Raw genomic sequence first — 246,689 nt, 5'->3', positions numbered from 1 at the left:
AAGCAGGTGGCCACAAACCAATTCTTTCAGTCATGGTTATCAAGAGACAAAAGGCATTCTCACCCCAGGATTCCTGAGAAATTTGAGAGGCCAACAAGAGGAATGACCCCTGAGCAGGAGCACCGCCCAGCGACACCGTGTGCACATACACAGGCACCTGTGAGCTTGGACTAGGTGGGCTGATGTGCGTCTTTGTTTCTATATCCTACTCTGAGGTCCTAATGATGGTGAGATCACTGAGAGGAGAACACGTGGAGACAAAAACTGAGGAAAAATATACTTGTCATCATTTCTACTTGATGTCACCTCCAAACCTGTTTGTCCCCTGAAGCTTAACTACCTGAAGGAGAACCCAACCCATAACAGTTGATGCCCAAAGGCTATTCATTAATTTTACTAAATGTTTGTTTAATGTTTTCCTTTTTATAAAACAACTATTTCTGAATCTGGCAACTGTGCTTTAGCTGGAAGTTTCTTTCTGGCATTTGCCTTTGAGATTAATCTGGTCTTTGCTTCTGAATCCACCCCATCTAGTCCCCAGATATATAGATTCTAATATGTTCCATCAGTTCCTTTCAACACAGCACACACTAAAATTATAAGGCACTACAGGGTCAGTGGCTGTTGGTGAAAATAGATGAAACAGTTTCTTCTAGTTGAAAAATATTTCCTTCTTGGTCATTTAGAAATAATATATCAATCAGATACATGTGAGTGTTTTCTAAGAAAATCTACAGACATAGATATCTGTGATACCTTTACATTTAAAGCAAGGATGAACAAATTACAGCCTGCAGGCCAAAGCCATCCTCCTCCCTGTTTTTGTATGGCTCGCAAGCTAAGAATGATTTTTATATTTTAGATAGTTGAAAAAACAAAGAACAATACTATTTTGTGACACATGAAAATTATATGAAAGTCACCTTAGTTTTATATAATTATGGACAATTTCAGCGTCCATAATAAAGTTTGATTGGAACACAGACATGGTCATCCATGCTCATCCACGTACATAGAAGACTGCTTTTGATCTACAGTGTCGGAGTCGAGTAGTTGGAACAGAGATGACGTGCAAAGCCTAAACTTTCACGTGTGGTCCTTTCCAGAAAAAGTTTAGCAACCACGACATAGTGTAGCAGACCCTCTTACTTTGATGCATAAACTGTATGTTCATTCTTTTTCAAATCATCTTAGTGGTTTTATGAAGAAATAAGAGACCCAAAGAGGTTGTCAATAGTACAAATAATACAGATCCTAAACTAAAACTCTTGGCCAAATTACTTAAGCTCTCTAAATCTTAGTTATACAACTTACCAGAAAACAGTGTTGACCTCATGCAGCCCCGGTGGAGAGGAAAGGAAGTAATGCATGCAAGGGGTTTAGCGTGGCGTCTGGCAGGTATGCATACTAAACATAGCTATTTTTATCAACTATTATCATTACTACTATTAAAATTTAGATCTTCCAATTCAGCCTAGCACCTTTCACTACAATAAACTGTACTGCCCCTCAAAGAAAAACAGAAATGGGTTATATAATCATCAATTTTTAAATGTTCCTGGTATTTTATCAAGACCTGAGATAGTTTCCACTCACTCTGTAGACATTTGACATATTTATGTCCTCAAGTTTCTACCATAGGGACTTCATAATAGGCATAGATACTCTTTTGGGAGATGCATATCACTTACTCAGGAGGACCCTACAACCACTTTACCGTATCTGATCTGTAAATTGAGAATAAGAATGCTGATTCCACATAACTGAAAGTTCAAAGGGAAGTAGAAGAAGGAAACAGGGAAGACAGGGAAAGAAAAGAATATGAGGAAGGAGGGAAAGCAGAGTGATAACCAATGGAGATAATAGACATGAAGGCATTTTAAAAGTGAAATGTCTGCGCAGGCAATTACACATCCATGGAACTGCCTTTTGCAGAAAGGCAAAAGGTCCCCACAAACCCAGCTCAGTGACTGCACACCAGAGGTTTTCCATGACCAAACTGACCATCTCCAGCCTAAATTCCCTATTTAAGATCTGAACAAATTTCAATTTAAAAATATTTTCATTTATATTTTTATTCCATTTAGGAGTCAAGTTACTGTCCTTATTTGGTACCAGGCTTTAATTTAGCATGTATAGCAATGATCAACAGAGCTAGGTGTCTCTCTACCTAAAATCTAGTTCTGGGAAAAACAAAACACACCTGCCACAGGCATCTAGTCCAGCACTGAAATCACGTAAGGACCAAGCAAACATGACCGTGAATCCGATGCTGGTCTTGAAGATGACTTCAGGCTTTGCAAAACTATTACATGACCTCATGGCTGGCTTTCATTCAAACTCCCGTAATCTGGAACACTCCAAATTACATATTTCTCTGCAATGGGTCATAAAATGTGACATTAACATCCTCAGATGAATTACATTTGAATCCATTTATAATTGAAAGAGAATATGGTTAATGATATTTTTTGAAAGTGCCCATCTCTACAAAGAAAGTAGAAATAGGTCATACAATCATTTATTTAAAAATGGGATTGGTGCTTTATTAAGGCTAGAGATATCTGATCTGCTAATGTCTTCCAGCTTCTGCCAAGGCGACATTATAATGATCATAGATGGTCCTTGGGGAGATGGTGTCACTTACTCAGGAAGAAAAAAATGGTCTATTTTCAGCTCAGATTTCTTAGCAACAGAAAATAATTTTGTTAAAATTCAAAAGCCATTTCCTTTAAATGCTACTTGTCTTTTTTCCTTTTCAAATTCAGAAGTTTCTCTCCAAACCCCAACTTTTTTATACTTCCTTTTAAAGATTGTCTAACCTATCCTCATGACCTTTTCTAAAATGATAAAACTTTCTCTTCTGTCCAGGACTCTTTATGCTTAAATAGAAATAAATGTTGGCAGAAATACTAAACTGAGATTATAAAAAATAAATACCAACAGAGTAAGCTCGGCAGCCTCTGCCCTGGGTTTACAGAGTGAAACCTGTGCACATGTGTCCCTCATGGAGGAGAATGGCAGTCACCTCTCCCGGCCCCGCCATGAGCTACTCCCTCTGCAGAAAACCTTGGGTACCCCTGACAGTCCTACTTACACCAATGCACGAACATAAGAATCCCTAAAGCAGGGTTCCTGATGCTTGCCTCTGTGATAAAATAGGGTTCTGTGTTCAAAAATATCCTCAAGCTTAGTTCCCAGTCTATGGGAGGAGATGACTCCTGGGTTAAATCTTCTGGAAGTATGGCTTGTGAGCAAAAGTTGGTTGAGTTTTTATTCAGTAAAATCATGCCCAAGGAGGATCTCCTCCCACCATCAGTGGCAAGCTGTCAATACCCATAGGCCTCCCTGACCCCTCTTAACTCTGGCCCTGCTCCTGGCACAAGCAAACAGTACGTGCACATTTAAATTTTATCATAGTCTGAGGGGCATTTTTGGTGAGAACCACTTATTTGAAGCAATTCCAAAACTCATTAAGGCAGTTAGCTAGAGATTTAAAACACTCAACTCTTCCTTTGAGATGCCAATGACACTACTTACTATCTTTATCAGTGAAGTAGATTTGGGTTTTAAGTCTGGGCAGTTTCTCTGAGGCACTCTGTCTGTAATGCCTGTAGCTGTGTACCAGGTGTGGGGCCTGACAGAGAGGCCAGGTAAATAGGTTTCTTATTCTCAATGCATGATGTTTGTTTAAGCAAAAATTCATTTAAATAAAATATTAAGTACATAAGGCAAAAAGAATTGTTAAATATAGTAAAGATCATAATGGTAGTATGCAAATGACTACCTTTTGGTAACTGATCCAAGGAGCCCATGCATCTTTTATGTTCATTGTTACTAATTCATCAAAGAAATGCAAATTAATACCACAGTGTCAGAATGACCATCATCAATAAATCATACCTGTCAGAATGACCATCATCAGTAAACCAACCAACAACAGGTGTTGAAGAGGATGTGGAGAAAAGGGAACCCTGGTGCACTGTCAGTAGAAGGGCAGATTGGTATAGCCACTGGAAAACAGTATGGAGGTTCCTCAGAAAATTAAAACTGGAACTGCCTTTTGACCCAGTGACTCTATTTCTGGGTATATATCTGAAGAAACCCAAAACCGTAATTCAAAAGAATATGTGCACCCCTGCATTCAGTGTGGTGTTATTTATAATAGTCAAGATAATGAAGCAACCCAAGTGCCCAAAAATAGATGAGTAGAAAAGAAAACCTAATATAATGGAATATTACTATGCCATGAAAAAGAAGGAAAGCTTACCATTTGCAACAGCATAGATATTTGTGTTAAGTGAAATGAGGCAGACAAAGGAAGACATATACCATATGATTTCACTTACATGTGGAATCTAAAGAGCAAAACAAGTGAACAAACAAAATAGAAACAGACCCATAAATACAGAGATCAGACTGATGGTTGCCAGAGGAGAGTGGGGTTGGGAGGGCAGGGTGAAAAGAAGGTGAAGACATTAAGAAGTAAAAATTGGTAGTCACAAAACAGTCATGGGAATGTAAAGTACAGCACAGGGAACATAGTCAATAAATTGTAATAACTGTGTGTTGTACCAGGTGGGTACTGAAATATTGGGGGATCACTTTGTAAGAGGATATGATTGTCTAACCATTATGCCACACACCTGAAACTAATACAAAATAATACTGAATTTAAACTGCAATTGAAAAATAAAATTTTAAAAATACAAAGGGCATCTTTTAATTTCATTTAATTATATCATCACCTGTTGTATTTCTTTCACTTCTTATTTGGAAATAAAGAATATAAAATTATTCTTATTAATTATCCATAAATTTAAGTATTAATGCAAAAAATAAGTAATATTTCTAGGCATTTTCTTAATAATAGATTGTATATATTATTATATTACAAGATCAAGATGGATCATATAATAAAATCAGACATACACTTTGGGTAAACCGAGTTACCAAATACTGCTTGTTTGTCAAGAAGTTTTTTCAAGATCCCAGTCTCCTTATACTGATCACACAGGAGGCAGAGAAAAGGGCTGGAGATGAGACATGAGGGGTGACTTGGACATACCCCTTTGAGAGTGGCATTCTCCCTGAACAGCTCACCTAAAATTCCTCAGCAATACAGCAGTGGGGTTTATTCTTACAACTCTTCTGTTATTTTGGGGATGCTCCCTGGCCAAAGCCCACTGAGCGTAGCTGTGACCAGAGAGTAAGAAGCCAGACCATGGCCCCCTTGGGCTCCCTGGACTGGGCGACTGCTGGTGTAGCAGTGTCTTGTGTCTTCCTGGACCTTTCGCAGAGAGGCTGGAGTTCCCTGTGTATTCTGAAGAACCCAGAGGTGGCGTTTTGTCAGGAAGGAATCTGTTGGCCTGTGCCAATGGGAACAACCTCTATCTACTCTTAGTCAGCTGACAACGTTGAGAAAAACAAAACCACCTGAAGACTAGGAATGCTATCCTTGAGACTGTAGAATCCACTTTACTGAAAATAAAATTTGTATCAAGCCATTCCTTCACTAATGTGGACAGGACTGAGTACTGAGCAAAAATGTCAATTGGGCTGGGAGGTGAGTGATGGTAAATATTAACACCTGCCAGTACAGCATAATGTGAATTAGGAAATGGAGCTATGAGCACATTGCTGCTACTTCTGCCCTTGACAGTATTGTCACACCTGGACTCACTGTCTGTTTTTCCACTAGCTGACATCTCCACGAGTAAGGACTACCCCTATTTCATGTACCAAGAACCCAAGCATCTAACACAGTACCTGGTATACAGTTCCTTGCTTCCTGATGCATGTTAATTAATATCCTATACACTGCCATGATTTCTAGATATATAGACTCTCTAGAATAGATTGTAGAGATTCTAGAGATCTCTAGATTTCTAACTGAAATCTATAACACTATGGATAGTTCTTTTATGTAATTAAGTGATATCCCTTCAAATGGGCAAATGATACCAATAGCTCTCTTTGGGGACACCGAGTTGGGGGTGAGGGGATGAGAAATACTTATGCAGCATAGAGTACTATGCCAAAGATACTACCTGGCCCTCGAGTTTGTTATGGGTCCTCAGCAGAGAGTCTTCTATGTCTTAAAGTCCAGTGGTGGGAAATAGACTCCCAAAGCAGGTAAGAGAGAAAGAGTGATGTGAGAAACAGGAAGTACCATATATGATTAAAAGTCAGATGAGGTAGAATGATAGAATTTGATTCTTGTAAATGTTGAGACCTAACATGCAGTTGCTATGTAAAAAGGGATAATTTTTAACTTTGTTCAATTTAATAGTAAGGTGTTTATATTAGGAACAAAATAGAATAAAATCACTCATTTTCAATCCTGCAATTTGTAATCAGATCGCAATGGATTGAGTACATCTACATTTTTTAAAATTTTTATTTTATTTTATTTTATTTTAAAGAAAGGAGAAGAGAGGAGAAAGAGAAGGAAAGAAACATCTCTGTGAAAGAGAAACGTCAATTGGTTGACTTCCATGCGTACCCTGGCTTGGGACTGAACCCACCACCCAGGCGTGTGCCCCCACCTGGAGTCAACCAGCACCCCTTCGGTCTGTGGGATGACACCCACCCGAGTCACACTGACTAGGGGCCTGTCTGCACTTTTTAAATGGAGTGACCTCAAGCACAAACACTTAACCTTAAAGCGCCTGAATTTCTTTAGCTGGCTGCTGTGAAGCAGAAGTTGAGTGACGTGGGGGAGGCATTCACAAGCCGCCTGGCTGCGGTAGTTGGACCACAGATGGCACTGTTTTCTTATTTCCTTTTCTGAGTGATTTCCCCCAAGCAGAGAGAAAAGTTTATTAGAGGCAGCAGAACGTCAAACTACTTTGATCCGTAAATAAACCTAAGTTTTGCCAAAGAATGTCTACATGGTGTGAGTGTAAATAAAGCCCCCAAAGCTAGAACACACAAGCATTAAAGATGTCAAGTAGAATCAAAGTTAGAGAAAGAAAATATCAGAGTGACTTCTGTGTGACATAAAGGTCCAATGATTACTAAATAGCCCACCCCCTGTGCTTTGTGACTGGCAAGGGTAGGTGGGCTTCTTGATCTCTGCTAGTGATACTATGCGTCTGTTTCCCAGCCCACAGGTCTATCTCCTCTAAAAAGAAGGTCCTTTTCTTGGCAGAATGACTTTCAGAAAATTAAACTGCAAAAATCTCTTAGGGTCTTCAGATTAAGTTCCCAGAAGACCTCCAGGAATTAACATAGTTTTATATATATCAGAAACCATGGAAACAGATAGTATTTAAGACAACTAAGAAGAACACATTCTTTACATTCTCCTTAAACTAACTCTCCAAAATATTCACAATTTTAATAACTTATATGGGGCATAGTATCTAAGATCTATAATGGCCTTTCTAGGTATTGTACTGAAATCCTCAAGTAAACTTAAATTAAAATGTAGTTCACTTGGGGAATCTTTCTTTTTGAAAATAGCCTGATTGAATCTCAACCAAGTTTCACTAGCCCTGGCTGGTGTGGCTCAGCGGAGTGAGTGCGGGCCTGTCAGGGCACATGCCTGGGTTGTAGGCCAGGTCCTCAGTGGGGGCATGTGAGAGGCAACCCCACACTGATGTTTCTCTCCCTTTTCCCCTCCCTTCCCCTCTCTAAAAATAAATAAAATCTTTAAAAAAAAAGTTTTGCTAGAAAACCTTGGAGTAACAATCTCACTGGGATTTCAAAAACATACCTCACTTTCAATTTTTACTTGATTTTTGAATTCTCACTTTTAGACATCAGAATGGTGGAGGGAGCTGCAGGGGACAGCTCTCCACAAATTCACCCCTGGGCTTGGCATGGAATTGCTCACCAAGCACGTTCAGGGAAGGCTGTCCAGTTCTGCTCCACTTCGTTCTTGGCTCCCAGCCCATGCCCCTGGAAGAGTCGGGATCCTTCACAATAACTCAGAATCGCCCTCCTGCAACTCCAATGTATTCTGGAAGCAGTGGATCCTTGACACCAACTCGATGTTTACACAGGCACTGAAGTAGGCCGATGTGCTGTAGTTGTGAAAAACACATGGGCTCAAATAATTGTGTGATCTTCAGCCAGTGGTTTTACTCCTGTCTCCTGGTTTCCCAAATGGAGGCAAGTGTAAATATCTTGCAGGGTCACTGTGAGAGTTCAGCTAAGACAAGGTTTAGTAAAGAACCTAGTACCATGTCTGATATATAGCAGATGCTCAATAAATGGTCGTTGCTATATCTTCCATTATTTTTTAATCCATCAGGCTCATCCTTATCAGTGCCAAAGAAACAAGAGACCGCAGAGAGGCCCACAGAATGGCATGCTGGAAGGAGTGAGCTCTCATTTTCGGTCTGCTATCAGCTTTTTCTGCTCCTGAGGGCAAACTATCCATCCATGTTGAACTTTAATTCTTTGGGGTTATATTATCTGGGAGACTTTCAAGCTAGAAAAAAACTGTGGGTTGTGGTGACCAAATCAAGGTGAAGGATCTGGGTAAGGTCAAAGATGATGTTTCTTTAATTTGGTCTCGGGAGAAGTAAAGCTGAGGGAGAACAAGAGCTCTGAAAAAAGACCCTCCCCGCATGGTGAGTGCTGACTCCGGGCCACGAGGTGAGTGGTAAATGGGGGTCTGAGGTCAAGCCAGTCTGTCCTGACAGGGTCCCCTGTAATCAGCCCTATGACATGAGCGGTGATTAGCAGTTTGAAGAAGTGGGTACCAGAGTCCTCTGGTGGGCCCTCCGGGGGGTAAAGCTGGGATCAGGGCAGTAATAAGATATTTAACTCTCAGAAGCAGCCAAATCACTTTTAAAGATTTAATTTATTTTTAGAGACAGGGGAAGGGAGGGAGAATGAGAGAGAAACAATGTATTCACCCGGACCAGTGACTGACCCCTATCCCAGGCATGTGCTCTGACTGGGAATCCACCAAGAGAGCCAGTCAGGACCCAAGTAACTTTTAAAACCTGTGGATGCTGTTGTTGGGGTTGGGATCAGAGCAGGGCCTGGAGTGTGAACAGGAAAATATTAAAATCAATGATCATGTAATTTCTTCCAATCTAGCTAAAGACTGAGAAGTTAGGTTCTTTTTTCCAAACCAAAAATAAGTTGCCTGCTTTCTTTTCATGTGATTCAGTTTCACTAATGCCAAAGGAGACCTGTTTAACTGTGGCCATGAAGTGACCCTTTGGGAGATGGGTTCCTTCTGCTCCCCTGTGGTGGGTGACTCCGGGAACTCGGACACCACAGTCCTAGGTCCAACTTCCTTTCACTTCTAGAAGACACAAAACGACGCCTGGCACGGGACGGACCACATTCCCCCCGTGCTCGTCACAGACTCCACAGACACGCACTTGCAGAGTCAACAAACCACCACCAAGATGGTCATGTTCAGGCCAAACACAATGAGGACAAAGCACAGGTCGAAGCCTCGCTTTCTAGATTTGACACTGGCTCTGCCCCTTAGTAGCTGTATGACTGAGAAAGTAGCCCATTTGTGCCTGTGCTAATTCCTGCCTTTTGGAAATTGCTGTGAGAATGAATGAGCCCACTTGCGTGCATGCTCCAGGTGCATGCCAGCCGTCTCTCCTGCACCCGTCTCCCTGCGCCTTCCCTAATATTGTGAACTCTGAAATGGGGCTGTCTGCAAGTGTCAACAATAAAATTTGTAAAAAGGAGGCATTTATAAAAGATATACATTATATTAAGAATACATATTGACTATTTCTGTAAATTCAGTATTCAATAAATGTCTTTTAATTTCTGAAAAAAATATTTTGAACTCTGGCTGTGTCCCTAGCTGTGTGTCCCGGGGGGCAATTTATTAAACTTTCCTGGGCCTCAGTTTCTCTTCCTATAAGTTGAGGGCAATCATACTTTCCAAAGTTGTTGTGAGGATTAAGTATGAATGTTTTTAAAGTGCTTCACACAGGTAAATACCTTAGTCATAGTAATTTTTATTCTGTCATCTATAAACAGTGGAATAACAACCGCTGTGCTGTCTCGCAGATGGGTGTGAGAAGAACACACATGAAAAAACGGTGTGAAGCACTGTGTCAACGTTATCACTTCAGCTCCTAGGCAAACAGTTGGTGTGGACCGCAGAAGTCCTGCAGGGCCAGAGAGCTTAACACAGAAGAGAGTGTAGTCCACTGTGCAATTGTAAACAAATGGCTGCTTTTTCCATTTAAAAAGTCCCAGGCAGGTTGATGGAAACAAATCCGCCTGAATCTGGCTTGATAATAGCACTTTTTAATTTATTGGAAAGTGCTTTCCAAGTTACTAATTTTAAAGCCACCAATATAGGTTGGCGATGAGTAATTTAAGGATACTACATTAGAGTGGATGGATTTGAGGAGAAGTCTTTGTGCCTTGGGGTTTCTTCCATTTCAACTCATGGACGTTGACACGGGTGGGTTCTGAGCATTGGCTACTGAAGGGTTTTTCTGCATTTTGACCCAAAGGAGATGAGTTTAAAGAACTCATGGGCTTGGGGGTAAACACAAGAGGACTCCCCACCTGGGGCAGGCAGTCTGTTCTCCACAGACGGTTTTCTTTCAGAAAGCGAGTACTTTCTGAATTATTTTATAAGGGGTTCCCAGAAGTTAGATTTTATCCTATTGAATTTGAGGGAAATCACTCTTTTCCCTAAGTGTTATTGCAGCTCACCAGATCTCTGTACTAGAAGTTAGTACACCTCTCCACAATGAGAACAATCTACAAAAACATGTCCTTTTGTTTGTTTTCAACTGCCACAGACACTAATGTAGTTACATGTCTGATGAAAACATGAATAAAGCCAGATACAGAAGTTTGTTTAGATTTCTTCCAAGAAAGCTTTTTCCTTTCTAGTCAGTTTTAATCACTCGCACTCTTATCTCTCCTCAGGGCTGGAACTCTCTGGAGTCTGGAATGTGCTTTTGAATATTTTCATTTTCCATCAAAATGCTCACAGCCCCATAGTACCCTGCACACAACCAGATCAAAAAGTGTTTTTTGAGTGAATTTATTTAGCCTTTGGAACAATGTCTTTTGTAGTGAAATTTCAGTTGAACACCTCTAATTAAGAGTTGTTTCATTCTCCTGAATAATAAGATTGGAAGGTGTTTTCTTTCTTTTTGGCAGAATAAAATCTGCATGCCCTGGTGAAAGGTTAGGAAATGTAAAATTGATGTATTTTTGAAATGCCTCTCTCGTTTCTTGTAGTTCTTCCTCAAGGAAATCTTTCCAGTTTGTCATAGCTCCCAGCTGTTTTGCAACAGACAGCAGCTCCTCCTGAGTGTTGACCAGTTTATCCACCACATTTCCCAGTGTGATCTGATGTGTTTTCTCTGCTTCTTGAAGCACTTCGTGCACTTCTTCCTGCTTCTGCCTCTGAGCCATGGAGTAGTAGATGTTCATTTCACGTTCTTTTTCCTTTACCAGTTTGCTCACACTCTTCCTCTGGTCGTTCATAACTGTCATACCACTACTCACAAGTTCCTCCAGGGCCTTGCTACAAAAGATAAAAGGGGCTTATAAGTTTGATGGAGTAGCCACTAAAAACAAAAAGATTTTGTCTTTCACCATGGATGTGTGAGAATTCATTGCATTTTTTAGGTGGGACCCCAGGCTGAGACAGGTTGGTAGAGATGAGCTTTTGTGTTCTAACCACTGTTACCAATCAAACAACATTTTTCAGAGCACAGAGGTCGCCCATCAACTTCCCTGCTGTGGGCTAAGGACAGGCCACCAGTCTAGGGTCTGACAGTAACTTTAGGAACTTGAGTCCACCTTACCCAGAAAAATATGAACACTGTGTACTTAAAAATGAAGAAACAGGGGTCAGAGTTCCAAACCCCTAAAGAGAGTGTTTCTGTATATCAATCTAGCTACTTACCTTTAGCCAGAAAGGAAAAACTCACAGGTTGATAGGAACTATCAATAAATTCATTCAATAATAACATGACTTTTGTGAAAATGGAGCCCCCCCCACCCCCCACCCCCACCACCAAAGGGTCTCAGGGATTCTCAGGGGTCCTGGGATCACACTTTGAGAACCACTGCTGAATGAGTTCACAGACCTGTGGTTACAATATATGTGATTATGTGTAACTTATAGCTGCCTATTGGATTGCCACGTGCCAGGCAGGTGAAGGAGCATTCCAAGCATATATTAACTCCATGATTCCTCAAAATAGGTCCATAGGTGGGCCCATTATTATGCCTACTTCACTGGTAAGGAGACAGGCTCACAGAGATGGAGTGACTTGCCCACATCATTTAATTAGTGAAAGCGGAGAATGAGCGTGCAGCCCAGGCTGTCCAAGTCCAGTAGCTCTTAGCCCTTGTGACACACCTTTGATGGGTATCTCTGGTTAGCCTAGTTTGGCAGAACCTCTAAAGGTTTGAGAACTTTAAAACACCTACAAATGGATTCAAATATTTATGCTTATTAATAAAAATCTTCCAGCCCTGGCTGGCGTAGTTCAGTGGATTGAGCGCGGGCTGCAAACCAAAGTGTTGCAGGTTCAATTCCCAGTCAGGGTACATGCCTGGGTTGCAGGCCATGGTCCCCAGCAGCCACACATTGATGTTTTTCTCTCTCTCTCTCTTTCTCCCTTCCCTCTCTAAAAATAAATAAATAAAATCTTTAAAAAAAAATCTTCCCCCCCGCCTTCTTGTCTAATATAGTCTTTCCAATACCTACCACCTTGCCTTTCTTCTAAATTCTATCCTCCAAGATGCAATTTTGTCATTGTCACTGGTCCTTTCAACTTGACTTTTGAACCTGACAGATCAGGCAGTCTTGAGGTAAACATGGTTTGTCCTTAGCCTGTCTAGGTGCTGTGCTGTTTCTCTCCTTCCTTTTCCCACCAACTAGGCTGTATCCCTTATTAATAACAAGGATTAATGTTTATTATTTACTGCATCCCAGGGACTATGCTAAGCATTTTAAATGCATTACATCCCATTTAATTTCAACACTAACCCACTGAAGCTGGTATGATTTTTATTTATTACCTCTTATTATTCCCATGTAATAACAGGCAAGGAAATTAAGGCTTAGAGAGATCTGGTTATTGTTCAGTGGCACACAGCTGAGAAAGTGGGACAGTTTCTGCCCCTCACCATTACCTGCTTCATTCATGTAAGAGATCATTAAATATTTTTTATCAGGGGTAATGCAATAAAAATATTGTTTTAGAATCATTACTCTGGCAATATTGGGTAAATTGAATCTTAGTGGGGTAAAGTAGAGGACCAATTTGTACTATTTTGTAATATCCTGGGTGTGCAAAGATTAGGGTCTGAACTCAAGATGAAAGAGAAAGAAATAGGAAGAGAAAAAGGGATAAACCCAAGAAATATTACAAAGTCACACGTGCCAGCGTTTATGACTGCTAGGAGATAGTGGAGGCAGGAAGCAGGGGAATCCAAACCAAGTTCCCAGTCCTCAGCCTGGGTCATAGGAAGATGGAGGCACCATTCGTGGAAGAGATGCCAAGGAAGAAACAGCGGTCCCTCCAACACATTTCTTGTGTGGGGTTTATTACAGCGTAACTACGGTCCTTGCCCCAGGGTGTCAGGAGACATATTTAAAAACTCGAAAGAGCTACGCTGAGCTTCTGGGACAAAGCTAATTTCATTTTAAACAAGATGTAAAAGGTCATGAAAATCCTTTGGAAAGTTTTCAGGCAGTTAATAGTTTATCTGCTCAGATTTCTAACTTGGATATCTTAGAAAATCAGTTGCTGAGTATTAAGAATTCATGTATAAAGGCTTAATACAGTGTTTTGATAAACGAGTTTCCTATATTTGCAAGAGGGTCATTTGTTGACAGATATTGACTTGATTAAATAATTAATAAAAAGCAGAGTATGTAGTAAAAAAGAAGAAGAAGTGACATCATGAATAGAGTTGGAAGTGTCACCTACACTTATCCTTAGGATTCAGTCCGATGTTTTACGAAACCTTCCTTATGGGGTGAGATTGTGAAGGTGGTAACCAGGGCCCCTGGGGCTTAGAAATAAGGAGCTGAAAGGAAGCTTCCTTGAGCCAGCCTCAAATACCCAAGAGATAGCTAATTATTGTTCTCCAGAAGCACAGCTCTGGAACAAGCAGACTGGACTTCCTGGCTTTCTCCTGGTCCATACAGAGGAGGTGTTCATCTACGGGACTGACCAGAAGGCTCCTCCAGAGGTGATTTCAACAAAAACTACTCAAGTAAAGCACATCCTAGATGACTCCAGCTCCTACCCTCCATGCTATAACCACCTTTAAACACCTTACTATCACACTCTGTTCTTGCTAAGAGAATCTGTTTGTTTGTTTGTTTGTTTGTTTGTTTGTTTGTTTGTTTATGAAATGTCTTTTTTGGCTTTTTCCAGCCTTCCTTAGAGCCTAAATTTTTGACCCTTGGAATCCACTCCTTCAGTTTCAGGTCAGGATGTCTCTGACCTTTATTCTAATGACGTCTTTGAAGTTGTGGAGTTGAAGCCAGGCGGGAGGTGGGCACAGGGTGCGGTGCATGTGGTGGCGGATGCTGGAGCGCCCATTTGTCTTTGTATCTCCCCTGCCTGGCCTGGTGCCCACTGTGTATCAAACAGGCAGCCAAAAAATGCATGAATGAATAAACAGGCAATATAGATGTAGCTACCCCCAACACTTTTTTTGTGTGCCAAATAACACCAAATTTTAAAACAGGCAAATTGAAGCATTACTAAGCCTAAAATAATTCATGCTTAAAAGGATTCTCAACATAAGCAAAATATTCACCATAAAAAATAGTGAATTCTTGTGGTATATCTAAAATATATTTTGATTAATACAAAATTACCCACATTTTATCCCCAAAAGTTGGCCCAGAAATCACACATGAGGGGAGACTAAAACACCTGGTTTAGTAGTAGTACTTTTTGGTTTTTCCTTTGCTTCATACAAAAGCTTGGACAATATCTCTCTTTTCAAATACCCAAAGAATCACTGTGTATAGAGGAGAGACGTGCATATTTTGGATCCACTTTATGAAGCACATGACAGGTACAGGCTTCAGCATCTGAACCAACCACCTCCACCGGTCATAAAATTCCTGTCAAGGAAATACTTCCAAGGCTCACCGACCCTTTGTAGGCATCCAGGGAAGGGATGGCAGGTTCAACTTGATGACCTATGATGCCCCTTCCAAAGTGAAGTGAATGTCTATGCTTCTTTGTATAAGTGGTGAGGTCCACCTGCCACCTCTCACTTTATGAGGCTATAGTCTTGGAATTGTGAAACACACACCATATTTAAGAGCAGTGCTGGAAGTAAACTGAAGTATTTTCAAAATAATTGTAGTGCATGCATGTATATCTATAGAATTCAGTCTGACATTTTATAAGATGTGTTTTCAGAGATAAAAATACATTATTAAACAAAAATATAATCTAATATATAATAATCCAACCTCTCTAGGCTCTTGGGGAAAACAGATACAGCATGGAAAACCCATACTGGACATTGACTTGTCCTTTGCTCCTGTTAGGGCCTCTCTTAGCTCTTTCTCACTATATTTGGAAGGCTCTTAAAAAGGTGTAAGATGTGTTGCTCACAGGTTTAAAGAAAAATATTAATGGCTATTCTTTCCCTTCTACCACATAAGTGAACTTTTTGTTTTCCCTATGCATGTTGCTAATACTATACTTTTCAACCTTCTTTCTGTGTCCATCAGTTAAAATCTTGGAACCTAAGACAATAAGAACTGACATGTCATTTCCCTATAGGATATTTCTAAATTATGAAGGGATTTGTTTTCAAAATTCATTTGTACATTAAGAGTTTAGAGCAACAGTGAACATAGCAGACTGTTCGCCTGAGGAGCCCACAATAAGCTACTAATTTATTTTCACTTGAATCACAGGACTGTTTGGCACTCTCCTCATCAGCTATAACCATTGTGTTCATAAGGAAAATATATTTGGGTTTTCTGCCTGAAACACTGGGGACGGAGTGCCCCTGGTCTGGCAGGAGGACCAGTGACGCCCCTAAGCTGGGGCTGCAGGCATCACACAGGTTAAGGAATTCATGGGGGGTGGGGGCATCTCCAGAGGCCAACCTTCGGCAGCACATTCCTCTCTCGGGGTGTAAATATTCTCAAGCTTGCCTTGGCTCTGCCTCATTTTACTACCCACCTTCTCCCTCCGTGTTTGTGCGTGCTGTTCTCGCTCTTTGCAGTCTTTCACAAACGGGACCTCTTCCTTTCCTTCTCTCTAAGGCCCAACCCAAGACTAACTCCCTCAGGAAACCTGCCTCAGCACACGGCCCACACTCTCAGTTTGCCTGATCTTTCCAGGACTCTGAGCTCTTCCAGCTCCTATGTGTTCTTTGTACCAGTCCATCTAGCCCTGCTCATATGGCACAGCCATGCTTAAGCTACTTCACATAACACTGCGAAAACACCCTTATTTCTTTGTCCCAGAGCTCAGATCCACATCCACAGAAGGCACTTCTGTGGTGAGGTGAACCAGGTAGCATAACAGAAGGTCTAAGGCGTTGGCATCACACAGACCAAGGTTCACACTGGGCCCCGCCACCTCCACTCCTCATGACCCTTGGCAATTTCCTTAGTCTCACTCTAAGACTCAGGGTTTTCACCTGGGATATGGGGGATGACAGAATCCTCCAGGAAGGGATATGAGGATTCAACAAGAGACGTACAAAGGGCCCTGCAGATGTCAGGTGTTCAATAAAGGTAGCTGTCATTGGAATTACAGCGGCCGCCACAAAAATCCCTGAGCTGTCACTCTATTCACACCTTTGCCTTAGGCTAGGAAACACTTAGAACCAAGCAAATATGTTTCTGGTTTTTGTTTTTGTTTTTAAATTCTGAAATTACTAATCTGTTTAAAGTCCAGTCCACCTCAATACACAAAAACATCTTCCGTGCATTTAACAAATTTGTCCTAATATGTCAGAATTCTGAGTCCTTAAGTCTTAAGTGGAAGTTTATAGCCAAATAAATGGTCTATAGGCGCAATTCTAAACAGTGGTCCTTCTGTATATATTAGTTTCTACAAATGCTCAGAAGAATGCTGGAATCTAGCAGTGTCTAGAAATAAGATCTGGTGTGCAGCAGAATGGGTTCAGCTGACTGGAACACATTTGAACGTTTGTTGGATAAATATTTAAAGAATGCCTACCATGTGCCAGGCTCTTTTCCAGGCATTTGGAACACATCAATGAACAAAATGGACATTCTAGATGGATATACTTAAATAACAGGCATGGAAGTTCCCTAATCTTAAGTCAACTGATTGAGTAAAAGGGGGCCATTGAAAATCTTTCCTTTGAACCTCACAGAGAAAGTGGAGGGGGAGGGGTGAAAGCAGTGCAGTGAAGGAAGGAGCAGAAGCTGCAGGTGTGTGAGGAGTGGGCCCAGAGGTTCCTCCAGACGGGGCAGAGCTCCTGCACACAGAGGGCGGGAGGAGCTGGGAGAGGAGGGTGCCACTTTCCACTGTAGCGGGCCACACTCATCTGGTAATTGCCACCTTCTCTAAATTGCTCTATAAATCCTCTCTCACCTTCCTCTTCTATCTCAATAAGGATGTATCTCCTATGCAAGAAGGGAGGTACCACTGAAACAGCCATACCTGCAGCCCTCATTCTTTTTTACCTGCAAAATAAGAATCCTACAGGATTTTACCTTTGGCCCTGTTCTAAACAGACATAACGAGGAAGATTTTTACCTCTTAATTACATACAAACAGATTTGTTTGTTAACTCCAGAAGCAAAGCAGAAGAGGTAAGTCCTAGACTAGGAGGTCAAATACAGAGGTTTTAGTCTTATTTTGCTGCTACAATGAAGGGATCTTAGGCAGGTCACTTAACATGTGGAAACTGTAGTTTCCTCTTGGTCCCGATAATCAACAGGGCTCCTTACTACTGCCTTGTCAAAATTAGCTAATTCCACTAAATGTTCATTACATAAATAAAAATAGTTACTTTTTTTGTAATCCTCACCCAAAGATATATGTTGTGATTTTAGAGAGAGAGAGGATGGGAGAGAGAAAGAGAAAGAAACACTGGTTGCTTCCAGTACATACCTGGACCAGAGACTGAACCCACAACCTAGGCATGTGCCCTGACTGGGAATCTAACCCACGACATTTTGGTGCACAGGACGATGCTCCAACCAACAGAACCACTCCAGCCAGGGCTACTTTGGTGTTCTTAAAATTTTTACATATTGTATATGATCTGATTTATATAGAAATTGTTTGTGATTATGCACATAAATAAGGTTGCAAATACATCAAAACAGCATGGAAAGATGTAGACGCCGTTATTTAAAATGGCTGACTCTGGGAAACAGGGAAGGGTAGGGAGGCGGTGGTGGGGACTTAGCAACTTTTGCTCCCTATATTCTCATAATGTCCATTTCATTTACAGCATGTATTACTTGTGCAATTAAAAAACAAAACAAAAAGTAACACGTCCACAATAGTGTACGTTATAGGCTAAAAAATATGAAGATTGACTTTTATGTGTTTGTGGAAAAACATATTTCTTAATTCCTCTCCTCAGCCTCTTAACACTGGACATACAGAATGAAAACATTGAGGACAGTAGTTATCTCTGGAGAGGGAAGAGAGGAAGAAAGGGACTGAAGAAGAAGACATGGAGCTTCGGAAGCATCACCAGTTTTCAATCCCTTTAAAAGGGTGGCAGGTCCTTGCGTATGCATATTATTATTGTTTTAGACCACACACATACATGCACACACACACTCTACAACACATTGTGTACTGTTCTCTGTGTTTGATATATCCCATAATGTGAAAACACAAAAACTGGGAAATATCCACCTATGTGCTGACTTAGTCTTACCCCTTTCTCCAAGGTGATTTTGACAGAGTGAAACACTAATTTGCAAATGTGTTCTCTGGAATACCTTTTCTGGGCCTGGATCAGTTCCTGGGCCCTCTGTCTCTCTTCCGCCCTGACTTTCTCCACAGCCTGGACTTTCTCCCTGTGGCACTCCGTCATGATTCTCTGGATTCTGTGGACCATGCGTTGTTCTGCAGCCAAGTTCTCCCTCTTTAGTTCTTCTTCCATGTTTTGCTGCATCTCTGTCTTGGTTTTATCTGCCATTTCCTTAAGCAACAATAAAACTAGGTTTAAATGTTACAGCTTTGATGTTTAAGAACCTGATGAAATGTGCACCTGCAAACACATGTAGTTTAAAAAATAGCAGGCATAATATGGAAAACTTCCATTTCTATGATGCTAAGTAAAACCAGAAACATGCAAACTAGGTTGCATAAATATTTATATAGACAATTTTGAGAGTGAATATGCAGAAAGGGAAAACAGTTAAATTACGGTTATTTTTTCTTGATTGTGCAAATATTCTATAATGTCATTTTATCTATATATAGTTAGAAATATATACTGAGATTCTACTTTAGGAGGAAAGTCATGGGGAATGGTAGAAACAATAACTGTGTCTCCTGAGTGTCTCATGCAGTTAACAATTGAACATTTCTGTGGTCACAGGAACCTGCCTGCCAGTGCCCACTGTCCTTAGTGTTGAGTGGCCCTTTCTCATTCACTGGGGGGACAGGAACAAGTTTTCACTGCTCTGGGGTAGCAGAACCTGTGGATGCCATTAGCCAAGTTAAGGGAGGAGGCACAGGTGAAACAGGACTCCAGGAGGCCAGATCCTCAAAAAATAAAAATAAAAATAAATAAAAAAACCCCTGCCAGCACTGTGGAAATGCCTGCTCACTCCTGGGGGTGGCAGGCACTCTGCTAGGCCCAGCTGCCACAAACTGTGCAAGCAGTTTAGTAGAAATACACGCAAAAAAGAAGGAGCAATGAATTCTGTCTAGGAGTTTCAAATCTTTCATTGGAAGGTAAATTTTAATCTTTATTGTAGGTATAGTGAGAGAACATACAGAAATTAAATCATTTCATAGTTAGTCAGCAGAAGAACTAGGAAGAGAAACCAGGATTCTTGACACCAGCCTCTCATTTTATTGCTGGCTGTGATGCTAGTGTTTTCCACAGGTTTCCTCTAATTATTTTCATTCCAGAAATCCTGTAGGCTTATGAGATAGTACAGTGAGCTCTCTATCTCTTTAAGTTTCAAGAAAAACTGAAATCACTTTAGTTTTTTAGAAAAAAAAAGTTCCAACAATTAAATATTTGTTAGACTTCTGCTTTTTCAAGAGAAACAAAGTTTTCAACTTCTCACTTCAGCTACTCCAGTGGCAAAAAAGATTTTTTTTTAATGAAAAAGACAACAGAAATCAACTTCAAGAATGGATCTATCCAGAGTGATCTCAGTTCATGTATTGAGAAATCTTTTTTTGGATAACATCGTCTACTTAGAAATGATTTGTCTCTTAAATAACTAGAACTTTTTGATAATAAAACATTTTGAATGAAGCTATTTCTAAATGCCTGGCTGGTGTGGCTCAGTGGGTTGAGTGCTGGTCTATGAATCCAAAGGTTGCTGATTTGATTCCCAGTCAGGGCATATGCCTGGGTTGCAGGCCAGGTCCCCAGTAGGGGGCGCATGAGAGGCAACCACACATTAATGTTTCCCTCCCTCTTTCTCCCTCCCTTCCTCTCTGTCTAAAAATAAATAAATAAAATCTTTTTTTAAAAAGAAATGTTTCAAATGTCTTCAACATTTATCTTACTTCATAAAAAAGAGTATAGTGCACACATTAACGTTTCTTGATGATCCGGGACAGTAGAAAAAGATGAATGATTGCACTGGGCTAAATACTTTATACTGCAACTCCGTAATCATTCAAGTTCACAGGACTATTTGTCTCTGTTATAAATGACCCCAGACTGCTTTGCTTTTTTATATTTGATATCTGATTTTGGCAATGAGTTCTCATTCTTTACATGCCATTGGGCTAAATACTCTCTAACTGTTGTCAGTGAGCTCCTTTTTGTCATTTCCAGTTTCCAGCCTTTAATCTATTTTGGATGTGTAAAAGCAAATGAACCACGCCTGTTGAGTTCAGGTTGTCAAGAAAGTGTGATACCATTTTGTCAAGTAATATGTGACACCACTTGAGGGGAGGTTGGAGAGTTTCTGCTAAGGCTAATAAGCATGAGTGTCTATCTTATACTCAGAGGTCTTTATTTAAATTCTTAGGGAATATTTTTAATTATTTAAAATTATTTAAAATTTTATTTTAATGTCAATTTCATAATTGACATTATGGAGTGGTTAGATAAATAGATGAGGTATCATCATAATACATTTTTATTTGAATCATAGAATTTAAAAATGTCATCCCAGCCCTGACTAGTATGGCTCAGTGGGTTGGGCATTGTCTTGCAAACCAAAAGGTCACCAGCTCGATTCCCAGTCAGGGCACATTCCTGGCCTGGGTTCCGGGCTAGGTCCCCGGTTAGGGGCATGTGAGAGGCAAAGAATAGATGTTTCTTTCTCACATTGCTGTGTCTCTCCTCTCTTTTCTCCCTCCCTTCCCCTCTCTCTAAAAATAAGTAAGTGAAATCTTTTAAACAAAAATAAAAATGACATCCCAGCCCTTTATTTTGGCTGGATTCTGAATTAGGATTCAGAGTTTTAAACCTAGTCCCTCTTTTATATAACAATTTAGTAAAACCAAAATCAGTTTACTGCCTCACTTAGCATGGGGAGTACATATTTAAAGTTACAAAAATAATTCAAGGGCCTACTGTTTGGCTGTGTCCTTATTCAATGGAAAGTCCTCTGATTAAACTGCTTGTACTGAAATGCATTTTGAGTGTATTTAAAGAAGAGGTTATAATTTTGAGACATAATAAGAAATGGACTCACAAAATACATCATACTTACTATATAGATGTTCTACAGGCACTTAGAACACATATCTCCATCAGGGGGAGTTCCTCTTAGGTATCGCATGTAGGATTCTCTGGACCTGTCTGAACACTTGATTCTTCTTACCTTGTGGCTGCAGTGATTCATGGCATTTTCTCCCTTGCACTGAATGCCAGAAAGCTCAAGTCCCAATCTGTGTTCATTGCACAGGACCTCATGGATTACATGTGTTTTTAAGTTTTAAAATCATCCTTGATTTCATTATAATTCCTACTCTAATTTTTCTTTAAAAACTTTTAAAAAATTATTTACTTTTAGAGAGAGAGGAAAGGAGGGAGAAAGAGGGGGAAAAAAAACATCAATGTATGAGAGAAACATTGATTGGTTGCCTCTTGCACCGGGGGCCTGGCCCACAACCCACTCATGTGCCCTGACTGGGAATCTAACCTTGACCTTTCGGTTCACACGCTGGTGGTTAATCCACTGAGGCACACCAGCCAGGGCTAATTTTCCTTATTTTCTTTTGGCTCTTATTTTCTCACTTACTTTTTAATATTACTATATTTGAGTGAAAGAATATAAATACTTTTTCAAAATACTATCTCCATTAGAGATGATCTAGAAATTTATTTAACATCAAGTGTTTGAGACCTATCCCAAATCCTTTACATCATATTAGAGCAGTACTTGGTAAGGTAAGAATTTAATGCTATTTAGTTCTAAAGAACTTGGTTTTCTGCTCTATTTATTGGTAGTGTCAAAATTTAATATGTGAGAATCACAGAGGCTGCTGGTTCAAAACACTGCTGGTGACTTTGTATGTCAGGTGGGGCCCCGGAACTTTCATGTTAAGCTCCCAGATGAGTAGAAACTAAGGTAGGGAGTTCACAGACCCCCTCAGAAGCAGTACTGATGTCTATAACAGTTAAGATAACCCTACACATCCCTCTGAGACAAATCACTCTTTCATTGTATAAGAAATGTCCTTGAGGCAGCAGTACAAAGATAAATTCTCAAATCCTAGACCAATATTTTAGAAAGGTAAACCTCTCTCTAACTTTTCCCTTTTACATTTTCTTAGGACCTCTATTTCAATATTAAGGGCAACAACTCTACCGAAAGTCTATATGGGGTGCAGATTACCTAAAGGGAGACTAGAGGCACGCTCTTCGAAACAGGCACCACATTTATCTTCCTGTCTGCACAGCCTAATGCCAGGGAGTGATACTCACAATGTATATACTCTTGCTGCAGCATTGGGCAGGGTCCTAGAGCCGCCACCAGTTTAAACTGCTGCCCCTTTAAATTGCTGGACTGGGGGAGGTCCAGGGGCCTAGTAGAAAACAACCAGGGTGGCCAAGGTATCAGGGGGCTTGAAGGGTGGTTATCAACTGACCACCCAGAGAAGTATTTCAGGACTTGAAGACCCTGTATGACCACACTAGCACAGGCCAACTAACAAGAAGGCATTCCTAGACATGCTATTTAAACGCTTTTCACACTTTGAACTAAAATAGGAGATGGGCAGTGGACCATCGCAGCCACCTCCTCAGAGACCTTGGCCACTGGAGCCCAGCAGGGAGGATCTCAGCACCATCTAGGAGCCGTGGTGCGAACTCCCTCTCTTCCGCGCCAGCACAGCCCATTTAATTGCACCTAGTAGAGACCTGATACATGGTCGGTGCTCACTGCCAAAATGAGGAATAAGTGGGCCCAGCGTCCCAAACTGTTTATTACTTATGTTCTATCGAATGAGGCTAAGCTTGGAACCAGACCTCTGCCCCTCCCCCCCCCAGCCTCCGCCCACGCATCGACACATCGACACTGTGTCCTGTCGTGTCCCTCCTGTGGCCAACATGTGAAAAGAGTTCTGAATCCTTCTCCTTTGAGCAAATTTTGTAGTGGACGCACTAACCTAAAGGATCAGTCCCTGGGCCTCTGTCTGGAACATTTGCTAATTGTCTGCAGTCCTGTGCTTAAACCAATAGACAGGGCACCCCCTTGTTATATGACCTCCGGTCCCGAAGGAAATTCTCCGGAAACAGCTCAAGGCACCCTCTTGGCACTGCAGGAAGTGCACACTGGGTCAAAGGGTGCAATCAGAGAGGCCAGGAGAAGAGGGCAGCCTCCTTCCTCCGTTTAATCCCCATTTGAGCACTAGTGAAGGCACTGTGCTGGCCGCTGGGACTAGATGGCAAGGAGACACGTCCTCATGTAGGCTACAGTCACGTGGGGATCCGACACTGGACAAATGGTCACACAGTCTAATTACAGTAGTGACGGATGGTGGCTGCTGTGAAGGCGGAAGGGGTGCCTAGGACACTGTGTGGATGGCAGGGCGGAGCCTGTCAGGTAAGGCTCCCTGGGAGCAGGGATGTTTGAGCTAAATCTGATGGCGTGCAGGAGGGACGTTCTGGCAAAGACACGGAGATCAGAAGGCGCATGGTGCATCAGGACCCACAGAAAGGCAGTGAGAGGAGCGAAGGAGAACAAGTGGCAAGAGATGTGGTGGGTCAGGCAGGCAGGGGTGGCTCCTTCAGACCCGGGGGGCTCTCCTGGGCCCGCGGAGTGTTCAGCATCTCCTCTGTGACCGTCTCCGGCCTCACGGCCAGCCTCCAGGAACACCCATCTAGACATCACACATTGTTTTCACTTATTCCCTTGCCAGAGCTTTTCATTCACTTAAGTACTTTTTAAAAGACAGCAAACAAGCCACTATAAAAACCTGTAAACTTTTTTGATGTTGCTCTTCCAGAATCTGAATTTTAATTTTATGCATGTCATTCATTTCTTCAAGTGCTTTCTCCACTGCTTGTTTTTGACGTTCATCAGCCTTTGAAAGAAAGAGTCCATTTATGTATTAATATATCAGGTTTTTATATTTACTGAAAAAGAGCAAACACCGTGGGACCTCTGGCTCCCTGCTCTGTTCGCACTGCAAACTTCCCGTGGCGAACCGGCTGTCTCGGCCAGATGCCCCAGCAAGGCCCGACCCGCAGCTAACTCCGCTGTTTCAGCAATGCCTTAAGAGACCTGTACTGGAGGCTGCTGGGATTCTCTTTTAATCTGTCACTCCATTTCTTGCTTAATTTGACTATGAGAGTAATCAGTGTGCTCATTACAGAAAATCTGAAAACTACAGAGAGGTGAAAAGATGCGCAAAGCCTGAAGTGACTGAGAAGGGAGCCTGAGCACCACCCCAGCGCCCTGTGTCAGGTCTTCAGAAACAATGGATGATTTTATTTGGAGAGAGTGCCCAGAACATCCTATTACCCATATTCAAATTGTAGATTACCCACAAAAGCATTCCCTTGCATTAGGGTGTGTATAATTTATGATTCATAATAAATTTAAATATATTATTTTTGATAAAGATAGATGACTACTAAGACTTTTATACATATTACCCTTTGTACAGGAGCATTTTGGACTTCCACATTTTCATACCAAGCTTTTACTGGCAATAATACTGGGCACTTCCAACACTTTCCACCATGATAACTATTTTATTAAGAAACCAGGAAATCACATTGTAAGCACTGTGGCTTGTCCTGCTCTCAAAGAGCATTAATTTTCTTTAGGAAGTCATGTGTATGGTTTTATCTACGACTGAAAGAAGAAGGGGCTGGATGATCGAGATTTTGCTTCAGTTAAGGGCCTGGGATCTGTGAGCCCCCCACTCAAAGGGCCCCTACAGCCCTCAGCAGTCACGTGGACAAGGTATCAAGGACTTTAGAGAGAAGGAGAACAAGGAAAAAGCTCAAAAGGAGATTAACCATACTAAAGCATCTGCAAAAAACAGGCTCGTGTTACACACTGCACAGATGGACGGTCTACACGTTAGCTATTAAGCAATAATAAACAACTATCAACAGGGATGTCTTTTTTTTTTTTAAGTTTTAATCCAATGAGAAGAAAGGGAGCAAGAGTCATCCACACATAGAGGCAATTTAGAAGGAATGAAGCTCCTGATGATGCCTGTTTCTTACTAAGCACCAACTGTGTGTGCCAGGCAATTATTTCATTTAACTCTCTCTACTACCCTATAGACTGGGCATCATTGTTCCTCTTTTGCTTTTGAAGAAGCCAAAACTAATGAGTTGAAGAGCTTGCCCAAGGTCCCAAAAGTAGCCAGGTTTCAACATCAGCTCTGCCTGACTAACTGTTTCACACAAGTCTAAAATGTGAAAAGACTGTAAGGGTGCATTTAAATTGATTTGCAACTTTTTACCTGAGCCCACACATTAGCTTCTGCTTTTGCAATACGTTCTTTGAGTAGAGCCTCTTGAAATTCTTCTTCTTTATTCAAAATATCTGCCCCGATATCTATTTGAAGAGAAATAATTACAAGTTTCCACATGTTTCTTGGCTTCCCTTTTTACAATGACCCAGTTATTTATTAGAGTCATCTAAGAGATGGATACTTTTAAGAGATATCAATCTTTTCTTTAAAGGCACCGATGAAAGGGCTAAGTTGTTCCCTAACTGACCAGGAGGGCACACACAGCACTGTTAGGCTGGGATCGTCAGGGATGTGCAGCTGGGCCACAGGGTGGGCCGCTGTGGAGGAGAGTGGCAGAAAGGAGCACATTTTGTGTTCCCAAAGTAGAATAGTTTGTGACTGTTCACGACGATTCAGCTCCCCTGGCCCTGCCCTTATCTGGATGTTGGTGTTACCTCGACCCTGAAAGCGGTAGCAGAATGCCTTAACATGGTGCACGCCTTTCCTTAGTGTGTAGGTTTTCTTGGGCTTAGCTGCTTCAGTCATGGAGTTAGGGGGCAGTAGTTTAACACTTCTCCATCAATTACTTAATCGAATTTACAAATAATACCCTCCCATCATAACACCTTCCCTACACAAACAAGGAAATAAAAGCCTAGAGAGCTTAGAGGACCACACAGTGTCAGCTAGCTAGGGACAGGGTTGAAGCTGGAGCAGAGCCCTGAGCTCACTGAGCTGGGCACAGGGTTTTCTCCATCTTCTCCTACGGGAGTGTGGCCTCAGACCTGACCTACGACCTGGAGGGGGATGATGAGCCCTGTGAGTATTGAAATCACACGCTGAGATCTTTCTTTCTACTCCTATTATTGGGTTTATTCTTTATTCCATTCATTTCTCACATCTAAGATTTGCTGCATTATTAACTTTTCATGTGATTAGGTCTCGACAATCAACTCCCTAAAGTTACAAAGCACACCTTTTACTGCAGTGTATCTCTCACCGTGCCAAGCCTGGCAGCGAGCATAGATAAGACACCAGGAAGACACATGTTTGTCTGCCCAGCATCCCCTGCCTCCTTCTGATTGTTTTTATTGTTCTTTAAGTACAGTTGTCTACATTTTCACCCTACCACAGCCCCCCCCCCCCCCACCCATCCCATTTTTCTCAAGAACTTCCCTCTCCCACTTCAGGATAGCCACATGGTAAATTTCATAAAACTATCTACCAAGGCTGGGGGTGGGGAGTGAACGTAAGGCCTGTCCCTGAGTTAATTGTGTTGTTCCAATACCAATTTCCTCGTTTGGACAATGGACTACTGTTCTTCTGTAAGATATCAGTAAGAGAATCTGGACAAGGGTACACAGAAACTCTCTGTTCTACTTTTAAAACTTGTGAGTCTTAAACTATTTCCAAATAAAAAGCTATTAAAATATGTAAAAATACAAAAAATAAAAATGACACATGCTGCAGCTCGATTCTGAAGGTTCTAATTTAGTGGGTCCAACTTGGATTCGCATTAAATCCAGTGAGTCTGTGTTTGGATATTTGTAGTAAAAACAAAATTTTTAGAAGTGCTGCAGCCCACTGTTAGGCCTGAGGACTGCTGCTCTACGCGATACTCATCAGCACTTATACTGACATTTCAACACGCCTCCGGACTGACTGACACAGAACAGAGAATATTGACTTTTGTGACTTCAAGTAGTCCATGACAAATACGGGCCATAGAAAGGATTAATTTCTAACTAGTTAGATTTAATTTATCCACTTGATGCTTTGATTCAGATATCCTGGAAGGTATAAGGAATCAATCAATAAAAGCTTATCTAAGAATAGATACTCACTGCCCTGGGTATAAAATGTCAAGTCGTTTTAGAGGTTATAGTTAAAAGTCATACTATACAGTTATTATAGTTAAAATTAAGTTTTGGTGTTGGTATTTTTTAGAGGATGATTTCAATTTGATCTCCCTCTACATTTAAGTTCTTTTAAAACACCCTCCATTCTCTAGCATTTGTGTTTTCGAAGATCAGGAGTGAAATTAAATCACCACTTGTTTACCAAGTTAGCGGAAGAGAAGATCGGAGGGGTGTTCTGAGAGTCCCTAGGAAAACAGTTAAGGCTCAAACTCAAACCGAAGCTCTGATGGGCATAAGAAGAAAGGAAACCTGTTAGTTACAACTTGATTTGCTTCCTATAAGCATATATGCAGTAAATATTCTCATGTTATTTGTATCTCCTTTTTGTCTCTAGCTCCTAATATAGGTTATGGTTTCTTTCACCCATTTATTAAAGTGATGGGGATATTTCCACTCCTTTGAGTATGGAAGGCTCCCAAGTGTGGGCAAGGGCAGAACGAACCCCCACTTGCTATTATGTGCCAGGCTTTTCAAGAGGCACAAATACAGGGTGGGGCAAAGGTGGTTTTACAGTTATTTGTACAATAATTAATAAATACAAAAATAATTGTTTCATGTACTCACAACTGTAAGCCTACTTTTTCCCACCCCGTATTTCTTAAAAAAATGTTTTAAAGGATTTTATTTATTTTTAGAGAGAGAGGAAGGGAGGAATAGAAGGAAATAAACATCAATGTGTGGTTGCCTCTCATGTACCCCCTACTGGGGACCTGACCCCCAACCCAGGCATGTGCCCTGAATGGGAATCGAACCAGCAACTTTTGAATTCACAGACTGGTGCTCAGTCCACTGACCCACACTAGCGAGGGCCCACCCTCTATTTCTTTAAAGCCTCTTAATACGCCTGCAATATTTATTAATGTCCCTATGTTAATAAGCTACAAATAGGTTTACAGACTGAGGCCAAGTATCCTGTCCAAGGCACAAAATGGTAAGTGAAGAAGCTGGATTTCAACCCATGTTCTCATGACAGACACCCCTGTAGGACCAGCAACTTTGATCAGGAAAGCTGATAAAAGTCTGTAACAGGAAGAAAGACATACAATGCTATGAAACATTACAACCAAGGAAAATAGCAAAGTCACTTACCCAGTATATCTTTGTGAGTGTAAAAGCGTGTCTTAAATGGCTTGTATTCATGGATCCGTTTGAAGGTTTCCCCTAAAGGGGCTCGTGGAATAACTTTATTACAAACAGCACAGCAAACAAAGTTTGTGTAACTTGAATTTCTGATCATAATTAAATTTAAGATGTCTTTTACTATGTACAGTTAAAATACTCCTAAGAGCATAAAAAGTAGTTTTGAGAAAAGCTAGATGTTTAAGAAAGTGGAAGAGAAGTCAAGGTTTTAGAACAATACTAGAGGCTGGTAAGAATTGAGTGATTCACCATCATTAAGTAGTAGTTATGTGGCTAATGTTAAAGAATGTTACTGAGAGCCTCGGCCATGTAAGGTATAGGCCCTGGGTTTGGGAAGATTTAAGCAGCTGCTCCCTCCTAGACACTAGCATTAAATTGTCAACTTACTTAGCAACTGTTGCTAGGTAAGACAAGCTTTGCTCATAAAAGCAGCTAGAAATGACAAAAGTGTAGCATAGCACAGCCTTTCAATATTAGTTTCTTATTGCTGCTGTAACAAATTACCACATACTTAGTGGTTTAAAACAACAGATATTTATTCTCTTGCAGTCCTGGAAGTCAGAAGTCCCAAATAAGTCTTATAGGACTAAATTATGGAGTCAGCAGGCTGTAGGGCAGAATGTTTCCTTGCCTTTTGCACCTTCTGCAGACCACACATATTCCTTGGTTCACGACCTCTCATTCTATAGCCTTTTCATCCCCTGCTTGCACGGTGACAGTGCTGTGGCAAACTCCGGCCAGCAGAGTCTGCGTGTTGTGGCTGAAGATGAGAACAAACGCATACAGACTACAGCAGTCCTGTGCAGAAAAAGGGATGGTATGGTACTCTCTTAGGATGAGAGTCCCATGGCCGCTTCTCTCAAGGGAAGAGCACCCCAACCCTTGCCTGGACAGGCTTTTATTGTTTTTCTTGGGTCTTACATCAAAGAAGGATTTATTATCTATCACATAAAATGTTGTCTACACTTTAGGTACAATCAAGGCAATGAAAATAACAAATGCAGAAGGGAAAGGTAGTGAGCTGATTACGCTTTACCCTTGGGAAAATTCACACAGGCTTTGGAAATTACCTTGAGATAGGCAATAAACAACTACTGTTTCAGACCAGGGTGACAGAGTTTTAGCAAGAGCAAGCCAAAACAGTCTGGATGCATTTTCTAGGCCTGGTTCCCACGGGAGAACCTGGTTTGAGGGTCTGGCTCCTGCCCACCACTTCACTCCTGTCGGTTTTCCATACAGAGCTGAGTCACATTTGCCAGATTAAAACAAACCGGTTCCCTACAAGTGCTTCTTCCTCTAACCTTCTGCCTCCCTTTTGAGGACTTCTGTGATTATATTAGGCCTACCCAGATAATAAAGTAAAATTTCCACATCTCAAAATCCTTAACTTAATCCTATCTGCAAAGTCTCTATCAAGTAACAGATCCACAGGTTCCAGTGATTAGAATGTGGACATCTTTGGAGGTAGGGTGGGGAATGGGAGTCCTATTCAGCCCACTACACTTTCTTTTAAAGGGTTTGTTTAAAGAATTGATTCATTTTAGGCCAGCAAAGTTTATCTATCAATGTGGTATTGATGCCATGGCAATAAAATTGGGAAATATTGGAGTATTTTTTTAAATACTTTTCATTAAATCAGCACTCAAAATTACTAAGCCTGGGTTTTTTGTTTTTAAGATTTTATTTATTTATCTTTAGGGAGAAGGGAAGGGAGGGAGAAGGAAAGGAAGACAGCACCAATGTGTGGTTGCTTCTCGAGCACGCCCTACTGGGGACCTGGCCTGCAATCCAGTCTTGTGCCCTGACTGGGAACCGAACTAGCAACACTTTGGTTTGCAGGCCAGCACTCAATCCACTGAGCCACACCAGCCAGAGCCTAAGCCTGGGTTTTAAAGTCACACAGTTATGCCCTGGCTGATGTAGCTCAGTGGAGTGAGCGTGGGCTGTGAACCAAAGTGTTGCAGGTTCGATTCTCAACTAGGGTACATGCCTGGGTTGCAGGCCATAACCCCCAGCAACCGCACATTGATGTTTCTCTCTCTCCATCTCCCTCCCTTCTCTCTCTAAAAATAAATAGATAAAATCTTTTAAAAACCTTTAAAGTCACACAGTTAAATAATTTGTTGAACTTGTTTTAAAATGGAAAGTCCTATATGCAAAGCACCATCCCCCTGCCCCCCTTACCCCATGCCTAATAAACTGTGACACATTGGTCACCCTATAAAATATAAGGCTATAAACCAATAAATAATTTCACTGCTTATTTCAGGAAATGCTTGAAAACTCATTTATCAATTGAACAGCTTGCTCCTCTGGGTAAATTGCACTCGTATCAGAACAGATTAATTCCCTGGGCAAAAGGACGTTTGCCACTTATCAACAGTCATCTTACCAAAACTTGGTTCAAGACCTAACCTGTTACTGAGTTTTGCCCAGTCTCAGCCAGACTCCCACATTAAAAGACCTTCCTTTAACTACTTGGACCCACACCCCAAGACGCTGTCAATATCTTGCTCTGGCTGTTCCTTTCTGACATAATTGACTTTATTGGAGTGGCATTTTCCCTTAGAAAATGAATGAAACATCAACGCATAACCAAGTAGTCTTTGAGTCTACACACACAGACCATGTTGTAACTCATAACCATCCTGCAAAAAGTATCACTATTAGGTACTTATTCCTAAAATTCAAGGTGATTCCCCACTGTACTATTTTTCTTTCACAGCCATGTGCCTCGCCCAATCTACTGCTACCCTGGTTCATTCATGTAGATGTCACATGGCTTAAGGCTATACTGTGTACAATTCCATCCTCTGAGCTGCGATAATCCCTCTTTTTTTTAATCCTCACCTGAGGATATGTTTACTGATTACTGATTTACTTTTTAGAGAAAGCAGAAGGGGTTAAGGGGGAGAGAGATCAGTGTGAGAGAGAAACATCGATCAGTTATCTCTTGTATGCGCCCTGACTGGGGACTGAACCTGCAACTTGGGCATGTTCACTGTCTGGGGATCGAACTGAAAACTTTTTGGTGTACAGGATGATGGTCTGACCAACAGAGCCACCCAGCCAGGGCTACAATAATGTCTTGATAGTTCACCTAACCAATATCTCCCCTGCCAAATGTCAACTCATTTTGTTGAATACTAAAGAATTATAAAAGATGATAATGTGACACATAAACAAAACAGAAGTTCAAGTTCATTAACAACCAAAGTCCACAGGGAAACCAAAACCAAAACATAATACTTTAAATTAAAAGACATTTTATACCACTGAAGTACATTTTAAACTACATACTATGTAGAGAGAGAAAGCAAGAAATATTTAGGGCTTGGTAGTAAAGACTGAATTTAGATGCATATAGATAACTCAGTTAGCTAAGCTCTTTGATATCTACAAATCAGGCATAACTGCATTTTCATGAATCTTTGCAAAATTACACTAAAGTTCTGGAAAGTAAAAACTGACATTATGATGATAAACTCTGCTTGTGCAGTTACTATTACTTGGTAATAATAAATGAAATAAAGTTTCAGAGATGAGATTTATTATTGAGCCCTAATTACAATGATTTTGGAGAATGGGATAAATATCTAGAAATAATACAAGTCCAGAACCTTTGTCAGAAAGATTTAAATTATGTAAATTAAACCCAGGATAGTAAGGAGACTTTGTTATCTATTGAGTAGTTCTAGTTTTTAAATAACTATAAGAACATTTGGCCTCATGTTTATTGTATCATTGTGGCATTAACTGACAAAAACTAAAATAGGTAACAGCTGCAGTCAAATAAAAACATCGTAGCTCAATATAACATACTTCTTCTTTAAAAAAAAACAACTCCAATTACATTGGTTATTCTCTCATTTAATCTTGGTTTTAATAGTTGAGTGTGAGTATCTTTTCAATTAAAATAAAATTGTGGACCAAAAATAGCTGAAATGGAAAACCAAAATATATGAACCATCTGTGACTCTGTATAAACTATTTGTCTTTAACATTGACTGCAGGGTTTACAATAATTTACAATAATTTCTTTTTCTTCACAAATATAGGTTCTATGCCCAGTTAGAAAATGACCATTTCCTTTGCAATCAAAACAATTAAACCCTCACAGCAACTGCAAATGCACCATTTACTTTAAAATATTAAAAATACCATGCAAATTTAACAACACTGGGTACTTTTATTACATAAAACTTAATTAACAAAAATGACTTCCATTCTCATGGCACCTTTATAAGAGGACTTCATTTAAAAAGTACATGGAGGAGCTTTCTGTGGAAAAAGAATGAGATAATGGCCGCAGCTTTGAAAATACAAAGATTATTAAGTGGTTTGTTGCAACTGCACACGAAACATGATATTGTGAATATATAGTCCATCATGAATGATTCCGGAGCTCTTAACACAGCTCCATCCACAGTAACCAGCAACACTAATCCCATTTAGATGTTTTCCTCCTCATGTAACTGTGCCCCTCACTATCAATAGCTTCATAGAGTTCCATTTTATTCTCTCGTGTTGCATGTAGATAACCAATATAAGCCACACATAGTGAAAGGGTTATCAATCCAAAAGCCATTACAGGTTTGTTCTGTCAAAGAAAAAAAATTACAAAATCTCATTAATAATTTGAAGGGACCCAAATACCTGTTGCATTTTCCTCTTGACAAATCAATTCTTTATTACCACACTAGTATTCATATGATATGTTCAATTATAATTTATCCAGTTCTCCATTAAGTTAACTCAACTCCTGATAATTTGGAGAGTCTGGAAGACTCTTGCTTCTCCTCTCCAGTCTTTCTGCTGTCTATAGCCTGGGCATCCCAGACCTCCATCTACAGGAAGGTGACAGCTGGCAAAGTGGCAGAGGAGACAGGAGGCATGGAAACTGGCTCGATGCTCAAGTTTTCAGTGTTGTCTGGGTGGCATGTGAAACTGCTTAACCTCCTTGAATTAGTTAATTTTATTAGGAAGTGGGGAATAAAGTATACATGCCATTCTTCTCTCCTGAGTTTGTGAAAAACTGGCAAAAAGCCTTTCATGCCATACATTAGATACCGCAAAAATGGCAATGTACACTTTTCCCTGGGAACCTATTCTGTCACCTCAAGAAATTTAGTGCCTGCAACAGATATGATGCTGTTATTATAACCTTGATTTTCTGCTGGAAAATCCAAGATCCTTAAAGGCAAAGCAACTAGCTTTGAATTTAAAAAGAAGTTTTTAAATGTAAGAAAGATGTTCACAACTCCACAGAAGTGTTAATCTTTATTACTGTAACTCAGACCCTCCTTTCTGAGTGTTCACACTCAACCAAGGGGCCTTTCTTAGGTCAGTGTGAGTGCAGAGTTGTGATAAAAGTTTCAATCTGTATTCTGTTTCTGTCACCATACCGACTGTTTACTACTACTTCAAAACTTAATGAAAAAAATACAGGTCAAACCTTTTTGCTTGGATGGACATCTAAGAAAGGCCACAAACTCAAGAGTAGTTTAAATTTGCAATTCTTAATACGTATTTGGCAACTAAAAAAACACATTAGTTCGAAGTTTTTAAAACATTCTACTTTGATTTAATGATTTGATTGCTAAATTGATCTATTTAACTGTAAACAGTTTACACTGACAACCATATTATTAAAATTATAATCAAATTCAATACATTTAAGTATATTTATAATTTGATTTAATTTAAATTTATTTTAAAATAAAATGTATATCTATTTAAAAGTAAAAATTTATCAAATCAAATATATTCAATAATTTGCATCAAGGATATTAATGATTAGCTGACTCCCTAACAGTGTACAAATGTACATTTTGAAATTTTTAACAAAATGTTTGCGCTATGCCTTAGGTAAAAACATTATTAATAAATGCTGGAATTGTAGTTTATAATAATGATCAGATTCTCATTTTGCTTTGTTTCATTGGAAGATCTAACTTAATAATACCTCATTAAACATTAAAAATTTCCTTCTAATACAGCTATTCAAATTTTAAATAGGAATTTGAGAAGTTTGATCCATGAAAGTACAACCATTTTCCATTAAGTCTCAAATACCCTTAATATAATTCACTTTACATGTGTATTTAGTGAAACAGCATTAAAATTTTCCTTCCACCTGCATTTATTCAGAGAGATCTTAATAGTCAACATAAAATTGCCATGATAAAATTAAATGTCATAGGAAAATAAGAACTGTCTGTTTCTGGTAGCCTAGTTAAATTAAACATAAGTGTTATCCTGTGTATATTTCTTACAGGTTTAATGAAGAGCTCTGGATTCACAGCCCGAAATAAAGTTGTTGTGCGGACCCCTCTGAGACCTGGGTTTTGAAAGTCTTTCTCTTTGGGTGGTTCATTTTTAAAGGCTGGAGGCTCAGGTGCTGAAGACATCTTGACTAATGATGATTTATTACCTAGAAATAAAATAAGAGACTTTGTTCTTTCATGATTGTTTTTCAATAATGCTCTTTATAAAAACTATACTAATTTTTAAAAATTCCAGTCCAGATATATAACAAAAGTGATTGTCGATCATTTTATTTTTAACACATATTTTGTAAATAGTGCTTTAAGTATTGTTTGGCAAAATGGTTATTTTATTTTTCATCTCTCAGAACAAACCAGTAAAGTGGGAAAAAGCTGTTTTCCTACTTATGGAAGGCTAGAGAATTACTTGTTGGCCTGAGTCACACTGTTTGTTACATGAAGGAGGTACTAGGCTGGCAGTGGGCAGTGGGCTATCCACACCTTCTCTATTTCCTTCCACTTTCACTCTTTCTCACCTTCCAACCTGACAGAAGTACTTTCAGGACACCAAGCTGACAGAAGTATTAGCATTCCTTTGCCCAGTTTCTCCTACAGCTTCACGCCCTGTCCCACTTTCCCTTCACGCTCCTCCCCTTCTGCCACAGGCCCAACCACGGGCACCAAGCAGGAAGGGTAACAGTGTGTCCTCACTCCCCTTTTGCCTATAGCGACTCTCTGGAAAGGACGGCTTTTCTATTCTCTGAAACACTCTAAATCTATCCGATTAGATCTAAGTGAGTCTTTTGGCTTCTGGTTCTCCCAGCTGCAGTGGTAACATTTTATGAATACTTTTCTCTTCTATGTGCTGTTAGGCAAGGCTTGTTGTTATCATTTCTGCCACCTAATGATGGGAGAGTGAAGGGGTTGGAAGGGAGATGGTTGGAAAAGAAACCTTTCAAAAACAAAAAAAGAGCTGAAATTAGTGACCTACCATGCAGTAAATGTTATAAAGTTTAAGAGTCAAACATTCACATTTAAACACTCACTGGGGCCTTGTTTATACAAGTACTCTTTAAGTCTCCCATTTTATACACTTTATAAAACCAGTATTTTTGCAATTTTATTAGTTATAGCAGGTCAGTTTTTTTCAAAAGTCTTTGTTGCAGTGGTCACAAGACATTTATCTGTCTTACTTAATTGGGTAAACACCTCGTCAGGAACATCTGCTCTAAGGGAAAGACTGTCAACACTTTTTACACATGCAAGGACTTCTGAAATGTTCACTGCTGTCTGTTCCAGCACTTGTTCCCTTGCATATTAGTTATCATTGTTTCCGCCATCACCATCATCATCACTTTCTGGTTCCATTTTGACATTAGTCAGCACTCCTGCAGCAAGTTTAGATTTGCTAATCTTGGGAGTAGGTCAAATGACATCTGTAGCCACAGTGCCTTTAAAATCAAACCGATTTGTGAGAGTAGTGACAACAGCACCTGAGTCCAGAAGAGATCAAACACCACACTTGGTTTGTGATCTTCTTCCAAGCTGACCATAGGGTGCTTCACAGGAATCATACCTGTTTTCCACCGACATTTCACTCCTGTGGGTGGCTCTACAGACCACCAGGTCTCAGTAATCATGTCAATGGCTTGCTTCACTTATTTTCTGTTTTCCCTTCATCATCTAAATTTAGAAGAGTTGTTTCTGCAGTGAGCTTTCATGGAACAAATTACACCCTAACCGGATGCCTGCAGAGTGGCTATGCAGTTCAATGGGAAAACACATGCATGAGTCAAGCATAGGCAAGTGCTGTGGGCAGAGCAACTGTTTACCATGAAGGGGATATGGCATTTTGCTCCTTTCATTCTCTTGCCAATCTTTCTCAACCATTCATTAAACATATCTCTCATCCTGCAGGCATACACACTAGCTTGGTAATCACGGGGGAGTCGATGAACATTTCTGAAGCCCTGAGGGTTAACTGACTTGCCAGTGACCAGAGGTCTCATCTTTTGCATCCAGGATGCGTTACAGCAGAAGGATCATCGATCTCTGTTTACCTCCTTTGCAAAGTCTACCTAGGGCACGAAGTATATGAGGTAACAAACAACCTGTAAACCTTAATTCTATCAGCATTTAAAACACCATTCGAGTTGTAACTAGCACCTGTTTTTTAAAATTTCTCCTTCATACAAGTTACTTATTTTCTCTACTGGAACAGTTTTTTCTTTTTTCACTACAACTTCTGAAACAATTCTCTAACACGCCTAAAATTTGTTCCACCGGCACACAGCTGTTTGAAATTCATCATGCCCAAAGCTGGCAAAAAATTCAATGCTTTCTGCTGAAAAATGGGTCGACTTACATGCCCATTTCTTGTGTAAACTTCTTGATACCATGCAAAAATAGCTATTAAAAAAAAAGACTTCACATTTGATTCTGCTTTAGTCCCAGAATCCCTTTAACTTTCACTTCAGTTTTGGCTCAATCTTTCAAAAATGTTGATGGTGTAGGGGGAGTGATGCTAAATTCTTTTGTTACTTCTCCTTTCTTGTGGCAACCATCTACTGCATCTATTGCTTTCATTTTCTTCTGTGAAATCTGCTGGCATTTCACCTTTCCATCTTAGTCATAGGAGCAGGATAAATGGCAAGTACAAATATATTTAGAATGTAAGTCAAAGTGTTGGCCACCAGATTGCTTAGACTAGGTGCCAGTGATATTTCTCCTTATGCTAATAATGTGTTTGACAGTAATGTGGGAAAAGAGAAAATTCAGAAAGCAATAAAGTAGAAGCAGTATTATAGTCTATAAATAGGTCATACCTATTAAAAATGCAAAGCAAGAAACAGTTAACACAACATCCATGTGGTTAGGACTGAATCAGAGCCTCAGAATATACCACAAACAGCCCTGGCTGGTGTGGCTCAGTGGATTGAGTGTGGGCTACGAACCAAATGGTCACCGGTTCGATTCCCAGTCAGGGCATGTGCTTGGGTTGCAGGCTATGTCCCCAGCAGGGGCACGTGAGAGGCAACCACACACTGATGTTTCTCTCCCTCCCTTTCCCTCTCTCTAAAAAATAAATAAACAAAATCTTAAAAAAAAAAAAAGAATATACCACAAACAGACACTGGGGCATTGGATAAGAATACTAACAAGGCCTAAAACACCAAATACACAAAGGTAAAAGTCATGCTCACTAGCAGTTTTCTTTAAGTTTTGAGAAATAGCTGCGTGTAATTAAAACAAAGCTATCTGGTAGAATGTGGTTTAAAACTGTTTACTGGGAAGAAAAACAAGGTGATGGGAAAGGAAGGTATAGGGAACACAAATTGTAGAGCATAAAAGGGTCCTCAGACCTTAGCTATCACGTACTTTGTGTTGGTGATAATGTGTCAAGAATTAAGGATGATTAACTCACTCCTCACCTTAAGTCCAAAAATAAATATATTCATATATATATATATGGCTATGTATATATAAACACATAGAGAGAGAGAGACAGACTGGTTACAGCCAATAGACATTTCACTATCTCACAATTAAAGGGATGCAATGATGTTGAATGTCATGAAATTCAACTTATACCAGATGTTTATAAAGTAAGTATAAAGAGTGCTCTAACATGAATCATAATGAATTTTAATTCTAAATTTCTTCAGTCTCCTCTTTCCTTAGAAAACCTACATTTCCTTTGCAATGGACCAAGAAAATAATAATCGAGACAGTAGTTATTATACTGCAACCCCCAGACATCCACGTTCACCTTGATAGTGTGCTATGTATGCTAAACTCTTTACCAGAAATGACAGTTAAAGAATACCTAAACTGCAACCACTGCAAATGTTTACTGAAAGGACATGTATAAATTTAGGGATCACCTACTGCACTATACAGGGTAGGGTGAAAGAGGTTTACAGTTGTATGTATGGAAAATAATAATTAATAAATAAAAATAAACTTTTGTGTTTCATGTACTCACAACAGAGAATTTTTCACATCTGCCCATAAAAAAGAGGTAAACTAAGCTGCATTTACTTCATCAGTCCCTCCCTAGTAAAAGGTTCTGTACTTTTTTCTCTTCCCCAACCTCTTGTGAAGGAAATACGCGATGGGAAAAGGAAGCAGCAGAGAGAAAGGACTGCCTCTCTGCACAACTCTCCATGAGGGTCATTCACACCTCAAAGTGTGAGTGAGAACGGGGTCTGCACTGGAACACACACACAATTGGCGAGGCTGTAAAAGATGGCCCCAGATGGAGTCAGGACTGGTCATTTCTGAATGGTTTTCTCTCCTTCAGTAAAATTCATTACTTAGAGGGATATCCAGAGTGTCTTTAATAACTGACAAGCAATTGTTTGTCAGTTGTGAAACACATTTCACTGGCATAAAATTAGCATGACTATCTCCATTATAGTGTACATGAAAATTAGACTGTGATACAAAACATATGTTACTTTGGAGAAAAATTTAATCTTCAGATATTAATTTTTGGAATAAGTATCTCAATAAAAGAGATAACAAAACAAAACTATCAGAATCATAGAATGTTAGTGAGACGGAACCTTAGCAATAATCAAAGCCTTTCTTTTAAAGATGCAAGGAATTATAAAATGGACAAAATATTTTAATCAGATGTAAATATATTTGCTATTTTAGTTTCACATCCCACACTATCTTATTATTTAAGAAAATAACTTGAAGTATGGGGCAGAATACCTTAAACATAATTTAAATTAGAATAAACAAATCTGGGATAGAATCAGAGGACTTGATATCTTGAGGAGAACGAGCATATCCTCAAATTCCGGCTTTGCTATTTATAAACTGGATATGTTTAAGCAACAACCTCTCTGGGCCTCGGTTTCCACCTTTATAAAAGGGGTAATATTATCTGTTGCATAGAATCACTGTGTGGATTAAATGAGAAAACACTTCTAAAAGGATATGTTCAATAAATGGTAGCTATTGTTATCCTCACCATCTGGACCCTTTTTTAAACAAAGAGAAACCTCGACCCAAAGAGATGGTGCCTTTGACAGTGGGAGAGTGAGAGAATCCTGGTCTCTCAATTCTCTGCCCACCCTATTCCACCACTTCACCACACCTCACTCCTAAATCAATTAGACTCTGCATTTATAAATTATTACAAGATTTAAGAAACAAACGTGTAATCACTTAAACTTTAAAAATGGAATGGACATCATAAACAAAGCAACAAACAAGTGCTGTTGAGGATGTGGAGAAAAGGGAACCCTAGTGCACTGTTGGTGGGATTGAAGACTGGTGCAGCCACTGTGGAAAACAGTATGGAATTTTCTCAGAAAACTAAAAATGCATCTGCCTTTTGACCCGGCAATTCCACTGCTGGGATTATATCCTAAGAATCCTGAAACACATAGCAGCACAATTTACAATAGCTAGATGCTGGAAGCAACCTAGATGCCTATCAGCAAATGAATGGATCAAAAACTATGGTACATTTACACGATGGAATTCTGCGCAGCAGAAAGAAAGGAGCTCCTACCCTTTGCAACAGTGTGGATGAAACTGGAAAGCATTATGCTAAGCGAAATAAGCCAGGCAGTGAAAGACAAATACCATATGATCTCACTTTTAACAGGAACTTAATCAACAAAACAAACAAACAAGCAAAATATAACCAAAGACACTGAAATAGAGAACAGGCTGATAGTGACCAGAGGGGAGAGAGAGGGAATTTCAGGGGAAAGGAGGAAGGGTTTACAGGAACAAGTATAAAGGACACAGGGACAATAGCAAGGGAGGGTGGAAATGGGAGGGAGGTGGGGAGGGCTGGGGCGGGTGGGCTGGGACAGGAGTAAAGGGCAGAAAACTGTACCTGAACAACAATTTAAAAAGCCCTGGCTGGCGTAGCTCAGTGGATTGAACTTGGGCTGCGAACCAAAGTGTCAAAGGTTTGATTCCCCATCAGGGCACATGCCTGGGTTGCAGGCCATGATCCCCAGCAACCGCACATTGATGTTTCTCTCTCTCTTTCTCCCTCCCTTCTCTAAAAAATAAAATAAAATCTTTAAAAATAATAATAAAATAATAAATGGATTCTGCATTGTTTTTAATGTAAAAAGTACCTTTCCATCTTGAATTTACTGTAAGTTAGGAGGTTATGACAACGGCTGTCATGGACTGAGGGCTGCGCATACTATTTGTGTCCCCTCCCCTCCCATCCTGTGGTACCTACACTCAGCGAGCTAGGACTCAAGAGACGTGCATTCCAGGCCTCCAGAAAGAGAAACTGCATTCAGTTGAGTACCAGGCATTGTCTTGCAGGGGGAACACAGGACTTAGAAGTTACAAAAAGAGGCACCACAGTTGAAAAGCACCACAAAATCATTTTCCTTAAACCGAGTTTGACGAGCTAGGGCACCTAGAAACAGTCCAGGAAATACGAGGGTTCTTAAATAAGGTGGAGGTGTCCAAGGACGGGTCACTGACCAGAGTGTCGGCTCCTGGTGTGAGCTGCGGACAATGGGCCCTGGGGGTCAGAAATGCCCGAGACTTGGCTCAGGGCGCCCCCGAAATGACGAGGACTCGGGGTCCTACACCGAACGCCGCAGTGTCCCACGCCCCCGGTAGTGAGACGCCCAAAGTGTCCGAGCCGTGAAGGTCACGAACGAGCGCGCACTGGAGGGACCGCGCAGACCTCGCAAACTAGCCACCCGCGCCGCTCACCAGCCAAAGTGTCTCCTCCTCTCTACCCTCGGGAAGGAGGGTCCTAACGCGCTCGCAGGCTCTGTGCCACAGCGGCCCCTACCGCCTGGAGGCTGCGGCGCAGGGACGCGGGAACTGCAGGGACGCAGCTCAGTCCAGCAGCCTCCCAGGCCCTCTCGTGCCGGCCCCAGAGGACTGGCCCGCTGGAGTTTGCAAGGGCCATTTTTTTTTTTTTCACTTTTTTATCTTTAGTTTCCAGCCTCACAACCATGGGTTGGAAACCCACAAGGAGAGGCTGAAACCTTTGCTCTTGTCTCTGACCTTGGTGACAGGAGTACCCTGAGGAAGCCCTCAGACAAAGAGCTAAACACATGTCTGATCCAGGCGTCTGGGAAGATGACGAAGGATCCTGGAGAAGGTAGAGCAATCTATCGCAGGTCCAGCTGCTGCTTCCCAATAGCTCAGTGCATCAGCGTACCAGCAACAACCTGCCACAGTAGCTGCTGCTTCCCTTTTACCTTCCAAATCTCCCAAGCCTTGTTGCCCAAGCTAATCAGGAATATCCGGGAAAGGAAATTCTACGAAATGTAGTTCAGCCTAGACAAATGGACAGTTTACAAAACCACCATAAAGTTATTCATTATGTCTCACTTTTCTTTGAAGAAAAGAAGATGGAGATGTGTTTCTTATAAGATTATTTTCACTGGGTATAGAATTTTACTTTTTCACTTTTTTTAGTATTTCCATAAATCATTGTGTTGTTTTCTGGAGTCTACTGTTAATGTTAATTAATCAGCAATCAGTCTTATTTTGTTCTTTGAAAGCAATGCATCTTTTTATTGATTGCTTTCATTATGGTCTTCTCTTTGTCTCTGGGTTTCAGTAGTCTTACTATGATCCACCTAAGTATTTTTTCTTTATATTTAATCCTGTTTGGGATTCATAAGGCTTCTTGAATTTGTCTTGATAACTTTCATATGATTTAGAAGATGCTTAGCCAACAATCAAATCTTCTTTCTATTTTCTCTCACCTCTCCTTTTGGGACTCTAATTATTCATACATTAAAACTTTTCTCTGTGTTCCAAAGATCTTATTTTTTTTTCATATTTTTCATCCTGTTTTACCTTTGTCCTTCAGCCTGTGTTATTTTCTACTGATTTTTTTTCCAGATTGCTAAATCTCTCTCAGCTAATGTGAGATAATAAAAAAAGGCAGTCTGCATATTCTGTTGTCTCTTTTTACAATGGTAACTTTGTTCAATTCTTTCTAGAGAATGAACAAAATAAACAAAATAATTTCTCTCACATAGCTGTTCATAATTTTCTTTATAATTAATAATTTAGAATAATTATTTCTAGTTATTTTCTTGTAATAATATATAAATTGGAGATTATTGTCAATTTGGGGAAGGCCTCCATTACATTTTTCCATATTTGGAAGAATTATCCAGACTCAAATCTCCTTGATACATCAAACCTCATTTCTTCTCTATAATCCACATCCTTCTGGTGTTGGGTTTCTTTGGACACATACAAATTGCAATGATACCTCAATTTCTGCACCTTTGATTAGGGCAATGAGCGAGTGGGCACAGAGGGCAATAAGATAGTTTTGGAATCACAGCATCGTGTAATAGCTTAACTCTAAACAAAGGTGAATGTGAACCACACAAATATATCTCACTAAACCAAAACTAAACCTGGAACAACTTTCCCTTAGCTAGATCCTCAAAATGCCCACAGCCACTCCAACTCTATCTGACAGGAGGCAAAGCACAATGAAGGAGAAATTGCAGCAGAAGGAGACAGCAGTCTCAAATGATTATCCTGTCAGTTAAAATGTCTTATATCTGCAAACTTTATAGAAAAAAATAACAATGAGAACACACTGCTAGGGCCCCTCCTCCATGGTCTTGGAGGGGGCTGTGCAGGTGAGGGGCCTTGAAGTTTAAGCTTCATTAGCTTCAGGGTAAATCTGTCTTGTGTTTAAATATTGAAGACCCTCCAAAGAGTCAGCTCATCTGGGATAATCATAGACCAAGAAAGGAGAGCTCAATCCTTGCCCCCCTTTATATAAATTCACATACAGGGTCTTGGGGAGATTCAGTGCTACATCAAACCCTGTCCCCTAACAGTCTCATTTCAGTAGGACTTTCTGAGGGGAGGGGTAAGAGAGCAATAGTTGTTACCCAGATTCCTCCTCCCTGTCTAAATCTTCAGTCAAATGTATTGCTTCCAGCTCTCCTGCTCTTACTCTCAACGTTCTCAGGGACAAAAGTGGTGAGGGTGTTCTGAAACACATATTCAAAAGGCCAAAATGAATAGAGCCTTGACTACTCCACTCCCCATTCTCCCAAACCCAGCGAGATAGTCTTTAAAAAGAAAGGCCATTGCACTCGCTGGGTTTACTTCTCAGCTTTTCCAGCAGGCTAAAGAAATTGAACAAACAGTCCTTGAGATTCAGGGTGTGACCACAGAGTATCCACTTCGAGTGCTGTAATCTTAAATCTATGTACAGCCATATGCAAGCTGTGCACAGTTAACTGTGTTTATTATTCCACAAAGGGCAAAATGTAAACATACTTGGCTATTAAAACTTCAAAGAATGGACAGCTACTTTACGTTCCTGTTTACTTTATGGAACACCATCTGCCGAGCTGTTAGGACAAGAGGCAGAGTGGTGCAATGCACAGACATTAAGCCCTGAGAGGGATTTGAATGTGTGCTTCTCATGTGAAACACAAAAAAGATGTCTAAGATAATATTTAAATGTTTTTGTTAATTTATCTGTTTGCTTTTTAGTTTGGTCAAGGACTGGAAGAAGCATTTTACCTGATTATTTCATCTTCAATAATTATGTCTGTCTGTCTGTCTATACATATGAACATTTTGGCCCATCTATCCCATTGGAATAAGCAATGATCTGAAGAAATAATGCCTCTACTTTTAACACATTGAGATTCCTTTACATAGGGGAATCTCAAATTGCTTCAAATGTTATTCATTACTTTTCCAATCTTAAATTGAAATACCACTTACCAAATGCCTAAATATGGCAGAAACAGTTACCCAGTCCTCTGACATGACGGCCAGGTAATCAGAGCTATTTCCAAGCATATAATGAAGCTACAGTTGCAATAAGTTTATTCCAGTCACCCTGGAGTGTAAGATCCTTACTCATGTATGTATTTATGTTTTATTTTATTAATCTCTAGGTTACCTTGACAGACTTATAGATTTTCTATATGAAATGGGATTTTGTTGCCTATACTTTTGTCTCCATTTGAAATTTAACTATTCTGTTTTGGGGGGAGCATGCAAGCCACTAAGTGAAGAACTGATTATCTGGCAAAAGTTGATGGAGAAGATTTAAATGTGTGTTTATTCTCCAATATCTGCATTAACATCTATGTGCACACAAAGCCATTCATATTATTTTTAAAGCAAATTCAAATAAGGGGAGAGAGAGAAAAAACCTTGGCTTACCTATCACAAAAATGACTGTGACACTATACATACTGTGACTATAAAAATTGCATCTAAGTGTTTTCCGATACTGTGCACTCGTTTTTTTGAGTAAAGGTGCACAAAATGTTCATGAGGGAAACAGGGCCTTTTACTGTGACTCCTACAACAAAAATTAACTGGAGCTATAGGCACATGGATCTGTCGACTTCAAGCCCTGTCAAACCCTGACAGGTTTGAGAAAGTGGAGGCTAAACTGATTCTAGGGAATATGTGAGTTCCTTTTTTGTAGGGAAAGAAGATCTCAAACATTCCTTGGACATGAAAAAGGCTTAAAAAATTTGATGCTCCGAGCACAGACGCTGAAAATGTGAGCCCTTTCTGGAAGGAGACATGGCATCTGGATGGGGCCAGGAGCTACGGCTCTGCTGACAGCCAGCTGTGGTTCGGGCACTTTGTCACACCCCTGGGTTCAGAAAGGGCTGGTTTAAATAGTGGTTAAGAGCAAATTGGGTACAGGGGGTCAAATATATGACAACAAAAGGAGTGGTAAACATGCAGTAGAGTACACAGGTATCAAATTATAGTGCTACATACCTGAAATTTATATGTCATTAACCAGTGTTACTTCAATAAATTTAATTCTTAAAAAGTGGGTAAAGTCAATGAGACAATGCTTACATTTTCATTTACAAGTGTTGAAAGCTCATTTGAGATACAGAAATTGTGATTAAGTGTGACCTCTCCCAGGTATTCTGTCCCCAGGGAGCATTTTTACTCAATCCTTTCCTGTGTCAGTCAGAACGTGGATGAATCACCTATGGCCCCAGAATAAGATGCAGCGGCTCAAGGCACAGACTTTGTAAACCCACTCTTACCAGAATGTGAAACCTCAGAAGCACTTGATGTTAGAAACATCCATATTATAAAAGAATATTTATTGTGTTCCTGGAGTTGTTCTAGGTGCCATAAATCTCCTACAAGCAGCTGGTGTAACAGAGAATAGCTGTTATGAAGAGATGGTTTCTTGCTTCTTCGTGTACATCTCTTGTGTTCACAAATTGTACTGAAAAGCAATTGTGCCGCCACAAAGGGTAATTTTTTGTTTGATTTTGAATTCTATGCATACTTCCCTCCTTTCTGGTGCCACTTGTTTTGACAGGAAGTCTCACAACCCAAGGTCAGTGCTACTTCAACAGACAGAGATAATGGCAGCTACCACTTATTGAGCAGTTACACTGAGGTAGGGAATGCTCCTCCTGTTTTGCAGACAAGGAGATGAAGGCTAAGAGGACACAAGCATCTTGAGCAAGGACATGTAAAGTAGGAAACAGGTCCAGGATTCAAACCCTGGTTTGTCTGAACTCAGAGTCTATGAGCTCTCCACAATTGCAAAAAAAAAAAAATCTAGAAATATAAAGACACGAACCAGGAGTTACTGGAGTTACTGATAAGTAATTCCATTGGACCTTGCCTCTCCTAGGTAAACATCTCCAGTTGCCCCAATCCTTCTTTTCATGATGTTTAGAGACACTCTCTCTATCCTGGTCACTGTCTTCAAGACCTACATCAGTTTGTCAAAGGTTCAGAACAAAGCACAGTGCACACAGTGCTCCAACTGTAACTAAGCTGAGCAGAAAAGACTCCTGACCTCCCTTGGAAGAAGCATTATGCTGAAAAGAAATACAGGCTACCTTCAGAGCACAGTGCTACATACAAGATGGTTCCCAGTGCACAGCGGTGCTAATACTTCATCGCTGCAGCCAGCTATGATGGTAACTTGTAAAACCTTAGTCATGTTCTTCTCATATGGCATCTGCATTCAACTCTACTCTGTGGTCTTTCTTAACAGAGTGATCACTAAGACAGGTATCCCCGAGGTCCCCACCCTTGTGCGGTTTATCCAGGGGTATGCATTGGATATTTGGAGGCTCCGGCTCATACTGCTTTGGTCTGCTCTGGGCTCTGCCTCTTGCTGACATTCTACAGGGCCACATTCTCACACTGAAAAGAAATCTATCAAGATCCAGATCTTAAAGGAGCAGAGGAGCATAGGGTCCACAGTATTCACTCCAATCTTTGTCCAGTTCTGCCTTCTCTTATTTCTCCCCATCCCGAGCTTTTTGGACCTCAAGAGGGTGTTATTGTTATTACCACATACCACTCTTTTTGCATTCGTTATTATGTTTGTTTCTTCCAAACAAAAAAAAGTTAGAAGAATTAAATCTTTTTATTAAAAGCATAGAAATAATCATGAATAGAATGTGAAGGTGTATGGTTCACAGGTGAATAGGTTGAGAAGGTGTATGGTTCAGTAGAGGTACCTTGTCCAGAACACACCCATGACCCTGCCTGTCGTTCCATAAAGACCCTACCCCTGTCCTGCCTCTTCCATAGAGCCGTCCTCATCGCGAGGCAGTTTCTCTCTCCCCTGGTGTCTGTGCTAGAGGTTGCAAGATCCTTGAGGTCAGGGACATTCGTCTAGAAAATTATGCCTCTGCCTCACTGGATCACTGAATGCCACCTCCATTTGGGTCGTTGCTAACATTGTGGAAAGCCTGTCCCTCTAAATCTTAGTGCTCAGGGATTCAGTGAGGCCACCTGGAAGGTCACCCTAACAAGAAAGTATCTCAGTTCAACTGTGCCTGGTGGAAGGTGTCTCAGTACAAGCAGGTAATGTTTTAAGATTAAGGATCTTAAAATGGATAAAGTTTGGTAAGTGCTAATTATGAACAAAAGAGTGGAAGTGGAAAGGGATGATCAACTGCAGAGAAAGGCTTTGGGATCTTATCATGACAATAATCCTTTGGAAACTGGGTCTTCATTATGGGATCTGGGATCTCTGTACAAAACAAACCAAAAAACGTACAATAAAAAAAAGGTTTGCTTTACGGGGTATGGAGAACTTTCATCCAGTAATAAAATTAATGTAAATTGATGATCTTTCAAAATAAACTGCATCGTTCTTTGAATTTTGTATGGAATGTGTGACTACATGGAATAATTTTCATGGATGTTAAGAGATGTTAAGGATGTCAAGAGAGACACTGCACTGAAGTTCCTATGGCCTGCAGAGGTGGCTGTCACAGTGCGCAGAAAAGAGCTCTGAGATGGGGTCTCACCCCCACTTCTCTTCCACTTTCTGTCCTGGCTCTGGGAGCTGAGGCAGGCTGCCCTCTGTAGTTCTTTTTTCTCACCTTTAAAATGAGGGCGTTAAACTTTGTGACATCTCCTATAATTGCCAACTGCAAAACTCTGCTTCTAAGCTATTCTTATTCTAAGAGAGACATAATTTCATTTTCATTTCTACTTATCTTTACTTTTAGCCAAACTCACACGTAGATATAGGTCCACAAAAAGATAACCTAAAAGAACTTGCTCTCTCCCCCCCACCTCTCTCTCTCCTCTCTCATATACATAGAAAATGTTGTCAATACTTTCTGGGGTCGGAGGAGTGATTTTTATGACACCTCTTTACCTCCTGGATTTCTAATAGGATATATGAAGTAAAGTTAAAATATGCTCATAAAACATAGACTGAATTGTTCTTTTGCCTATTGTTTTTTTTATAGATAGGATTTAATCAATAACCTCAGGAAATCATTTAAAGAGATGAAACTCATTGTTCTAGTTTCTTTGTGGTGATGACAAGGTTTTATTTAAAAGGATGTTCAATGATGTATGTGAATGGATTTGAATTTGTTTTTCCAGCTTCACTTCTCTTTTTACATATATTGTAAAGAGCAGAGACACAAGGATTCTCATCTAGGTTATGAGCCAAAGCAAACGATAAGGTTACACCTGTTTGGTTTACACTGCCTTGGAAACCACTGGGCTCCATTTTCCTGAGTCTAAAGCACTAATTCCCTGTCAGGCAAATAATTTAATCAACTCATGATTTTTTTTTTTGTAATCAAATGAGCAACCAACTGGATCTCTTCTTAATCTCCACATGTCTGTCAAGAGGTAAGCTTTTTCTCTTATGATAGTATTTATTTAATCAGAAAATGGCATTTCATGTAATTGGGTAGTCATTACTTCTTCCTAAAAAGTTTTGGAGAGAAAAGTAATCCTCATTATTATAAACCTAGACATACTGCTGTTCAGTTTTGTGCCTCATCACAGATGCCCTTTCTGGATAAGCTGTCTCTAAGCAATGCCGCTCATTTGCGATGCGTCATTGACCGGGGGCTCTTGGAGGCTGTAGCCAAGCCAGAGTGCCCGGCCAGAGCACAGTGTGAGTGGGTGTAGACGAGTGGGATTATGGGGCAGAGAGGAACGTTACGAGATTTTTCCGTGGCCTTTTCTGTGTGACTTGAGGACAACCTTTGCATGTTCTCAAGAAGTGATCCTCTAAAAATGACAATGCCTTTGTTCGTACAGGAAATTAAAATACCAGGCAAGTGGTATATGTGTACATGTTTTGACTGTATGGGTATATTCTACTCATCATTACTCACGGAAACCTCAGTGTTGACAATTTATATTCTTTGTACCCTGTTATTTACATGCATAAAACTTAAAATTAGGTGTAAAGTCATTTTACACCTCTAGGCTAATCCTTAGACATGGATCTTATGCAACAATATTTACAAAAGAAAAATCAAACATCACAAAACCAATAAAATGTAAAGTAACTAAAATTTAGCGAACAAAAAAATGTTGCTTTACTGAAATCCAATCACTACTTATTAAGAGAATAAGACAGTGACTGCAGAAGCCCAGGTCCTTTGAGTTGGCCCTGCCTAGCCCACCGTGGGCCGGGTAATGGCTTCTTCCACCCCTTGTCTCCACTCCAGGCACTTGCAACTTCATTCCTGCTGCGCTCTCAACATGGCTTCACTCGGCTCTCTCTTGAGCACAATCATGTGTTGTTTCTCATCAGCCCAGATAATTTGAGTTCTGCAACTTGGTTCCAATGTGATTTTAAATGTGATGTGACTATCAGAAGTCAGCCAACATTTTCTGCAAAGAGCGAGACAGTAAATATTTTATGCTTTGAGGACCGTGCGTACTGTTTCTGTTGCCACTACTCATCTCTGTTATTTCAGCATAAAAGCAGCCGTAGACAACAAGAAACAAATGGGAATGGCTGTTTTCCCCCAAAAAACCTTTATTTACAAAATAGGTGGTGAACTGAATTTTGCCTGATGGCTATGTAGTTTTCCAAATTCATTTGGGATTTTTAATAAAGTTATTAAATGGTTGAATCAACATTGATGTCAGTAATGAAAACTGTTGATGTAAGTTCAACATTTGAATTATTTGAGTAAATAGAAATGAGTGGATATTTCCTGTCAATATTAATATTAGATATGACAGCCAAATGATATGAAAATTACTTTCCCTTCTCACTTTTTTAGCTGAATCTCTCAGTGCGCTTGATGGGAAGGGTAAAGGCCCTTGAAGACTGTATGAACAATTTATTCTATAGCAAAACCCACAGAAGTTAAGACTGCACATTTCATCTGAGATTCTTATTTGCTATTTTTTAGGCTAAATGTAACTAATAGATATTTACTAAACAGCTACTTTATGCTAAGCACTTTGGAGGACACAAAACAAGTAGAAAACATGGTCTTCAACTCCAAGCAATATATAAGGTGGAGAAACAATCTATATAAGACTAGTTAAGATGTTATATCATCAAATGCAAAAATATGTGCTAAGGCTTAGGGGCTACAAAATCTGAAGAGAGAAAAGTCAGAACTTGGAAGGCTATGGAGAGGAGGTAGGGCAGAAAAGAGGAAGGAGCAATGCGAGCAAGTGCGTGGGGATGAGAACCACTTGTGGGCTGGAGATGGGAGACGTGGGTAGGTGGAGTGGGGAGGATGGATCATTTGACCTAAGTGGGTGTTGGTGAATGTTGGTAGACAAGATGTTGGGGACATCTTCCACTTGCTTTTCTTGCAGAGATGGAGCAGGATGGCCTAGACCTCAAGTCCAGCCAGGAGTTAAGGAAGTGGGGACCTCAGAACGGGAATGCTGAGTTTAATGGAGATTGGAGTGACACAGTTCAGGTCGAGATACAGAAGCTGGATACAAGGAGAGGCATGGCTGAGATTCCCGAGTGTTTCTAAGATCTAGAGAGGCTTGTTCCCATTCGTTTCTGAATTTTGCAGTGTTACTTAGGCACTGGGTGTGCAATAGTGGACAATCAAGGTACTTGCTTAGGTTATCAGATAAAATATATGTTGATTGCCCAGTTAAATTTAATTTCTAGTAGACAATGAATACTTGTTTTGTATAAGTATCCTAAATATTGGATGGCATAGTTATACTAGAATTATGTTCATTGTTTATATGAATAACAAATTTAACTGGATATCCTACATTTTCATTAGCTCCATCTGGCAACATTAGTCCCTTCTCTCATAAACAGATATTGATCATATAAATATGTGATTGTAAGAGGCATGAAGGAAAAAAGGCCAATATTGTAAACAAAGATGACCAAATTTAGATTGGTAGGGTCAGGGAAGGCCTCTCTGATTCAGGTGGAGGAATAAGAGCACCACAGGCGCAGGAACAAAGTGGAGGTCGGGTCTAAAGCAGGGAGTGAAAGAAAAGGGGCGCCTGGAATCCAGCACCCTGGACGTGTGCACAGTGAGGGGGGTCAGACAGGCGAGGGCACTGCTGTGCTGGCCTTTGTCATCCACGGAAATATTTGGCCCTTTTTTTTTCCTATCTTAAATGTAGTGGGAAGCCCTGTTAGGGTTTTAAGCAGAGAAATGAGACAATATAACCTCCATTTTAAATGTTAATCTGGTTATGAGATGGAGAATGAGTTGGAAGAGGCCAAGATGAGAAAAGGGGAGACAAATACTAGACAATGGATGAGGGAGGCTTGGATCAGGGTGGTGGCAGGGCAGATGAACAAAAAAGTGAGAACTTTTGGGCTGTGTATTTTGAAGGTAGAAACTTTGAACTTGAACATAGATTGGATGTGGGGTTTGGGGCAGAGAGGAGGTGAAGGACAACTTCTGTGTTTCTGGTTTCGACACTTGGATGGAGGATGGTGTGGTTTGCTGAGGTGGAGGGCACTGAGGAGGGGCATTAGGGGGAGGTGGAAAATGGAGTAAGCAATAGCAAGAGTTCACTTCTGAACATTTGAAGTTTATGAGATGGCATCCTACAGATGAGGAGGCGGCAGCTGGAGCTCAGAGATGAGCAGTCTGGATGGGAAACATAATTTGGGGAGTCGTTGACATGTACACAGAGACAAGATAGACTGAAAATGGTTCAGCACATGATTTTCTTACATGGTAACCTTCCAGAAATATATTAATAGGATCAACTTGTACATGTTTATTCTATAAACAGACTTGCTCAACTATTACAAAAACATACATGCATAAAAGAGTGATAACTCTGATTTCTTAACATTTTGTTTTTATTAAGTTTATTGTCTTCAGATCTGATTTTGTATGTTCTTTTTTTAAAATACAATTATGGACAACACAGAAAATCATGAACAGATAAAATCATATAAGAACTTTTTTATTCATAAGCATTATTAATTTTTTGTTATTCCTCCTTTTGTCCCTATTTCTATTTCCTATACAAACAGTTCTCCATAAACATTCAGATTATTTGAACTACTATTGTTCCCTTAAATTCTAAATAGGCTTTCATCCACCCACATTTTGGGGGAACTTTTGTAAAAAAAAAGTACATATATATATAAAATATACATATAGGTAAAAATATAACATAAAATTTAGCGTTGCAACTGCTTTATGTTCACATAAATTACTATTTTTAAAACTTTTTCAACCTTAAACAGAAACTCTGTAACTATTTAACAATAACTCCCCATTTTTAATTCCTTCCAGTCCCTCCCTGGTAATGCCTATTTTCTATCTCTATGAATTTCCTAGATGCTTCATATAAATGAAATCTCACAATATTTATGTCTTATTTCACTTACTGTAATGCCTTCAAGGTTCATCCTTGCTGTAGCATGTAGCACTTCCTCCCTTTTTCTGACTGAATTTTTTTCCATTCATCCGTTGATGTAATAAGTTGTTTCCACCTTTTGCTTATTGAAAATAATTGGCATTCAAATATCTCTTTGAGTGCCTGTTTTTAATTTTTTGGGGGGTATATATATCTAAAAGAGGAACTGCTGGGTCATATGGTAATTTCATGTCTAGATTTTTGAGAAAATGCCAAACTTTTTCATAGTATAGTGGCTGCACCATTTTACATTCCCACCAGCTTTATACAAGGGTTCCAATTTCTCCAACATTTGGGCCAAAACTTTACCTTTTTTTTTTAGAAGACTCGTGTAGTAGAGCCTTGCCTTCACTGTTTTTTTTTTTTTTTAAGATTTTATTTATTTATTTTTAGAGAGGGAAGGGAATGAGATAGAGAGAAACATCAATGTGCAGTTCCTGGGGGTCATGGCCTGCAACCCAGGCATGTACCCTGACTGGGAATCGAACCTGTGACACTTTGGTTTGCAGCCCGCACTCAATCCACTGAGCTATGCCAGCCAGGGCTCTACTTTTTTAAAATTATATTCATCCTAGTGTGAAGTAGTAGTTCATTGTAGTTTTGATTTGCACTTCCCTAATGATTAATGACACTGAAATCTTTCCATGTGTGTCCACAGACATGAACTAAAGAGGGTGGAAATGTGTGTGGAGGGGGTGTGCAGGGCTGAGGGGAATAAAGGGGGGGGGAATAGGACAACTGTAACAGTATATTCAATAAAATATATATTTTAAAAAGAAATCTTTCCATGTGTGGATTGCCATTTGTGTATCTTCTTTGGAGAGATGTTCATTCAAGTTTGTACCTATTTTCTGAGTTGTCCTTTGTTGTTGAGTTGTAGGAGTTTATATATATATATTCTGAATATTAAAACCTTACCAGATATATGATTTACAGATATTTTTTCTCATTTTGTGTGCTTTTACTTTCCTGATAATATTCTGTGATGAACAAAGTCTTTTAATTTTGATGAAGTTCATTATTTTTTTTTGTTGCTCATGTTTTTGGTGTCATATCTAAGAATCAATTACCAAATCCAAAAACATAAAGGTTTACCACTATGTATTCTTTTAAAAGTTTTATGGTATTAGCTCTTATTGATCCATTTTCAGTTAATCTTTTTTTAATGGTATGAGGTAGGAATCCAACTGTATTCCTTTGCATGTGAAAACCTGGCTGTCCCAGCACCTTCTTCGCATTTCCACTTTTAATTTAGATAAAATGTTTGGCAGAATTTTGCAACTTTCCAAAATTACTCCTGATGTTGAAAATTTCGAATATTTACTTTATAAAAGTATTGATTAATAAAATTTTCCAGATTGAATTCCTGTGCAGTTAACTGCTACCTCTTAAGTGAAAGGAGAAAAATCACAGAGTTGCTTCATTAGAATTGGTAAGTAGAAACTCTTTAAAAATTGGGAGTAAACCTTGGTGCTTTAATAAAAGGAATACATTAAAGATTCTTATTAAAATAAGGTGACAACCCAAATTATTAACATATAAAACAATATAGCCCTGGCTGGTGTAGTTTAGTGGGTTGAGCACCAGCCTACAAACCTAAAGGTCACCAGTTTGATTCACGGTCAGGGCACAGGGCCTGGGTTGCGGGCCAGGTCCCTAGTTGGGAGTGTGCGAGAGGCAACTAGTCGAAGTTTCTCTTGCACATTGATATTTCTCTTCTTCTCTTTCTCCCTCCCTTCCTGTCTCTAAAAATAAGTAAAAAAATCTTTAAAAATATATATATAAATTTTAAGCTATTAACTTCATTGCTTTCAAATGCTTAAAGGGTTACTAAATGGAGATTCCTATTTTCCACCTTCACAGGAACAGAGCTAGAGAAAAAAAGATATTTAACTTGGAATTAGAGTTTACTTTGAAATCAAGAAGAGGTTTTCATGACAAACTAATAATAATAATAATAATATACTTATTGAGCACATACCATATGTCAGACTGTTTTGAGCTCCATGAGATAGGCACTATTATCACTTGGGACTTGAACCCAAGTTCAATGCTGTGCCCAGACTCATCCACTATGCTAAACCAGCTCTGTTAAAACTGAACTAACATTAGAACACTCCCCACCCGGAGGAAGATCATTGCCTCTCCATCAGCAGACAATTTCAAAATAGGTTGGACATTTATCAGTCAAATGAAATTCATAATCCTGACACAGTGGATGGCATCAGTCTTTGGATTCTGTTCAAATACCTCCCCCTTTTAAAACTGCTTTTCTTTTAGCAAAACAGTGTGTATCTACTTTACCTTCCTCCCCTCTCTAAAATACCCAGCAGAGCACTTGAAAATGTTCTGTAACATCACATAAATACCTGCCCGGGTAACATGAACAGATGCCCGATGACACACATCATAAACATAATGCCTTTTATTCTTTTATAATCTTTGGGGCTCCGTTTTAACAATTCATGGAGACATTAACCTTTCAGGTGGATTTGAGAACCCTTTTTATTTAATATAATTTTGTTTGTGTTCTCAAACCAAGAACATTGGAGTATTTATTTCCTACTGAATAGAGAGCATTGTGTACATGTATCTTTGTTTTCTCTAAAAATAACTCGTAACCTTCATCCATCTCCTCAGGGCTCTCATGTGTGGGCTTGCTACATACTGTTCCCTCAGGAAGAAATAATATGATGTGCTCCAACAGGTGTCCTGTTAGAACACCACCCCAATTTTCCTAACCCCCTAGTTCCCCTCAAAGCTACTTCCATGATACTCTTTTCACTGAGTCTACGAAGTAAAAGATAATTATTTCTGTAATAGGAAATGGGACCTGAAATGGCAAGGTTTTCACCTGAGACATGACAACGTATATTAATGGCAGACCAGAAGCTCCAACCCACATCTTCTGCATAGGCAGTTTTCAACAGGAGAGATTTGGCCTTATTTCTCCAGGGCACATTTAGAAATGTCTGGAAACACTGTTGGTTGTCACAAATGGACGTGGGAGGTGATGATACAAATATGTAGCTGGTAGTGGCCAGGGATGCTGCTAAGCACCCCACAGTGCACAGGACAGTGGCAACAGAGAATTACCCAGCCCCAAACATCAATGGTGCCTCTGTTGAGAAACTGTTTTATGTTTTAAAGTAGTGGAATTACTTTGTGAGGTATGTGATTGTCTGGCCCCTGTGCTGTACACCTGTGCAATAGTGTTGAAGGTGGACTGTCGTTAAAAAAAAATTGCACCACAGTTTGTCACTTCTACCTCGACTTCATGTCTTCCTTTCCTGGGGTCAGACTTGCATCACGGTCTGATGGTTTTCTGAGCTTCTCTTGGCTTCCTTCCTGTTTCCTTTCACAGACGTTTTCCCTAATAAATTTCTTATACCTTTAACCAAAAATAAAATAATGGAAATTGGATTTTGTACCCTGCTCAAAAACAATAAACAGAGAGTGGAAATCATATAATGGGCCCAACTGACAAAAACTAGGGCCCAGCTCACAAAGTTCAATTATAAACAAGAAGCAGACAGTGCCAGAAAGACAATGTCACTGAAATGAAACAGAAGGCTCCCCAGGTTTTTATCAGCTTTTATAGGGAAAGAAAGCAAGAGACAGAGAGAAGCAGAAGAGAATAAAGCAGAATTGAATATGTACTAGGAAGATAAGGGAAGAGGTGATGAGACTGAAAACAGAAGTCTCATCACCTGTACTCTATAGGGGAGGACTGTATAGGTGATAAAGATTTCAGCAGTAAGTTGGGAGATAAATTTGAGAGATAATTAGTAGGAATCAGAAGAACTTGGTGAGCAATTACAAAAGGGTCATGACAGGAGTCCAGAATGAACATGAGATTTCTGAGTTGGGTGCTTGGATGCTGGTGATGACACTCAACTAGACAAAGAATATGGACAGATCAAGAATGGGATGTAGAGCTGGAATGATTATTTTGAGGCAAGAGGAGACTGACCGGTCCCTCCAAACCTTGTAAACGAGGTAACGGGTACGAATGTAAGTAGGCCTGGAGGGATGAAGGAGCACAGCTTGAGAAAGTTGATAATGTAGAACCTCATTTTTCATTATCAAATTGTAGGCAAGCTCAACTGCTAATATGGGACCCAGAACATGGAAGGAGATAGGGAATAACCTTGAAGGATGGGGGAGGGACACTGACAAATATAGCAAGTGAGTAGAGACTATGACTTCAGGAAGCCAGCATGTGAGGGATACCTCCTGGTACCTTGGTAACCTTGAGATTTATATCCAATTCTTTCTAGATCAGCAATAGAACCCATTCATCCTTTCAGGGAAGCCATAAACTAAAAGGCTTTGTTTGGAAGTGGTTTAGTGTGTGGGGCATGAGCAACCAAATTCCCAATTAAACTGGGTATGGGATCAATTACATCTGTGGACTAGTTGTAGCATCTCCTTGTATGAAAGTGAGCATGTCCTATGGCAGGGGTGTCAAATTCATTTTCACCGGGGGCCACATCAGCCTCACAGTTGCCTTCAAAGGGCCAAATGTAATTTTAGGAACTACATTTGAACTGTATAAATGTAACTACTCCTTAACTAGGGAAAAGGAACATGGCGCAACTACCAGGTAGAAACAAGGTGCTGGGACGGATAAAACAAGGTGAAGAGCTGGATTCCACCCACGGGCCTTGTGTTTGCCACCCGTGTCTTATGGGATTCTTATCAACATTCAGGGTTGTGATAATGCAGACATTTTCGTATAGCTGCCATAACCCCATAATCAAGTAAGACAGTAGACATACATGGTCAATGGAACAGAAATTGATGAATCATGATGAAATTTTCTTTTGCAGAATCTTGCCTTCTTTTGAGCCTAAGCCATGGGTTGGATGTTCCTCAGAGACCTCCTAAGTGGAGTGAATAAACACTCAACTGGGATTGGGCGGATTTGGCTGGCTGTTGTGTTCATCTTCTGAGTGCTGGTCTACATGGTGGCAGCAGAACACGTGTGGAAAGATGAGCAGAAGGAGTTTGAATGTAACATTAGACAGCCTGGTTGTGAAAATGTGTGTTTTGACTACTTCTTCCCTGTCTCCCAGGTCAGACTCTGGGCCTTACAACTGATCATGGTCTCCACACCTTCGCTGCTGGTTGTTCTACATGTAGCCTATTGTGAGGGTAGAGATAAAAAACACAGAAAGAAACTGTATGTTAGCCTAGGTACAATGGATGGGGGTCTGTGGTACACCTACCTTATCAGCCTCATTGTTAAAATTAGTTTTGAAATTGGTTTCCTGGTTTTATTTTACAAGCTGTATGATGGCTTTAGTGTTCCTTACCTTATGAAGTGTGATTTGAAGCCCTGTCCCAACACTGTGGACTGCTTCATGTCCAAACCCACTGAGAAAACCATCTTCATCCTCTTTATGGTGATTACCTCATGCCTGTGTATTGTGTTGAATTTCACTGAAGTGAGCTTTTTGGTTCTCAAGTGCCTTATGAAGTGCTCTCTCCAAAAGTACTCTAAAAGACTCAAGTCCTCAGTGTGTGAGGGCCCCCACCTTAGATTGGTTGAATGTGGTGAGACAGGGGCCCCTCCGCCACTCCAGAATCGCCCTTCAGCCTCCACCATTTGCATAGCCCAGCCAAGTGAAACACAGCTTCTTTGCAACATACAAAAAGGTTAAACAAAAAACCTACACTCCACCTAAACAAGACCTACTAGAGTAGGTTGGAATACAGAAGGTGTCAGCTTTAATTTGGGAGGGATTTAAAATTTTTTTCAGTATGTGTTCAGTCACGCACACCAGACAGAGGTCTCATCATTTTGTGGCAGGCTTCATGTGGCTACATGAACTGTGTTTGAATAGTTGATTGCAAACCAGTTTGAAGAAACCCAACAGCATCTTCCTAAGTGCTTGGATCTGTCAAGTGGAAGATATGAAAAGTGACATTTCTGACTAATGTGATGGCCTTCCAGCTGCCATTGAGGCACTGGCTGTCCTTCCAGGGTGGCAGCCAAGGCTCCACTCACACAGCCCTACCCAATCTTTGCAGGGAAAGACTATGGTGAGGGTGGGGTGGCAGTTCATCAGGGACATGCAGAAGCAGATCCAGTGAGGAGGCCCAGCCTGGGGAAAAGACCACAGAGCCCATGACTCTGCAGTTTGCATGTCCCTGGATATAAGTGGGTGAGGGGGGAGGGAAAAAAGAGCCATCCTGTAGTGGTCTCCAAGTTAAACACACACGTCCCTGGGGGATACCCCACTGACTCCTGAACTAACAGACATCTGAAAGGGTCACTCTAGTGCCACGACGGAGGGCAGGCTCCACAGATAAAAGCACATCGTTAGGGAGTGGGGGAGGACCCAGAAAGAGAATATACCCATTTAACGATTCTCTTTATCCACAGAACTTCAAAATACTTTGTAAATTTCTGTATTATTGGACTGTTTTATAATCAGGGATTCACAATGTGTCACACAATATGCCAGCTTCCTTCAATTTGCTAGTACATCCCCCCTACCTCTAAACTAGATAATTGTGTACTATACTGTTACTTTCCTTTTGAAAATAACTCTTTGGATTTAATATTCTAAACTATGTACCTTTCTCCAGAATAAAATTTAAGTAGTTTTGCAGTGACGTTTGGCTGTTATTGATAGTGTTGCTTGGCTGCACTGAGTACGATTCTGTGAAACTTGTTCTGACAAGTTTAGAACAGGATTTCACTATAATTCATGCATAATGAAGGTCATTTGTGTTATTATGTAGTCGGTGCCGCCTGCAGACGGTGCCATGAACAGGGCTCATAATCTGCCCTCAAGACTGTGTCCTTGACAACAGGGAGGAAGATTAACTTTGCATTTTTTTCCTTTCCTTCAGTGGCCCAGGCCACTGCTGGACTTCTAACCTTACATCCATACACATTGCCATCTTACATGAAAACCTCTTGACTTCACAAATGTAGGTAACCATTGAAGAACTTAAAGGATTATCTTTTTTGACAGTGAAAGGTAGTTAAAGAGGTTTAAGGTTTTTGAAGCCATGGTCATGACATGAAATCTAGAAAGTAGGATTTTAATGCATAGAACTGCAATGTAGACAAGGGAATTTTTCAGTCTGGATGGGTGTGCTGCCAAAAACATTCTTGGAAGCTCGGCTTCTCCTCATTAGTGACCACAATGAGCCTGGCTCAAGCAAAGATCGGATGGATACGTGCATCCTCTGCTCTTCCACTCTGCACAGAGTGAAGATGGAAAGGCAATAGGACAAGGGCTGTGAATGAAGCTGTTTAGATAGAAAGGGGAGTATTTTCCCCTATCAGCTTAATTTACAAAAATGAGTTTTTTGTAAGAACTTGTTGGAGGCTGTCTTGGTGTCAGTGAAAACCCAAAGTATTTCAAAGCTGGCAGTTAAATTTTGCCATCTTAATTGTTTCTTATCAATACATTAATATTTATTGAACCATGACTGAATGAAGTCAGACACTGTGCTATGCACCTTTAGAGATACATAAGACAAGACATGATTCTTGTCTTAAGAAAATTTCCACTTTCATTAAGGAGCATGGATGTGAAGGTGGGGTGCAGCACCTTACACCTGCATCCTGTATTTATGCAGTTGCCTCACTTGACCTTCTTATATCTTTCTGGAGCTCAGAAAGCAGAGAGTAACCTTAGAGATGAAGAAAGTGAGATCCAGACTTCTGGCAAGATGGAGGAATAGGTGGAGGGATCGTAACTCCTCGCACAACCAAGATTAGAACAACAATCATTTACAGACAGAATAACACTCAGAACTGACAGAGGATTTATCTGAATGGAAGTCGGACAGCCAAGAAGTTGAAGTAGACCCGTACATCCAGACTGGTAGGAGACGACAAGCCAGGTGGGCACAGAGCTGGCGCGGGTCAGCAGCGCACGGAGATCGGGGAAAATTTGGCACGAAATCACTCGCCAGCCATCCGGAGCGCAAGAATGCAGCAGTGATCCCTGAGTACGCAAGCTGCGGCTGGCAGACCCCGTGAGGCAGCGATTGTGGACCAGGGCAGAGCTTGCAGCCCAGGATCCCAGAGAAGGGTCTGAGCCCAGGAGAACGGAACTACCGCCATTGTTCCCTCCCGTCCCTGCTCCTGCCCCTGCCCCCACATATAATGTCACAATCTAGCAACTGGGGTGCCCAGCCCGGGTGAACACCTAAGGCTCCGCCCCCCACTGTAACAAGAGCGACCAGACAGAAAAAAAAAAAAAAAAGGGAGAGACAGAGAAAGACGCAAGACATGTTTCCAACAGAACAGATCAGTCCCCCAGGACTCATCCTTTTGAGCGACTAAGAAATAGCCAATCTATCAGATGCACAGTTCAAAACACTGGTGATCAGAAAGCTCACGGAATTGGTTGACTTTGGGCGCAATTTAGATGAAAGGATGCAAGTTACCTTAAAAGAGATGCAGGAAGATACGTGGAGGAGAGCCAATAGTGAAAGGAAGGAATCTGAGTCTCAAAACAATACAGTGGACCAGAAGGAAGATAGAATCAACCAAGCAGGAAAGCATGATGAAATAAGAATTCAAAAAATCGAGGAAAAGCTTAAGAGCATCCAGGACACCTTTAAACGTTCCAATATCCGAATTATGGGGGTACCAGAATGGGAAGGGAAAAAGCAGCAAATTGAGCATGTATTTGAACAAATAATAAAGGAGAACTTCCCCAATCTGGCAAAGGGAAGAGTCTTCCAAGAAATCCAAGAAGCTCAGAGAGCCCCAAAGAAGTTGGACCCAAGAAGAAACACACCAAGGCACATAATTACATTAGCCAAGGTAAAAACGAAGGAGAGAATCCTAGAAGCAGCAAGAGACAAGGGGACAGTAACCTAAAAAGGAGTTCCCATCAGACCATCAGCTGATTTCTCCAAAGAGACCTTACAGGCAAGAAGGGGCTGAAAAGAAATATTCCAAGTCATGAAAGACAAGGACCTACATCCCAGATTGCTCTATCCAGCAAAGCTCTCATTTAGAATGCAAGGGAAGATAAAGTGCTTTTCAGATAAGGTCAAGTTAAAGGAGTTCATTATCACCAAGCCCTTATTTTATGAAATGCTAAAGGGACTTATCTAAGAAAAGAAGATAAAGAAAAAGACATGTATAGTAAAAGGACAGCAAACTCACAATTATTAACAACCACACCTAAAGCAAAACCAAAAGAAACTAAGTAAACAACTAGAACAGGAACAGAAGCACAGAAATGGAGGGCACATGGAGGGCTAGCAGTAGGGGGGTGGGAGGAGGAGAGGGGGAAAAGGTATAGAGAATAAGTAGCATAGAATGTAGGTTGAAAATAGATAGGGGGAGGGCAAGAATAGTACGGGAAATGTAGAAGCTAAAGAACTCCTAAGTATGACACATGGACAAGAACTAAAGGGGGGGAACGTGGGTGGGAGAGGGGGTACAGGGTGGAGGGGAGAGAAGGGGGAAATGGGACGACTGTAATAGCATAATCAATAAAATATATTTTAAAAAAATTAAAAAAGAAAAGAAAAATAGAAAGTGAGATCCCAAAAGGCAGTCACTTTTTTCAGGAATGTGTATCTAGAAAAGCATAGTTAATAATCAACCATTGGTTTTCCTTAAACTACTTTCTCACTACATTAGGCTGCCCCAATCACTAAACAGATGTCTTCCTAATTTCAGTCATCTCCAACTTGCAGTTATTTTGACTCCTTGGCACTCATCCCCCAGATCTGTCTGGTTGCAGACTTTGCCCCTGGCCAGTGTTTCTTCTAATTGGAGTTGCAGGAAAATCTTTTTCAAGTGCTTGTACAAAAGAATGCCTAGGACTATAAGACAGACAGACAGACAGACAGACAGACTGTAAAGATGAGAAGGGAGGGGAAAAGGCAGAGACCTGAGAATGTTTTAATTACTCACCTGTGTGGTCTGACCCTGGCTCCATCCCCACACTTTCTGCAGTTCAGTTACATTCTTGCTTTAGCTGGTTTAAATTGAGTATCTGTGTTGCAACCAAGTCCTAATAAAATCATAGTCTTTGTAAGTCTCTTTCTTGTATAGTAGGAAAAAAAAGACATAGGACACTTCTCTCATACTGAGCCTTTCCTTTTTTGGCATTGAGCATACTTTTACAAGTATGTACATAGAGAATGTGCAAATTGGGGGAAGATGTGGAAGGGTCTAGAGATTGACTGCAGTAAGAGAGGGAGAGATGAACTTTTTCTTTATAAATCTGTTCACTGTTTCACATTACTTTTGTTTTTAAAATTTTAATAAAGAAAATAAAGCCATTAAAAAGTCCAAAGCGCTTCCTCTCCTTTTTCTAGCACATATCCCATCACATGCATGTAACAGTTTCCTTAAGTAGTGATGCCAGTTGATTTCTAAGTTACATTTTATTGTGTTTGCATGTTTAATACTGTATAAACCACCAGAGGGGATTTCACCGCTCTGTAGAAAGTTGGTGAGAAAAGAAAGCAGCAGTGGGAGGGGCACATGGAGGCAAAAAAAATGCCAGCATTCAGTTGAACCATATTACAAAGCCCAAGGAAGGTGTTGGGAAAGAGGCCTTCCAGAAGCACTCTAATATAAAATTGGGTCTTTTTTCCAAAGTAAATCTTCCTCCAGCTGTGGAAGACATGGGCGACTGTATGACATTTGAGAATTTCTCACAGACCTATCATGATTCCTCTATGTCTGGGTGTCTAATGAACAACTCCCCTAATATCTCAGAACATTACCTTTTACAATACTGTGACATAGTAATATAGTATGCTATATTAGACTTCCAGTCAGGATGGTGGCATAGGTAATCACAGCCTGCTTCCTTGAACAACCACATCAAAATTACAACTAAATTACAGAACCACCATCACTCAGAAGTGTCAGAAACTGAGTTGAATAGAAGTCCAAAAACTACAGAATTAAAGAAACCACATCCATTCAGCCTGGAAGGAGAGGCAGAGACATGGAATGGGCTGGCCCCACAACCACATGTGGTGGATGAAAAATGCTGGAGAGATTTCTTGGGTGTGAGGAGTCCCAGTCCCACACCAGGCTCCCCAGCCCAGGGTTCTAGTGCCAAAAAGGTCAGTACCCTCAACTTCTGGTTGGCAAAACCAGCAGGGATTGAGTCTGTGGAAGAAATGGCTGGAGTCAAAAGCAGTTCCTCTTAAATAACCTACACACAGACTTACTCAAAGACTCACTCCTGAGCTGAAGCACTGGTGTAGCAGTTTGAAAGGCACCAGTGGCATACAGGGAGGAACTGAAGTGTCTAGCATAAAGAGAAGAGCTGGGGGACAGCTTTCTCCTAGACAGAAAGGCAGGCAGGGGCCACTGTCCTTTTTCTGAACCCTTCCCCCAACAGAGCCATAAAGCCAGCAGGTGGGGGTCATATCTGAGACTCCATCAACCTGGCTAACACTGTTTGCCCCACCCTGGAGATCCTCTGAGACTCTGTCCCACACAACTTACAAGCCCACCCAAGCTGTTAACAGAGACTTTTCCATATGAATAGCTGGTCTTGGGTGATGCTCCACAACTTCCCAAATCGTCTCAAACAAGCAACAGTTGGCCTCAGTGAGCCCCTCACCCTTGTACCTCTTGCTAAGTGGCCCTAGGCCTGGCATTAGAAGCAGCCAGCCTAGATTCATGGCTTGGCTTTGCTTGGGAATCTCCACACCCAGCACAAGTAGCAGCCATCTCAGATTGCTTTATAGTCAATGGCAGTGTGGCCCCTAGCAAAACACAGGTGGGGCTGACCTTGGGCCACACCATCCAGAAAACCCCAGAGCTTACGCACCCAGTGGACAGCTACAGACCACATCATGGCACCACCACCCTGCCCCTGCACAGCTGATCCACGGAGTGTGGAGGTTGGTTGTCAGTGGTCACAGCCAGTCCTTGCAGCTGACTGGCTTGGGTAAATCCCACCCACTGACCTACTAACAGCAACCAAGGATCAAGTACAAGAGCAGAGTGTATTCAGCCCATACAAAGAACACACCTTGAGTAACCAGCTTGGATGATAGAGGAGGCTGTGCCACTGGACCCTACAGGACACCTACTACATTAGGCCATGCTACCAAGACAGGGAGTAATAGCAGCTCTACCGAATACATAGACACAAACACAAACACAGGAAAGCTACTAAAATAAGGAGACAAAAAAATATGGCTTAAATGAAAGAACAGATCAAAACTCCAGAAAAAGAACTAAACGAAATGGAGATAAGCAATCTATCAGATGCAGAGTTCAAAACACTGCTTATAAGGATGCTCAAGGAACTTGGTAAAAACCTCAACAGCATTAAAAAGATCCAGTCAAAAACCAAGGATATACTAATTGAAATAAAAAACAATTTACAGGGAATCAACAGTAGAATGGATGAAGCTGAGAACCAAATCAATGATTTGGAACATAAGGAAGCAAAAACCAACCAATCAGAACAAGAAGGAAAAAGAACCCCCCAAAATGAGGACAGTATAAGCAGCCTCTAGGACAACTGTTCACATCGTAAGGGTTCCAGAAGGAGAACAGAAAGAAATTGGAAATCTATTTGAAAATATAATGAAAGAAAACTTCCCTAATTTGGTGAAGAAAATAGACATGCAAGTACAGGAAGCACACAGAGTCCCAAACAAGAGGGATGCAAAAAGGCCCACTCCAAGACACATCATAATTAAAATGCCAAAATTTAAAGAGATAATCTAAAAGCAGCAAGAGAAAAGTAGTTATTTACCTACAGGGGAGTTCCTATAAGACTGTTAGCTGATTTCTCTCTCTCTCTCTCTCTCTCTCTCTGTCTCTCTCACACACACACACACACACACACACACACACACACACACACACTCTACACACTCTACAGGCAAGAAGGGATTGGCAAGAAATAAAGTCATGAAAATCAAGGACCTATAGCCAAGATTGCTTTACCCAACAAAGCTATCATTTAGAATCAAAGGGCAGAAAAAGCTTCTCAGACAAGAAAAAACTAAAGGAGTTAATTATCACTAAAGCATTATTATATGAAATGTTAAAGGGACTTTATTTAAGAGATTAAAACTCTGAATAAAATGGCAATTAATATATATCTATCAACAATTGAATCTAAAAACAAACTAAGCAAACAAGAACAACAGAGACAGATTCATCGATATAGAGAGCATTTTGACGGTTGCCAGATGGGAGGGGTGTGTGGAGAACAGGCAAAGAGGCGAGGGATTAAGAAGTACAAATAGCCCTAGCTGGTATAGCTCAGTGGATTGAGCTCGGGTGGGTCGGTGAACCAAAGGGTCGCTGGTTCCATTCCCAGTCAGGGCACATGGTTGGGTTGCAGGCCAGGTCCCCAGTAGGGGGCGTGTGAGGGGCAACCACACATTGATGTTTCTCTCCCTCTTTCTCCTTCCTTTCCCCTGTAGTAAATAAAATCTTTAAAAAAAAAGTACAAATAGGTAGTTACAGAATAGCCATGGGGACACAAAGTACAGTATAGGAATGGAGTACAGAACTTAAGACACATGACTCATGGACATGAACAATGGTGTGGGGATTGCCTGAGGGAGTGGGGTTGCTGAGTGCAGGGGGTGCCTAAGTGGGAAAACTGAGAAAACTGTGATAGCACAATAAGTAAAACATAATTAAAAAAATGAAATACTATAATGCACCATATATCCTGTTTGAAAGCAAAGTGAATGAGTTCTGGACGTTAACCAAATAGGTCGACATTCCCATCTACTTGGAGGCGAAGTATCAGACCCTTCCCCTCTATGGAGATTTAAGTTTCTGTTAAAAAAGAAAAATGTTGTTCAGGGAAAAGTAATATATATAATTTAAAAAATTTTTCAGAAATTAATGCCTCCCATTAGAGTTCATACACACAGAATGATATAGAAATGATGAACCTACTTGCCTATACAGAATAGGAAGTTAAAGTAGTCACTGTGCAGCAGATTGTGTCAAGACAGATATTAAGAAATACAATTTCCATGGTTTTTTCCAGAACATCTTGATCTAAATTAATAATCATTAATCCCATTAATAAAAGGAATATTAATCACTAAGTTAGCAAGTGCTTTCATTTACAAAGTATATAAATGAAAGTAAATGCAGTAACTTGAGATTTGACTTGCTGTGAAAGGTGAGCAAAAGTGAGATTGCCCTAGTTACATTAATTTGCTGATGACGATAAAACTACTGCCACCTGTGGCTAAGTCAAAGATTTTCTCTCATTCATCTCGTTGTATCCTTGTATCCCTACAACTTAGGTCTCTGTGCCTAGGAACTCAATCTTTCTTGGAAAAAAATTTGTGTTCCTCTTGCCTCATCCATCTTTTGTGCACCCAGTATTTCCACTCTTTCACCTAAAAGAATTCTGATTTTGTTGGAGTGGCAATGGGCCCAGCTATAAAAAACCCATTTGCAAGTCTCCCTTCATATCAAAACCACCAGATTGATTAATACTTTGAGAAATGCATGAATGTTTTCATTTCTGCAATGAACATCTACCATGAAGGGATTTTGAGGATGGAAGCTAGACCTTCTGAAGTAATAGAAACCCCTGAGAACATTGATGCTATTATGCAATTGTTGTATCAGCCCACAGAGCTTCATGATCTTGTTTTGGTTGTTATGTTAGAGAAAACTTAATTCTTACCTGATGAAGTCATTTGTTAGTCTCTTACTTGTAGCCAAAAACCAGCTCCTGACTACATTCACACTAGTGATTTGTAAGACATAGAAGGCATACCTAACTAGAGACAAGAGAAAGAGACCAGGATGTTGGATGACAGAAACAAAACAATGATTAAAAATCTGAGTAGGATTTTGTTCAGATCAAGTTAGGTAAAATGGAACAAGTAATCATTCTGCATCAATATTTAAAATCAGCCATAGCTGGTGCAGCTCAGTGGATTAAGTGCTGGACTGTGAACCAAAGGGTCGCCTGTTTGATTCCCAGTCAGGGCACATGCCTGGGTTGCAGGCCAGGTCTCCAGTGGGGGGCCATGTGAGAGGCAACCACACACTGATGTTTCTCCCCTTCCCCCTCCCTTTCCCTCTCTCTAAAAATAAATAAAATCTTTAAAAAGATTTAAAATCAACATGAGACTAGGACTATTAGTTCATGACATAAAATCCTTGGAGTTTTAGCTGTCTATTATCTTAACATGAACAAAGTATAGTGTGAAACTACTGACCAAAAGTAATTAAATCTGGTTAGTGGACATTTATGTGCAGACTTAGAAGGAATGATTTTCACAATACTTGAAACACAAATAGCTTTTTGTTGTTCAAGGTTTTAGGAGTATAACCAATGGCTGAAAATCAAAGGGATAAAAATCCTTACCTAGTATAGAAATAGCCTATTAAACTGAACTGCCCCACAATAAAATTGCTGGACAAAATAGTGAGACCCCTAACACTGAAAGAGATAATCGAGGATATTCCTGGCTGAGGAAGAAGAGGGTGGAGGGACTGGATGAAAGGTGAAGGGATTATCCAAAGAACACACATATATGTGAAATTCACAGACTAGTGTAGTGATGGCCAGAGGGAAGGGGGATTGGGGGCTGGGTGGAAACAGGCAAAGGGGGGTGAGAATGGGGACATCTGTAACAATGTAAACAATAACAATAAAGAAAAAAAGTGAATATTCCTGGATTATATGAGAAGTATAGCTAGAAGACCTCCAAATTTCCTTTTAACTCTTCAAGACCATATGGTTTTCACACCTAGAACATATATTGGATAACAGCAAATTAAAACTTTGTATTGGCTATATCACTATATAAAATTGATACCATAGAAAGATCTCTGATTAATAGAGAACCACCTTTATAAAAAAATTTCATGTACAATAAATAACAAAACACATTATGATGATCAATTTAGGCAGTTCCACAGAGCTGGTTACAGTAGGATTTACCTTCTTTAAAATTAAGACATTATAGTAACATGTAAGGTGGTTATAAGATTTCATTCTCCTTTTCTATACTCTGAGAAATTCTAATTTCATTTCAAGGCTTGGATCAAATATTTCTACCAGAGAGCAAACTTTTGGTGTAAGATAGGCATAAATAATACCTGTCCCATAGGTTTGTCAGAGATTAAATGAGATGATCCATACAAAGCACTGGCATATAAAGTTAATCTAAAAATGTTAGCTATTGCCCTGGCTGGACTGGTTAGAGCTCAGCTGGTTAGAATGTCATCCTGATACGCCCAGGTTACAGGTTCCATTCCCAGTCAAGGCACATACAAGAATCAACAAATGAATGCACAAATAAGTGAAACAAATCAATGTTTTTCTCCCCCCCTAAAATCAATAAATAAAATAATTAAAAAAGAAAATGAGATGTAGTCATCACAGGGTAGTTTAAAAATGCTATTGTAATTCACAATAGGCTTCATTATGTTGCTTATCCCTATATTGTTTGCTTATACATTTGTATTCCCTTCTAAATTACAAACATCTTGAATGCAGGGAAGAGCCACATCCTTTATCATACCCTCAGGGCTCAGCCCACAATAGTTGCTCAGTAACAACGTATTCAGTCTTACAGCAAGACTATGTTGTACTAACTAAAAAGTCACTCTGAAATTGGAAGAAATCTTCAACATACTTATAAATCAGAAGACTACAACTCAGGATGATATATTGACTTGTGAAGTTTTTTTTTTTAAATTCCAAATCTAATCTTCCAGAGATTCCCTGTACAAAATTGTTTCAAAGATCTTTGGAATAGTGGTGTCATGTAACAACCGTGTTACATCCATTAAAACAAAAACAAAACACCTCATGAGACTAGGTATTACCTGATTTTGTTGGGGATGGCAATGTGCCCAGCTAAAACTAACCAAGTGTCTTTTGCATGTAGAGGTAGCAGTGTGACTACCTTCTTGTCAAAACAAGATTTTTGATTGGTGCTTTGGAAAAAGTTGAAACTATGTGTAATTCATACAAAGTGCTCTAGTCTGCTTCCATTTAAACAATTGTTCAGTCATTGTAACCATGTATCACAGTCCTATCCCAACTTTTAAAACTGTACTTCAATTAACTATTCAGGTAGATTACAAGTATTCAAAAATATAAGCAACCACCACATATTAGCCCACACCCACTATAAATAAAAAATATCAAGGCAATTTCTCACTCAATTTCCAAGCTTCAGCTATACACACATTTCTAGTGTTAGCTTGCCACCTTGTGGCCTCTCACTCCTGTGCAGTTGGGTGTCTGAGTACCACCTATGTGAAGGCCTATGAAACAGATGTGCTTTATACACACTCACATGTCCACTTCTAAACTGATTTTATATGCAGCATGAGTTAATCGTGCATCTCCAATTTCACTTCTAGACCAACTTCCTTCCAGAAAAGGCTGACAAACCTTAACTTAGACAAACAGATGTTGGCTAGCTACAAGAGAATGACCTAATTTTAAAACAAGCTCTGTGAGACAAATAAAACATCTGAATATTTATTGAATAAAACATTCATACATGTTTTCTGAAAAGGAGTGTACTTACTTTTTTTGGTGAAGTCAATGTAAACACAGCCTCTTATAAAGATGGGAAAGCAAAACAAAAGGATTGAAACACAGAAGGGATTACTAAATCCAAATGGTGACATGTTCTTCCCACTTGGGCAAGATTATGAATCTAGAACAATGCCTGCTTACTCTGCTGGAGGTGTACACACGCACGCGCACACACACACACACACACACACACACACACACACACACACAGTATTGTGACAGTAAGTTTTACTTCAAGCAGTATTCTAGGGATTGTTAGCCCAAGAACACAGATTTCTTAGATGAGCCGTTTATAAATAAAAGCTGTGACAACTCCAATGCCAGCTACTTCCATGACTGTGATTGAGCGGGCATGTAAGGAGCTCAAAACAGTGTGTGACACATAATCATTAAATATTATATAGTCCTTACTAGAGAAAACCAGAATTCAGTCTTGGGCTTCCCAAGCCTCCTTTCCAGGATCTTGGAGCTCAGCCCTTTGTAACCGCTGTTCCAGTGAGCTCCAAATTTTGAAGGCTCTGCTGGGTCATGTCAGCTCTTCAATGTTGTACTTCTAATAAAAGCTGCATACATACAATGTTATAGCTTAGTCAGTAAAATAGAAAAAAGGAGGGAACTTCTCCTCCCCCCACATAGCCAAGCACTCCAGCCTATAGTTTTAAAATAAAAATATTCAGATTTTCTGTCATTGTAGAATGAGAGCAAGAGAAACACACAGTGAAAATGTCTGGGATTACATACAACCATGATTTTGTGTTCAAAAGGCCCACATCACTATCAAGCAAAAAGTTCTGGATCTTTCACTTTGGCAAAGCAGCTATTTGTTGTCTTTCCTGGCTCTTCTACTTTACCTAGGAGCTGGTGTGGGATCAAGATTTTATTGGAATAAACTTGAGTTGCTTCAGTTTCTCATTTTACACTGATAACAAAGTAAACTACATTCTAAGAAAATTTTAAAGACCTCAACATACAGCATGAAATGTGAACTTACAATTTCACCTTAGTTACTGAAATAAGTGTATCACACTGCTTCTTATATTTGCAACTTCCCCATGTAATCCTAACACTCCCACCCTAATCCTGCTTTAAATAGCAAACCCTTCAACCAGCAGGGTAGCAGAGAAAGCCTTCCGAACCAGGAGTCCTGTATTATATAGGTTTGGTCGTGCCAACCCAGTCTCCTCATGTCAGTAATTATCTATAAAATAGAGTTCCTAATTTTTCTATTCTCATGGTACATAGGTTAATTACATTTTAAATTGCAACATCCCACTGCCATCATGGGTTTGTAACATTTGAGGGCACGTATACTTGAGTGAAAACTTTGTAGTACTCCAGTTTTAAGTAGCCATAAGTGGACTGAGTAAATACATCAAGGTTGGTTTTTAAAATTTCAAATAATGTGATCAGTTTTTTCTAGCTAAGTAGGTTTTTTTAGGGTTTTAAGTTGCAAACAAGTACTACTAAAATGACTTAGTTGTTTGAACATTTGGATTGCATCAATGGCAAGAGTACTGGAAATAGACTGATTCCTGGAATATTCCATGTCCCTTTCCATACTTAGTGTCTAGGTGTTAACATCTTGAAGTATCCATATAAAAGGGGCTACTTCTGCTTGGCAAAGGGTGAGGGGTACTCACCTTAAGACAACTCATAGATTCCAGTTTCCAATGAAGAATTTCCTGGTGTGATCTGCTCCTGAATAGTTTAAACCCACTGTGTCCTCAAAAGCCCAGTGACTTCCTGGACACCTCACTTCTATAGAGACTTGGCAAATGAGGGCTATTGTTATCACCGACACCCATTCTTCTCCAACTTACTCAGGGGATAAGAGTATTTAAGGGATCCAGGTGTGGCAGCACTAAAGCCCGTAAGTGCAGCTTCCTAAGAACATTCTTTTGCCATGCCCATAGCTGTTTGGGGGAACACAAACACCTGCTAGCTAAGATGGCAGCAAACAGACCTGTGACTACAAGTTTCAATTATAGTGTTCCCAATACATAACTGACTAGAGTGTGGAGAAAGCTGTTCAGAGCCTATTCAATCTGTCCGAAACTGCTTCTCAGTTCTTTTGCCCTTAGCTTCTTTGGTTTACAGAGTACACCACTGCAGTGCATGTCTGCAGTAGTGAGCCCCTTTGCATCTGTGCTTCCTACCTTCATCAACAGTCACCTCTTTCAAGGCTCCAGAAGTTCAAATTGTGAAACCATTATTAAACTGTTAACAAAACATATAAATGTGGGTCTTAAAAGTCATCTATAAATTATCTCTTAATACTGTTTTCTAATTACCTGGGGAGAATTTGCTTCAGTAACCAGATGCTTTTTACAGCATAATTCCAGCTAAAGACACCAAGCCATCCATTAGGTCATTTGGCTGTCGATGCTCCCCAAATCAAGGCATGCACAAGCACTGATCCCGTTCACCTGGCTCCAACTCTCAGCTGTCACATACCCTTTCCTCACCTTACACAATTTCCTCATCTTACAAGGGTAAGAGTACCTAAGTCTTAGAGTTAAGAATATATGGAAACATGTAGTTCTTAGCAGTGCCTACCACACAGTAGCAGCCAACAAGTATTAAATGTTACAATCATTTGCATATTTGATACATGACACCTAGGCCGGGAACGCTAGATACAGCAGATTCCTGTTAAGACTAGCTTTGTCCTTGAAGAAAAGTATTCAAAGCTTACTTTCTTATTGGCCACAAAATACGACTTTCTTACTACCTATAATTATTCTGTTCTAATGTCTTCCCAACTTAATCTGTGGAAGCCTTTCAACCCTGCTCATTATGCTCCTTAAAAAGGGTTCCCATTGCTGCTTCACAAATTTATATTCTGTAACTTTATCTGAACTTAACCTGTTTCTCCCAAGACTATTGGGCCAAGCGGATACTCTGAAGCGTTCCCAAATTCTTTGCCTGCACCACATAGCCAGGAGGCACTCGCACACTTGGGGTCTTCTTAACCCAGTTTCTATTGGACTTATCTTCTGTGTACAGTCCAATAAATTAAGACAAAAGTTCTTTAACTTTCTCAACTCCAACCACCTTCATTTACATTTTAATTCAGCAATCTACTTCTATGGCTATTTCCAGACCTTGCAAGCTGTATTACTCTTAAAATGTTAAATTTTGATGCTTTAGTTTTTCATGCCTATTTCCTGGCCTTATTTCTATTATATCCTCCCTCTGACACCATAAGACCTCCAGTCTCTTGGCCACACCTTTTTCTTGTTGGCTTTGTTTCCTAATCCTAACCAGACTCAAGTCACTGACCCAATACCCATACTAGGACTACACAACCTCTTCCTCCTCCATTGAAGCTGAGGAACACAACTGGATGTCACATAATCATGCAGTGCCACATTATGCTCTCACAGCTCAACTGAACTTTCCACACTCACCAGTAATTCCTGTATCTCTTCTACTTAGTTCCCTCTTCCATTCATCTCATGCGTTCACCATTTATACTTTGATTTCCTTATCTTCCAAGGCTTGCTATTGGGCAGGTTTTTTAAATTTCATCACAAGCAGCTCACCATTTCTACTTAACAGACTTAGTCTAAGAGAAATGTCCTTTCTATTTTGTAATGCTGATACTTCCACCTACTTATGTTCTTGGGACAGGGCTCTATCTACTACTCTATTTCAACTTAGAGCTCTTTAATGGGTACCTCTCTCGAGTCCACATTCAAGACTAACCTTAAAAGCCTCCAAATATGGTCAGGGATTAATACATTCCCTTTTCTTTAGAGCAAGATAATTCACTGCCTTCATTTCCGTGGTGAGCTCATTCACCATTCAACTGAACATTATTGGACAAACTATTTAAAAGCCACTAAAACTTCTCTAAAGTGGCCAGTGCTGGTTAATTATACTAGCCTCTTTATTCTTAGTCTTACTTGATCTCCCAGGCGCATTTGGTATGTCCATCTACACTTTATCCTCCTCTCTTCTGGCTTCCACAATGCTCCATAACTTTACCTCCTCTCCCGATTCTCACCTAACCCTTTCTTCTCAAGTTTTCTTTGCTAATTTCCCCCCTGCCCACTAAGTGTTGGTGTTCCTTGGGGTCCTTTTCTTGCAATCCATCCTTCACTACATGCTTGCTTGCTTCTTCCAATTCTAGCAAATGTATTAAGTGCTCAGATTCTGGGCTAAATGCTCAAGAGATAAAAGAAAAAGAATGCTTGTCCTCAAGGAGTTTAAGCTTCAGACCCCTATAAAGAAATTTACCATACCTCTCTGCCTTCATGACCCACAAGTACCTCAAACCCAACACTGACATCTACTTTAACGCCATTCCTTCCCTACTACTGTGGTAAACAGCATCGCCATTCACAATTACCCAAGCCAGAAACTTAAGTATTCTATAACATATGCTATTTCTCTCACCTTAACTCCTACCTACCAAATCCTTCTCATTGACACCTGGATATGCTATTTGCCTAAAATTTTAAACACTGGTTATGATTACCCCCCAGAGTCTATCTTCTCTCCTGCACAACTTAATTATTTCAAAAATAGGTGTTTACACACTTGCTCTCTACACTCCTAAAAATGGCTTCCATTCAAACTAAGTAACTGCAAAGGTCCTGATCACTTCCCTACCATTAAATTCAAAAGACACTTTACAATTCTTGTCTCAGCATAATGTGACAGAATTGAACACACTTCCTTAAAATACTTCCATCCTGCTAGTCTCACAATTTCCCTACTTCTTTTAATGTACTTTAAAATACTGAGTTGCTCAGAGTTAAGCCCTGCATCCTTTTCTACAGGCTCTTTCCCTAGGCAACCGTCCACTCACAATACTGCTGCTCTGCCTCACCTACCTGAAGAAAAGGGATTTCTTCAAACATGGAAATATTCTGGACTTCCCCCTTCCCCTCATTCCATAGTGACCAAGTCTTGCCAAATATTCTAGTACCTCCCAAGGCTGTCCACTTTTCTCCCTCAGCCAGCACAACTCTACAGCAAGACAGTGCCCATTCCTCCCTGGATGACTTGGACAACCTTCCTGTTTTTAAACCCCCACTGGAATGCTCCCTCACCACAGTGAACTTTCAAACTGTAGTGTTAAGAATCTCATTCTTTTGATTACAACTCAAATGTGAACCATAAATCTAAAATACTGTGTGACCTAGTTCTTGCTTACCTTTCCTCATTTACTCTAAACTCTTTACCAGCTTTTAGCCATTTCCTTGAAAGCTATTCCTATCAGAACTTACCTTGGCATAGCTTCCTCTGCCTCCCCAGCCTCTCCTTCTTAATTGCTTTCCTTCACCACAGACTGCACAGCATCATATTCTCACCCTATTATACATCCTTATAATCCCCTTATATTGACTGTGTAGACTCTGAGCTCCATGAGTCAGAACCATGTTCACTTCATTCCCCATTTAAGCATTCAATAAATTTTTAAAATACTTATATATCCAAGGTACTGGACTAGGCTCTTGGCATAGAATGGTATAGGTGACCTAACTAGAAAGGATTTTGCCCTTGTGCAAATTATAGTTCAATAATTGGGGGGTGGGAGTAAAATCAATCAATCAATCAATCAATCAATCAATAAAGCAGGGAGAAAAAGCAATTATAACTTGTGATAAATGCCGTCTTTCAAAATCAATTCAGTGCTGTAATGGAGTAATCAGTCATGGAGCTAGAACCCTAAGACCTGAAGAATAAGAAAATGACATTCCAAGCAGAACAGCTAGCACAAGGGCCTTGAGAAGAGAAAGAGCTGGGTTGGTTTGAGGAAGTCAAAAGAAACCAATGTGGCTAGAACACAATCGACAAAGGAGAGTAACAGAAAATGCTTAGGAAGGCAGAAATCACAGTAAAAAACCCAAACCATATTTTATTAAAGGGCAGTGTGAAGATGATACATGAATTCCTGAGCCCTGCGACCTCAAATATTAAAAAAAAAATCAACCTAGCTGCCTGGTGGGTGATATTCTAGAATAAACTTTGTAAGGGGAATGTTATAGTGATCTTGGCAAAAAATAACAGTGATTTGGATGAGTCATGAAGAGAAAGGGCTCCTTTTACTTACGATGTAGAAGTAACTGTAATTGTGACCAAACATAGGGTAAGTACATGCATTAATTACTATGATAACACTAAAGAACATCAACTGAGAAACCCAGGTAGTGACTTCACTTTTTTAGATAAAGAATATTGAGAGAGGAACAGACTAAAGGCAGGGTGGGAGCAAAACAATGATTTGGATGTGATATGTTTAACTATGAGAGAGAGAGTTGAGTATAAGCCTGAAAAGGCCTGAGAAGCCTATGGAAAGTCTGATCTTAAGAGACAATACCAAACTCAACAGAACAGACTAAACCATCCAAAGAGAGGAGACATACACAATGAGCCCAAAGGTCAGGTACTGGGAGAGAAACTACAGTTGGAGCCAGTGATGGAGCAGTCAAAAAGCGTAACAGAAAAAGTCAAGAAAACCAATAGACTATTTCATAAAGGAAGTCATTGACGCTACTGAAAGCTTATCAGTGAGCAAAGGCAGAAAAAAGAACCAGCAGACACGGCACCATGAAGAGACTGGTGATCCAGATGAGAACAATTTCAGGGTAACTGATGGGGCATATAAAGTGGCAGCAAACCACAAGTGAAGAAATGGGGTGTGGTGTTTTGAGTAGGCAATTTAGATTAGCTATGATGGGGACCAAATAAAAGGCCGCTCCTTCTTCCAAGAATAGTAGCTACTATGCTGTATTTATAAGCTTTTGGAAAAGATATAGTAAAAGAAGGCTGATGAAACAAGAAAAGTTAATTAAAAGTTTTGAGGTGAGGGAGCATGGGATCCAGACCCTTTGAGGAGGAGCTGGTTTGTAATAAGTATAAGACAGTGCAGATATAGACTGGTTTGCAAATTTGGTGGAAAAGCTGAGAAAATTCCTATGAAATTTCCATATTTTCTCAGCAAAATGTGATTTAAAGATATTCAGATGAAGGGAGTGGGAATATTGAGTGACAGAGTATATAAATCACTTAAGTTTGTAGAAGTTAGTTACAATATAACCACAAAAAAATTGTCATGCAGTTTTTAGATAAACTTGCCTGGTGAAATAATTTTCTCCCTCTCAACTGCTCAAGAGTAGACAGGTTTTGAGATTTTTTTTTCTAGATCATCAGAGAGCATCCTGCTTTTAGGATATTAGCAAAGGAGTGTGCGTTCAAGTGGGATCTAATTTCTAAGCTAAACAAGCCGAGGACAGGAGCTGGCAAACAGTTGGCAAGTGGTAAGATTAAATGATTAGCTGTGATAAGGTGTAATTATTTTTTTAGTGGAAGTATCTCAAGATGAGCTGAAAAACATTTGATTAGAGAAAGAGGATCTTGAACCCAATAACTGGAAGCAAGAGATTTTGATTACAAGGTACAGGGCTCCTATTTATGGGAAAAAGATCCTTGCCATGAGAGATACCTTGACTGAGGAAGGCCATTGGGAAATATCATTTTGTTCATTGAATGGTAGTGTTGAATGGCACAGATAATAAACAAGTAGATATAAAAGTTTAAAACATTTATACAGAATGTGCACGTGAAACTTTATTATAGAGCCACCTGGGTATGGGTATCTCTCTGATGAGGTGACATCTAGGCTGAGAACTGATGGATAAGGAGTCAGCCATACAAATACAGGAATAAGCATTCCAAACCGAGGAGATAATATGAATCAAGGCCCTCAGATGCGGGAAGTAGCTTGGTGCACATTCAAAGAGATGGAAATACTGGGAAAAGGGGAAGTAGGTATAAGTGGAGAAATAGGCAGGGACTTTAAGAAGATTAGAATTTAATCCAAGTGCACTTACTTGGCATTCAATATTTAAATGTAGGGTGATATTCAAAACATTAACAATCAATACAGTCAATCAACTTGAATGAATAAACTGACCAGTCAGAATTGCCATTTGTAAACAGGTAACGCAGCCATATTGGTGCATACCTGCTCATTATCAATCCTGGCTAAATAAGTGACATTTTAGATCATTTCCCCAAAGTGTGTCCCTTAGAACACTAATTTAGAGGTATATACCTAAATATTTTAAAACTCTGACATAGACTTCACCTTCCAACTCTCTGATCTCACTACAATACTTTTTGAAAAAGGCTGCCTTAGTGCTCTGCTTTTTAACACCTCTCACATCCATTACTTACTTTCTCAAGTCCATTAACATTCTTCTGGCTCCCATGATTTTTTGAATGGACTATTTCAAGTCTCTGTGCTTTTAATCTCCAACTTACCCAATTTATTCTCTTTATACAGCTAATTAGCTTTCTAAAATTGGTACCTGATCAAACTGTTCAACTTAAATGCATTAAGTAACCATAAAAAAGAGATAAAGACTAATATGGCAAACACAAGAACCTTAATTACATGGCCCATTTGCCTCATTGGCTTTTCCAACTGCCTTTCCACATGGACCACTTGCAATACCACAAATACACTATGTCCCTTTCATATCTCCACACCTAAAATTTCTTTTTCCCTTCTGACCTTCTGATGTCTACTCATTCATCTGTCAAGACCCATCTTATCCACAAGACTTTTGTAACTGCTAACCTTTCCCCCACCAAAAAAAAAAGCATTTTTCCTTTGATGTCTCTAGCTGTATTCTTCATGTACTTTTATCTCAATAGCTATAGCAATTGCATTTGCTAACCTGATAATCAAACTTGCCTTGTTAAAACTCAACCTCTGTCCAGCTCTTTAGAATAACTTAACAATGCTAAAAATTTCCCAAAGTGTTATATTTCACTGAACACGATTTTAAATAATTAACATGTTCTGATCTGCAGATTCAAATTTTAGGGGGTTTGGAAGAGGGAGAAAACACAAATTTTTAATGATGAAATCTCGGGCAAATTTAGGCTGGAGGAAAAATATATCTCAACACAAATGACTGAGAAAAAGTATACCATGAAAAATACATAATTTATGATTCTTTTTTAATACTTAGGCATTACATTCCATATCAAATTTTACCAACATGCTATTCTATAAATTCATATTTATTTTATACCATAATTTGATTTCTCTTTTCCATGCTAAAAAGCCCACTCTTCCATAATAACTTTTAGCATACAGAACCCAAATATAAAAAATTTAACTCAGTGTTGGCAAACTCTTTCCCCTAACATATAGGAGAGAACAGTTACAAAAATGTCTAGTGGTCAATTTTATGTTAAATGAGCAAAGGAAAAGCCCCAATACATTGGCATTTTCACTTAACAGTGGTTCATCACTAAATTCATCAGAAATAAACCTACTTGCTACTGCACTATATAGGGCAGTTTTGCCAAATGCCTACCTTTAAAAGCTAGATCAACTTTGAAGAAAACTGTACGAAAACATAAGTTGTTAACAAAAGTTTAATATTAAAATTACTCAAAGTTAAGTTATTGTTAACTTAGGAAAAAAACATGTATTTATCACCCATAAGAACTTTTATTTTAATAAATAACAATGGATTTACCAAAGGATAGGGATTTTAATGTATCAAGTTTTATGCATATTGGTAATAAACCTTAAGGAGGTAAAACCAACTATTCAATATAACCAATTAGGCCCTAAAAATAAAACTATAACACTTGCTTATTTATTCAGAGTACCAGCAATTTCAGTTAATGTTAAGTGCTTCATTTTCCCCACAAATCTGATGTTGCACAGGGAATAAACACATTTTCATACCATCACAATTTCATCAATACTCAGGCTAATAATATTGTGAATGCAACTGGTTTATAAGAAACACAAAGTCAAAAATCAATTCTACCATTTATGGCAAATAGAAACAAGTCAATTTGAAAGGATGTTGTTCTTTTGTTTCCAGTACTGATTTTAGTTGGACTTCAAATGAAGGTCATAAATGCTCCTGAAATAACTTCTATCTGTGGCTATGAATCCACAGTATAAATATGGTGAATAAAGCTAAACTATAAGAGCTAACCATATACTGAATAACCAAAATAATCAACTATAACAACTAATACTGCTCTGGAAGACCAATCTAATGAAAAAAGCATCATTAGATATGGTGGGAAAATACAGACAAATCTGTACAATCTAACATCTATAAACAGTAAAATCAAAAAATCCAACTTCCTTATAGAAAGTGTTTCATCTATGTAATTATAAATGTTAAGGACTCTTGCATTTTATAAACACAAGATGGGCTCAATTTGATGATACCAATTTTAAGGTTTATAAAAATGTTTAAAAAAATTTTTCCACAAAAGTTTATACAGTTTAAAGCTATACACCAATCTATAAATCTCAGAATATGGAAAAACAAACCTTTGTAAGATCACATGTATAAAACAAGAAATGAAATGTGATTTTATTTAAGGCAATACTGGGCTACTTCACAAATCACCACCTCAAATATTTACACTGCTCCACACTACTAGTTTCTATCACATTCACAAAGGATTTTTTTTAATACCAAATGTTCATAATCTCTGATGTAAATTTATTCACATTTCCATTATACTTCAGGGACTCATATGTATCCAATTAGAAGCACTGGGGGGAAAAACTATAACTATAGGAAACTGCTAAAGAATCTGCTTTAATTTCACATGAATACCACCCCAAAATCCTGGATGGCGAATTTACAAAGCAGAGCAAGGTGTTGCTATAATATGCCTACTTTGTGAAAAGTAATTTTGAGATCTTGTAAATAAATGCTTTATGTAAAAATCAATGAACTATGGGAGAGTTTCTAGTTTTCGTTCAAAAATCCTTAATTTAAAACAATCAAAGTTTTAAAAACTTGATTACTTAGTTAAAAACTAAAATTCCAAATATAAACGTGTCATTTAATAGTTTAGAATTACATACTGCTGGTGGCAGCAAATGATTTACAATAATAAATATATACAAAAAGGATATCTACAAACAGAGTACTGTTATACATGAGCAGTGACCTGGTGAAACATATCAATCACAAAGATAATTCATTTTCGTTCATAAAAAGGGCAATTGGTTGATAAAAATTCGAGGTTAAGCTGAATATTTACATTAACTGAAGTTCTGATTCTGTTCTTCAAGTCCCATAGGGATAAAAAAAAAAGTTTTACATGACAAAATGCCATGTTTTTTTTTTCTTTTTTTTTTGGCCAGGTTAATTCATGTCTACAAAAAATAAAAAAGTTTCACAATTCTAGCATGCTTGATGACTTTCTATTTAAAATAAAATTGTAAATGATGTGTTTATAGTACATTAGTTATCAGTACTGCCCTCTCCCTGTGACTTTACCGATTTCTTTCATAACAGACACATCTGGATCATTTGAATGTACTTCAAGTTTTTTCAGACTGACGGTAGGTTTCATTTCCTGAAGTTGCTTTAAGACAAGCTCAGCGCAATCTTTCAGAGTCTTGTCTAAAACAATTTTTACATTGTCACTGCACTGAAGCTGTGATGGATTGGCAAACTGTACAAAGGTTTCATTTTCTTTATAAGAACATATATGATTTCCACTATTCACAGCAGTTTTGTCATTACTTTTTCTTGAATTTGAATGGGATCCTTTTTTATTTCCACTATTTGGATGGTCTTTGTCAGTATTTTTCTTCTGCTTCACTGCAGACTCCTCAAGAAACTTCAGAAATGATACTTCAAATCCCATTGGTTTAAATGAGCTCCAGTCAAAAGATGCAGGATGCTCCTCAGTGGTTTGAATTGCAACAGCAGTTTCTTCTTCTTTATGCACATTACTTAACTCAACTGCTGGTGCTGGTTCAGCTTTTTCAACTTTCCTCTTTTTATTTTGGGAGACATTTTTTTCTTTATTAACTCTTTTCAAATTACTTGCTTTTTGCTTTTCTGGCTGGCAGGGAATATCTTCCTGAATATCACTTTTTATATTTGAAGAGGTATGAGCTTGGGTCTCCACACTTGTGTTGTCTTCATTAATTAATTTTGTAATAAATAATTCTGTTAGCTCATCCATTTCATCTTTTTCATTTTTTACAACTTCCTTCAGTGGAACTGCAGTTGTTCTTGAGTTATCATTGCTCTCTGATACACCTGTGTCAGATTCTTTCACATCGTTCCTATCAGTTTCTTGCTGAGAAGTTTCCTTTAATTGTGAGTTGCAACACCGTTTGAAGACAATAAGAAGATTGCGGTGTTGTGATGTAAATGCCTTAGATAACTTATGGCATTTATAATGCCTAATTATATTGCTTTCACTTGTAACAACTGATGTACACCCCTTTATCATACATGGATACTGGGTTACAAATCTGCTTGTACATTCAGATAAGGCATCATTTCTAGCCTTTATAGAATAGACATGCTTTCCACGTTTCAGAGAATAAGGCTTATTTTCTTCAATTTGTACAATCTTTGCATTCTTGTTTTCTATATTATTTTTTTTCTTTCGTTTGGTCTTAGGCATTTTGGTTACTTCCTTTCCAGATCTGTGTTTTGTCCCCCGATGTTTGGACTTTGTCTTTTCTTGGTTTGCTTTGCTTGATATATTTTCCTGACCAGGTGTTAATCTTCTTGGCCGAATCAAATGAGCTTTATGTTTGTCATTATGCTTATTGAAAATGTGTCGAAGGAGATTAGACCGAGTTGCATATATACGGTCACAGCCTTCACAGTCACACTTGTATATGCCATCTTCTTCAGTTTTACTTCCCCTTATCCCAATTCCATGGTCTGCCTCAAGATGAACAACATAGTTCAAATATGTTGTAAATGAAGATTTACACTCTAACTGGTCACATGAAAATTTCCCAACATCCACAGAAGCAGTCATACTTTCAATTTCCTCAGGAGTCATTTCATGAAGTTTCATATAGTGTTGTATCAAGCCAGTAATTGCTTGGAAAATTCGAGAACAGTCACTCACCTGACATCGAAATTCTTTCACAGTTTGTTTAGTTTCAATTTCTTCACTTTCTTTACCAGCTTCGCTTTCCTCTTCGACCTCTGCAGAAAATGCAGGCAAATCTGATTTGTGTACAGCCTGGTAATGCAGAATTAAGTTTTGTTGTATCGTAAAGGCAGCAAAGCAACCCTGATGAACACATCGATAAGGTCTGTAGGGACTATATCTTGTTGGGAACTCAGGCGACTGGGAAACTGGCTTCTTACGTTTTTTCTCCTCCTTTTCTTTTTTATGTCTCCTAATTTTCCGTCCTTTGGTTTGAATGTTTGTGAGAGAATTTGTGTTACATTGTTCAGAAATAACTGTAATCACCTGTGAAGAACTTTCTGTTTTTTCAGGACTTTTTTTCCCTACAAGTTGTTTTTCTGGAATCACTGCTATATTACTGAAGGCATTTTCCTTCACTGCCCCCGATTCCATAGCAGACTGGAGTTCCCTTTTATTTTCCTCTGTCATAACTAGCTGTCTTTTTACTTGTGTTATTCGTGGGGATGACAAATTTTCACTCTGAGATTTTCTTCCATAAGGTCTTTTTATTTTTAACTTTACCATTTCCTCTGTTGTAAAATGATGTACCAACTGACAGTGTGCCCGGAGATTAGAATTTCTTGTAAATGTTTTCGTACATGTAGGTACTACACATTTAAATGGAGCAAATTTCAACTGATTCTTCTTAATTTCAAGAATCATCTCTGGAGTGTACTGATGAATTTTACCATAGTGCTTAAACAGAGCATCCTTTGTCATAGCACTGTAATTACAGCCTTGGTTTTGACACACAAAGGGTTTATTAACTTTGTCACTGAACTGAATATTATTTAGCATTTCAGAAACCGGCTGAACAACTGTAACATTTGGAATTGATTTAACAGGAGTAGGAGCCAGTGTCACTGACGTATTTATTAGTACACACTGGGGTGCTGGAGTGGATAGGTCATTTTCTAATTTTAATTTCTGTAATCCTTCTAAAATTTCCTGCATTTTATCCTCCTTATGTAATACTCCAGACTGAGGAACATTACTTTTTGCTGGCATGACACCCATGAGGGAGGAAAACTGAGAAGTACCAGGTAATCTGTTACTTTGTGCAGTGTTCACTGAAGGAAGCTGAATGGTATAATTTATTTGAGCATTCTGTGATGTTTCGCCAACACCCTGAGATCCATTTTTTACCTCAAGTATTTGAGAATTCATAGCACTTTTAATAATTTCAAGAGTCTTTTCAAAATTTTGTATGACACTGTCTTCAGAAATCTGTAAGTCAGAATTTACTGAACTTGTGCATGAATTCAAAGCCATCATTTGGGAATCACCATTTTCAGTTTTTAATGGTAAAGGAGCTAACACTGTATGAGACTCAACATTGGTTTTAAAGTTTTCTTTCACATCAGTCATAAATAACTGATTGTCAACATTATTTAATTTCTGTGTTAGATTTTCCACCAAACCCTGAGGTTCACAATTTGGAATTACATTTGAATGAAGGTTAGCAGTTGGTATTTCAATACTCTTTGCTATAAGTCCCATTGCTGTTAAGTCACTTGTTACCAAGTTTTGGGAAGCATTGGGTGCAATTAATGGAGGAGTAACTTTCTTTCTTCTCTTAGAAGCACTGTTCCCCTTTTTATTTAAATGACTGGACCTTGTGTTCTGAGGACCACTTATAACTGAAACACGTGAACTATTACTGGTAAAATTTTGTGATGGCCCACTAGAATTAGGGAATGTACTAGAGCACAAACCATTTTCAACAGTTTTTAGTAGTAAGTCATTTGTTGGAAAAACAGGCAAACTGCTGCATTCCTCAATGGAAGGAGTTTTGGAGTTTGGTGGTCTATTCTGGTTTGTCAGCAGGGGATTAGGGTGGCATACAGTCTGCAACAGGGGTGGTGGCGCTGTTGGATTTGGTATCACCGTCGCATTTACTTGTGTTGCATCTGAGACACAACCTGTTGGAACATGAAGCATTTCGGTACCTTCAAATGTACTAGGAATGCCAGCAGTTTCCAAAGCCTGTTTAATAATTTCACTTCCTTCTTGACTAACACCTGTACTAAAGTTAGTCACACCAGTCCTAGGAAATGCATTTGGTAAAAATGTTGACCGATTTTCAGCAGCAAGAAGTTGCAGGAATGATGGATCTTTAAAACATGCTTCTGGATTGAAGGTAGACTGTTGTGGCTGCTGCATATTTACTGCATTTGTTGAGAGAATCATGCTGGCAAGAAGAGAAGGCTGTCCATTACTTTGTAGAAGTTCTTGAGCAATCTCTGCTCCATCCAGTGGTTTACAGTAAGATCGCTTAGATAAGTGTCCACCCAGAGATCTGGGATTGGTAAAAGCCCTGTAACACCTGCTACAGATAAATTTCCCATCTCTGATAATTGCAGGCCACTTAGCCCTTTTATTGTGCTTCGGTTTTCTTTCCTTCCCATTTGGGCCCCGCCCACGGTCTTTTTTAACTTTTTCAGGAGCAGACTGTTGGGCACTGGTGCTACTGAAGTCATTTGCAACATTTACTTGTGAGGGAAAAACTGCATTTTCACCGTTGCCTCCTTTGAGAAAGGAGGAATTAGTGTTTCCCTCAATCTGTGAGGAAAAATGATTTGTATTATTTTCCAGTTGGGGAAAAACAGAGTTAGTTCCACTATCTGCTGGTGAAGGGAAGAGAGACATTGAACTACTTTCTGCAGGTAAAGGGAGGAAAGGATCTGAGCCACTGTCAATATTCAAAGGTAAAACTGTTTTGGTTAGATCTTCCATTTGCGCTGGCAAGGTAGTATTAGACAAATTTTCCATCTGGGAACATAACATACCACCACCACCTTGTTCATTTTTATCCTGAGAAGGTATATTTGGATTTATGACACTTTCCACTGAGGGTAACAGTGGAGTTGACACACTGGCTAAATGAGCTGGAAAAATGGAAGATGAGACGTCCTGCAACTGATCTGAACAAGTAGGATTCCCATTGGCTTTGGTCTGTGATATAAAAAATGCATTGTTAGAGCTGCTCACCTGTGATGGCAAAAAATAAACAAACTTTCCATTATTTGGTGCATTTACGCTGTTAGATTTCTGACCTTTCTTACTTTTGCATTGCATTTTAAATGCAGCATACTGGTCAGGGTGTGCCGTCTTCATGTGTTTCCCAATACTCTGTGAAGAATTATATGTTCGAGTACATCCCTCAACCTGGCAACTGAATTTCTGAACTGGCGCTTTTGGAGGCACTGATGGAGTTCCTAAAGAACTGCTTAGGTTGGGCTGTGGTGGAACAAATGCGATACTTTCTAAAGTCTTTAGAGGTAAATTGCAAAGATTGGATGAAGTTTTAACGTTACCTCCACATTCAAACTTGGATGTTGGTAAACTGTTTTGAAATCCTGCCTGATTTTGCACAGAAAAGTTCATCAAGTTGTTCACTTGTTTTTCTAAGTTTTGTGGGGAAAGGTCTTCTATTTTGAGGGTTTCTGAATTTACTAAAGGATTCTGAGTAATCTGGGCTTCATTAAAGCAATCCTGTTCTTTTCTCTCCTGGAAACCTGGATGACACAAATCATTACAAGAATCTTCAACTACTGTACGGAGATTTGTGACCAGTGATTCACCAGTGTCTCCCACAGTTGAGTTTTCTTGCTTTCCAAAGTTATCCTCGATGCCCTGATTGAGGGACACCTTAATGGACACAGCTACTTCACTGGCCTGTAGCAGAGGAGTAGTAGCAAGGTTTTCCAAACCATTTGACAATGGTTCATCAGCATGCCTGAGCTCAGAAGCAGAAATCTGGTCTTGTTTAGCTACAGGTGATTCTGCCTTGTTTTTATCCCAAGTATCACCTCTATCTGCTGATAAGGTATTGTCCGTGTTTTCTGAAGAAAGCATAGATCTTTCTTTCTCGGTGTTCCCTTCTGAGTTCTGATTCATTTTGGTAGGCTGAACAGAAGCTCCAGAGGAATTAAGCTGGTCTTCTGGAGGAAGCACTTTTTCAGGAGTACTATGATCATCCAGATGCTTTTCTAGCTCACTCTGAGAACGATACACTTTACCACAACCTGTGAACTTACAAGTATAGGTATTATAATGCTGTGCTTCATGATCATATAGTAAGTAAGCTTCTGAAAAAATTCTGCCACATTTAGGAAACATACACTTTGCTCTAAAGACTTGATGTTCCTTTCTGTGAGTTAAGAGCTCTGCGTAACTATTAAAACCAGCCTTACATTTCATCTGTATACAGATATATGGTTTACTGCCACAATGCATCTGTAAGTGATCGTTGAGATGAGTAACACTTACAAAATGCCGTCTACAGTACTGGCAAATAACCTTTTTGCTTTGCATTTCAAGAAAGCGCTTGGCATCTTCACTATCCTTATGCCCCTTTACATGAGCAATTAGATTTTTAAAGTACTTAAAGCCCTTTTTACAAAAAGTTACAGGGCAATTAAATTCATTGACAGGTACTGGTTTCTGGGCTGGGATCACTTCTGGCTCATAAGATTTATCTTTGTCATCATTTTCATCATCTGAACCATCATTGTCATTAAATACTATAAAGTCTGTTGAATAGAGGCTATTCTTTTTTATAGGCCGCTGTTCCTGCTTGGCCACAGCATTAGTCTTCTGATTTTCATTGGTAGTTGTGATCTTAGGAGGCCTTCCCAATCTTCTTAATGGTTTCATAGCTGCTAGTCTCTCTTTACTAGACTGTTTAACATGCAGTGTGACATGAGGGACAAAAGTTTCTTTAGAATTAAAGTTCTTTGCACATATGGGACAACTGTAAATCCCATCTTTGTAATGTTTTTGAGCATGTCGTACTATTCTATGACCAAGGAATTCTTTGTCACATAGCACGCAGTACTGCATGTAGGCTTGCCAATTCCGAAACCTAGCAGATATAAACCCCCTCTCTCTTAACTGTTTTATCTCTTTCTTCTTCTGCTTTTCATCACAAAGAAGGCCAGAGTTAGCACCAATTCCACCAGAAAGTCCATTCACAGAAGTTTCTTTAATCTCTTCCTGGTAGTCTACTTTCTCATAAACTTCACTATCATTTAGTTCATCAATTGAAGACACAATGGATGCTTCTTCCCCCATTAATGCAAGACATTGTCGTTTTAAGGTTTTCCAATCCCAGAATTCTGGATCAAAGGGCCATTGTGTTTTTAATACAAGTAAGAGCTCACAGCGTAGAGAATTTGGAATTGGAAGATTCTCTTCATCATATTTCTGGTCTGGCTGGTTATACAACATTTCCACAGCATAATATGCATCTACTGTAGGTTCAATAAGAAATTCACTCAGTTGACAAGCACGTTTAACTTCCAGATCATCAGGTAACAAGCATGAAATGGTCTTGCAAATAGATATTTTCACTTCAGTATTTTCTGCAGATTCCAAGCGAAGAGCTTTTACACATAGTTCTATACAGGTAGCAAGTCCAGCCCCTTCAGTCTGTGAAAAAACAAAAAAGAAATGTTAACTTAATCTACACTAATCAACAGAGATTTGTTAATTTAGTAATTTAAAATTGAGGTTTGCTTTTCTCAAATTTTCCAACAGGCAATATATGACAAGATGTTTCTTTACACCATTGTGGTTGGGGTGTGTGTGTGTGTGCGTGCATGCATGTGTAAAGAACTGTATAGAATAGCAGCAAAAGCCATTGGCAGCCAAGATTATCTAATAACTGGCAAACTGGGAAGTTATTTAACTTCTCTGTTCTTTCATATCACACTTATAAAATTAGTGATCAAAACAGCAAAACTTTGTAAAATTGCTAGTATAGTTTGGTACGGTGTCTGGCACACAGTAAGTGATTAATAATTGCTAGTAACTTTATCACATATCTCATTTCCTAAGTTTGCATTTCTAACCCTTCTGAAACAAAGTCTTTTTATCTCAATTACAATACTGAGAATGTCCCTGTATCTCCTGGGTAATGAAAGGAGATTTTCACTTTTCACAAAATAAAGTTATTTGCTCCGTAACAGTGGAGACTCTAATTCTATTGCAAAATTGAATGCCAAATTACCTACCTCAGACCAGCTTAAGAAATTAGGAGAAGGAGGAGACATAAACACTTTTCCTTTTGAATTAGCATCTTGAGCTGTTATTATAAGATAGCAATAATGAATATAAGAATCATTTGAAAGACACGTGTAGTGAAGATAAAATGGGTTTTAAAAGTCTAAAATGGAACATAAATCTATGAAAAATAAGTCAGTCAAAAGATGTGGCCATATTTATGAGGATGAAATATGTGTGGTATAAGATCAAAAGGCAAGAAAAGAAAGTAAGTCAAAAAAGCTGATGGGTCTGTACTTTTGCAGATTAAGAAAGAAAGAAAATATTTACTAAAACAGAAGCTTAGATTTGTGGGCCAAAAAGAGAGTGAGGGAAGGAGGCTGGGACACCGAAATTGGAACTGATTTCAGAAAAAAGAAGGGCACAAAGACCAAGAAGAAAATCAAGAAATGGAAAAACAACAATATGAAAACTTATTTTTAAAAGAGACAGTGAAGGACAACTGGGAAAGAGACAGAACTGATGACTGTCTCTAACTTTCACATAAGCTTGTATCATTATTTTATATTATTTTGGGATACATCTGAGCCAGAAAACTTTTAGAGTAAAAACATTTGCATTTCTGTTACATGCACTAGGCTACTAATACGCATATCAATTCCTTTCTCCTGAGATGACAAAAACCGATAGAAAGAAAAAACCTACTTACTGCTTAGAATGAAACTAAAATTACTTCAGAGAAGAAGGGAACTGACATTTCTATTCAAATACAGTCTGCTCTTGGACTCAAGAGTTAATTTCAACTCATTAAGGGCAAATAGCTTAGAATAAATTTGCTTTAAAAATATCTTTATGTTGTAAATAAATTGGAAACCTTAACAAGTTAACATCAGAAAAACAATAAACCATATCAAAATTTTTATTGAGTTTTCAACTTTATGTAATTAAAAATTAATTTTCTAAATAATATTCAAATCACAAAATGGTTATAAAAATGTTTTTAAAGTTGAGCCTGAAATCACAATTTTCCATAAATACACATGATTAAACAATTACTCCATAAAATCTACTTAATTGGTAGCCTCATTTGATAAAAGTACTAATAGCACCAGCTTAAATTTTTGAGCCACAGGAACAAAAAATCAAGTGGGATCAATTCAAAGGAAAAAAGACACAAATTCCCATTTCTGGTACTTGCATAGCATCAGGAAGGCTTCTAAAGACTGCAAGTTTTACCTTTGGTATCCATTCCTTTTCTGTTCCTTTCCTTTGGCTGCCTAATACCCTTTTAAAAAAATATATATTTTATTTTATTTATTTTCAGAGAGAGGGGAAGGGAGGGAGGGAGAGAAACACCATTGTGTGGATGCCTCTGGCACTCCCCTCGCTGGGGACCCAGTCTGCAACCCAGGCATGTGTCCTGAGTGGGAATCAAACCAGCAACACTTTGGTTCATAGGCTGGAGCTCAATCCACTGAGCCACACCAGTCAGGGCTGCCTAGTATTCTTGACCCAAAGTTACCCAAGGCTTACATGATGGTATTAGCTCCCCGTGCACATCCCATTAGACCTTTTCCTAGCCATCTGCAGCATCATACCTTACCCTGCTTTCAAATTCTAACATTGTTACTTAAGTATTTCAGAATTAAATATAACTAAGCATGGAATACAAAAGGGTCTTCACAATCTAACCCATGTCTCATCTTGTCCAGCTTCACCTTTTACCTTTCCCCCTACCCAAACAGCCTACAATTCCAGGTATAACTGAGGAAACTTACAGTTATGCAAATATACCATCTCTCATGTGTCTTGATACTAACTTGTGATATAATAAATATATATTTTGGTCTGTATCCACTGTTCTGAAAATCACATATTCATGCTTTTAACTGCTTTTTTATGTGCTTTACTTCTGAACCCAAAGTCTCTAGAAAAGCAATACTCAGCAGAACTGATATGATGGAAATGTTCTTTATCTTTGCTGTTCAATACGATAGTCACTACCTACATGGAGCAACTGCACATCTAAAATACAGCTACTGTGAGTAAAAAAAGGAATTTACATTTTATTTAATTTAAATAGCTACCTTAATGTGTAGCTTTTAATCAAGTATTTTCCCTTCTCAACATGGTGTCCTTCTGAGTGGGGTGTAAGGTTGAAGGAGGACAGTCACTTTTATGTGACCTTCTATATTCTTTTGATTAAGAAATGAAATACAAAGTGGCTAAAGTTACCAGGTGGTCAATAGCAAGTCAAGATTTGTACCCAGTTTGTCTGACTTTTAGTTCCAAGTTTCTTCTACATTATGATGCTGCTCTTAAGTTAGATAAAAAATAGTGGCACAATGTATTTAAACTGCACAGTAATCTCCTAAGAAACTTGTCATTCTCAGTTTATTTTTTTAATCTGAAGCATTATAATATATAAAATAAAAAATAAGGATGAGTTAACAAGGATAGAGAAAAAAAGGACAGCAGAAACATTCATTCTTGTTCTTTACACCTTAAAATGAAATTATTTCAGGAGGAATAATATGAAGATAGACTTCTGGTCAAGATGGAGGCACATGTCAACACGCACTTAGGCTTTCTCATGCAACCACAAACACAACTAACCTTAAAACAAAAAACACCTGGAAGTGCCAGAAAATTGAACTGTATGGAAGTTTGACAACCAAAGGTTTTTAGAAGCAACACTCATCCAGATGGATAGGAGGCAGAGATGCGGAGCGAGGGAGCCAGGGTGGAGAAGACACAGTGTGGCATGGAGAGGTGGTAGCAGTGGAATGGGCAAACCCCCATTCAATTATTCATTTTATGTGGTAAATACAAATTGGAAGGGACACCTTGGGAACAAGTGATCCCAGGCCCATGAGAGACTGTACAGCCAGGGTTCCAGTGCCACAAAGATAAAGCCTCACAACTTATGGTATATAAACCACTGGGGGTTGGAGCAGCGGAAGAAACTGCCAGTTCCTGTTTAAAGGGCCCATACAATCCTAGAACGTATGCAAACCCACCTATTCTAGGAACCAACCAGGCAGCAGCTAGAAGTGTGTCAGTTGCATATGGGTGAAGTGACTGGAAAAAGGATGAGTGCCAGACAAGCTGTCAGAAGCCAGGTAGCGGCACTGTCCCCTCACCAACCCGCTCTCCCACAATGCCACAAAGTGGTGAAGCTGTATGCCCCACCCTGATGATTACCTAAGGCTCTGCTGTTACAACTTAACAGGTGCACTAAGAACAGGGAGTCAAAGCAGCTCTACCTGATACACAGAAACAAATACGGGGAGGCTGCCAAGTTGGGGAGACAAAGAAATATGGCCCAAATGAAAGAACAGAACAAAAGCCCAGAAAAAGAACTAAACAAAATGGAGATAGTCAACTTATTAGGTATAGAGTTCAAAACACTGGTGATAAGGATGCTCAGAGAACTCATTGAGTACAACAGAAACATAAGGGAAGAAATAAAGGTTACACTAAGTGAAATAAAGAAAAATTCACAGGGAACCAACAGTGAAAGTAAGGAAGCTGGGATTCAAAGCAATGATTTGGGCCATAAGGAAGAAATAAACACTCAACTAAAACAGAATGAAGAAACAAGAATTCAAAAAACCTGAGTATAAGAAGACTCTGTGACATCTCCAAAAGTACCAACATCTGAATCATAGGTGTGCCAGAAGGACAAGAGTAAGAGCAAGAAGTTGAAAGCTTACTTGAAAAAACAGTGAAAGGAAACTTCCCTAACTCGGGGAAGGAAATACACAAACAAGTCCAGGAAGCACAAAGAGTCCCAAACAGGTTGGACGCAAACACGATAACCCCAAGATACACCATAATAAAAAGGCTAAAGTTTAAAGATAAAGAGAGAATCTTAAAAGCAGCAAGAGAAAAGCAGAGTTACTTACAAAGGAGTTCCCGTAAGACTATTAGCTGGTATCTCAAAAGAAACTTTACAAGTAAGAAGGGACCGGCAAGAAGTATTCCAAGCGATGAAAAGCAAGGACCCACAACCTAGATTACTCTATCCAGCAAAGCTATCATTTAGAATGGAAGGGCAGATTAAGAGCTTCACAGACAAGGTGAAGCTAAAGGAATAATTCATCATCACCAAGCCACTATTACATGAAATGTTAAAGGGATTTATTTACAAAAAAAAAAGAGCAAAACTATGAACATTAAAATAACAACCCACAACTATCAACAACTGGATCTAAAAACAAAAACAAACAAAGCAAACAACTAAAATAGGAACAGGATCATAGACATGGAGATCATTTGGAGGGTTATCAGCTGCAAGGGAGAAGAGGGAAAATGGGGGAAAGGGTACAGAGATTAAGACACCTAATCGGAAGGTACAAAATAGATAGGGGGAGGTTAAGAACAGTGTAGGAAATGGAGAAGCCAAAGAACTTATATGTATGACCCATGGACATGAACTAAGGGGTGGGATTGCTGGAGGGAGGGATGGTGCAGGGCAGAGGGGAATAAAGGGGACAAAAAAAATGGGACAGTTGTAATAGCATAATCAATAAAAAATATTAAAATAACGTCTCAAGGGACTTAAAAAAAAAACGGTGCTTTTATGGTCAAAGTACTAAATAAAATATCACTGGAAAAGGTGCCAAAATATTATAAAGTCTTTTTATTAAAGATAACATATATTTTAAATTAAGGAAAGCTACGTTGATTATTCTTACCTCTGAATTAATAACTTTAATCAGGAAGAAAATGTGATATACCGTCTTGGTTAACAAAGAAAGTTGACGACATCTTTCTAGGTACACGTGTACAGATGGTTCTACTCTCTGCTGTAATTTACTCCAAAAGAGAGTGAGCTCCCTAAAAAAATAAAAATAAAAATCAGGTTGGAGTAATAATGTAATAAACATGGACTATGTCAGTGCAGTTATTACTTTGGAAATTAAAACTGGTTTTACATTTCATATCTACATGTGTAGTTACGTTTAAAAGCAAAAAAAAAAAAAATCTCAATTTTCTAGAGGCTAAATGAAATCAGTACACATTGGCTTGGCCAAAAACTTCATTGTGTTTTTAAGTAAAAATAAGACATTTTATATTTTTACTAATAACTTTATTGAATAATGTATTCACCATTTTGTTCCACTACCTTCTGCCATCTTTTAGGCAATTTTATAATTCCATCTTCCCCAAACTTTGTTCCATGTGCCTTTTGAGCAAAGAACTGTTCCACGTGCCTTTTGCAGTCTTCCAGGAAATTGAAATTTTTCCCATTAAGATAATTTTGTAAAGACCAAAATAAATGGAAATCCCAAAATGTAATGTTTGGTGAATATGGCAAAACTGGGAATCAGAACTTCCCAGCCAGCTCTAATAGTTTTTGCCTCGTCATCAAAGAAACATGTGGTCTTGCAGCATTATCCTGATGGAAGATTATGCATTTGACTAATTCCAGGTGCTTTTCATTGAGCGCTGCTTTGAGTTGGTCTAATTGGGAGCAGTACTTGTTGGAATTAATTGTTTGATGCTCTGGACAGAGCTTATTACAGTGGACTCCCTTCCAATCCCACCATATATACAACATCACCTTCTTAGGATGAAAACTGGCCTTTGATGTGGTTGGTGATGGTTCCTTTAGCTTGCCATATGATCTCCTGTTCCATGTTACTGTGAAGTATCCACTTTTTATCGCCAGTCATAATTTGTTTTAAAAATGGAACGTTTTCATTTCATTAGAGAATCACATGAGGGAATACAGTCAAGTTTTTTTTTTCTTAGTTTATGTGGAACCCAAACATCAAAGTGATTAACATAACCAAGCTGGTGCAAATGATTTTTAATGCTTCATATGGCTATTTTGAGTATATCGGTTATCTCCTGCATGGTATAACGTTGATTGTTCTCATTTAATGTCTTGATTTGATTGATATCAACTTCAAATGGTCTTTCTGACGGTGGAACATCGTCCAGGGAGAAATCTCCAGCAGGAAACTTTGCAAATTACTTTTGACTTGCTTCATCAGTCACAGCACCTTTTTATATACCATACAAGTTTTTTTTTAAAGTTTCAATTATGATTTTACTTTTCTTGAAATCATAAACCATAATATGCTGAAAATGTTGCTTATTTTTTCCATCTTCAATACTATTGAATAAAATGGCTATACAAAAAATTCACCAATTTTGATAAATTTTTTAAAATGCCTGCTGATATGACAGCTGTTACAACACAATCTAACAAAATTGTTTTGGATGAAGTTAGACAACTAAGTGCTACTAGAGCCATCTTACAGAAAAAGCAAACAAACCTTTCGGCCAACCCAATACTTGTCCTAAATAAGCCCAGTTATTTATTCTCCTTTAACAATCTTTTTATCTGCCTTTTATATTAACACATTGTTTGCGGGTAGTTTTTATTGCGCACTAACAGGTGGCACAGGCCATTTTTGCTAATTTTTTGCACAAATGGCAACATTCAGTAAAAATTACGATAACTTTAGTTTTACATATTTTTTTAAATGAAACTTTTTGTGATTTACTATAAAATGTATACTGAATTACTTTTCTTAAATTTTAAACAAATACTGGAAAACTCACTGGAAATTGAAATAAAATATGTAAAAATTCCAATGTATTGAAAATATTTTGGAAAAAAAAAAAGTACAATAAGCAAAAAAACAAAAAAAGAATGTAAAAAAAGAATGAAGTTTTAGTAGTGTTTTTTTGGTGTGATAATCATTAAAACATTTTCCCCTGTGAAGGGGGATTTCAATGTTTACACATGTAACTTGTTTTGCTTAGTTTTTTGTGTGCTGTGCAAACCTGACATTGTTTTGAGCAATTTTTTTTGCTGGTACTAATAATTTTTGTAGTCACATGTTTACGCATATCCATCGATAATCTTCAAGAACTGGAGGTTTGTCAGTCGAAGACCATTCGTCTTCACTTTCATCAGAACTTGAAGATACAGTTGCAAGTAAAATTTGTAGGTAGGGGGATATCTTCACTGTCGATTTCATTGTCACTTTCCAATTCTGAATGATCTTCGATACTACTATCACACGAAAGATCTGATAAACGATCAACACACAATTCTTCATCACTTTCGTCGTCAAATTGGCTCACGTCTCTCGAAATAATGTCACTTTGATCAAAATTACAAAGATTTTGTGAAGTGTGCACCCTTTCTGATTGTTAGAATCACACTGAATGCGTGGCGAGGCAGAGAATTGTGTGAAGGGATGACTCTACACAGTTGAATAGATTACTGTTATACCCGGAAGTACATACATAATTCACCATTGTATGTGTTAGAGACCCAAATTCCTTTGGAATTCGTATATCTGCATGTTAGCATCCCTTTAGAGCAATAAAAAAGTATAAAAATAAATGTATTTATGCATTACCCACATTCTACCGCTAGTCTATAGAAAACGTATTAATACGTGTCCCGCGCTCTACTACCAGTCAACGTAAAATGTATAAATACGTTTCCCGCATACAATGTGTTAATTCTGCCTATAATGTATATACAATGTTTCCTAACAACAAAGCTTAACTGCTAAGAAAACCTTTATAATTATGTACTTTACTATTCTTTGATTACATAAACATTTATTCAGCTTGCCTGTTCTATACTCATTTGTATGCCATGTATCACTTGATCAACATTCTTAAATATCAGAATATTGTAAACTAAATTTCCTTTTTTGTTTCCACATACCAAAACAACAATGAAGATTAATAATGTTGACTGACCAGATAAATGGTCAGTTTTAGTTAACACTAACTTAAAAAGCTGATCTTAAAGTTCCTGAGTTAATTGCCACCAACATCTGTTAGTTGTATCCCCCGTAAAAGATTATATGTAACAGGCTTCGCCCACTTGGAAATGTACCACATAAAGAAATGTGCATTGAGGAAGTTAGTGAAGCTGAATGATCTCTCACAGAAAAAAAAAAAAAGAACGATATCTCCATACATAAATGACTAACAGCTTGTTACACTGAGTTAAAAATGTATAATATGCAGAGGAAAAAAATACATTCAATCACAGGTTGCATACACATCTAAAAAAGTTTTTATTGTGGCATTAGACAATACAAACTTTTCTTTCATCCTCCAACACTGAAAAATTTCCTGATCAATAATGATTATTACTGGTATATTAAAGAGTTGTGTGTCCTTAATACAAAAAGTCTTTGAAGTTATATGAACTACTTGATAATCAGTTTAAATAGCATAACTCCTGAAAATAGGCTTTTTGTATTGAGACTTAAAAAGATTAAAAAATATATGTTTTTAAGCTATCTGAATTCTAACAACCTACTTTGTATTCTTATTTAACAAACTCCTCATTACAAAAGAAATACAACTCACCAAGCACAGTACATTTCTCCTTGTTGGAGCTGACGTGACAAAAATGCAGTACATAAAACAAGAGCACTTTTTTCATCACCCTCAGATTCTAAGTTACAGATCATTTCTAGTGCATCTTTGCAATCAACTTCTGAAATCTACAGAAAAAGGATATAAAAATATGCCATAAAATGGTTTTATATTAAGATATATAGAAACATACTCGAAATTTTTCATTAGATATTTACAGATCATTTTCACCAGTATAAAGAACCTCATTAACTCAGGCACTACCAATTGATAATTTGTCATTACTAGGCTGCAATTTAAAGAAATAATCTTTCTTCAAAGCCAGAGAACCAACTATTTTCAAGAACTTCACAGGCATTTGTTTATATGTAAATAACTAATGCTAATTGTAGGCACCCTCTACTCATTAAATCACATCTATGATACTGAAAAAGAAAAGCTGCAGTACCTCTATTTTTCCCCCTTTACCCATTAATTTAAAAAGTATTAGAATTAGCAGAAAGACATGAAGGTCTACTGGAAATAGGCTAATAAATTGTCTATTCATCTGAGGGGAAAAAAGTATAAAATAAAATCTTTTACATAACACTTTTAAATTAAGCTCACCTCAGTTTTCTATAAATCTCCAGTATTTTTCTTTTCATATAAAATCGTTTCATCTCAAAGGTTGTCAACAGTCATGCATGCAAAGATATAACCTAGATGATGGCAACTTGCTTCATTTAGTTATGCACTTACATCTATTGCTTCTTAAATAATTAAAATTTACTACCTCATTACAATGGTTTACTACATAAAACAAACAAAATTTACCTATGATTTCCATAAGCATTTGCTCTAAGACAAGATTAACAAATGGGACACAATCATGAATCACTTTGTTCCACAGAATAGAAAAATTAATCCCAATATGATACAATTGACAAAACTGAAAACCAATTCAGACCATTAGCACCCATGTACCACAGAGGTAACCATGTTCCTACTTACTGATCTTTTACCTCTCCCTATCAATTTTTGAGTACGTGTGTGTTTAAAATGTAATGTGTATATGATTTAACAAGTGTCTAAATAGAGATGTGGATAATCTTGGGGTTGATTTTTGATAATGAAGATAAGGTAGCATGGGGATAGACTCAGAAGTTCCATTTCATACATTTAATTGGGCTAGGAAACACTAAGACAAGAAAACACCCAACTCTGAGTCTGTGTTTAACAATTTCTTAAAGTATGAAGTTAATGGCACAGTTAGGACTGAACTAATAAACCTTAGAACTTGTTGGTGCAGTGCTCTTTTCACTTCTCTGCCTGCCTTTCTTACAAATCTTACAAAGTTACTCCATTTAAACAAATAAAAGAAAGGGTTGAACTATATATATAGTAAATATTTTCAAATACCTACAATATTAAATGCATTGTCAGACATTATATATATATATAATACTTAATCACCACTTTTTTACTAGGTTGCTATTATCATGAACATTTTATGTATAATGAATGTGAGGCTCCAAAAAATTCTGTAATCTGCCCAAGTTACACTGGTTAGTTAAGTGGCAATACACATAAGTCATGTCTGACATCAAAGACCTACTCTCTATTTTATCATAGTATCTTTTATTAAAAACTGTATTACCTTAAAACTATTAACCTTGGCGCACCCATGCAGACAAACATTAGGAAGTCAATCCAAGAGGTTTTTTTTTTTTTTTTACTTCTTCATTAGATGATGATGCTGACAATAATAATAATAGCAGGATAATAACAATAGCAGGTACTCTTCATCTACTAGTGTCAGGTTCTTCAGAAACAGTACTGCTAGTAAGCACAATAGCTTGCCTAGTAGATACCACTACTTCTTTTTAGACATCAGGTTCAGAGAGGTAAAGTTACTTGTTCAAAGCCACATACTTAATTAGTGGCAGAGTCAAGATTTCAACCTAGATAAAGCTTCAAAATCTGTGCACCTGCCAGAATTCAACATGCACAAGCATACTGAGGCCCTTTATTGCTACACATTGATTTTTACATGTTCAGGTTTACCGAAAACTCTTATATATTTAGATTCTGATTATTTCTTTTGGTTCTTCTAAAACCTATGCTATTCTTCCTAAATGCTCAAATGATGTAAAATATGTATATTAGGTATAAGAAAAAATTATTTTCCATTACCTATACTACACTTAATAATTTAAAATATATTTGTAGATATGTAAGATAGCTTCTGTGTAATTATTCACATATATACAATATACCAATTTAAACACTTGCTATAATACAGAAAACCTCACTTTTTATAGGTATACTAAGAAAATTTTTATTGTACACTTCATAGCCTTTATTAAATCCCTGGTTTACCACTAGATGACCCTCTTGAAAAAAATGTGACACTAAAGAGAATGAATGGCAGGGAAACTGAAACCATACTTAAACTAATAAATGGTTGAATCAAAATTGTCAAAGTGAAATACAGGTCAAATATAGACATCAGTGACCAAGAATTTACTTTTAAAATCCAAAGCAGCATAAGTTAGGGATTACCAATATATTACCTATATAGGGACTATATATATTACAGGTAACTATTCTCTCTTGCTTTGAAAAGTGAGCAAAGATTTAAATACCAGAAAATTTAGAGCTCTGAATACTTGAAGCCAATTAGACTGATCTCTGTGTTAAAGACATACTACTCTAAATCCCTTTGTATAGCAAAATAATCATTATCTTTGTCATACACAGCAGGGTGGCTTATTTCTAATCTTGGTCCAAGCCTACCATCTTCCTCTTCACTTTCTATCAAGAAAATGACACACCCAAAATTATAATTACAACCTCTAACTTCATATGGGCATTCAGTTTTTTTGTCCAAGTCTACCCTCCTTCTGGACTCTGATTACAATCTTGGTCTACTCAGGTAATCATGCATAGTCTATCAATTGTCCTCTGTCTTGTATCTCAACATCTCCATTTATATATCCTTAAGTCTACCCCACAGTCTCTTTGTTCTCTTTCTACTGTTCTGAGATTGAAGAATATTTATATTAGAGACCCAAGACATTTGTATAACAATATGTTCTCACACAATACTGTCTAATGTGTATAGTCTTCTTTATCTAAATACATATTCCCTGTTTTTTTTAACAACAACACGTAATTCTCCCACAACTGTCTCTAACTTCATTTTGGAATTATGAGTCATTCAAAATGCAAAATTCCCATTTGGACCATGATTCTGCTCTCAGAATTCTGTAATATAAAACATAAAAATACACGAATAACATGTTTTACATCAAACTAGAAGTAAAAAAAAAAGCCAATCATGTCTCAGAAAGAAAAATTTTACATTAAATATGCAAATATAAAATTTATCTTTGCACATAGAGAGGTGTAGTTATGTATCTAGCTTTCATGAGAGAAACACATTTTATGTGTATACGTACGTGTGTGCGCGCGCACACACACACACACACAGTATTCCAAGGGATTAAGTAATATAAAGACTATGAAGTTACTCATATGTACTATGAGTTAGTCAGTTAAACATATCTGCAAGTATCCTGAAGTCAGGTAAAACTAAGTTATAGCCTAAATGCTGACAAATATAAACATCCTACTAAAGTGTTAAGTCACCACTGCCTTTCCCATAATTTTGTCAAAGCAATGAAAAGATCCAAATTAATTAAAATAGAAGCTGGATAAAATAATTTTACACATACTTCCAAAAGTTGTTTAGAATCACTATTCAAGAGCACACCAAAAAGTTTAAGGTCGACAACAATCGCTCCTCACTACCTAAGAGAAAGGGAAGTTTCTTCACTTTTAAAAATAATTACTAACAAAAGAAAACATACTCACCTCTTCAATTAACTTTTCATTTGGTGATGATGTACAAAGACAGACAAGGTAAGTCTGCTTAAAACTACCTTTTATACCAATCTCTGGATGGTCAGAACACAGCTTTGCTAGAGCAGTTGCTTGACTTAACTGATTTGTTTTGATTAGATGTTTAATTCTCATATCCAACAAGATGGGACCCTCAAAAGCTAAGAATTCATTCACTTTAAAAAACAAGACATAATTGATTATTAACATTTGGTTATAATTCATTTGCAACAATACACTTACAAGGAATATTATTTTAAAAGCACAGGAACTAATAAGCCCCTCCCCCATTTTTGCAGTTATCGATTACTGTTAGGCTATCACAAAATAACCTAATAAACAAAAGGAGATAATGTAGCTACCCTTAAATTTTGCATTAAACATTCTTATTCTTGAGAGTACCATTTAGAATGAAGTGAATCACTTCATAAAAATAATTTCACATTAAATTCTAATAGTCAATGTTTTTAAAATCATATAAACTATCTCCCACCCCCAGCATTTATTCTTGAATACCAGGGATTAGGATCCCTAGAAATTTGCAGTGATACAACCTTACATCCTTATATAGACAATCACAAAAGAATGTTTGGGTACTCTAGAAAATGATATTAAACTAAAAGTGCTTTTCAATACTAATGATTAAAGTCTATTTTGATTTAATGAGTGTTTTAAAACAAATTAAAATACATAAAAAATAAATAAGAGTGGGGGGAAGCTGTTAAACATTCTGTGGATTTGTGCTGTTATTTTAAAATAAATCAATAAACCTCAACATTTGCTTGAGTACTACTTAGGCATAATCAATTTCTATTCAGTTCAAGTCTTTTAATTTCCTAGTGCTTGTCTGATCCACTAAAAATAGGAATTTAATTTTTTTCTCTTTGTGAAGAATTTAAATTTTAACAAGCACTAATTTAAACTTTTCCCTAAAGCTTTCTTTACCGGGATGAAAATCAAGTGAAAAATCTACTTCATGATAGCTAGCCTAAAACCTTTGGAAGGCTTTTAATAAAACTTAAAATAAAAACACTTTCAATATAAAATAATTTCAATATTTATGAACAGTCTAGAAGATATGTCTAATGTGTATAATCTGCATGCTAGAAGATGAAGAATGAGAGATGTTTTTCCCTCCTTTAAACATTCTTTGCTACCTACTAGTATCTATATAAAGACTGTATGATCAATGCTTCTCAGTATTAAAACCATGAGCACAAAAACAATTTAACACAGGATCCCAATTTCATACTTTTCTTAAAATCTAGACCTTTGTACTTACTACTCTCCATTCTTACATTAAATTAAACCAAAAGTATAAAGACTGGTAACAGATACAGTTTATAAATACATAGCTTTCTGGTGCCTCTGATTAAATGTCTTCTTGTACATATATATACAGGGCATTACTTTTCTTTCTTTAATACCATCACATGATTCTGTTAGGTCAATTATACTGCAAATATTTTTCACAATTCAGTTCACTATCAAAGCAAAATGGGCGAAGATTTTAAATGAAAACTTTAAGAAAATTAAAGTTATTCTAGCTATAAATAAGTCAAAGACTTGAAAATACAACTTCAGATTCCTAATACAATAATTCCCTCAAAAGGAAACTCTTGGTGTGGTGAACACACAATACAGTGTAGAGATGATGCATTGGAGAATTGTGCACTTGAACTCTGCACAATTTTGTTAACCAATACCGCCCCAATAAATTCAGTAAGAAGGAAAAAAAGGGAAACTCTAATACAAAATTGGGGATTATTTCAAATACTCCCACAAAAGCTTATAAACAAACTCTGAAGAGCATGCAAAGAAACTATTTACAGGTAGCAAGCATTTAACAAAACTGATGACAATCTTAATAGAACCTCAGTCCCTAAACTCTCAAATAGCAACATATAAGTTAGAATGACAAATTGTACAAAATAAACACTATGTTAACTTGATGTATAGAAAAATACATGTTAATATTATACATTTCAAAAGCATAGTTGCATGTGTATGATTTTAAACATGGGAAACCACTGCCATACTTAGGGCAAAACTGACTTCAAAGAAATATAAAATATTATAGCAGAAGGAATTTTATAGATCATTTTGTCTTGCTCCATCATTTGGCAGATGAGTAAACTGAGGCTCACAGAAGGCAAGTAACTTCCTAGGTTCATCAAGCCAGTTAGCGACAGAACCAGGACTACAATAATAGAATTTTCTGATTCAGTGGTGAAATGAGAAAAAAAAATTTCTTACTTGATTACTATGTCTACTGAATAGAATGACATTTTATAGCAACAAAGAGCTGTAAAGCAGCATTAGCTTTTAAAGGATAAAAATTAGGTATTCTGAAGCTCATGATTCAAATGCATCCAAGTAGCTTACACTCCAATACTCAACTGAGAACCTACTGAAAACTCACTCACTTCCCTCCCCCATCCCTTGTCCATTTCTCTTTCACTGCTTTCCTTTTTTACCCGATTTTTCCATATTTTTGTACTTCTTTCCTATCCAGAACATTTTTTTCCTTATAGAATTATATCACGTCAAAGACTATCTCTTTTAGAGCTTGCCAGACTTAAGAAAAAAGTTCTATGATTTTTATTCTTCAGTATCTAGTCACATCAAATTTTACTCCCTGCTTTACACTTCCCAATCCCATGCCAGAAAAATAAAAAAATCTTTAATTTTACTTGTGTGTAGCCTTTTAATCTATTTTCTATATATTTATGAAAATGAACAGGAAAGCAGAATTTGCTACATTCGAGCCTTTCAAGAGAGCTGACGGCATGAAATAACAATACAAATGATACAGCCAGTTCAATTAAGAAACAATTGCCTTCTTCCCATAAAATGATACTTACATAATAGTAAAAAAGAAAATAATAGTTCCTACGTTAAAGTAATTAAATGTATTACTGTGAGTTGAATTTTTATGAGATCATTACATAATATTAAACTGAACATGTACTATGTACCAAAACTTGGATTAGGCCCTGGATTGTCGCCAAATGGAGTCCATTTATTTCTATTATTTCCATGCCCAGATTCACACATAATTTCTTCTGCAGCATCTCTTACTAGCTGTTTAACAAGAACCTCAAACTCTGCATACCAAAATCTCTGTGCCACACTGATGTATTATCTTAGTTCCCTTTGTTGTGCTCAAGCCAGAAACGAGCTGGTCTTAAAAATACTCTTCTGCCTCCTTCTCACCCACACATCCAGTCCACCATCTAACTCTGCCACTTCTAACTCTTAAGGACCCAATCTCATTCACTTTTCTCCATCTCTACTTCTCCCATTTGCCCCCTCCTCTCAACCCAAATCATTAATCAGACCACTTTGTAGCTCTCTACTAGTGTTCTGCACCCTCTAGTACTCTATCATATCTCCACTGGGACCCAGGTTGTTTTACATCCAAATTGGGAAGGAAGAAGTTAAACCACTGATTGTAGGTGACATGATATTCTATGTAGACAACTCTAAAGATCACACACACACACAAAACAAAAATTATTAAACAAATTTAGCAAAGCTTCAGGAGGAACACAAAAAGCAAAACAAAAATAAGTTCCTTTTTTATACACTATCAATGAAAAATCAGAAAAGAAAATTAAGAAAAAATTCCATTTACAATAGCAACAGAAAGAATACTTAGGAATAAACCTAACCAAGAAGATCAAAGATTATACACCACATTCTATAAAATAATACCACAAGAAATTAAAGAAGACACAATATATGGAAAGATCCCAAGTTCATGGATTACAAGATGATGTTAAGATGTACAGTACCCAAAGCAATCTACAGAATCAAGATAATTCCTACCAAAATTACAATGGCATTTTTTTTTCAGAAATAGAAAAATTTATCCTAAAATTATAATGTCAAGAAACCTCAAACCAAAACAATTTTGAAAAAGAACAAAATTGGAGGTCTCGCATTTGACGTTAGAATAACCAAAATAGTGTGGTACTGGCATAAAGATAAGATATACAGACAACACAATAAAATAGAAAGCTCATAAATAAACCCTCACATATATGGTCAAACGATGTTGAACAAGAGTGCCAAGACCACTTAATGAGAAAAAAGGACAGTCTTTTCAACAAATAGTGCTGGAAAACTGGACATCTACATGCAAAAGAATAAAGCTACACTCGTATGTTAATGAAAAAGTAATTCGAAATTACTACAAAACCTAAATATGGGATCCAAAAAGTATAAAGCTCCTAGAAGAAAACAAAAGGGAAAAGCTTCACGACAGTGGACTTGGCAATGATTAGTTGTCACATCAAAGTACAGGCAACCGAAAGCAAAAACAAATGGGACTACATTATACTTAACTTTTGTGCATCTAAGTACAAAATCAACAGAGTGAAAGGGCAATGTACAGAATTGTAGAAAATATTTACAAATTATGTATCTGATAAGGGGTTAATATCTATAATATACAGGAACTCCTACAACTCAACAACAAAAAATCAAATCCCATTAAAAAGTGAGCAGCCCTCACTGGTGTGGCTCAGCAGACTGAATGCTGGCCTGTGAACCAAAGGGTTGCAAGTTCAATTCCCAGTTAGGGCACATGTCTGGGCTATGGGCCAGGTCTCCAGTTGGGGGCACAAGAAAGGCAACCACACATTGATGTTTCTCTCCCTCTCTTCCTCCCTTCCTTCCCTTCTCTCTCCAAATAAATAAAATCTTTAAAAAAGAAATGAGCAAAGGACTTGAATAGATATTTCTCCAAAGATGATATACAACCGAACAATAAATGTAAAAAGATTCACTATCACTAAGTATCAGAGAAATAAACATCAAAGCCACAATGAGGTAGGTATCACTCCTCAGCCATCAAAATGGCTACTGTCAAAAAAACAAGTGTTTGTGAGGATGTGGAGAAACTGGAACCTCTGGGCATTACTGATGGGACTGTAAAATGGTACAACCTCTATGGAAAGAGACTGAATGTTCCTCAAAAAATTAAAAATAGAACTACCAAATCGTTCAGCTATTCCACTTCTGGGTATGTATCCAAAATAACTGAAAGGAGGGTCTTGAAGAGATATTTGCATGCCTATGTTCATAGCAGCACTACTCACAATAGCCAAGATGTGGAAGCAATTGAAATGTCTATCAGCAAAAAGATGAATAAACAAAACGTGGCATATACACACACAATAGAATATTATTCACCCATAAAAAGAAAGAAATCCTGTCACAGCTACAACATGGATGACTTTTGAGGACATCTGGCTAAGTAAAATAAGCCAGTCACAAAAAAAGTAAATATGGTATGATTCTGTATAAAAATGATTAAATGGTATGCTTAATGCTATTTTTTTACCACAGTGAAAGAATGCATTAAGAAAATCAATTCAGCATTGTTAGTATAAGTAAAAAAAAATCCAAATTTGGAATTTAACAACAACACAACACTTCAAGCTCTAGATCAGTGGTTTTTAACCCCCAAATGTTGAATTATCTCAAACATCTAAAATGTACTAATGCCTGTAGCTCACATGCAGAGACTCTAATGTAACTGCCCCGAAGTAGGCTTCCAGCAGTAGTACAGGAATGTCTAAAAAGTCTCCAGGTGATTTATGCACAGTCAGAATTGACACAACTGCCCTAGGTAAGTGTATCTCACTGTCAAAATGACCAATTACAGATAAACTTAACCTTCACCTATCTCTCACCTTTTCCTGCAGGAACATGTTACATTTATAAGAAATAGGAGTTTCACTTAAAGATTCCAGAATTGTTTAAATCATGTTTATTGCTTTTTAATTAAGTCTGAAAAGTTTATGTGTATGACTGATTATCATAAACTTCATGATCATAATTGACTTCTGACACGACTGATATAAAGTAATTTTTAAAGATTAAATATTTCATGCCTTAGATCTAACTAGTTAGTATGAGACACTAAAATTTTTGTGTCACAATGTTATACTGATATACTTAAGTATACTGATATACTTATCTATATAAAATTATAAAATACCCTCATTAAAACAAAAAAAAAATAGATTATTTTTAGAATGTTTCAAGAAGCCAATGAGTGTGTATTTTAAAATAATTTTTAGTAAAAATTAAAATTTGGGGGTCACTGTATTTATATTAATTTTATAATAGAATATAATTAATGTTAATAAAACACAAAATAAACACAAAATATGTTATCAGTCTGAAATGAGACAGTGAACATTTTTATAAGCTTACTGCAGTTAAGTTCTATCGGCTTAATTCCTCAAGGATCTCAGGGTTCTACACAAAGTAAAAGGCAACCTAATCTAGTAGCAATTTTTTTTAGCCCTGGCTGCTGTGGCTCAATGGCCTGAATGCCAGCCTGTGAACCAAAAGGTCACTGGTGCGACTCCCAATAAGGGCACATGCCTGGGTTGCAGGCCAGGTCCCCAGTAGGGGGCACACAAGAGGCAACCACACATTGGTATTTCTTTCCCTCTCTTTCACCACCCATTCTCCTCTCTCTAAAAATAAATAAATAAAATCTTAAAAAAATTTTAGTAGCAATTAAAAAAAGAAAACTAAAATAGACAATTTACTTATTTTTTGTAACAAGACGAGGATGGTTAAGCACAAGGAAAAGAGAAACAAGGCAAAATAAAGTTTTTAAAAAAGACAATGGAGAAGGTAGGAAAACTGTATTTCTAAGAGTAGTTAATATGTAGTCCGTAAGATGTTCTTTTAGTGATTTTGTGTAAGAAATGTCCTAACACAAAAAACACTGTCAATAGATTTACCATAAGGCCAGGGCTCAAAGTCATCCCTTTTGAAATTCTCTATAGGCAGGTAAAGATAAACACCCCCCGCCCCCATATACATACCAAAAGAACTGGATTTACTATCTGAAAGTAAATGCAGCTGTGCATACAAAATCAAATCTGGTCTTGCCCTATTTACCTGGAAAGTATAACATCATTTGCTTCGTGCTCCTATTTCTTTCCTCTTTAAGATATTATTATATCTTATTCATGACAGTAAACCAGGCAGCAATTTTTCCATGTTCACTTTAAAGTGCCAAGTTTATTACCGAAATAAAGATATTTTCTCACAAAACTCTGAAGGATTTATAAGCATTATGAAAAGCTTAAGCTTTAGAAATGTCTTTGAAAGCCAAGCTTTGAAAACCAAGGGGAAGGAAAAGGAAGGAAGGGAGGATGGAAGGAAGGGAGGATGTATGGATGGATGGATGGAAGGAAGGAAGGAAGGAAGGAAGGAAGGAAGGAAGGAAGGAAGGAAGGAAGGAAGGGGGTAGAGGGAGGAAAAAAGAAGAAGAAATGAAAAAGAAGACTACAGTGCTTTTACATTCAAGAAAGGACTGGCAAGTGATAAAAATACAATTTATGCAATTGCAAATTATCCCAATATATTATAGAAGGAGAAAGGAGGCCCTGGCCAGGTAGCTTAGTTGGTTAAAACTTCTTCTGGTACATCAAGGTGGTGGGTTCAATCCCTGGTCAGGGCACATACAAGAATCAACCAATGAATGCATAAATAAGTGGAACTACAAATCAAGGTGTCTCTTTCTCTTGCTTTAAAATCAATCAATAAAAAAAAAAAAAGAAGTAGAAAGAAAATGGTCACAGAAATTCAGTGTGACTGTGATAGGGAGCTTTCTCAGAATTTAGATTTTCAAATGTTGACATGTAGAAAAGAAGGTAAAGCAGGTTCAAGTCCAATGATATACCATGAGTATGCTAATATTATTAAAGCTAAGACCCAAGATGAACCCTAGCTCACCAAAAATGTTGAGAACAATCAAATTGGTGAATAATTTCTTGAGGAAAAATAAAAGGCCTGCTTCTTGAGTCTAATTATGTCTTATTTATGACAGAGAAAAGAAAAATTTCTCTACTCTCAGAGTGGTTTTGATAAGCTTTATACTGAAAGGGGCAGAACAATGGAGCAAATAAAAACAAATGAGAAAGTATAATTTTCAAAACGGGGCTGAAGATACATTTGCAAAACTGAAGAGAACAGATATAATCCTAAAGAGTCTCAAAATTAATTATATTAAAAATGAAGTTTGTGATTGTTCAGAAAGTGTGACTGTGAAGAGCCAAGGCAGAGTAACTAAAAATAAATTACATTATACTTTTCACAAAAGTTATCTCAATGTATCACAGACCCAAATGTGAAATGCAAAGCAACACAACTTTTAAGAGAAAAATCCACATGACCTTAACTTTAGTAATAAATTTTTAAATAAAATTCAAAAACATAATCCATAAAAATATTGGTAAGCTGGACTTCATTCAAATTGGAAACTTCTGCTCTGTTAAAGAAGAAAAAGGACAAACCACAAAGTAAAAGAACATATTTGCAAAGCTCATATCTGATAAAGTACTTGTAGCCAAAACATAGAAAGAACTGATAAAACTCAACAATAAAAAAATAAACAACTCAATTTAAAAAATAGGCAACAAAACTAAACATAGTGTGTATCTTAAACTTTTATCTAAACATTTTGTGTATATCTACAAAAGATATACAGATGGCAAATATGGACATGCAAAGATGTTCAGTATCATTTGTCATTACAGAAATGCAAATTAAAACAACGTGCTATCACTACACACCTATCTGGTTGGCTAAAATTCTAAAAACAGACAATACTAATTGCCAGTAAGGGTCTAGAGAAATAAGAACTCTCATTCATTGCTGATGAGAATGCACAATGAATGGTACAGACACTTTTGAAGAGATTTTGGCAGTTTCTTCCAAAACAAGACAGTCTTACCATATAACCTAGTAATATACTTTCCTAGGTATTCACCCAACTGATATGAAAACTTGTTCATATAAAAATTTACATGCAACTGTTTACAGATACTTTGTTCATAAACATCAAAAACTGGTAGTAAACAAGATGACCTTTATTAGGTAAACTGATAAACTGTGGTATATTCATACAACGGAATATTGTTCAGCAATAAAAAGGAATGAGCTATTAAGCCAAAGACATAGATGAATGTTAAATGCACACTGCTAAGTGAAATAACTAGACTGAAAAGGCTATAATTATGACAATCTCGAAAAGGGAAAAGATGGCAAACAGGTCAGGAGCTGTCAAGTGCTCACTAAGGAGAGGGTTGAGTAGGTGCAGCAGTTTTTTTAAGAGCAGTGAACTATTCTATATGACCTTAATGGTGGATATATGATACATGTTTGTCAAAATCCACGGAACTCTACAGCACAGAGGGAATCTTAAGGTATGGAAATTTTTAAAAGTTTACTTAGGAGGTTTGGGAAACCCAGGATGGAATGCAAAATATGGTAAAAAGAATCTAACTATATCACAGATGTTATGAAAGAACTTCATTAAAAGAGGTGGGGACATTAAGTGTTTATAGTTTAGTTAGAACTTTAGATAAGTAGAGTCTGTAAGAATAATGGCAAGAGGAAGCATACATAGCCTTGTACTCTAATTGATAAATATGTTTTCCACAGGGGTACAGATTTTCAATTCTGAAATCATTATGCTTGTATACTAGGACTGGTTAAGTATATGGATGGTCAATGGTAGGAAAACCCAACATGAAAAGACTACATACTGTATGATTCCAATTATATGACATTTTGTTGAAGTGAAGGTAATAGATAAGCAAAGAGGAGGATGCTAGAACAATCAATGTGGTATGGATTAGAGGTAGAGACATCATACAGTTGGTTACATATAGAAATGTTTATAGGTATGTGCATACGCACAGATTAGTATACCAACATATTCTGTTGCCTTATCCATGGAGAGGTCCTAGAAGCAATGTCATTCTAGTATCAATGAGCACACCCAGTTACCAGGTCTTGGTTTCTACTACTATTCTCATTAAAAGGAACCAGGGCTTCTTGAAGAATTAGCTAATTTTAGGAGGGGAGCAGGAAATAAGCAAGATAAGCAACCTGTAGTGCCAAAAAGCAAGAAAGTATGCAAACAAAAAATGTAACTCACAATGACAAGGTTACATCAAAGGGTCACAGAAGTTAACTCAGAGTTCCCAATGTTCAAAGCTGGAACAATTTGAGCAACAAAATAAAGTAGTATTGGATTATGATCAAAGTATAAAATAAGTATCCAATGAGGCTACAATGGTATAAATGACTAAATAACTACATGAGGAAGAAAAGACCAATCTCCTGTGTAAAATTCCAAATTCCCCACACAGATAACTGCTCCCTCAGTAAGGTAGGTTAATTCTCCACTTGCATGGGTAGCATATAGTAACCTTCTTCCAAAGAGGAGAGCATAGAAAAGGGGGAAAGATAACTGTACAGTGGAGAAACCTGACAAACACACTACCTCAGCCAAGAGATCAAGGATAACATAACAGTCAAAAGTAATGTGGACAGCATGCACCCTTGATCGATGTAGTGACAATGGCACTTTACCTGTGATCTTCCTCCCCCAAACCCACAAGCCCAGCTGTAATCACGAGAGCAACATCATACAAATCCCAATTGAGGGACGTGCTACAAAATACCTGACCAGAATTCCTCAAAACTGTCAAGGTCATCAAAAACAAGGAAAATCTGAAAAACTCTCACAGCCAAGAGGAGCCTAAGGAGACATGATGACTAAATGTAATGTGGAATCCTGGATGGGATCCTGGAACAGAAAAGCGACATTAGGTAAAAACTAAGAAAACTGAATAAAGTATGGACTTTAATAACACAGTATCAATACTGGTTTATTATTGTGACAAATGTATCAAAATAATCCAAGATGATAGTAGGAAAATTGGTTGAGAACACTTAATGATTTTTCTATAAATCTAAAATAAAAAGTTCATTAAAAAATAACAACTTAGGTCAGACTAACCTCAATATTAAATAGTCTAACTTAACAGAACTCTAGCCAAATATTATAGTTTTTCATCAAATCTTTATAGACAAAAAGGAGAACTATGGGCCAGACATAAGAAAAAATGGGTGTGTTTGATGAAGCGATAATAACCAAAAAGTGTTGATTAAAGGACTGAAGGCAAGAAGAAAGATTTCTGTAAGTATCCCAAGTGCTAGGTTTCTGGACATGAGCTTTTCATAATTATTATCAAGGACCTGGATCCTAACAGAATGTATACAAACAAGTCAAACCTTGAAAAACAAAATGAAGATTTAAAAGGATTTTGACAAGTTACAGAGATAGAATAAACCTTATTAAAGAGTAAAATTAAATAGAAAAGTAATACCAAAAGACAAAGTACAAAAATATAAATAATTTAGTAATAGCATTTAAAAATATTTCTTGTGTGTGGTTTTAATGACTTCATTGAGTTGTGAGAAATATATGGCTAACCAAAAAGGCAATGTCATCTTAAGTCATACTAACTTAAGTATACATTTTTAGATGAAGGGGGGAGAGTATCAATGTCGTCAAAACTGGCCAACTCATGTTTAGGGTACGCAGTATGTTCTGAGAATTACACATTAAAGAGAACTATCACCAACAAAATGTACTAAAAAATTAGGTATCATGATTGTAGACTCAAAAGCCATACCAGAGGGCATTTAGTCTACAGAAGAAAAGATGACTAAGCATTCACATGATGGCAATCTTTAAATATCTTGATTGATATGGTACGAAAGACAGATTTATACTGTTTAGTATGGTTTTAGGGGTAACTCTAGATCCAAAAGATGTAAGCTCTAAGAATGTAGTTTTCACAATAAATAGTTTCTAATAGAAGGCTAAGAATGCACTGAACTATACAGTTACTATTCTCTAGAAGTGTTCAAGCAAAGGCCCATTATCTACCAGTGGTGTTTTAGAAGGGAGTTACAATTGAGTAAAAAATGAACATTCAGTGCCTTTCCAATCTCGAGATTATGACTAAAGAAAGGCACAGCAGTATATGAGCCTAAAAAGTTCCTATGGTATCAAAAGCCATCCATCTGCATTACACTGGTTTAGTTTTTAGAAGTCACCTTAATTTTAGGAGGCTAACCTCTTAAAGAGAAACCAGTATTTGAAAATAACTAAGGGGTTATTAACTCATTGGGGTTCTTTTACTCTCTATTTCTCTAAGATCTTGAAAACATTAGCTAATTCATGGACATCCACAAAGGAAGGGGGCACTAAAAATAAACTTTTTGTGTGGAAATTAAGAAAACAGGTAACACTGCTAAGAACAATCAGGAAGGCATGCAAAAATGGTAAGAAGGGGAAGTCAGGTAGGAACAACCAGCTTGAAGAGAAATTTGGAGATCAGCTGGGAAGCCTTTTAGTAAATATCAAAGTATCAGAAGAATTCATAAGCAACGGGCTTTATATTCCATTCTCAGAGACTTCGAAATTTGCTGTCACATTGTAAAATACTTAGAGTTTGCAGTCAATCAGCAGGAAAAACAGTAATAAACAACAGAGGCAACTTGTTTAAATCTCTAATTTAACCTTGGGAAAGGTTAGAATGAAAGACGAGCACTTTCCAAAATGATCTCAAGAAAAGGACCAAAGATGGCAACCATGCTTTTCATTATGGTATATAGTTTTTGAACGCTCAACTTTTATTAGTGTTTTAGCTATCTACTTCCAATAGGTTACCAGCCAGTATGAGTTTAACTGGGATCTTTATTGTCTGAACTCATACAAAAACAACAAAGAAGGATAAAATAAGACAGAGCAATAAGCTCCTTGAGAAAGAGTACTAATCTTAGAGACAGAAGACCTGAGAGTTCTAGCATTAATTTCTTATTCTATTTTGAAGAAAAGCATTTAACTACCCTATTTCTGCATCTCCATCTGTCAAGCAAGTTAATTATCAAATATAAGTCAGACTGCCACCTGTCAAGATGTTACAGAGAGAATTCTTCTATTAAAAAGATGGGGAAAAAATGTAGTTTCTCTGTAATGTTAAGATTGTAAAATCCTATAAATATATCTTTCCCCCCAAATACATAAAAATGAAGGGTCTCAACACCTCAGATAAAATTCAATCAAATGGTCCTTGTTTGGGATATCTTGAGATGAACCATATGAAAACAATTTTAAGTACTTATTTTTCTGGTCTAATGATTTTTTTTTTCTTTTCTCGCTCTCTCTCTCTCTCTCTAGAAAATTTACCTTTATCCTTATCCAAGGGTTCCTGGGAAAGAATAGTGCACAGTACCGGGTTTTTCCACACCCCAGTCTCTTGAGCTAGAGTAGCTAAAAAATGCAATTCACAGCTGCCATTCTCCATCAGCTTTTCATGAGCTACCTATAAATATTAAATAAACATCCAAAGAATTACAACAGATTTTTAAAAGCAAGCTTATCAGGCTTTAAATATAATACTAAACTTTTGAAAAATAATACTTTTATCTTAAAAATTTCATGTCATATTACAAAGTGCTAAATTCCTCTACTTCTGATTTTTAAAGTCAAATCTCAAGGATAAGCATTACATCAATTATAAATTTTAAATAAATACAGTATATTTTTATAAATAAGTCCATGTTATTTTCCCCCAAAATCTAAACCAAGAGCAAAGCTATTTCTCAAGGAAGCTATCAAAATATCTATAGCATAAAAAACCTTACTCATTTTACATCCTGTGTTAGTAAAAAAAAAAAAATTCCCAAAACCTTCTATTCTTAATAAATAACAGATCTACATCAAGGCCCATGTGAACACTTACACATATTCCAATAAGAGACTTATGGAAAGAAAACAATTAAATGCATGACTTTTCATTTACTCACTACATAGCCCTGGCAAAATTCTGTTACGGCTGACACAAACCTTGCTTATTGGTTTTTTTTCCAAATGTTCATGTAACTGGCTTATTCTTCAGGACACGAAGGACCCATAGTTTTTATTCAATTCAGAAAATGTTTACTGAGAATTTCTATGAGCAAAGTACCAGAGAAGTACTAGGGGAAGAGAACAAGTAGTCCCTGTGATTATGGGGCTTATCCTCTAGTGGGGTAAAGAAATGTTTAAACAGTTAACACAGAGGCAAAATGGAACAAATGCTGTCAAGCAGGTATAAAATAACCCCAAGGAAGTTACAAAATAAGAGCAGTGTCATGGAAACTCTTAAAACTCCATGCTATGTTTTTGTAAAACATCTATTCTTCAATACCATAAAAATTCCCACTGCAAAGATTTCAAGTGATTTAAGAAATTTTCTTTGAGCAACTGCAGAAAGCTACCATAGAGGAATTTAAAGAGTTATTTCCTTCTCATAAACTCATATAAAAGTATCAACTAGTACTACTATTTTAAAAAGGAAAGTTTAAAAGTTTATCTTATGCTGACCATAAATAAATAAATAAATAAGTAGCACGATGGAATTGGTACTATATTTCTATATAAACAACTTATTTAATTCTGTGGTCGGGTGTCTGAATTATTTACCTAAAAATAAACACACTGGGAAAAAACCCAAGACACAAGGTACTGATATGCTGAAGTAGAAATTGCATAAATCAAAAAGTTAGCTGCAATGTGACAACACTTTTTTTCAATAGTTTTTAAATACCCATTATGTGTAAGACATACTAGAATCCTATGGCATTAAGATATAAATCCTACTTTCAAGAATTTTACACTTGATATAGATTTTAATGTTTAATATTTAATAGGAAAATTGACTTCTCTAACTACAGTTTATTTCACATGTTTCTAAAATTTGAGACTAACTCTCTGTAATATATCTCCTGCAGAAAAACATAAGGCCAAGGATATTTTGAAAACTCTGGCTAGAGAAAAAGACAACTATACTTTTTAAAACTGGCTAGCAGGAACACTCTTTTTAACCAATTAATGAAAATTTTCTTGATTCCATAATAAAACCCAGCACAATCTAGTGCTTGAAACAAAATTTAATGTGCTTGAAAATGTTCCAAAACAACTAAATGCAAAATTGTATAGTATTTCATATAAATAGAATAAAATAATAAAAGAGACAAAACATGTGTTTTCAGCTTTAGGAAAAAAAGCATGTGCTTGGAATAAAGAACCTGAGTTCAAATAACTACTTGGTATGACTGTGTAAGTACAGGCAGATAAATATTTTAGAGTATGAGCCTCAGTTTCCTCACCTTTAAAATGGGAAAAATATAACTACCCCCACAAAGTTTTCATAAGAATTAAATGATATGTTAAATTCTCATAAAGCATATTGCAGATTTTCAGCATTAGCTAAATTGTTTCTATATACAAATGAGGACATTTTTCTATTATGTTCCCTTACTGCTCTGGCAAAATCTTCTAATTATATGGTCTTAAAGAACAGTGCACTATTCAACCAAACTAAATATATATTCATTTAGGAAAAATTTATTGGGTACCTACTATATGCAAGATACCAGTGCTAATAACAACAGTAATTAATGTTTCTGGCTACTTAGATGTTTTAAAGCTTAACCCAATAATTTATTAAGAATAAAGAAAACTGACCTAAAATATACCTATATTAAAACCAATAGGTAAATATTCTTACCTGCACCAGTGTCTGAAATTGTTCCCACTGTTTATTTGATAACTCAACAGGCAGGCACAATAAAAGCTCAACACAGCTTCTAAAAAACAAAAAGTTGGTAAAGATATAAATAATTATTAAAATTTGAAATAAAATAAATAAATCTAACATCATCAGTAGACTTCCTATAACTAACCTGTTTAAAATTGAACTATCATAAGAGCTGAGATATAAAGTTAAAACAAAAAAGCTAAATCTAATTTTTTATTTAACTCAAAAGTCTACTCACAATGCCAAGCGTTCCAGAACCAATGCTACATTTTCACATTCAGAGGTAAGATAAGGTCGGGCTTTAACATAACTTTGGATAGCCACTGTGTATACCTCCAATAAAGGTAAGGGATCTTCTGAAGTTTTCCATTTCTCTGCATATTCAAGGAGTGTCTGTTTTGGAATGAACAATAAAAAGTATTTAATGTAAATCCAAATATACATTGGACTAATCAACTGTTTTTCTTTCCTGCATGAGAAATTTTAAAAATAATATTTTTGTTTATTAAAACAAACAGTTTATACTGATTAAAACAGTCAAAGTTATAAAGCCATAGTCTTATTTCTAGCAGCTCTCCATAGGGAAGAAAATAGCGTTAATTCGTCCAACAATATAGCATTATTTTATGAAGGCTAGTTTTACATAGTATAAACACTATCTCCTCTCTACCCCAATCACAATGCTACATTTTACTCAAAATTTTTAAAATATAAGTTATTTTAAACAGAAGAATTTCAAAGAACATTTGTTTTCTACTTTTTATATAAGGAGCATAAAATTCAACACAAAATAAATGAATCACATATGGTAAGAAAAAACGTAATTTTTCAGTTAATAAAAATTTTTGGCGCATAACATATTACTGTCTTTTTTAAAAAGATTTTATTTTATTTTTAGAGAAAGAGAAAAGGAGGGAGAAAGAGAGGGAGAGAAACATCAATGTGTGGTTGCCTATCACATGCTGTCTAATGGGGACCTGGCCCACAACCCAGGCACATGCCCTGACTGGGAATCAAACTTGAGACCCTCTGGTTCGCAGGCCGGCACTGAATCCACTGAGCCACCCAGAGAGATCCATATTACTGTTGTTGTTTTTTTATGACAAGTTTTATAATTAAAAAAATCTAAAGATCGTCAACATATATAATCAACATTAAAGACTATTAAGGTCAAGTGATTTTTGTAATAAAGTGCTAATAACACTCCTTATCCCTTAATGAAGTACGTATTTCAAATTCAGCTTACCAGAACCACTAAAAAGACAAAACGCTGTTTATCCTACAGAATAAAGAGATGGAAGAAACTGGCTTTATTAGTTAAACATCCACGTTATGACTCTACTAAAATTGTGAGTTACTAAAAACTATCTAAAAGATTCGACAGTTATGCTAAATGAAGTAAGACTCTAATTCAGTGTTTTTTATAATTTAAAAGATTGACACAATTGATCCTCTTCACATTTCAAGATTTAAGATTCACCATCACATGTGAAAATTCAGATGTAATTTTCTAGAAAAAAGGGTATCATGAAGGAAAAACTCTGTGAAGGCTTGTATACTCTGGTATACAAAAGCAGCTTACAAAAATAGTGTAGGTAGGGTGGAAGAAAAGGTGGTAGGAAAGAGGAAATGATTTATATTCTACTACCAAACACTCAAAAGAAAACACTGTCTTGTCCTCTCTACTAACCTCTCACCAGCAGAAGTTGTTACATAATCACAAAGGGTAAGAAAGAAAGAACAGAAAAGGTAATCTGGTAAATTAAAAGAACAACATAATAAAAACTCAATTTCTGAACAATCATATATTCGTAGACCCTGACCACCCTCCAAGTTGGACAGAAGTACAGGTAACCTGAAGACCCCTGACATCTGAAGTTAGGGACACCTTGTGAGACTGAAACCTTTAACCTGTGGAGTCTGACATTAAACTCCAGCTAGTGTCAGAATTTGGACTGAATTTTAGTACATTGATTTGGTGTTGGAGTATTGGAGAAGTGGTATTGGGAAAGACACCATGTACTTGGTGTCAGCAATAAAAAAAATCTCTCTCAAGAGGAGTTATAAAAACCTAAACAAAATGTATCAAATGAACAGAAAAAATGTGCATTCTGGGATTCTTTTGTGATTATCCCTCTACTTCTAGGAATAAAACTGAGTATGATGTTCTGTGTCTAAGACATGTTACATGGACAAACGTTGGCATGGTTGGTTTTAACATTTTCCTTGGGTACCTTACAATGATGTGACAGAGGATGACTTAGCTTACATCTTCAAAGATTTCAGAATTAGCATCAACCAAACATATAATTCTTACTTGGCTTTCATCTACCTTTCTACATAAGTTATTAAATAATATTTTCCTTTTCTGGAAAAACAAGTTTAGACATCTACGGAACTTTAAGCCTGGCAAATGCTCCCATGTCTAATATGGATTAAAATGAACACCTACGGGTTACTTCGGCCAAGGTGGAGGTGTAAGTAGATACATCTTGCCTCCTCGCACAACCAAAAGGAGGACAACAAATTAAAAGCAAAAAACCAAACTGTATGGAAGTCCAACAATCAAAGAGTTAAAGAAGAAACATTCGTCCAGACTGGAAGGAAAGGCAGAGACAGGCACCAGGGAGGAGAGGACCCATGGCAAGGTGACATCTGGAGGACTGGGTGGGTGAGATGGCTGCTGGCAGTCCCACATCTGTGTGCAGATAAACTGGGAGGAACTGGGGAGTGAGACAGACCATACAACCGAGGGTTCCAGTGCAAGGAAATTAAGCCTCAAAACCTCTGGCTGTAAATCAGTGGGGGTTGTGAGGGTGGGAAAAACTCCTAGCACCACAGGAGAGTTCGTTGGAGACCCACAGGTGCCTAGAATGTACACAGAGTGCACCACAATGCAGCAACAGGAGTTGCCTCCACCTAGTGAATACCTAAGGCTCCACCCCTTTACAACGTACAGCTGTGCTGAGACAAAGAAACATGGCACAAATGAAAGAACAGACCAAAACTCCTGAAAAAGAACTAAGCAATGAAGAGAGAGCAACTTATCAGATGCACAGTTCAAAACACTGATAATCAGGATGTTCACAGAAATCGTTGAGTATGGTTGCAAAGTAGAAAATGAAGGCTATGTAAAGTGAAATAAAGAAAAATATACAGGGAACCAACAGTGAAGGGAAGGAAACCAGGACTCAAACCAACGATTTGGAGCAGGAGGAAGAAATAAATATTCAACCAGAACAGAAAGCAGTAGCAAGAATTTTAAAAAATGAAGAGAGGCCGAGGAACCTCAGGGACTTTAAACGTTCCAACATCTGAATTATAGGAGTGCAAGAAGAAGAGGAAGAGCAAGAAATTGAAAACTTATTTGAAAATATAATGAAGGAGAACTTCCTCAATATGGCAAAAGAAATATACATCCAAGAAGTCCAGGAAGCTCAGAGAGTCCCAAAGAAGTTGGATCCAAGAAGGAACACACTAAGGCATATCATAATTACATTACCCCAAGATTAAAGATAAGGAGAGAATCTTAAAAGCAGCAAGAGAAAAGGAGACAATTACCTACAAAGGAGTTCCTATAAGACTATCAGCTGATTTCTTAAAGAAATCTTAAGAAGGGCCTGGCAAGAAGGGGCTGGCAAGAAGTATTCCAAGTCATGAAAGGCAAGGACCTACATGCAAGATTACTCTATCCAGCAAAGCTATCATTTAGAATGGAAACACACATAAAGTGCTTCCCAGATAAGGTTAAGTTAAAGGAGTTCATCATTACCAAGCCCTTATTATATGAAATGATAAAGGGACGTATCGAAGGAATAGGAGATCAAAAACTATGAACCGTAAAATGACAACAAACTCAAAACTATCAACAACTAAACCAAAAACAAAACAAAACAACACCCCAAAAACTAAGCGAACAACTAGAATAGGAACAGAATCACAGAGATGAGATTACATGGAGGGTTATCAGTGGGGAAGGGGAGGGGAGAGAATGTGGCAATAGGTACAGGGAATAAGAAGCATAATTGGTAGATACAAAATAGACAGGGGAGGTTAAGAATAATACAGGAAAAGGAGAAGCCAAAGAACTTGTATGTACGACCCATGGACATGAACTAAGGGGGTGGGGGTGCTGCTGGGGTGGGGGGTGCAGGGTGTAGGGGAATAAAGGGGAAAAAAAACAGGACAACTGTAATAGCAGTATTTTAAATAAAATATACTTAAAAATAAATAAAATGAACCTCTAAATTTTCCCTATTAGTTCTCTAGTAGTAATGAGTCAATTTCCACCCTACAGAGTAGGGCAACAGAAGTTTACAGTTGTTTGTATGGAAATACATTAATTAATTAATAATGTAAGAATAAACTGTTTCTCATACTCGTAACTACAGACTTACTTTTGCCCCACCCTGTAATTTTAAGTTTGGTGAAAAAGAAAATACATCAAGCAAATCGCAACAGCTTTAAAATTATGTTCCTTCCATTTCCTATTTCCCAAACCTCAGGAAAACTAAAAAAATCATATATATGGCTACATATATCTACATTTTGCCCACGCTCTACATTTCTTGATACATCTAGCTCTGCAAAGGGTACGCAAACATTACTTCTTTGCTTTATTTAATTGAGTTCTACTGTCCTCAGATGAGAGTTTTTAAACTTAATTTAGTATGTGATCAAATATGAGTTTTTGTGGGTATCATAGGCTGAATTGATGAGAAATATAATTGACAAATCACAGAGTGTTAGAACCAGAAAACCCCTTAAAAATGATCTCCTTTCATTCTATTTTATAGATGAATAAAGAGGGAAAGAAAGCAGTTTCTGGTGCAAAGGAGATCTTTTAGGTGGCTACTGAATACCTGGGAATAGTATAACTAGGGAGAGGGTAGATGAAAAGGGTGACAGTCAAGTATGAGAGATGGTACGAAAAAGAAAACTGATGACATGTTAATATGTTAAAAAGTTGGGTTAAAAAAGCAAGTATCTATCTGTATAAAGCTATGAGTTGATATTCATAGCTATTAAGTATACTGAGGGTAGAGCTTCCCTAGTTTCTCAAGACCTTAAGGATCAATAGAACCATTGAGAAACTGGAAGTATCCCCAACACGAGTGGTTAATAAATCAAGGTTTTTTCAATTAAGAGAGTTACTTATTTGTACTTACTACCTTATCCCACAATGATCAGACTAATTCTTTTCACAGAATTACAAAGATCATTTAATTCTTTTTTTTAACAGGAGTAATTAAAGGGTCTAGTGACCTGCACAATATTAATATAATTGGTAATTAGCAAAGCCAGGCAGCTGCTCCCTCTGTGAAACATTCTGTCCACTACAAGTACTAATTGCAGTAATGTAACAGAACTATTCAATATAAATTTGTGGAATTACTTAAAAATTACAAAGTGCCTCTTACCTATATTATTTCAATTAATTCCTCATAAATGCTATTTATCCAATTTGTGAGCCACAACAACTTGATTTGTTTATCTGTTAAGATTATTTTAGCTAAAAGTAAGAAAGTCCAACCCAAAGTAGCATAAACAATAAAGTGTACCACATAATAGGAAATAAAGAGGACAGGCCAGATCCAGGATTGGTTAATTCAGTAGCTCTCAACAATGTCTAAAAACCCATCTATGTCTTCACTCTGCCATTGTCAGGTGGTGTCCCCACCCAATACCCAGGTCTTAAGAGTGTGAAACAGGCTTCTTACCTAGACTCAGCAATAACCAGAAAAAAAGATGAAACCATCTCTTCATGTGCATCTTTTTTAGGAACAAGAAAACCTTTCCAGAAACCCCCAACCCAATTCCCATCAGTACATTTCTCATCAGCTCTCAATGGTCAGAACTGCATCACATACCTATGTCAAAAGTCACACAGCCATAATAGAATCCCATGGCTAACTTTTAAACCAATCAGATCTCATTCTCCCAAATTAGAGATAGGGCCTGGTTCTCTGAAGTACAAAGTCATGTAGAAGAAAGAAAATGTGTGAAAAAATCAGGCTTTTATTAGGAAATTGAGGGAAGGGCCAAAGTCTCACACTGGCTCACAAATGGTTTCACAAATGGTCTCACAAATGGTTTTTACTGCCACATGCCCTTAAGAATGAATAAGTGAACGTGTGTTTATGTATGTTTATATTTACATACACATATAAAGAGGAAAGTTTGTGATCTAGTTTGGAAGATGGTACAGAGAATAAGAGATAGGGAAAGAAACCCAAGTCTTCCTATAAGGCACCATATTGCTTCCATTAATGAGTAAACCATAAACTAAGTATGGCAAGAAAATTTAAAATTGTGTTATATGGAGGATGACTGATGGAACTAAGGTTGCTTAATTTGGATAACAAATAACACTTACTGAATATTTCCTATATGCTAGGTACTGTTCTGCGAGTTTTTTACTTGTTACCTCTTAGTAATTAGGTAAATTATAGTAATATGCTTCTTTTAAAAATGGATGAACTGAGGCACAGAGAGGTTCACATAATAAACCCCAAGATCACAGAGCTACTTAAGAGGCAGAGAGAAGATTCAAACCCTAGGAGTCTGACTTCAAAGTTTAAATTCTTAACTACTATACTCTATCTACATTTCTGGACAAATGGAAATTTGATTCAAAATCAAAATTATAAACCTGAAAACTTGTCACATAAGAGAAGAGTTAGTCTTATTTTGCGTAGTCGCACAGGACAAACTAGGACCTCTAGGTTCAAGTCTGAAGATGGCACATTTCTGCCTCACGGGAAGCAGAAACATCAAACAGAGTTATCCAAAAATAGACCAGGTTAGCCTCCTGGGACAAAAGGCCCCAGCACTGAAGTCACTCAAGCAGGAGCAAGATGACAATGAGTTCAGATAGCTATATAGGAGTCATATTTTGGAGACACATTCCATCATACCAGAAGAAACTACACTAGTGTGTAACGTGTGCATAAGGGATGGGGAGTTCATACTGGTTTTGACTGATGTACATATTGTGTAAAAATAATTTGTTAGTTTCTAATATTTAAAAATAGATAAGTTCTGTGTAAAACTTAGATTTCTGGTTTTTCTTATTAAGATTTTTGAAAAATTAGGAAACCCATATCCCAGTGTGGAAAATGGCTAAAGCTGAGTGATAGGTGGAGTGATGGATGAGCAAAGCTCCCTGACTGACACCAGGGATGGGCTCTCTGGTTGCTGAAAGCCTCATCTAGCTGCCTTCCTTAAGGGATTTATTGGACTCCTAACAAGGTTATTTGTGGTGACAGCATCTATTCTATAGTGTATATTATGGGCAAATCTGAAATAGGAGGAAAAAATACAAACAAATGAAAGGTTAAAGGATAATGCTCTAACGAGATCTCTAAAAGAGTATTTCTCAACCTCTTTTTCACTATCATCCCCTCCTAAGGAGCCTTTTGACTTTTTCCCTAACTGTCCCCCATCCCTAGTGAAATTTAATACTACAGATGTATTATAGTATATCTGTTTATGGGCCATAAACTATTGTAATATCTAAGATTTTCTTTTCTCCCCAAGAGGCAATTTTTTGCCCATTTGGGAAAGCAAATACACTTTTTAACATTTGGCTCTTAGGATGATTTCTCATTGTCTAAACTGCTAGATTATATATACTCTAGGGCAAAAGACAGTATAGATTAACTTCCAGTAGCTTCCTTTAGTTCCTCTAAGAAATATTAGGAGAGAAAACAAAAGAGGAATAGAACCACATGGGTGTAAAATTTAATGAACCTAAGGATTAATTACATTATTGTCCTACGTACAGATAAAAATAGTGGACTGCTGAATATATTTACACTGTTAGGCTCGTTTCGGTTCTAATTTATATCTAGGGTTTTTTTAGAAGTTCTCAGAAGTTTTGGTCTCATGACTTTCTTAAAAATTACTAAGACTATCAAAGAGTTTTTGTCTATATGCATTACAATCATTGATATTAATTATATTAGAAATGAAAACTAAGATTTCCAAATTATTTATGAATGGTATTAGAATAATGATAAATCCATCATGTGTTACTTACTATAAGGTATTTTTAATTAAAATAAACATTTCAAAAAAATTAGAAGAGTGACACTGCTTTACATTTTTCAGATCTCCTCAATGTTTGACTTAATAGAAAAGGGCAAGATTTGTATATATTTCTGCATTTAATCTGTTCCTATGTCACACATTGTGTAACCTCTTAAATACTCCACTGTACACAAGTTAAAGAAGGCAAATATCTTATAGTTTTGACTTTTGGGACTCCTAGAACTTTTGGTGAATGTGTAATACTCTTCAAAATTTCAAAGCTATGAAAATTTATTTTAAGGTTCTCGTGGAAAAACTAGACACAGACATTTTGCACCCCGCTGTCCCCAAACTTAATTAAAACAGTAATTTTTAAAAAAGTGGTATAAACTAAACGAAGAAAATAATAATGGAGGAAAAATAAACATAATTTTAAACACTGGAAAGTATATGAAGATTGGCACTCTAAATAGGCTTTACATAAAGACACTAACTCTGCAGAAATCACCAAAGGGCTCAAAAACTGAGCACTGGGTGCATCTAGAAATGAGGTAAAGTAGGAATAAGAATGAAGATTGGCCCTGGCTGGTGTGGCTTAGTGGACTGAGTGCCAGCGTGCAAAGCAAAGGGTGGCCAGTTCAATTCCCAGTCAGGACACATGCCTGGGTATATGCTGGGTCCCCAGCTGGGGGTGTGCGAGAGGCAACCCACCAATTTTTGTTTCTCTCCTTCCTTCTCCCTTCTCTAAAAATAAACAAATTTAAAAATAGAATGAGGATTGGCTGAAAGTCTATTTAAGCAGTTAAGCCTCCCTGATTTCCTCATCCCTCCCCACAGTGATGACCCAGATGACCTAAGCTAGCCACTACTCCTCTCTATACCCAGCAGAAGTTTATTCTGAAGTTAAAAAACAAAAGCAAAAAGGTGTCTACATACAATTGAGGGGAGGTATCTTACCTTTAACAGTTAAGTCAGCTTTACATACTGACTGTGTAGACCAGGGGTCCCCAACCCCCAGGCCTGTTAGAAACTGTCTCCCTCCACCATTCCCCCACTCCTATGGAAAAATTGTCTTTCATGAAACCTGTCCCTAGTGCCAAAAAGGTTGGAGACTGCAGGTATAAAGACAGCTTTCTTCTCAAGACCTTTGCTCCACATCATGGCCAGAACCTCCAGAGGCCCTAGCTGAGTCCATCTCTGGGAACTCAAAAGAAAAGACTCAGAAGATTCTGACACCAGGCCTTCTTCCCCAGGAAAGAATTCAGCTAAGTGTCCTTATTGTGAAGACTATAATACATGGGCTTGGAACTCTCAATCAGTTTTCAGTAAGTATACCTTTAAATGTGGCAAGTTAAGGACTGCTAGACATTTGAGGATAGCATCTAACAGGTGAGAGATCAAAACTAACAAGGTTGGGTGGCCAGAGCAGACATAAACACCTCAAGTTAAAGAGTTGGGGACTTCCGGCCAAGATGGAGGCATAGGTGGACACACTGTACCTCCACGCACAACCAAAATTGGAACAACAATTTAGAGGCAGAATAACACCCAGAACTGACAGAGAATTTATCTGAATGGAAGTCAGACAGCCAAGAAGTTGAAGTAGACCCGTTCATCCAGAGTGGTAGGAGGGGCGAAGACCAGCAGCCAGGTGCGGGTGGAGGAGCAGAGAGAGTTGGGCGTATAAGGCAACCAGGGGAGTGCAAGATCGCAGCAGGTGAACCCTGAGTACGCAAGCGGCAGCTGGCAGACCCAGTGAGGCGGCGATTGTGGAACAGGGCAGAGTGTGCAACCCAGGATCCCAGAGAAGGGACTGAGGTCCCACAGAGAACAGAGCTATTGCCATTGTTCCCTCCAGCCCCCGCCCCCACACACAACGCCACAATCTATCAACTGCAGTGCCCAGCCCTGGTGAACACCTAAGGCTTCGCCCCCCACCGTAACAGGAGCAACCAGACCAAAAGAGAGAGAGAGAGAGAGAGATATGGCTCAAACAGAAGAACAAATCAGTGCACCAGGACTCATCCTTTTAAGTGACCAAGAGATAGCCAATCTATCAGATGCACAGTTCAAAACATTGGTGATCAGGAAGCTCACAGAATTGGTTGATTGTGGGCGCAAATTAGATGAACAAATGCAGGTTGCCATAGAAGAAATGAAGGAAAATGCACAGGGAACCAATAGTGATGGGAAGGAAACTGGGACTCAAAACAATAGAATGGACCAGAAGGAAGAAAGAAACAACCAAACAGAAAAGAATGGAGAAATAAGAATTCAAAAAGGAGAAGCTTAGGAACCTCCAGGACATCTTTAAACGTTCCAACATCCACATTATAGAGGTACCAGAAGGGGAAGGGGAAGAGGAAGAGCAACAGATTGAACACGTATTTGAACAAATAATAAAGGAGAACTTCCCCATTCTGGCAAAGGAAATAGACTTCCAGGAAGTCCAGGAAGCTCAGAGAGTCCCAAAGAAGTTAGACCCAAGAAGAAACACACCAAGGCACATCATAATTACATTAGCCAAGGTCAAAATGAAGGACAGAATCCTAGAAGCAGCAAGAGACAAGGGGACAGTAACCTACAAAGGAGTTCCCATCAGACTGTAAGCTGATTTCTCAAAAGAGACCTTGCAGGCAAGAAGGGGCTGAAAAGAAGTATCCCAAATCATGAAAGACAAGGACCTATATCCCAGATTGCTCTATCCAGCAAAGCTTTCATTTAGAATGGAAGGGCAGACAAAATGCTTCTCAGGTAAGGGCAAGTTAAAGGAGTTCATCATCACCAAGCCCTTATTTTATGAAATGTTAAAAGGACTTATCTAAGAAAAGAATATTAAAAAAAAAACATGTATAGTAAAATGACAGCAAACTCACAATTATTAACCACCACACCTAAAACAAAAACAAACTAACCAAACAACTAGAACAGGAACATAACCACAGATACGGAGATCACATGGAGGGTTAGCAACAGGGGAGTGGGAGGAGAAGAGAGGGGGAAAAGGTACAGAGAATAAGTAGCATAGATTGTAGGTGGAAAATAGATAGGGGGAGGGTAAGAATAGTATGAGAAATGTAGAAGCTAAAGAACTTATAAGTATGACACATGGACATGAACTAAAGGAGGGGATGTGGGTGGGAGAGGGTGTACAAGGTGGAGGGGAGTGAAGGGGGAAATGGGACAACTGTAATAGCATAATCAATAAAATATATTAAAAAAAAAAGAGTTGGAAGATAAACTGAAGAAGCCTCCCTAGAAAATAAAATAAAAGGGATAGGAGAGAAAAAAATAAGAAAATTTAGAGAATAGTGCTAGAGATCCCATAATTAACAGGAATTCCAGTAGTCTGAACAGAAATGGAGGGGAGAAATCAAAGAATTCACGTTTTTTCCTGGAACCTAAGGACATACATTTTAAGATTTAAAAAGACCTACTGAGTGTCCAGCACAATTACTGGAGGTAGAGCAATATACTAAAACACCTTTTCATAAAATTTCAGAGCTCCAATATAAAAAAAGATCAAAATAAGGTTGTGGGAAGTAGAAGTGGTGGACAGCAAACTTCTCATCAGCAACACTAGAAGAGGTCAAAGAAACATGAAGCAAAGCACTGGAAACTGAGGAGAAATTATTTCCATCCAACTACCATATAAGTATTAAGACAGATAAGTTCTAAAAAATTTTATCTTTTAGGCACCTTTTTATTTGAAGGATGCTACTAAAGGGGAAATTTCACCAAAATGAGGGGATAAACCAGGAAAGGAATGAAAATGTTCTCTAGAAAAAGGGAATCTAACACAAGAGAAGGGTGATAAAGTAGATTCCGCACAAAGAGAGCTGTGTGCTGAGCCTGAAGAATAACTACAGCATATCAGCTGGCTCTAGGAGAAATTTCTTCAAGATGAATTTGCAAGACTACGTAATGTGCCTGAATAAATGGAGAGGAAATTTATACAACTGAGTTTGGACTGAATTACTGATATATTTAAAAACTCAACTAAGAAGATAATTTAAGTCTACAGAAACTTGCCCTCAATAATTAAGAGACACAAATAAAACACTCAACAAAAATTGACCACAACCTAGGCCACAAAGACATCAGACATTTCACATTTTTTGAACACAGTGTAATAAAGTTAGAAACTATTAACAAAAAATACCCTTATAAAGAAAACTACAAACTTAAAAAAATTTTCAAGTACTTCTAAATCATGGGTGGAAGAAATCATAATAGAATTCAAAGAACACTTAGATCTGAACTACAGCAAAAACATAACATATCAAAGTTGGTAGGATTCAATTAGAGCAAGCTTAAGAGGGAAATTTGTAGATCGCAAATGTTTATACTCTAAATTCTGATAGGCTTACACACACACACACACACACAAATTTGTTGCAACACAGTATGAGCAAAACATGAAATTTCACTTGCTTATATATGGTTTTTTTTTCAGTGATACACATTAGGTAAAAGGAAACTATCCAGCTGAACTGAACTATGTAGAAATATGCAAAATATACACAACTCAAACATATACCAGCTACCTCAGTTCACCAGGTGTGTTCTGAGCCACACTCATCCACATATATTGTTACAACTTTCTGTCCAACTTCAGAGAACTCTCCTTCACCATCTCACAATAACTCACAAGCTGCATTCCTTCTGACAATCACTTCCATAAGCAAACTTCCTATCTCTTTCAAGGTAAAATACATTTATTTTAGCATTTACATATACCTTAACCACTGAACAGGTTAAAACTGTACTACTGTTTTTACAAGGTTCTGTGTCGTCGATGACGTATGTGACTGATGAAGTTTTGGAGTGTTGTGTCTCTACCCCTATCTTTTCCATAAGCCCTGTAATTTTTATCATGCAATTCTGCATAGCAGGATGATTGTTAGGAATACATATGTTGCAATAAAGTAAAACTGGCTGCATTAGGGAAAAAACTGAAGAAGAGTTATAGAGGATATTATTAAGACTAATAGAAAATTAGATATATATTGTAATTAGATAGTATTATTGTGTCAATATTAAATTTCCTGAGTGTGATGATTATGTCTTTGGCCTTAGGAAATAAATGCAAAGGGGTAACACCATGAGCCTAACTTTTAAAGGATTCAGAAAAAATACAGAAAAGAATTAGAGCAGAAAACAAGGCAAATATAGTAAAATGTTAACAACTGGGGACTGTTGTGAAAGTTAATGGGTATTATTGTCCTAGTCTTGTAACTTTTCTGTAATAAAAAGTTTGGAAAATGGGGTAGAGTGATGGTAGGCCAGCTATATAAGGATCTTGATCCCTCCTATCAAAATGATAAGAGATACCCAGACTAGCCTGCTGTCCCAGGAGAATGAGAAGTAGATGTCACCCCTGTTGCTCTGGTTGAGGCCAACCTGTATCATCTGATACCCAGCCAGCCTCAAATCTGTGCCTGACTCCACTCAGTACCAATAGATGCCTCGCCAACTGTTCCCTGACCTCAGGTAAATGGGCAATACATGCTATTACATGTCACTGAGGTTTCTGCGGTTATTTTGTAGAATTCTGTAACTGAGTTAAGTAGCCAACTCAAGTTAGATAAAGGAATAGAATGAACTCAAAGAAAGTACTAAACTTTTAAAATAGTAAACATGAAAAATTTTAAAAACCAGAAAAAAGGTACAACAGAGAAGATCAACAAAATCAAACATAAGTCACTAGAAAGACTTTAAAAAAGCCTTTGGAAAAATTATTGTATAAAATTATTGTATAAAATTATTAAGTATAAAAGAGAAGGCACAAATAAAAAGAAGAAGAAATGAGAAAGGAACCACAACTATAAAGGCCCAGTTTGCTTGGGGGAAGCAGCAGAAGGGACTGAAATCCGACAGAGAGTGGAGGAAGCACCATTGTTCCCTCTTGGACCCCACCCCCACATACCGAGTCACAACCTAGCAACTGGAGTGCCTCCCCCTGGTGAACACCTAAGGCTCCATGCCTCATAAGTAACAAGAGCCACAAGACAAAAAAGAAATAGCCCAAACAGATCTGTTTCTTCCGAACAGATCAAAGCTCAGATCACAGCAAATACAACTAAGTGACTAAGAGATAGCCAACCTATCAGATGCATAGTTCAAAGTACTGGTGATCAGGATGCTCACAGAACTGAACCAATAGTGATGGGAAGAAAACCAGGACTCAAATCAATGGAGTGGACCAGAAGGAAGAAAGAAACAACCAAACAGAAAGGAATGAAGAAATAAGAATTCAAAAAAAAAATGAGGAGAGGCTTAGGAACCTCCAGGACATCTTTAAACATTCCAACATCCAAATTATAGGGGTACCAGAAGGGGAAGAGGAAGAGCAACAAGTGAAAACGTTATCTGAACAAATAATAAAGGAAAACTTCCCCAATCTGACAAAGGAAAAAGACTTCCAGGAAGTCCAGGAAACTGAGAGAGTCCCAAAGAAGTTGGACTCTAGGAGGAACACACCAAGGCACATCATAATTACATTAGCCAAGATAAAAATGAAGGAGAGAATCCTAGAAGCAGCAAGAGATAAGGAGACAGTAACCTGCAAAGGAGTTCCCATCAGACTGTCAGCTGATTTCTCAAAAGGGACCTTGCAGGCAAGAAGGGGCTGAAAAGAAGTATTCCAACTCATGAAAGGCAAGGACCTACATCCAAGATTGCTCCAGCAAAGCTTTCATTTAGAATGGAAGTGCAGATAAAGTGCTTCTCAGATAAGGGCAAGTTAAAGGAGTTCATCATCACCAAGTCCTTATTATATGAAATGTTAAAGGGACTTATCCAAGAAAAAGAAGATCAAAAACATGTATAGTAAAATGACAGCAAACTCACAATTATTAACCACCACACCTAAAACAAAAAGAAAAACAAACTAAGCAAACAACTAGAACAGGAACATAACCACAGATATGGAGATCACATGGAGGGTTAGCAACAGGGGAGTGGGAGGAGGAGAGAGGGGGGAAAAGGTACAGAGAATAAGTAGCATAGATAGTACGTAGACAATAGGGGGAGGACGAGAATAGTATGGGAAATGTAGAAGCTAAAGAACTTATGACACATGGACATGAACTAAAGGGGGGAATGTGGGTGGGAGAGGGTGTGCAGGATGGAGGGAAATGAAGGGGGGAAATGGGACAACTGTAATAGCATAATCAATAAAACATATTTTAAAAAAAATGGTTTTCAGCCATGGAAAAAATGTCTCCATAGATGTGTTACATCAAATGGAGAGTACTTTGAAGATGACTGGAGTTTAAACATGTTAAGAATAAATACACAATTTTTTATAAATAAATTATATGTCTGGGGTCCTTGCCATGTATAACACATGCAATCAAAAATGCTTCAGGAATGTACAGACTATTCCACAGACAATGCTGAAATAACCAGCTATGTAGGGAAAAAAAACTATCACCAGCAATTAATGAAATTATATCCCATATGTATTAAATACTTAAATGTGAAAAGCATTACTTTAAAACTTTGAGAAAATATAGGATGAGAATATCTCAAGAGGCAATGAAGGATTTCTTAAGACACAAACACACAACCATAAAAGGAAAGACAATGACAACTGCAGCTATATTAGAATTTAAAACTTCTGTTCAGCAAAACCCCACACCAAAAAAAAAAAAAAAAAAAAATCAGGAGGAAGATGGCGGCCTTACTGTAGGCAGTGTTTTTCTCGGCTTCTGTGAAGAGGGGGGAAACTCGCAGATCGGTGGAGAGGCAGAGCAAGTGGGCTGGATTGCCGAATCACTTTTGAAAGCAGGACATCAGAAATTATTGCACTCACTGGATAACCAGACGGTAAGAAGGATACAGGACAAAAGGGGTCAGGGGGTGCACAGACCCCAGGCTCGCCCGGTGCTCCGGGCTCTGCCCCCAGGGATCCCGGGAGAGGGAAGTTGCTGCTCCCTCCCTCCCCCGAATACGGGGGTGAGCAACTCCAGGGGAGAACGGGTTGCTAGAAGGAACAGATTGGCCAGTTGGACTGAGAAAAAATCGCCCAGGGAATATGAAATCCCGCCCAGAGGCCGAGAAGTGAGAGCCTCTAGCCAACAGGACCAGGGGCATCTTCAGCCCGGTGGAAGTGCAGAGCGGTAGTGAGCACAAGCCGGCCGCGCTCGGCTCGCGCCCCATAGGGAGGCAGGAATCGCGCGCTGCGATCCCAGGAGGGACGAGGGGCTTGGCGCGTTCCTTCAGTGGTGGCCCAGAGATTTCCAGCCAGCCCGACCGGAGAGCCGGGAAAGGTGCCAACATTCCGTCGGAGAGCCGTTTGGCGGGGAACACGGAGCTGGAAACGGCTGGGCTCCCGCACCTTCATCGGGAAGACACTCTCTCGCACCAGTGTGTCTTGGAGCGCCCCGGGTACCTGACAGACTTGCTGAGTTCTGGTTGTGAGAGAGAGAAGCATTTCAAAGGCCCCTCAGCCAGCTGAAGCTAGCAAGATCAGAAAAACTGGTCTGGCCAGTTAGAAACCAACAAGAGGTTTTTTGTTTGTTTGTTGTTTGTTTGTTTGTTAGTTTTTTTGGTTTTGTTTGTTTTTTATTGGTTTCTCTGGCTGTTGTTGGTTGACTGATTTTATCTTGTGTTTTATGTGACTTTTTTTTCAATTCTCATTATTTTTATATCGCAATCCCTTATGTTTCTCTTCCATTCAACCTAATATTATTCTTTCCACTCCAAATTTAGCTCTCCTGCACCACATCTTCTGCTTTTCTTTCCTTTTGTTTTAATCTTGCAAGTTACTGTAAATTTGTATTATCTTTTTCTCACTTTTACGACATTTTTTATTTTAATAATATTTTGGTACTCTTTTTCTTTCTGTATAATCTTCTTTGCTTGGCTGGTTATACTGTCATTTGATAGGTTCCCCCTGGTATCTCAGTCACAAGATGTTGATAAGTTACTATCCTTCATCTGCGTTCCATTAATACACTTCTCAAGGTTCTATACTCTTTATTCTTGTTATCTACACCTCATCGATTCTGCCACAAGACTGTCACTTTACTATTACTGCTAGTAAGACCTAGTCTATACAATTGTAAATGCTTCTCAATACCCCTACCTGATCTCAGCCCACTTTGCAATTTTCTGAACTACACTATTGTGGGGGGTTGTCTCTATTCTTTTACTCACTACTCCTATATACTAATCTTTAGTCCAACCCTACCTGAGAAGCTGACCTCCCACAGCCTCACAGCTTTCTAGATCCAACTAACAATCCTCTCGGCCCCAATAAGAGTCTTACCCTCTTTCCATCCTTTCTAAAACGTGGATAGGGGGGTGGAAGATCACAGCTACACTATAAGGAGCCAAAGGATAACCCATCTCTTCTCTACTGGCTGCTAAAGTAAATATCATAGTATACTATCTTGCTGTTTTAAACCATTTTGCCTTACTCCTCCAACTGATCCCAAAAAAGAGTAGGGGGAAGCTGTGACCACCAGGATACACGAAGGAGATTGCACCACTGAAACACACAAAAAATTCTACCACAGAAGTTCACACCATAAATACAGGGAACCAGAACAGTTCAAATTAACAAACAAGAAGAACAAAGAAGAAACCCACGAACAATGAGAAAACAAAGAAACAACCCCCCAACTGAAGGGAAACGAGGAAGCCTCAGGAAAAATGCTAAATGAAATAGAGGCAACCCAACTATCAGATAGTGAGTTCAAAACAATGATTACCAGGAAGTTCAATGAACTCACAATGAGCTTTCAGAAATTAGAGGGAAACTACATCAATCTCACTGCAAACTATATAAACATGAAAAAGGAAATAGAAACTCTCAACAAAGGTCAAGAGGAAATGAAGAATACAATTTCTGAACTGAAGAACACAGTAGAAGGAAGGAAAAGCAGGATTGATGAAGCAGAAGATCGGATTAGCGAGCTGGAGGACAAAGTAGAAAACAGCATCCAGAAAGAGCAAGAAAAGGAAAAGAGGCTCAGAAAGAATGAGGAGGGATTAAGAGAAATGCAAGACAATATGAAACGTAATAATATCCGTATAATAGGGATACCAGAAGGTGAAGAAGAAGAGCAAGGGATCGAAAACCTAGTTGAACAAGTAATGAAGGAGAACTTCCCTAATTTGACGAGAGAAAAAGCCACACAAATCCAGGAAACACAGAGAGTCCCAATCAAGAGGAACCCAAAGAGACCCACCCCAAGGCACATCATAATTAAAATGACAAAATTTCAAGACAAAGAGAGAATCTTAAAGGCAGCAAGGGAGAAGAAGGAAATAACATACAAGGGAGCCCCAATAAGGCTAACAGCTGACTTCTCAATGGAAACACTTCAAGCCAGAAGAGAATGGCAGGAAATACTTCAGGTAATGAGAACCAGAGGTCTGCAACCAAGGCTACTATATCCAGCAAGGCTCTCGATCAAGATTGAAGGCCAAATAAGAAGCTTCCCAGACAAAAGAAGTCTAAAAGAATACACCTCGACCAAACCAGCTCTGCAAGAGATTCTAAAAGGACTGCTTTAAGGAGGAGAGAAGAGAGAGAGAGAGAGAGAGAGAGAGAGAGAGAGAGAGAGGGAGGGAGAGAGAGGAACACACATACATAAAAGACAATGAATAAGTACCTATCAATAATAACCTTAAACGTAAATGGATTAAATGCTCCAATCAAAAGACATAGAATAGCTGATTGGATAAGAAAAAATGACCCACATATCTGCTGTCTACAAGAGACCCACCTCAGGATAAAAGACCTACACAGGCTGAAAGTGAAGGGCTGGAAACAAATCTTCCAAGCAAATGGTCAGGAAAAAAAAGCTGGGGTAGCAATACTCATATCAGACAAAATAGACTTCCAAAAAAGGTCCATAAAGAGAGACCCAGAAGGTCACTTCATAATACTCAAGGGAAGAATCCATCAAGAAGACATAAATATTGTAAATATATATGCACCCAACATAGGAGCAACGAAATACATAAAGAAAATCTTAGAGGACTTCAAGAAAGATATGGACAGCAACACAATTATAGTGGGAGATTTTAACACCCCACTATCAAAAATGGACAGATCTTCTAAACAAAATATCAACAAAGATATTGTGGCATTGAACAATACCCTTGATGAAATGGATTTTACTGATATCTACCGAGCCCTCCATCCAAAAGAAGCTAAATATACATTCTTTTCAAATGTGCATGGAACATTCTCAAAGATAGACCACATGATAGGACACAAAACAAGCCTCAAGAATTTCAAGAAAATTGAAATCATACTAAGCATTTTCTCAGACCACAAGGGACTGAAGCTAGAAACCAACCCGAAGGAAAAAAAACCAAAAACACTCAAAATCATGGAGATTAAATAGCATGCTATTAAACAATGAATGGGTCAAGAATGATATTAGGGAAGAAATCAAAAGGTTTCTGGAAACAAATGAAAACGAACTCACTACAACCCAAAACTTATGGGACACAGCCAAGGCAGTCCTGAGAGGGAAGTTCATAGCGATACAGGCCCACCTAAAAAGGTTAGAAACTTTCCAAACAAACAACCTAACCCTACGTCTACAAGAACTCGAGGAACAACAACAAAGACAGCCCAGAGCAAGCAGAAGGAAGGAAATAACCAAGATCAGAGCAGAATTAAATGATATAGAGACTAAAAGCACAATTCTAAGGATCAATGAATCCAAGAGCTGGTTCTTTGAAAAGATAAACAAAATAGACAAGCCTTTAAGCAGACTCATCAAGAAAAAAAGAGAGAAGACCCAAATAAACACAATCAGAAATGAAAGAGGAGAGATTACAACGGATACCACAGAAATACAAAGGAATGTAAGAAATTACTACGAAGAACTGTATGCCAAAAAAATTTGAAAACCTAGATGAAATGGACAACTTTCTAGAAAAATATAATCTTCCAAAACTCAATGAAAAAAGAAGCAGAAAGTCTGAACAGACCAATAACAACAAAAAGAAATTGAAGCAGTAATCAAAAAACTCCCAACACACAAAAGCCCGGGACCAGATGGTTTCACAGGAGAATTCTACAAAGCATTTAAGGAAGAGCTAACCCCTATCCTTCACAGACTATTCCAAAAAATCCAAAAAGATGGGAGTCTCCCAAACTCTTTTTATGAGGCCAACATCATCCTAATTCCAAAACCAAATAAAGACACAACAAAGAAAGAAAACTTCAGGCCAATATCACTGATGAACATTGACGCTAAAATCCTCAACAAAATACTGGCAAACCGCATCCAACAATACATTAAAAAGATTATACACCATGACCAAGTGGGATTCATTCCAGGGATGCAAGGATGGTTCAATATTCGCAAGTCAGTAAATGTAATACATCACATAAACAAAAGCAAAGACAAAAACCACATGATCATATCAATTGATGCAGAAAAAGCATTTGATAAGGTACAGCACCCATTCATGATAAAAAACACTCGGCAAAGTGGGAATAGAGGGAGCATTCCTCAACATAATAAAGGCCATATATGAGAGACCTTCAGCCAACATCATTCTCAATGGGCAAAAAATTAAAACCTTTTCCATTAAGATCAGGAACAAGACAAGGCTGTCCACTTTCACCACTTCTATTCAATATAGTACTGGAAGTTTTAGCCACAGCAATCAGACAAGAAAAAGAAATAAAAGGCATCCAAATCGGAAAGGAGGAAACAAAACTATCACTGTTTGCAGACGACATGATAGTATACATAGAAAATCCTATTGACTCTACCAAAAAACTGCTTGACCTAATAAATGAATTTGGCAAAACAGCGGGATACAAAGTCAATATCCAGAAATCAAAGGCATTTCTGTACACCAACAATGAAACTGCAGAAGCAGAGATCAAGGAAAAAATCCCATTTGAAATAGCAAAAAGAAAAATAAAATATCTAGGAATAAACCTAACCAAAGAGGTAAAAGACCTGTATTCAGAAAACTACACAACACTGAAGAAAGAAATCAAGGAAGACACAAACAAATGGAAACACATACCGTGTTCATGGATTGGAAGAATTAATATCATCAAAATGTCCATACTACCCAAAGCAATTTACACATTCAATGCAATTCCTATTAAAGTACCAATGGCATATTTCACAGACATAGAACAAACACTTCAAAAAATTTATATGGAATTATAAATGACCCCGAATAGCTGCTGCAATATTGAGAAAGAAGAGTAAAGTAGGAGGGATCACAATACCCGACACTAAACTATATTACAAGGCTACTGTAATCAAAACAGCCTGGTACTGGCAAAAAAACAGGCACATAGACCAATGGAACAGAACAGAGAGCCCAGAAATAAGCCCAAGTCTCTATGGTCAATTAATATTTGACAAAGGAGGCAGCAACATAAAATGGAATAAAAATAGCCTCTTCAACAAATGGTGTTGGGAGAACTGGACAGCCACGTGCAAAAAAAATGAAACTTGAGCACCAACTTACACCATATAGAAAAAATAAATTCAAGGTGGATAAAAGACTTAAATATAAAACATGACACCATTAAAGTCCTAGAGGAGAACGTAGGTAAGAAAATCTCAGATATTTCACGAAGAGACTTTTTTAATGACGTGTCCCCTAGAGCAAGGGACATAAAGGAAAGAATAAACAAATGGGACCTCATCAAAATTAAAAGCTTCTGCACAGCTAAAGAAAACAGTATCAAAATTAAAAGAGAACCAACGGTATGGGAAAACATATTTGCCAATGATACCTCAGACAAGGGTTTAATCTCCAAAATATATAAAGAACTTACAAGACTGCACTCTAAGAAGACAAGGAATCCAATTAAAAAGTGGGCAAAAGACTTGAACAGACACTTCTCCAAGGAGGACATACAGAGGATCCAAAGACACATGAAACGATGTTCAATATCGCTAGCTATCAGAGAGATGCAAATTAAAACCACAATGAGATACCACTTCACACCAGACAGAATGGCCATCATAAACAAAGCAACAAACAACAAGTGTTGGAGAGGTTGTGGAGAAAAGGGGGACCCTAGTGCACTGTTGGTGGGACTGCAGACTGGTACAACCACTATGGAAAGCAATATGGAACTTCCTCAGAAAACTAAAAATGGATCTGCCTTTTGACCCTGCAATTCCACTACTGGGACTCTATCCTAAGAATACTAAAACACCAATTCAAAAGAACCTATGCATCCCAATGTTCATAGCAGCACAATTTACAATAGCTAGATGCTGGAAGCAACCTAGATGCCCATCAGTACATGAATGGATCAAAACACTATGGTACATTTACACGATGGAATTCTATGCAGCAGAAAGAAAGAAGGAGCTCCTACCCTATGCAACAGCGTGGATGGAGCTGGAAAACATTATGCTAAGCGAAACAAGCCAGGCAGTGAAAGACAAATACCATATGATCTCACCTTTAACAGGAACCTAAATAACAAAACAAAGAAACAAGCAAAATGTAACCAAAGACACTGAAATAGAGGACAGGCTGATGGTGACCGGAGGGGAGAGAAGAGGGAATTTAAAGGGGACAGGGGGAAGGGTTCACAGGAACAAACTTAAAGGACACATGGTCATAGACTAAGGGGAGGGTGGTAATGGGAGGGAAGGGGGGCGGGTGGGAGGGGGAACTGGATTGGGAGTAAAAAGGAGAAAACTGTACATGAACAATGATTAAAAAAAAAAAATCAAATGAAAAGCTACAAACTGGGAAGAAATATTTGCCACCCAAACTCCAAAAGAATACATATAACATATTCATAATATAAAAATAACTAACAAATCAGGGAAGGGAGGAAGGGAAGAAGGGAGGAAGGGAGGAAGGGAGGAAGGGAGGAAGGAAGGAAGGCGGGCCATAAACAATCCAACAGGAATGGGCCAAGGATAGAAACAAATAGCTAAATGGATAGAAACAAATAGCTAAAATGGATAATCTAGTGAAGGGGAGCAGAATATTCGAAACCAAGATATGACACTTTGGCACCTAAATTCTCTTCAGCTGAAGGCAATCAAGACACAGCAGACTGAAGAAAATCTTAAACTTCTAACTACCTAAAAGAATTAATAGGGTACCTGGCTCAGAGAGCTATTAACATAAATAACTTTTATCTCAATGACCTATCTGTATGGCAGGACAAAAATGTAATTACCAAATATCTGTTCTTATTGTCCTATGAAGTATCTTCCTCCTCTCCTTAGAAGTTCCAGGTCCTAATCTCATTCCTGAGCTCAGGATGGCATACTAACCAACCTCAATTGCCCTACTGGCCCTTGGGTCTCATTTTTTCATGGGGCTCTCATATGCACACGATTAAATGTGTTTTTCTCCTGTTAATATGTTTTATGCTAATTTACTTATTAATTAGATCAGTCAAAAGAACCTAAAAGAGTACAGGAAAAATTCTTCCTCTTCAATACCAATATAGATAAAATTCTGTGATCAGCTAAAATCCCTGGTTAACTTTAAGTCTGATTTCAAAGAAACTGGTGTTCATCTGCATCACCTCCAACTCCCAAATCTGCCTCAGCATCTCAGGTTTGAACATATCCATCACCATATTTTCTTATGGGGTGCTGTTTTTTTATCATCTTTCTCTTAAACAGTGAGAATTCAGGAGTCTTGTACTTGTGATGAAATTCAGGATTATTTCAAACTTTCACTTCCATATTGTTCTGGTCTAGATACCTTTCCATGCACTTTAGTATACTGTCCTTAGCAAATGGCCCACAGATGTAGTTATTTCAGTAGGACCTGAACATTTTCAAAGAAAATCAGTTATGAATTTGGTAAAATTCACACTCCCATACACTCATTTTAGGGTGTGAAATAATCATTCAGAATGTGAACTTCTGACAGCTTTAAAGCCTAACGTATTTTGCCATGTATAACGCACTCCCATGTATAATGTGCACTCACATTTTGGGCCTAAATTCTCAGGGGAAAAAAGACCTTTCATTGTAATTTTTAATTCAATTATTTACTTATTTATTATATTTAGATACTTGTGTTTTGTATTATACAGGAATTTTAGCATTTATTTTTGAACATACTATGGCACAAAAATTTTATGCAACAAATAATTACAAAACACAAGAACAGATAAAAGGTATTTCAGGGACTACCCATGTATAATGTGCATCCTTATTTTTTCCTAAAAATTTTGGGCAAAAAGTATGCATTATACATGGCAAAATATGGTCAATAATCTCTGATATGGATGCTATAAACACCCACTTTCACTCTGGCCGGTGTGGCTCAGTTGGCTGGGAGTCATCCTGCAAACTGAAAGGTTGTGGGTCCAGTCCCCAGACGAGATATATGTAAGAGGCAACCAAATGATGTTTCTCTCTCATATCAATGGCTCTCTTACTTTCTTTCTCTCTCCCTTCCCTTCCCCTCTCTCCTCTCTGAAATCAAAGAAAAAAAAGATTAAAACACCTACTTTGCAGAGCTTCTCAGACCCCAAGGCCTACTTTCTTTGTAGCATTTTGATGGCATCAGCCAATGGCATTTGGGGGAACATCATGACCCCCAAATTTCCTATTCCTAACCCTAACGTGGTATGGTTCACTAATTTCTCTAGTTCTTGTAGAGTATATCCTTTGCTACAAAAGCAAAGCAGGGTTTTCAAAAACAACCAAATTTGTCTCTTGCATAGAGGGTCTCAAAATGGACTAAGATGAACATGTTTGACACTAACATGTTCATAATTCTCGCAGGGACGCTCACTTCTTAAGAAATATGATGCAATGGAAGTAGAGATTTTTTTTTTAAGTCCTGTGCTTAATTTAGGGAATGTTTCTGGATTCCATCCATTAAATTAATTCTCACAATGCTAAATAACTGTTTCTTTATATAGGATACTCTAAAACCGACAATTCTGACTTCAGTTTAGTCTCCACAATATTTCTAACTTTGTACTTATATTCCAAAAACTATGATAGCATGTCTAGTTGACCTAGACCATTATATCATGACTCCCCAATAGTCAAGTAGTCACGATGTAGGTAAATACATGGCTCAATAGAGTGATGATTTCATTCCATCATATACCATATGGCAATCCAAAATCCTAAAGAGGAAACTCTCTACCCAGAATGTAATCCTAGTATCTCCAGGGACCTACAAGCTCAGTGAGTATAGGTACATTAGCCATATTCAAAGAAGAAGTCAAACTGCCATAAATAATAATAGCATGAGTTTTAGCCCTGGCTGGCATAGCTCAGTGGATTGAGCGCGGGCTGCGAACCAAGGTGTCTCAGGTTCGATTCCCAGTCAGGGCACATGCCTGGATTGCAGGGCACGGCCCCCAGCAACAACACATTGATGTCTGTCTGTCTCTCTCCCTCCCTTCCCTCTCTACAAAGAAATAAATAAAATCTTTAAGATTTAAAAAAAAAATAGCATGAGTTTCAATCTCAGCTTGCTAGCACTCAATCAGAAAGGGTACCACAGTGTACTGGTTATGTCTATCATGAGCCAATTGCCACATATATGACATCCCTACTGCTATGGACAAAGTATGTTTAAATATTAACTCCAAAGTTGATTATATTAGAGAAGGAAAGACATTTGGGGGGTGATTAGGTCTTCAGGGTGAAGTCCTCTTGAATGGGATGACTATCCTTATACACGATGCCCAAGAAAGCCTTCTTGTCTCTTCGACCAAATAAGGCACAGTGAGAAGGCACTAGGAACAACAGCTAGGAAGCGGGTTCTCACCAGATATGAAATCTGCCACTGCCTTGATCTTAGACTCTCCAACCTCTGTAACTGTGAGAAATGACTTTGTTACTACTAAGCCAATCAGTTTATCATGTTTTTGTTATAACAGGCCAAACGAACTAATATGTATACCTACTTTAGAACATGAAATACAATGTCAGAAAGCCCAACTTAAAAGGTACTCAATTCCCTTCATTTCTATTATCTATAATAATTATTCTGGGTAGCAATAAATTACTTCCCTTTTCTGGGAAAAATAAAAATCAATATTGGCTGAACTTTGAGAGATTGTAATCCATTTTCAACATAACAAATGGTACTGGGACAACTGCATATCCACATGCATAAAAATGAAATGAGATGCTTAACATCATACACAAAATTTAACTCAAAATGGACCAAACTTAAATGAAGACCTAAACCTATAAAACTTCTAGAAGAAAACATAAGACATTTTGGCAATGCTGAGTTAGTATTTAGTAAAATTTATACTCCCATACACTCATTCTAGGGTGTGAAATAATCATTCAGAATGTGAACTTCTGACAGCTTTAAAACCTACCATAAAGGGAAGTTAGGGAAGGAGTTTTAATATAAAACTAAAAGTATGATCTATAAAAAGAAACAGTTGACAAACTGGAGGTTCATCAAAGTTTTTAAATTTTGCACATCAAAAAACTCAAGAAATCAAAGACACAAACTTACTAAAGTTATAAGATGCAAAATCAACATACAAAAATCAGTTGCATTTCTATACATTAACAACTAACTAAACAAAAGAAATTAAGAAAACAATCACATTTATAATAGCAAATAAATCAAATTAAAAAATGGGCAACACAACTGAATAGATATTTTTCCAAAGACGACATACAAATGGCCAACAGGTTTATGAGAAGGTGCTCAGTATCATTAATCATCAGAGAAATACAAATTAAAAAAAATACAATGAAATAGTATCTCACACCTGTTAGGATGGCTATTATAAAAAAAAAACAAGACGTAAGTGGTGAAGAGCAGGGACCCCATGTACACTGTTGGTCGGAATGTCCATTGTACAGACATTATGGAAAGCAGTATGGAGGTTCGTAAAAAAATTAAAAATGGAACTACCATATGATCCAGCAATATTACTTCTGAATATATATTAGAAGGAAAGAAAATCATTTTCTCAAAGAGGTATCTGTTCTCCCATATTCACAGCTGCATTATTCATAATAGCCAAGATACAGAAAAAATATAACCATCCAATGATGAATAAGGAAAATATGACACATACACAAAACAGAATATTATTCACTAATAAAAGCAGCAAATCCTGCTATTTGCTACAAGATCGATTAACCTGGAGGACATTACACTATGTGAAATAAGCCAGACACAGAAAGACAAATGCAAAAACTGTATGATCTCACTCTTATATGTAATCCTAAAAAGGAAAAATTCAAACTCACAGAAATGGAGTAGAACGGTGGTTGCCAGGGATTGAAGGTTGGAGGAAATGGAGGGATGTTTACCAAAAAGTACAAACTTTCAGTTAAAGGAGTAATAGGTGTTGGGGATCTAATACATAGCATACTGTGACTAGACATACTATTGTATATTTCAAATTTACTGGGACAGTGAATCTTAAGTGTCCTCAATACACACAATGAATGCAACAAAATGAGAACTATGTGAGATGGTGGATGTAATTAACTTCAATATAATCATTTAATAATGTTTGTGAAATAATCATCTTGTACACCTTAAATATATACAACTTTATTTCAATAAAGCTGGGGAAAAGAGCATTTCTCATTTAAAAAAAGATAAGAAAATGAAAAGACAAGACATAGTTGGGGAGATGTTTACAAATGATGTATATGATAAAGGACTTGTTTCTAGAATACATAAAGAACTACTACAACTCTGTAATAAAAAGACAAACAATCCTCTACCAAAATTAGCAGATGTTTTAAACAGACAGTTCTCCAAATGGCTAAAAAGCACGTGAAAAATTTGCCCTGGCTGCTGTGGCTCAGTGGATTGAGTGCCAGCCTATGAACCAAAGGGTAGCAGGTTTGATTTCCAGTCAGAGCACATGCCTGGGTTATGGGCCAGATTCCCAGTAGGAGGGGTGCAAGAGGCAACCACCCATTTCTGTTTCTATCCTTTCTCCTTCCCCTCACCCTCTCTAAAAATAAGTCAATAAAAACTTTAAAAAAATGTTCAGTGTTATTAGTCAAATGCAAATTAAACCACATGAACTCAATACACATCCACTAGAAAAGCTGTAATTTCAAAAGACAATACAAAGTTTTGGTGAGGACAGAGAAAAACTAGAACCCTCATGAACTGCTACAAAGAATCTGGCAGTTTCTTAAAATCTCAAACATAAATTCACTACCAAAAACAGCAATCAACTCAGAGCGATGCACCCAAAACAAATATAAACATGTTGACAAAAAGAGATGAACATGAATGTTCATAGAACACTAACTGGGAACAAATCAAATGATATGGGTGGATGAATAAAATAAATCCATATGGCTGAATATTATTCAACAATAAAGGAATAAAAAAGAATGAAATACTTTACAGCTTTTATCCCACTTAGTCAGAACATTCATATCCTTTGCTGTGTGTTTATGGGATGCAACCCAAAGTCCCTCTGAAGATATTGTGCTGTAACATACAGTATATGTACCATATTACTTTTCTAAAAGCTATAAAACTCTGAATTCTGAATCAGATCTGCCTCAATCGTTTCAGATAAGGACTGTGGAATTTATAGAGAATTAATAACTTTACTAAGCCCATGTGACACATTTAAGTTTTTTATATCTTACAGTAATCTTTATTAACCAAAATCCACTTCCTAACTATAAATATGTTGTTTCAATATTTTAAAAATGACTGAACATGAAGCATACAGTTAATATGTAGTATAAAGTAGTGGCCTGGTTCTTTTATGATTTAAATTTTAAGCAAATTAGAGTTAAGATAGATCCTCAATGTCTGAACTTACTACTGCTTTAACTCATGAAATTTCTAGAATCAATCTGAAACTATATGAAGAAAATATCAACCAATACACTATGTTAAAAATGGCATAAAATATTGATGTTCAGAATCATTTTTTTACTTACTGATTTTGGGGAGAGAGAAACAATGATTTGTTGTTCTACTTATTTATGCATTCATTTGTTGATTCTTGTATGTACCTGACCTAGAATGCAACCCATATCTCTGGTGTTTTGGGACCATGCTCTAACCAGCTGAGCTATCTGGCAGGGCCAGATCATGTTTTCCCCCTGGAAAACATTAACTACAACTCAGTGGTAGCTGATATAAAGGATTTAAAGATACTCCTAAAATAGAAATTACACAAAAACCACTTCAACTGTAGCACCCTCATAACCTAGAATCAGAGTTGTAAAACAAAAGCTTCCAAAAAGCTTCTCCATCACAAAGCATATGTCTATGAAAAAGAAACATCAAACCTCCCCGGTTGTTAGGAATATAAAAAATAGAGATTAAAAAGCAATAAGGAGATACCATTCCACCATTCAAACTGGGAAAAAATATAAAACTTTAAAAACAACCAGTGTTGTAGAATGTTTACCAGTAGTCTTTTGGAGGTCAATGTGGCAATACAAACATTTTACTATGAGCAGGCCCATGAACCAAAAATTCTGGTTCCACAAAAACAATACTAACCAAATACTGCCACATGCATGCAAAAATATTGAAAAAGAGTCTACTGACACTTTCTATTATTCAAAATACTAGTAACAATCTAGATGTTGCTAACAGATGGCTTTAATAAATTATGGTATGCCATACTATAAGAGCTTTTATTATTTTTTAAAAATACATAGTTCTGGGAGCTTCTGGCAAGAGGCTGGCGTAAGCAGACATGGCTTACCTCTTCACACAACCACATCACAATTACAACTAAGATATAGAAAAATCATCACTGAGGAACATCAGAAATTGAGGTGAATGGAATGACAACTATAGAATTGAAGAAACCACATCCATCCAGATTGGTAGGAAGGGTGCAGACACAGGATGGGCTTGTCCCAAACCCACCTGGATAAAAATTTGGAAGAGATATCTCCGGAGTGAGGAGTCCCAGACCCATATCTAGCCCCTTGGTACAGGATTCCAGTTTCAGGAAGATAAGCTCCTGCAATTTCTCACTGCAAAAACCAGCAGGGATGGAGTCATAGAAGAAACTTCTGGAGCTCCAAGCAGTTCCTCAAAGAACCCACAGGTGGACATATCTGCTCAGACTTGCTCCCTATGAGCTGAAGCACTGGGGTGGGGACTAACCAGGGCCTGCACCACTTGGGAAAACCCAAGGCCAGTGCACCTAGTGGACAGCTACAAACCATGCTGAAGCACCACCACCCTGCCCCTGCACAGCTGATCCCCACAGAGGGAGGCAGTTGGTGGTCAGTGGTCATAGGCAGTCCTTATAGCTGGCTGGCCTGGGTAAATCCCTCCCACTGATCTTCCAACAGCAACCAAGGCTCAACTACAAGAGCAGAGTGTACTCCACCCACACAAAGGGGTGCACCTTGAGTAACCAGCTTGGGTGACAGAGGAGGTTTGTGCCACTGAACCTTATAGAACACCTACTATATTAGGCCTACTACCAAGACAAGTCAAAGCAGCTCTACTTAATACACAGAAACAAACATAGGGAGGCTGCTAAAACAAGGAGACAAAGAAACATGGCCCAAATGAAAGAAGAGATCAGCACTTCAGAAAAGAACTAAATGAAATGAAGATAGCAATCTATCAGATGCAGAGTTCAAAACACTGGTTGTAAGGATGCTCAAAGAACTTAGTGAAGACCTCAGTAGCATAAAAAAGATCCAGTGAGAAATGAAGGGCATACTAATTTAAATAAAGAACAATTTACAGGGAAACAACTGTAGAGTGCATGAAGCCGAAAATCAAATCAATAACAGAGCATAAGGAACCAAAAAACAACCATGCAGAAAAACAAGAAAGTATGACAAAAAAATGAGGATTGCATAAGCAGCCTCTACGACAACTTCAAGAGGTCCAACATTCGCATCATAGAGGTGGCAGAAGAGAAATAGCAAGAAACTGGAAATCTATCTGAAAAAATAGTGGAAGAAAACTTCCCTACTTTGGTGAAGGAAATAAACATAGAAGTCCAGGAAGCACAGAGTGTCCCAATTATGATGGATGCAAAGAGATCCACTCCAAGACATATCATAATTAAAAGGCCAAATGGTAAAGATAAAGACTCTTAAAAGATAAAAGAGAAATTAAGTTATCAATGGTTAACAGATGGGAGGAGAGAGGGGAAGAATGAATAAAGAGGTGAGGGGACTAAGAAGTATAAGTAGGTTAACAGAATACCCACAGGGATGTAAAGTACAGTATAGGAAATGGAGTAGCCGGAAAAACTTCAGACACATGACCCATGGACATGAACAATGGTAAGGGGACTGTCTGGAGGAGTGGGGGGTGCTGGGTGGAGAGAACAAAGAAGGAAAAATCACGACAACTGTAACAGCATAATAAAAATTTTTTTTAAATTAAAAATACAGTTTTGAAGTTATTGACATGGAATGATGATGAGGATATATTACCAGCTGAAAAAATGCACAGTACAGAACTCTATGTAGTATATGATCCCACTATTATATAGCCATATGAATGAATTATATTTATGTGAACCCATAGGTGAATGTCTACAAAGAAACTCAACTTTGTAACTAGTTACCTCTGGAGTGAAGAGTGGAACAGGGTGGAGAGGGTAACACCCTCATACTGCTTGTATTTTTAAAAAACAAAAATTTAAAAAATGGAAAGAGACTCTTAATGCTATGTACTGGTGAGTTAAGAAAAACTAGTTATACAATGTTTTATCTGTTTGACTTAGAGGACACTTCTATTTAGAAATCTATGCTTAAATTGACTTTCAAAAGATGCTAATGACTAAATTACTTTTCTATGGATATATTAACACCACCTCACCCCAACCAATAACTCAGACTTTCTAGGCATATTATATACCTAGGTTCAATTTCTGAAAATGAGTTTTACATCACCAAAAAAAATTAAGAGTTGGTCCAAAGTAAAACAGCCTTGTGCTTCAAAGGTGTTTATTAGCTATTTAAATATTTCTTTAAAGGAATTTTTCTGCAGTCTTTTAAAAAATATATGTCCACTGGCCTAAGAACTCTACTGTTTGGTATATTTCCCTGTAGCAAGCAATGGCATTTTTCATTGCTTCAGGAACTTCAAATTCTTCTAAGATCTTCTAACTAAACAAAGTTCAGTTCCAAGATAATGATTACCAGTGTCTCTGAAAGTACTTGAATAAGAATGCCAAGAGTAGAGCATAAGCATAATAGCTGAATTTTGTTATTTATTATGGGGTTTTAAGGTTAGCAAGAGTGTAAAACTGGAAGGATTATCTATATGTAAAACTTAATCTCTATTAAAAAATTTTTCTTTTAGATCAAAAGATATATATGCTAAAACACACACAGATTTCGGGAGGGGTGCATGTCAAAGGAACAAGTCAACTGAAAGAGCTCCCAATGGCTGAAGCTAGAATAATTTGAGCAACAAAATACAACAGTATTAAATTATAACTCAAAGTGTAAAATGATCTACAAGTCTGAAATGATGTAAATAATGACTGCACAAATAAATCCAGGAACAGAGATAAGCCTCCCATTTAGAGGAATTCCAAATAATTTATTTAGAGTTCACCCTCAAGGAGGTGGAGCATAATTTCCCACCTCTTAAGTGTGAGCTGTACATAGTACTTCCTTCCAAAGAGTACCGTATGCAAGGGTGAAAAAAAAATATCACTTTGGAGAAACCTGACAAACACTACTAAGCCAGGTGGTAAAGGGTAACATCAACAGTGTTAGGTCATGTTAATATGTACCCTTAATAAGACTGTAATGACAATGGCACTTTACCTGAATGGTCTTCCTGTCAAAAAACCACCCCTATCTAATCAAGAGAAAAATCATGAAACAAATTCCAATTGAGGGATATTTGACACAATACCTGACCAGTTCTCTTCAAAATGTAAGGTCATCAAAAATAAGAAAAGCTTAGAAATCATCACAGCTCAGAGAAGCCTAAGAAGATATGATAACTAAATGTAATGGGATATCCTCAATGGGATCCTGTAACAGGAAAAAAAAAATTAAGAAAACTACTAAGGAAATCTGAACAAAGTATGAACTTCAGTTAATGATAATGTCTCAATATGACATATGACTAATGTGGAAAATTGCCTGTGAGGTATATGGGAATTCACTGCACTGTCTTCATGTTTCTGTAAACCTAAAACTATTCTGATAAAATTTTATTTTAAAATGATTTGTATTATTTTAAATCTCTCATAATTATGTTCTTTTCCAAACTTGATATTTGGCTATTTCTTTCTACTTGAAAAACAACGGAACTTTCTAAAATAATAAAAAGATTGCCATGTAGTAGAATACTGATATTCTAAAAACTAATTTAAAATAAGTATATATTTTAAACTTCATGACCTAAGTTTCAAGTTAACATGGTTGCAAGCTAGTGTTATCTGATTTGCTCTCCTCTGTCTTTCCACAAAATACTCATAAAATGACCCTTGGATATATACAATGTTTAAATATTTCTGGAAACTTAGAATAGTGGTTAAAAATCTGCCAGAAGGCAGGACCCAGAAGCTCAGGAGGCAGGATTAGTGGCAGTAGACGGGCAGCCCAACTTTGCTTCTTACAGGCGTTCAGTGCACCACTGCCCACAGGCACCAGGCATGTGCCACCTTACTGCTGCCACAATCCCCAACAGCAAGGCTAGCTCTACTCAGGGCAAAGCAAAGGCAGACTCCAAGAAGAGATATGAGGTTGTCAGCTAAACCTGATCGTGGAAACAAAGCCTAAAAAGGTGTCAGGAAAGGATAAACCTACAGACAAAATCGTGTAAACAACAGGGAAAAGGGGAGCAAAGGGAAAACAGACCAAACTGGCTAACCAAGAAACTAAAGATTTATCTGCAGTGCAGGAAGAAACTAATAATGAGGCGAGTCCGGCCTCTGATGAAGGAGAGAAAGCCATGTCTGATTAATATCAATCCCCAATTGCCTACCAGTCCATGGCCTGTTAGGAAACCAAGCCACAAGCAAAGCTGGCCTGAGCTCCACTTCCAGTCTCTCCTACCTGTTGGGGACCACTCTGTGTAGTATCTGAAACTGTAGCCCTGTAGGAGTGAGCAAGGCCTTGTGGGAAATCAGGCCTGAAGAATACATTGTATCCTTCGAAGCTTGTTTTGCTTTGCTATAGCTCTGTTGGTATAAACCAGATGTTTAGGTTCAAAGCATAAGGAGTGAACTCCTTGTGTTAGGAAATACATCTTAACAACCATCTGGCATCAGCATGTCTTAACAGACCTTGACCTAAGGCAGATCTGTTTCTTCAACTGTCATCTATAGATAATGTTTTTGTAACTACTGTCTTTAGACATTGATGGGTAAGCTATGCATGTATGCTGTATATCCCTGCACATACTGATCCCCATAAAAGCCGTTTGGGAGAAGGGTTTGGGGCATTCTCCACTAGAGGGAATCACCACCCCCTTTCCCACTGTAACAACAGATTGTGACCAGGGCAATTTATTCTCATCTGTAGCAGCTGGGAAAGCTCCGCAGGACTGGGCACCCTGTATCTACCCATTCCACAGTGGGACCAGCAGAGCTCAGAAGCTCACCTGAGCTCAGCCCCCTGCCCCACCCCGTCTTTCACATAACTCATCCGTGGTGCCAGAAAGGTTGGGGACCGCTGTCATATACCATCTCTTATAAGTGGTCCCTGTCTCCCTTCTTGTATAATCCAGAGAAATATTTTTAATCAACTATTTTGTAAATGCAAAGGTTTTTTTATAGTAGCTCTAGAAACTTTTTTTAGAAGGAGGAAGTTTCACCTAATCCCATTTTTTAAGTGTAAATGCTTTTTTCCTGACCTGTGGCTCAGATGGTTGGGTGTGTTCCCACAAAATGAAAGATCACTGGTTCGAATCCTGGTCACAGCACATGCCTGGGTTGTGGGTTTGGTCCCTGGACAGGGCACATAAAAGAGGCAACTGACTAATATTTCTCTCTCACTTGTGTTACCCTCTCTTCCTCCCTCCCTTCCCTCTCTCTAAAAGTAAATTAAAATCTTTAAAAATAAAAATTCTAAGAAAGTGTAAATGCTCTAAAAAAAGAAAAATCACTTACTGGATGCTTAGTTGTTGGTGTAACCAGCAAACAGTGGAATATTGAATATGAAGGCTTTGAATGGTGTTAGCTTAACATTCCATAGATGGGGACAGTCTTTACATCCTATAATACAAAACATACTAACTGGCAATATGGAGTCAGTCATGCATTTAAGACAAATGTTAATATGTCTTAACATTTTAAGTTACTTCTATTCCCATGTTCTTGGTAGAACTGTTTCCTAAAGAAAATCGCTCCTTGATCCTGGCTCTCCCTGTCAGAATTTTGTGCACTCTAACATCCTTGGTGTGGTAGTCCAGTTTCCTAGTAACTTTGTTAATATGTTCTGAAAGACTGAAAATTTGAGTATGTAGCATATATGATATTAAATTATGAACTGGTAGGTCTTTGATATAACAGCATATCAACATTTAAAGATACTGGTACTTGATATTCTATTAAGAAAAAATTTGCCTCCAAATTTTAAGGTGGCAAGTCATTACAGTAAGTGTTCAGAAAAGAACCACAATTACATGACTTTTAAGATTTTGGCCTGCATGTTAACATGTATGTACAAATAGAAATGTCTGTGTACTTACCCTCAGAACAAAATCTCAATTATGAAATAACTTTTTGAAGCACACACATACAAATCTGTCAGGCCTCAGGATAAATTAAACAAAGCACAGATCTCTACAGAGGAATAGAAGACCAGGAAAATGGTAAGAGACTTCTACCTATTTTACCAGTATCTTTACCTTAAAGATCTCTCTAAAGAAGGTGCCAAAACAGCCGGAGTTGTTTTCCTCCCCTTACCACAACGGTCATTTGTACACATGTCCTTCTTTCTAGGTGTATTCTGAAGACTACAATTTCCAGGGATGCAAATGAAGGAGGGAAGCACACAGACCATGATGATATAAAACCCCAAAAGTCACTCTGGGGGAGGTGTTTTTCACATACTATTTCTGGCAAACCATAGACTGCTCAAAATATCCAGGAATAAATTCTCCAGACATGTTTTATTTGGCTCACATGGTGTTTTGGGGTCCCCCTCAGACATTTTGAATTAGTTGCCAACATTTCAAAATTGAGACATTACACGGAAAAATCTGGGTTTCTAGTTTTTTTTCTTGAAAAATCAGAAGATCCGACAACACTGGACTAGTTAAATCCCATTCTGCATAGCAGTAATAAGCACATAGGTAGCAGTTGGGTGAATCAGGGTGGGAGCTTTCTAATTCTTTATTGCTCTTTTCCTATCCAAGTCACTTTGTTACTTTACATTCCTGGGGTTTACAGGCATTTAATGTTGTCACAGCTTGCACAAGCAAACAAGTAGTGAAAGCAGTTTCTAGTTCAGGAGAACCAAACTACATTAAGATATCAGTAAATACCAACGATTTATCCACAGAATAGGTTCATCCAATAACTCTTCAGCTAAATACCTGGCTGTGGATATGTCTATTTTTCATTATGAAGTGGCCAGGCTTTGAAATCCAGAGATTTAGTCAAGTGAGATATTGGACAAGATGATTTTATACAGCTCATGGATATTTGTAATGACTGGTCTAGACCCATAATTAATAGAACTTTTTATGCTATTTAAGACAGAGAGGACAACTTGTTATATTTTCGTAAGCAACCTCCACCCAAGTATGGTTTATTAGGATTAGAAATTCAACACGATGCCATTTAATTTTTTTAAAAAAGTAATTTATTTGCTCACCTAATAACCAAAAAGATCACAGTGATGATGGCACAACCGGAATTCTGAATTTACAAAACTACACATTCCAAAGGCTCTAGTCTTACCCTACTCTCCACCCCATGAACCCTTGCTGCTAATGTAATGGGAGTAGCTAGGAGAAAGTTTTGAGTTCAAGTTTTCAGATAAACCACAAGTTCAGAAGTACAGGAACAATGCTTTAAAAAGACTGGACTCAGAGAGTAGCAAGAGGGTGGCTTGTCTTTTTGGAGACCTTTCTATTCCAAATTATCTTTCTGCAAATTACCTATATTTTCCCATTTTTATTATGAACTTGAAATCTTATCTACTAATGACATATCCACACATTATCATAAATTAGTCAATATTCCGTAACAGCTAGCTGAACACTCCTATACTGATGGAATAGAGGTTTGAGTGAGGATACAAAGTGGGGGTCACAGAAACATGGGAACAGCAGCTACCTGGGGAAAGAAGAGGGAACAAAAAGGCTGTGATAAGTAATGCCACACCCTCCCCAAACACCACTGTTATCTTTAAATTGGATCGTAAGCTTTTCTAATACTCAGAAAAATGGTAGAAACCGCTTCTTTCCTGTATGGCATCCTGTTCCTAGAATAAAAGATAACATTAAAGCATACATTGTGAATGAGAAAAAAAAAGACTTTTGTGATTAGCCTGGGAATTTTACTTCCATTAATAACACAGAAAAGCATGCTTGAAGTTCTAAAAGAATACAAACAGAACACCAACAAAATAAAAATTGTGTTAAACTGCCACAGTGTGTCAACTAAAGAGGCCTTAAAAGCAAAACAGTAACTTTTTTAGTAAGATACAATACATACAATATACTTAAATGTCATATTACCTTTTCTTGCATCAGTCGGCCTGCAAGAAAAAATGTATCTGATAGCAAAAAATATTATAAGTATTTTCCTTCCTATTATTTTTACTGTTGCAAAGAATTCCATTTTCCTTTAAGATGATTAATTATTAGATTCAGCTCACTATAATTAGTTTTCTCTAGTAGACCACACCCTTACTAAATCTTACATGTTGAAGGCTTGAATAAAGTGCCATTTTTACCACGAAGGGAAAAAAAAAATCCTATTTGTACTTTATTGAAAAACTTTTTTTTCTGTGTATGTTGTAATTATAACCTAAGTTTAAAAATACAATTGCCTCCTCTACAGAAAACATCATTTGATTTTAAAAACTTATTTTAAATATTGGGTTGGTCAAAAAGTTTATTTAGTTGTTTCCCTACAATGGCTCTAGTAGTACTCAGTTGTCTTTAACTTCATTTGAAACAATTTTGTTAAAATATATTTTGACAGCTGTCATAGCAGTGGGCATTTAAAAAAAACTTATCAAAATTGGTGAACTGTGCAGCCATTTTAATATTGAAGATGGAAGAACAGATGCAACATTTTCAGTGTGTTATACTTTATTATTTTAAGAAAGATAAAAACACAATGGAAACACACAAAAAAGATTTGTGCCATATGTGGAGAAGGTGCTGTGACTGATCAAACATGTCAAAAGTGGTTTATGAAGCTTCTTGATACTGCTGACATTTTGGCCAAGTAATTCTTTGTCATGGGGCTGTGTTAGGCATTGGAAAATGTTTAGCAGCACCTCTGGCCTCTACTGACTAGAAGCCAATAGTGAGAGATAGCTGGCACACTCAAAATATCCAAATAAGTAGTTATTGGTGAAAATAAAAAAAAATGTGTCTTCTATTTTATGGGGAAAAACTAAATGGACTTTTGACCAACCATATATTAACTGGATAACTATTTCAGTGGGAAGACTGTCATCTACAGATTCAGGGCTATCAGTACTACCTTCAACAAAATCTCTTTTCACAGTTGCCACAGATAATGAAGCTCAAGCAGTGAGACCAGGAGGTAGAATATCCCTCACGTAAGGTTCTGGTACCCTTGGCCCGGCTGGTGTGGCTCAGTGCATTGAGTGCTGGCCTGCGAACTACAGTTGCCAGTTCAATTTCCAGTCAGCAAATGTCTGGATTTCAGCCAGGTCCCCAGTTGGGGGTGCTCAAGAGGCATCTAACACACTGAAGTTTCTCTTCTCACTCCCCCACTTCTCCTCTCTCTAAAAAATAAATAAATAAAATTTAAAACAAAGATTCTGGTGCCCTACTGTTTTACTTATTTTTTAATTGTTTTTTTTTTCTTAAAGATTTTATTTATTTTTATTTTTTAGAGAGGGAAGGGAGGGAGAAAGAGAGAGAGAAACATTAATATGCGGTTGCTGGGGGTCATGGCCTGCAACCCAGGCACGTGCCCTGACTGGGAATCGAACCTGAGACACTTTGGTTCACAGCCCTTGCTCAATCCACTGAGCTATGCCAGCCAGGGCTTGTTTTATTTATTTTTTAAATATAAATTTATTCAGCACAATATGTAGGTTTATTACTTTTGTACCACTGTAAAGCCTATTAGATATAGCAAATTAAACAAATTTTGCTATTGAATCAATAATCTGATCCTTAATTTACTTTTAGTTTTTCTTCCTTCAATTTCTGGAAATATAATCATTATCCACTTTAAATAGAGCATGTCACAGCTTCAAAGAAAAATCTAGAACAAGGCTGTACAAGCAGTGAAGAAATCAGAAATCCATTCATCACTAAATTGAGAAAAATTACCGGGAATGAGGTAGTATTAAAACAACTGTATACTGAATAGAAATTACAGGAGGTATGTGGTTAATATTATTAAACACATGAAGAGAAACTGAAAATTAACAAAGCTAGTGATTTTTTTTAATTATGTAGAATTTTACTTTTTCTTTGCATACTACCTTATATTTCTTTTTTATTCCTGCAACCATCAGGGCCAAACAGCCTTACAGGTGATTTCCAAACTCAAAAAAATCTGCAGTTGGTGACTAAGACATTATTGTAAATTACATGGGCTGAATTGTATAAACAAAAAACCCTTATCTTCTATCTCTCTAAAACCAAACTGTTACAAATTAAAATAGAAATAAAATACACAATTATTGTTGAAGAATGCATCATATCAAGGATATCAATCAAGGAGATTTTAAAAACAGAACCCTGAGCACTTCAACACAGCAATTTTCGACCTTTTTCATCTAATGGCACATATAAATTACTAAAATTCTGCAGCACACCATAAAATATATTATATTTTTGGACAACCTGACCCCCCCCCCAAAAGCAAAATAAAAACAACAAAAAAACAGGTATCATTTTGATTCATTCACACCAGACAGTTATTGTTGTGTTGACTGTTATATTTTTGACAATCTAAGGTAAAGAGGTGAGTGTCCCTGACTAAACAATCAGGTACTGTACATTTCAAAAGTTTTTGTGGCACATCAGCTGAAAACTGCTCCTTTAATATATTAATGGTATTAATTTATATGATTGGGATGAAAGCCAAAATCCTTAGTGACTGGCTGACCAGGACAGAAGCCAATGCAATCAGAATGGTACCAGCCCAGATACCCTCACCAGCTATACGTCTAAAAACACCCAAAAGGTGGTTAGGATGGTCCTTAGGAAAATTATCACTCCTCTCTTCAAGGAAACTACCTCAGAGGAGGTCGTTACAGGTTTCTCAGACAAGGAGAGAGATGAACGTCCTTAGGGAAGGTCAAGCTTAACCTGTTAGTAACAACGCTAGTAATTTTAAATATCCACAAGAAATCACAAATATGAAAATTATACACAGAATCAAATTTAGGTGTCTACAAATAAGCCATTTAAGTTAGCATTACTAACAAATTGGTCACAGTAGCACTAGGTGTCTTCTTGCCTCACCAGCTCCACATCCTCTGGGAGTGTGGGTGTGCATCTCTTTTAACCTTGGGAAATTTTAAAAAGATAATTCACATGACTATAATTTGCCAATCTATTCAAAAAGAAATGACCAGGTGGAAATTTTTTGAGAATCAAATATGCTAATAACATAATAGGATCGAAAAGTTCTCACTTGATATTGCCTGATTATTCAAGTTAACATGATACATATTTAATTATGAAAACACACTTACACAATTATTCCATTCCCTCATCTCAACAATTTTTGGGACCAGTGACGTTTAAGGACCACTCCTCCACAATTATAATACCACTAGAAATAAATAAATGAATTTATAACCATTTTTTTAAATACCAAGGCTAGTTTCCATGGACTAGAGGTAACTCAAATATACCATGTGTATGAGGAGAAAAATATCGGTACTAATCTATAGTTTTTATCCATTAGTATGTAATATATCTCATTTTAGCCCCATGGCATCAGATAGGATCCAACCAAGCAATAATACCACACAATAATTTGACCAGGAAGAAATCTCACATAATGAGTAATTACAGCCCTGACTGGTGTGGCTCAGAGGGTTGGGTGTTGGTGCATGAACCAAGAGGTCCCCTGTTCAATTCCTGGTCAGGGTACATCACATGCCTGGGCCCCCAGCTGTGGGTGTGAAAGAAGTGACCAATTGATGTTTCTATCCAAATGTTTCTCTCCCTCTTTCTCCCTTCCTTCCCCTCCCTCTAAAAATAAATAAAATCTTAAAAAAAAAATTACAATAGGGCAGCAATTTTGAACCAGTGTGCCACAAGAATTTTTAAAGTATACAACATCTGGCTATTTAGTCAAGGGCACTGACTTCTTTTCTCTTAGATTGTCAAATAAAATAAATAACAGCCAAAACAACAAGAGCCATCCAGTGTGAATAAGTCAAAATTATACCTATTCTTTTTGTCAGATCAGCAAAAAATGTATTTTTTGGTAAGCCACAGAATTTTAGTAATTGGTTTATATGTGCCATGAGATGAAAAAGGTTGAAAACCATTGCAATAGGGGAATAACATATATAAACATGTAAACAGAACTTTAAATAATACTGGAGGGCTGAGTGACAGTATCCAAGGAAGAAACAAAGTTGGAAGAGGATCCTTCCCCAAAGCTAGGGTTTGGACTTTGTTGATGCCCACTAAATTTCAAAGTTGTTCTCTAGAGTGGGTTGGGCCAAAGAGGCTGGTGGGTGAGCATACAATGTACATTAGGACACCAAGAACCTGATTTCGGGCAGCACCTGCATAGGAAAGGGCAGAGGGAAACAACCGTCTGTGACACCACATACATGCACAAGGAGTTGTCAGGAGACCTGAGATGAGGCGGTCACTGAGTTGGGGCTGTGAGCTCATAGGATCTGTCCACTCTGCACTCACCTGGGGCAAAGGACCACTGGATGGCCCCATACTGGTGCCCCTTGCAACCCTGCAGTGGGAGCAAGAAACAAAACAGAAGCCCCTACCTTGGGTAAAGTTCCTCCAGCATCTTCTACTGACAAAGCTTAACTTCCTGCAATGAAGAAACACCCAAAGGGTCAAGCTCCAACATCACAGAGCAAGTAAGAGAGTTGACTTAGAGCTGGGATGGAATCTGACAACTGTTTCACTGATGCTCAAGTATCTTCATAACGAGTAAAGCATGACAGAAACAATAAACTGTAAATATATATTAAATTAAATTTGACTAAAAGACAGCATCAAAAAAATCTGATTGGGTCACTTCTGTCACTCTGAAAATGAGGAGACAGTTATTTAACAATACGAGGAATGACCCCCAAACACCCAGAATTTATTTGTAAAAAATTGTGTTATTTATTCTTACATGTTTAAACTTCAGTCATCTTCAAAGTACTCTTCATTTGATGCAATACACCTAACAAGATGTTTTTCCCACTGCTCACAAGTTTTCGAAATTGTTGATTTGATGCCTTTTAGTGCTTCTGCCAACTTTTGTTTCACCCTCAGCAAAACGTTTCCCTTTGAGGGTTTTTCATGCAGGGAAACAAACAAACAAAAAAAGCTGCAAGAGGTGAAATTGGTTGAATAGGGAGGGTGGGGCATGAGGTTATGCCATTTTTGGTCAAAAACTACTGAATATTCAGTGCAGTGTGGGCAGGTACACTGTGCACTTGTAAATCATCCATCATGAGACAGGCATATGTATTGGGTCTTCAAAAAAAAATTCACTGAACTGAAACCAAATGCAGCCTCTCACAACACCACCAACTAGTTCACTGATACAGCTGGGTTCCTAGAATATTCCTCTAGTGGGGAAGCCTGTACTACAAGGGGCCCGTCCTCCAGAAGATAATTCCAGGGTTTTTCTGGGTCTCCTTCATACAGCTCAGAAACTTCAGGTACTCACAGCACTATAAACACATTTCCAAAAGGAGTATACAATGAAGTACAGAGGGGAAAAATGTCTGTTTCTATTAAATTTATCTAAAACTTTATTATTTAATAAACAGACTCAATAACTATAAGCTGAAACAGTATAGATGTGTATGAATATGTGTGTATATATGAGATTTATAATTAACACTCCCATATTGAGGTTTAAAATTCAAATGTTCAGTAGTAGGATACCCAATCAAAAGAAGTTTAAAGACCACTAATGTAGACAATGGCCCTACTTTTCCCCATGGATTTTAGGTACTTCTTTTTACCTAAAGAGGCCACATACTTAACAAATGTAGATTTTTTTATTAATCCAATAAAATCAAGAATTCTACTTATTATATTTAGAGATTAGAAACTGATTTCTTCAACACGTTGCTCTGGTTGTAGTTCATAAATATTTATTGATTACCCTTAAAAGGCCCACATATTGCTCAAAAAATTCAAAACAAATTCCCTCTACTGCTAAACAAAGAACCCTAATTAACACATTCTTTAGTAAGGCTATTACTCAAATTCTCCACTACAATGCTCATATTCACTGTTCTGCTTTCTGAAGTTTAGTTTCAAATGATTAAAATTTATTATTGTAAATACCCTCTGTACCCTATAAAACAAATTTCAACAACCAACAACCAGCAACTTACGTACTCCTTCCAGAAAGAAAAAGCAATGCTTTTGGGGGCGTTGGGTTTTGCTTGCTTGTTTTTTTAAAATGAAATCCTAGTTATTTGACTTGGGTAAGTTACTTTACCACTCTGGGCCTCAGCAATCTACATATAAATAGGGACAGTAATTACCTACTGAAGAGGGTTGTTGAAGATTAAATGATTTTCTCTCCCCCCCCACACTTCTCTCATACACTCCTGTTTGTTTTATAAGAACTATACATATTTTATCAACCTGAATCCTTGCCTGCCCTGAACATAGGTACCAATGTCAGAGTTGAGAAGCAACAAAAATGGTCAGGAGAAATCTAATTTTAGAAAGTAATGGACTCTTAATAAGCAGAAAATTCACTCCTCCATTCAACAACTGAAAACCACCTATTCAAGGAAAAAGGGGGAGATAATCATTCAACAAAATTTAATTACTTATGATTTAGTAAAATAAGGCATGGCTCCTTCTTTTAAGAAGCTCCAATTTGTGGGAAGGGAATAAAAGACAAACACAAACATAATACAGAAAGCTATGATAAAAGCCAGAAAACACACACAGGTCAATAAAAAAGGATAAGGAATATGCCATTAAATTCATTTAGGACTATAGGAAAGCCTCATGAAAAATGTATTAATACCTAATAATCTCATCCAAGATTAAGGAAAAGAAATGTGCAGAACTGGAGTGATAACACAAGGAAACACTAAAGGAGAAAGCTAAACACAAAGCAAAAGTATGGGAGGATATGTAAACTATACTATAAGACTAGGCTATAAAGGGCTAAGACTTCAAAGAAAATAAGAGATATGGCTGCCAATTGGCTATGCTGGCCCACTGGAAGTCCTCAATGTAACAATACCAGTGAGCTTAAACTTTATCTTTCACAGAATAACATTTTATGTGGTGCTTATTTATGTGATGGGCACCATGATGATGTCTCATTTAATCCCCACAACCCTATGAAATAGGTATTATCATTTAATAGGTTAAGAAACTGAGCCCATAGCTAGGAAATGGTAGCACTGGGATTTCAACTCATGGTGTCCAACCCAAAATCTGAACTCTTCAATATTGCACTGCCTTTTAAAGTCTTTAAAGACAGAATATAATATGAATATAATATTCATTTTTTGAAAAGATAAAAAATAGATAACCTTAGTGACAATACAGTAGATTGGAGAAGACAGAAATGTACCTTCATTAAAAAAAAGTTTCTGTTGTATTTTCTAAGTGGCCATTGATAACATATGAGATATAACCAGAGAAGGATACAGTAAACCATGCACAAAACAAATGGACAGAACTTGGCCACTGGGCTGTGGAGATGAAATGAGAGGGAGCTAAAATGGCTCAAGATTCCAAAATTTAAACTTCGAAGGGGGCGGGGAGTGCTGTCACCAATACCAACAGGCTTTCTTTTTGGTGGAGGATGGGGCAGTGGAAAGAAGAGCAGATAAGTTCAATTTCAGACATGTTTACTTCAAAGTACCTACTGAACATGGCATGGAAGAGTTTCATAAATGGTTTGCAAGTAGGAGCCAAGGGCTAAGAAAAGTGGTAACGTTTAAAACAATGGACACCTGGAAATCCTATCCAGAGTGAGTGACAGAGGATGTCCAGAGTGGATGACTGCTGAAGATTAGTATGTAAAGCATGGATTATCAATCAGAGCACTATGATCCACTTGAGGGAGCTTTGTGTCAGATGCCATAATGAGGTGGGGAAAATTGTTGACATTCACTAATGAAGAATGAAAAGAAAAGAACATTGCCAAAATCTCCCCCCCACACACACAGTGAAAATTTTAATTTAGTCCTCTTAAATATATTAATACTAGCTAATAATTACTGTGAACTTCCAGTAGGCAAAATAGTTACCAAAGACATGAGATAACAGAAAATATATATTGGTCTCTGCCCCTAGTTTCTGACACAGAGCTCTAAAGCCCTTTTAATTTCCTAAGTGATAAGACCACTACAAGCATCTCTTGTTCTAATATTTGTCTTTGACTCCATTCCTGACATAGGACTCCTAAAACTCTTGTCAACTCCTAAGTGATAAGAGCACTTTTGTTCTATTGTGGGCCTGGAAGGCTCCTAGAGAAGGAAGAGGCAAGTCACCAGAAGACCAAGTCATTATTAAAAGCTTAGAAGTTTGAGCCTCACCCCAAATCCTCCAGAGAGGGGAGAAGGGCTAGGAATGGAGTTAATAATTAATCATGCTTCCATAAAAATACTAACAGCGTGGGGTTCACAGAGCTTCCAGGAGGATGAACACTTCCACATGCAAGAGATGACATACCTCAACTCCACAGAGAAGCTCCTGCTCTTGGCACTCTCCCAAACCTTGACCTATGTATCTCTTTATCCAGTTGCTTATATGTATTCTTTATCACATCTTTTAATAAGTACAGTAAACTTATCCCCGAGTTCTGTGAGCCACTTTGGCAAATTAATCAAACTGAAGAGGAGGTTGTGAGAAGCTCAGATTTATAGCCCACCTTGTCAGAAGCATGAGTGACAACCTGAGCTTGGGACTGGCCTCTGAAGTGATGGTGGGGAGCGGCAGACATATGGGATTGAGTCCTTAACCTCAAAACGTCTGACACTTTGGGTGACAGGTGAATTAATTTATAGGTCACCCAGCCGATGTCAGAGATTTGTTTGTTGTTGCAGGAAAAAGCCCTCATACATTTGGTGACCCGAAGTGTTTTGTGAGTAGCAAAGGAGACTCGCAGGAAAAAAACTTAACGGTAGTAAGGAACTGAGTTTTCCCTTTAAATAAGACAACTAAGGAGCAGTCACAAAAGGTAGTATCCAGGAGAGCAGTGTAAATAAATTGAAGGAGGTGAAGTTAAGATTGGGTCACAAATATTTTTAAATGCCAATAGGGTCCGAACTGGTAGCAACCTCAGCCTGCAGCCGTGAGTACAACATTGCCAGATCTTCTGATATTCCGAGACGCCAAACATCCTCATTTCTACATGAAAACATGATTTTTTAAATGCTGACAAGTAAACATTCTTAAAAACACTATGTAGGCACATGAAGTAGTCAGAGCTGCTAGACTGCTAGTCAAGTCTACAGTTAATAAAGTATTAAAGATATGCCAAGCAAGTGACCTTTAAAAGAACACTTTCTTAAGGGTGGTGACAGATAGAGTCCAAACTGCAAGGAAAGATAAGAAATGAAGGCAATAAATATGGTACCTTTCCAAAAAGTCTGGCAATAATGATTAGAAAACAAGAGTTAAAGAAAATCTCTTTTAGAGTAAGTGGAGTCTCGTAAGTGGAGAAGGGATGAGAGAAAAGGGAGAAATCTGAAGACAGATGACCAAAGTGACTGACACCACCCCCCCAATAGGCTAAAAGACAGGAGTGATGGTAAGAAAATTAATGAAGACAGAGGAAAGTGGATAGGTTTTCTGAGGGAGTGAAAGATCAAGTGCATAGATAAAAAGATAGACTTTCCAGAGAACCACTACTTCAGAAACCCAAGGAAGAAAATGAAAGATCCTGAGAAAATATATGATGATGATTTGGGGGAATGTATATGCCTAGGTTTTCTTAATAAATTTCCAGAAAGAATTAAACATTAGCACTGGGTATATCTGTGGAACTGTTTGTGCCATAAGTTTCACTAGTACTTATCTGTATTTTGCTGTGTATAACGCACACTTCTTTTTTTTTGCCCAAATTTTTGAGGGTAGTATTTATTGTTCCTACCATAAAGTACAGTTTCCCCATTGTACTACATGCATGTCAAGAGCTATGCTTCCAGAGAAATAAACTGATTTTAAATTGTAGGTTCAATAAAATTAGTTTACTTAATGTGCCTTAGCATGTAAGACAATAAGGAGCACAATTAAAGGTCTTTCAAAATTAAATATATGATTATATCTCTAAAACTTCATTATCTTTGGGAGAGTACACAGAAGCAGCAGAATGAGGAAAAATAAGAAAAACCCCTGTTTAAGAAGGGAATGTCACAAAAGAAGTATGCTTCAACTCCCTTTACATCCTTTAGCAATACTGCTGATATATTCTAGATTAAGACTTGTCAAACTGTTCTGCAGAGGTAACTTTTCTGTTGTATACATCAAGCTATCAACGAAGATTTTTGGGGAAAGGGAGGCCCCCTAATTTTTTTAAAGTTTGAAAACTACTACCTAGATGACAAGAAACTAGAGTATATCAACGTTCTTTTATGAGGGAAAATTTCCTCTTAAATTCACTAATAGCTACCATTTACCATGAGCTTCCAGCCTTTTAATATGCAAAGTACTCAGCACTGTGTGGTAGTTGACGCTGCCCGCCCAAAACCTCAAGAATCTCTTGTATAGATCTTGTCTTACTTAATGAAAAAAAATCTGCACTCTAAATTCTTTTATATATACTTTGGTAGCTCACCAGATCCTGTGAATTAAAGGCCTAGGATTCTAAGGACATTTGTTTTAATTTGAACGAACTTGTCTATTTTTGACTCATGGCATGCACTTTTACCTTTTCTTTGTTTCTTTATCCTGGAACTAGAGATGATATAGACTTCTGTTGTTGTAAGAAATGATCAAAGACACAGTTATTTAAAATGACTGTTGTAATATAAAGTGACATTTTCATTTGCACCTAGAGACTACTTTAGAAACATATTTGATGTTTTATATACAATGGCCTAGTATAATTTCAAAGCATTAATAATTCTGTAATTTTCAAGTCATCTACTGTCATTACTTTGAAAAATAACATTAGATTAACTTATTTACCAACTTGTTTGAAGCTTACATTTTAAAGAAAGCAGGATTAGATTTCATTATAAAGTTATCTTTCTGTTTTGGTGGTGGAGGGCTGAGTACCTGCTGTGCATGAATATATCAAATTATTGGCCTTACAATTGAAAGGTTTTCTTTTCCCAAAACTCTATTTATCTTCAGGTTTTGTGCACCTTTTTAAAAAGATTTAATTTACTCATTTTTTAGAAAGTGGGAAGGGAGGGAGAGAAACATCAATGTGTGAGAGAAACACTGATCAGCTGCCTCTCACACACCCCCAACTGGGGACCTGGCCTACGAACCCAGGCAAGGAACCAGCAACCTATTCAGTCTGCAGGATGACGCCCAACCCACTGAGCTACACCAGTCAGGGCTTGTGCACGTCTTTTAATTATTTTCCTAGAATATACACCCTTTTCCCAAAATTTTAAACCTAGGATTTGAGAGTTTGGGATTAGAGAAGCTAGTATTACATAGAAACTAAAAATAAAAATTTTGAACTATGATTTTAATTCCAGCTATGTTATTTTCTGTGGGACTTAAGGCTTGGCTTTATACCTGTGTCCTCATCCATCAATTGGAGGTATTAATACCTTAACCATCAATTGGTTAAGGTATCTGCCTTAATGGTGTTATAAAGGTCTAATATTTTCACTGGGCTCAAGCTTAAATGTGTATTTTATTCTATGTGCCAGTATTTCTCAAACTGGGTTTCTTGGAATGCTGGGTTTCTAGCATTTACTCTAAGGAATTTAAAATTGTATTTTAACTTTGATACTGTTCCTAAATAAAATGTAAGAATGCTATGAATCAACTCGTCTAGAAAGAGCACCTTGTATCTTACAACTGCTTGCCTCTGTGCTTACTACTAAATTGAACTCAATAATCCCCTCTAAAAGCAGTGTTTTCCAAACTGTTGGTAACCAAGATAACATCAAGGTGCACTTTTCAACTCTCAGTGCCAAAAGAGAAACAATGTATCAAGAAGCTCTCTAGGAAAACACCACGCAGTTAAAAGTTACATGGGATATAGGACAAACACATTAATGAAAAACAAACTTTCCATTTTATAAATTAAGCTACTCATGTGTTGTTTTTGAACTCCCACCAGGGAACTTTTTTTTTTTATTGCTTTTAGAAAAAGAGGAAGGGGGGGAGAGAAAGAGACAGAGAAACACATCTACATAGATGTGAGAGAAGCATCCATCCTTCAGTTGGCTTCTCACACATACCCAACCAGGGACCGAATTCAGCAACCTTGGGTATGTGTAGTCCAAATAGGACCTGCAAACTTTTGGTCCATGGGACGATGGACGCTCCCACCAACTGAGCTGCACTGACCAGGGCTTAACTGGCTAATTTTAAGAACTAGATTTATGTGTGGGAGTTGTGAAATATAAGGTGATTTCTCAACTTTGACAAAATCTCAGGGAAAATAAGCACAGCAGCAGTTCTGTATAGTATTAAAAATCCTTGGCTTTGTAGGTCAGTCATATAAAATATTATAAGGAGCAATTGCAGAATACCTTTTCTCTTCCCCCAATTTAATTTAGGACCAAAAAGTGTCAAGGTGAGGCAAGCAAAATGTGGTAAAATTTTCCTTTGCTAAAATCGGTAGAAAAATGAAACTTAACTATCTCTAGCATGCAATCATACTAATTACGAACACTTTAAAAATTATTTCCCCTGAGCATTACCTAAACTTTTAAAATTTAAATGACTTATTACTCCCTTAATACCTAAAGTAATTATCACTAATTAACAAGCAAGCCATCTTTTCTTCTGATTTGAAGTGTCCTACAAATTAACTTAAGATATCCTCTAATAATCAAAAGAAAAAAGTCGTTTTTTAGGAAAAGTGGTCAAACATTTTCAAAATTCTTGGTACCATAATTAAAGCTAAGCAAAATGTACAGATAAAGTAATCAAAATGTATTGAATAGATAAAAATATACAAAGAAATATTTTAACTGCATAATTTAAATACTCAGTGGCTCTACTAATAGTTTTAATTTAACTTTTGTTTCTTACACCAATAAGGCACTAAGAATAGTTAGTAAAGGTACTACGGTCTAGCTGAAATCCTATGTCAGTAAAACCTTCTCTAATACCTCAGCCTGACGTGCTTACCTTCTACATTGACCTCTTTATTGAAATTACTAGACATAAAATTAACTTATTCCTCTAAATAGTTACCAATAATTACTGAATAATTAGACACAAGAACAGATTAGAATTATACTATTTGAAACAGAAAGCCATGGATTTTACATGCACAGATATGGAATAACCTCAAAAACTATTAGGGGGATTATCTTTGTGGAAGGTGACTGGAGATCTAGGGTGGGAGATCAATTTTTGTTGTATTCCCTTTCTCAGTGTTTGAATTTTAAAAAAACCACTTCAATGCACTACATTTTCAATTTTAAAACGAGAATAGAAAATAAAGCAAATGTGTTAATTAACAATACCCTCACTATCTTTTGACATTTCTTCAACTGTCATCCTGAAGTGGTATTTAAATTTTACCGTATTAGTTTACAAGGCCTGTCCAGAAAGTATCCAGCCATGTAATATGAAAGACATTTACTGAAGATGATACATGAAACATTGTACACAGGGCAATGATGCCTCAGTCTCTTTCAAAGTAGTCATCTTGGGACCTCATGCAATTCTTCCAGCATCTCTTCCACTGTTTAAAACACTGCAAAATCCTTTTTGGAATCACCATCACCTGCCCCATTGTATTTTCCTGAATCTCATCAACAATTTGAAATATCTTCCCTTTCAAAGCACTTTTCATTTGCACTTAATTTTCATTTCATTTAGTTTTGTGAAAAGCCAGAAGTCAAAGGGCACCAAACCTGGCCTGTAAGGGGCTGAGCCACCTGGGTCATTTGACATTTCACTGAAAAACTCTGCACCAGATGTGATGCATGAGCCAATGCATTGTCCTGATAAAGCTGCCAATCATCAGTTGCCCATAGCTGCAGCCTTCTGAATCACCTGAACAGTTTCTGTGGAGGAATGTTCACGCTTCACGCAAAATCTGATGGAGATTTGTTGCTCTACTCACTCAGTCACTTTGAGTGTTGACAGCCACACAGCACACATGTCACTCAATGGGGTGGGTCTACCATCCCCACTGACTAGTACACTGAAGTCATTGCTCATGCATGTGCATGCCAGTCCACTCTCCTTGGCTGCCAGGTTACATCCATGTCGTGCAAACCTCGTTATATTAACATTGGCTGGACTTTTTCTGGACAGATCTTATATATCTCACTGGCTTCTTCTGTATCTTATATCCCTTGCTAACATCTAAACTTAGTTCCTGCATTAAATGCCTTCTTAAAAATACAGATTAAATTACATCAAAAGGTCAAATATCTGTTTAAGTCAGGACAATTAAGTATGTTGAATTTGCTACCCTCTTTAACTTAGTAAAAGTGAGTTGTTTCAGTAATTTTTTAAATAATTGCTTGTAATTCTTGCTAAGGTACTATTAATTTTCTTGATCTTGCAAGCTCAGTGTAAATTAAAATATAGTTGCACAGCACTTACCTGGACCTGTTCCAGATTAACTACATTTCTTAATATAACTATATTGCCTTAACATGAAAACAATATGATTTAAAAAAATCTTAATATATTCTTTTTCATTCTGTTCACAGTTTCTCAAAAGGGCACTGTGGGTATTTAGAGAGAGGGATAAATTTCAGTGGTGTGAAACTGTCTTGTTCACTTAAGAAAATTTAGCATCCATGCCCCACAGGCACTAAATGCCAGTATCACATCCCCAGTCACTGCAATGACCAAACGACTGACCCCACTTACTTCCAAATGCCCTTGAAGAGAAAAATGCAGAAAGAAAACGTACTATGTCCAGTTAATTGAAAAACACTGCTTATTGAACTAACGTATAAAAAGTGTATGTGTGTGTAAAACACACACATACACTCTCTTCCACAACTACAAATCAACCTTCTAAAAACAATGATTAGCCACGAGAAGACAAATAACCTGTAAGTCATAACTCATATTAATCAACTAGTCATCTATCCCACTACATAATACTATCAACAAATATCAGCCCCCCCAAATATCCTTCTTCAACTACTACAATAGTTGAACTTTTAAGTTAATATTTATTTTAAAATCATTTTAGAACAATTACGTTGGAATGCTTCTGTTTAAATTCTTCCAAAAATAATATTCCATTGTACTGCACACATCTCAGAAATAAAAGATATAAATCACAGTTAATTATCATTATCTGTCTACCTTCCCTCCAGAAAATATAGGCTCCTGGGAGACAGGGATACCATGATCACGGTTGCCTGGCCCCTAATGTAGGTATTCAATAACAATGCTGAATGAGTGAATGAATATTGGCTTAATCTTTTACAATAAATAGTCCAAGAAGTTCCAACTATAATAAGTTTTTATATATAGTAATGATCCTGAAACCAATGCAAGAAATTATTTTAGGAAAACTAATGAATCAACTACATTACCCAGATTAAAGCTAGCTTGTAAAGATAAGGTAAATTTAAGATTTTTTGAGAGCCACTCCCAATATGCCCATCTTCTACTACCTTCCTCTCCTCCCAACTAAGCTTTAAGTAAATGTTGATGTAAATAAGTGGGGCATGCTTCCAGGAAGTCACCCAATATAAAGAGCAAACAATACTTTTAACACTCAGATAAACTTAATATCTTTCATTGCTATTTTACTTTTTAGAATTTGAGAAACCTGTTATTATCCTGACTCACTCAAAAAGAAAGAAAATCAATAAACTAAAAAGTGTAAGCAACTTTTATACTTGCAGGTTTCATTATATTCTTCAGAAATTCACTTTTTACTGAGGTAAAAATTCAAAACATAAACTTAATTCATTTTAAAATAAGTGCAGCAGTGAAGATTATGCAAGCATGAAACACCAACACTTACAGAATATTAAATCTGAAACTCACTAACTCTGACAAATGTGTATCCTTTCATCTTTGCGTTCTTGAAGTATTGTGAGTATCCCAGTTTTACAGTAAAAACTCAGAAAATATTAAATGATAATCTTTTAGGGTTAGAAAAGATAAATGTTAAATGATAATCTTCAGGGTTAGAAACCAAGACAATGTCTAGTACTGTTTTTAGACTGCTCCAAATCAATTCCATAATTGTTAACCACAACTTTGCTCAATTCATTAAAAGGTTAAGGAATAATGGCCAAAACATATTTTTAAAGATACAATTATGTTTCAAGTTACTTCCACTTGACAATATCACTAACACAAATAGGTTACTTTTTAAAAATTATATAAAATGTTCTAGAGGGGAATCAAACATCAAATATACTCAGTACCTATTTAAATAATGGAGACTACTTTCAAATGCATTTAAATTATTGTGGGATTTTGGTGCATGAAATCTTTCATTATTTTTCAAGTCCACAAGCCCAGCATTTGTTTTATCAGTGTTTCATGTAGCACTGGTTAATAAAAACAACTTATGTGTTGTAAGACTAATTACTTAAAACTAATAAGGAAATTACTTTCATACTGATTAAAAAAAGAATGCTGTTTCACCCATTTTCAATATTTTTTAAGTGATAGCTCTACAATGTTGCACACTCTTAAAAAGTTCAACTTGCATAAGGTTCCATTTTCCCAGAATTACTAATCCTGCTTATAAATGCTGCTGGCCTAGAGTATTTAGATTAATTAGCCTTAAATCCATCAGTGGACACTGTTATCTGGGAAAAAAAGTCTTTCGGCAAAGTGAGACTTTTAACACTTTTCACTGATTAAAAAGCTGACCTAACTTATAAATGAAAGACTTCCTTTTATGGGCATCTTACTGAAGTATGTTTTTATATCTAAAATAAGTCTTTATATCTAAAAGACCAATTAAAAATGAGTGGGTACTGCCAGGGTAGTGAAATTGGAAAATTCCAACAATTCTCTGAAACAAGGATTCAAAAGAATGACAGGATCTCTCATTTTGACACAGGTATTCACCACACTCTGTTACCCTAGGAAGGCTTTCACACTGCCTATATACACATCCTCCTAGACAAGCCACTTATCACACAAAGTTGCATTTTTTTTAAGATAATGAACCACCAGCAAGTAATTAGTGACCATAATGTACATACAGCAATGGAGAATTTTTTGTATGGTATCAGGTATTCCTGATTTTATCAAAGATTTCAGAACTTGGGAGGCAAGGAATTACGTGAAATGTAATCTATTCGGAAATGCTAAAATGGTCCACCATTGTTCCACCTTCAATTCAGTATCTTTCCAAAACAACTTCATGATGTATTCACAAGCTAACTCTAAAGGTGACCTGTATAAATCGTGTCTTTTCCCTCAAGACAACCAAAATCTTCACCATAACCAGCAGCAACTCCTTGAAATTTCAGACACAACTGGAAGTTTTGTAATCAAGTCCAAATGTTAACCCACAAACTCTGATTTCTATCAAAATGTTAACATTCTAAATCCTGGTTAGAATGCAATTACTGGAAAGCAGTGTCCTTGTGCAAGAAAAGGTAAGGTCTGAATTGGACCAGAGCACAAGTCCACAAGAACCTCAGTCCTCTCGGTTTCAAAGTAATAGGGGGGGTGAGGAGATGGGGGCGGGGGGTAGGACAGAAGCAACCGTACCACTCGAAGGGTGAAAGCAAAAGAGAAGTGGACTGTGGAAAAGACGACCCAGAGGGACGTTCCAGCCCAGAATACACAGAGACACCTCCTCTCTAGCGGAGAGAGCAACCTTTACCATGAAAGTGGTGCATCAAGCAAAGGCAAGAAGACACAACCTCCACGCCCCTTACCCCAACCTCTCGCCCAGCAAGAAGGGGTCTGCAAGGACTTCTCCTCCGAACATCAACAAAGGCCCCTTCAGTCCCAAGGCGAAACTCGAACAACAAAGGCCCGCAGACAGCGAGGACCAGGCCGGGGGCGGGACAGATGAAAGCTGGAGTGGAGGCAAAGGAATAAACCAGAGGGGGCGGAGGCCCGTCGGAGTGGGAGACAGAAGCGCAGAGGCGGGGGGCGCGGTAATCCCCAGTGCACAATAAGGAGGAGGAAGATGGGGACCTGGCCTCCATTCCGCCCCTACCCTCTCTCTGTGACGGAGAGGGCTCCAGTCCTCTCCGTCTACACCTCCTCGGCCTCGGGGACCGCACAGCCGGAGTTCGGGGAAGGAAAGGGGAGGGGGATTTTCCGCCCAGACCACAACTCCCTTCCCCCAGTGGGGAGCTGCGGACAACAGGAGCCACAACGGCACCCACACAAAGACGCCTTCCCCGTACTCCCCGCTCCCACCCCGGCAGCGGCTACAATGACTCCAAGGCAGAAAGGACCAACGCTCGGCCACCAGGCGCTCGCTCGCCCTCTTCTCCTTCTAGCTGGGGGGAAGGGGGAGGGGACCCCCAGGCACTCTCACCTGGCACAGCTGCTGACAGTATTCTGTGGCCGCTTCTACGGCCGACACCTGGCTCTCCCTTAACTGTCGCTCCAGCTCTTGGAGGCGCTCCCCCAGACGCTGCAGCTCCGCGACGCAGCCGCCTCCGCCGCGACTCAACCTCTCCTGCTCGGCCTCTTCGTCCGCCATCTTCACACCCCGCTCCGTCGCGTACGCACCTGGGTCACGTGATAACACAATGCCACGTTCGGAGGGGTCACGTGCCGAGCGCGCTCGCACGCCGCCGAGCACGTACAAAGGGCCCGTTGGGGAGGATGAGGGGCGCGGTGGGGAGAATGGCGGGAGGGAGCTTGGGGGGAGGTGAAGGGTAGGGAAAAGGAGGAGGGCGGGGTTGGGGCGGTGCGGAAAACCGCGGTTTACTTTCCCCCGGCGGGAAGTGGGCAGCAGCGGCCGAAAGGGGCGGGCCGGCTCAGGCCTATTCTCGGTCACGTGGGCTCCTCGATCGAGGGAAAATCCTAGGGAAGGGCTGCCCTTTAGAGCGACCCGTTCCCGGCGTGGCTTTTCCCACTCCCGGGAGTCTTCCACACACATATGCCCCACTTCCCCAGAGGACCAGTGTGAGCCGTCTCGGGCAATGGCTGAATTCGCAGTAGGCTTGTAGGCAAGCCAGAGACGGGAAGAAGATGAAATACCTACCCATGGACGTTAAGCGTGAGAACCAAAGCGAGAGTATGAATTGTCAAATTTGTCTGGCTTCTCACCAGGCGGAGGAGGAGAAATCTAATGTCTGAGGTATCAGCTCTCGCCCCGCTGTCCTCTTCAGTCCCCAAAACGGCTTTCCCCTGAAACGCGATTTCTAGGAGGTGGAGGCAACAAAGAAAAATAACAGTTGCGTCAGAACAGAATGAAGTTCAAATCCTCTTCGGGAGGACAGAGCAAACTCCTGAAAAGCATATCTTGAAAAATTAGAGACTATAAAATTGTGCACATTGTAACAAGAGGACTTTAACCACGAAAGAATTTCTAGAATAAATGATAGCTGACTAATCCATTTCACTGTGATTTAAGATTCTTTCTCCTACACACTGCAGAAATCACCAACACTGAAAACACGCTATATATGAAAGGACTTAAAAAGAAAGTAGGTCAAGAAAAGAAAAAAAAATAATAAGGACTCCATTAAAAATTACAACGGAGGAGGAGAAACTCATGCTAAAATAAAAGAATATTATCCAGAATTATAAATTCAACAGCACTTTTTCCTGAGCTGCAAATAGAACTAGCATTGTGGACCATATATTAGTTACAAGCTGGAAGGAATGAATACTTGGCACTTGAACAAAACAGTGGAAGAGGTACTACAAAAATTCAAGTGGTTAAGCCTAAAGTTCAGAATAAAATAAATACTTTGTTAGTAAGCACAAAATAGGACAAGAGGCTTATCTTTCTTACAACTGAATGGTCTACAGAAATTCAGAAATAATGATATTGATAATGATATTGATAATGATATATGATAGAGACATCTAGTCTTTTCACTGTCATATTCCAAGAGAAGCATATTTTTCTAGTACAGGCATTTAAGCTAAAAAGAATTCCTACTGTTGGCAGCATACTTTTCAAGAGCTTTCTTGTATTAACAGAAAGTGTTCTGGGTAGTATGTTGTCCAGAATGAATGTTTTGTAATGCATCAGTGGTGGGTTGTTTTTGAAGTGCCATTATGTAAGGTAAGTGGACACAAACTGAACCCATTATGAAAACCAGTATCGGCTAAAACAGTACACTTGTGCTGATACTATATATTAACAAGACAGGTTCTTCACATATTTACTCATGGAAGAAGCTGAGGAGAACATTCAAAGCTAAAGTACAAGGATATAAAAGTACCACTGAGACCTGGCTGGTGGGGATTAGTGGATTGAGTGCCCACCTGCAAACCGAAATGTTGCCTGTTTGATTCCCAGTCAGGGCACTTCAGTGGTGAGCCAGGTTCCCATGTGGGGCACGTGAGAGAACAACAGCACACGGATGTTTCTCTCCCTCTCTTTTTCCCTCCCTTCTCCTCTCTATGAAAGTATAATAAATAAAATCTTTTTAAAAAAAGTATCACAGAGCTGAAAAAGCAGCTAATGGATTTTTAATATTTGCAGCTCACTTTTCCAAGTACTTTAGAAATCCAAATCAGGATTCTCCAATTTATGTTATCTTACGATGCCAGTGAAAATATAAAAAGTGAGAAATATGGGATTAGCCAAATGTACCAGTAAGTCCAAGGACAGATAAGGCATCAAAGGTTAGCAAAGTATATTTTCACTTCAAGTATAATGGCTTACTTACACCACACCTAATTTACAGAAAGGAAAAAAAGGAGAAAAGAAAGGAAAATATATCCAAATGTTAATTTTTAAAAAATAGCCTGAGAATGTAGGTCATTCCCACCTCCTGCCCATGATAGTCCTAAAACCAAAAAGATTTGATTAGCAAATTGATTCTGAGCACTATTACTGTCTTGCAAATGTCTCTCAGCATAGATGACTAAATCTTCAATTTTTATTCAGTATCTTTAAGACTTATCTTCTTCCTTGGGGATATGGTGGGGGGGAAATGGAGACAACTATACTTGAACAACAATTTAAAAATAAACAAACAAATATCTCTTTTTTAAAAAGGACCTATCTTCCTGTTCCTTCATTCCTCTGTTTCAGAGTGTAAAAATATAAAAACTAGGAGTGAATTGTGTCATTATTTAATAATCATTTATTGAGTACTTATGTGCAGACATTGCTTGGTGGGAAATCAAAGGTGAAGAAAACTATCCTTGAGGAAACTTACAGTTTTGTGGAAGAGTGACCTGCAATGGCAATACATACCATATAAGTGTTGTATTAAGAAAATGCATGTAGATTAAATGCAGAACATCAAAGTATTCTAAGGTGCTAATTAGAATGTTGACCAAATCGCTGTAGAAGTGCAAGTTTTTAATTAAACGAGAAGGATTGGATACACCATTCCTTGACAGGTTGACATTGTCTTGGCGAGCTCAGAAATAATCATTATTACTCATTGAAAAGGCCTATCAACAGGTACACATCACTTATTGCACCTAAGCCCCAAGCTGTCAGTTAATGGGAATCATTTTATATATATACTTACTGAAGCGTTCCCGAGGGAATTCGGAGGCCCATTCCATCCAGAAAACAAGAATAAACTTCGGGGCCAAGAGACTGCGTCTCAGGGGAGCTCCGTGCGGCTGGCGCCCGTATGCATTTTGGACACAGTGCGATTGCTGTCATGGGCGTGATATAACCATTTCACTTCACTAAGAGCCTTGATTTCAGAGTAAATCTGGGAGACAGAAACAGACCTCTCTCTACTCCACCCCTGCTATCACTAAGGCTAGGAAGACCCAGAGGGGACAAATGTCTGCATGCAGGCTGCGCGTGCCTCCTGGCTTAACGAGTTCCCTGGGCTGCACAGACCCGTACTGGCCGGTGCACATTTTTCCCCCTAGAATTCTTTAAATAGCAGGGCCTACCAGGGGCAGGAATGTAGCTGGTTTGTGCCTGCTAACAGAGACGGGGGCCGCGTCAGGGATGCAGCCGGAGTGGCGTTTGCAGATGACGGATCGCTCAGGAGGAAGGCCCTGTAGGTCATTCCGACCCTGGGCCCACAGAAACCCCACAGCCCGGGCCCGTCCCTGCACGCTGGGGGGCAGCGCGAGGCCAGGAGGTGGCGGAGAGCGCGCGCCTTGAGCTGCTGTTTATCCTCCCCCGGGTCTGTCCCTGGGTGGGCCCTGGCCACCAGGAAGGGCCGCAGGGTTGTAGCCCGGCTAAAGGCTGGCTCTGCTCCGCTCCGCTCCGCTAACCCTGTCTGCGGATCCCCACTTGGCGGAGGCCAGACTGGGCTCCTCTGGCAGCCCGGTGCTCGGTCGCCTGGCAGCTGAGTGGGTGCTTGAGACGCTGGTCCCTGGTCCCCGGCGCTCAGCAACCTCCACCCCGGCATTTGCAGCCACGGCTCTTCCACCCAGAGGTGCAAATCAAGTCCGCCGAAAGGCTGTGGCTTCTGGCCGGGCAGCACCGGCCGCCCGGGCCCTCCGGACCGAGAGGTTCTAGACCCTCTCCAGGGAGCGGCGGGGCGCCGGGCCTATTAAACCGACCCGCCGAGTCTGTATCTCGGAGGTCAGGACCCGGGCTCTGCTGCTGCGGCTCGCACTCAGTCTGCACACTTCCCAAGGGCTGGGCTGCCGGACCCACACAGGCCACCGCCTAGATCTCAAGAAATGAGGGCTGGAGTCTGTCTGGGGCTCTGTCCAGTTGAAAGTCCTCCCCAGAGTCTGGGAAGCAGTGCTGTGGTCACAGACACGAAGAGGGAGCACGGGTTAAAGCTCTAGTGAAATGGGCTAAGTACACCACACTTTTCCAAGGGGCGCATTTTCCTCGACAGGAACAGTGAAGTAGAGTCTAATAAATTATTGAGAATATGAGGCAGGTACTATACCACAGAACTGAAATTATTCCAAAGACACGGGAAACGTTGGACCCACATTTAAGAGGATTACCTTTAGTCCTTAATGTCTTCCCAGAAAGATAATAGCGTATATATTTAAATGAACATAATTAGCCCTGGCTGGTGTGGCTCCGTGGATTGAGCACTTGCTGCGAAGGAAAGGGTTACAGGCTGAATTCCCAGTCAAGACACTTACCTAAGGTTGGCCGGGTCCCCAGTAGGCGGCGAGCGAGAGGCAACCACATTGACGTTTCTCTCTCTTCCTCCCTTCCCCTCTCTCTAAAAATAAATAAATAAAATCTTTGTAAAAAAAATGAACAGGTAATTAAATGAGGAGGGATATTTGTATTGCCTATTTCACAAGTGGCAGACACAAGGCCCTCAGCCGAATCCGGCACTCCACCTTGTTTTATCCATCCTGGCACATTGTTTCTACCCCATGGCAGCTCCGAGCTCTCCCTTAACTGTTAAGAAGAGGTTACATTTGTACTGTCCTAAAATTACATTCGGACCTTTGAAGGCAATGGAGAGGCTGATGTGGCCCCCCAGTGAAAATGAGTTTGACACCCCTGGCCTATTTGGAATTTTTTTCTTTCCATATGAGGAAAAGCCAGTGTGGATGAGAAAGAGTAATAACATCTTAAAGAAAAATGGTTTTAATAGGGCCTCAGTCACTCAAACTTACAAATTAATCAAGTGAAAATAATTGAGAAATGAAGCAAAGTAAAATCTGGTAAGCATAAATGTGCTATGTTACATACTGTCTCTCTAGGAAATTCTTGAGTTGGTTCCTAGCATCTCTTCAAAGAAGCAAGAAATGTAGAAAGTACCTTTCTTTACTTATATGTCCAAGATTTATTCATCATACCTCATTTATCTCTTTGAAAATCCATCACAGAATATCACTTTTGTGACACCTGATTTTTAAAAATAAAACTGTCAAAGTCGGTGAACTTGGAAATGTACAGATCTCTCTTCACAATTTAGGACACCAACTTCTTAGGACTTTTGCTGAGTTCAGTGATTCTTACAGACATATTCTTCAATATAACAACAATAATGATAATAATAATTCAATTAATATCAATTTGAGTATTCAGTATTTTATATTCATATACTGGACCAGGATCAGTCTCACCAAACACTTACCCTCTATCACACCTTTACAAAAATGTTCTCTCTAGTTCTCTTTCCACAGCCTCACCCTCTTGAGTTCCTCTCTCCGAGTTCCTCTGTGAAGTCTTCCTTCGCCTGGGTTCAGTGAAGTCTAGATACAACCCGTCACCAGAGTGGATTTGACTGATTTGTTCTGCTTTTGCTAAGCCCCCCTCTCCATACAGAAATGACCACTCCTTAAAACTCTGGTATTTTTGATTTATAACTTACTGTATTTTGATTTGGAATCTGTCATCTTGCCTCTTACCATAGTCTATAGATAAGCCTCATTCACAAGCCTGTAAGCCCTTTGAGAGTTCTTAATACCCTTTGGCACATTGCAAAGAAATGATAAGTTAGCTCTGGATAACAGTAATATGAAATTTCATGATATACTGTGCTTGTCAGTAAATGCCCATTGAACTAAATTCAATTCAGTTTACATTTGGCAGTTATAGATATGTATTTATACCTATCCTCATTATATAAAATATCCTGACTGCACAGGGAGATCAGAGATGCTCTCCAAACTTTAGGAGCTATATACAACTGCCTGTTAAATATTTTGAGGATATATGTTTTATTAATAAAATTGTCTGTAATAAGAAGTTACAATAGTATAATCAAAATGAGACAAGAGATATGCTCAGTTGTTTCATTCTAACAGATGCATGACAAAACTGTGGGCTCTAGCTTTCTTTCTCTTTCACAAAGTTAATCTGTGCTTTAGGTCCAGTTTAATTTTGTCTTTGCTTTTACATTTTGTCACAATATTGATTTTTTAAATTTTCATCTCAAGAGATTCTAGATCTCCAAGCCAAATGTTTTCTTAACATGACTGAGACTTTTCTTAGTTTTTTCACCATGAATTTACCCACTAGTATCTAGGGCACTGTTTAATATGGAACCTGCTACCTTCCTAGAAATCTAAGGAGAAAATAAATGTAAGAAGATTATCCCTGACTTTTTCTTCAGGATCTGAATTATCTTAGAAGAGAACCTCTCAAACTTTAGGTTACTTAGACAATTTGACTGAAAATAGAATATCAGGCCACATGTCTAGAAAGTCAGATTCAGTGGCCTGGGCCCTGGAAATCTGCATTTCTAGCCATCACTTCAGGGTGCTTCAGATTACACTGTTCCAGACCTATAGTTGTCTAATTCTGCCTTCCTTTCTTTTCCTTCAACTCACGGCCCTTGTGCCATTTTTATAAAAAGTGCCTGAACTCCCTTCTCTTGCTCCACCCACCAGTGGGCACAAACCATTTACTAAAAAAAAGTTATTGTCAATTCTTAATAATTTGTTCCATTCATCCTAAATATCCAAAGCTTTTGCTTTTGAATCATTTGAATGTTTGGCACATAGTAGATGAGCTCTCAGTAAGTGTACATTTTTCAACCCCTCACTCAAGCCTTCTCTAGGAATGCTACTTGTTAAGCAGATGAACTTGATTACTTCTTAACAGCCCTGTCAGAAAATATGTGCAGGGATAAAAGGAAGAGACTTCAAAACTTTTCCTGTATTTACCTGTCTTATTAGAATGCATTTTTTAATACATGTAAGGGTAAGTGGAGAAGAAGGAGAGACTTAATTTAAAATTTGATCTGTGAATTCCATGGTTCCAACAGTTCCTGTAGTTGCTAATGGGTACCATTAATTTTAAAATTATAAACATAATTCATGTTTGGGGAAAGATGCCAAGAAGTAAGGAAAGACATGAAATTTAAAAAAATTAAAAATCCTACATTCCTAACCTTTAGTCATACTCTGTCACTAGACTCAGTAATAGTTTATTTATTCCCAAGAATTTTTCTTTGTGTATACAGGTATTTGTGTGTATATCACCACTTTCTTAAACAAATTGACTTATATCATTCACCGGGCTGGTTTTTCACTTTACTCTTTTTCCTTAATAATTAATTTAGAAATGTGTCATATCAGCATTATTTCTAATAGCCACATAGTATTCCACAGCATAAATGATGTAAATTGATTAATTATCAAACTGATGAACAATTAGGTTATTTCCTTTTTTTACTATAAAAATCCTGTAGTGACCTTCCTTGTTCAAATATAAGATTATTCAAGCAAGTACATGTCTGTGAGATAAATTCCCCAATGAGGAATTGTTGGCTCAAAGCAACATGTGGTTTTAATTCAGTCAGATGTTTCCAGATTGCCTTTCTGAAATGTTAGCCCAAGTCATAGTCTCATCAACAGTGTAGAAAGGAGCCTGTTTTCCAGTAATTAGTACTGTGTTTTGTCAATCTTTTAAAACAACTTTAAAGTTTAAAAATAATATTCCATTTTGATGAACATTTGTTAAATTTGAGGTCATATTGAGCATCTTTGACTCATTTATTGCTGTTAATTTCTGAAGAACATAACTAAATCAGAAATTATTTTAATCAGTTGTTAATTCTGTATAGCATTAATATGAAATTTCATGATATACTGTGCTTGAAACTGATTATTAACTTAGATGTTAAAATATACCCTTAAAGGGATTATAACTCATTGTCTTAAGTCAATAGAGGAATAATAAAATGGAGCTAATGTTTATTTCTTTATTTTTATTTTTTAATTTTATTTATTTATTTTTAGACAGAGGGGAAGGGTGGAAGAAAGAGAAGAAGAGAAACATCAATGTGTGGTTGCCTCTCACGTGGCCCCCACTGGGGACATGGCCCGGAACCCAGGCATGTGCCCTGACTGGAAATCGAACCAGCGACCTTTTGGTTTGCAGCCCATGCTCAACCCACTGAGCTACACCAGGCAGGGCTAGTGTTTTTTCTTATTTAATATTTCTTCCAATAGAACAGCTCTCTGGTATATTATTCTCCTCTTGAATTAGTGACAAAATGTAAAGGACATGATTCCTAGAAGAGTTACTTATTTGAGGCATGAAATCTTCAGTGAAGCAGAGTCAAATTCCTTTACCTTTGCTTCAGGATACCTGAATCTTGCTCTCATTTCCATTCCACTGCAGGATTTCCTTCTTTGGTGCTCTGATCTATTTCAGGTGTAGAAACTAACAGAAGGCTTACAAACACTCAACTGTCTGCTATTTTGCTGCATCATTTAGAAAGCAAGACTCATTTCTCACCAAGCACTGACTGGCATAACGCAGCAGGAGAGTAAAGCTGAAAGAAGAAACCATGAGACGTTTATGTTATCTTTCTGCTTGGATTTCCTGTCAAATGCATAAGACCAGGACTTAAAAATGAACCAAATATGCTTTGAATGAACTTTCAAAATTAAAGTCAAAACATTTTACCTTCCAAATGATTGGTATGTTTTGCTCATCACATGATTATTAGAAACTGCTCTGTGCATGTTTGTTTGAGGTCATAAAGCTGTAACTATGAAAACTACTTTTATGACAAATTCAATCTTTTGGAATATTTTGCATCTTTCATATAATTGAGCTACTTATATGGGAAGCAAAAGATTCTTTTTAAATAGGTAGCTGATTATCATTACTTCCCTGTATAAGTTTTTTGCACTGAGAATTTTCAGTTACTTCAAATGCTTTCCCCTTGAAGCACAGTGAAAATAGGGCACTGGGTTTTGATGAAGAGGACTGCAGGTTCATACATGTCCTTGCAGTGTATTGTGTAGGATGGCCAGGAAATCTGCAGTGAAAACCTTTATGAATTGAAAGCCAAGCTCCCCACTTTCACCTTTGATCTCATAAAGCCATTTTCTGCACAATTATTTTGGAAAAGAACTTCCTTGTAACATCTTTACGCTGTCAAGTTTCTATTTGAGGGACACATTTTCTAAGATTCTTAAGACTCGAACTTCTGTCTTAGTTACTCAGGATATTCGATGATTAATTATTTTCTTTGTTTTTGCTTCCAGTGACATAGCATGGTTATATTACTTTGGATCTTTGATCTCACCAGAAACTCCTTCAGGCTGCTAAATGTTTTTCTAAATTTCTGCCATCAACTTTCTCATTATATCCTCTACTTTGACAAACTCATCCATTTTTATGGCTTTAGTTTTAATTTTTATGAATGTGACTCCCAAATCCATATCTCCAGTCTGAACTTTTTTGAGTTTCAGCTTCTCACATCCACCTGCCTGCTGGACAGCTCCACTAGATGTTATGCTAGCATCTTAATCCCAAAGAGACTCATTTAGGTTCCCTCCCACCCTTGCCCTCACTCAAGCTGTTTTCTCTTGCTTTCCAATTTCTGTACAGGGCATTGCTGTTCTTCTAAGTTTTAGGTTCCAAACCTTGAGTTCAATTTTGACCTGTTGCTTTCCCTTTCTTTTGTTTTTATCTTCAGTGATAAAATGTGGTTCTGTCAGCTATGCAGACTTACCGAAGAAGTTTTGTATCATTTCTCTTCTCCATTCCCAATGGTGTCTCCCAGTGGCTCTCATAAATCTTTCTTAAAGAAAGGTTTCTTAACTTGCATTTTTACCTTCTTCCTCCTCTTCTATTTTATGCTAAGGCTTTCCAGCTAGAGCTGTGCTTCTAAAGGACAATGCTGGCTTTAAGGCAACTCAAACTTGAAGAGTCAAACCCTCAAATATGGAGTGAGCTAAATGTGGGGAATTGGTAAAACCATTTTATTGGTTTTCATTCTCTATTTCCTTATCTGTATTGTGGATAATAAAAAGGAAAAAGGAGTCATGGACATGGACAATGGTGGAGTGATTGTAGTGTGGTGGGGTATAAAGGGGTTAAATGGTAATGGGAAAATACAATTTAAAAAAAGAAAGACAATAAAAAAACTGTCCATGGTGCAATAATGCACAACAAATGGTGCAGCTCTAACCTACCTTTCTAACACTGAGTCCCACCTACTGACCTTCATAAACTTTTTTTTTTTGCAGTCATACATACTGGACTGTTTTCTAGACACAGTTTGTTCATCTAAGATGTTGCTTACTTTCAAGTTTGACTTATTTATTTAATTCCCCATCTTAGTTAATAACCAGTTAGTTGCAACTGACCTATACTCTTTCACAGTAAGTTAACTAAAAAGGAGGGAAGTTGTTACCTCATGTGTGTGGGCTAACCAGGGTCTAGAAAGCTGTCAGGAACCATGAAGGCACTCCCTCAGTCATCCTCCTGTGGGGCCACGTGGGCTACAGTTCTTTCTGTACATCAGCTTCATTTTGTAGCCCTGCATGTTGGCTTTCTCTGCTTCTCTTTTTACCAAGCAGCACCATACCTCTCAGATTTATACCTTGTTATTTCCATTCACTTAAAGGACCCTGTACACCAATCCAAATTTCTAGGGAAGGGAATCAGGTCGGGTCCATTCTAATTCAGTCAATTATACCAGAAGGGCAAGTCATTTCAGACAGACCTGGCTGCCAGGACCCTCCCCGTGGGTGCTGGGCAATTCTTAGAGAAAGTCCATTCAGGGTAAGATGCTCCAAAGATGTGTAATGTATCAGAAAATAAGATCATTAGAGCATAATTAGTATTTTACCATCTTTTTTCAGTTTTATATTTTCTCATTGTTCTTGCAACCATGCTTTTAAAGAATATCTATAGAAAGATCTGAAGTGTTTTATTTTGAAGTTGCTAAAAACAATATTGATATTAAAAGTACAGTTAAATTTATAATTCACTTTTTTGCAGAAAATGATATAGACTTGATTGTAGTAGAAATGCAATAAAAGTCTTTGCTAGAAAGTGGAGGAAATACTTGAATGTGTCTAAACAAGGGAACTTTGAAGAAATGCAGGATGTCATTTCAACTAACCTTTGGTAAAACTCCATTTTATGTAAGGCAGGTTAGGAGAAAGACATTGATAGAGTAGAAAGTATTCACACAGGGTCAATGAGTGTGATAGGAAGAACAGGGAGTATGTATTAGTTTCTTAGGGCTACTGAAACAAAGTAGCACAAATGGTATGACTTAAAACAAGAGAAATGCATTATCTCACAGTTCTGGAGGCTAGAGGTCCAAAATCAAGATGTTAGCAGGGCCATGTTTACTCTGATCTATCGGGGGAGAATCCTTCCTTGTCTCTTCCTAGCTTCTGGTGGTGGGAACTGTCAGTCCTTGATGTTTTTTGGTTCGCAGCTATATCACTCCAATCTCTACTTTTGTTATCACTTCTCCCTGTGGATCTGTGATGTTTTGTCTATCTATCCATATGTCACATGGTGTTTGCTCTTCTTTTAAGGATACCAGTCACACTGGATTAGGGCCCACCCTAATAACTTAATTTTAACTTTATATATACAAAGACCTTATTTTCAAGTAAGGTCATACTTATAGGGACTAGGGTTAGGACTTCAGCATATCTGTTTGAGGGACAAATCATGACAGATTATGATCTAGAAAGATCTTTTTAAGTTCAAATACATTTTAATACAAATATGAGTCTGTGAGGACATGCTAACTCACAATGAATACTATTGTGCTGTGGTAGCCATGATAATGCCCCCGTCCCGCAATAGATATCTTTGTCTTAGTCCCTAGAACCTGGGAATATGTTAGGTTACTTGGCAAGGGAGAATTAAGGTTGCACATAGAAATCAGTTGCTAATCTGACTTTAAGATAAGGTGATCACTCTCAGAGTAGGCCCATTGTAATCACAGGGGTCCTTTAAATGTGGAAGGTTGATGCAGAAGAGGTCAGAAAGATCTGCTGTGAGAAAGATTTGAACAGCCATTGCTGCCTTTGCAGATGACAGGGGACTACAGCCAAGGAGTGCAATGGCCTCTAGAAACTGGAAAAGGCAAGAAAATGCATTCTCTCCTTGAGCCCCCAGAAGGAATCCAGCCCTGCCAAAACCTTGACTTTAGCACAGGAAGACCCACTTAAGACTTCTGACCTCAGGACTGAAAGTTAACAAATTTGTTAACAAGTTTGTGATAATTTATGACAGCAGTCATAAGAAGCTAATACAAATGCAAATGTTATAAAAAAAGGAAGACAGTCTGTAAACTGTTTAATTTTAGTATAATTGGGAAGAACAGCTTAAAACTTCAAAATAGCCATTTAAAGTAGACATTTGAAAAAATAACAGTAATTTGCTTCAGATAATAATTTATCAGAATACATTGCTAAAATGTTACTACTCAAGGTAAATGATGCTGCATTAAAGTGACAAGAGATTCCTGATGCAGAGAATTTTTCTACATTTGTTCAATAGCCTATGTTTAGAAGCCAAGGAAGCCTTTCAATCATATTATTTGTGCTTTGCTTCCCTTTACCAAAATAAAACTTACTAAAATAATGTGTGTGCCCATTAGACTGTGTTAAATTCAATCAACATAGCTGGATATAGAATTCAATTTCACTAGCAGAATCAGAAAGTTCACCTGTAACCAGGTCCCTCTGGGGAAGATTGACTTCCTGTGTAATCTAATTTCCATAGTTACATAGAATGAGAACCTGGCCCCTTGAAAACAAGGTATTGATCTGGTAAGAATCTACCTCATTGTTATTCATAAAAGCTGTTTTTGGCTGCAAGCATTTAATATTCTGAAAAACCATCTTATTCTAAAGGAATACTAACTAAAGCTTGGAGCAATGCTGGTTGCCCCCATTTTGCTTCTAATATTTTACAGATTGCTATATACTCAAGTTGTATTATATTCTGAAAAATAATACTAGCCATAGAGAAATCAACAAGTCTCTGGTCTGGACTAGAGGTCCTGACTTTCATAAACTGCAAATTTTAAATGGGCCTTATTCCGTTTTGGTTTTGGTTTATTGGTTCTTTTAATAAAATACCTCTGACTCTAATTTATAATCCAAAAGGCAAGAGAAGGGGGGGACTAGCTCTCTGAGAGCTTTTATGGAGAGGTCAGAATGACTACAGAAGGGTTTATGAACACAGAGGTGTCATGGCTGGTATTATAAAATTCCCAATTTCTTGCAGAGATTTATTTCCAATTGTTAAACTTTATTCTGTGCAAAGTGTTTACTCCCTTCCTTCCTTTTCCTTTACTACCAACACATTGCCTTAGAAGTTTCCTCTACAACCTTATATACATGCATGCACATGCAGCATCACCATTTCAAACAATACTAAGTTCAATTTACTGAGGGTAATGTGCAAAAACAATTGTGGCAAGTTTCCTAAGTCTAGGGAGAGTGAGTCTAGCACTGTTGATGATGTGCCATGTTAGTATAAGTGAGAATTATTCTTTGGTAAACACTCAGCCATAAAATTCCTCCTGGCAGTTGGGAGAAACATGCAGGTTGGTGGCTTCCAGAACCTAAAGAAGTAGTGCAGGTTGTACTATGATGGGCTGTAATAAAGGAGTAGGTACCCTTACTAAGGAGGATTAGACAAAGAAACTGATGTATGAAAAGTGTGAGGTCCTGGCATAGTAGCTCATTTCTATTGTCTTTGTATATTCTATACCTGGAGTAGTCTGGTTTTTATTACCAGCGCCTCTAATTGCTGGCTAGATTCTTTTGAACTGTGGACTCATCAATAGGTGTATTTTAAACTTTCCTTATTTTTAATTACCTATTTTTTCTCTAGTCCCTATTTTAATACATATCATTCTACTTTAGGTGCTACAATCACTTTAATAATTTGACCTTTAAGTTTTTAGTTTGTCTCATTTTAGTTTCTTTCCTTGGGGACAGGTGGTATAACACATAATCAAAGGCAACTTCATGTTTCAAGTAGCTTTTCCTAAAGATATTAGGTTAGCTTTGCCTTCCTGGGAAGCAAACATTCGATGTCCAGCCCCTTTTCTAAGTGACAGTTTTCTATGTAAAAATTACACAAAATCAAATTAGTCCCCAAATGTCCTGCTGTCCTATATTGCCAGAGGCAGAGCAAGTGTGGAAAAAAAAGGGTTCCATATTTTCATGTTCTATGTGCAGTAAATAATTTTTAAAAATTATATTTCCTTAAATCTTTTGTCAATTAGTATTGAAAATTGCTTTATTTCTTAGTAAAACAAACCAGAGCTTCTAAAAGAGGTTGCATAAAATATAACAGCAAAGATGAATTCAAACTCAATTTTAGTAAGTGCTGTGTTAGGTCCTTGGGGTTTTTGATTGATGATAAACCTATATATATAGCCTGTTAGATGTTTATTGATTTCAGCCCTATGGTAAAAACCATTGCTTAGTGGAAAAACAATAGCTGTAAAATGATAAAATGAAAAGCAATATAATATTTATTTTTAAAATGATTAATTGGAATACAATAAATGTAATAAATTCCTTTTGTAACACAGTTGGCCTGAAGTTAATAAGAATATAGAAAATACTAAAAGAAGAATATAATATTAACTATTTTTAATAAAAAGCCTTACATGTCTTCACAGCTATATATATATATATATATATCTTCCTGTAGTTCTTTGTATATAAATGATTTTAATCATACAAACATTTGCACTATTTATAATTAATTCATAAAATTATGGTGATAGAAAATTTGGCAAGAAAATATTAACTTTTTCTTCTATAACTCCCTTGAGATCAAGGCCTTGCAATACATTCTTTATTAGGGATGTACAATCTCCTTTTTTTCCCTAACACCAAGATAACAGCTCTTTACACAGCTATTCTCTAACTTGATTAGGAGCAAAATGTCATCTTTGCTAAATGCAAGCCACTGCTTTTCACAGCAACCAAATGATCAAAATTTCACTTTACAGATAAAAACTGTTAATGAATTTTCATAGAAAAAAAGTTGCTGATAGGGTAAATTGTTGCTTGAGTTAAGAATTGAGGAAACCTGAGGGGATCTAAGACAAATTTAATTTTATTAGTCATTTTAAAATAATTATTTAAATTTATCACTAAATCCTGTTTCTTAAAAGTATTATTTTAATAAGTCCTCCAACAACTATCAGACTACGTTTGATGTTGAACCTAATTACCACAGTCTGCAACTGGATGATGTTTCAAAACGTGAATGGATGTGTTCCCCTCCATTTTCTTTTGTTCCCCCATCCCCTCCCCAGTAGTGCTATGGGTATTAGGTCAGGATTGTCCCAAGGACAATAGAACTGGAGGACTAAGGCAGGAACTTTCTGTTTTAGTTTCTTTGTTTGCTTGCTTTTTAAATTCAAATCTTTAGGACCAAGTATAAGGCAGAAAACTTAGAAGGAATAATTAAGTCAGTCCCACTTTACCTCTACTTCCCTTTGTTCCTACCTGAGAGCAAATTTAAAAACAAAACAAAAGAAAGCAAACCCCAGAACGTAAAACCTCATTCTGCACTGGAAGAGGAGAACATTGGAAAGAAAATAAGAGTAAGGTATTAGTGAATGTTCCCTTAAAAGGAGGTCTGCACCTCTCCAAACAACACTTGGGATTGGTGTTGGTGAAGGATGATGGTGACAGACTCTCCAGGTAAATCTGGGCATCCAAGACTGTCTGGTGTTCTGTTTTTTGTCAGGTGGTGATATGGATCTGGTGATATGCTCTGGGTGGCATAAATAATAAAGAGGCTTCCAGAAAAAAGTTGCACATAACTTGCTCTCTTTTTTGCTCCCTCTCTTTCTTTTTAAAAACTGTGCATAACAGATACATAAGTAATGACTAGAGCTATTTATAAAGTTTATCAATTAATCATTCAAATATTAATTGGCTGCTGTGCATGATGACCTTAGGGGACTCTTGAGAAAGATTTTGTACAACCCATACAATGCATGTTTTAACAGCCAGAGAAAGAAAAAATTAGATTCATGGAGGAGATAGGTCTTGGGTGGAAGGTGGAGACATACTGGTTATTGGTAAAAATAAAAACAGACCAAAAACACAAAACCAGGCTAGGAAGGAAAAGGTCTTCGAAAGGATAATTTTTTAGTCCTGGAATCCCCTGTAGGCAAAACCCAATCACTGAAGCCTGGATGTATAGAAACTGAAGAGAATTAAGAACTAATAGTAAACAACAACTCCTTTTCCCCTTTTTGTGAAGTCTCAGTCATGGATATAGAGACATGAGGTGACTTCACTTCAGCAGGCAAAAGGGCAGGGGGCAAACTACTGCCCCTTATTTTGGTTTGTCTGGCTGGTCTTGAGGTGGAGGTGTAAAAAACAAACAAAAAACCCCAAAACAAAATTATTCTGCAATGTAAATTTTCTAGATAGGATCAACAAACTGGAAAGTGCATCGCTTATGTTAAACACCAAGCATTGCAGTTTTGGGGGAATTTCTTACATGTCATGTTGTGACATTGTGTGTGTAATTCATACTAAAATCCTTGCATCTGTACCTCTACTGTTACATTACTCCCACCAGGTACTTTTCCCACAAAGCATAGTCTCTGCATAACTGTTTCAATGCTTACTCAAGAAAGGTATTATAAAGCTGCTATGGACTAAATCGTGTCTGCCTCTTCCCAATTAATATGTTTAATCCCTACCCCACAATGTCATGGTATTTAGAGATGGGGCCCTTGAGAGGTAATTGGGTTGAGATGACATCATCAGGATGGGGCCCTCATAGTGGCTTTAATGGCAATTTAAGAAGAGATGCTAGAACTTGCCCTTTCTCTCCACCATATGAGGACTCAGCCAGAGGGCAACTGCCTGCAAGGCACAAAGAAGATCCTCACCAGAACCTGACCATGCTGGCACCTTGAGCTCGAACTTCTAGCTTTCAGAACTGTGAGAAAATAGATTCCTGTTGTTTAAGCCCCAGAATCTATAGTATTTTGTTATGGAGCCTGATCAAACTAAGAGAGAAGCACTGGACTTGCCAGCATGAGGATGTTTTCAGAATGTCTATTGGTTATTGACTTCTAGTCTGCAGGAATGCATTATGATGAACATAAACTACTGTTTCTTAGCACTTATAAATCATCACGTCAGCACTGAAATGGGGTCTAGTCATAAAATGCCAGTAGCAAAGAGATATCAATTGTTACTTAACAGAATATCACTTAAAGAACAGAACTATGCACAAATGACAGAGAAGCCCTTAGTGTTATTATCTCAGGGATTAGGAAGTGTCAAGTCTCCCTTTGTTATGGCCATATTTTACAATTTGTACAGATCACAAACTTTCTCTGAGAGTCTTGTGGAAAAATAATCCTGTACTTCTACTTACTGTCAAGATTTTTTGCTTAATGGGTGTGTCTAGTTGCACAACTATAAACCTAAAAAAACAGTCTACTGTTTATGATTTGAACCACTTAGCATAACAAATGCTAAGGTCTGTAGTAATACCTTCCTGGATGGAAAGTGTGGTGTTGAGAACCTTCAGGATGATGGGACCGAATGAGTAAAGTAATTTCAAGTTGGTTAAAAGCTTGAACAAAGTGTGAGGACATGTGCAGGAGAGAAACTGCTTAAGTTATTTAAGTCAATCATAAGCCAAAAACATGAATTATCAGTCTCACCAACACAGTCACAATAATTTATTAGACAAATTTATCATGATTGTGTTGCAGTTACAGAATCTGGGGCTGTCTGAATGAAAGTAGTAACTAGAAATTATATTTACAGGCTCGAAAGGCCAGCAATCCTTTCCTAAGTTCCTTCATATGAAATTCTAGTATACTTAATTTTATTTCTGTCTGCATTTTAGTAAGTATGAACATTATATTTCCAAAATAGGTGAGTGATTATTTGGGGGGGCAACTAAGGAGCAAGAGAGAAGTGGAAATAGAAAAGAAGAAAATGACAGAATATTGATGGCAGATTAGTTGAATAAGATTTTAGAAATCTTGAGCTGTAGAAACAGAGATGCAAAAAATCCTAATGTTGGAACCTGCTACATCTGTTAGAACAAAGGACACGAAAATGCCTCTAAAGGGGCAGATGAATCAGGGATCCTTTCTGGCAGCCTACAGTGGGATTCTGGGGGAACAATAAAAGTCCACACTTTACATAAAAAGACTAAAGCACAGAGCAGAAAGGCTTTAATATTTGGGTGAAGAAGCAGGCCACAAAATGGATTATTTTTAAGCTGTGTATTATTTCTAGAGAAGCCAATTGTACCACCAGAGAGCTCTTCCTCTAGGCCTTCCTGATTCCTATGTAGGTTAAGATCCCTGTCATAAATTTTTACATAATAATAATAGTTTATGTCTATTGCCATTTGTGCCACTCATTGTCTAAGTCTTTTTTTGTGTTAGTTTATTTTTCAAGGCAATCCTATAATGTGGCGACAACTCACATTTTACATGTATCTTTGGGTAACTTATGACTGGAAGAAGATGAGATTTTCAGCCTGAATTCTATTCTATTCTTCTTTTTTTTTAATGATGCAAGCTGTGAGAAATCTTTGTTCCTATAAGTAATGGGAAGGGAAGACGTTTTATTGTGGCAACATTACTCAATTTTTAAAACTTCTTTCAAGTTGTATGCTAAACATACTGCAACTGACAACTCAGGTGCTTCTTCAATTTTGTTGAAAGCACAGAATTAGAAACCATCTAACTTGCATGGTGTTTGTTATTTAGTCATTAGAGTCTTTCATTTTGGAGAAATCTCCCAAAGAGGCTTTACTAAGAATTATCAAGTAAGCATTAGCTACTGTTACTCATTCACTTAGAGACATCTCAATATATCCAGAAAGGGTTGGGAATAAAACTGTTAATGTCAATTCATCTTTGTGAGTGTAATATTTTATATGTGATTTACTTTTTAAAATAATTTGTTATTTTTTGATTACAGTTGATGTACAATATTATATTAGTTTCAGGTGTTCAACCCAGTGATTAGAAATTTATATAACTTATGAAGTTATTGCCCTGATAAGTCTGATACCAACCTGGCACCATACATAGTTATTACAATATTTTTGATGATATTCTCTGTGCTATACTTTACATCCTCATGGCTATTCTGTAAATTCTAATTTGTACTTCTTAATCCCTTTACCTCCTTCACCCATCCCTCCAAACCTACTCCCATCTGGCAACCATCAAAATGTTCTATCTATGAGTCTGTTTCTATTCTACTTGTTCATTTATTTTGTTTTTTAGATTACACATACTGGTATAAGTGAAATTCTATGGCATTTGTTTTTCTCTGCCTGATTTATTTTGCTCAGTACAATATCCTCTAGGTCCATCCATGTTGTTACAGATGGCGAGATTTTATTCTTTTTTTTTAAGAGAGAGAGGGGAAGAGAGGGAATAAGCGAGGGAGAGAAATGTCAATGTGAGAGAAAAACATTGGTTGGTTGCCTTCATGCATCAATGGGTTGCCTTCTTGCCTTTCTTAGGTGCCCTGACTGGTGACTGAACCTGCAACACAGGCATGTGTCCTGACCAGGAATAGAAACAGTAGCATTTTGGTTTGTGAGATGATGCTCAGCCAGCTGAACCACACTGACCAGCTTTATTTTTTATTTTATTAAAATTATATTTTTACCAATTATACTATTATAGCTGTTCTGATTTTTCCCCCTTTGCCTCCCTCTACCCAGCACTGCCCCCCTCCCCACTCCCTCAGGCAATCTCCCCACCATTGTTCATGTCCATGGGTCAGGCATATAAGTTTTTTGACTACTCCACATTTCCTATACTACACTCTAAATCCCCCTGGGGTTTTCTGGAACTATTCTGTAACTACCTATTTGTACTTCTTAATCCCCTCACCTCTTCACTCACTCTTCCCTGCCCCCATTCCATGTGGCAACCTTCCAGCAACTAACTTCTTTTTCTTTTAAGAGTCTCTCTTCATCTTTAACCTTTGGCCTTTTAATAATGATGTATATTGGAGTGGAGCTCTTTGCATTAATCATAATTGGAACTCTCTGTGCTTCCTGAACTTGCACATCTGTTTCCTTCACCAAATTAGGGAAGTTTTCTTTCACTATTTTTTCAGGTAGATTTCCAATTTCTTGCTCTTTCTCTTCTCCTTCTGGCACCCCTATGAGGTGAATGTTGGACCTCTTAAAGTTGTCCCAGAGGCTGTTTATACTACTATCCTCATTTTTTTGGATTTTTTTTCTTCTTGTTTTTCTGCATGGTTGTTTTATGTTTCCCTATGTTCCAAATCATTGATTTATTTAATTCTCTGCTTCATCCATTTTATTGTTGTGTCCTTGTAAATTGTTATTTATTTCAATTAGTGTATGCTTCACTTATGACTGAGTCTTTTTTAATGTTGCTGAGGTCCTCACTAAGTTCCCTGAAATTGTTATAAACAGTGTTTTGAACTATGCATCTGATAGATTGCTATCACCATTTTGCTTAGCTCTTTTTCTGGTGTTTTGATTTGTTCTTTCATTTGGGCCATTTTTCTTTGTCTCATTTTAGCAGGCTCCCTCTGTTTGTTTTTATGTATTAGGCAGAATTGCTTTGACTCCATGTCTTGGTAGTGTGGCTGAATGCAGTAGGTATTCTATAGGGACACCCTGTCGCCCAAGCTTGGTACCCGAGGTGCACCCTTTGTGTGGGCTGAGTACACCCTCTTGTAGTTGAGCCTTGGTTGCTGTTGGCAAATCAATGGGAGGGATTTACCCAACCCAGTCAGCTGTAAGGATTAGCTGTGACCACTGACCACCAACCTCCACCCTCTGTGGAGAATCAGCTGTGCAGGGGCAGGTAGTGGTGCTCCAATGTGGCCTATAGCTGTCCACTGGTTGCACTGGTCCTGGGATTTTCTGGGTGGTGCAGGCTAAAGTCAGTCCCCACCTGTGTTTTGCTGTGGGCCACCCTGCCTGAGCTGTAAAGCAATCTGAGATGGCTGCTACTTTTGCTGGGCTTGGAGATTCCTGGATGAAGCCAAGCTGTGACTCTAATCTGGCTGCCTCTAGGGCTCACTGAAGCCAGCTGTTGCTTGTTTGATAGGATTTAGGAGCCAAGAAAAGCCATTCTTATGGAAAAGCAGTTTGGGTGGGCCAGTAAGTTGGGTGGAGTAGAACCTCTGTGGATCTCCAAGGCGGGTCATACAGTTAAGCCAGGTTGCTGGAGTCTCAGATATGGCACCAGCCTACTGTCTCTGTGAGGAAAAGGTTCAGTCAAGGGACAATGGCCTCTGCTCACCCCGATGCCATATACTTCAGTTTCTCCCTGTATACCACTGGTGCCCTTCAAGTTGCTACCCCAGGGCTGGAGCTCAGAGGGAGCTAGTGTTAGTAGGTGAGTCCCTGTGTGCGTTCCTCAAGAGGAACTGCTTAGGGCTCCAGCAGCCTCCCCCACTGACTCAATCCCTGCTGGTTTTGCAGTCAAAAGTTGTGGGGACTTACCTTCCTGGCACTGGAATCCTGGCCTGCAGGGCCTGGTGTCAGTCTGGGACTTGTATTCCTCCTGAATTTTTATCCACGTGGGTGTGGGGCCAGCTTGTTCCATATCCGTGCCCCTCTTACCAGTCTGGATGGATGTGGTTTCTTCAATTCCATAGTTGTCAGACTTCCATTCCACTTGATTTCTGATGCTCCTGAGTGATGGTTGCCCTATATTTTAGGTGTAATTTTGATATGATTGTACAAAAAGGTGAGCCACATCTGCCTATGTCACCATCTTGACCGGAAGTCTTTTTTTAAAATCTATTGATCTATGCTTAAGTTGGTCCCATATCTTGGCTATTGTAAATAATGCCAAAATTAGCATATAAATGTACATGTCTTTTCAACATAATATTTTGGGTTTCTTTGGCTAAAATCCCAGAAGTGGAATTTTGAGTCCTCCTTTGTCTTTTACTATAGCCTTTGCTTTAAAGTCTATTTTGCCTGGTATAAGTATTGCTTCCTCAGTTTTTTTGTTTTGATTTGTTTCCATTTTCATAAAATATATTTTTCTATTTCTTTACTTTCAGTCTGTGTGTGTCTTTTGATCTGAAGTGAGTCTCTTGTAGATAGCATATGTAAGGGTCCTGTTTTCTTATCAATTCATCCCCCTATGTCTTTAGATTAGAGCACTTAATCCATTTATAGTTATAGTAATTATTAATAGGTATGTATTTATTGCCATTTTATTATTCATAGTTTTGACCTTTTTTTTTTCCTTCTTAAAGAAGACCTTTAACATTTCTTTTAATACTGGTTTAGTGGTGAACTCCTTCAGCTTTTTTTTTTTCTTCTGGGAAGCTCTTTATCTGTCCTTTAAATCTAAATGATAGCTTTACTGGTAACCTTGGTCATAGTATTTGCTTTTCATCACTTTGAATATTTTGTGTCAGTCCCTTCTGGCATGCAAAATTTCTGTTGAGATATCAGCTGACAGTCTTTGGGAGTGTTCTTGTAGGTAATTAAGTCTTTCTCTGGCTGCTTTTAAGATTCCCTCTTTATCTTTAACCTATGGCATTTAAATTATGATGTGTCTTGGCTGAAAGTCACCAGAGGGTGAGGGGAGGGAATTTCAGGGTAAAAGGGAAAGGGTTTGTAGAAACAAGTACAAAGGACACATGGACAAAAACAAGGGGGGTGTGGAAACTGGAGGGAGGTGGGGAGGTCTAGGGGGGTAGGTTGGAGTGGGGGTAAAAGGCAGAAAAATGAACTTGAACAACAATTAAAATAAAATAAAATAAAAAGAAAAAAATAAATTATGATGTGTCCTGGTGTAGGCCCCTTTGAGTTCATCGTGTTTGGAATTCTGTGCTTCCTAGACTTGTTCTTTTTTCCTTACTAGGTAGGTTCAGGGAATTTTCAGCCATTAATTTTTCAAATAGGTTCCTAATTCCATGCTTAGTTGCTTCTCCTTCTGGAACTACTATGATGTGGATGTTGTTATGCTGGATGTTGGCCCAGAGGTCTCTTAAACTCTCATTTTTTAAAATTCTTTTTTTTTGCTGTTCTGATTGGGTGTTTTCTGCTTTCTTATCTTTGAAGATTAGGAATGTAGATTAGAGTAGTGCTTCCTAAACTTTACTGTACGCCTGAGTCTTGTTAAAATGAAGACTCTGATTTACTAGGTCTAAGTTAGGGCCTCAGTTTCTGCAAATCTAGTAAGTTCTCAGGTGATGCAGATGTTTCTGGCCTATGGATCACACTTTGAGTGGTGAGAGAAGGGATAGTCTGCACATTCCATGGGCATTAATTTGCGAGTGCTGTTTTTCTTTCTGGGAGTTATGGTAGGAATGGACCAAGGGTGGGTGTGAGGTTATACTCCCCGACACGTATCTGGCAAACAGCAATTATTCAGTAGGTAGAGGCATGGGCCTTAGTTTTTATCAGTAAACTGGCTGGGATAGCAACTTAGGGGTCCGATAAAGCAGCTACCTCATCTTTGCACAGAGATGGCTGTGGCAGCATCTATAGGCAGGGCACGATTCTTCTCAAAAAGTAATATTTGGTGACCCTGAAAACACAAATGCCCTTTCAAAAGGTCAAAATTATTCACTCTAATCATGTACATAATTATTTTATCATGTAAAAACTTTAGAACAGCTATAACTAAACATTTTGTTTGACCATGAAATTATTTCAATCCACAGGATATATACCTTAAAAGAAATATAATATCCTGGTGAACATATTGAGTTAAACTGATTATAAAATATTATTAAATTGATTTATGGAGTTTTAAATTATAAACTAATTCAATATTGGGTAATAGTGAAAGAAAATAATGACTCACTGTAGAATATTTGGTCTCTAGCTTTTTTTGGGGGGAAGATGATTCTTTGTAAAAGACAGTCATGGAGTGTTTGAATAGAGGCATGCTATCTCTATGTAAGGGAGTGCTTATCTTTCTTTTCTTTATAGTGGGGGACATGCATTCAGATTAAGGAAAAGTCATATCAAATCACAATGGTAAAAACATAAGAGGGGAAGTTTGCATTGCAGATTCCTATTCTGCCACAATGGAAATTGTTAGCTGATACAAGAAACCACTTTTTTTTTTCCCCCAGACTAATGCTTAAGCTAGTTCAATATATACAGATTTTAAATAAACATAAAAACAAAAGAAAGAAAAATTTTAAAAAGATTTCTATTTGAGTTCATGCATCTTGAGAATTCATTTTAGTTTCAAAGGACAAGAAATATGGATAAAAGACAAGAAAAGTTTGATATTATGTGTAGCAGAGACAATAATGCTTACCAAATGTTTCATTTTTTTGAAAGAAGTCGTATGACCTTATGGAAATGTTTTAATACAGTGTTGAAAGATCTTAAAATCCTATATTCTAAACCAATACAAGCACTGCAAATTATGTATTCCTGAATCTGATGAACATTTTATCTAATAAAAGACAGTTATCCTATGAATATCTGTAAGTTGATTACTATAAGTTAATTTGGAGGCTGAGTGATTTTTATATGCTCACATTTCTCTGGCTCCCCTTTGTGGCTAGATGTGCATCAAGTTGGCCTCCATTCAGCAGAGTTGGTCAGGTTGAACATCTTCAGTGGTTTCATTGAAATGTTTCCACACCTGCAGTAAGAAAAGTGTGAGTTCTGGGATGAAGCTGTTTGAAGGCCATCTTCCTTATCTTTGCTGAACTGAAACAAAATGCTCAGGCTCACACTGCCACTGTGGATGGCTAAGTCTAGTCTAATAAGTTAATCAATGTAATGTAAATACTCTGAAACACACACTTAATACTAAATAATGTAAGAAACAAAATCAGTTCCTAATTCAGAGAATTATAATAGATTTTCTATCAGTTTTTGTTTTTGGATCATTATCTTAAAATTAACTCCCTATTTCACTATAAACATTAGATGAAATGATTACCTTTAAATCAACTGGTTTTAGTCATGTGAACAGGTCTACATTTGCATGCCAAGCTGTCTACTTATGCATGTTCATAACTACATTTCATTCGTCTGTGCATAGAAATTTCAAGAAATACATGTAGCACTCATTTATCAAAACTTAAAATTACATAGCATCTAAATAAACTCCTGACATATTGCAAGTTAACTGATTCTAGATATAGTCAATCTGTATTGCACAGCTGGTTTTACTGGACTATAATGTCATTTTATCTCAAAAACCATTTTAAGGTACAAAATGCTCATTTCTGCAATGACCAAAATGAACATTTTTAACTTCAATTCCACCTCTGCTATAGTGAAATTTGAAATCTTAATGATTGCTCTATTTGTTAATGACTACAATAGATTTTACATTTCTACCTGCAGACTTTAAAGAATTTATTCTCTTTGAAGTTTAAGATTTAGCAGAAGGGAGACACTGTTGTTTATTATTCTATCTAAGCGAATTCTCTTCTTTTGGGTATAATGAATTCGGTTGGTTGCACACCAATGTGCATATAATAAAATTCACAAAGAGACAAGACGTGCCTTCTGCCTGCATCAGGGAGGAACCTCATGGAGGAGGATGTTGTCAAGGGCCACCTTGTGGAGAAAGCAATCTTTCCTTCCCAATCACTTTCAGGCCCCTATTTGAATATTATTTTAATGGAGGAACTAATGGTAACTTATTTGTAGTGCTTTCATAGGCCTTTCTTGCCACATTTTTCATGTAGTGACAGTAGCTGAAATAATCAGTTGCCTAGACTTCTGATTACAAAAAGCTAACAAACATTAAAAATCAAAACTAATGATGCTTAAGGATGCATTTGATGTAACTCACAAAAATCTACCTCTTTATTTATATCAAAAGCAAAATTATGACCAGGTTCGTCAATTTGAGGGCATTTAGGAGTTTTGGTGGAGATCAATAACATGAAATCATTGAAAAAAGGCAAAGTAAAAGCTAGAACTAAAACTGCAACCTCAAATAAGAGGACAGGACAAGAGGTGTCTGAAGAACTGTCTGTGTGGGGTGTGCAGAGGCAAGCGCGCATGCTGACAGTGAGTACAGACTATCTCAAAACAGTTTCTAAGTCAGATCTCTCACTGAATATCATTTTGGAATTTTAGACATGACACTTCACATATATGATAATTATAACATGTTTTTCAGAAGTGGTAATAAAAAAAATACTGAGCTACATGGCCTCTCACATGTCTCATGTTTACCCGAAAATGTATCAGTGGTCATCTTAAAGTACAAAATGTGGTCCAAATCAAACACAATAACCAAAACGGTTTGTTTGAAACTCAGCTACTAAAAATAAAAAGTAAAAATTCATGGTATTATAAATTTTCTAAGTTTTTCATAGAAGGGCTCATATTATACAGGGTTTTACCCAAGTGTCCACAGGCATTATCATACAGAAGTCTTTATCCTAAGTCACCTTTGGCAATCCTGAAATATATAAATTATGAACTTCCACAATGGAATTATATACTTGAAAGATATGACCTCAAAATACTAACAGGATGAGGAAAAAAGTCACCTATCGGAACAAGTCAAGATGACAAAAATATTTCTGATTTGTGACAGTTCACAGATTCCTCCCCCAGAACTGGAAATACTGTCTAGAGCTGCAGAAGGGGGTAAACAACAGATCTTGGAGGATACGAAGATCTGATACTTTCTCATTCTAACTGATGAGTCCTAAAGCTAAAACACCAGATAAAAACACAGGAGCCAGAAGTCAGCAGGCTTGCCCCAGTCTTCCACCCTGGACTTACAGCAGGTGTGGCTGAACAGGTAAGACACGGATTCACCATTGTGAGTCCTGCGGATTGCCTCAGACAAGATCATTGAAATGTCAATAACCTGGATCTTGGAGCAGTGAATCATTCTGTCGTCTTGAGGAACTGTGTTTGTGACAACAGCCTCAAAGGAGGCATTGTTTATCTAGAAATAGCCGGTCGAGAGAAGATCCCATGGGTAAGGACAGCATAAACTTTGGAGGCTCCAGCCGTGAGCAGCTTATCTGCTGCATGGCAGATTGTGCCACATGTGTCAGCCATGTCATCCACAAGGATGGTCAACGTGGTCCTTCATGTCACCCACTAGGGCCATCCAGTCCACTCTGCTCACCTGCCTTCTTCCTTTCTTTGTGAATCAAGGCAAAGACCACATTCAACCTGTCCGCAGTGGACGTGACTCTTTTGACTCCACCCGCGTCGGGGGAAACCATGATACAGTTCTTCCAATCAATGATGTTCTCCCGAATCCACTGCAGGACCGCGGGCTCCGCATACAAATTATCCACGGGAATGTCAAAGAATCCCTGGATCTGAGAGGCACGCAGGTCCATGGTGATGATGTGATCTGCCCCGGCGACCGAGGGCATATTGGCCACAAGTTTCCCAGAAATCGGAGCACGACTCTTGTTCTTTTTATCTTGGCGGGCATATGGAAAACACGGGATCACTGCGGCCACCTTGGATGACGACGCGGTCTTGCAGGCATTGATCATGACCAGAAGTCTCTGAGGCTGCCGTTGACGTCTCCACAGCCACTCGGGATGACGTAGACGTCTTTTCCTCTCACGCTTTCACCGATCTCCAAGCAGGTCTCCCAGTTGCTGAACCTTTTCATGACCACCTTGCCCAGCTCCAAGCCTAGCCGGCTCACCACGCAGCGCTCGGATAGGTCCAGGTCTGAAGTGCGAGCACGATGTTGGTCATGTTGAGACGCTCCGGCGCTCGTTGGAGACGGAGGCCGCGGTGGCGCTAGAGGCTGTGGCAGGAGCGGAAGTGCGTGGCTGCCGGGCAAACTTGTTCCCTGTAATCTCCTACGCTTTTTATCCTCTCTGTTGTTTGTGAGCCCATGTGACTGGTTTTGGCCAATGATATGGGGGTAAAAGTAATCTTTAGACTGAGTCAGTAAAAAGCCCACGAGTAACTTTTGGTCTCTCTCATTCCTTTTTTTTTTTAATCGTTTTTTAATCGTGAAAGCTATCTGTTCCTTATGGCGCATCTACAAATTGGCCAGCCTGGGTTCCCGAGTGGAGCAGAGACTCTTGCTGACCTGTGAGGGACATGTGATATGACCAAGAAATAAATCTTTATTATGTTAAGCCACCAAGAATTCAGGATTAACGTTACTATCGTGTAACACAGTATATCTCAACTAAATACATTTTTGTAATAGATTTCTCCATAAACTAATAGGAGAGTTTAATAAGGTTAATAGGGAAATGACGGGAAACTCTTCTCTAAAGAATCCCTGCTTTTCACGACGAACATTAGTTTGTGAAAGCCAGCATTACTTTAAAAACACGGAACTGGCATGTCTATTGGAGAGTAGATGCAGCAATTTGTAGGTTAAAGAATTGTCCTTTGAAAAATGATATTATTGTTAGGAATGAGATCTAAACTGACAGGTTCATATGTATAGAGTTAATATAGGTAAATAAATTAGCATACATTCAAACAGTACTTATGACTGAACAATTCTAGAGCCAGAATCTTGTATTATTTTTTATTCATTTAGGTTGAACTTTTTTTTTAAGGTTTTTAAAAAGATTTTATTTATTTATTTTTAGAGAGTGAAGGGAGGGAGAAAGAGAGAGAGCAGGAAACATCCATGTGCGGTTGCTGGGGGCTGCAACTCAGGCATGTGCCCTGACTGGGAATCGAACCTGCGATGCTTTGGTTCACAGCCCACGCTCAATCCACTGAGCTATGCCAGCCAGGGCTAGGTTGAACTTTTAAAGCCAATATACAACAGATAAAAATACTGACACAGACAGCATCTTGGGATGTGGAAAGTTAGGGTTTGGTTTAAATGTTGGTTCTGCCGCTTCTTGGTTTACTAAGTATCTTTTAGCTCATTTGTAAAATGGAGATAAAAGTTTCTATCTTTCAGGATTGTTATGAGAAATAATTATGATAATATGATGTATATCCACAGCTTAGTCTGCATTCTGGTCCTCAGAAATCACTTATAACTGTAATGATGATGATGATGGTTTCATCAAGCAAGCTCTGATTTCACTCATTAAGCAATTCACAACTTAAATCACTAGTTTATACCTTGAATAACTTGGCTCTAGAACCTGCCCTCATTGTAAGATCTGACCTGACAGATGAACTCAGTTATTGCTATAATCCAAGATATGGGTGTGTGCGTGTCTGTGTGTGTGTGTTTGTGTGTGTGTGAGAGAGAGATATTTCTTTCCTCCTTTTTTTTTTAAAGAGAGAATTAAGGAGAAACCAATAAAATCTTCTAATTTGTTTCAGATATCTTATTATTAATTGTGTCTTTGGACTCCTGCAATCTTTGTCAAACTGCTTCCTGGAAGCATTGTCAGTTTGCTGAGTGAGAACAGCATGTCTGTGATCAGCAATCCATTGATAGGAGGTGAGAGGAATACCCTCACCTTTGTAGCAGCACTGCTGAATTTTAGAAGTCATTGTATAACAAGAAGCCACCCACAAAATCTGAAAGATTCCTGATGCCTTTACCTTTTCCAGGACCTTAATTTTTACCATTCAATCCCAAACATAAATGGATTCTGGGTAAACTATGTAAAGAATGAAAAAAAGGGGGGGATTATGTTATGCTGGTCTAAATATTCAGTTTGTGAAAAGGCAAGGAAGAAATAAACATGATATTTTCTGTAACTATATCTAAGGTAGACATACAGCCAAAGCTTTTTCTAGATTAATCTTATTTACTATTTTTCAGAACACTCAGATTCTGTGCTTAAATACATTTAGAGAGAATTTTTTTCTTTTAGATAAATACATTTTTATCTTAAAGTCTAACTCACTGGAAAGCTTAAGACAAGCCTCCATAAGAAGTCACCACCAATCCTTCATGGTCTATTAAATATAAATAAAAGATAGAACAGCATAAAGAGAAGCTATATATCCAAAATTTAGATTGGGCCTTTATTAGGAAAATGCAAGTGTTAAATTACCTAAGGATAAAAGAAAGAAGTGTGGCTAACTCATCTTTGTTTCTTATCAATTTTTCCCTTTGAAAATTGGAGATAAAAACTAAACATTTTCTACCTGTTTCCTAGCTAAAGTTTTGTATTTTGTTTCCTCTTTTTCCATGAGGACATTATTACAATTTATAATTAAATATTTATTTGTGTTTGTTTATTATTTATGTGTTCTACTCAACCATAAGCATAGTGATGGCAGAGAGCATATATATTTTGTTCACACATAAATTTTTGTTTATCCATCACCAGTGTATGGGTGAACAGTGTCTGGTACATGGGAGATATTCAGTGAAAGTAATTGAATAGAAAATTATCGTATTTTGCCATGTATATTATGCACTTTTTTGGCCCAAATTATTGAGGGAAAAATAAGGATGTGCATTATACATGGGTATAATAAGTATATACCATGGTTATAATAATAGGTATAATAATCCCATGTATAATGTGCATAGAAACCATGGATGCACATTATATATGACAAAATATGGTACATCTTATTATATTACTATATGAAATGTTATAATATTTAGTTTTTTTAGAATATATATTAAAATTATCCATAATGTCAACATATTAGAATCCTTACCTTAAATTTACCAACTGGTCATATTACAGTAAGGAAATCTTAGATTTTGAGGACACTCAAGGGAGTTTAATAGGTTAAACAAATTAAAATAAAAACTCCACAATTATTGATCCTCTAATTAGCCTGGAACATAGACACTATCTATGGGTGGTATCAGTCATAGGAAATCAATCTAAGGCAGAACCTTACTCAAGCAGGATAAATCTCTGCTGGTTCCATGGTCATATTTGATTAGTGTATTAGCTTCCTATCGCTGCTGTAACATACTGCCACAAACTTACTGGCTTAAAATAACACAAATTTATTATCTTATCGTTCCGAAGGTCTGATGTCTGAAATCAGTTTCACTGGGATAAAATCGGTGAAGGCAGACTTGCATTCCTTCTTGAGACTCTAGGGGAAAATGCATGTCCTTTCCTTTTCTAGCTTCCAGAGGCTGCATACATTTTTTTTGTTGTTGTTTATGGTCCCTTTCTTCATCTTAAAGCCAGCAGCATAGCATTTTATTTCCTCTCTGAACTCTCTCTTTTTATCCTTACATTTCTCTCTCTCTTTCTCTTTCTCTCTCCCGCCCTCCACCCCATTCTCTGGTCCTCTTCCTTCTCTATTATAAGAACCCTTGTGATTATATTGTGCTAACCCAGATAATCCAGGATAATCTCTTTATCTCAATATCCTTAATTTAATCACCCAAGCAAAGTTCCTTTTACTGTGTAAACTAAAGTCTTCACAGTTTCTGGTGATTAGGATGTAGATATCTTTGGGGAGGGGCATTATTCAGCCTGCCACAATTGATTCAGGGGTAAAATCTGACTGAAGTCTGGCCAGAGCCTTGGGTTTTTTGCCTTGGCACATGGGAAAAATCCTCCACAGTGATGGAAGCTCTGACATATGAGGTTTGGACTCCATCAAGAGTCATATATCTTGAGGTATGGAAGAAACTGATATAAAAGGAAGAAGAGTGGAGTCCCCTGGAAGGGAGACAAAAACGGAAAATGGGGGGAGGGCAAGGGCCAGGTGTACTTTTACCTCATGAGTCACTGAAGTCTCTTCAGATTTTCACCTTTTGCCTATACTAGTCTGAGACAGCTTTCTACCACTGACAACTAATTCAGTTAAGTTCTCTCTACAAGTGAGACAACTTACTCTTGGCTTTCCAAGCCAAGGTCTTAGAAATCCAATTTGCCCACATCTGAGAAGTTGATAGAAAAGACAGACCTCCGGAGCCACATTCCTGGGCCATGGCAGTCAGTGATTCAGGTAAACCAGGAAGAAACTTAAGATTAGGCCCTGGGGAGGGAAAGTGGAACTGACAAAGGAATGAGGTGAGAGCAGGTCTCTCAACAAGGAAAGCCTAGTAAAGATTAAAACCTGCCAGTCAGGTTATACAATAATGGCGTAGAGCTTTTTCACCTAAGGGATCCCTGGACAAATCCCTATCTTTTCTCCCTGGCAAGCTCTAACTCAATTCTTAAGATTTAACTCAAAGTCCCTTCTCCAGTGAAACTTTCTCTGGATGTCTCCTCTACCCTCTTTCTCTTCCAGAATTAATTGTTCCATCCTGTGTGTTCCCACGGTATTTTGAGCATTCTTTGCTGGTGTCTTTAAAACATGGTATGTTACATTTGGTTGTTTTTCTTCAGGTATCCCTAACTACCTGCCTTGAAGGTGAGTTCCTTGAGAACATGGCATGCTTCAATGAGTGTCAAATACTATGCCATGAAAAGAATATGCAGTAAAGGATAGACTTTACCCCCAAAGAGCTAACAGTCTAATGGGAGGCAGAGTAGTAAATCCTCATTTTGTGTGATGAATAGTATGGCAGGATGTCAGCAATATCATGGGAGCACTCTGGGGATGCTTTACTCAGCAGCAGGCTGACAGGCATGATTACTAAAAAGATGATGCTTGGGCTGAATCTTACAGGATAATAGGAGATTTTGGGCAGGGGAAAGGATGTTTCAGGAAAAGTCATGGAGGCATGAAAGAACATAGTAGATTCACTGCACCATCAGCAGTGTGATGCTAGAAGAACAAAAAGTTTGTATAGGGGAGTGATGACGTTAGGGAGCTTGACAAGGGCAAAATTGAAAGCATCTCAAGGGTCATGCTAGGGAGTTAAGAATCTATTTCCAAAAGCAATTGCCCAGTGTCTGGCATAGAATATTGATGATCTCATCGATGGTGGTTCTGATGCAGGGACTACTTACAATCGATACAGAAATCAAAAGACATGGTTACAAAATTGATGGTCGGCATTGCAACTATTACACTGACATCTTTGCTTTGGGAGAGGAAAATCAATGTTGAAGAACTAGACTTTTCTGCATTTTTAAAATCCAGAGATCAAAAACATAATTATAATGGAGCAACTGTATATGAAGGGGATGATGAGTAAAATTGGAAAGCTTGGAAATAATATACACTTAATACTTAGGCCTCCTCTACATTCTTTCTTCTTTAAACTTTAAAAAAGGTAAACTTTAGAGAGAAGAGAAAGGGGGCAGAGGGGAGGGAGAGAGAGAGAGGGAGAGAGAGAGAGGAAGAAAGACACATTAATTAGTTGCCTCCTGTATGTACCCATAGTGGGGATGGAATCCACAACCTAGGTATGTGCCCTGACCAGGGGATTGAACCCACAACCTTTTGGTGTATGGAACAATGCTCCAACCAATGGAGCCACCCAGCCAGGGCAGGGCTCCTCCACATTCTTAATACATTAATTATTAATAGCAGAGATCTTAACTAGGGGTCTGTTGAAGAGCCTCTTGGGGTTCTGAAAACATCTTGAAATTTTAGGCAAAATTTTGAGCATATGTGCATTTGTTTTTTTCCTAGCAATAAGGTTATAAATTTTTATTAGAGCCAAACAAGTTTAAGATCCACTGGCTTCTAGCACAAGCAACTAGAACAAAAGGACAACTTGAACAAAACATCTTTGTTTAGATATTGCATGTCCCAAAAAGTGATTTTGGGTGGAGTATATAGTTAGCAGGTTGGCCAACATCCCCTAATCTAATAAACAATCCCCTCAACCCAGTGCCTTATAGTAACAATTTATTTCTTGCCCACCTTGAAGATCCAAGCAGTCAGTGTGGGAGGGTGTTCTGTGCACAGTCCTTTAAAAATTAGGTTCCTTCCATGCTGTGGCTTTGCCATCTTCAACATGTCATCTCAAAGGTACTGTGCCATCATCAAGGAAGCACTTAGGGAAAAAGAGAGAACACATGGGGAATGCACATCCCTCTTAACTGCCTTGATTGGGCAAAGGAACATCTTTTCTGACATTTCATTCATAAGAACTAATCATGGATGATTCCATTTCTATGTTCAAGGCAGCTGGGAAATATCTGGGTGCACAGAAAGAGGAAATGTATTTGGTGAATATTTAGCTAATCTCTGCCATGGGGAATGTTAAAAACTGTTTGGATTTTTATTTGCAGGTCATGGTTTTGGTTTAGTTCTAAATGAAAAAGATGAAATGAGCTAGATATCCTTTTTCAAATACCTTCCTATGGTTCTGTAAGAAGTTTAAAAGAAAATGTGTCCTTTGTTTAAAAAATGTTTTGGGTCAGGAGTACAATCTCAAGAATGCTCTGACTCATCCTCAGAGGTACTCACCCACCCAGTGACACTGATGGAATGTAAGATAGATTTCTAAGACTTCCCTATGAAGACAAAGGTTTCGCCCTATACTCCTTTCTGTACTAAAAATAGCTAATGCTCTTTCAAGGTATAGTATATTTTATTGTCAAATAAAATTAATTTTCTGCTTTCATTCTGATAAGCTCCTTTCTAAAGTGTTAGTCCAGGAGCTCCTTAACCCAAACTGCAGAATCAGTCAATTCCAGAGCGGGACACAAAGATAAGGTAATGTAGATTCTCTAAGAACTAGAGCATATTTAAGATGCTTTACTTTGAAAATAAGGTTCAAGTGACTACTTTAATCATACAGAAATTTGGCTAATTAAGGCCAATTTAAATGCCAACTGTACTAACTGGAATTTGAGTTACATTTAATTCTAATTCTTTCTGTTCTCTAAAATATAGATCAGAACTTTTTAATTTTAATTCCACATTTTAGGCAGCAGTTAACTCTCCCACACAGCGCCAACAGTCACAGAAGCAGAAGTAAGTGCTTACTGAAGGTACAGTTGCCCAGTTTTTAAAAAATTCACCTGTTGAACTGCTTAGATTAAATTTTTTCCTTTACAGTATCTTACTAGACTCTCAAAAGCTAAGCAGTGTGGTCTTTATGAAGGTCATCATGATTCAGTTATGACTTGCATACTCTTTTTCTGAATTTAAGTAGTTTTTTCTCCATTAAAAATAGTCCTACCTCTTCCTCTTGAAAGCAAAACAATATTCTGGCTCTGTCTTTATTTGTTTATTTAAAAAAAAATGTAGAATATCAGCCCTGGCTGTCACGGCTCAGTTGGTTGGAGCATCGTACAGTAACCGAAAGGTTGAAGGTTCAATTCACTAGCAGGGCATATACTTAAGTTGTAGGTTTGATTCTTGTTCTTGGTGCCTACAATCCCCAGTCTGGGTACGTATGGGAGGCAACTGATCAATGCTTCTCTCCTGAATCAATGTTTCTCTCTCTTTCTTCCTCTCTCTCTAAATGTCCTCAGGTGAGGATAATTGTTTTTTAAAATTCAGAGTATCAGAATCCTTCTACTTAGCTGTGTGACTTTAGGCAAATCACTGTGCATTATAAAGTCTCAGCTTTTTTATCTTTGAAATGGGAATAGTCTCATAGGTTTGTTGAAAACACTGCAAGACAGATAATAAATAGGAAAGTTCTTTGAAATCTTTAAAGGGCTGTAGAATTACCAGTTACCATTATTAATATAACCACTAAAACCCCAATAAGTGCTGCAGAGTTCAGAGAACGGTTCAGAGAGTTCACTTGAAGAATTTTACTGAGAGCCAGAGGTTAGAATGGGGAGATAGGGCTTGTGCTGAGTCATGGAGGAAGGAGAGGGGAGGATGCTTCAGACAGAACTGTAAGATCTGTCTTGAAGAAAATGCACACAGGTGGGAATGAACAACTTTTAAGCTGGCTGGCTCTGATGTAGGTTATTGTCCTAGGTTTATTAAGTAACAAACTTAAAAAGTAGATTAGGATCGGGTGGAGAGGGTCTTTTCCCTGACTAGGACCTTGAATCAATTTTTTTTTAATGGTTTGCATCTTTTTTTTAAAGATTTCATTTGTATTTATTTTTAGGGAGGGAAGTGAGGGAGAAAGAGAGAGAGAGAGAGAAGCATCAATGTGTGGTTGCTAGGGGCCATGGCCTGCAACCCAGGCATGTGCCCTGACTTGGACTCGAACCTGCGACACTTTGGTTCACAGCCCGTACTCAATCCACTGAGCTACACCAGCCAGGGCTTTGAATCAATTTTTTGATTATGAAGTGGTGGGATAAGACTGGTATTTTCAGAAGACTGGCTCATCTGGCAAGAAAGGGGAGTGACCAGATGCACTAAAACCAGTTAGAGAGCTGCGCTGCCAATCCTGGTGGGGAGAACTAAAAGCCTGAATTATATGAGAGCACTGAGATAAGAAAGAATGGTTTGTGAGAGAAATGGAAAACCATTCAGTATCATTGTACCACTGCTGCTACCGCCAAAACCACAAAAACTATGATATTGCAAGAGAGTTCAATGGATTTGGTAGGACAGATAAGGGGAGCAGTCAAGAATGGCTCCAGCTTTACTGTTTCAGTGACTAGGAAAATCGCATCATCAACAGACAAGGTGATACTTTTCCAGGAGACAGGGATGCCACCTTTATTGCTAGATATATTAAGATTGAGGTGAGAGCTGGAGATGCAAGTGAAAAACTCAGGATTCTGTTTCTTGCTACTCCTTGCTTTGAATGTTATGTACTTGTAATATTGAACTGTTGTAGTTCTCTCTTGCATGTACCACACTGTCACACTTCCATGCCTTTTCTCTTGCTTTTATCTCCGAAATGCTCTTCCCACCTTTACTTTGTTATTTCTTTAAAGTCAGGCTCAGTGGTATATAATCTACCTACAATTAATCCTTTCTAAATGTATGGTTTAAGTATTAACAAAATATATAATCATATATATAGAAAGATACTGAAATTTCTTTTGTGTGATTTTGAATCAATCCTGTCACCCCATCCCTAAAACACTAATCTGATCTCTGTCCTGATAGTTTTGCCTTTTCCTTAATGCCATACAAATGGAATCATACTGTGTATAGCATTTTGTGTCTGGAGTTCTTACTTAGCAAAATGATTTTGAGATCCATTCATGTGTTGCATGAATCAGTAGTTTGTTTCTTTTTATTGCTGAATAGCATTCCTTTGTATGGATGCGTTATACTTTGCATTGTTAAAGAACAAAATTCAACTGTGCAAATTTGAAGATTTAATTGGTTTTATTGAGTGATTCATGAACTGTGCTGTAACACGTTTAATAACTAGAAGGAAGTACTGAGGGGTTGTACAAAATGGACCATTGTTTATAAAAAGGGTGGGGCAAAGGAGCTATTAACAAAAGAAAAGAAAGGATTATTTTTAGAGCAAGACATCTTCTTTGCGGCAGAAAGGAACTGCAAGGGTTCTTATCATACAGGTTGCTTCTTCTTTCTATTGGGGACAGGGAGCTAGAGAGGACCCATGTGACATATTACCTCATTGGTGTTGACCAGAACATTCCAGACTGGTTGATAAACATTATTCTTTTGGGTGGGGAGAAGGTTGAAACAGCAATTAGGTAAGGTATTAAATCTAGGTTTGGTGGCATGGACATCATTTTGGGTCTATGGTTTTCTTATTAACAGTATATATATTCACCAGTTGAAGAACAATTGGATTATTTAAGTTTTTGGCTATTATGCTTAAAGCTAGTATAAAATATTATATATGGGCCTTTGTATGAACATTTGTTTTAATTTCTCTTGGGTAAATACTTAGGAGAGAGATTTCTGGATCATAATATAAATATATATATATATTTAATTTTATAAGACATTGCCAAACTGTTTATTCAAATAACAATATTATTTATTTTTCCACCAATAATGTTTGGGAGTTCTAGTTACTCTATCCTCACCAGCAGTGGCTGTTTTAGGTGCCTTCTCTCCTTTTGGGGGTAGCCAGCAGTCCCATGGAAAGGTCCACGTGGTAACCAGCCTGTTTCTGCCCAACAGCCAATGAAGAACTGAGGTTTTCCAGTAACCACATGAATGAATCCAGAAGTGGCTTCTCCATCCTAATTGAGCCTTAAGATGACAGCAGTCCCATCTGGTAATAGCTTGGCTGCAATCTCATGAGAGATTTTGATTCAGAACCACTGAACAAAGATGTTTCCAGATTTCTGACCCTCAGAAACTATGTGAAATAATGTCTGTTCTGTTAAGCTGCTAAGTTTGGGGTAATTGATCATACAGCAATAGACAGCACACTGAACTAAGACATTGGCATGAAGCTAAAGGGAACTGTCAGGTCTGGTACAGATTTTATGTGGAACTATGAGCTAGATTGAGTTTTGTGTACTTTGTGCTGGAGGTCAGAGCTTTCAACTTTATTTCTGAAACTAAATTGAGAATGTCTTTGTCTCAAAGAATATAAGGAGAGAGGGCCACACACTCAAATAATAATTGTGTTATCTCAGTTCTCTGAATTTTAGGAGTCATCTTCCACATGGGTTTCTCTCTGTCTCTTTATTAACAACTTTTACACAATATTTTATGGTATTCTATTCCTTTGGCAATTTTTGGGTATATATAAATTCTTTATACACTGCTCTTTCTCTTCCTTTTCTTTCTTCTCCTTCTTCCCCACCCTCACCCTCTGGAACCCAGCTTAAATGTTTCACAGAGTGACCCAAGTTAAAGCAACTCCCATGGGCTCTGATTAGACTTGAGTTAAATGAAGTGGGGGTAACCTTTACTTCCTATTCCCATTTGCCTTCCCTGCCACAAATCGCACTACATTTATCCTAGTGATATAAGTATGGGAAATGCATTGGTGTGGAGAGCACTTGGTGGGTAATGACTGACTTACACTGCCTCAAAGATGCTGTAGAAATATGGAGGCACCTTTGTGAGCAGCAGAGTATCCACTGTCTGAACACTGAGTGGGGCTTTATCAGCCCAAATGAGGCATAGGCAGCATTTAGAGGCTGAGATTAGAAGGATTAGACAATCCTTCTACCCTCCAGTTCAACTGGAGCTCAGAGGGTGGGGGAGTAGGTATAGTTGGGTATGTGGGTAGAGGGAGTCAGTATAGTGTTTCTGGCAATGTCTCCCTCTTTCCCCTTAAACATATTTTTCATTGAATAGCAGCCAAGATTTTAGGCTGAATTACTGGCACTGCTGGATCCTCCTTCTTATAGGAACTTTGGGATTCCTGTGATCTATACCAAAAGCATCATCCAAAGGAAAGCTCCTTTGCTTAATTAAAGTGGGTCTGATTCCCTTGTTCCAAGTTCTTCACTGTCTCTAAAGTGGCAATGGCCCTTCATACAAACAAGAGGGAGAATACACAGAATATTCTGAATGTAACACCCTTACTTCTCATGGCAAAATAGCCAAGCCCTTTAGGATAGAGATGCTTTAGGCAAACCCATATGATATCTAATGTCTCCTACGACTTCCCCTGCACAGTTAGGGAAGGAAGGTCTTCTGGGTTTCATCCCTACTCTCCTTCCATATTACAATATGAGTATAACTGAACTACTCTATCAATACAATTGTTTCTCTTTTGGTTCTTGCACAAAGCCCATTTCTCTCCTATAGGTTTTCATCGATAGCCCATTACTGAAAGCTTTATGAAATGGAAGTGGGAGGAGATATGTGCAAAGCAAAAAAGAAATGGGAAAATGTTAAACAAATTACTTTTAATGGTGAGATTTTCTTCCCTTTCTCCCCAGCATTATTTGTCTAGTCTATTGACATTTCAGACTAGAGGAAGATTATGCACAATTGTACCAATAGTTTCCTTCTCTCTCCGAGGGTTCCAGTGACAGAGGTTGTTAGTTTGGAGAAATAAGATGTTTGCATTATCGATGAGGCCACATCATTTTGACTGAAATAGCAGTGAATATCCTTGGCTGATTTGCATGTGTCAAGTTGGCTGCTTCTTGTCCATCAATTCTGCAGAGATTTTGTTGCTGCCACATGTGTTAGACATCGTGTCTCAGGATGTTCTTTCAAACTGTCAGTCACCATACCTGCTGCAGCTGATTACAAGCCTTATCTCAACCAAGAAACAGTCTGCTGCTTGGTTTTGTGTCTGTGCCCACAGATAGCTGTTGGGTACTGTGGGCTATCTTTATCACAGAGTCCCAATGCAGGGAGTTTCAGCTGTTTGTGCAGAGTGGAGGGTCACATAGCTGAACAAATGATGTTACCATTTTCAATTTAGTTGTGCTACAGGGACAGCAGAAGATGAAAACAAACCATATTGCCCCTTAACTACATTTCTGGCTTACTAAAGAAAGCTGTGCAGACATGCTTCACAAGCTTTGGCATATAAAATGCAAATTTCTCAGCTGAACTGACAGAGATTTTGATCCAGTAGATGCCAGATAGGACCCAGGAAATCTGCATTTTAACAAACAGCCTGGTAATTCTCATTCAGATGAAACATGGGATGTACTTCAAGAAACATATCTATACAGAATTAAAGAGTTGAGTGGAGGTTAAGAAATTAGAATTCTGTCTTAGTGCCATGACAAGTCAAAGACAATGTTGAGGGAAAATCCTAATGCTTCTAATTTATAGCATCCAGATTGTTAGTAACTTAAGGATATGATTTATGTCTAATTTTTCTTTGGTAATGCATGTTGGTTGATGTATTTGGTAGATAAGCACTAAATAATGGAATCTAATACCATGCTTAACTAATGTAAAACATTTATTATCATTTATTGAACATTTTTATTAATATGCATTATAATAGAGAACCCAAAACTAGACCCCCAAATACTTGGGAATGTAGGTGTTTCAAATTAGGCAAGATAAAAAGATTTATTATTCTCTACATGGTGTTATAACAACTGGTTTGCCATTTAGATTAAAAAAGAAGCTGGATTTCTATTTCACTCCTCACCCCTAAATAAATTTCACACAAATTAAAGATCTAAACTGAAAACAAAGAAAACTATTACATTCCAGAATAAAATACAAATGCTTCTTTCTAGTATCTTTTTTTTTCAAGATTTTATTTATTTTTGGAGAGGGAAGGGAGGGAGATAGAGAGAGACAAACATCAATGTGCGGTTGCTGGGGGTTATGTCCTGCAACCCAGGAATGTACCCTGGCTAGGAATCGAACCTGGGACACTTTGGTTCACAAGCTCGCACTTAATCCACTGAGCTACGCCAGCCAGGGCTAACTTCTTTCTAGTATCTTGATATTGCATAAAGTCAACAAGTGTAAAAGTCACAGACAGACATATTTGATTCTATGAAATCTATTGTATTGTAAAAATATCATAAAAGAGTCAAAAATCAAGTTTAAACTAAAGATAAAATTAACAAGAAGAAAAAGATATTTAAATAGGCAGTTCACAGAAAAAGAACCCATAAATGACCTGCAAACTACTAAATGATATTTGACCCTGCTCAAAATTATGCAAATGAAAATGAAAATAAAATACTATTTTTCATGTATTTCACAGCATCAGTTTTGAGGAAAAGCAGAAAAGAGCACTTGAGCAGTCTCTATATAAGTTTAAAATCACCTTTGATCCAGTAGTTGCACTTCTAAAAATATATCTTAGAACTATAATTGTACATGTAATCAGAACAAAGATGATAATTATAGTATTTTTGAAATAGTAAAAAAACTGAAAATGATGCAAATGATCATTAATGGTGGCTGGTTAAATAATTAATAATCCATAATACTTCGTGCTATTTAAAAATTCTGGTTATTAGATCTGCATATTTGGATATAAAAAGCTACTAAGATACATTGTTAGAATTAGAAAGAAGAAGACAAGACACTGATGCATATATTGTTTCTACTTGCATACCTCAGAACTGCAGAAAATGTGTGTATATACACAGAACATTTCTGGAAACATTAAGAAATTGTTAAAAATAAGTACCTTTGGTAATGGGAGTAAAAATTTGGGGGTATGAGGGAGATGGGGTATTTTTCATGGTATATACTCTTGTATTGCTTAAAAATTTAAAATTACATAATGTATCATTGAAATTACTAAAGAAAAAGCTACTTGAAAAGGGAAGAATTTTATATACCTCAGTTATTCTGATTATAGCACAATTTTGTGATAACCACACTTCGCTATTAGAAAGGTCAAATTATGTTTAATAAAACAAAACAAGTAAGCATGTGAAACATTTTTTGCTTTTATTTTATTTTATTTTTAAAAAATATTTTATTTATTATGTTATTACAGCTGTCCCATTATCCCCCTCCATTCCCCTCCACCCTGCACATCCTCCCCCCCGACATTCTCCCCCTCTAGTTCATGCCCATGTGTCATAAGTTCTTTAGCTTCTATATTTCCCATGCTATTCTTGCCCTCCCCCTGTCTATTTTCTACCTACCATCTATGCTACTTATTCTCTGTACCTTTTACCCCCTCTCCTCTTCCCACTCCCCTGAGCATGTGAAACATTTTCAAAGGCAGTTCTGTTTTAAATGACAAAACTTTATAAGAAAAAATTCATGCAGTTGGTACAGCCTATATATACTTCACTTTGTCATATTGATATGCAAAGATGTTCCTGACATGCCCTCTGTAGCATAACATACTTTTAGAATTTTGCCTAGTGAAGGTGACTGTTTGCCATGTCATCTTAGTGTCTTCAGCCGGTCTACCTTCTTGCTAACTGGCACTCCAACTCTTAGCATCTGGAGGTAACTGTAAGTGAATGAAGAGTGGTTTGGATCTCTTAGTTTCCAGTTATTCTAGATGGGGGAAAATAGAGCTATTAAGAATAGGATAAAAATGGTCAAAAACACATGAAAGCAGCTACATAAAACACTGAAATGTGAAAACATTTTGATTACCATACTTTCCCAATTGTAATTATGAATTATATTTCCCCAATCAACTAAAAAATAATTTCCCCAGTTATAATCATATGCCATTTTAGAGAGCATAGAGAAATAGAATTTTTACTACATTAACAGAAAGAAGTTTCTCTAAATCATGAGCACAAATGCAGAGTTTCCTCCAATTTTGTATTCTGTTGATCATTTCAGGGAGAATTTGGATGGGACGGGGAGTTATGTATAATTTACTTATGTGTACATAGAATATATGCAAAAATAGACATAAGGAACTGGACACTCACTCCTGAAGTAAGGGAATCAGAGGTCTGAGGAGGGAAAAGTTCATGTTTGGAAGGGGCTGTTTTAACAGTTCTTTTATATAATAATTTATTTATTTTGTTATATCATGTCTTTTTAATTTTTGTTTTTAATTGTTGTTTAGCTACAGTTGTGCTTCCTTTTCCCCCATTGCTCTCCCCTGCCCTGTCCCCATCCCCCCACAGTCAATCCCCCACTTTGTCCATGCCCATGAGTCCTCTATTCATGTTCCCTGGCTTGGCTCTTCCCCTTCCTCCCCCACCCCGTTATCCGTCCCTCCGCAAAAATACAAAAGCACTATAGACATTAAAAATGCTATAAAATATTCATGTGAATCCCCTGATATTTCTAATTCTTATATAGAAATATATGAAATAAAAATAAAGCCCTTTACTAAATCATAAACCAAATGAAGATGATTTAGTAAGAGCACAGAAGAAATATTTCTTCTTAATCATCCAAACAGAAAAGAAGAAAAGGATTGAAAGAAGGGCAAATGGAGGGAAGAGAATAAGATAAAGGAGAATGATATGCCTTAGGGAGCGAAGGAAAAGGAATTTTTCCATAAGACTTGAAATGTGTCCTTCCCCTGAAACTGTGAAGGCTACGCATTTCCCAAATAAGTCTGCTCTTTTGAAAATATACTACTGATCTTATGGGATTTAAATAATAGAAATTCATGAATAATAATGACATCAACAGTTACCAGGAAAAGGTGAATGGATAGTGTAGATACTGGGAGGAACCATTGGAAGAAGATAATGAATATCTGAAAAAGATGTAAGAATGGAAAGAAATCAATTTATTACAGATTATGAATCACAAAACAATTTTGCTTTGTTTAGTCAGCTTCTTTTCCTTAAATAAGAGCTGATTTTCTTAGAATCTTCTAATCTCTACCTTGGGGCAGTTGCTGGTAGTGTGTGTGTTTAAACCAGTCCCTCAGAACTGGCCCTGAGCAGAGGAGATCGTAATCTCTGTGTGGATAAAAGCAGCCTTAGCCGCAGCCTGAGGAGCTGGGTAGGGATTTTTTAAAGAATAATTTTTTAGTATTAAATTATAGTTGACACACAGTATTGTATTAGTTAAGTTTATAACAGTGATTAGATATTTATATAACTTACAAAGTGATCACCCCACTAAATCTAGTGACCATCTGACAACATATATGGTTATCACAGTATTACTGACTATATTCCCTATGCTGTACTTTACCTCCCCATTACTATTCTGTACCTACCAACTTGTACTTCTTAATTCCTTCCCCTTTATCACCTAGCCCCCCCAAACCTTCCTTCCATTTGACAATCATTAAAATGTTCTTTGTATCTATGAGTTTGTTTCTGCTTTGTTTGTTCATTTTTTGGGGGTGGGGATTCCATATATAAGTGAACTAATAAGGCATTTGTCTTTCTCTGTCTGACTATTTCATTGAGCACAATATTCTCTAGATCTGTCCCGTTGTCCCACAGCTGGCAAGTCACGACATGTGTAATTTCTGCTTAGAAAGAAACTGAGTTTTTACAAGGAGTGAAATGAAAGGGGGGAAAAGGCACAAATGTTGAGACCCAACCAGCCCTTCTCATACTGCCTCATACCTTCTTCATGCATCCTTATTAAATCCAGATGTACATTTAATTTTAGAAAAGTCTAAACAAGCATGTATTTTATTTTTCTGTTTCCTACTGGAATAATCTCATATGCCCGGCAATGCTCTGTATCTGTGATCTGCAATTTACAGCTCTTCTCCTTTTTGAAGTAAACATCAGGTACTTAGCTAATTAAATGTCATACTCATAGGGTCTTGTTTATAGGAAAGTGTCAATTTTCAGGATGTTGTGTATAAGTCTTGATAAAATTACTTAGAAAACAACAGCATGCTCTTGTTTCATAGGCTGACCTTGAGGTCATCACCCCCGAAAATGGATCAAAACTAAACAATGATCTAAGGATTGAAACAAGATAAGATCAAATTGATGTCATGGTAATTACACAAAGTACCATTCAGTCATTGGATGGAATTTACAGTTGATCCTTGGGCTTAGATGCAGGTAGGAACATGCAGTTTTTATTGCTCTGCTGTTATAAAAGCAGGTGAGGACTTTACTTCACTGCAGTTATTGAGAAATCACAAAACGAAACTAAGATACCTCTTCAGATCCACAATCAATTGACCTGAAAGCATCCTGCAAAAAGTCCAGAGGAAGGTAATATAAAATGAAACAATTTGGGGAGTTGTTTGAATGAAGGCTAAAATACTTGAGAATATAAGGGAGCTATGTGTAAACTTCAGTAAAAAGAGGGACAGGCATTTACACATTGTCTGTTCAGTACTCATGGTTGCATTGGGAGGAAGTCTTTAATGCTGTGGTCTATGATCACAGCCTGAGATGTTATCTAACAGAAGCCAGAAACCAAATGTCTCCTGCTGAGATGCGTGAATGCTTGTTTCTAAAAACTGTCCTCTAGAAATATTTGATGTCATTTGAAAGGCATTCTTTTGAGTGGCTTTGAAGGATCAGGCAGGGGGTGCGTAGACATTGTATGAGTTGTTGATATTGTTTTATCATTAGTTTTTAAGTGATGCATAACTGATAAAGCTTTCCACTGATAAAGCAGCTCACCTGTTCAGCTGAAGGACCATAGCTCCTGATATCTTTTGAATAGATGTTCTTGTCTAGATTTGAATAGTAACACTGAAATCTCTTGAACATCATTGTTTCCACTCTCTTCTTTCATAGAATGCTGCAAAAAGAAGAGTCAGTAGTATTTCTCCAACTATTACTAATGATTTTGTAGTTCTAAATCACTTGCCCAAGTCTAATTGGCTTGTTCCAAAGAGAGTTTCTGGAAACTTTTGCTAACCTTAGTTATATTTGCATCAGTGTTAGTTGAAATGGTAGGTGGTTGGGAAAAGGAGGCTGGAAAAAGTATTGTTTTGTCCCTTACTATTAGTGTAAGGGAACAGGATCTAAGCACCTGGAAGAATTATGGGCTGACACTATGTGGGTCCCTTGGAACACAGAGACTCCATTTCATCTTCATAGGAACTTTGCTTCCTAAACTCAGCCATCCTTTCCCCCCACTCAAAAGTAAGATAGTTTTACATTAGAACAGAGGACTGTTTTTAAGTTTCTGAAGATGCCTTTTAAATATTTACTTGACTTACCAATTCAATTATTTAAAATATTTGTCACCGAAATTGCTTTTTATACTTTGCTATAGTTTTGAATTATTTTGAAAAGATAAAAACAATCACCATTTGTGAAAAGTTTATGTATTTTCATTTTAACTTTAACTTCAGTTTTGATTTAAGTGGTTTTTTTTCTTGCAGTAATAGTTGTTGAAATTTTGAGTCATATTTCTTACCATTTCCTGCTGAAAAAGGTAGCAAGCAAACAATGTTAGCAAAGCAATTATGTTCCAGAACAGATTCTCAGTTTTATTGTACTTTCCTTTGTAATGTGGGACTCAAATTTACACAAAAACTCAAAGTGAGAGTTGGGAAATAGAAATAGTAAAACTAGAAGTAATGTGCTTCTTGTTTAAAAGTAGATGAAGATAATCTGCTTTCACAAAGAGAAAATATGTAGGAATCAATTAATAGTTCTATTGAGAATAGCATGACCATAGCACCAAACTCCCATTTTTATAGATTATGAATCCTCAAGTAGTTTGCCATTAACTTATGACCCTTGCAAGTTCTGGTTTTAGTGTGTAACAGTTCAGCATTACCCATTGAAATGTTGCACAAAGTAATCCAATAATCTTTGGTTTATCAGACTCAGAGATAACATTCTAGAAATGCTCTAGCATCCTTAATACACTGGGTTGAGTGAGAGGGCGGGGAGAGACAAAGAAAGAGAGAGAGGTGCTTAGGTTGGACTGAGAATGAAGGGCAATGTTAGAAATTGAACTGGAAAAGACAACAGATGGTAACAGCATGATCCATGTGTTAATCAATGCCCTGAAGAAGGAAGTGGAGTAACTGAGTTCTTTGAGGGTATAGAGGTAGTATAGGTACCAGGGGACCGTCCTAAGATAAGATCACTTTCCAGGTGACTTTGGCAAATTCTTTTACTTCTTTGAAGTATAGTTTTCTAGTCTATGAAGTAAGTGTCATAATGATGCTTTCCTCATGGAAGTGTAAAGAGAATCAGACAAGGGAATGTATGTGAAAAATAATTTTTCTCCCTTGCCCCCACTCCTTATGAATGAGATACTAGTTCTCATAATTTGATCAGTTATAAAAGGCCTTTTTATCCAAATGAAATGCTTTCTTAAGGTTTTTCTGGACAAAGTGAAGTCAGATAAATATGTAAAATAAAAAATTATATGAGCAAATTATATTTAAGCTGACATGTTTAATGTTGCTCTAAAATAGTCAGCATCTAATGTAGGGATATGCCATCTGAAAAAATTATTTGAGAAGTTCATTATAAATTATAAAGATTTGAAGGCAATATAGTAAAGTATGCCTCAGAGCTTAGAGTTTGAATGTGTAAAAAAAATTCTAAAATCTTGGCTCTGCCAGTGATGAATTTTATGACTTTCTATAGGTTCCTGTCCTCTAGAATTTATCTGCTAAAATTAGGATAATACCTCACAGGGTTATCATGAGTTTTGAATATACTTGTGTTTTCAAGGTGCTTAAAAGAATATGTAGCACACACAAATGCTCAATTAATGGTAGGTATTATTCTAAAGTATGTTATATGTGTGTTATGTGCCATTGAGTCAACTCAGATACCTGGAGACCCTATAAATGGGTGATGCCCACATGTCCTGCCCTCCACAGCTTTAATGTGGCATCTCATTCTTCAGAACCTCTCCATGTGGCTTGGCCCTCTTAACCTACAGAGGTCTCAGAGTAGTAGCACTTTTTACATGGTAACTGGCTTCTAAGAGATGGGAAGCAGGAACTGCCTGGTCCATAGAGGGACCCATTCACAACTGGCCCAGTGTTGCTCCTGCCATATTCTATTGGTCTAAGTAGTCATTGGGCACACTTAGATCAAGTGAAGGTTCAAATATAGATATACGATTTGATGTGGGGGTGCAAGGTCATACTGCAGAGGAAATATAGGCTGAGAGATATTTTTGTGGCCATTTTTAGAAAGTACAACCTGCCATAGCATTGAAAACTTAGGGGCAATGAACAAGAAGGAGGCTTCTCTTTGTAGCAACTCTGCTCTGTTTCTATCACACACGAAAAACATTCTTATAAACATTCCAAGATTGAGAAATCAGTAGTCCTGGTTTGTCTAACCTATCATTGAAAGACTTCAAGGAAAATTAAATATGTTTTTATGCTTCAGTGCTTTTAAGTAAGAATGGTACTTGTGTGTCAAAAGATTGCATGAAAATAGCTCAAACACAACAGAATATGATGCACACCAAAGTCTTAATAATACTATAATAATGCTCCCCATAAAACTTTGCTGGCCTTTGGATGTTTTATTTTGCTGCCTGATAAATTGGTACTATCCAAGGTTTTATTCCTGGTAAGCATTTATTACTGAAATAATGTCAACTTTAAAAATTGGGTATTTTAAAACAACAAACATTTGCATTTCTCATTTAAAACAATATTTCACTTTTCATAGAGATTGTCTATCAAAATTTCTTATTGATTTAGTGTGTAGACAATTTTAAAAATATGCCGATGAGCTAGGAAAACCAGAAACATAATGGCTAAGACTTGAATTACATAATTATGTTAATATTGTGAAGTGTCTTTAAATAACAGTTAAAGGAAGAAAGTGTACATCTTATTATAAGCCCCTTCAATTTAGTTGATCAGAAAAGAAACTTCTCAAAATGTGATTATTATAAGAATGGTCATAAAAATTGAAATTGTTTTTATAATTCTATGAGCCTTTAAATTTTCTTCTAGATACTGCCTCTCTTTTTATTTGTTTTTTAAAATACATATTATAAGGTCATCTTTTGTTCTGTTCATCTTTATGGAAACCCCTGTTTTTGAATGCATAGTTCCACAAGCTATGCTGTATATCTTCCTAGTTGTGGAAATATTTTTTCATTTCTTTTCTCTCTACTTCAACTGGAAAACAACTTGGCACCCTTTAAAATTTTGTGAAGGCACAAAACACTAGTAAGTGTTTAATAAACAGAAACTCCATCACAAATACTGTTGCTGAACTGTGTGGTTTCACTTGGCCTTATTTTCCTTTGGATATTGGGGTACCTTGGGGACAAACTGTTTGCCACCTCTGTTTTTCTGGGGAAATTATGAGGACTACTGAATATATGAAACTCCTGCACAAATGCCAAAACAATAAAACATATACTTATATTGATGTGTTTTTTTATTGAGCTTATTGGGGTGACATTGATTAATAAAACTATGTAGGTTTCAGGTATACAATTCTTTTTTTGTGTGCAAGTTACTTGACTAATACATTTTTTTAAAGATTTTATTTATTTATTTTTAGAGAGGGAAGGGAGGGAGGGGGAGAGAGAGAAACATCAATGTGCGGTTGCTGGGGGTCATGGCCTGCAACCCAGGCATGTACCCTGGCTGGGAATCGAACCTGTGATGCCTGGTTTGCAGCCCTAGCTCAATCCACTGAGCTACGCCAGCCAGGGCTCAGGTATACAATTCTATAACACATCATCTATATATTGCATTGTGTGTTCACTTCCCCAAGTCAAGTCTTCTTTCATCACCATCTATCCCCTTTTTACCCTCTTCCATCTCCCCCAATTCCCCTTTCCTCTGGTAATTACCATACTGATGTCTGTGTTTAGGAGGTTGTTTTTCTTCTTAATCCTTCACCTTTTTCACCCCTGTCATGTTTCTTTTTCCATCAAGTACATGTTCATTTGTTGTCATTAGTTTTTTCATCTCTCCATTTTCATGTGCCTGGCCTTCCAAGGGTCTCAATGTCTACAAATGCTTTTATTACAGCATTCATCACTTTAACTCATAGCTATTGCCTTTATATCTGGGTAAGATAGCAGGAAACTTATTTATATTTATGATACCTATACTTAGCACAGTGCCTGACTTGTAGCAGGTACTTATTCAAAATCTTTCAATTGTTCAAGTGTTCAATTTGAACCTTAAATTGGGCACTTAACAACCCTGAACTCCTGTCAAATTACCCAAGACTCATCTTTTTAAAAGAAAGAGAAAACTAATTATCTATATCAAAGAATGGATGAGGGGATTTGGAATTGGTTGTGAGAGTTTTAATGAGCCTCTCCTTGTCCACCTTCCCCAGTGTGTCAGACATCCCTTGTCACTACCTTTGGAGAAAACTATCAGTGAATGTGTGAATAGGTCTCAAGATCACTCCACTGCCTGTGTGCAATGTTTGAATGTCTACTTGAAAAACTGGGAACCTGGAGGATTATTGAGATTGAGGGCTGGAGCATGGGATTATGGAGACTCACTGCTAGACTGGGGGTTTCAGAACATGTTACATATTACAGTAACAAGGTAAAAACTCACTTACTGCAACTAGTGTACATGAGGGAAGAAAACTAGTAGCTACAGCCACTCCAAGCTAAATTTCTCAACCATTGACCCCGGGCTTTTTAAATTTGTGCACCCAGAGACAGACATGATGGGAAGCAGAGGTGATCCTGCTCAAGGGCTTGCTACGTGGGAGGTGTTGGAATGAAGGATTCCAAACATTCTACTTTCCCTTGTTACTTTCCATCCTCAAATCTTTCATCAAGGCTGAACTATTGCTATCCTCACTGGACCAGGCAAGATGCTATAACTTATAGGCCTATTCTTTGCAACAGACAATTATTGAACACCTATTGCATGCCAGACAGTGAGCTAGGGATTAAAGGCTGTGCTTTCAAAGTTCTCTTTCCTTAATTACCGTTCTCTGAAGGCAGCCTGCTTTTCCTCTCCTTGGTAGTTAGCTGGGTTAGATGAGCTAATGAAGTGAAGTCTTAGGTTAACCTTCTAGAAGTCGGTTAGATTTAATCTGTTTTGTTAACAAAGAATTATGCTGCTCATCCTAGCTAGTCATCTCAAAAAATGTGCTATGAGTCAACTGGGCTTCCTGGTGTGGAGAGTATAGATGAGTCACCTCATTTATCGCACCCTGAGAAAAACGGAAACTTCACCCTTTGGCGGTGGGGAGCAAAGGCAGCATCTTTGTAAGTGAAGGGCAGGATGTCACATGGTACCAAATGCTTGTAGTCTTCTTGGAACTATCATGTATATATGTAAAGGTACATACATGTGTGTATGCATATATACACATATACATATGTATGCTCATACATATACATACACATATCTATGTAATATCTCTTCCCTTTGTTATAAAGCAAATTGCAAAATGTGGATTGACTTCACGTTATCACATTCTGCAATCTTGTTCCAAATGTTTCTCTCTGAATTTATTCTGATGTATGTTTACTGCATAGTGCTGAATTTTCGTAATATATGATCTGCAATATAGAAGCACAAAGTAATGCCAGTTTAAAAAGGAAACTACTTTCAATTCTCAAATTTTCCTTGTGACTTTGTATATCACTTCAGCAGTAGTTCTGAAACTTTTTGGTCTTGAACCTGTTTATGCTCTTAAAAATTATCAGAGCCCAAAGAACTTTTTTTTGTCAAGTTATATTCATCAATATTTACTGATTTAGAAATCATGTCAGAAAGAATTTCAAAATATGTATTCTTTTAAAAATGAGAACATCAAACCCATCACATGTTAACACAAATAACATATATTTACAAAAATGGCAATTTCCAAAACAAAAAAAAATCAGTAAGAAGAGTGACAGTGTTTCACCTTTTTGCAAAATTTTAAAAAGATTTGCCTAATAGAACATAGCTCCACTCTCATATGTTTCCTTATTTAGTCTGTTGTAATATCACACGGCATGTAGACTCTAGAAAATTTCTTCGAACACTTATGAAACAATGAGAGTGAAAAAGGGAAATGGCATGCTAGTATTATTATGAAAACCATTTTAACCTCTGAGACCCACTGAAAGTGTTTAGGGCCCCCAAATCACTCTTTGAGAGCCGCTGACTTAGAACAGTATTTATTCAGTGTTCATTATGGATGAAGAGAGATAAAATAGATAATTACGTATAAGTGTATATATCAGGTGGAAATAAAGACATACATATGTTTTAGCCTTACCTATGCTTATACAGCATATTTTCTATATTATAAACTATTAGTTCTACTCTTTGAAAAGTCATTCTTATGGGATATAAGGATTGATATAAACATCTAGCAAAAACATCATCTTAGTATGTCAGTCTACATGAAAAATAACCACAAGTTTTGACTAACATGCAATTTTAAATCTCATTCTGAAGTGTCTTTTTTTTTTTAAGTGTTTTGAGTAACTACAGATCTGGAGGAAGTTGCAAAAAAAATGTATGGGGAAGTCCTAGATGCCCTTTGGCCCGTTCCCTCAATGATAATACCTTGCACAACTATATGATATGATGAGAAAAACTGGGAAATTGACACTGGTACAACCCACAGAGCTTATTCACATTTCACTAGCATTGTTTGTGTGTCTGCATGTGTGTAGTTCAATTTTACCTGTGTGTAGATTAGTGTGACTACTATCACATCAAGATACAGAACTGTTTCGTCACAAGGCTCCCTCTTGCTAGCCCGTCAATTTCCTTCCAACACCAACTACCAATAAGGACAATGAGGCTTCTTAACGGAATGATATACTTAAAAATGGCAATTTATTGTTGTTATCATTAAGCCCAAGTCTACTGGTTGATGTGAGAAATGAGAAGATTTAGTTTCCCACGTCTTTCCTAAAGACAAATTGTTTTATCTTCCAAAATGGAATTATCTTCTGGAGGGTTGGCCCCTTGTAGTACAGGCTTCCTTGGCTAGGTGAGTGTTCTAGGAACCCATCTGTATTAGCATGCCAACTGGTGTTGTTGTGAGAAGCTGCCTTCGCCTTCCCAGAATTTTTTTGGAAGACTCTCTGAATGCGTTTGCCCATTTCACGATGGGTGATTTACTAGCACATCTGCCCATATCAGGCTGAGTGTTCAGTAGTTTTTGACCACAAATGGCATGACCACCATGCCCCACCCTCCCTATTCACCTGATCTTGCCCCTAGCGACTTTCTTTTGTTTTCCCAATGAAAAAAGTCCTCAGAAGGAAACCTTTTGCCCATGTGGAAGATATGAAATAAAAAATAGCAGAAGCACTAAAAGGCATCCAAATCAACAAGTTCTAAAACTGTTGTGAGCAGTGGAAAAAAACTTCTCGAAAGGTATATTGCATCAAATGGGGAGTATTTTGAAGGTGACTGAAATTTAAACATGTAAGGATAAATGCACAATTTTTATAAATAAATTCTGGGTATTTTTGAGGTATCCCCTTGTATACATGACTTTAGAGTGTGTTGGGAGCTGTAAGCAAGCTGTAAGCAGAGGGATCAAGATACTGAGGACTATTGATGACTATTATTAGAAGTAATGTTAAAACTACTGGTTGTTGTTATAACTGGTAAGCCAATTTTAGAGTAACATTTATTTTTCCATCCTATTTTGCAGAAGAGCCATGGACTACTACAGAAAACATGCAGTTGTCATTCTGGCCACGCTGTGTGTGTTTCTGCATATTCTCCATTCCTTTCCTGATGAAGAGTTTACAATGCAAGGTGTGTGACATAACTAGGGTTTGCAATAATAAGAAAAACACACCTTTCAAGATGTACATCAATAACTCCATTAATTATATTGTATACCCACCTCCTTTTTAAATGTGGTTAATACTTGCTGCTGGATACTTATTTAAGCACTTGCAGGCAGTGAACATAAAATTAAATTCCAAAAATGTACAATGAAAATGATATTTTACATGTCTTTTTAAATAGCAACCTTTACATTTTCACCTGAAATAGATTCTTGATTATTTTTTATCAAAGTTTTGCAAGCAGAAAATTTCCTTATTTAGTTAAGCTCAGTTTTTTTTTACATTTCTCCCAGAAGACTTGAGAGAATTTTAACATTGCTTTTGTAGATAAATTTTCACATCAGTTAATAAGTGAGAAAAATAAGACCATTTTTGAATGCAGCAAATTTGTTTGGCTGTATTATTTGAAAATTTTCATGGAGTAACTAATATAATTCCATCTTCTATGAAAGTGTGAACTACTATTGGTTACGGTTTTTCTCTAGACAAGTGCTAATATTTCAATCCCAGATGCCACATGCAGATGCGCCCTCTAACATCAGTGTCTCTGCTCTCACCAAGCTTTCTTAAGTCTGACATATTTTTCGCTGTCAACATTTGGAGTTTCTATGGGAATAACAATAGCAGATTTTAAAGGGGAAATATTTTGCCTTTGGGCAAAATTCTCCTTTCAGATGAGCATGATGTTTTTATCTGTCAAGTTGTGGCATAGTATTAGTGCTGGGGAAGGGAAGTCATGCTTGGGAGGGGGATGGGGAGAGAGAGAGAGGGAGAGAGGGAGACTACTACTATTATTGAGATTTTCCATGCATATCTGTAAAAATTGTTTTAAGATGAACATATAGTCAAAAGGTATTTATATTATTTTCAATAGAAAACGACTACTATTTTATAATAAAAATATTTATAGTTTCTTTTTGAATCATCTTTGGACTGTTTTATTGTTTGTCTTTGTGTGTGTGTATGTATGTGATAGTTTGTCCAGAATGCAAACTAAAGGAAAACAAATACTTCTCCAAGCTGGGTGCCCCAATTTATCAGTGTATGGGCTGCTGCTTCTCCAGAGCATATCCCACTCCAGCAAGGTCCAAGAAGACAATGTTGGTCCCAAAGAACATCACTTCAGAAGCCTCATGCTGTGTGGCCAAAGCATTTACCAAGGTGAGAACTTAAAAGGGCCCCAGGAGCTCTCTAACTGTCCAACCACAGAACCTCAGAGTAAATCCATGGGGTTTAATGTCAGAGGTGTCTAATGACCTATCCTTGGTGGACATTTAAATAGGGAGAGGTTGCATTCATCCCCTTTAATCAAAAGCACCAACAACCTTATGGATACAGGCTGGTTTTATTTAGAATGAACAGAACAGAGGCAGAGGGGATAAGGGGCAGGTTGGGAGAGAGTATAGGTAGCATGCTTACACAATGCATACCTCACTTTTTTGAGTGAAAATATGAGAAAGGGAGAAAATGCAAATATAGCAAGCATCTATTTAGCTCAGCTGGCTGCAGATAATTTTATTTAACAGTTTTCAACTTTGTCATCTCTCTATCATCTATGTATGTATGTATGTATGTATGTATCTAATTATCTATCTTTTTTTCCTTCTCCTTTAGGTCAAAGTCATGGGAAGTGTCAAGGTAGAGAACCACACAGCGTGCCACTGCAGTACTTGTTATTATCACAAATCTTAAATATTTTGCAAAGTGCCGTGTTGATGACTGCTGAGTTCCTGGAATGAAAAATTAGTTTGTTCAGTGTTTATGGCTTTGTGAGATAAAACCCTTCTTTTCCTTACCATACCACTTTTGACATGCTTCAAGGATATACTGCAGCTTTATTGCTTTTCTGTATCCTACAACATAGTCAGCAGTTAGTTCTTTTCATTTGGAATGAAATATAGCATTTGGCACAACTATAAAAAGCTGGTTCTGCTGGAAATAAAGTCTTTTAAATCATCATTCTATCATTGAATTCTAAAGTTTTTCTTCAAAGTTTAAAGCCAGTTGATATTGCTAAAATTAATTGAAGGGAAAGAGCCCATGGGTGAACTGGAGCCATATGCACTGAGTGGCCTGACCCTGGAGAACCTTGTTCCCATGGAGCCTTCCAGAACAAGTTGTGAATCCCTCAGCTAGTGGACTAGTTATAAGACATCCCATTGGGGTGAGGGAAGAAAATATAACTTGCACTTTTAATCATTTTTATATCCTCCCTGTAGATGGTTGATGAGCTTTGTAAACCTACAGATACATTAGTATGGTAATGCATATATAAAGTTTATAAATAAATAATTATGCACACTTGGGGATGTACCAACTTTTTATTGGTAGAAGTTTTTGATCAGAAAGAAAACACATAAAGAACACTGTTAAGGTTTAGGAAAGACAAAATCCTCCCCAGCCTGGAGTTTTTATCTACTTGGCTTATGTCTAGCAAAAATAACCAAAAAACAAACAAACATTATATCAGTCCCTGGCTTCCAGGTTGAAACAAAATGGGGTGCCTCAGGAAAAGATAACATTTTTCTTGAACTAAAAGTAGGCATTGCTCTGAAATTCTAGAAGCATCAGCTCTTACATTCCACATTCAGGTGTGAATGGGAATGAATATATGATGAGAAAAGTATTCACTGACTGTTTGCTGTGGGTTAGCTAGACAAAGTACATTTACTTAGTTATAGCTAAATGCTTAAGAGTTGCCTTGTTTCCAAGTCACATTTATTGAGCATTTATACTTAAAAACAGAGATTGTCCTTACTTTGAAGACCATGGTTTTTGCTCATTAAATTGTATTGGCTATGGTTGAGATCAAAGCCACCCAGGAGTTCTACTTCTGAAGGAGCCTGAAATTAGGGTGAAGGGGCAGGGGGGAGAAGCACCACTAGTCACAGAGAAGGTTTAAAAAAATCAGTCAGCACCAATTTGTCAAGATTTCAGGATTTCTGAGTGGAAAGCCCCATTTTAAAAGGTTGGTAAACATACCAAGTGTCAGGATAAAAATTAAAATGAGTGCATGTACTTTTGAGAGACACTAAAATTTAAATGAGCATATTACTTGTTCTTTCATTTATTCATTATATTTATTTAATATCTGCTAAGTGCTGGCAGATTGTTAGATCATGAGGATTCAGAGATATCATCTCTGGAAGACAAGATTGAGAAAATAAAATGCAGCTTAGTTTGAAAGACTAATGGTGCTGATCAATGGTTCATTCAAATATTTACAAATATTCATTGAGAACCTACTATGTGTCAGGTCTTGAGAGTTTATTTAGCTGATTCAGCAGCAGAGGAAACCTACTGACACACTTTTGACTGGAGGACCCTTGTCCATCTGGGACCATCCCATTTGGTAGAGGGGATGGAAGCAGTAATGAGAGAGGAAGAGGATATCCTCAGGATCATTCAGATCAGGTCAATCAACTCTGGTGAACACTAGGGTGAAATGTCCTGACCATATTTACTTCCCATCTGCTCATGTACCTGGCATGGTGCTGGTCCTGGGAAGGCCAACATGAATAAGACACAAATCCCTGCTCTGAGGCAATTCATGGCCCATTGTGGAAGATAGACATAAACAAGGAATTACAATCTAGTGAGATATCTGCTATGGGAGAGGGGTGGACTTTGGTGGCATAAAGAGAGGACTAACCCTGTCTGGTGTGGTTCTTCCCAGAGAGCTTCAGAGGGCAGGTGATACTCGAGTTGACTCTAGAAGATAAGTAGGTGGATGGGAAAAGGGGTTCATTCTAGTTTGAGGAAAGAGTGTAGGGAATGTTTCAAGATGAGAACCAGTATGATAGTCACAGAATAGCATAAAGTCCAGTGTGAATAGACAGCAGGTAGCTGGTTGGAAGGTTGGAGCTGTAGAGTGTTGGGGTCCACCCTGCCTGGTCTCAGGAAACTGTAACCATCTGTGGCTAAGGCCGAGTAAGAGGCCTCTGAACCAGGAGACACTAGGGAGACAAAACTTATTTCCCTGGCATGAACACTGCCTGTTCTAATGCCCGGCTCCCTTTGCATGATTGGCAGTCAATGATGGGTAAGAATTCTCTAGGAAAGAGAATGAATCTAAGACAGACGTGGTCACTTGGGAATGCCCTAAGGGAGGAGACTCGGGGGGCTGTGGAAATGAAGGGGTGATCGACTCCTGCCCCCTCGGATTTGTCAAAGCCTGAGTCCTTGCTCTTAGTTGTGAGAAATCCAAGTCTCCCGGCTGCCTTTGTCTCCTCTGCCTGACTGAGGCCTGCAGAAATAACAGGGGTGGTGCAGTCCAGATCTGAGTCCGAGGACCCCCGGGGTAATCAGGCCTGAGACATAGAATATCAAATATCCTGTGAGATCTGCTTGCTGGAGGGTGCTCTTTAATTAGAATATGAAGGCACAGGCAGGAAATGAAATTAAGCTTTTAGGTCCTGTAGTCTTTTTAAATGATAAAATCCCCCCAAATCTCAGAATCCCAGTGGGAGATCTGCCACTCCCTTTCAAAGTTAGCTACTTGTTTTATCTTCCTTGTCAGACTGTAGTTCACAAACTGTATCGGTATGTTTAATAAAAGCCTGCTTAGGTGGGAGAACGGGACTCTCTCCACTAGAGAGAGTGGTCAAGGCGCTCTCCACTGGAGAGAGTGGCTGTTTCTTACTTATTTCTCCACAGGACTCGGTTGTCCGTGTGTAAGTTTTTCTCGTGTTTCGACGAGCATATGCAGCAGCGATGAATACTACTGGCCGGTCTCCATCACAGCAGAGACAAACAGCCAGCCTGTCAAGAAGGTCCTTGTATAACATGAAAAAATGTGCATTTTGTCTAGGACTCTAGCTTCTCAAACTAGAGGGCCTGAGGGTTTCTGAAAGCCATGGGATAAATATACTCCTTATTGCAGGATCAATTTTGCTTGAGGATTTGGGAAAATGTTATTTTAATTTCAAAACAAAAACGAATATATTATAAAGTAGAATGCAAAATTGCAACAATGGGATTAAAAATTGTGACTTAAAGAGAAAATTCCTGTTGTGAGTGAGGCCTTCTGGATCCTGCTCTTCTGATCTCCCCAAGCCTCCTGGGAGCTTGTTCACTCCACTTGCATTAGGAGTACCTAGGTGGAGAGGTTTGAAAGTTCTATTAAAGGAAAAATATGTTCATCTTTGCACTTTAAAAAAAAATCATTGTGGCAGCAAGCAGAGGGTGATTTGAGAAGATGAGACCCTGGACAAGAGATCATGAATTGGGGCCTTTGCAAGAGATGGTGACGGACTACTGGCCATGAGGGTGAGGGTAAGAGGAAGGGATGGATTTGGGGGAGTTAGGGGCAAATAAAGAGATGATTGTGGGTGTGACTCCTGGCTTATGGGTAGCTGTGGATGACTGTGCCAATAACTGAAAAATGGAAAAGTTTGGGATGGCAGCGGGAGGAGACCTCCGGCGTTGAGGTTCTAAGTAGCAGGGGAGCCTGTCTGACAGGCAGCATGTGCAGTGGTGCAGAGCCCAGGCAAGGACTCCAGCCTGGAGTTACAGGCTTCAGGAGCACCAGTGGTCAGTGGAATCAAAACCACAGGACTGGCTAGGATTGCTTAGGGGTGTTGTAAGGGCATGAAGATGAGAAGATTCTGACTAACCAAGGATAGATCCTAGACCAGCCTGGTGGGGAAAACGAGTGCTATATCTTTTGGGACAGTCAATTAGAAAGCTCTGATAGGAGCTGTCTCTAGAGAAAAGATGATAATCTCAGATATATAAGCAGGGAAGAAAAAGAGAGGCAGGCATGGAGGCTGAAAGTTTTGCTTTAAGTTTATCTGTAAAAAATGCCTAAATGAAGTAATAGAGGTAGAGTAGGTACATGTTTCAGGGGTGTTTCTTTCAAAAAATGTCCTATCATTACCTCAGCCAGCAAGCTGCCTGAAATCCTCCTGTCTGAGGATTTACCTTCTTTATGGCTAAAACACAGTGTTTCAGGCACCTTCCTTTTTAATAGCAACACATCTGACTGAGGCAACACAATTGGCTATTAATACTGCAAGGTACATTAACAGACCACCAAGTCTGTCTGCACTGGGTGTCCTGGACCCTGGTTATCAGAGAAAGAGGGTAGAACAGAAGCAAGACTTCTGCTACTTTGTAGTTGTGTCAAAAATTGATCATGAGGAGAAATTCCTAAGTGTTTACAGGGATGCCATTGATGACTAGGGCTCAGGGAGGAGGTTGATGAAACAGGATGGCACCTGTGCATCCATCTGTCTCCTGGGAGTGAAAGGAAAGGGCAGGAAGGAGAGAGAGAGAGAGAGAGAGAGAGAGAGAGAGAGAGAGAGAGAGAGAGAGAGAGAGAGAGGAGGAAAGAGCAAGGAAAATGAAGAGGGCATAAAAAGGATGGGAAGGAAAATGTGTGAGAAGGAAGATGAAGGGGCTAGAAGAGCTACTGGAGGAATCTGAAGCCTCACAGAGGTTGAACTGGAGTAAAGCAGAAAAAAAAAAGCCATGAGTATCCCCGCTTCCACTTCTGTCAGAATCTAAGCAATCACCCATAGTCAGGACCTGTAGCCTACACAGAGCTTTTGTGCAGGTGGAAAAGCATGCCCTCTCTGGGCAGACAGAGCACCTAGAGTAAATGCTTCATAATTAGATGGCACAGAAAAGTGGGTATCGGTCCTTATTCCTTGGCTGGGTGTCTCTGTGTAGTACCCATGCTGCGCATAATCTCATCATCCTAATATGATCATTGTTGCATTTTGGAGAGAACATGTCTTAAATTGGCAAGAATCTTAGTTGCCCTTGAAGAGTCCAGATATTGGTGTCTTAATTATCCTGCTGGGAGGCTTATGAGAAAATATTGCCCCAAACAGTTTTGTGTTGCTTTGGCCATCTGTGGTAAAACTAGAACTGCCCGTACTCTGGTCCAACAGGAAGGTAAAACCAAAGAATCCATGTGTAAATGACCATGATGCTGATGTGAAGAAGATGATTAGTACCACAAACCTCAAGAAATCCAGAGAAGTTTGGTTATTTGACAAAAAAGAAAAAATTAGTCAATGCCAAACCACCTGACGTAAGTACCGCACTTTTACTTTCTCAGAACTTTCTGTGCCTAATGTATCACGAATCTCAGCCAGCTCCTTGTGGACCACAAGTAAGAGCAGGTGGCGCCACCTGTACTGGACAATTGAATAAATGGAGGAACAAAATGCTTTGGGGCTGAGATGGCACAGAACCCTAGGTCTTCCCTATCTTCAGTTTGTGTGGCTTTTTCCAATTCCAATTTTTTTCTAGGTATGATGTTCTTGGTTTACCTGTATAGAACTAATTTCTTCCTGTATACTGAATAGGAGAGTTCTCTTGGAGATTTGCCCAGGGTGAGAAGCTACCATATTGAAATAAATGAAGTCTGAACTTGAATTATCCACTGATGTTTGTCTGGCAGCTTGGACTTCAGCTTCACATTTATAAATTCTCTTGATTCACTCAAGAAGTCCTTCAGACACTTTCTTCTTGAACTTAATTAGGAGAAACACAAAGAGATTCCTCTGTTCTGAAACCCAAGTAGGATTTTCATATTTTCTTATTCAAAACTGCATGGCATACAGAATTGTAAATATCAAATACTGTTTTCACAAAGAACTGAACTGGATCTGAGTTTCCTTGGAACAAAGAGAGAAGTTAGTTATTGCATCAAACTTCAAAATGGGGGACATAAGAAGAAAATAACAGCTCTGGCTATTATTTAATGAATTCTGCTTCTGAGCCCCAGAAAAGCATATGCTCTGAGAACATACTTTCCTATTGAACCTGACTTCTAGGGCTCACTTGTCTGAAGGACTTGAAAGCTTGGGTTTTGAGAAGAGAGTGAGGGAAATAGGGGTCAGGGCAGAGTCTCTGAAGAAGCAGATGAAAGCTTGGCACATAATTGAAAACTTGCAAGAATGTTTCCCACTAAGATATTCTGTTGTTTTAATGCCACTTTCACTAATGGAATATGTGCAGAAAGTAGGATAGGAGAGTAGAAAACCCCACGAAACTGCATCAACTTTCTCCAAATGCTCTGATCAGAAAGTTTGTTTGAATTATAGTCAATTGCAAATTGTCTTTGAACGGTAATTGATTCTCAACTAAATTGACAGTAAGTAGAATTTCAGCATGTGCAAATTTCCTTCTACACATCCTTTTCTCAATTGCAAGTCATGTTGGGGAGATTTAGAAAAAAGCCAGTATTAGGGCTTTGCCTGGGAAATGGAGGGGAACTGGGAGACAGAGCAGAAGTAGTGGTTTGCCAAGACAGATTCTGAGCTACAAAGGAACAAAGAGGAAGAAAGAAAACCTGGGTTTGACCTAGAAATGCACTGTAGCTTTGAGAAAATGAGGGAAGTGGGATGGGCTTGTGTATAAGAAGTTGCTAGCAGATACTTGGGTCAAAGTTATGGTAGGAGGAACTAAAGCCTTAGTCTTGGGTATTAGGGAGAGAATTTATTAACTATCTAAATTATGGTTATTCTAGTAACTATGTCTCTGGTACTACTCTCTGACGTGGAAGAGAATCATAACACAAAGAGTGTAGTCACCATTTGTATGGATAGAATGTACTCTAAGGTGCACCCTGTGGTGCCTGAGGCTGAAGACACCAGTGCTCCCCATGGCACTGTGAAACTGGAGCATGGCCGGAGACTCTGCAGAATGCCAAACGGGCTACTCCATTAGTCAGGCGTGGAGGCACTGCTGCCCCCAGTGGACATGGAATTTTTAGAAGAGTTAGTGGATGAGATTGGGGAGCATGTGTGCTTTTCCAGGGTTGCCTGGGTCCTGTGACTACCTGACTGAGCACATTTGTCCTCGTATCAATGGGATCCTTGCATTCACTTGCCTCTGATGTGCCCTTATAGTGGCATCTAACTAGCTACAGGTGACACCTCTAATGCGTGGACATTCAGAAATTACAGCTTTGACATCACTTAGAAATATTTGATAACCTAAAGTTGAAGCCCAAAATCCATTCACATTATTCTACGAATTTCAACATGACATTTATCAATGAAATAAAAGGAAAAGCCATTAGTTCATTCAAATATAATTTAAACTATTATAAAGTTTGAATGCTTGTGAAATTATTGTTTAAAAAATTTTTTTTACTTATATGCACAGTGGTTTTTTTTGTTGTTGTTGTTGGTAGTGACCATAAAGAATGTGAAGAGACCATCATTAAAAAGTCTTGATGATGAATTTCATGTTGCTATTTCCATCATAAAACCTGACAAAAAGCTCAAATTTCTTATTGAAATATCAAAACATATTTTATTTGACAGTTTAAATAAATCTGATACTTTGTATTTTTCTTGTAACTGTTCTTTTTTTAAACCAAGGCGTCAAGGACATCCCCAAACACCCTCTAATTCACTCCAGGTTTTTCTGTGTGCCATGACAGGAAAGGTTGGGAGCAGTGGGAGAGGGACTTTGACTGCAATCTACAACAAAACACAGCATACACAAAAGCCTCTAATGAACATTCAGGAGAGGGAGATCCTAAAAAATGCTTAGCAAACTAAGGATGGAAAATAGAACTAATTATACAGTAACCTGTTGCTACTAGTTTAAGATGTGTGAAATGCCACTAATGTTATTTTCATTTTGTTTGCTGTCTTCATTGTTTTACACAGTGAACATACAAATATTTATAAGTATTTATCAATACCTTTAACAGTTGATTCTACCAAGACCATTTTCTCTCCTGTCGTTGGGAGATGGATCACTAAATATTTTTTTCCTATCTATGGGCTCATTTACTCATGTGTCTCTTTACTTGAATTTGAGATCTGAATTTGGATAGAATGGCAAAAGTGATTTGCTATTAAGGTTTCATAGAATCCTGGGCCTTGTTTACTGCAGAGGAAAGTTAAAATAAGACAAGTGACTCCTGACCTTTGAAAGAAATCATTTCCCTCCTCTTGCCTATGCACTGTTTGCTTGTGATTTACACGAGGTAAACCCTAGACCCTGTAGCTAGACCCTTTCTACCCTTACTGGCCCGCCCTGCTACCCCAGGAGCATACAGGGAAGAGGACAAAAGGAAGGCAAAGGGGTGATTGAGAGAGTGGGAAGTTGAGCAGCTCTTTCACTGGGCACTTCACGGACAGACCTCTTTCTCAAAGAACTCTACCCTGTGTGAGTAAAATTTCAGCACGTGAAATTTCCCCCAATATGGTGTGCTTTAAGGAAATTCAGTTATCACTTCCATGACTTTCCTATGGGCACTAGCCAATTGCATCAACATTTGAAGTTTTTAGGCTTCATTATCCCAGATATCAGAACCTCAGTAAATCAGATTGTACAGGGTGAGGCACAAATAAAGCCCCTTTTTAATTACAAAATCACAAGCATGTTGTTCTATAACAGAACCCTATCACACTCAAGCACACTATATGACATTTTCGGTGAAATGTTCAAGTTAAAACTATAAATGATTACATCCATGTTATTACCCTAACAACCACACTCAAGCAGGCTTTACTTCTGCCAGACCCTGTATTTTAGAATAGAAATAATACACTTTTACCTTTTAGCATGACCAATTTCAACACAAAAGTGGGGAGCAGCCATTTGTGGTGAAAGCTGGGACTGGCCTTCCGAAGGCTGGTGCTAACCCACAACAGGAATACGAAAATCTCTGAAGTTCTCTTAGCTCCCCAGACAGACCCACTGTAGCCCCAGGAGGCCTCCTTGCTTGCTGTCTCACCTGCCTCCACACCCACGTGGAAGCCAAGTAAGCCGGCAGTGCGGAATTTAAAATCGGAATGTCCAGTTTACGGCAGCCTTTGATGTTACTCCAGGCTCCCAGTCAGTCTGTTTCAAGGTTTGAGGAGGAAATAGGTGAGTAGTTTTATCAGAGCAGAGCTTTGCAGTATAATTTTTCCACAAGACTGGTTTTATTTTAAAAAACTTAAATCAAGTCTCTAAATGAGAAACTCACCTTGAGAGAGGCAGTTGCAAAGCACAGGAACCAACCTAAAAGAACTGCAAAATGGCCCAAGCTGTAACAATTTGAGCAACAAGATAAATAACAGTAACGATGTATTATTACCCATAAGATGAATATCTATGAATCCATGCTGATATAAATGCTTAACTATATATGTAAATGAGGAGAAGAGACAGTTCTTTCTTACAAAAAAATTCCAGTTAAATAAATGTGGATGGAGGAAACTCACCACGAGAGTAATAATTGTTGAAGGCAGGTCCACTGATGGAGCTATTAAAAGGGGGCAGAAATTTGTGGAGAAACAGTGTACTTGCAGAGTCAAAACATATCTTCTCCAAGATATTTATTACAAAGGAAAAACTTAAAACTTTGCAGGAGGGAAAACTGGCAAGCACTGCCTTAACCAAGTGGTCAAGTAATGAGGTATTATCACCATCAGAAGCCCCCAGTGTGATGTGCTAAGGACCAAAAGTGCAAACTAAGTATGAGAAAGCATCAGACAAACCCAGACAGAGGGACAATCTACAAAACAGCTGGCCAGTACTCTTTAAAAGCATCAGTCATGAAAGACAAAGAGAGGTGAGGAGCTGTCACAGGTGGGAGGGAACCAAAGAGGCACAACTGAAGGCAAAGTGGGGCTCTTGGATTGGACCCCAGAACAGAACATTAGTGGAAAAAACTGGGGAAACCCAAATAAAATCTGTACCTTAGTTAATAATATTGTACCAATTTAATTTCTTGGTTTTGATCATTGTACCATGGTTTTGCAAGCCGTGGACAGTAGGGATTGCTGATTGAAGGGTATGGGAACTTTTGGCTTTATTTTTGTTACTTTTCTGCAAGTTTAAAATAAAAAAGTTAACAAAAATCCTCTTTATAATCTGATTTCTGCATCTCCTACTCTCCTGTGTTGAGTTTCTTTCTGTTAGTTACTGACATGTTTATTTGACAAATTCTATTGTTTTTTGTCTGTGTGACACTCCTGGCCTCTTGTTCCTGTAAAAAAAATAATATACATGGAACCACTTTAAAATGGAGTCTGAGTTGCCATCCTTGAGGAGCTGCCTTGCAAGTCTTATGCCTCAAACCTTTGGAATGTTAAAACAGGGCAGAATAACCTTTGGGCTGAGCCTAGAGCAGCATCGTATCTCAAACCACTGTTTGCAAAGATAACAAGAAAGCAGATGTTGTGATTACTGACTGATGACTACTGCACTGAAAATTTAAAACATTCTTAATTTCAAAGCACTGCTTGAAAATCCTGTATATTTGCATTTCTTCTTCCATAACTCTCTTGGATAAACATCTTGAGGATCAGCAAACAGAAAGCAGCAATATTATTGCCTTTAGTTCCTGGAGTTTTGGCTTCACTCAAATTAGAGGAATTTCCTGATAGATTTCATTTGTCATGTCACTTCACATTTTTATGCAAAGAAAGCTGGTTATGGTGTTCTTGTTAATGGATGTTCTTTCTCTTAGCACACAAGTAATAAAATATCACAATCACCACAAATAACAGTGTCACCAAGTCACAGCACAATGGAAGATGTTAAGGTTTTAACTTTACTCTTGACGAAACAAATTCAACTGTTTATTGTCTGATTATTCTCTACTGAGAAAATGTTTCACTTAGTCACATTGTATAATCATTCCATTTATCAAAATATTAAAGAAGGCCTGGATGATTATTTTAACTCAAAGAGACAGATGTTAATGGGGCTCATAAGAAATTTAATTTCCTGACCCAGGAATTAGACATACTGAAGTCATCTGTTGGACTCTCTATTCTCCCCTGTGACTTATTTTAGCACATTATTGAGTTTCCTATACCTGTTCAAGAAGTGACAGACACTGCTATCCATTAGAGGAGAAATGCTGGGCAGTGTGTCTGAGACATTTTGGATAAACACAGGAACATTACCAAGAGGTCCATGTACATTCCCCCCTCATATATAGGTACAGCCATGTGACTGCTCCTGGTCAATGGGCTGTGAGAGCAAGTCACTTTTGGGCTGGTGTGAATCCTCTTTGCCTCACACAGACACTGTTGACCAGTGATGTTCCAGGTGATGGAGACTCTGTGAGCCAGGGTCTCAGAGTGACTATGTGTACTGGGGCTCCCATCTGCAATTGATGTTCCTTTGAACCTCTGATACTTTGGGATTGGTCACGGTAGTCTTGCCTACCTAGACTTGACCAAGGCAGACACTCAGGATATGGGCTCCCTTGCTGTGTTTTCTTCAGAGCAATGACTATTTGGAAGATCAAAATCAAACCTCTATGTGTGGGGTGGGGGGTGGGGGAAAGGCATGCAAATTAAAGCAAGTACACATTTTATTTTACAAGTTTTTCAGTCAGAGGGCTTGGATACTTAATTAGAGAATAACTCATTATTCAAGAATGTTAACACAATTTAAAAAATATCTTGACCATTTCTAATATTTCTTATTACTGGCAGTCTCCATTACAACCTTAGAGGCTGCTGGGTGGTTTTTTAGCTAGAGTCTACAGGAAATTGAGGTGTTTGGTGCTAGGTGCCAACCATACTTTACTACCTTACACACATCATCTTCTAAGAAGCTTCCACTTAAGTTTTTAGGCCCTCAAGTCCACAACGACAGACTCGTGTTAGCCTGGAAGAGTTGTCTCCACCTTTGTTCTGGTGAAAAATTTCTTCAGAGCTTCTCATAGACTAAGTAAGGACCTTTAGCTATGGAAATTCATATATACAATTTCCACAGTCCCTGCCTTTCATCTAGTCTGCTATAAAACAAGAGTAAAATAATAATAAAACAGGTAAATAAGTGCAGTACAGGGAAATGCATGAGTGCCCCACCCCAAACAAAAAAACTGTGGGAAGTCTTCCTTAAAAAAAGCTATTTCAGAATGGAAGAAAGTAGAATGCAACCCATGTCTTACATGATGTCACCTTTTGACAGATGGGGGTGGGCAGAGAGACATGTGGAGTGGTGTGTACAAAGGCATGATATGGTCCCGAGACGTGACTGGAATAAAGCAGAACGGGGGAGAAAAGTTTGGAAAGATTGGTTGGGAGCAGATTATGGAAAAACATTGGATTTTGGACTAAGGAATATAAAATGACAGTGTCTAGATTATGGGGAGTCATGATTTTTTTTTAATGTGGAGAGTGTCATAAAGTGGGTGGCATTTTAGTGACACTAGTCTGTCAGACAGCTCCCAGATTCTTTGGAGAGGCTGGGACCTGAACGTGAAGAAGCTTTCATAGCAGACTAGAAGTAATGTGTGGGGAGAGGAGGCAGGTAAAGAGGCTGTGTTTCAAATAGGGGATGCAAATCTGGAGATGCTGACTCAGTGATAATGATAACAGTCAATAGCTATTAGCTCCTACACTGTGCCAGGCATTAGAAGCATTTAATTTTCACAACAATCTGAGACAGGTATTGCTATTGCTGTTTCAAAGATTTTCAAGTTGCAAATGAGGTTAAGTAACATGCCCAAGTTCTTACAGCTAGATTTGGGGTACTCTCCAGTGGCTGCCATGAGGCAGAAATCAAAGTCAGCATAACAGAGACTGTCTGATGAGCCTCTCCACTGGATGCAGAGGGGATGCTGAGTTTATTCAGATGAAACATCCCTCTGGGAAACCAGATGTGGTCTTCCTTCATTCTCAGATGACAGTGCTGCCTTGTGGGGGCTAGGGGCCGATGGAGTGGGCCAGCAAGGGGTTCTCATAACCAGGACACCTACACTCAGGCTGAGTTCTTTAACTAGGACACCCTAAAATCTCAGCAAAATATGCTTATAGAAAAGAAAGAGCATGCACTTTGGTGCAGAGATGCATTTGAATCAGGTACTGCCTTTTTCTAGCTGTGTATCCTTGCACAAGTTAATTCACCCTGCTGAGGCTTTATTTCCACACTTGCAAAGTGGAGATGATGATAATTCCTTCATCACAGGATTGTTGTAAGCATTAAAGGGAGTGAGGAGATAAATTGCCCAGCACCTGGCATATAATAAAAGCCCAGTATTTCAAGTGTCGGCTATTTTTTAATGACCCGGCACCACCAGCTATTTTGTTATTATCTAACTGTATCTTGTTGAACATGTATTACATAAACCAGCGCAATAAAAGGATACTGAAAATTGGAAAAATGTTAGCAGTTACAAAAGAAAATGCTAGTGCTGGTTGGGACACACCTGAATTCCATCTTCTTTTTGTCAAAGAACTTCTCAGTACATGCTCTATAGATAAAATGAAGAGCTCATTATTTTCCCCCCCTCTGCTTTGCAGCCCTTCCTTTGAGGAGTTTGACAAAGAGGAAAGGTGCAAGTTGCCTTCTGTAAAACAGTGCAATAATTGCTTGTCCGAGCAGCATTTTGTATTTGATTTTCCTAAGGTGATAGTTCTGGAGCTAACCAGATTGTCTGGACCTCAAGGGTGGCCCCTGGCCTTTTTGTAGAGACAAGTTTAACATATACTCATAAGATTCACACACATCCACACAGTGTACACATTGCAAAATATAGCTGCAGAAAGGCAAGTGTCTCCGTGCAACTGAAAAGAGCTGATTAGAAAACCCCAACAAACCTTTGGGCAATGACCTCAATTCTATCATTATTGCAAGTTGCCAATTACACCTTCAGCTAAAGGAGATTGCACATTATTGATCTCTGAAACTGCTTCAGCAACTGCTTTCCTAGCTGGATGTTTTTGTTTTTTTTTTTAAAGTTCCAGAGATGCTTTTTTTTCTTTTTAAAGATGGCCACTTTCTCTTTTTCCATGTTTGTGCTTCCTTATACATCACTACAAGGGAGAAAACATTTTAAATGTTTTTGTGCATGTGTCTGAAAACTGGTCGTAGGCTGCTTGCTTTCAATTACTTGCATTCTGTGTTTCCAAGGTACTTTTGTGGACTTTGAGCACCACCCAGTGGTAATGTCTAGTCAAAAAACTTAAAAAAAGAAAAATTTGTGATGGAAGAAAATAGCAGAAAAGATTGATTTCCTTTCAAATGACTTAGAGAAGCTGGTGCTTCAAAAGCAGGAACATGACCAAGTCATTTCAATAACCATGTCTGTGATCCTGACCTTTTCTTTCTTCTTGTATTTGTCCCTGTGGTTATTTTGTGCCATTTTATTATAGTGTTGCTGCCATTTGTTGAAATTAAAACCAAACCAAACCAACTTTTTGTGAGGGCGTGTAGTTCCCATTCCCTGGGGCTGGTATTGAAATAGACATTTCAGTTGTTTAAAAGCTGAGTCGATATTAGTGTGACCCAAGTTTGCACGTTGCAGCCAGCTCTCTGTGAGGGTCTCTGAGAGGGGCAATGGGACTCTAATTAGGGGAGAGGTACCTGTCCACCTGTTGCAACTGGGCACGGCCCACCACATTAGTCTCCTCTGGTGCTTTCTTTAGGACACTGCTTATCTTGTCAATAACCTACACCTCCCTCTGTTACAGGAGCTCTCACACACTGTTAACTCACATCAAACTCAAAGCCATGTGGGTCTTTTAGACCTGGTGCTAATCCAGTGTTAAGTACAAATGTCAGAAAGATCAAGCACAGAGCTTTCTTTATGCTCATCAAATTCCACCTTGTTGGTGTTGGTTCCACTGTTGTTGGGGACCACTGAAATGTTTTAGTTGCCTGGTCCAGTTTTACAGCATCTAGAAATTTCATTCAAGTCTCAAGCTGTTGTTGGACATGTTGGATGGCACAGAGGTAATAAGTGCCATGGCAGCACACCGGACTTCTGTCCAGGACCCTTGATTGACATTCTAGGTGGCTGTTTCATGAGTTTAGCTGGTTACCACAAAATTGAGAAAATAATCACAGCTACAACACTTGGATCATCTCTTATATCTAGGCCTGGAGTTAGGCCCTTGACATATCTTGTGATGGTTCATGGCATTTATGCCAAGTAAGGATTATCATCCTCATTTTTAAATATATCAAACAGAAGAATGGAGACATTCGGTGATATGCCCCAGGTCATATTCAACTTAGAAGTTACTGAGTTGGATTTGAACAGACATCTGACTGACTTCAAGGTTGCACACATTTCACTGTTCCAAGTTGCCTCATTGATTCATCTTCCAAAGGTATGTGTCTCTGAAAGGTAATCCATGGTCAAAAGAAGGAGAGAAAAGTCCACAAAGTTTGGTTGAAAACAATTAGTATTGTTGGTGTAATTGATTAACTATGAAAGGGAGTTGGAACTGCACATTCATAATTGTTCCTGGGACTATGACAAAGTCACATCGTGATGAGAATGTCAGTCTAGCTTTTGTCAACATAATAAATGAATTAAGGACCAACTATTCATTAGTGAGTTCATGTTTTGCACTTTACTTTAAAAAAATGTATGGCTCTTGTACAGACAAAGACTAGCAATGGCAGTGTGTCCTTGTACCTCCCTGACTCTAACAGGGGTGCTTTTAATTTTCTGCTCTTACTTGTGCTGCATAATGCATATGTCAGTTTGATAGCTTTCATGAGGATGAAGAAGTTTTTTTCTATATCTGGCTTACTAAAAGGATTTTTTAAAAAAAGCAAATATCTTTTACTTGTCTAATGAAATGGTCACATTAAACATTTTCATTGTAAAATACATCATATGCAGGGGAAAAGCCTGTAAAGCGTATGTGCACTGTCCAAAGAACAATACTGAAATGAGCCCCCTTGCCTGAACACATTTGTCAGGTAAAGAAACAGTGTTATCTGTCCCTTGGAAGCCGACTAAGATTTCCCACCCTTCTCCCAGATGTTACTGTTATCCTTACACTTGTGTTAATAGTTTGCTTTTCTTTCGGGCTTCACCATCCATGTATGTATTGTTAGGAAAATGTATTTTAATCTTGCCTATATTTGAACTTGATACATGGAAATACTGTATTTCATTATTCTTATGACTTCTCTTTTTGGTACAACATTGTTTGTAAGATTCATCCATGTAGTTGTGGCCCATTCATTGCTGAAAAGCTTTTCACTGTGTATTTGTTTATGTTCCTGCTGATGGGCACCTGAGTTCTTTCTGGTTTGGGGTTATGATAAACACTGTGTTACAAATATTTTTGTATGTATTTCATAGAACACATACCCTGTTTCTTCTCTGTGGTGGCCAAGAGGAGGGCGGCTGATTGACAGTCCCTGCTGCTACACCTTTGGATCTGGGGTGCGTTCATACCAGGCCATTCTCTCCAATCCTCATCCTGAGTTGCTTCCAGCTAATGACTGAGTATAATGTAGGTACCAGAACTGTCTGACAGCAGGTTGTCTTGAGGCTGGATTTTAGTTCAGAGCCTTACCATCAGCCTGGCTGAGGTTTCTCAGAATTACACTGCTTGCTGTCCGTCACTCTTCCTATCCAATCTTCCTTACCTCCCCTGCCTGGCCCCCGGTTAAGTCTGAAGCCCCTATAGGGAAGGGCAGGTGGAAACACCTGAAGCCTCTAGAACTGCCCTGCCACAGCCACTAGTCAAGATAGTGACACAAAATCACATAACATTTCAGGCACTGATGTCACCAGTAAAGAAAGGATGCAGGGATGGTGGTCTTTCTCTTAATTTACACTTGACCCTTAAACAACATGGGTTTGTACTGTGCTGGTCCACTTATGTGAGGTTTTTTCAATAAATATGCGATTGGCCCTCCTATCACCTTAGCTTTTGCATCCGTGGATTCAACCAGCCCTGGATCCAAGAAAGTATTTTGGATCCGCAGCTGGGACTCTGTGGATGTAGAGGGCTGACTCTATCCATTGTCCAATGCTATTTTATATAAGAGACGTGATTATCTGTGGATTTTGATTTCTGCTGAAGATGGGTGGGGGTGCTGCCGCTGGAAGCAAAGAACAACTATAGTTAAGTTTTGGGAAGTCAAAAGTTACACATGGATTTTCAAAAAATTTTTTGAATTTCTACTACACAAAGGCCAGTGCCCTTAAATCCTGCATTGTTCAGTGGGCAACTGTATTTGATAAGTGGATATTTTCTCACTGATATAGAAAACCCCTATACTTCCCTTGCAACCAGATTGCCAGATAGTCTGGTATGACTCAAGTCTCTCCCTCCTCCTTCTCGCCTTCCACAGATATTATACACTGTATTCCTCTAATTCTGAACTTCTTATGTCACACAAGATTTTTATGCCATCACACAGCAAGCTACATCATTTGCCAAACTCAGTACAAAATGAAAATTGGGGGCCCCTATTTTCAAAAAGCAGGAAAAAATACAAAGCTTTTTTATTGCTCCCTTTTTCTCTCGCTTCAGTTGTTATCGTGATTTTTATTTGCTACTTAATATTCTCAGCAAAGAAAAATTAAAAATTTAAATTGTCATGAATTTTATTATT

General features: G+C 38.1%; 5 protein-coding genes and 1 pseudogene across 8 annotated transcripts; 2 read left to right on the top strand and 4 right to left on the bottom strand.

Annotated features, from left to right (window-relative positions):
* Positions 1-11,012: 11,012 nt before the first annotated feature.
* Positions 11,013-29,183, bottom strand: CUNH6orf163 (chromosome unknown C6orf163 homolog). The gene is made up of 5 exons (XM_045844141.1): positions 29,036-29,183; positions 26,037-26,131; positions 24,531-24,638; positions 18,905-19,107; positions 11,013-11,488 (listed from the first exon to the last, which is right to left on the bottom strand). The coding sequence occupies exons 1-5, from the start codon at positions 29,181-29,183 to the stop codon at positions 11,053-11,055; spliced, it is 990 nt and encodes a 329-aa protein (XP_045700097.1). The 3' UTR covers positions 11,013-11,052.
* Positions 29,184-32,271: 3,088 nt separating this feature from the next.
* SMIM8 (small integral membrane protein 8) lies at positions 32,272-42,081 on the bottom strand. 3 transcript variants are annotated; one of them, XM_045844144.1, is made up of 3 exons: positions 42,067-42,081; positions 35,362-35,519; positions 32,272-33,686 (listed from the first exon to the last, which is right to left on the bottom strand). In XM_045844144.1, the coding sequence occupies exons 2-3, from the start codon at positions 35,494-35,496 to the stop codon at positions 33,528-33,530; spliced, it is 294 nt and encodes a 97-aa protein (XP_045700100.1). In that variant the 5' UTR covers positions 35,497-35,519; positions 42,067-42,081; the 3' UTR covers positions 32,272-33,527. The 3 variants fall into 3 exon arrangements, with proteins under 3 accessions (XP_045700100.1, XP_045700098.1, XP_045700099.1); XM_045844142.1 differs by lacking the exon at positions 42,067-42,081 and adding an exon at positions 41,830-42,060; XM_045844143.1 differs by lacking the exon at positions 42,067-42,081 and adding an exon at positions 41,576-41,818.
* A 16,247-nt stretch (positions 42,082-58,328) lies between these two features.
* GJB7 (gap junction protein beta 7) lies at positions 58,329-59,135 on the top strand. The gene is given in 1 exon segment (XM_045843554.1): positions 58,329-59,135. A coding segment is annotated over 1 exon segment (807 nt).
* A 21,249-nt stretch (positions 59,136-80,384) lies between these two features.
* Positions 80,385-176,826, bottom strand: ZNF292 (zinc finger protein 292). 2 transcript variants are annotated; one of them, XM_045842766.1, is made up of 10 exons: positions 176,713-176,826; positions 174,255-174,414; positions 173,580-173,776; positions 117,942-118,096; positions 117,674-117,752; positions 115,309-115,444; positions 102,195-102,397; positions 98,331-98,467; positions 94,670-94,811; positions 80,385-89,396 (listed from the first exon to the last, which is right to left on the bottom strand). In XM_045842766.1, exons 2-10 carry the CDS (start codon positions 174,256-174,258, stop codon positions 82,263-82,265), a joined length of 8,187 nt encoding a protein of 2,728 aa, XP_045698722.1. In that variant the 5' UTR covers positions 174,259-174,414; positions 176,713-176,826; the 3' UTR covers positions 80,385-82,262. The 2 variants fall into 2 exon arrangements, with proteins under 2 accessions (XP_045698722.1, XP_045698723.1); XM_045842767.1 differs by lacking the exon at positions 176,713-176,826 and having other exon boundaries at positions 174,255-174,576.
* Positions 176,827-200,502: 23,676 nt separating this feature from the next.
* On the bottom strand, positions 200,503-201,813 carry LOC123821819 (annotated as a pseudogene).
* Positions 201,814-218,794: 16,981 nt separating this feature from the next.
* Positions 218,795-229,487, top strand: CGA (glycoprotein hormones, alpha polypeptide). Its single transcript, XM_045843826.1, has 4 exons — positions 218,795-218,917; positions 227,255-227,361; positions 228,373-228,557; positions 229,011-229,487. Exons 2-4 carry the CDS (start codon positions 227,262-227,264, stop codon positions 229,086-229,088), a joined length of 363 nt encoding a protein of 120 aa, XP_045699782.1. The 5' UTR covers positions 218,795-218,917; positions 227,255-227,261; the 3' UTR covers positions 229,089-229,487.
* Positions 229,488-246,689: the final 17,202 nt, after the last annotated feature.

Source organism: Phyllostomus hastatus, unplaced genomic scaffold (assembly GCF_019186645.2).
Source record: "Phyllostomus hastatus isolate PE091 unplaced genomic scaffold, TTU_PhHast_1.1 phas_contig_40, whole genome shotgun sequence".
Lineage (NCBI taxonomy): Eukaryota > Metazoa > Chordata > Mammalia > Chiroptera > Phyllostomidae > Phyllostomus > Phyllostomus hastatus.
The sequence above is the reverse complement of the archived record's forward strand: the minus strand, read 5'-3'. Positions and strand labels throughout refer to the sequence as shown.

Excerpts from the sequence above, each read along its gene's own strand:
- CGA (XM_045843826.1), top strand. The coding sequence starts at position 227,262 with ATGGACTACTACAGAAAACATGCAGTTGTCATTCTGGCCACGCTGTGT. Across the intron at positions 227,362-228,372 it reads TGAAGAGTTTACAATGCAAG|TTTGTCCAGAATGCAAACTA; the intron begins GTGTGTGACATA and ends TGTATGTGATAG. Across the intron at positions 228,558-229,010 it reads TGGCCAAAGCATTTACCAAG|GTCAAAGTCATGGGAAGTGT; the intron begins GTGAGAACTTAA and ends CTTCTCCTTTAG.
- ZNF292 (XM_045842766.1), bottom strand. Across the intron at positions 98,468-102,194 it reads ATGAAAAGTTAATTGAAGAG|ATTTCAGAAGTTGATTGCAA; the intron begins GTGAGTATGTTT and ends CTTTTTCTGTAG. Across the intron at positions 94,812-98,330 it reads GGAGAAATGTACTGTGCTTG|GGAGCTCACTCTCTTTTGGA; the intron begins GTGAGTTGTATT and ends TTATTTTTTTAG.
- SMIM8 (XM_045844144.1), bottom strand. The coding sequence starts at position 35,496 with ATGTCTTCAGCACCTGAGCCTCCAGCCTTTAAAAATGAACCACCCAAA. Across the intron at positions 33,687-35,361 it reads CAGAGCTCTTCATTAAACCT|AACAAACCTGTAATGGCTTT; the intron begins GTAAGAAATATA and ends TTTCTTTGACAG.
- CUNH6orf163 (XM_045844141.1), bottom strand. The coding sequence starts at position 29,183 with ATGATCAGAAATTCAAGTTACACAAACTTTGTTTGCTGTGCTGTTTGT. Across the intron at positions 26,132-29,035 it reads CACTCACAAAGATATACTGG|ATATCGGGGCAGATATTTTG; the intron begins GTAAGTGACTTT and ends CTCTTCAAATAG. Across the intron at positions 19,108-24,530 it reads AACATCAAAAAAGTTTACAG|GAAATGGCAGATAAAACCAA; the intron begins GTTTTTATAGTG and ends TTGTTGCTTAAG.